This window comes from Manis pentadactyla, chromosome 15 (genome assembly GCF_030020395.1).
Source record: "Manis pentadactyla isolate mManPen7 chromosome 15, mManPen7.hap1, whole genome shotgun sequence".
Classification (NCBI taxonomy): domain Eukaryota; kingdom Metazoa; phylum Chordata; class Mammalia; order Pholidota; family Manidae; genus Manis; species Manis pentadactyla.
The window spans coordinates 46,570,675-46,851,670 of NC_080033.1; the positions used below are offsets into that span (position 1 = coordinate 46,570,675).

Here is a 280,996-nt window from a genome sequence, read left to right on the forward strand (position 1 = left end):
TTGAGCACTTGACCTTATTTTGAATTCCTAGGCCAAAAATACTTCTGTTAACAGAGGTGACCTCTTAAAGCAATGGTGGCAAGGCCGAGGCACTTTTTAATAAATACTTATAATAAACAGACATTAAAAAATATAAACTGGTAAGGACTTATCAAGAGGCCCAGTTTCCTGCAAACCCCCTTGTCAGAGGCAACCACAAGAACAGCTTTAGTCGTGGTTACCTCCAGAGTAATAAATAACATGCTTATGCTGCTCTTTTTCTGATTTATTCCCCTTGGACAGTATCTACTGACTACAAGCTCTGGAAAAAAGAGAAACCAGCTTTTTTTTTTTTTTTTCACTTTCCTGTTATGGGGCTTTTCCTGTTTGCTGCTCTGACTCCAGGCTGGACCCTGGGCTGGACACTTTACCCTATTACAGGCCAACTGAGGCTCAGAGTTGAAGAGGGACTTTTCCAAGATCACTTCAGGTTGGTGGTGGAAGGGAACAGGACCTTGGTCTGTGTGTCTCCAGGGCCCAGCTCTCTCTGTGACATCCTGTGGCCCACCCCGTGGGTGACTGTTGTGCACTCCTGGCCTGAGAGGCCCCCCTCTCCCTTCTGCAGAGGCTCAGCATGGCTGGGGTAGAGCTGGCCTGAGGCCTCCTGCTAGTCAGAGGCAGTGGCAGGCATGTTTACAGAGCAGCAGGTGCAGCCTCTTGGTGTTTCGCCAGCCAAAGTTCTCAATTTTCACTGCGGAGGACCCCAGGCTTTGACCCTCTGGGGCCTCTGCTGTCCAGATCACTGCCCGCACATACCCTACACCTGCAGGGAGAAGGCTGAGCCAGAGATTGAGGCTGGTAGAGGGTTGGGCAAGACCCTTGGGAAGAAAGCATCACCCCCTCCTTCCCTGGCCTGGATGAGAGACTTGAAGAAAATGACCAATGCTGGCCACTGTGCCAAATCAATTAAATCAGAAATTGTGGTGGGAGAAGACAGTGATTTGCCGGAGGTCACACAGCAACTGTGGGGTGAGTACGCAGACCTAAAGGCCTCTTCAGCCTGGAGAGAGGCAGGCTGAGTGGGGGCAATGGGGAAAGACAGGGCTGGGACAGCTTCGTGGCTCTAGGAACAGAGGGGGAGGTGGCTGCCCAGCTGACAGGAAGGCAGGTGAGACGCGGCAGCTAGGGCAGGGCCTGCGTGTTCTGAGGATGGCCTTGTGAGCAGGGCCCAGCATGACCAAGATGGGAGGGGGCAGGAGGCATGGCCATGGAGAGGCGACGTGGACCATGGTCCAGCTGGGCCCCGGGCACTTCATCCTCAGCAAGAGCTGAGTGTGGGCAGTGAGGGGTGGCTGCGCCCCTTTCTGGGATTCAGGGACAGGGGGCATCTATATGGCAGGGGTGCAGAGTAGGGGACAGGGCTCTGAGGGAGGACGCGAGGAGGCAGAGGGATGTCAGGGGTACAGGTGGGGGAGGGACAAATGTGGCAACACAGTCTAAATCCCCAGTGCCACCGTCCCCCCAAACCAGAGCCTGAGCAGGGCCTGGCACCCCCAACCCTGTCCTCGGGGTGGCCCTGTGGACCCCGCCTTCTGACACAGCAGATGGGGCATCATGTGAGCAAATCCGGCAGCTGGGGGACCAGGACCCCAGGGACCAGGCAGATGGCAAGTGGGGGTGGGGCAGGGTGGGCACAAAGGGGCCTCTCAAACAGAGTGGGGGTTGGGGCCCTGGACGGGCCTCAACCTCCCCAGGCTGAGACCTTGCCCTCTGCCAGTCCGGTTCTCCTGCCCCATCAGGAGGTCCTTGAGGCACCTGCCAAGGCCCCTCAAGGCCCAAAGTCTCTCTGGTTTCCCAGTGGCTCAGCCTGGGCCAGGACAATCCTGACCCTCCCTGCCCTCTGACTCTGGCCACCCACCTTTCTTTCCACGTGGCCGGTGTTCCTGAAGTGCCCTCTCTTGGGATGGGGACACTGAGGCCCAGCAGGCTTACCCATGAGGAACCCCTCATTTTTGGGGCTTCAGCCTGTCCACCTGCTCTTGCCCACCATGCTCTCCAGTCCCTCTTGGTGGAATGGGGCTCTCTGGCCAGGCCAGCCTCTGTGCTGGAGTTGGAGGGCATGTGCCCTTGTCTTGAACCCCCTCTATGCTGTGACAAGCCCGTACTCCTTTTGGGCGATGGGACCCACAGAGCTAGCAAGGCTGCTGGCCTGGGAAGAATCCTGGCTTTGCTCCTCTCTGGTGGTGTGAACTTGGGCGTCTGTCTCAGTTTCCTCATCTGGTCAAAGTGGATAACAACAGTATCTATGTCAGGGTCTGTGGTGAACATTAGGGAGTGACTGTGGTAAGGAGTTCAGAATAGTGTCTGGCCCATATAAATGTTAGCCTTTACTGTGGTCTCCCCGTTAGGCAGATGGGTGCACTTAGTCATGTGGCCACACTTAGCTGCAAGGGAAATCAGGAAATGATGTCTTTATTTTGGGAGCTGTGAGCGTAGCTAAAAATCTGAGGTTCTATTCCTCTAGAAGGGGCAGTGGATCTTGGGGAATCCCCAAAGGTCTGACAGGGAGTCTAGAGGCCATCAGCTGGAGGCCCCTGGGAGGTGTCTGGCCCTACCTGCACTTTGACTCTAAAGGGCTTTAAAGCCATTTAAATTAATTCCTAACTTTTGACAATTTAGATTGTTGCATAAAAATCAGGTCTGGCTTCTCTTGAAAAAGTGAAGGAGGAGGCTACATTGGGCCCCAATCCCTTCAAGTAAAGGCTGGAGCTGGGCAGCATGCCTAGAAGGGCCTGTACTCTCCAGTTCACCTCTGGAAGGCCCTCCCACCTGCTCACCCCCACTTCCTAGCTTGGACTCCCTGGCTCCATGGACACTGCAGTGTGTAACTCCTGCTCCGGCATAGCCATTAGCTTCTGGAGACAGGGAACCTGTGGCACATCGAAAGGAAACGGACTCGCCCGGGGTCGCCCTGTGAACCTGAGCAGAGCTGGGGCCCCGGCTCCAGCCTGCGACGTAGCTTCAGTGTATGTTCTGCCACCTTGGCCACCTAAGGTCCAGCCAGCTGCCCTGGGCTCAGCGGAGAGGATGGCTCAGTAGGTACTGGAGCCTGACAGGCCTGGGTTCAAGTCTTAACCGTGACACTCTCCGGGCAAGTGACCTCTGCTCTCGGAGCTTTGTATTTGGTTTTATCACTGGCTGAGATGGGATAATGCCTCCGAGAGTCCCAGGGAGTGTGGGAGGTGCAGGCTCATTGGCATCCTACAGGGAGTGCTTCCTTACCTTTGGTGCCCGGGAGGCCTCCCTCATCCCACCCTGCACAGGACATCGATTGGGACAGGAGTTCAGGGACGGGTGAAAAAGCAGATTAAGAGGGCATGGCCACCCCTGGCACGTAATGGGGTGGCAGCAGCCCCACGTTGGAATGGAATCTGTGTCAGCTGTGGAGGTGGGACTGTGCAGTGGCTGTCCTGCCCTGTCCTGGAGAACACAGACGTCCCTCTGACTCAGGATCTGAGCCCGCTGGCCTCCTATTTCCTCAGCTGGACTGTCTGCTCAGCTTTTATATCTGACATGGGTTGACATAACCTCAGAGACCCGCCAGCTGCATCTCCATCAGCTGTTCTAGAGTGACACCTCCAGTAATGTCATGCTTTGGGGCTAGCCACAGCGTCCGGGGAGCCGCCCCCCTCCCCACCCCCACCCCAGTCTAACATTCGGTTTCAGGCTCGATTTATATATATCAACATTCATAGATACTTACGTTTTTTGTTTTGTTTTTAATTGCACAAGCAATGTTAGAACAGCCATAATGGAAATAATTCTAAAATGGAAAGAAATATTGGCTTTGCTCCCTAGTAGCACTACCTAACTGCTTGCTCCATGCCAGGCACCATGGTTTCTGTGGTTGATCTCACTGAAGCTGCGCATCTACCCAGTGGGGTAGGATCAGGTTACTGATGGGGTAACTGAGGCACAGAGCTATTAGGTCCCCTCCTCAGGGTCACACAGCTAGCGTGCGGGAGATCTAGGACTTGAACTGGCTCCTGTGTCCTGCATTTACTCACTCCGCAAGATTGCCTGTCTTTTCCCCACATCCCTGCCACCTTTAGGCTTGACCCAGAAACACAAATTTGACACCATTGTGCACTCTAGGCAGAGCATTTCTGAGTAGTCCCTGGGTACCAGCCCTGCCCCAAAGCAGAGAAACTAACCCCTGAGACGGGTAGACACATTTCCGTTGTCTTCTGCTTATTGTCACTGGATTTACTATTAAAAGCATTTCTTTTGGCTACGAAGTGGGCAGGCCCACTGTCCAAGTTTGTCCTTGTTTCCTGGGACTTCCGGTGCTAAAGAGGGACAAGCTATTTGCTGCCCCAGGAAAATAGAGACGGGGTCTCCCCAGGGGGAAGAGTCGGCTGTGCTTTCTGAGCCGTTCCCTGGTGCTGGGTGCGTGGACTACTTCCATCTCTTTCGTGGAATGGTCAGGCTGGGCCATCCTGTGAGCACAGCTTGTCACTGGAGCATCTTCTCCTTCAGGGTCTCCCAGTAGGAGACCAGGCTTTTAGGGCTCCTCAGAGGAGATGTACAGGGCCTAACCCAGCTTTTTTTTACCTGTCCCTCATGTGAGCCTACAGGGGGATCAGCCAGGGACTTGGGACAGGGCGGAGGGGAGCACCGGCGGTGTGTACTGCCGTACAAGAGCTGGTTGGTGGTTCAACACGGCCACTGGTAAGAAGCAAATCCCTTACACTTATTATATGCTCAAAATGTATTACGTCTTAACTGTCATGACACACTGCTTTTATATATTGTTATGGGTTGAATTGCCACCACCATCACCTTCCCCCTACCCAGCTCATATGTTGGAGTACTAACCCTCAGGACCTTAGAATGGGACTATTTGGAGAGGGGGCCTTTGCAGAGATAATCAAGTTAATATGAGGTCATGAGGATGAGCCCTAATTCAGTATAACTGAAGTCTTATAAAAGGGGCAATATGGACACAGACGCACACAGGAAGGATGTCATGTAAAGATGAAGGTGGAGATCAGGGCGATGCTTCTACAGCCAAGAAACACTGAAGATGACCAGCAAACCACCAGAGGCTAGGACGGAGCTGGGAACGGCCGCTCTCTCCCAGCCCTCAGGGGGAGCCAGCCCTGCCCACACGTTGATCTTGGACTTCCAGCCTCCAGAACTATGAAACAAGACATTTTGGTTGTTTAAGCTGCCGGTCTGGAGTGTTTTGTTAGGGCAGCCCCAGCAAACTGATACCTATGCTCTTGAGATTATTCACATCCCTTATATTAGGGTAGAAATACTATAGAATGCTGAGCTGGGCACATCTTCCAATTCCATGTTCAATGCTTGTATCTTGAAGGTGGCCATAGTGGGAGTATTTACACCATGAAAGCCTGCAAATGCCACAAATAAGACCTTGATTTGTTGCTTTGTTGATTGTCTAGATAGACCTAAGAAAGTGGTAAGAAATGCTAATCAGGCACAGTCAATCTTGTATGTCATGTCTGTGGCTGTTACATCAATGGACAGCACAAAAATACTGAGAACTATTATCCCACTCAGCAATGTAGTCACAAGCTGGTATCTGAGTCAACAAGGATTCCAGTATTTGAAGACTGTTATCCAATTCAACAAGAAGACGCTCACGTCACTGATGAACAAGAGAAGTTCCACATATGTCTCTGTCATCTCCCTTGCCAGTGTAAACAAAAACATCAGTATTCTTGTCTGAACAACACTCAGAGAGTCAGTTGTTACCGTTTAACAGCCCACCACTAGGGAGGCCAGCTCTGGACCCGAGGCTGCAGGAGGCTGATGGGTAGATGGACAGATGCACTGCCTGATGGATGGATTGATGCCTGCCTTCCAGCTCGGTGGGAACCAGCTGTGTAGGTGGGCCAGTCAGTCTTTTGCAGCATTTGGCTTGGTATCCAGCACCTCTGTCTATTAGGACCTCATAGGTTAGCAGTTGAATGCTGGATCAGGCCTGGCCTGGGATGCAGGAGAGGCAGGCTGGCCCAGCCTTGACCTGGTCAGGGCAGAGCCTAGTCCTTCAGCCACTATCCTTAAAGTGTACATTGATCTCCTCACCCCTCATTAAATCCTCTTGAGGCTTCCCACTGCCTTGGGACTAAGGTTGTATCTCATGCCTGTCTTCACAGCCCTGCTCTTTGGCTTCATCTCTCTTGTCCCCCTGCTGCAGCTATGCTTACCAGCTGCCTGATTCCCCAACACTCTGAGCTCATTCCTTGCTCTGAGCCTTTGCACATGCTGCTCGTTCTGCCTAGTACTCTGTGTCCTAGGCCCATTCTTTCCAAGGCTGGCTCCAACTCATCTGTCAGGACTTTGTTACAAATGTCACTTCTTCCAAGAAGCCTTCTCTGATTACATAGCTAAAACAGGTTCTCTATTGCATGCCATCTCTGCCCCTTTGTTTTTTGGCTTGCTTTCTTCATTGCCCTTACTTTATATGTAATAATTTGTTTTAATGCTTACTGAATTACTTGGTTAATTAATGACTTCATTGTTTTCTTTTAATCCCTTACCCTTTCAAGCTATAAGCTCCTTGAAAGCAGGGGTGGTGTGTGTCTCATGTCCACAGAGGCCGGTGTGAAGGCTGGCACTTAGGGAGCACTTGGAAAATGTTTATTGAGTGAATGAATGAAATATGTTCCTGAGAAGCTGCATGACATAGACATAAATGGTTCAACAGAGATGTGGATTCAAATTCTGACTCTGGCCCTTATGGGGGGCCCTAATGTCTTTGGGCCTCAGCCTCCTTGTCTGTAATAGTACCTCCTTCATAGGATTGTCATGGGGATAAAATGAATCAATCCATGCAGTGTTTTTAGGAAAGAGCCTGGCACACATGAGGTGCTCAAAAGATTTGGGTGTTAGTATTCTTGCAGGTGAAGTGCCGCAGGACATCTCGGGTTCAGCTTTCCAGAGGCTGACCTCCTGTGATGGAGGATGGGATAACTCCAGAGGACTCCTTGGAAGAGGGGGCATTTGAACTGGGCCACACAGGGGCGTGAGTGAATTTCACTAGACAGAGATGGGGGTGGGGAGATCAGGAGAGAGGACAGACACCTGGTCCCCATACGAGACCCATGGGTAGGTCAGCCCTCACCAGGGCTGGGAGGAGATGCTCTAGATGCTTCTCTCAGAGAGGCCCAGCATGAGCTGCCTTGTTCTAGGCATCCTGCCCCCACAGTCTTGACATTTGGTTTGCACCCATTTCCTGTGTTTGGTTGCTGCACAGCAAGTGCTGGCTCCAGGAGACAGGGGGAGGCAGAGCTGAAAATGCCCCAGGAGGAGGTGACTCAGTTGCCCCAGTAGCAGCCGTGGCAGATGTCCGTCAGTTTGTCAGGGGATGGCCTGGAGTGGCCTCCTGGGACTGCATAAGGGCAGCTCCCCATGTCACGGAATGCCAACGACGTGGCCGGATGCCACTACCTAACCTGGGCTTGTGTGAATTGCTCTGACTCTCTTGGTTGCCCTCAGTCTCTTCATCTCTAAAATGGGGACAGAAGCTCCTCCGAGTTTGGGGATGATGAAATGAATCACTTATCATTTTAGAGTGGTTCTCTGCCCCAAGTCTCCTTGTGTGATTCATTTGAAAACACAGCAGGATGGGTTCCCTTATTACTCCCGTTTCACAGATGGGGAACACTGAGGCTCAGGGAAGGGCCCTGACCTGCTCAGCACAACACAGCCAGTGAGTGGCAGACACAGGACTGGAACTAGGGCTTCTGATTCCCAGGCAGGCTGCAGACAGACGATGGGGTAGAGACAGAGCCTAGAAGGGGACTGTGACCAGAGGTTGCCAGTGGTGGAGCATGAACTCATCACAGGAAGCAATGTAATGCTGTTGGCCTTCTTTCTGCCTCTCTTCTGAAGAGGGGAGCCCTTGTCAGTGCAGTGAGGAGGGTGGGGTTGATCTTAGAGCTTGTACACCCACACCTTCTTCCAGATGTGGCCAAAATGGAGGAAAGTTTTCCTATTGTTCTAATGGAAGGAGCTGAGGCCAACTGCATTCAACAGAGAGGCAACACCAAAGACAAGAAGGGGCTTTAGAAGGTTAGTAATAGAAATCCCCTTCTGCATTTGGATATGGCAAACCTTTACGGAGCCCTTACCACGTGCCTGCCACTGTTGGAAGAAGTTTAGCAGTTATTTACACCTCACAACTTCATGGACAGATACACTATCACCCCCATTTTGCAGATAAGCAGACCAAGGCTAAGGGAGGTAAACTGACTGGCAAGTGGAGATGGGATCCTCACCCCACACTGTCTGTCCTAGAGCCCCCCCACCCAGTCACAGCTCTGCAGCCTGCCCTATGGGCAGTTTGTTTCCTAAAACATAAGGTCCTGGAACTTAGTAGTTACTTTACAAGTACCAATTTAGTGAATGAATACACAAATTAGTGAAAAATGGCCCACATGAATTAACCTGTAAGCAGAAAATGATTTCAGAGATCATTCAGTTCTCTTCATTGATGTGGCAGTTGTCTTCTCTGCAACATCCAGCTGAGCATCTCCTTGGTTTCCCCTGGAGACAGGGAGCTCACTTCTTGACTTAGTGGGCAACACTAGCTCTCAGAGGGAGCATGGACACTGAGCCTGGGGTCCTGCTAGAGCATGAGATGTCAGAGCTGGGGGCTCTACATGCCCCTCCACACTTCCCATGCACCCAGACAAGGAAGGGGCCTGCATTTCCTGAGGCTCCCTGCTGAGCAGGGGTGGGGGTGAGCAGAGAGGGTGGGCTTACCCAGGGTCACACAAAGGGTATGATCTCAGAAGTGTTACTTGACGCTGCCCGACCTTTAGCTGTAAATCCTGCATTAAAAAGTGGCTCCTGCCTCATAAGGTGTAGGGAGGATGGATGAGATAACCCGCAGGTCCTGGATACCGGGCCCTAGAGACCAAACTCCCAATCCCACAAATGCTCCTCAGATACTTGCTCTTGCAGTGTACTTTGCTGACCCTAACACTTTTCTCCCTTTGCTCTGGAAGCCAATCAGGGCAAAGGCATGCGTTCTCATATAGTAGATGACCTGAGGCACAGAGAAAGTAAGCAACCACCCCAAGGGTACCCAGCACATGAGGGCCCAAGCCCAGGGCTCCATCCTTAGCCCCAGCTGCTCATTTGGCAGAATTTGGTGATTATATCATGTGCCAGGTGATTATATCCTGGTACCCCCTCAATTGTGCTCAGCCTGAGGGAGGGGCCCCAAGCTTCCTGCTGAGCAGAGCAGCCAGGCATGCCCATGGACAGAGCAGAAGTAGTACAGCAGTTGGAAATTTGCCCAGGGGATCTGGGCCAGCCTCCAGGAATGGGTCTGATCTGTGGCCAGCAGATAGACCCCTCCCTTGGGATTCGAGCTCTCCAGTACTTTATCAGACCTGGATCTACTCTTGCTCCCATGTATCCATCTGTCCATCCACCTTTCCTTTATCTCCCAGTCTCATTTCCATGACCAGCTCCTCTTTGTTCCTTAAACACACCAAGCACCCACCCACCACAGGGCCTTTGCCTGTGCTGTTCCTGTTACCTAGAATGCTCTCATTCCACTACCTTCCTTGCTACATTCAGTCTGTGCACAAGGGTCACCTTCTCAGAGAGCATCTAAACCAAGCCTTCTCCCATCACTCTTTCCCTTCATTTTGCTCCATAGTTCTTACCACTGGACATATTTCATATTTATTTGCTTATTAATATAACATTAATTATCTATCTGTTCCCAGCTCTAAGAGGGCAAAGATGTTTTTATTTTGTTCACTGATGAACCCCAGTGCCTAGAATAGTGTCTGGCATAGAGACCCTCAATAAACACTTGGTTAAATGCATGGCTGAATCCATCCACCTGTCCACCTTTCCATCCATGCATCCTCCATTTGTCCTTCTTGCATTTCCTCCTTCACCCACCTGTCATCCATAATTTATTTGCACCAGGCCTTATGCTGGGGCATGACCTGACGGGCACACAGATGAGGAAGGCATAGTCCTGACACTGGGGGATGGAAAGGGGAGCCCAGGGGGCTGTGGGGGACACATGCAGTGGGGAAGGCGAGAGAAGGCACTGTTAGTGCCTTGTCTGGGGACAGCCCACCATGGCACAGGATACAAAGTCTGAATAAATTGATGCCCAGATGGCTTCTTAGAAGACGTGGTGGCCCTGTTCTCAATCCTGGGGTTACTGGAGGTGGTGGTAGGAATCAGGAGCCACCTGGGGGAGTGGTTACCTGGGTGTGAGAACTCTGAAAAGCTCCCCTGGAGAACTGCAGGTCTGAGGTGAGGCCTGAAGTGTTGAACGGTGGTTGGTTAGGGAGGGTGGGCGGCCGGTGGTCCAGGAGGAGGCTGGGAGGGATGTGCCTGGGGCCTCTCAGGTGGGGCAGAGCCTGCCTGGCCCTCTCTGCACCCCTGGGGTACCTGGAGCAGCTGCCTCCAATCCCTCCTATCCCTGCCCCCATTTCTGTTTCAGTTTCTAGTTTGTCTCCTGCAAGAAGCTGGGCATTCTGAGAGCAGGGACTGTGACCCCCGCTGCCCTCCATCCCCCTGCTCTCCACCCTCCCCTCCTGTCTCCAGCTAACTATAGGCTGTTGGATTGTTTTTATTGCAGGCAGGTGAGTCTGGCCGCCTTCAGGTGGGGCCTGAGCTCAGGGAGGAGGCAGGAGGGAACTTGCAGAGTTGGTAATTACATAGAGCAGGGGAGAGCCAGCAATCCCCAAAAGCCCTGGGGGGGGCGGGTCCCTGAGACTCAGAGACATTCAGCGACTTTCCCAGGCTGCCCAGGGGCCATGGGTGGGCCAGCAGCTCATGCATCCCTGGGTAAAGGACTGAGGCAAGCGATGGGGGGCATTCAGCACCCAAGGGGCCAGGCCCTGGAGAGAAACCCAGGAATGAGAAAGGGATGCGGCAGCCTTGGCAGTGGGGCAGCCGGAAGTGGGATGAGACAGGCAGGCGGAGCCTCACCTGGGACCGCCTGCCCAGACAAGCTCAGACTGGGTGTCCATGAGCCCTGGAGGCGGTGGAAGGGGAGGAGGCAGCATGGGCACAGTCCAGCCAGGGGCCTGCCCAGGCCTGGAGGTAAGACGCTGCTGTTTAGGGTAGGGGACAGGGTGGGCAAGTCAGCGGGTGTGGCTCCCAGCCTGGCCCATTTGACCTTGCAGTCCCTCGGGTCTGGTTCAATGCCCAGAGGACATGTGTCAGGGTTCTGGGCTGCTTTGGAAGCCCTGACCGTCCTGGGGTTACCCCTTGCTGCTCTGTGTATGGGCTGGGCGTGCTCATGGGATGGTCGTCTTGGCACAGGGAGGCTGGCACGGGGTGTGGGGTGCTCCCAGTGCCCAGAGGAGGAGACTGTAGAAGGTTGAGGGCCACGGTGAGGCTGCGAAACATGGCACTTGGCTGGGGAGACCGGAGGCATGCACCCATTGCCTCTGCTGCCTGGTGCGTCCCCCAGTGCCCAGAGCCTCTTTCCTCCCGGGCTCCATGGGAAACCGGTTTGGGAGCAGGTTGGCCCGGGCTTGTTTGACTTTGACAAGGAGGAAGGCAGCCTCCCCTGGTGATCCTGGTGGAGGGCCTAGGGCCCAGGTCTGGGGGCGCGTCTGCCCCTCAGGCCAGCGCAGAGGTCATGTCTCCCCAGACCCCTCAGCCAGTAGCACAGCCCTTCCCGCCCTGGCTGCAGGAGGTGATAACACACTGCTCCCGCTCTGGGCCAGGCCTCCAAGATGAGACTCCTACAGGGCAGCCGAACACACACCAGGAAGGTAGAGCCAGCATGGAGGAAGAGGCCCGGCCCTGCCCGGTGCCTCCTGGGCCAGGCCCTCCTTCCTGGGCTGTACCTTTCTGTACCACGAGGGGGGCAGGCAGGGGCAGAGGTCTGAAAACAGAGACTGGAGCCCCAGTCCCCCAGGACCCCCCCCACCCCACGCAAACCCAGTTTCCAGACCCCACATGTCAGCCAGCCAGGGGTGGGTGGCTGGTGCCTGGAGGGTGCCTGGCACCCAGCCAGCTCTGCCTCCACCAACTCGGCTCCCTGGGGCCTGTGGGCAGTAAAATGGGCCCCCCACATTCCCTCTGTTACTTAGACCACCGCTGCTAATGAGGGGCTGTCATCATCGCTTCACTACAACTCCAGAGCCAGCTGCGCCCTGGCACACGGGGGAGACCCTGGCGGCTCCCAGGCTCCCAGGCTGTGTGGAGAGGGTGGGTGTCTGGGCTGGGAGGCTGGGTGCTCTGTGGGCTTCCCACAAAGTATGTCCAACGCCAGCTCTTTATTTTACCAAAACTGAGGTGGCAGCCTCAGCTTCCAGGTGAGGAATGTGGGGCACCCTCATTATGACTCCCCAGGTGGGTCTCCCGCAGCTGATACCTTAGCACAGCTCTGTGCTGGGCCCCATGGGTGTGGGTGTAGGAGCAGGGGTGGGGTCATGGGGAGGTCAAAGTGGAGCTCCTGAGCCCTGGGGACCCTATGGCAGTCAGGTGAGAAGATGGTACATTGTCACCCTTAAGACGAAGCACATCCTGCCATCTTTGCACACTGCTGTGCTGCCTTGGTGATAATCACTAAATCTCTCTGGGCTTTATTTGCCTCCCTTGGCATGAGAGCCACAATGCCTGACCAGAGGCACTTGGCCTAAGTCTTGGGCGTGTGAGCAGCTGACAGCCAAATGTCACAGACCAGGACCCAGGGAACCTGTGGAGTCCCATGCTGTGCTGTTTGAAGGACATTGGGGCACTGCTGGGAAGAGTCTTGGGGGGAGGTGAGGGGCAGTTTGGAGCCTCCCCGTCACTGGGTCTGCCCTGGGCCTAAGCAGGGTCCCCCTGGGAAGAGCAGTCCTGCCACCTGCCACACTCCCAGGAGGGGCTGTGCTCCAGAAGCTGAGTAGGAGGGCACCACCCAACCCACCTGGCCCCAGTTCCCTGGGCCACAAAGGGCTGCCTGACCTTGACAGATGAATAGGGCCTCACCTGAGGAACTTGAGCCTTTGGATGCCCGGCAGGGCACCTGCTGCCCATGGCAAGAGTGGCCCCGGCTGGCGGGCATGGGAGTGGGCTTGGGGTAGGGCTGGTGGCCCATCTTCGGTGGGCCCATCCTCGCCCTGGGCTCAGGGGCTCTGGAAAGTCAGGAGGCAGGCACGGAGCCGGAGGGACCTTCCCGGCCTGTTCTGGCTGGACCCAAACCCCTCTGCCAAGTGCACTTTGGGGGCTGGGCTGAGGGCAGACATTCCGTCATGCCTGGAAGAGGGGGTGGCTGGCCTGTCCACCCTGTAGCTGAGGCAGCTGGGCACTCAGGCATGCCCACCTCCTGGGGAGGTCAGCAGGGGTGGGCCCTGGAGGCCCAGCCAGCCTGAACTGTGCAAGGACCTGCATTCTGCAGTGGCCTCTTCCAGCAAGAGGAACAGGGTGACCATGGAGGGGGGATGTCTGTTTGCCTGCGTGTCTGGGCCGGGCCCAAGGCCACTTCTTGTTGGCATGTGGTCAAGATGCCACTGGAACAGGCAGAGGGCATGGGGGCAGTTTCAGGCCTTGAAGTCAGATCGTGGCTTGAATCCTCTATCTTGTGTGACCTTGAGGTGGCCCCCCTCCCTCTCTGAGCCTCAGTCTCCTGTTCCAACAAGGGAAGCCAGGCCACCTTGGCAGGGTTGTGGGAGAAAATGGAAGTCACTTGCCCAGCACACAATCAGTGCTCAGCAGGGGCTCATGGGCTCTGAGCTGAAACCTCCGGTGGGGAGGAATGGAGAGGTCAGTGCTGGAAGCAGGTGTGGACACGGGAACCTGGCAGGCGGGAGGCACCTTTTCCTTGACCATAAAGGCCAGGGCTTTTGAAACCTGATACAGCTAAGCATGGGCGGGACACCCACCTGGACCCCGCCCCTGAGGGAGCCAAAAGGGTTGGGTCTGTCCTTGGAGTTCCAAATAAGGGCAGGAAAATCAGAACGCCGAAGAACCCAGCCTCGGACCTGGGCAGTCTCTGCCCTCCTCCTGGTTTGGCCTTGCGATTCATCACTGAAGCTGGCACCCACCTCGTGTACCCCCAAGCCCGGACTTGAATCTTACTAGACTTGCCCCATTTTAATGGCTGACAGTGCCCCTTGCTCTCTCCACGTCTTGGATATGTCAGGCTCCCTGCTCCTTGTCCAGCTGGGGGATGAGCAGTGGGAGGAGGGGGCGTGCAAGCCTAGGGCGCAGGCACACAGCTCCCTTTGTGAGAGTGGCTGAGTCACATGGGCAGCGGGCCTGGGGGCGGGGTGAGACAGGAGGCAGCGTTATCACGGGGCTGTGAGTGCCCCGTGCCTGTGGCCAGGAGGTTTTCCCACGGGAATGAACAAGAAGGTGGCTGGGAGGATGGCCACAAAGCATGTGGTCTGGGTCCAGAACCCCGGTTCAAGTCCTGGCTCTGTTGCTAACATGCTGTGAGTCTTTGGGAAGGTTCTCTTTCTCAGCCTCCGTTTCCATCTCTTTTAAATGGGAACAATTGTCACTATTCTGTAGAGGAGATCTTGGGCACCTCCTGTGCATTAGGTATGGTGCTCAATGATTTGCAAGGCCACTCAGCTTGCAAGGGAGAAGTCTGGGCTTGAATTGCTTTGTTCAGTTAAAAACTCACCTCCAAGCAGGCAGTGGTTGCCTGTGACCTTTCTGCAGGTGGGCACAGCTCTTCACAGTATACAAGGCTGGCTCACACTATGCTGGATGGAGGGTTAGAGGTGGAGAAAGGTTTGGCCTCCAAGAACAAGTCTGGTAATGTCCACCCCTTTCCCAAGTTCTGCCCCAGTGATCTGCTTGGCCTTCACAGGGGTACTGCGGATCTCTTGTCCTCTTATCCCTGTCCTGGGTGCAAACATGCTCACAGATCTCCCACCTGCCTAGCAGCCCCATTTATGTCTCATGGGCAGGTTTCTCTGAACAGCACATCATGGGTGCTCACTCATGCCTGGTTGTGAGCTTGACTTATGTGCCCTCGTTTATTGTTACTGGTGGTGCTGGTATTGCCCCCTTTTGAGGAGGCGGTTAGCTATAGAGATGCTGCCCGAATCACTCAGCTGGCAGAGCCAGGAGTAGAAGCCAGGCAGCCTGAGCGCAGAGTCTGGCCCCCAACCTCTCAGCTGCAGCATCGCCCACCTCCTGCACCTTAAAATGAAGATCTCTGTGTACGTTCAGCTTTCTGTACTCCCCTCTTCCCTCTGGCCTCTGTCACCAGCTGGTAAGCTTGTGGCACTCCCTGGGTTTGGAGGACCGTAGCCCTGCACCCTGAGACCTAGCATGTGTTTCCAGCCACCTGTTGGAAGGCCTCCCACATGTCACAGGGGCACCCCCATTCCATTGTGCCCGAGGGTAGCCTTTGCTCTGCTTCCCGCATCTGCACTCCATCCTGCACTCCCCGCCCCACCGTACATCAGGGCCGTCTGACTCCCTTCTCCCCTCCCGGGCTTATGGAGGGTGGGGGATTCTAGCCCTTCTCCAGTTTCTTGGAACAAAGTCTCTTGGACCAACCCTCTCTCTGCCTCCATCTTTTCCAGTGTCCTGCTGCACCCTGGCCTCCCACCACCCCTCCACCCATCCCACCCCGCCATTGCTGGTACGAGCCCCTAGAGTCTAGACCAGGGTTTCTCCTGCTTTAACAGATGCTGGAACCATGTGGACATCTTATTCACACATTTATTCTGATGCAGCTGGTCTGGGGCACAGTTGCGATGCTGGATTCCTAACAAGTTCTCAGCCCATGCTGTGGGCCACGGTTTGAGCCCTGACCATGCACTTCCCTACCAAACACCTTCCCTGGCTTCTCAGTGCTTTTGATGAGACCCCATTAAAGTCAAAATTATGTTTTTCATTATCTTCCAGAATCTGCCCCTATGCCCCTAATTATCCCATTTCTTTCCAAGAATGGCTCCCATGTCCCATGCCCCTACGTCTGTTGATGCTGTTCATTCTACCTGGAATGCTCTTTCTGCTGGTCTCTGTTGAAACCCCTCCTTCAAGACCCAGCCAGGGCTCTGGGACCAACACATTTGGTTAAACCCTAGCTTTGTCCCTAAAGGGCACGGGCAAGGCCCTCACCCCCTCTGTGCCTTGGGCATTCTTCTGTGAAGCTGGGAGAGCAAATGTTGTGAGAACCAAAGGAGAGGATGAGTGTGAGGAACTCCTAAGAGATGACTGGCATCTTGCAGGTGCTTGGTTAGGGCCCACACATGGGGGGGGGACCCCAGCCACAGGCCGGCTGTGTGGCCTTGGCTGAGCTACCTGTGTCACTAGCAGCACGGTGGGCCAGCCCACGGCATCAGGAAGGTGGAATCAGAATGATCCACACATCTCACACAGGGATTCCTATGGGCACAGCTGCCATGATCAGTCCTGTTATTAGTACTAATAATAAGTAGCATTATGATTAATAATTAATTTATTTGGTTTTGCACTTTTGACTCCCAGAGCCTTCTGAGAGCTCTGTGGTGCTGAGAACTGACTCCCTGGTGCCCCCACCTGATGTGAACCAGACTTGGAGCTGGGGCTCGCTCCCCACCCTGGCCTAGAGCCTTGCACAGTACGCGGTACAGAGTAGGTCTCTGAGAAGCCCAGTGGTGAGAGGGTTAGTGGAGCTTGGCAAGCCACCTTCTCCCTGGCTGGGCCACCCGGTAGGCCTTGCCTGTGTGGCCAGAGTGGCTGCTGGCTTCAGGCACCCCCATCCCTTGCTCAGCCGTGCAGCTCAGTGGCCCCTGTCACCTGCAGAGAAAGTGGCGCCTGCTGGCCAGCTCCCTCTGTGGTGTGTGTGTGGAGGACTGCTGCCCTGCTGCCCTGCTGCCCTGGACCCTGGGGAACAGCTGAGGCTGCCCAGCTACCAGCTCCAGGCCCTGAAAGACAGACCTTGGAAAACTGCCGGTTAGAGGCAGTGACTTGCCTAGGCACTCAGCATGTCAGGGGCTCCCCATTCTTCCCTGGATAACTCACTTCCGCTCACTGGTTTCCTGGACCCCAGTGGGGGCTGGCCCTTCCTGCCCTGGCAATGAGGGAGTGCCCACTGTAGTCCTGGGAGGGAACAGCAGGCTGGACGTGGGCCATGTGTCCACAGTGCGGCACGGGCTTAGAGAACATAGTACTGCTGTCTGGCAGCTCTGGCCTGGACGCCTCCTGCACCCCACCAGGTAGCTTCATTGCCTTTCCTCCTCATGAAGCTTAGTTTCACAGGTAGGTGATGGGTACACTTCAGCCACAGCGATCTTTGGTCGCCTAGGCTGTCTGAAAAGTTTGCATTTGTGCTGCATTAGGTGACTTCCAGGCCTGCTCTCAGAACACAGACGCCTGCGAGAGAGAAGGGGCGCACAGTGTCCTGAGCACCCACCGTGTCCAGGTCCACTCTCGAGGTCTGGGGAAGCTTGATTCATGAGCAGTGAGGAGAGACGGTGTGGGGCCAGACTGCCTGGACTTCTGTCCTGACTCTGCCACTTTCCAGCTGTGTGATCCTGGGGAAGTTCATTCCCTTCTCTGGGCCTCATTTCTCCACCTTGTGCTTTCCCTTCATCACCACTCACACAAATATTTATTAAGGGCTTATCAAGTGCCTGGCACTGGTCTGAGCAACACGTTTTCCTCCTCGCCACTGTCCTGTGGTGCTACAGCGTTAGGGAAGAGCCTGGAATGTAGTAAATGGCTAGTAAATGTGACATCACGATTATTATTATTGTTATTACTGTTGCTGTCATTACCTACTCTCATTATGTTGTGAAATCCTTACCGCACCTATGACTTGGGAATCATTTGGCCACGGTGGAGGGATGAAGGAAGACAGGGAGTCTGCCTTCTGCAGAGTGGGCTGTGAGCTCTCTGAAGCTCCCTGCCTCCCAGGGAGGCCACGAACCTTAGCAGTGGGAGGGAGCTCCTAACAGGCCAGTGGCCTGAAAGGGCATGGGGGCATCAGCCAACTTCCAGATTTCTCTCTGTGAGTTTTTAGAGCCATGAGAAGTGGTTCTTTACCTGGGCCTCAGTTTCCCTTTGGGCCCAGCAGATAGACTAAAAGAGGCCATTGCCTGAAACACCTGAGGTTTCAGAACCCAGAACTTGACACTTGGAATCTTGAAGCTGTGTGTGCTTGGGAGCCCTGAGATGGGTTCCCTTGCTGTGAGGACTGAGGCTCAGGGAAGACTTAAGGTCAGGTGGCCAGTTGTGCACGGCCTGACTGGCAGTGTGCCAGGACTATTGACACCCCTCCTCCCTCAGGCGTGCCTTCCGCTCTGCCGGTCGGCACTAGCTCCTGGCTGCTGCCAAAGAGGCTGGACTCTCCTTCAGGAAGGGGCAGTTGTCGCCTGGGCCAAGAAGTGAGGGGGGGCCAGCATCTGAGGGTCCTGTTGTCATGGCAACCCTGGCCTGTCTGTGGGGCACTTTGGGGAGAACAGCCCAATGCAAGCAACAGATGGAGGGCAGAGAAGCGGTTGTCCCCAGTGGTGTGGGCCCGTGAAGCCTGGCACCTGTCTGCCTGGATAGGGGGTGAGGCTGAGGTGCCCCCTTACCCTGTGCTGAGTCATGGGCATCCCCCAGGATCACCGCCTCAGCTCTCTCAGCCCTGCCCCCTCCCAGCCTCCCTCTGAGAAGCCCGTGACTCACTGTGGCCCCGTCATCCCCAGCCGAGCTAGGGAGGAGGGAGGAGCCCAGCTGGGGCAGGAGGGGGCGTCCCCCTACCAAACGCACCCTGGCGCCTCCCCTGGCCTCCGCTCCGGCTCGGCTCCGCACTGGCTGCCCGCCTTGCCCGCTGCGGGAGAGGGGCTGGAGCCACCCACGCGCTCCAGCTCAGTAGCGGGACCAAGGCTGGCACATTAAGCCTCGGAGGTGGATCTTGAAAGGCGTTCTAGCAGCCTGGCCCGACGTAGGACCCTCTACCTGGCGCTAGGTACCAGATCACGGGTGTGACAGCAGGAGGCAGAGGGATGGGACTGTGGGTGGTGGAGGGTAGGGGTGGTAGTGGCGTAGGGAATTGGGAGTTGCTGGTATGGGGCGGGGTGGCTAGCTCAGAGGAGCACTGCCCTACTGCGTCTCTAGGGTTGGGGCTGGATGGGCAGGGGGATGTCTGAGAAGAGGTTGGGGTCCAAGAAAATGGAACTTCTCAGAGCCACTGGTCTGATCCAGTGGGGAGACACAGACATAGTCATCTGTCAGCTGGGGAAACCGAGGCTCAGATGGTAGTCACTGGGGCCAGCAAGCTGGGCTCTGTTCTCTGGGCTGTGAGATCTCTGTCTGCTCCTGCTTCCGCTGCAAGGAGGGGAGAACCGAGGCTCTGGGAAGGTGGGTGGCTTTCCCCAGGTCACATCAGTTTGGAGATGGGAGCCAGGGTCCAGCCTCGGGACTGCAGGCTGCTGCAGGGTGCTGGGCACGGAGCTCTTGAGGGCAGCCTTGCCTACAGCTGCTTGGGGCTGGGGCTGGGACCCCAAGCCAGCCAGGGGCAGTCTGGCCATTCATCACACAGGCCGCCTTCTGGACAAGGTGGTCCTGGCCATGGAGTTTGAACGTGGAGGTCTGGGGCAAGGGAATGCCCTTGGGGCCAGGGGCAGACAGATGGGGAAGCAAGGGCCGAGGGCTGGAGAGCCCATTGCCCGCTAACCACAAGACCCCAGGCTTCCATCTGCTTGCCACAGATAGGGCCTCCCACCAGGTGCTATCAATGCCCTCCCTGCTCCCCAGGGGGACTGCTGGTTCCTGTCCTCCCCTCCTCTCCCACCAACCCCCCTCCTGTGGTGCTGAGTTGGGGTCTCCCATGGCATCATGGGAGGGACTGGTGCTCTTTTTGCTGAGGAAGGTTGGGGGCAGGAGTAAAGCAGGGTCCCTCTTGCCCTTCTCTCTTGCCCACTGCCACCCTGCCTGAACTCCTCTGGCCTGGGGTATGTGGGGTGGGTAGGACCAGCCCTTGTAGCTCCAGGGAGCCAAGGAAGTTTTTCATGTAAACATTTATTGAGTGCCTACTGTGTGCCTGGTATTGTCCTAGGCTTGGAGGGTATTGCAGTGAACGAGACAGATAAGGTTCTCTAGACCTTGTGGGAACGCAGACCCGGAGCCAAGGCCCCTGCCCCTCACTGTGGGAACCCAGAGGGCAGAAGGGACTCCCTGGGGTTGGAGACTGAGTGGGAAGAAGTGTCTCCGCTGGGGAGAGCGACCAGCTGCTGAGCTGGCTCCCCAGAGCTCAGGCCAGGGCTTCCATGGGGTCGTCCCTGCCGATGTCCAGGGGTGAGATGAGCTCCTGGGGCTAGACCCAAACCCCGCCCTGCTGCAAGGATGCCAGGGACCTGAGACCAGCTTGGCCATGGCAGCACCACGGTTGCCTCTCTCTGGGCCTCAGCTGTTCCAGCTGCTAAATGGCTGCGTGTGGGTGACAGTAGTTGCCCTGCCTCCTGCAGGGTCCCGGGGCTTGACTGGTAGGTCCGGCTGTGAAGGACCCCACTCCAGGCGAGGTCGTGAGGGAGAGGCCGTTCTGGTGTTGCCGGCTTCAGTTCCCTGGGTCACTGAGCAGGGGCTGGGCAGACTGGCTGGGACACCCCCATCTTGTCAGGGACACAAACAAACAGGACAGTTAAGATCTGAGGCTGAGGAGTGAGATAAACTTGCTGGTTGAGGGAGAGAGAACCTTCTGACCTAGGAGGCCCCTGGCAGCTCTGCAGAGGGCAATTAGGCTGGGCTTAGAGGCTGATGGGTAGGGGGGCATGTTCTGGGCCTACGACACTGCATGGGAAAAGGCTTGGGAATGGTGAGAGCTGGGGAAATGGGGCAGGTGATGGCACCAGAGACCTGACATGGGTCATTTTATGGGGCCTGGAGTGCCAGGGCAGCAGGTCCTCATCTGCTCTGCGGGGAAGGGAAGGTGGAAGGACTTGGGGCCCACTGTAGCCAGCAGCCAGGTCAGGGAAGTGGCCAGGTGGAGGCTGGGTGCCCAAGCTGTGATCCCAGAAGGTTTGAAAGGGCAGGGCTGTGACGTGGGGCTGGTGTGACTGGCTCAGGCCCAGGAAGTGGGTCTCAAGGCTCATTCTTGGAGGGCGGCTTCATAGCTGTAGGGACAGAGTGGGAGGTGGCCGCGCAGGTAAGGAGGTAGCAGGTGAAAGAGGTGGCAGAGCTGTGGCAGGGTCTGTGTGTTCTGAGGATGGCCTTGTGAGCAGGGCCCAGCATGACCAAAATGGGAGGGGGCAGGAGGCACGGCCATGGAGAGGCGACGTGGACCATGGTCCTGCTGGGCCCCGGGCACTTCATCCTCAGCAAGAGCTGAGTGTGGGCAGTGAGGAGGGGCTGCGCCCCTTTCTGGGATGCAGGGACAGGGGGCATCTATATGGCAGGGGTGCAGAGTAGGGGACAGAGCTCTGAGGGAGGACGCGAGGAGGCAGAGGGATGTCAGGGGTACAGGTGGGGGAGGGACAAGTGTGGCAACACAGCGTGAAACCCCAGTGCCATGTTCCCCCCAAACCAGGGCCTGAGCAGGTCCTGGCACCCCCAACCCTGTCCTCGGGGTGGCCCTGTGGACCCCGCCTTCTGACACAGCAGATGGGGCATCATGTGAGCAAATCCGGCAGCTGGGGGACCAGGACCCCAGGGACCAGGCAGATGGCAAGTGGGGGTGGGGCAGGGTGGGCACAAAGGGGCCTCTCAAACAGAGTGGGGGTTGGGGCCCTGGACGGGCCTCAACCTCCCCAGGCTGAGACCTTGCCCTCTGCCTTCCGGTTCTCACGCCCCATCAGGAGGTCCTTGAGGCACCTCCTTAGGCCCCTCAAGGCCCAAACTCTCTCTGGGTCCCCCGTGGCTCAGCCTGGGCCAGGACAGTCCTGATCCTCCCAGCCCTTCGACTCTAGCCACCCACCTTTCTTCCTGTGAGGCTGGTGCTCCTGAAGTGCCCGCTCTCAGGATGGGGACACTGAGGCCCAGGGGGCTTACCCATGAGGAACCCCTCATCTTTGAGGCTTCAGCCTGTCCACCTGCTCTTGCCCACTGTACTCTCCAGCCCCTCTTGGTGGAGAGGGGCTCCCTGGCCAGGCCAGACTCTATGCTGGAGTCAGAGGGCATGTGCCCTTGTCTTGAACCCCCTCTTTGCCGCGACAAGCCCGTGCTCCTCTCGGGCGATGGGACCCACAGAGCTAGCAAGGCTGCTGGCCTGGGGAGAATCCTGGCTTTGTTCCACTCTGGTGGTGTGAACTTGGGCGTCTGCATCAGTTTCCTCATCTGGTCAAAGTGGATAACAACAGTATCTATCAGGGTCTGTGGTGAACATTAGGGAGTGACTGTGGTAAGGTGTTCAGAACAGTGTCTGGTCCATATAAATGTTAGCCTTTACCATGATCTCCCCATTGGGCAGATGGTGCAGTGAGGCCCAGAGATAACTTGCAATAACTTGGGGTGACCTCCTCCTGCCTCCCCTTGGGAGAGCTGGGGCCACATGGGCTGGCAGGACCTACCCTTCCCTCTCCTGCCCCACGCGCTCTGGTGGAGAGGCCAGTGGGGTAGACTTCAGGACCTGGGCTGGTACTGGCTCAGGCTCAGGCAGTTTGTGGTGTGCTTGGCAGTTCCAGCCAGACAGAGATAAAAGCTGAGACTGAGAGGAGCTGGCAGAGCTTCCAGGCACCAGTGGACAGGTCCGTGCATTAGAGGGAGATGGCCTGGGGGTGGGGCCTCCCTGCCCAGGAGCCAGCTCAGCTCTGGCGCTTCTGCAGCTAACGGCTCCAGGTTGGCCCTCCAGGCTCACGCCACTTAAACGAACTCCAAACAAGCAACCGTGAGACACTAGAACCACTTTGGCCACCCCTCTACCCCATGTGCAAGCCTCTGCTTTCGGCCCCCCAGAAGCCCTGTCCTTGTCTCTCAAGGCTGCTTGGGGGAAGAGGGCGTCAGGAGCTTGTATCCTGCTGCCCAAGGTTGCAACCTTCCTAGACCTCTCAGTGTCCTCACCAATACGTGGAGCTGACGGTTCCCCCCACTGGCAGGGTTACTGCTGGAATCGGGGGCAGCACATGGCTGCAAAGTGTGTACTTAGCCTAATGCACTGCTTCGAGAGGTCTCCCGAAACCTTAGCTAAGGGCTTGTCTTCAGGTCACGTGGTAATAGAGTTGGAACTAGGTTTAATTTCTGAATAGTGACTTCTGCAAGTGGCTTAATTTCTCTCAGCCTCATTACTTAAGTCGTAAACTGGGGGTAAAGATATAAATTTCTAATATCTGAATGAGACCTTGTGAGGATGAACTGAGACAGCTGCATGCTGTCGGGCCCCTGGACTGCAGACCCCCTCCCCTGCTGTCTGGGACCTTTGCCCCTCCATCACCCTGGAAGGGGCGGTCTCAGGTGGATGGCCCTGGGGCTACCTGGTTCTGTCCCAGCTCCACCAGCTGTGTGAGCCTGGACATGTGTATTAGCTGCTCTGTGCCTTGCTTTCCTCATCTTTCAAATGATGGTGGTAATGGCATCTTGAGAGAGTTAAGTGAGCACTAAATCTTGAGTGCTGAGTATAGTGTTTGGCACAGCTTAAGTGATGCTGTCACTGCCACCGTTCTGGGCCACCACCAAGCAGCTCTTAGGGAGCAGCTCCCGAAGCAGTAGACTTGTCCTCCCATGACGTCACCGGGAAAGGCCCCAGGTGCGGAGGACCTGTCCCCTCGGACACTCCCATCCCACAGCGTCCTGATCTGCTGGCATGAGGAGCTGCCCAAGCCTGATGCTCCCGCCCCCTCCTCCCTGAGACCCAAGGCCTAACTGGCTCGGCCACTGTCCTGGGCCTATAGGGGAGGCCTGAATGAAGTTGGGCTGGCGTCCTGGGGCAGCACTCTGTGGTCACTGCTCTGCTGGGCCAAGTTCCCGTGGCCCCTGGGAGCCAGCCGGTTGGCTGGCTAAATCTGGCCCTCAAGGAGTGGCTCTGTGGTTAGCACCCTGGGTTTCTGACCCTGGAGCAGGGGGACAATTGCCCAGACCCACCTGCCTTGATAGTAACAAATGCAAAGGGTGAGCCCCAGGACTGACTGGGGTGGCTGAGCCATGCTTGGCCTGGTGCCCTTTGCCTGCTGCTCCTCTGGGTTTGTCACCGTCTGTGTGTGTGTGAAACTCCTGGGGTGAGTCTAACCCAGCCCCCACCTCTAGTGCCTATAGCTTCACTGCCTACAAAGATGCTCATTCAGTCTTGGGTGCTGCTGGCCCTCAAACATTTGAATCTTCATCCACATTTCACAGATGAGGAAACAGGCCCCAAGTTCTCTAGCCTGTCAGTGGTAGCATGAGCCTGAATCCAGGTCTCCTGCCCTTGGGCCTGGACTATTTGCCATGGCACCACAGAGGGCTGTACCTGTTTGAGACAGTGAGTTCCCCATCCTGGCAGGTGTTTAAATCTGGCAGGGAGTTGCAGAGGGAACTTCAGCATCACCTGGGGTTCTTTGCAGCTCCTTCCAACCCTGAGCTTTTCTGGCCCTGGAGGGGAGAGGTACCCAAGTCCCACGGTCTCCCCAGGTGCTAAGTCCCCAAGCAGGGCCCTGGTCACCCTAGCAGCATCAGACGGTGTGTGTGGGCAGGGGGCACTTCCCTCTGGAAACCCTCTCCCAGCCTGGCCTCTCACCATGCCCAAATGTGCCCCATCAGTGCCATCCAGTGGCCTCTTCAGGAGCCTCCTACCAGCCTCCTAACAGCTCAGTGAGCTGGAGGGAGGGCAGGGAGGGTGAGAGCCCTCAGGATGGGCACTAGGGGGAGGCCGGAGGGGTTGATGGAGGCCTTGGGAAGCAGGGAACACCCACCTCCCAGGTCATCACGGAGCTGGCGCTGCCCTTGTTCTCCTGCACCCACTAGGCCTGTGCCTGGGTAGGGGTGTTCTTGTTCTCTCGGCACCTCCCCTCCCACACACCTGCATGTGACATCACCTTGCCAGAGCCAGGGGCAGCAGGCAGGGCCGGAAAGGATCCTCATGCAGTTTCTTCAAAGCTGTACTTATCCCACACGGTGGCCACGCCTGCCACACCCTGTCAGGCTCTGCTGCCTATGCACATACCCCGGACCGGATGGGCTGGGAGCTGAGCAGGCCCAGGTCCTGGTCCCTGGACTGAGGTGGGGGGCTGTGTCTGGGTGCAGCAACCATTGCCAGCTGTGGTGGGAGGACACCCAGTGCTTCACCATGAGACCTTACAGCAGATGCAGCACGCCCAGGAGTCCCAACTCTGCTCCTGACCTGGGTTTGGGGAACCAGAGCTGGAAGCTGCAGTAACTGCCCTTGAGGGAGGGTGGAGTGTTCACAGCCCCCAAGTGTGTAGGGATGAGGAGGACTGGCTCCTGTTCCTGGGCTCTGAGGCCTTCGGCATGGGGGTGATAACTTTGCCTCATGTCAGGAGAAACCCAAGTTCTGTTGATCATGAATTCAGATGTGATCTAATCCAGCAACTTTGAAAATAAGTCCATGGCCCCAATGGTTTAAGAAAGGCTTGGGCTGCTAGGCTTCCACACTGCAGGACTTCTCAGAGTCTTTACTAGCAGCTGTGTACTGGAGAACTTAGGCTGGCATTTCAGCTCCTGTCCCTGCTTTCAGTCTATGCACAGACTTGAGAGTCCCTCTCGGGCCAAGCACCTGGCAGAGGTGTGTATGCCCCTGACCTACTCGGATCTGGAGAGAGGGGTTGGCTCAGTGCTGAAACACCCTGCCCAAGTTACACTTTGGGGTCAGATGTACAGCATCAGGGATTGGTTCCTATTGGGAAGAGGCTTGGAGCCTGTTGATCTGAGTTAGAGTGCCAGCTCTGTCTTATTCATCATTAACTAGCAGTCATTGAGCATCTACTGTAAACCACACACTGTGCTACATACTGGAGATACAAGTGGGGGGGTAAGACAGCTAAGAACAGAGCAAACATTGAAAAATAGCCAACAAACAAATTGCTGGGGTATTTCAGACAGTGTTAAGTGCTATTAAGTTAATAAGATAAAGCAACATGGAAGAGAGTGGTGGATGGGGAGGGTAATTTTGGTTGGGTAATCACAGAAGGCTTCTCAGGGGAGGAGACATTTGAAATAAAGTGTGAGAAGAAACCAGTCAGGGAAAGGGGCCAGGCAAGAATGTACATTGTTTAGGGACAGCATGTGCAAAGGCCCTGAGATGTGTTTGAGGACAGAAAGAAGGCTCGTGTTTTGGAGTTGGTGAAAGCAAGGAACGGGTGGGGTAGCAAAAGGGGGAGGGGGGAGGAGAAGGCTCGCAAGCTTGTTATTTTGGCAGTCATGCTGCTCCCTGGGCCTCAGTTACCCGAGTTACAGATGAGCTTCCTCATTTTTGTCCCTACCTCCACTCTGGTCAGCAGCATCGTGAGTGTCAAGCAAGGGTTGTCTTTGGCAGAGACTTGGCTCTGGGCAGGAAGGAGCTAGGAACTATTGTAGGTGTTCTTATTATTACTAGTGCTTAGCGACTATGGTGGGACCCCGGATGCTGTGCCTCTGTTGCTCTGTGAGTTGTTGCAATTAGTGAACACCTAGTGTGTGTGAAAGGCTGGGGTGCCCCATCTGTGCTCTCCCCCCCAGCTCCCCTGAACTGCAGCCCCCTGCCAGCTCCTTTTAAGTGCAGGGTCTTTTGATCCAACAGTGACTGCCTTTTCTGGCCCAGCAGGCCCTGGAATTCTTTCCGGGCAAGGGTTCCACTGAGAACAGCAACTCCTTTCTTTCCTTTCTTTTCCTCTTCCTTTGGGGGCCAAAAATAGTGTCTGAATGGGACACAGCTCTGGGCCAGCAGCGAGACAATAGCTGCTTCCTGACTGAAGCCGTCTCCTGGCTCCCTCGGTGGGAGTAGGAGGTGTGGGGGTGCACAGGCCCCAGAGCCCCACTGCCCGCCCCATGGGCCCTGCCAGGAACCATCCCAAAGCCCCTCCATCCCCTTGGAATCACTGAGGGGTTCGCCACCTCTGGGAAAGTGCTCATAGCTGTTTGGCTGAGACCCCGGTCCCTCAGCCTCCTGAGCGGCTCTACCCAGCTGCTGCCTGGAGCTGAGGACTCGGTCAGGGCGCCCATCCCTGGTTCTCCTCTGTGCTCTGGCTGGCTGGCACGTGGACGTTACCCCATATTTTTGATGGCCTTTTCTCTTTGACTCAAGGCTATGAAGGACTTTTGAGAGGTCAAAGGGATATGCTCTCTTGGAAGGAGATAAGCTTCCTGTCACTGGAAGTGATTAAATAGAGTTCGGATATGTACTGAATGCAGGACAGGATTAGTCAAGCCTCAGGTGGATAATTGGTCTTGATGCCTTCATGTCTCAGAGGAGATCTTGGTTTGAATTCCATACCCCTGCCTTACCAGCTGGTGGTCTGGACCAAGTCATGTCACCTCCCTGAGCATCTGTATCCCCATCTGTAATGTGGGTTCAACAGGACTAACCTCACAGAATGTTGGAAATGGATCTCCCAAATTCCCAGTGTATTGCCTGGCACATAATAGGGGTTTTAGAAGCTTTGCCTCTGTTCTCCTCTCTCCCCGGACTGGTACTTACTCTGAAGCATGGAAAGTAGGCTCTGACCCATGCTTGGCTCCCAAGGGAACTCTGGGAGAAAGCTAAGGGGAACCCCCTAGCCCCAGGGCTAACTCAGAAGAAAGATTCCTAGTGGGCTGTAGCAATCTCAGAAGGCTTCTTGGAAGAGGTGGCCCTTCTAAAACATTTCCAGGGAAGTATGGTGCACATTCTGCACTTGCAGCAGCCAATGGTGGGGGTCAGAGGGGTGTCCAGCTTGGGCTGGGGCCAAGGCCACAGGCTGGCAGCCTCCAGGAGCAAATGTGTCTGACAATAGATATCTTTGGTCCCAAGAGGTAGCCTCCACTGGGTTCTAAAAGATTTAATTTTAAAGTCAATGTTGATCAACTTAGGCAGGTGTCTCCCAGTGCTCCCCATAACCTGCTGTCCTAAATCCAGCCCTTCTGCAAGCTCCCTGCCTGGCCTGGCCAGGACCCCAGTTGGGAGACTTAGGCACAAGACAAGTTTGGGGGCCTGTGCTGTGCTGGGTCAGAGCCGGGCAGTGACGTAGTTCCCACAGCTGCCAACGGTTGCCAGGGAAACAGTTGCCAGGGGCGGCTGTCACCTGCGCCCCTTCTCTCTGGCTGGTGGCTGGCGCTTGCAGCCCATCTTCCCTGCCCGCTTTGTTTGAAGCTCTGGTGAGGGGGGCAGGGACGGGGGTGGCTCAGCTTCAGAGTCCCCCTCTGGCTTCTTGAGCTCGGGGAAACTGACCCACCAGCGGGCTGCAGCCTGCAGACGAGGCGAGCCCTTGGCTCACTCATCCGTGCTCTCTGTGTACTTACGTCCATTTGGTGCCACGAAGAAGTCCAGGTATGACCAGTCCCCTCCCCCTGTCCTTCTCATTCCTGGTCTTCTCCCTTCCCTTGTCTCTCCTCCAGTCCTCTGCCTCCACCTTCCCTGGTCCCTTTGTCCCCTTCCCCTTCCTCTTCCCCCTTTCTTTCTCCTCCCCCTCCTCCTTTCCCCGCCATCTCTTTAGCCCTCTCCCCCTTTATCCCCCTACCCTCCCCCTGCTTCTCCCCACACTGACAGCATAGCTGGTGGGTGGGGTGGCTTGGGGCTGGGGTGGCACTAGGCACCCTGGGAGTCATAGACCCCACTCTAAAAGGAATTGATCAATCAAACAGCAGCTTCAAGAACAACAAGGAAGTGGTTGGGGCTGAGGACCTCACACTCCACACCTCTCTCCTCAGTCACACTCCAGCTAAAAAAATGATTTTTAGTGTCTGGCTGCACCCCCATGGTCAAAGAAGCCTCCAAGGGGTGCTGGGAGCTGTGTCCAGGGCCAGGGCTGCACGCACTGTGCTGGGAAGAGTCATGGGAGTGGAGCTGAGATGGGGGTCATCTGGTGGTTCTGAGAGCCCCTGGGACCAGGGTCCTTGGGGTAAAGGGGTTCAGCTAACCCCAAGGAAACCCATTTTTTGAAGCATCTTTCACCGTTAATTTTCAAGAGAAGCCCTTTATAACAGCCAGGTAAGATCAAGGGGAAATAGGCCACGAAATCAAGAGTGTGAGTTCTGGAGCCGGGCCCTGGGGTCGCGTCTTGTTCATCTCCATCCCTGGATAGCTGTGTGACCTCCCTCAGGTAACCTGAACTTCCAGGACCTCAATTTCCTTATTTGTTAAATGGGCATAAAGGCACTAGTCTCATAGGGTAAATGTGTTCCTTTGTGTAAAGGGCTTAGAATCAAGTCTTGCATTTCCAAAGAGCTTAACTAACATTGGCTGTGTGACTGGTGCTAGTGAGCCCCTGCTGTGGGTGTGCAGATGGTGGTGGGGGGAGCGTGAGGCGGCGCCTTGCCGTGCTGTGTGCACAATGCACTGGGATGGCATCCTGGGCTGTACCCCCACTGCCCTTCCCGGAGGAGCTGGCGCCTCGACCTTGCCCAGGTCCTAGGCCTCCTGGGGGAAGATACCTGGCTGTGTGCCCTGCCTGTCCCTCGGCCAGGAATCTGGGACCTGGAGGAGAAAAGAGAGTGCTGGTGGCTGACCTTGGGAACGCTCAAGGTATACTCCAAAGATGGGCCCTCTGCCAGGTCCGAGGCAGCCAAACAAGCCCCCAGAAAACAAGCAGGGAGGTAACTGGGCTGACCTTGTAGGCCTGGCCTTGGGCAGTGGGGCAGCATGGGTGGGAAAGGGGAACTTGAGCCAGACAGTCGCGGTCCACCTGTGGGTTGAGAGGGAAGAGAGTCTGGCCAGGAGGAGGAGCCGGCCCAGCGCCCCCTTTACCCTTTGCTGCCACCTGAGAGGTTGGCTCTGCCCTTCTCTGTAAGTACCCCAAGGCCCTGGGCCACAGAGAAGGCACTGGGGACAAGGTCGTAGTCATCCACTCAATGGAGGAGACAACTGATGTGCAGAGAGGGGACAGGCCAGCCGGAGGTCCCAGGGCAGTTAGCTGCCGAGCTAGTTCTGGACCCTGTGCGTCTACCTCCTGCCGCCCTGCTCTGGGAGTCTGCATTCCCTGGGCAGGTGCTGACTGGTGTGTGCCCCGGGGGTCCTGGAGTCCTGCCTCAGCTGCTCCGTGAGGGGTGGGCTGCGGGGAAATGTGGCGGGGGCTGCAGACTGCCCCGAGCCTGGAGCTGAGTGGGGCTGGCACCAGTCCCTGGACTGCTCGTGAGAGACCGGGTGCCTGAGCCCAACCCCAGTCTGGGCTGGTCTGAGACCCTTTCTAACTCCTCCCTTCTCCTCCCTTAGATTGGAGATCCCTATACTCCCCTCTAAAATTCTAAGATGCTTTGATTCTCAGCTCTGAAAAGCACTTACATCCTCACATCTTTCTCTTTTTCTATTCCTTTTTTCACTCCTTCCCTTCTTCTCAATCCCATCATTCGAAGCGTTTCAGCTGCTTGAGGCGAAGTTGAGGGCCCAGCTGGCTGTGGCAGACTTTGATGGAATGGCCAACCTGGGGAGGGGCTGGCAGTGCCCCTTTCCCCAAGAGCGGGGGCTTCTGGCCAAAGGGAGGTGGAATGTGGTCGAATATACCCCAGCTTCCCTGGAGAGCTCTCGCCTGGAAGTGTCAAGGATGCTGATGAGTTGCTCTGGGGAACATCACAGTCCAAATGGCTCCTGCAGCCCATCTCATGCTAGCTAATGGCCTCTGGGACTGCTCAGAGGGGAGGGGAGGGGATTGGAGGCTCAGAGGGGGATGCTGACAGGCTTCTTATCTGCATGGTGTCAAGATTTCTGAGATCTTGGTTTTCATGTTGACGACAGTGTTTGTGCAAAAAAGGATGCCCCATCACATTGGGCTGGAAAACCAAGCCCAACCAAGCTCTGTGCATTTCTATCTGCAGGACTCATCAGAGCCTTTGATATGCTACTACCCAAGACCAAGTAGGGCCTGTAGTATGTCTCTAACTTGGGAACTAGTGCTTCCAAAAAGTGTTCTGGCAAGTTACCTCATGGCAAAGACAGGCAGACAGTCCCAGAGAAGAGAGGAGACTCCAAAGACCACAATAACTAAAAGCATGGGCCTTGAGGTCGGGTAGATTGGAGTTTGTGTCCTGGCTTGGCTACCTACTTGCTGTGTGATCTTGGGCATCACTTAACTTCCTTGGACTTCAGTTTCCTTACATTTAAAGTGGAGATAATAGTCACAGGCGCTTCACAGAGTTGCGGTGAGGACCGAATGAGAGATATTTTGTGTCAAGTGCTCTGCGTGGTGCCAGCACAAATTGAGCACTTGCTAAACGGAGCTGTCACCCTTGCTCGCCTCTTCTTGGATTCCAGGGTCCTTTCCACTGTGCCAGATAGATCCACCCACCATGTGGTGTCCTGCCAGGCACCGTGGGGCTGGCATGTGGAGGTGGGAGTACAGTTGAGGTAGGGCTGCGGAGGCCCAAGGCCCAGAGCCCCGGGACCATCACAGATATGCCACAAGGCTGGCATCCCAGGGAGGAGGCCCCGCGTGTGGAAAGGCATGGAGGTGGGAATGTGCAAGCCCAGGCCCGTCTCTGGTTGGGTAACTATGTTGGCCTCTCTGAGGTCTCTGAAGCAAGTGCTCTGGTTCCAGATAAGCAGGCTTCAGGGCAGCTCCGGATAGCTGGCTCTTGGGAAGGACTCAGAGTCCTTTCACAGGGACAGACCATTTCCTTCCAGATTGGCAGGGGGTACCCAGACTCTCCCCTTCCTCAGCCTCCCCACTGAGCTGGGGCCCACCTGGGCATGCAGAGGGAGGTGTGCCCCAAGGAGCTGGCTGAACCTGAAGCTGCAGGGAGGTAGGGCCACCCTGGTAGGGGTGGTGCTCCAGCAGATTCACCCTCGGCAGTGAGCGGGCAAGGCCTTGGCATCCGCCAGCCTCTGGGGCCAGGCAGCTAGCTTAATTTTTATTCTCCTTTATTGCAGAAGAATTCCTGAAACCTGAGGTCACTGTGCTTCCCCCAGTGATCCCAGACCGTGCTTCCTGGGGAGGTCTGTGTGGTTGTCTAGCTGGGGCCTCAGTCACCCGACTCCAGGAGCGGGAACAGAGGGAGAGAGCGGCTTAACATTTGCCAGCTGTGCTCCCAGGAGCCATGGCACTGCTGAGGGCCTGGGGAACTGGGCTGGGAGTGGGGTGTGGCCCTAGGTCCCACCCGGGTCTGACGGGGCCATCTACTTTGATCTGTTGGGTACATGGTGTTTCCAAGTAAGATTGGCCTTTATAAAATAGTTTGGAAACCCCTGGTGGAGGGTCCCTTCAGCCCCACCCACCAACGGAGGAAACACCTGCAGAGCCTTGTGCTCTGTTCTGTTCTAACGTGCCTTCCCCAGGGGGCCTCTGAGGCCTCCTGCGGGGCTAACTGCCCCCACTCCCAGCCTGCCTCAGCTTTCTCCTCACTCCCCTGTGTACCTGCACACCAGGGCAAACCCAGGCATGCATGCATGCACACCCACACTCATGTGCATGTCACACTTTTACCCCTCTCCTTGTCCCTCTCTTGGGCCAAGTCCTCTGCCCAGGGCTCAAGGCAGGTGGTCAACACTCGATGCTGCCCCTGCACCGGAGAGCAGCTGCGGATGGGGCCTGGAGCAGGACAATGAGCTGGGTCCTCTCCCTTCTGTCCCTCCTGTAGGGGCAAGGCCAGGCTCAGACCCAAGACCCACTTGGAGGCTTCCTCACTCCTTGGCTTCCTTCCAATTCCCCAGGCCCTCTTTCTCCCAGCTGTCCTTTGGGAGCCCCTTTCCAGGTTCCTGGCACCCTACATGAACCAAAGAGCATGGTACGTCCTCGCTACCAGGTCAAGAATGGGCACCACTGAGAGACAGGCTGCCCTGGCCCCAGCCCAGGCCCTGCTGTTCACCAGCTGAGTGATCTGGGGCCGGGCTCCACCTCTCCGACTCGCTCTGTAAAACACTCTGGTGTTGTCCCAGGCTTGCAACCAGTGGTTCCCAAGCCTGCAGAGTATCAGTGGGAAGCTTGTGAAAGCCAGACTCTTGGCCCCACCCCAGACCGTGGCATCTGACCCTCAGTGTGGGGCCTGTGACTCCATATTTTAGCGAACTCTCTGGGGTGGTTCTGACCCATGGGCAAGTTTGGGCACCTATGACATGAACTCCTCATGGCAATGGGGGGCATGTCGGGTTGAGGGTGGGCCATGGTACCCCACCAAGAAGTCTATTCTGATGGGATTTGGTGGTTAGGTAAGGCTTCTCAGGCAGGGCGTGTCTTAGCTAAATCTCAAAAGATCACAGGGATAGAATAGGCATTCCAGGCAAAGGGGGAGTGTGGAGGTGGGGTGGGTAAATTTGTGGTCCCCAATGCGTGTAAAAGGAAAGAGAAGCAAAGCAGAGGGGGACCAGCCACGGGCCATCTTCCTGGCTAGCCTGCCCTGCCCAGGAAGGGTTAACCCCAAAGCTGGCCAGGCCCTGTCCACTCAACTTCCACCTCTGTTCTCCGAGGAAATGGGTTTTCCAGGAGCCTGCACTGGGTCAGCGGTGACTCGTGGGTCTACACGGATGGCAGAGGAAGTGACTCAGGCCCTGGGGGAGAAAGTGAGCCTCGGTGCTCTGCCCCTTGCCTGCTCCCCCACCATGGGTGGGCAGGGCTGGGTCTGGGCAGGAGCCAGAGCCCCTTCTCCTAGGCCCAGGTAGTCTGCGGCTGGGGGGCTGGGGCATTGGCTTAGATTAGCCCTGGCCCCGTGGGCTCTGCCTGGATCTTTGCCCCCCACGCCCCCCCACAATGGTGGGTCCCATTGTGTGAAGCTGGGCCGGACTGTTCTGTTCTCTGGGTGTGTTTACGGAAGGCCTGAAGGCAAGGACGGCTCCACCAGCAGGGGAGCTGCTGTGTGGGGCTCTGGTGGTGGGGACTCAGCCCCCAAACCCTCTCTCAGGCTGGAATCATCGCTGCCTGTGGTCCTGGCTCCCCCTCCCCCTCCCCTTTGCCTCCCTTTTTCTTTGGGGTCTCCCCAAACCAGGGAACCATGCATCTCTAGGACCTTTGCTTCCAGTTCTGCCAGGAATTCTCTCGGGTGGGACCCAGGACTATGTGACCTTGGAACAGACAGCCCTTCCCTAGCCTCAGTTTCCTATCTGTAAAATGGCAAAGCAGTAGGATCAGCAATGAAGGATGGCTCCGAGGATTTGACATGGTAATGTAGACAGTGCCCCTGCTGTTATTTTAGTGCTGTTGCTAGGATACTCTGCTCAGTGACTCTCCAGCTCTGGCCCAGCGTTGTGTGAGGTTAGATGAGGGTCTTGCCTGTGGGCTGGTGTTTGGATCTAAGAATATCCACTGGATGAGGCCCATCCAGCTCTGTGGCTCCAGGGAGCAGGGACAAGGTTCTGTCCAGGTAGTCCGTGTGGAGGTTCATGTGTGGGCCCCTGACTCTCGGTTCTGGGGTTCAGCCTTCAGCCTGCAGGCCCCCTTCCTCCTGGCTGAGCCAGGTGATGGGCACTTGGGGTGGTGACCGCGGGGCATTCTGCCACCCTGCTAGAGGTCCCGGGGGTGTGTGGCCTCCATCATGGGCTGCATGGGGCGGCGTGTCGTCCAAGGAGAAGGCGGTGGGGGGCTCTCCCCCCGCCGTAGGCAGCCAATGGAGGGAGGAGGGTGCGGTGAGATGGGCGGCGGGCACGGTTCCCTGTCGTGTGGAGTCGGGGTGGGAAGTGCCGAGTGGACAAGCAAGACAGTGCCCCCCCTGCCCCTTCTGTGCTGGACGCTTCTTGTCGCCAGTGCAGCTCTCCTGTCCCTCAGGGGGGTTCTCCCAACAGCGTCGGGTGTGGGCTGGGAGGAGGGAAGCTTTCCCGTTGGGGAAGGGGGGTTCCAGCCTTCCCGGAAAGGAGGTTTCATGCTCTAAGAATTTCCCATCAGGGTGCTCTGGAGGCTGAGCTGGCCACTGAGGCCACGAGGGGGCGTATGGAGGGTGGGAGGGGAGGGGAGAGAGTTAGGGGCCTGTGACAGGCCCGGGGGGTTGAGTTAGGGGCAGGCATGAGCTGGTCAGAAAGTGCACAGAGGTACTTAGCTAACACATGTGGCCTTTACCACACGCATGGCCCTGTTCTAAGTTCTTTACAGGTATCAATTAATTTAATTATCATAATGACTCTTGAGGTAGGCTCGGTGTTTTATTGTATTTATAGATGAAGAAAATGAGGCCCAGAGAGGGTGGGTAACTAGCCCAAGGCCACACAGCTTGTGAGTTGGGTAGCTGGGGTTTGAACCCCGGCAGTCTGGCTCCAGAGTCTACTCCACTGACTAAGTGTGGGTTAAAGGAACCAGGCTTCCCCTCCACGTCAGATCCCAAGAATGTCAGTGGACACAGAGTTGTCTACCTTGGCGTGGCTGTTCAAGCAGCCAGGAAGTATCAGGGTCATATAGTCAGCTCTTGCCTGTGTTTGAATCCCTTGTATGGTTCTTGACAAGGGGCAGCCTTGCTTGTGCCCCTCTGATGGCAGGAAGCTCACTCCTGTCTCTGCCTCCTGTGCTCGCAAAGGTCAGACTGGGTAGGTTGATGCAAAGTGGATGATTCTGCCGTTTCCTGGGGCCTTGTCTACCCACAGTGAGTAGCTCACTTTGATGGTCAGTGAGCCAGAGAGGTGCATGGACTTCTGACCAGCTCCATCCTTGCTGGCTGTGTGATGTCAGGAAGTCATTGACCCTCTCTGGGCCTTGAATCCCAATGCCATAAAATGGAAAATTTGGGCTGGATTCTCAGAGTGACTTGTGAGCTATGAGTTCACAAGTACAGAGCAGTGTTCACAGTGAGGGGGGCTGCCTGGGAGGCAACATTTGGATTGGGGATAAGAGACAGCAAGAAGGACTGACAGAAAGAAGAAGGAAAGAGGGGATCCAGACGGGACATGTTTCTGTCCCCAGATGCTGGGTTTCTTTGGTCTGGGGTGGCAGGAGGCAGTTTCAAAAGGAGCCAGAATGCTCAGGCAGGATGCAGAGTGAAAACATAAAAATTGCAACCTAGGAAATAGTGGCCATTCCCTAAAGCACTTTCACATCCTTCTTCTAAGGGGCGCTGTAATGCCACCAGGGCAGGATGATGAGCCAGTTGACCAATAACTGGACTAATAAGGCCCAAGAAACTGGGGTTCCATTACACATGGTGGGAATAGGAGACGGGCACTAGCTTGACGGGGCCAGGTTAGTTTGAGAAAGGCCCATGAGCCAATGAGCTCCCGCCTGGGTCACCTCTCCCTGTAATTCTGCCCTCAAATATTCCATCCAAAAGCCACTTCTTCCTGGAAGCCCTCCTTGGTTTCTTCCAGTCTCAAGACTCCTTATGTGCGCCCAGGTTGTCAAGCTTCCCTTCATCTGACTTGTGGCAGATGATTAACACCTGTTACCATGGCCATCTATAGTTCCCCACAGGGTGAGGATGCCTGTTGTGTCTGTCGGCACCCAGCTCAGTCACAGGGCCAGCTGGCTGTGGAAAGGGCCAAGCCAGCTGGCATCTCTACTAGTGCCACATATGTAGGTTCCCTGCCAGGCACTACAGTACTGACCAGGCAGGGAAGGTCCTTGGCTTCTGAAGTAATCTTGGGCAAGTCATTTAAGCCCTTAGGCTTCAGGTTCCCTGATTACAAAATGGGCCGACAGTAAGGCCCACTTTGTAGGGTTGGAGTGAGGACTGATACAGGTACAGGGGTGGGGTGGGTCAGCACAGGCTGGCAGATAGTAGGCGTCAGCTAGTAGAGGCTGGGGGGTCAGAAGTGCCCACTCTATGTCAGTATGGCACAGGGTAGCTGCGCCTTCCCTCACTTGGGCCATCCTGTGAGTGTCTCCCCACCAGACTGCCACCGCCCTCTGCCTTTCCAGCTGCCCAGGGCTCTGGGAACTGGCTCTGCCTGGTGGTCATGACAGGAAGTACACTTCCCCTCTGGCCCCTGTAGAAGGCACTGTGGGTGCGCTAACATTTCTCTCGCGGTCCAACACAGCCTCCACCTGCTCCCCATTTTGTCCAGCAACCTTTGCCAGCATGCACCAAAGGCTCTGGGCCCAGAGATGGATCAGGAGCTCCCTGGCTGGCTGGAGGGAATGCACCATACTACCGCGGGGGGACAACAGAGGGGGCCCTGCCCACTGATGGCGGCCAAAGGAAGCCAGCAGTGACTGTGGAAGGAATTGAGGGAAGCTTCCTGGGAGAGGCGTCCTCTGAGCTGGGTCTCAGGCACGATGATGGTGAGGTTCCTGGAGGAGAACCCTGAGAACCTCTGTGTCTTTCAGACCCGGGGAAGCCGGGGTGTGGGTCCAGGAGGTGCTGTGGAACCTTTCTCTCCAGATTCTAGCCAAGATTACCCCATCTGTGCTGGGTCCAGAGGGAGGTACTGTTACTAGCCCATTTTCCATGACTTATGTGGGGTCATGCAGCAAATGAGAAGTGGATCTGGGTCTTGAACTCAGCTGGGTGCTGGGCAGCCTCCACCTCCTGATGCTCAGCTCCTGGTAGTTCTGGGGAAGTCCACGGGCTGTTTCAATACTTGTCTCAACCATGTTACACTGACCTTTCCTCTACAAGGTTGGCCCAACCCTGCCGGGCGGTCAGGCCACTGGCTTACACTCCTGGCTTCTTCCAGGTGGTGACTCTGGGGAGGAAGATGATTGCCCAAGGGCTGCTGTGGGCAGTGCTGTTCCTGCAGGGTCTGCTCTTCCTGCTTCAAGGTAGGCTTTCCTGGGGTGCCCTGGGACTGCTGTGACTTATGTTCAAATACACCCATGTCTATGACAGCTGCCAGCAACTCCACTAACCCCTCTGGGCAGGCACAGACCTGCAGACACAGCTCAGCAAGTGGATGGCACCTTGAGGAAAAATCACCTCTTCTTTCTGGCAGATTCAGCCCCACAGTGCACATCTTAGGATGGGGAACATGGACTGGGTCTGAGCCCTACTCACCTCAGCAGCCAGAGCATCCTTATGTAGTGTGCAGCCTGCACAACTGTCTATAGCTGGAATGGCCTCATCAAATACTTGATTGCTATTTAAACTTTTTCTTAACCTTTGAAATCATTGTTAATTTTGAGTTTGTTCTTTTCATATTTTGGAGCCAATAATTTTGAAAAGGGTAGACTCACATTTTTGTAGACCCTTGGAGGTATAGGCCCTTGGACTGTGTGTGTGTCCCAGGTACTGGGCTCCAGTATTCTGAGCCTAGAGCCTGCCCCCTGCTAGGCTCCTAGCTGGCTCCTGCCCCAGAGACCCATCTGCAGTTTCTGCCTCCCCAGGTGCCCATGGCGTGGCCTCACAGGAAGACTTTCGCTTCTGCGGTCAGCGGAACCAGACCCAGAAGAGCAGCCTTCATTATAAAGAAGCGTCAGAGCTGCACATCTCCATCAAGAACTCTGAGGAGGCCCTCATAATCCATGCCCCCTTCCTTGGAGTCCCCCCAACTTCCCAATTCTTCCCTGACCCCAGGGGCCTCTACCACTTCTGCCTCTACTGGAATCGCCGTGCTGGAAAATTGCATCTTCGCTATGGCAAGAAGGACTTTGTGCTGAGTGCCCAAGCCTCTGACCTCCTATGCTTCCGGCACCAGGAGAGGATTCCGGTCCAGGGCCCCCCACTGCTTGCCACCTCTGTGAGCTCCTGGTGGAGCCCCGAGAACACCAGTCTGCCCAGCGCTGCCGGCTTCACCTTCTCCTTCCACAGTAAGGCGACTTCCAGGCAGAAGGAATGGATTGGGTGGAGGCCTGGAGGCAGGGAAGATGAAATGCTAGGCAGGCTTGAAAGGGGACCGGGTCTGAATGTCAGGTCACAGAGCTCGGGCTCTGCACACAGGCAGTGGGAGCCATTGAAGGTATCTGTGGAGTGGAGTGTGACCCAGGGTGTGCTTCAGGAAGGTTGTGGGAAGGTAGGGGTGATGGCCAAAGTCCCATCGAGGGGCTGCCGGGAAGGCCTGGGGGAAGGAAGATGAGTTCTGACCAGGGTGGGAGCAGAGAATTCAAAGACGGGACTGGATGTCAAGAACTGAGGAAGAACAGAAGAAGAATTCTGCTTTGTCAGCACCATCGTCAATTGTTTATCTTCATTCTGCAGAGGTGGATACTGAGGCACAGGGAGGCACAAAGTTGCGAGCTAGTGAGTGAGTGAGCCAGGATTTGAACCCAGCAGCTGATGGGCATGGGTTTAGGGGTGGGAGGGAGGGAAGTAGAGAGGCTGACGCTGCAGGGTGCAGGCTGCCAGTTCCACGTGGGGTGTGACAGGTGAGATGTGGCCAGTGCCTCCTACTGAGAGGTGAATGCAGAGCAGGCAGGAGAGGGTGGCCAGACAAGCTGGAGGCTTTATTGAGGGTCTAGGATTTCCCTGACTCTTACTCTTCAGGCAGCCGCAGTGTGGAGTGGGGCTCCCAGGGGTAGGGGCATAGCACTTTGAATAATGTTAGCAGCTCCAGGCCCATGAAAATGCTGGGAGTGGCGGGAGAGGGTCCAGCTCCTGACCCAGGTATGGCAGACAAGGCCAGGGCAGTAGATGGGGCTCCCCACCCCCAGACTGGGACAGGCTCACCCAGCTCCAAAGTGCAGCCAGGAGGTCGCCTGGGTAAGTGTGTCCTTCCTGTCCGGGCTGGAGTTGCTGCAGGGCTTCATGTGACAGAGCCCCAAGTGGCTAGCCTCATCTCTGAGTGACCTCGCGGGAGTCTACCCCACCCCTTGAAGCCTCAGTTTCCTATTCTGCAAAATGGGGATGCAAGTACCCAGAATTGTGTGAGGATTAAATGGAAGTTTAATGGGTGTGGCCCAGCACCTCAATCAGTGGCCTTAGGCACTTCTATCTGTCTGTCCCTGTCTCCCAGATCCTCCCCAGAAGGCTTCCCACAATGCCTCCGTGGACATGTGTGAGGTGAAGAGGGACCTCCAGCAGCTCAGCCAGCTTCTGAAGCATCCCCATAAGGCCTCAAGGAGGCCCTCGTTCTCCCCTGCCAGGCAGTAAGCATGACCCCTCCCACCAGACCTGGGCCTGGGCAGGGCGGGGACTGGAGTGGGAAGCTGGATGGAGGCCTCTCCTGGGGCTGGAATGTTCTTCTGGGCTTTCCATCTCCTCCTGGAGGAACCCAGCCCCTCACCTGCCTGAGTTCATAAAAACAAATATCACCCACGGTCCCAGGACAGCCACCCCAAGTCTGGCTCCTTTTAGAGCTCAGCACCCTGAGGCCCAGGGATGGGCAGGGCTGCTCCGTGGCCACAGAGTGGGCCAGTCTAGGCAGAAGTGGGCCCAGAACCTGGTGCTCAGGAGAGTCTCCACCCCTGTCCCTCTTTCCTGCTTGCTGTGCTGCTCCGGCTTCCTCCCCACCCCGCCCCCGCAGGTCACTCTCTTTCCCACACTCATGGGGCTGTTTTTCTCTCTTGCTCCCTCTTCTTTCCCCTGGCCCTCTTTCCGTCTGCCTCCTTCCTGGGCATCTGCCCAGTCTCTCCTCTCCCTGTCTCCCTGCCGGCCTGGACCTGCCTCCCCGGCAGTCACCTATCTTCTCCCCACCGCCAGGCAGCTGCAGAGCCTGGAGTCGAAGCTGAGCTCTGTGAAGTTCACAGGGGACACAGTGTCCTTCGAGGAGGATCAGATCAATGCCACGGTGTGGAAGCTGCAGCCCGCAGCCAGCCTCCAGGACCTGTACATCCACTCCCGGCATGAGGTCAGGAGCCGGGATCAGCCGCCAGGGCCAGAAGCAGCTGCGGGGGCCAGGAGCACCCATCTCCTGGGCCTCTGAGGACCAGATATGTGCAGACAAGGAAGGCATCAGGCCCAGGGAATAACCTGTCAATGATGACCTTGTGGCACTGAGGATCCTTCCTGGCACAGTGGTGTGGACAGAGGTGGGGGCGCACCTGCTGCCTGCCCCAGGGGCTCCTGCAGGCCCCTGTGTGAACAGAAGACCAACCCCCTTATGCGTGTGCATGCACTCAGGCTTGCGGCTGCCCCTTGAGTGGGCCTGGTGAGCCGGGACACCCACACTGCCCTCGTGTCCCACCATGCCAGGATGCCATAAGCAGAGCTGGTGTCGGAGGCCCAGGCAACAGAACACTGCGTGATTCCCCCAGGCCTGTTTGGCCCTGGGGCCCTGAGCTCTAACCACAAGGCTCCCCAACAAGCCCTGGTGTCAAGGAAAGGAGGGGTGAGAAAGGCTGGTGTGAGTCAGTCACGGCTTCCTGAAGGAGGGGGTTTAGAGATGGCAGCACCTAGGGAGATGCGGGGGGTTGTGGAGGGCAGCTGGGGGCCCCCCTCTGGGCTCTAAGGCCACTCTGGTCTGCAGGAGGAGCAGCGGGAGATCCTGGAGTACTCGGTGCTGCTGCCCCGTGCGCTCTTCCAGAAGACCAAAGGCCGGAGGGGGCATCCTGAACAGAGACTCCTCCTGGTGGACTTCAGCAGTCAGGCCCTGTTCCAGGTGTGGGGCCCGCAGTTTTTGTCTGATGGAGAGATGGAAGGGAGGCTTGGAGCCTCTGCAAATCGGAGCCTTTCATTGTAAAGTCAGAAATTGGGCTACAACATGCCAATCTCCTTGGGAGATGTCTAAATAGTGTTCCCACTGAAGTGTAAATGACTACATGTGCAAGAAATTGTTTCCAGAGAGAGACTCAGCCTCTCAGGGCCATGTGCTGGCGAGTCTAGAGAACCCAGGGGACTTCTGGGCCTTTCTTCTTAGCCCTAAGCCCCCTCCTTACTCTCTTTCCCCACCCCAAATATCTAGGACAAGAATTCCAGCCAAGTGTTGGGTGAGAAGGTCTTGGGTATTGTCGTGCAGAACACCAAAGTAGCCAACCTCTCAGAGCCTGTGGTGCTCACCTTCCAGCACCAGCCACAGCCGGTGAGCGAGCAGCCCATCCAAGGAGACAAGGGTCCCCGCTAGCCCACGTCCCCCTTTCCTCCCCCGCCTCTGAATCACTAGTCTTTAACAAAATGATCAGGTCCAAATGGGGTGGTGACCAGATACGGACTTCCTTGGTCTGCCCCATAGAGGAGTGGACTGTACTGGGATCCACTCTCCTTTCTTGTCCCTACAGAAGAATGTGACTCTACAGTGTGTATTCTGGGTTGAAGACCTGACATGTGAGTGTAGAGGGGTCTCTGGTTAGGCGTCTAGAGGAGAAGGGGGGGGGATCCTAGAGGGTAGGAGAGATCTAATCTGGGAGGGGAGGGGACAGCTAATCTGGGAGGGCTTCCTGGAGAAAGGTGGGCTTTGAACAGGAAGTGACAGACTAGGCATGTGACAGGTGGAGCAAAGGCTCAGAAGAGTGACCTTTGGGGTACAGTGGTGTCCTGGGGGACTGGGTTTGATCAGAGCCCTATGCCATCCCCTCCTCAGTGAGTGGCTCAGGGAGCTGGAGCGATGCTGGGTGTGAAACCATCAGGAGAGAGACGCAGACATCCTGCCTCTGCACCCACCTGACTTATTTTGCTGTGCTTATGGTGAGTGGTCCTGCTCTGCCCTGCAGCCATGCCACAGGCTGGGTTCTTGATGGGTGCCAGCCACTTTGCACAACAAGCCCTGAGGTGTCTCCTGTTGTCCCATTTTATAGATAAGGAAACTGAGGTCCAGAGAGGTTAGGCAACTTGCCCAAGGTCACACAGCTAGTCAGTGAAAGAGCTGGTCCCTGAAGCCCTTGCTCTTTATTCCCAAATTTTGGTGTGTGATAAAAATGCTGATTCCACAGATCTGGAGTGGGGCCAGGAGTATGTTTCTAATGAGCCCCCCAGAGGTTGCTGAGGCCCCACGTGGGGGCCCTGGTTGTGGACTGCAGTGCCCCCATGACCACAGAAGCTTCGTATATTAGGTTCATTCTCCCAGAATCTTAGGACCCCAGCACCTGTGGGGCGAAAGTGGTCTTCCAGCTCTCCCGGGTATGGGAAGCTAATTTCCTCACAGGAAATTTATTCTGATGCTGAATGTTGTAGAAAAATAATCAGTGCCACGACAGAAAAGGTGGAGCTCTTAGCCCTTGTGGGTCAGGGACTCACTGGAGAATGAGGTGAAAGCTGTAGACCCTTCCTGCAGACACATGCACTCATAGGACCACATTCTGCTCAATTCGGGGGAGGGGGCTTCAGAGACCCTAGATCCACCCGGGGACCACAGGTTAGCCCCACACCTGGGCAAACCCTCAGTGTCGAGTTGGGGGCACGGAAGCAGCCCTGACCTGTCTTGTGCACCCAGGTCGCCTCCGTGGAGGTGGACGCCTCGCATAAGCACTTCCTGACGCTGCTGTCCTACGTGGGCTGTGTCATCTCCGCCCTGGCCTGTGTCCTCACCCTCGCCGCCTCCCTCTGCTCCAAGTAAGACAGGAGGTGGGAAGTGGGAGGGAGAACCTCTATTCCAGGCCCACAGCCTGGGACCCCACAACGGTGGGAACCCAACTGGAGGTTGGCCCAGCTGACCCAAAATGTGGCCGGAGCCCTGGGTGTGCAGTCATCTGACCCCTGGGGGCTGCCTTTCCTCCTCAAATCTGTGATAGTGGACATTGCATTAACCAATTTATTCACGGCCAACAGTGAACACTGGGAGAGCTGACATAAAAATCTAGGTTTCTGCCTCTGAGTGGTCACATGTGAAACCCCTAAAAACACATAAGAATGTCATGGTGACAGTGATAATGGCTGACACGTACATTGTGCTTTACATGAACGAACTTGGTTTGCTCTTCACAAGGGCCCTAGGAAAAAGTGCTCACAGAGGGCAGGGCCCTTCTGGGGGTCACAGAGCAAGAGAGAGCAGAGGCTGGCTTGAATCCAGGCAGGCGGGCTCCGGGCCCACCGGCACCGGTTACTGGAGCCGAGTGGCAGCGGCTGCCGTGGACAGGCATGGCTTCAAGGGTTCTCTGCAGCACCCTATTCTCTGTTGTGTTCTTTGAAGCCTGTTCCCCCAGGCATTTGGGTCTGATCCCCCTCATATGGAAGTTTGTCACACAGTCATTTGGGTGCCTCAAGGAGAAAGGAGGCCCCTCGGAATGCCTTCACCGCGCTCAGGCTGGCTGTAGGGGGGGTTATGGATTGTCAATGCAGGGATTAGCCTACAGAGAGGTCCACTGGCAGTCAGGGCCTGGGCCTGTTTGGGTAGGTGGGGGACACCCTTAGTTCTGTGGGACACCCAGAGTGTGCTCATTGTCCTCAGCTGTTGGTGGGGGAGGCAGTGGTGCAGGCCTGAGCATGAGTGTACAGGGGCAACTGTGTTGTGTGTGCCCACAGCCATGCACATGGTGGGGCTGGAGCGGGTGATGAGGAGGGAAGGCTGATGGCACCCTGGCCTGCACAGAGTCCTGGGGTGGGGGTGAGACTGGGATGTGCACGTACAGACTTGCAGACCTGAGGGCAGATGCCCACACCTCATGCTCAGAGACTCACAGGCACACAGTTGCTCAAACAGATAGGCAGGCACAGGACATGGTTGGCATGGAGTCCCCGAATAGCAACAAACATGGCGCCTTTTCCTCTCTGACTTTGGGAGCACAGTAGGTGCACAGGCACAGGTGGGGAATTACCTGGCTGCAGGCACGGAGTAGAATAGGGAGTGTGTGTGTGTGTGTGTGTGTGTGTGTGTAGCCTGGGAGGGCTGCCTGGAGGAGGAGGAGAAGGAATGTGCGCGCGCACGTATATACACCCTGCCATCATATGCTGGTCACCAGGATAACCCTATCCCCTCCCCCCTGGAACCCCTTCCCCCATGCCCCAACCCTGTGCAGGAGGAAGCCTCGGGATTACACCATCAAAGTGCACATGAACTTGCTGCTGGCCATCTTCCTGCTGGATGTGAGCTTCCTACTCAGTGAGCCAGTGGCCCTGGCAGGCTCTGAGGCTGGCTGCCGTGCCAGCGCCATCTTCCTACACTTCTCCCTGCTCGCCTGCCTCTCCTGGATGGGCCTCGAGGGCTACAACCTGTACCGACTCGTAGTAGAAGTCATTGGCACCTATGTCCCTGGCTACCTGCTCAAACTGAGCATTGTGGGCTGGGGTAAGTTAGTGCATTGGTGGGCTCCCTAGACCTGCTCCTCCCACTTGGCTTCTGGCAAAACGCAGGCACCTGGTTCCGCTTCTCCACCTGCCTCTCTGGCTGGTCCCTCATGGCTTCCTTCTCACCCATCCTCAGGGGTTCTTTACCTTGCCTGTGTCAAGGTCCCTTTAGGAAAATGAGGTGTTGAGCCTGGTCCCTAAGAAACACATATTCTCCACATTGCTCACTCCCTTAAAAGTGGGGTTGGCAGTCAGGTCTGGGCCTATTTGGGTGGGTGGGAGGCACCCTTAGTTCTGTGGGACACCCAGAGCATGCTCATTGTCCTCAGCTAGGAAGGGGGTGCAGGCCTGAGCATGTGTGTGCAGGAGCGACTGTGTTGTGTGTGCCCACAGCCCATGCACATGGTGGGGCTGGAGCAGGTGATGAGGAGGAAGGGTTGATGGCATCCTGGCTATCAGACAGGGTGACAGAGTTACCATGTATGGATGTGCAGGTTGTTCACTGCTCCAGGCACCCAGCTGGGGGATGAGTGGAGCTGTAGTCCAGTCCTCCACTCATCTGATTCACCCAGGTGGCAGTGACTCTGCCTGTGGATCCCCCTGAACCTCAGGTAACAGATTCCTTGGGGCTCTGGCATTTGTTCTCAGACAGTGACAGCCCAATTCACCTATGGCCTAGATCTCCCTTATTGCGGACTGGGATGCCCCGGGACACACGCCACAAGTCCTTTTGGACGTTGCATGGGCCCACCAACCTCCACGTGTCCCAGACCCCAACCTGCTGCTCCTCCTGTGCTTCTCATTTGGACTGCTCGTGGTTCACTCTGTTGATTTACATGAAATTCCTTCAGAGTTGACTCTGTGTCAAGGCCCAGGAGTTTGGTGGCAGGCACCTCCTTCCAGGGGGCTCTCAGTCTCCACCTCATGAACAAGGTCAGGGCCCAGGGCAGGCACTCCCCCCCCGGGGGGCAGAACTCTGGATATGCCCCCTTGAACTGCCCTCACCCCACTGGGGTTCTGTCTGCTCCTGCCTCTTGCCTGCAGCATCCAGCCCCTCAGCAGGGAGCTGAGGGCCCTTTCTCCTAAGGATTGGGGGGGCAGGGTAAGGTCCGGGGAGGTGGTCTCTCTAGCCCGGGAAACCCAACCTGGAGTGGGGAAGGGGAGGGTCTGCGCTTGGAGGACCTGCCCCCGGGTGGGCTGGGTGAGCTCTGGGAGCACAGGCCTGAGAGGAGCCCTTGCCAGAGGGCAGGGGAGCGGAGGGCCTCAGAGGGTGGGAGATGGAGCCCCATGCTTTGCTGCCCACAGGCTTCCCCATATTCCTGGTGACACTGGTGGCACTGGTGGATGTGAACAACTACGGCCCCATCATCCTGGCTGTGCACAGGACTCCAGAGAGTGTTATCTACCCTTCCATGTGAGTATCTGTGTGCGGTGGGGGCAGGAATGTGGGTCCTGGGGTGTAGAGGCCCCAGAGGAGCCTGAGCCTAGGCCATACAGACAGGAGACTCCTGGCTGCCAGGGCTGCTGGGGATACGGGCTTGGCAGTGGCCAGCACACTGGGCTAGGGTCAGAGAGGGTGAAATAGGCCCAGATCTGCCCCTCACCCACCAGGAGCCCTTGCACAGGGTCTCAGTTTCCCCATTATGAGTGGGAGTATAGGTTGGAGCAGGTGAGCCCCACTGTGTTCTTTGCTACACTCTTCATCTCCACGTACAGATGGACGTACAGAAGCCCAGAGAGGGCAGGGATCCACGCCACACTGCTCAAGGGCACCCAGCCCAGGCTGGTGGTGGCCCTGCCTATGGGTCCCCTTGAACCTAGACTGGAAGCCAGGGTTTCTGAGCCTCAGGCTGGGAAGGAATTCTTTCCCCTGGCCCAGTATTTTGAAAATTTCAGTCTTTTTTATATGAGGACCTTGTGATATTTTTGCTTCACCATCTTTGTACCATCTGTATTATTACTTAATACTTTTCTTTAAATCATTTGACTTGTTAATTTAACTATATTAAAAAATTTTTTATACCAATACTATAAACAGAAAACAAGCATCACTCATCATACACAGTGAATAATCATGAAAACAAACATGGGACAAGAAAAAACCCTGGCACTGAATGCTGGCTGAAGGCTGTGAGCCTGAGGCTGCCTCTCTGTGGAAAAGAGAGCCTAGCAGGTTGTTGGACGTGTGGGAAACACATGAGCACCAAGTGGGCCTTTCCTTGACTATAGAGAGGAATAAAGGAGAATGGAAAAGAAAGTGATTTTCCGTCTTGTGAGTCAGGGGTGTTAAAGCTGCTCTGTGACCTGGCTTCACCACGGCGCATGCCGGTGGCCCGGGAAGTGCTGTGCCAGCCTGGACATGCACGAGCCCTCACACCCCTGCCTCAGGTGCTGGATCCGGGACTCCGTCGTCAGCCACCTCACCAACCTGGGACTCTTCAGCCTGGTGTTCCTGTTCAACACAGCCATGCTGGGCACCATGGTGGTGCAGATCCTGCGGCTGCGGCCCCGCACCCAGAAGTGGCCTCATGTGCTGACGCTGCTGGGCCTCAGCCTGGTCCTTGGCCTGCCCTGGGCCTTGGTCTTCTTCTCCTTTGCTTCGGGCACCTTCCAGCTTGTAGTCCTCTACTTCTTCAGCATTATTACCTCCTTCCAAGGTAGGCGTGGAGGAGACCCTACCCACTGGCCCAGCCAGGGTGCCCATAGGCGGAACACAGGGAAGGGAAGAGCTGACCCAGGCAACCTGGCACTTCCCTTCTCTGGGCCTCAGTCTTCCCATTCATAACTGGGAGCATCCAGGCCACAGCTGACAAGTCTTTATTGAGCACCTGCTATAGGCAGGCCCTATGCTAAGCCAATCAGTCGTGAACTGGTTGAGTGAGGGCCTTGCTTACACGGAGCTCATCCCTAGTGGGAAAGACCCAGTGTGACAAGCAAGCCAGCAGCTATCTAAGGGAATCTCGAAGAGGAGGGAAGTAATCGTGGGTGATGGGATGCGCAGTTTGGGCTGGGGTGGGGGACACTTGGGGAGGGTGGCCAGGGAGGCCTCTCTGGAGGAGACATTCAAAGACAATAGAAGGATCCAGCCTGGAAGAGAGCAAGGACCCCATGGACCAGCAGCTTCAGTATCATGGGGAGCTTGTTAGAAGCACAGACTCTGGCCCCTCCAGACTTGCTGGATCAGATCCACACTGCACAGATGCCGGGGGTGCATGTGCGTGTCCCAGGCTAAAGAGCCTGGTCTGGGGGAAGAGCACTCCAGGAAGAGGGAGAAGCAAGAGTCAAGGTCCTGAGGTGGAAACTAGCTGTGTGTTGGGAGAACAGTGAGGAGGAGCGAGCTTAAGGGGCAGTGAGTCGGGGGAGATCAGGGGGTGAGGGGAGAGGAGCAGAGAGGCTGGATCATAAGGGCCTGGGTTGGTCTGCCCTACCCGCACTCCTCCAGCCCATGCCTCCCACATCATACAGAGTCACACGCACCCCTGCTCTGTTCTGGCCATGCCGGGTAGGGAGGAGGACTTGGGCAGGAAAGCAGGGAAGCTGAGGCCAGCCTCCCACACGGGAGTGGAGGGGAGGGAAGTATCTTTGTTTTCTCACATGTGAAGTGAAGTGGACCCTGTAAGGATTATAAATCATGCCCCAAAATTCACACAAACATTTAATAAATCATAGCAATATTATTTGAGGCGGCACTATATTGCATGGTGCCTTAACAGGTGTGTTCCAGAGCCTGAATACCAGTGTGACTCCTGGGTTGGCCAGGTCTCCTTACCTCCCTGGGCCTCAGTTTTCTCATCTGTAAAACAGAATGATAATGAGCAGTCTGGGCCTCAGAGGAACCTCAAGAGAATAAAGTGAGATGGTTGCACAGTGAATTGCACAGTGCCTGGTGCATAGCAGGTGTTTCTGGGGTCACATTGGTGCCAGGAGCCTGTGCAGAGAGGAGGGAAGGGGGCAGATTTGAGTCAAGGGGCTCTGGGAGGGGAAGAGGTAGCAAAGGGCTGCCCGCAGCCTGCTGAGCCCTGTGCCCCCTCCTGGCCCACAGGCTTCCTCATCTTCCTCTGGTACTGGTCCATGCGGCTGCAGGCCCGGGGCGGGCCCTCACCTCTGAAGAGCAACTCGGACAGTGCCAGACTCCCCATCACCTCGGGCAGTACCTCGTCCAGCCGCATCTAGGCCGCCAGCCACCCACCCGTGTGAGGAAGCCGAGAAGCAGCCTCTCCTCACTGCTGCCTGTGGCCCCTGAAGCTGGGCCAGGCCCTTGGCGGGTCAGCTGGAGATCGGAGAAGGCCCAGGGACCTCCGAGGGATGGGGCTGTTGTCATGGCAGTGAGACTCCTAGGCTGGGCCTTTGGAATTGGCCTGTGGACTACTTGGCTCTCGGATCCAGCTGGCAGGGGGCTCAGGAGTGGGACTGCCCCCCTGGCCATCCTAACCTGGGACTGAAGGCTGGTCTTAACTCACCCCACTGGGCCCAGCCCTTGTGGCTGGGGGTTGGGAGCCCACAAGCCTCAGGGTCAGGTCCCAGACCTTGGAGGCCTGGCAGCATCCTTAACTCTGTGTCCCCACCCAGGACAGAAATGTGCCATCGCTGCTCTGTCTCTGGTGATCACCATGAGGGCACTCTGCAGTCCCAAAGGGTGGCCTGTTGCCCTCAGGGCAAATAGGGCTGGGGCAGAGCTTTGAGCCAGACTCCTGGAGGAGGAGAGCCCTCCACCCCTTCAACCTCCGGAGCATAGCGGCGGCTCCTCTCCCCCTGAGCCCACGGCTGTCACCTTCCACTGGCCTCCCCAGCCCTCCCTCTCCCCTCTGTGGCCCTCCCTTCCTCTCCTGGGGCTTCCCCAGCCCTCCACTCATAGCCCAGGGTCTCTAATTCTAGCACTGTATTTTGGGTGGTGGTTCCTAAGAGCGGCCTGGTGCCTCCTATAAACCTTTATCTACTGCGCAGGCCTTTGCCTGCCCCCTGACTCAGACTTAGTATAGATGTTCTGGGTTAAGCTAGGTCCATCTGTCCATCTGGGCCTCTGTATAAGCTGCATCACTCTTGTTCACCACTGTCAAGCCCACCCCTCACAGGGTCTCTCAGCCTCTCCCAAAGCCCTATTGTGGCAAGAACTGTGGAGCATAGCAGCTCAAATTTGTTTCCACCCCAGCATTCTGCTCTGAAGACTGAGACATGCCTCCCGTGGTGACACTGGCCTAGAGCCCAGTGTGCTCCTAAGTGGTTGTTGTCCCTGAATCCCTGCAGACTGTCTCAGGCATGCTTGAGCCCATCACAGTTAATTCTGCTGGACACAGATGGCCAGACAGGGTCATTTCCCCTTTCAAGCTCACCATCTAATGTGCAAGGCATGTATGAGATAATAGCTCCTGGAGCTACAGGCATGGAGTTGGGGGAGCCGTCATTCCTGGCTGGGAATCCAGGAAAACTTCCTGTAGGAGGCAACATTTGACATGGATCTCAGCTTTAAAGATGGGGAGGACTTTCTTTTTAATTACCACTTCATTTGTATTTTGGATTTAAAAAGTACATGTTCATTGTAGAGAGCTTGGAAACATCGTAGAGAAACTTGGAAAGAAGAGTATACAGAAGAAAATAAAAATCAGCTGTTGTTATCGTCTAACCAGTGTAAACATTTTGGAGTACTGCCTTCTGAACTTTCTTCTGTCCTATTGAGAGTCACTGATACAGTCACCTCGAGGCCAGTTGGAACCATGAAGGAGGGAAGAGGGCCATGTGTGTTAGAAATCAACTGCTGGGAACTAACCACCAGGGCAAGGGTGGGCCGTATAAATAGCAACTTGGTGTCAGTGTGGGGAAGCAATGGGGAATGGTGGGGTCTGTGGTAAACTGAAGATTACAAGTCCTATGCCAAGGAGCACCTGCTACTCAGCTCCAGCCGGTCACTGCCTGGAAGGGATGAGGGCCCACATAGCCAGAGCATCTGCCTTTTATGAAAAATGAGAATCTGGATTGTGGTGGTGCAAAATCCTGACTTAAAAATTTTGGCTACTCCAAAAAATTTGCCGGTAAAAAAAAGATCATATTTGGGGACTGAATTCAGCCCTTGGCTGGTCCCATGACATATGTAACCAGTTTATTGACCAGTTCTGAAGTAGGCGGGCTGCAAGGAGGAAATGACTGAGCTTTTCTCCCATCACTGCCTTCAACCCTGTTCCATTAAATCTCCCCTGGCCCCCCATCCTGTGACACAGGTGAGGCAGATCTGATAGGTTTCTGTCCCCATTCAGTTGAGAGCAGTTTTGTTTGATCATTGCCATTTGTGTCCAGGTCTAAAGTCCAGCATAGGTCGTCCCCAGGTCGACATACGAGCTGTCTGCCCTCTGCAGTCTCCTTCTTCCCCCACTGGCTACTCTGGGCCAGGGAAAGAGGTGCGGGTCTCTGGAGTTGGAGGGGGTGGGGCAAAGCCACCCACCTCAGCAGCCACGAGTAGACGGGGGTGCCCTCTGACAGCGAGAGTACGGGATCTCTGGGGGCCTACCTTGGCACGAGGGAAGTCCCTGTACCCAGCCTTTCTCCCCTCTTCCTCCGCTCCTGCCTCTTCCATTGGTTTGGGACTGCACCTTCCTCCAACTCCTGAGGGCAGAGAGCAGAACTTGCCAGGGTCCTGACTGGGCAGCTCAGTGGGAGCAGCACCAGCTCTCTACCTCACAGGCCTCTCAGTCTCTGCAAGAAGGTCTCTTGGAGCCCCACTCACTTGGCTAGACGGGGGGCAAATTCTTCTCTTCAAAGAACTCTCTGGAACATCTAGTTTCTGCTTTTGAGGCAGGCTGAGGTAATGGGGAGAGGCCTCAGCTCAGGGCCCTTCTTTCTCGGGGCAGGCCTTGGATGGGCCACCTGACAGGTCTGTGATGCTCCTTGACCCCAGTGGTCCTTGTCATGCACCTCACTGGGGGTTAGGGGGGGCTTTGGATGGCAGGAGCACTGTTCCCGCCAGGGCATGGCTGGGTTTGTGCCTAGAAGCACCCCTTTGGTGTGGGAGACGGATGGAGTAGCCAGAGGGGTGAATCTGGCTGGGCCCGGCCAGAGGACTGGAGGCCTTGCTCCAGGGCACCGGAGCCCACCTGGAGCCACTGGGACAAGCTGGGGATGGCAGATGGCAGAAAGGGAAGCTACAGCTCCGTCTGCCTTGAGATTTAGGGATCCCAGGGCTCTTTAAAGGCCTCTAAACTAGAGTGGTAAGGAAGAGAACCCTCTCTTGCTAACCTCAGCCCCCGGTCCCATCTTCCCAGGTGCGCTGGACACTCCGGGTCCCAGTGTGCAAATCTCCAGGCACTTCTTTACAAATAGGTACCCGTGAACCCCTCTGAGGATGCTGGCTCCAGGACAGGTCCCCAGCGGGCCCAGGTCACAGTTCAAAGCCCTTGCCCACCATCTCACCTCACCTGGCCCACAGCTGGGAGGGAAGCAGCAGGTAGGGGCAGGCCCCTGGGAGGGGGGGGAGGGCGGACCAGTGGCTCCCATCCTTCCACCACCTAAGCCTTCCCTGTAGAGGCAGTTCCTGGGGCTTCATGCCAGATCCCACCACCACCCACACACCCTGTGAGTGATTCCCTCCCCAGCCTTCCCCAGGCCCAGAGGGCCCAGCAGGAGACTGGATCCTGTCTGGATGGTGCGCGGGAAGAATAGGAAATAGAGGCCAGTTGGGACTGGGTGGGTCCCCAGTTAGACGCCCGAGTGGAGCAAGGCTAGCTCTGGCCTGAGCGGGGATGCTAGTGACCTGCACCGGCTTGGCAGGATGCCTCTCCCTTCTGATCTTCCAGAGGTGGGACCTGAGTGGTCAGCCCCTCCCTTTCCCTCATGCCACACCCCATGTGTGTTTGCTGCTCCCACTTCCTGCTGGGCCACCTGTGACCAGCTGGGCCATGATGGCAATAATTTCACAGCACTGCTAATCATAAAAGGACAGTTATGATAATGGCCACGCCCACTGATTGGGACAATTCCATGTGCATCATCTCAAGAGTTCTCCACATGCCTCGGAAGAGGCTCAGAGCAGCGGACGGCGCACACAAGCTCACCCGGCCAGGAAGTGGTCAGGACAGATGTCAGCCCAGCCCTGAGCAACCCCCGGAGCCCGTGCTCCTGTGGTGGGCCGCCCCGCCCCCATCCTGCCTTTCCCAAGTTATCTGGTCCAGTCTAGTCTAGACTGCTGGGGGAGGGCTGGGGCTCCTTCTCCCCTGCCTGGCCCCTAGCAGGCATGGGTTTCATCCTGGTCTTGTTCAATCCACAGGCATGGAAGAAGGAGCATGAACACCGTCTACGTCTTCATCCTCATCCCTATAGCCAGGCGTGTGCATGCCGGGCATGTCTCGGGGCTTCTCAAACCCCTACTCAGCTCTAGGAGGCAGCTCCATTGCTGTAGCTCTTTATAGAGGAGGAGACTGAGGCTCAGAGAGGCCCCCAGCTTGTGAGAGGAGGGTCTGAGTAGGTGTCCTTGACTCCAAAGCCTGTGTTCATCACCACTCCCCAGGGGGCTGCTTGGATTTGGAGGCCTCTGCCTGGTGGGACCCCACCAGGGGCCCTGGGAGCAGCGCCTCTGGGTGGGTTCAGCAGCTCCTAGTGAGTCTGGCCCCCTCTGCAGGTGGCCACAGGGTGGGGTGAGACCAGGAGTTCTGCCCAGTCCCCACCCTCACCTTTCACAACCCAGCAGATGGTGCCATGGAGCAGGAAGGGTGAGAAAGAGGCCACAGGAAGCAGCGGCAGTGTCACTGGCCAGTGTGGAGGGGGTGGGGCGCCTGCTCAGCACAGCCTGGGACAGAGGGACGCACAGCCACAGGGCTCTGACCAGCGTGAGCCTGGCCAAGGATGGTGACACAGAGGGCCTTGGGAGTCCGGCTTCTCCTGCTCGCCTTGCTCTTGGTCTCAGGTGAGCAGCTGGTTCTTCATCCCCTTCTTCCAAGCCTGGGAAACCTGGGGCAGGGACAAGGAGGGGACGGGGAGTAGGGGTGTCTGCAGCACATCCTCCAAGGAGTCCACCCTGGGGGCCTCAGCACCTTCTCCAACCTCATCTTCTGGGTTAGATATCATCCCGACACACGTCCGCCCAGTGCTCAGTGCCTCCCACAGTGCTCTGGAGAGGGGGCAGGGGGCACTCCCTGACCCGGGACCGTGGCGCCCTGACAGGCCTGGCTCCAGGACGCAGGGGGGCCCTGGACAAGCTCCCCTCCAGCTGGCCTCTGTGCTCCTGGGGAAGGGGGTCAGTTCACTCTGGAGGCTGAGGCCAGACAGGGCCTACACTGCCCCCCACCTCCTTGTCTGGCTCCCTCTACCCCTGCCCTGTCCCAGCAATGGTCCCACAGTTCTCAGGGACCCAAGCAAGCTGTGCACACTCTCAGCCTTGCACATGCACGTGCGGCAGTTCTCCAGCGGCAGCTTGAGGACACAGGCCTTGCCCTGGCTCTCCTCTGTTCCGGCAAAGCCAACTGCCTCCACTCACCTGGCCAGCTCTTATTTACCCTTCTTGGCCTCTCTGTGATGCCTGCGGTGGTCCCCTTGGGCAGAGGAAGGTGCTCCCTCCTTGGTGCTCCCATCTCAGGACCTTGCACTCTCCTCTTGTTTTGCTCTTGATTCAGTGAGTGGCCTATGTGCCAGTCCCCTGTGTGTCTGTCCAGGATGGGATCATGTGCCTTTGGGCACATAGAACAATGTCTTTGGGCTTCAAAGAGCCCTCTCCTCTTGAAATGCTGAGATTAAATTAAATGCAAAGTTCAGTCTCTGGCTCAAAAAACAGTGGAAAAATGGCAGCGCTGTCCTCCTGGTGGCTCAGGGAGGGCTTGGTGCAGACGCTACTACATAGATTAATTAACTCAATAACCAACGGTGGCTATCATGCATCTCAGTGGGCACGATGAAGACCCTGGGCCCTTCAGAAAAGCCGTAATTATGCTTTTTAGGTAATTATGTTATTTACGCTGGTCACACTTCAAGGCTCCACTGAGCAATCGAGTTTATCCCCTATAGTGACGTGGGTGCTCCGGTTCTGGCAAAGCGTCAGCCGTTTGAATAGTGTGGGGTTTATCCAGAGGTAAGACTCCTTCCATTGTGAACTTTTATGGGTTAGTCTCCATTTGCTCATTCATACGTTCAGGAAGCACAGATGATGCCCTCTGTGCAGTGCCAGGCTCTGTGCTGGTCTACTACGTGGTCCCTGCCCTCAAGGGGCTCCCCGCAGTCCAGTGAAAGGACAGGAGAGCTTCAAAGGGGCCCAGTGTGTGGTGGGGACCCAGCAGAAGACAGACACACTCTTTGATAAAGGGACACCTTATAAAGGTGTGGGCAAGGGAAGGGGGCCAAGAAAGGTGTTTACACACCAGGTCTGGCACCAGGGAGAAGAGGCTGAGGCTGTGGATGTGGCAGAGAAAAGCAGTCCACTGGTAGTGAGCGATAGGGAGGGGCAAATGCCGTCCTGCTTCCTCTGGCCTCTGACTTCTGCTCAGGTTCCCATCTGCACCTGCACTGAGGTGTTCCTGGGAGGCCAGCCTCTGGGGCACAGCGGAATGGAGAAGTGTAGGACAGGTCTTGTGAGAGGTAATGGCACCATCCTGCACACAGGCCTGGTTCAGGCTCTCCCTGGGTGGGTTGAGTGCTTTCAGTGTCTTCGAAAAAGAAGCACAAGAAAGGTATTTAATCATCTCTGACCAGGCGCTTGCCAAGAGCTTCACATACATGACTGCACTGAAATTTCACAACAGGCCGGGAGGGAAGCTCTGCTAACACCCACCAGGGTGCACCCTCATCCAGCACCCATTTGTGGCCGCTGGGAGGTAGAATAGACTACGATTACGTAGGAATGGCACTTGCCCTGGAGCTGGCAATTTCCTCCTCTCCCCAGCCACCCACTCCCCTCTCTCTCCCTCTCCTCTCTTCTTCCCTCTTCTCTCTCTCCTTTAATTAAAAAGCAAACATGGATCATATCATATAAACACTCGTCTGTCATTTGCTTTTTCCCATTAAACAACATACCATGAATATCTTTACAATCTAACAGAAAATTAAAGTTTCTTTATAAGCTGCTTAAAACAGTGTTGCTGTAGATCCAATTATTATAAAATCCAGTCTAAAATGCTCTATTTTTAATCCTATATTTACCCCTACTATGGATAGCCATTGTCTTTTTTTTAAATTAAGGTATTATTGGTATACACTCATATGAAGGTTTCACATGAAAAAACGATCTGGTTATTACATTTACCCATATTATCAAGTCCCCACCCATACCCCAATGCAGTCACTGTCCATCAGTGCAGCAAGATGCCACAGATGCACTATGTGCCTTCTCTGTGCCACACTGTTTTCCCCGTGATCCCTCACACCGTGTTTACTAAATATAATACCCCTCAATCCCCTTCTCCCTCCCTCCCCACCCGCCCCCCCACACCCCTCCCCTTTGGTAACCACTAGTTCCTTCTTGGAGTCTCTGAGTCTGCTGCTATTTTGTACCTTCAGTTTTGCTTCATTGTTCTACTCCACAAATGAGGGAAATCATTTGGCACTTGTGTTTCTCCGCCTGGCTTATTTCACTGAGCATAATATTCTCCAGCTCCATCTATGTTATTGCAAATGGTAGGATTTGTTTCTTTCTGATGGCTGAATAGTACTCCATTGTGTATATGTACCACCTCTTCTTTATCCATTCATCTACTGATGGACACTTAGGTTACTTCCATATCTTGGCTATTGTAAAAAGTACTGCGATAAACATAGGGGTGCATATGTCTTTTTGAATCTGAGAAGTTATATTCTTTGGGTAAATTCCAAGGAGTGGGATTCCTGGGTCAAATGGTATTTCTATTTTGAGTTTTTTGAGGAACCTCCATATTGCTTTCCCCAATGGTTGAACTAGCTTACATTCCCACCAGCAGTGTAGGAGGGTTCCCCTTTCTCCGCATCCTTGCCAGCATTTGTTGTTCTTAGTCTTGTCTATGCTGGCCATCCCTTACTGGTGTGAGGTGATATCTCATTGTGGTTTTAATTTGCATTTCCCTGATGATTAGTGATGTGGAGCATCTTTTCATGTGTCTGTTGGCCATCTGAATTTCTTCTTTGGAGAACTGTCTCTTCATATCCTCTGCCCATTTGTTAATTGGGTTATTTGCTTTTTGGGCATTGAGGCGTGTGAGTTCTTTATATATATTTTGGATGTTAACCCCTTGTTGGATATGTCATTTACAAATATATTCTCCCATCCTGTAGGATGCCTTTTTGTTCTGTTGATGGTGTCCTTTGCGTACAGAAACTTGTTAGTTTGATGTAGTCCCATGAGTTCATTTTTGCTTTTGTTTCCCTTGCTCAAGGAGATGCGTTCAGGACAAACATCAGGAGATGTTTGTCTATGTTGTCTTCTAAGAGTTTTATGGTTTCATGACTTACATTCAAGTCTTTGATCCATTTCGAGTTTACTTTTGTGTATGGGGTTAAACAATAATCCAGTTTCATTCTCTTGCATGTAGCTGTCCAGTTTTGCCAACACCAGCTGTTGGAGAGGCTGTCATTTCCCATTGTTTGTCTATGACTCCTTTATCATATATTAATTGACCATATATGCTGGGGTTTATATCAGGGCTCTCTAGTCTGTTCCATTGGCCTATGGGTCTGTTCTTGTGCCAGTACCAAATTGTCTTGATTACTGTGGCTTTGTAGTAGAGCTTGAAGTTGGGGAGCAAGATCCCCCCAGCTTTATTCTTCCTTCTCAGGATTGCTTTGGCTATTCAGGGTCTTTTGTGGTTCCATATGAATTTTAGAATGATTTTCTCTAGTTTGTTGAAGTATGCTATTGGTATTTTGATAGGAATTGCATTGAAACTGTAGATTGTTTTAGGCAGGATGGCCATTTTGACAATATTAATTCTTCCTATCCATGAGCATGGATGAGTTTCCATTTATTGGTATCTTCTTTAATTTCACTTAAGAGTGTCTTGTAGTTTTCAGGGTATAGGTCTTTCACTTCCTTGGTTAGGTTTATTCCTAGATATTTTATTCTTTCTGATGCAACTGTGAATGGAATTGTTTTCCTGATTTCTCTCTCTGCTAGTTCATTGTTAGTGTATAGGAATGGCACAGGTTTCTGTGTATTAATTTTGTGTCCTGCAACTTTGCTGAATTCAGATATTAGGTCTAGTAGTTTTGGAGTGGAGTCTTAAGGGTTAAGGGTTTTTTATGTACAATATCATGTCTTCTGCAAACAGGGACAGTTTAACTTCTTCCTTGCCAATCTGGATGCCTTTTATTTCTTTGTGTTGTCTGATCACTGTGGCTAGGACCTCCAGTAATATGTTGAATAGAAGTGGGGAGAGTGGGCATCTTTGTCTTGTTCCTGATCTTAAAGGAAAAGTTTTCAGCTTCTCACTGTTAAGTATAATGTTGGCTGTGGGTTTGTCATATATGGCCTTTACTCTGTTGAGGTACTTGCTCTCTATACCCATTTTGTTGAGAGTTTTTATCATGAATGGATGTTGAATTTTGTCAAATGCTTTTTTAGCATCTATGGAGATGATCATGTGGTTTTTGTCCTTCTTTTTGTTGATGTGGTGGATGATGTTGATGGATTTTCAAATGTTGTACCATCCTTGCACCCCTGGAATAAATCCTGCTTGCTCATGGTGTATGATCTTCTTGATGTATTTTTGAATTCAGTTTGCTAATATTTTGTTGAGTATTTTTACATCTATGTTCATCAGGGTTATTGGTCTGTAATTTTCTTTTTTTGTGGTGTCTTTGCCTGGTTTTGGTATTAGAGTGATGCTGGCCTCATAAAATGAGTTTGGAAGTATTCCTTCTTCTTCTACTCTTTGGAAAACTTTAAGGAGGATGGGTATTAGGTCTTCACTAAATGTTTGATAAAATTCAGCAGTAAAATAAAAATCAAGCGAATAATCATATTTGACCTGATTGTTTATAGTTCATGATGCGTGATCAAAACCAAAGTTTCTGTGATATGACTGCCCTTGCACTGTTCACCATGTAAGAACTTATTCATTATGTAAGAACTTGTTCACCATGTAAGAACTTGTTCGTTATGCTTCAGAAGATTGGAGACTGTTGCAAATTAGGCTTGGGGTTGATTAATGATTGTGCATTGACTCCCCTATACAGAATTTTATTGTTGTTAACAACCATTTGATCGATAAATATGAGAGATGCCCTCTCAAAAAAAAAAATTCAGCAGTGAAGCCATTTGGTATAGGGGTTTTGTTCTTAGGTAGGTTTTTGATTACCAGTTCAATTTTGTTGCTGGTAATTGGTCTGTTCAGATTTTCTGTTTCTTCCTTGGTTAGCCTTGGAAGGTTGTATTTTTCTAGAAAGTTGTCCATTTCTTCTAGGTTATCCAGTTTGTTAGCATATAATTTTTCATAGTATTCTCTAATAATTCTTTGTATTTCTGTGGTGTCCGTAGTGATTTTCCCTTTCTCATTTCTGATTCTGTTGATGTGAGTAGACTCTCTTTTTTTCTTGATAAGTCTGGCTAGGGGTTTATCTATTTTGTTTATTTTCTCAAAGAAACAGCTCTTGCTTTCATTGATTATTGCATTGTTTTATTATTCTTGATTTTATTTATTTCTGCTCTAATCTTTATTATGTCCCTCCTTCTACTGACTTTGGGCCTCATTTGTTCTTCTTTTTCTAGTTTCATTAATTGTGCATTTAGACTGCTCATATGGGATTGTTCTTCTTTCCTGAGGTAGACCTGTATTGCAATATACTTTCCTCTTAGCACGGCCTTCGCTGCATCTCACAGATTTTGCAGTGTTGAATTATTGTTGTCATTTGTCTCCATATATTGCTTGATCTCAGTTTTTATTTGGTCATTGATCCATTGGTTATTTAGAAGCATGTTGTGAAGGCTCCATGTGTTTGTGGGATTTTTCATTTTCTTTGCATAATTGATTTCTAGTTTCATACCTTTGTGGTCTGAGAAACTGGTTGGTACAATGTCAATCTTTTTGAATTTACTGAGGCTCTTTTTGTGCCCTAGTATATGATCTATTCTTGAAAATGTTCCATGTGTGACGAAAATTAGGCTTGGGGTGGATTAATGATTGTGCATTGAGCATTGACTCCCCTATACAGAATTTTATTGTTGTTAACAACCATTTGATCAATAAATATGAGAGATGCCCTCACAAAAAAAAAAAAAAAAAAGTACACACTTCCAATGGTAAAGTAATAAGTAACCGGGATGTAATGAATATAGTCAAGATATTGTAACAGCTTGGTATGGTGATAGCTGGTACCTAGAATTGTCATGTATATAAATGTTGAATCACTATGTTGTACACCTGAAACTAATGTAATGTAATACCGTGTGTCAACTACCCTTCAATAAAAAAATAATTATCTACAAAAAAAAAATGTTCCATGTGCATTTGAGAAGAATGTGTATTCTGCTGCTTTTCGGTGTAGAGTTCTGTAGATGTCTGTTAGGTCCATCTGTTCTGATGTATTGCTCAGTGCCTCTGTGTCCTTACTTATTTTCTGTCTGGTTGATCTGTCCTTCAGAGTGAATGGAGTGTTGAAGTCTCCTGGAGTGAATGCATTGCATTCTATTTTCCCTTTTAATTCTGTTAGCATTTGTTCACATATGTAGGTGCTCCTGTGTTGGGTGCATAGATATTCATAATGGTTTTATCTTCTTGTTGGATTGACCCTTTTATCATTATGTAAAGTCCGTCTTTGTCTTTTGTGACTTTCTTTGTTTTGAAGTCTTTTTTGTTTTATACAAGAACTGCAATTCCTGCTTTTTTCTCCCTATTAGTTGCATGAAATATCTTTTTCCATTCCTTCACTTTTAGTCTGTGTATGTCTTTGGGTTTAAAGTGAGTCTCTTATAGGCAGCATATAGATGGGTCTTGTATTTTTATCCATTCAGTGACTCTGTGTCTTTTGATTGGTGCATTCAGTCCATTTACATTTAGGATAATTATCGATGGGTATGTACTTATTGCCATTGCAGGCTTTAGATTCGTGGTTACCAAAGGTTCAAGGTTAACTTCTTTACTATCTAAGAGTCTAACTTAACTCACTTAATATGCTGTTACAAACACAATCTAAAGATTCTTTTTTTTTTCTCCTTTTTCTTCCTCCTCCATTCTTTGTATATTAGGTATCATATTCTGTACTCTTTGTCTGTCCCTTGACTGACTTTGGGGATAGTGAATTTAATTTTGCATTTTCTTAGTAATTAGCTGTTCTACTTTCTTTACTGTGGTTTTATTACCTCTGGTGACAGCGATTAAACCTTAGGAACAGTTCCATCTATAGCAGTCCCTCCGAAATACACTGAAGAGATAGTTTGTGGGAGGTAAATTCTCTCAGCTTTTGCTTATCTGGAAACTGTTTAATCCCTCCTTCAAATTTAAATGATAATCTTGCTGGATAAAGTAATCTTGGTTCCAGGCCCTTCTGCTTCATGGCATTAAATGCATCATGCCACTCCCTTCTGGCCTGTAAGGTTTCTGCTGAGAAGTCTGATGATAGCCTGATGGGCTTTCCTTTGTATGTGATCTTATTTCTCTCTCTGGCTGCTTTTAATAGTCTGTCCTTATCTTTGATCTTTGCCATTTTAATTACCATATGTCTTGGTGTGTTGTCTTCCTTGGGTCCCTTGTGTTGGAAGATCTGTGTACCTCCATGGCCTGAGAGACTATCTCCTTCCCCAGACTGGGGAATTTTTCAGCAATTACCTCCTTAAAGACACTTTCTATCCCTTTTTCTCTCTATTCTTCTTCTGGTACCCCAATAATGCGAATATTGTTCCATTTGGATTGGTCACACAGTTCTCTCAATATTCTTTAATTCTTAGAGATCCTTTTTTCTCTCTGTGCCTCAGCTTCTTTGTATTCCTCTTCTCTAGTTTCTATTTCATGTATCATCTCCACTGTATCCAACCTGCTTTTAATACCCTCCATTGTGCTCTTCAGAGATTGGATCTCTGACCAGAATTCATTCCTGAGTTCTTGGATATCTTTCTGTACCTCCATGAGCATGTTAATGATTTTTTTTGAACTATTTTTCAGGAAGATTCATGAGGTCAATGTCATTTAAATCTTTCTCAGGAGTTGTATTAATAATTTAACTTTGAACCAGGTTTCTTTGGCATTTCATATTTATGTATGGTGCCCTTTAGTGTCCAGAGCTCTACTTTCTGGAGCTGCTCAGCCCCTGAAGCAATGTCGGGCGTCACAGGTCAGTGGTATTGGGGCCTGGGGGGAGGAAAGAACTGTTTCCTGCTTCTCGGCTGCTATGCCTGACTCCATTGCCTGAACCAGTGGGCTGAGCACACAGGTATAAGCCTCTATGCTTTGCGTTTGTAGTTGCTCTGGACAGATCTTCCCTCTGGCTGGCCTAACGCCAGGGCAGATTTTGCCGGTTTGCAAGCCAGGTGGGGCTGGCCGGGAGAAAGACACAGTAGGCTGTGTATCACAGAGGGGGTCCTTGAAGCTGTGTAGCCAGCCAGAGAGCTGGAGCACCTGAAGGTCGTGAAAGCTCCCAACCTGCTGGGCAGAGTGCACCTGGACAATTTTGTCTACCTGTCCTTTCTCCTGAGCAGTAAGCTCTGTGCAGTCCTTGCCTCTTTAGTAGCCCTCTTGCTAAGGGCTTCCTTGTTAGGAAGTCTCTCAGACTTCCTGCTTTTCTTTTGTCCCAGAGCAGCTGTATATGGATTCCTGCTTTCCACAAGTATCTGGATTCTCAGTCTCTCCAGGAATTCTGCCTCTCTTAGCTTTCCAACCCCCTAATCACAAGAGTACCATGCAAGCACCATGAAATGTAGGTTTGTGCTCCCAGAGCAGATCTCCGGAGTTAGGTATGCAGCAGTCCCAGGCCTCCACTCCCTCTCCACTCCATTCCTATTCCTCCCTCCAGTGAGCTGGGGTGTGGGAAGGGCTTGGGTCCTGCTGGGCCACAGCTTTGGTACATTACCCTGTTCCGTGAGGTCTGCTCTTTTCTCCAGGTGTATGCAGTCTGGTGCAGTCCTCTTTCCTGTTGCTCTTTCAGAATTAGTTGTATTAATTATATTTTTGTATTATATGCGGTTTTAGGAGGAATCCTCTGTCTCACCTCTCATGCCACCATCTTTAATCCTATCAGGATTGCAATTATCTTTACCATGAACTTTATTTTTGTCTTAAAAATTAATGTTTCTCTGTGGAAGTGATATTGTACATGACTTTTTAAAAATTCAGACACTGGAGAAGGGTATAAAAAAATTAAAAGTAAATGTCTTTCACTGAAAAAGACATGTAAATAGCTGCACAAACTCTTTCTTAAATTAAAACAAAATTCAACTTCACCCCTCAGATCGGCAAGGATTTGAAAGTTTTGTAAAGTCTAAGATTATGTGCATGTGGGTAAATAGTCATTCTTGCCTACTTTTGGTGAGAATAAGTAAGGGCATCCCTTTTAGAAGGAAATTTGATGATACCTAGAAATTTCTAAAAGCTCATACATTGTGACCCCAAAATTCCAATGATAGTAATGTTTTCTATGAACTCTTAGCAGATGCTGACAAAGATGTTAGCAGCATTGTTCAAAATAGGGAAAAAAACAAAAAACAGACCTAAATACCAACAAATAGGAGACCAATGAAAAAGCATTAACAAATCCGTACAATGACTAGTATGCGAATATATAAAGAATGAGATGGGTCAACGTGTGCTGTGGAAAGATCCTCAAGATGTATTGCTAAGTGATCCCATTCACGTAAATTTTAAAAAGACTGACATAAAAACACTTGCATATGCATAGAAAACTCCCCACAGGTTGTGAAATAAACTATTACAGGTGATGAGCTCTGGAGTGTGACCTGCGAGCTACAGGGACTTTCACTTTTCATTTTTTGTCCTTGTGTATGGCTTATTTTTTTCACTCTGTGCATATATTACTTTTGTTGAGAGAGAGATATATATACATAGATATACATACATCCAGCATGAATACATAAATACACAAAGAGTCCCTTTTACAATGAAATTCTCACCCCCCGGAATAAATAATGCTGGCTCTTTGAATACCTACAGTGAGCTATGTCCTTTATGCATATGAGCTCTAATCTTTCCCAAAACTCACAAGAAAGGTGTTATTAACTCCAATTGACTGATGAGAAGATTGAGACTCAGAGAATTCAAGTAACTCACCTGAGGTCACACAGCTATAAATGACCCTAAGCTTCCACACCATCTTTTGTATCAGGTGAAAGGGAACTGAACTAGAAGTCATGAAAGCTGGTCTCTAGTCCTTGAATCGCCTTTCCAACTGGCTGGAGACCTTGCTTAAGTCACCATACTCCAGAGCCCTCATTTTGCTATATTCTATCCCCACCCCTGAAGGTAGCTATAAGGTTGCAAAGAGAATGTGGGAGAATGAGAGGCAAACCAAGATAGAATACATCCAAGAGTGATACCATGAGAGCACAGTTGCAAGGGCTTTGGAAAGTATGATGTGAAGCAAAGCCAGGCAGACTCCCTGGAGGAGGTAGTAAAGGATACTAGGACTAACATATGAAACCTTTCATCTACAGAGCCATGTGCTCTGCCTTTTGTACCTACTTTCCCCAAAGCATCCTGCTGGTCCTGTGAGGTAGGAGGTAGTATCTCCTTTCACTTTGGAAACCAAGCCCAGAGAGCTTATGAGCCCAGCTCAAGTGCATTCAGTGTGATGGATGGAGGGGGGATTCCAGCCCACACCACCAACTCTGGAGCCTGAGCTCCTCACTTACCCCTTGCCATGGCTGCCCTTCACCATCCAGCTTATTCACACTTTCTGCATCCTCCCCTAGGTGAGGAAGAATCTAAGACCAGTCTTGAGCAGCCAAGAAACGTCTGCCTGGGGCTCATCAATAAGGACCAGTATGAACCCTTCTACCTTGAGAACACTGCTCAGTGCTTCACAAAGTGTGGGCAGCGGGAGAGTGAACCCTGTGATCTGGGAAACTTGCAGCGGTAAGGGGGCCCTCTGAGCTGGAGCAGGAATCTGGGGCTCCTGCGGGGTGGAAGGGAGGCTGTTAGGAAGGGACAGAGCTGTCAGCCCCCATGGTTCCAGAAAATGCTGTTCTCATCTCACCCTCCCATCTTGTTGTTGGACGCCCACATTCCCCCTTCCCACCTCCCGAGACCCTTCTGATCCAGGGGATGCAGAGATGAATCAATCCCTGTCCCAGCCATTGTGGAGGGACAGATGTGGGTCCAAATGCTGATGACTCTAGAGTGTGATCATACAGAAGGGTGGACAAGGTGCCAGGTTAGCTCAAGGGAGGGATGTCTGCCAAAGCTTCACTGGGAGCACAACCCATGAAAATGTTTTGAAGGCTACATAGGAGTTTTCTAGTTGAACCCAAGCAGTGTTAGGGGATACAGGCAGCAGAACTTCAAGAAGTATTGGGGGAGAACTACAGTGCTTTGAACTGTGAAATAATAAAATGCTGGGGATGTAGGTAACAATGGGGAGGTAGGGTGGGTGGGGGATAGCCTGGAAATATAAGCAGAGACCAAGTGTGAGCTACACCAAAGCAGGAGGGGACATGGCAGTGATATATTTTAAATAGAGCATTGTCAACTTTGTATTTTAGGAAGATTGCTCAGGTTTCAGGGAAGGATACAAGGGTGGTGACGTGACCAGGACGTAACTGCAGTGGTCTGGGTACGAGTGAGGGCTGAGCCACCTGCACTCCCACCACCAGTTGGCACTGTGCCCCTAGGAAGGAGGGATAGATTGGAGACATTGTATGATACAGACTCAGTGAGACCAAGAGACTGATAAGACCAAGAGACCAAGAGATATTGGATTGAGAGAGAGGAAAAGGTTTATAATACATCTCCAAGAGTCATCTCCCAAAATATCTTTGCCTCTCTCCCATCCTCTCCTTTCCCCATAACTCTTCTAGGGTACTCAGGACAGGCTCATAGTTGGCACTAGGTGCATATTTGCTGAAAAAAATAAATGAAAAGCTTGTTCTCAGGCTTAGGGTTAGGACATTAATTTGACTGAACCGTATTAATTTCAGTGGCCTGAAAATGCTCCCGTCCCTCCCTGAAGCTTCTCCAACAGCTTCTTAGCACCAGGAAGCTGTTCAGGAGGCTCCTTGTTGTGCTGCCTTATGGTGGGGATAAGTGCTTTGGAAAAATCAGGGCTCTGGGATCAGAAGATGTGGGGTGTCTTCCCAATCCTATCACTTAACTATGTTGTTTCCTTTATCTTCACAACCCTCTTAGGTAGGACCTGTTGTCAACCCGTTTTACAGATAAGAAAACTAAGGCTCCAAAAGGTTAGATAACTTGTCCAGAGTTACAGAGCAGGTAAACAGCAAAGCCCAACACAAACCTAGGTCTGGAAGACAGTGGGGAAGGTATGTAGTAACACAGGCTGGGGTTAGGCAGTCGATTCTTTGATGCCTTTAAACAAATTATTTTTGTATCATATCTTTTCTATTTGTACTCTGTGAGAGCATTCATCTATCACTGACAGCTCCACCCTACTCAGAAGCAGAAGTCCAAAGCCCTAACTTTTTTTCTAAGAAAAGCCATTTTGAGGTATAATATGTATGTAACAACAAAATGCACAAATGTTAACCCTACAGCTCAATAAATTTTTACATATTAATATATGCATCCTTTAACCACCACCCACATCAAGCTATAAAACTTTTCTAGCCTCACAGAAGGGTCCCTCATGCACCCTCTCAGTCAATAACACCCCATCATGGTAACCTTATTCTAACTTCTATGACCAAATGTTAGTTTTACTTGTTTTCAAGCTATATAGAAATAGAATCATACAGTACTCTTTTGTGTCTGGCTCCTTTCTCGCATCATTATGCCAAGAGATTCATCTGGGCTGTTTTGCATGTTTTGCAAGAGATTCATCTGGGGTGTTTTGCATCAATCCCTAATCTGCTTTCTACCCTGTAGATTAATGCTCTCATTAATGCTCTATAGTATTCCGCAGTATCAATGCGCCGCTGTGTATCAGCTCTTCTACTGTTGATGGGCCTTTCAGTTATTTCTGGTTTGGGGCTGTCTTAGTCACTTCAGGCTGCTATAACAAAAATACCAAAGACTGGGTGACCTACAAACACGGGGATTTCTTTCTCCCAGTTCTTTAGTCTGGAAGTCCAAGATAGGGTTGGGTTCTGGTGAGGACCCTCTTCTGGGTTGCAGACTGCAGATTTCTCACATGGCAGAAAGGACTGGGGAGCTCTATGGGGTCTCTTTTATACAACACTAATCCCACTCATGATGGCTCCACCCTCAAGACCTAATCCCCTCTCAAAGGCCCCACCTCCTGATACTATCACACTAGGTGCTTAGAATTTCCACATGTGACTCTGGGGGCAGACATAGACATAGTTCAGAATAAAGGCTATTATGAATAAAGCTGCCACAAACATTTTTGTAAATGTCTTATTGTAGACATATACATTCATTTCTCTAGGATAAATACCTAGAAGTGGAATTGCTATCAAAGGTTGGCATATGATAAATTGTAATAAGCACCGCCATAGTTTTCTGTGGTGGCTGTATCAATTTACACTCCCACCAGCAATGTGTGAGAATTCTAGTTACCCCACATCCTTGCGATATTTGGTATCAGCCTTTTAATTTAAGCCACTCTGGAAAGTATATGGTGGCATCTCCTTTCTTTTTATTAATTTTGGTGGATTTATTTATTTTAACTTACATACCATCCAATCTATTCATTGTTAGAGTACAGTTCAATAATTTGTGGTATATTTATGCCATGTGTGGAAACATTATTCTAATAATTTTAGAACACTTCCATCACCCCCAAAAGTACCCTAGTGCCTATTTGCAAACAACTCCTGCTCCCATATTCAGCCACAGTCAATCCCTAATCTGCTTTCTACCCTGTAGATTTAACTTTTCTGGGCATTTTACATAAGGGAACAATTCAATATGAAGACTTTTGTGTCTGGCTTCCTTCACTTACAATGTTTCTGAGTTACATTAATATTTTATTATGTATCAATAGTTTGTTTTATTTCATTGTTGAGTAATATTCCATACATTTTGTTTATTCATTCACTAGTTGATGAACATTTGGGTTGTTTCCAGTTTGGGGTTATTATGAAGAATGCTGTCATGAGCATTTGAATTCAAGTCTTTGTAGACATAGGTTTTCATTTCTTTTGGGGAAATACTTATGAATGGAATTGCTAGAATATATGATAGGTATATTTTCAGCTTTATAAAAAACTGCCAAACTATTTGTCAAAGTTGCTGTATCATTTGCTTTTCCAACAGCAGTGTGTAAAGCAGCTATAGTTTCAATACATCCATGCAGTATTGTTAGTCTTTTTGGTTATAGCCATTCCAGTGAGTGGGAGTGGTGTCTCCCTGTAGTTTTAATTTGCAGTTCACAAATGACTAATGATGTTGAGCATCTTTTCATTTGCTTATTAGCAATTTGTGTATTTTCTTTGGTGAAATGACTATTCAAATCTTTCCCTCTTTTTTTAAATTGGGTTGTTTGTCTTATTACTGAGTTTTAAGAATCCTTTTTAAATTCTGGATGCAAGTCCTTCATCAGATGTATGATTTGCAAATATATCCCCTCAGTGTATGTCTTGTCTTTTGAATATCAAAACCATTTAATTTTGACAGGCCCAACAATTTAAGTGTGTGTGTGTGTGTGTGTGTGTGTGTGTGTGTGTGTGTGTTTGATATATCAAAGAAATGTTCATCTAGCCCAAGGTTTCAAAGACTTTCCCCTAAGTTTTCTTCTACAAATGTGTGATTTTAGCTTACAATTAGGTTATGCATTTGGAGTTCATTTTTTATGCACAGTGTGAGGTAAATGTCTAATTTATATTATTATTATTATTATATTTGCACTAGATATCTCATTGTTTCAGCACCTTTTGTTGAAAAGACTGCTTTCTCCATTGCATTGCCTCTGGGAGGGCATTCCATTGAGGGTTAAATGGAAGCTCCTGTAATGTCATCTTCCTACCAACATAGTAAATGAGAAACCAAACTACATCCCTGGGGGAAATGCAGAGATTAACACCATCATGAAAGACTTGAAAAAAGCAAGGGAGGTAATGCCTATCACAGCTCCATTTAACTCAGCATAAATCAGGTGGATCTTGGAGAATGACTGGGAAATATCACAGACTTAATCAGGTATGAGTCCAACTGCAGTTCCCATCCTAGATGAGTACATTTACTTGAACAAATCAACACAGCCCCTGGCAATTGGTATGTAGCTGTTCCAGGCTAATGCATTTTTCTCCATACCAATTTTCATAGACTACCAGAAACAATTTGCTTCTACTTAGCAGAGTCAATAGTATACTGCCACAGTGTTTCCTCAGGGCTGTGCCAGTTCTCCTAAACCTCTGTCATCATACAATTAGTTCACAGAGATCTTATTAATCTTTACATGCTACAAAGCATCACTCTGGTCCAATATATTGAGCATATTATGCTGATTAGGTCTGATGAGCCGTAAGTGGCAAGTATGGCTTTAGGAAGACATAGTGAACTAGAGGATGGGAAAGAAATCCCACAAGGATCCAGGGGTTCACCACCTCAGTGAATTTTCTGGGCATTCAGAGGTCTGGAGAACATCAAGATATCCCTTCCAAGGCAAACGATAGGTTTTTGAATCTCACACCATTGACAATGAAAAAACAAGTACAATGTGGAAAAATGTATATCATGCAAACATGAACCAGAAGATAGCTGAGTATATATATTGATAGGAGACGAAGAAGATGTCAGCTTTGTAATTAAAAATTCACCTCTACATCTATGCTTTAGGCTTTTTAAATATATGTAACATTTCACCACTAAAATAATTTTTAAAAGTGCTCTAAGGACCAGATCAGGAAACCTTCCCTCAAGAAAGTGAATTGGGCTGTTTTGCGAAACCAAGGTATTTTTTAAGTGCATGAGGCAAACTATATATATTGTTAAATACAATTCACTATTTGATTTTACCAATGAAAATCACAATACTCCTGCATTTAGTTAAATAAAAGTATATAAAAGCTAGAATCAATTGGTGTAGCTCAATCAATGGATCTAAATAATCTTGTCTCACTGTTTCTGCCTGGATGGTGTTCTAATTGTCTGCCGCACCCAAGCACATCTGTACGTATTTGCATGGTTTACTCTTTATACTATGAAACATTTTTTTCTGTGAGTTCTTTGGTGCTTTTTTCCTTGGTAAAAGGAAAACTGTGAGAGTTGAAAAGTGATGTCAAAATAAAAATCTCTTTTGTCTTCCTGGCAAGCCCTCCATAGCCACTCCTTTCCTGGAGGTTTGATCTGGCTGTACCTGCTTTTGCTCCCCTTTTCTCCCATTGCTACCTCAGCCCTTTATCTGTTTAGAGTGTTAGGAAAGGTATGCAGCATGTCTTACAACCCAGGCTTAGAAAAAGGAACTGGCCGTGGAGAAGTTTCAGAACCATGGAGAGCATGTGGGTTGGGGGCGGGTGGGTAGGATTGCCTTACCCTAACATTTTAGCTGATGGTAGGGGGCTGTGGTAAAATAAATGAGAACACATGTGTTCTGTGTGGTTCCAATACCAGCTCAGTTCCCATGCAACTCACCTTCAAAGGCTTAATTCCCAATACTCACTTAGCACACAATAAATGTGAGCTAGCACTCATGCCACACAAGTATCATCCTACAATTTAAAATACTCAGAAGAATTTCTCCAAATAAGATACGGAAAGGCCAAAAAGCACATGAAAAGATGCTCAACATCATTATTCATTAGGGAAAAGCAAATTAGAACCACCATACAATGCCATTTCATACCCACTAGGATGGCTAGAATTTCAAAGAAAACAAAATGAAAAATATCCACTGTAGGCAAGGATGTGGAGAAATTGGAACCCTCATACATTGGTGGTAGAAACATAAATGGTGTAGCAGTTGTAGAAAACGGTTTGACAGTTCCTCAAGAAGTTAAAGATAGAATTACCATATGATCCAGCAACTCCACTCCTAAGAGTATATCCAAAGGACATGAAAATGTGTCTTCAAACAAAAGCTGGCACAATAATAAAAGCAGCTCTGTTCACTACATAGCCAAAAGGTGGGAATAACCCAACTGTTCATCAATGGATAAATGTATGAACAAGATGCGGCATATCCATACTATTCACCTATAAAAAGGAATGAAATATTTATACAGGCTACAAAATAGATGAAACTTGAAAACATGCTAAGTAAAACATCTTAGGCACAGAAGACCAGGTATCATATAATTCCATTTATATGAAATATTCAGAATAGACAATTCATAGAGCAGTGGTTTCCATGGGTTGGGGAAAAAGGAAGGGGGTGGTTGCTTCATAGGTACGGAGTTTCCTTTTGGGGTGAAGAAAATGTTCTGGAACTAGATAGTGATGATGGTTACACAACATTGTGAATGTATTTAATGCCACTGAATTATACACTTTAAAATGGTTTAAATGGTACATTTTATGTTATATATATAGTCTCAGAAAAGATAAATACATAAAGTACTTGGAAGGACCACTTGCTGGAATCCCTCAGAACCAGCCTGGATTGCTCCCACTGAGACAGAGACTGTGGGTTTAGGGTAGGGTGAGGGCCTCCGGAAAAAACAAAGCAAGATAATCCATTGCGGGATTTGCTTTGGCCTGCTGGGGGGACCCAGCTTATTTTTTTGACTTTGCCCAGATGCTGCTTTTCCTCCTCCAACCTTAATCAAGTGATTTGCAACCTGGGCAATTTAGCAAGCAAGCCCAAAACAATGTAGTAAAAACAGGAAGGATTCCATCTTGAAGATAAAATTGCATTTTAAAACCCAATTAGTTAAAAAGTAAGTTTCTTAACATACTCTTTAACAATCAGACAATAACTCAGCCCACCTTGGGAGCAGAGCAGGCAGTCTTGATTGATATGCTTCCCAGACCAGGAAGCTGCTATCCTGGGAGGAAATCAGAGCAGTAAATTTCTTGTAAATGACCCAGAAGACTAATAAGAAACTTAATGTGTCTTCAAAGATAAATATTTTGGAACCACTTAGCAAGTCTGCATTTCTAGCCTTTTGTCTCTCAACCGCTCATAAATACCCTAGACAATGCACCACCTGGGACACTCTTGTCCTCTGCCAGGATGAGCCAGAAGCTCTGTCCTCTCGCTTTATCTCTAAATAAAAGTCTCTGCCTTGCTCTCCTAGCATGAGTGTTTGCAAAGTTCATTCTTTGACTCTGTGAACAAGAACCCCTGGCATCACCATGCCACTCCTCTTTTCCTGCAGTGATCCTAGGGTCTTTCCTTTGATATTCTGGGTCACCCCTCCACCCCAAGAGCTTGATGATTGCTTCCCATGGTATCTTTCCTCCTGTCAGCTAGGCTGGGGACCAGGTGAGTGGGTAATAACCTACAAGACACTACCTTTTGCCTGATCCCTGGCCCCTTGCAGATACTGGCTGAAATATGAGACCTATCTGGTGGAGAAGACTCTGGTAGAGACCGTGAATATGTCTTTTATGAAGGCTTTTGTCAAGAATGTCAACACCAGCATCTCAGAAGACCTGTACTTCTCTCTGACCCCCTCTCAGGTGAAGAGTCCCCCATCCCTGTTGGCAGGTTCTGGCCCTAATCTCCTCAGGCATAATTTTTCAGAACTCCGAGAGAGTCACGGTCCATGCTTGATGTCCCTCAAACCTTATCCTTTTCATGTCTCATTTGGCAGTGTCTGCCACCTTGCTAATGGGTGCCAGTGAACTAATTGGGTGAGTGGATCCTGGTCACAGATTACCCAGGGTGCTAAGTTGAGACACTTGGAGGATCATTGAATTGAGAGTCAGGAGCCCTGGGTTCTGCTCCTGGACTTATGACTGCCTCACGAGGTGCCTTCCAGGAAATCCCTTCCTCTCTCAGGGCTCTGGAGTCCTTATCTATAAAATGAGCTCTAAGGCGTCTTCAAAGTCTGCAGCTCCCACGAGCTCTTCCCCACGGGGCATACCTTTGAAACTGGTAAGGGCACCCTTAACCATACTGCAAAGGACTAAACAGGCAGACTGGATTCAAATTCTAACTCTGCCGCTGACCAGCTATTTATGATGTTGGGCACACAACTTTTCTGAGCTGTGGTTTTCCCCTCCCTAAGATGGTGATGGGTTTGCCCACTGTGAAGGTTGTGGGGTGGGGATAGCAAATGAGATAATGCACAGGGAATTCTTGGCACAGTGGGGTGCAGCCTCCCTTAAGGAATGAAACTGAGGGCTGAAGTCAGGCAGCAGGCAAGTTGGCTCCCATTGAAGCGCTCCTGATCTGTCTGGGGAAGGGAGATGGAAGAGGGAGAGGGCTTCTCTCAATCCTTTATTATGTCAGCCAAGCAGCTGAGCCCTCTGTGTGGGGTATGCACTAACCCCAGAAATCACCCACATGTCTTTTTGACAAGAGTCAGAAGAAAGAAGAAAGTTGGGGCCTTCAGCTCTGACCCTTAGCTCCCCGCGTTGCAGTGCCCACGGAGTGCTTTGAGGCAGGATGTGGTGGGACCAGTGAGGTCAGAGAATGAACAAAATATGCTTTGCAGTGATCAGTGAAACTTATTATTTTAATCATTGTTTGCTTTTGCAAAATTTGTTGTTGGGTGGGGCTTGGTATCACATTCAGTGTGAAGCCTCATATCCTTCATCTCTGCTCTCACTGTGTCCCTTCCCAACGGCCTTATTATTTTCATTTATTCCTGTGTCAGAAGCCAGACACCTTCACCATAATGCCCTACGTAAGCACAGGGGCTGTTAGCATCGTGGCCAAAAGTGCACCACAACCGTCCATCCCTCACACTTGCAAACTGAGCTTCACAGCCCACTTTCAGCCTGACAGGTGGCCAAGCAGGCACCTTGTTAGCTCCACTCTCCACATTTGGTAAACTGAGGCTCACTGAGTGTTACGACTTATCCTAGAGCTCTCAGCCTGTGCAGAGCAGAGCGTGGGCTGTGCCCCCAGGTGTCCTGCCTCTCAGAGCTGATGTCCTCAGGTGCTCCCCTCACCCAGTGGCTGTTTCTCCTCCCAAATGGAGAGTGGCGGGACCTGATGCAGGGACTGGAATCCTCCAGTAAAGATGGGCATTGCTGGGCATGTTGCAGATTCCCAGACAGGTGGCAGTGGATGAAGACGAGCACTCTGACAGAGTCCGGCTGCCCAGGAGCCTTTTTGAGACCTTGCAGGGCAACCAGTCAGTGATCCGGCTGGCTGTAATGGTCCTGGACATTGGTCGTGGGAACCTATTCAAGGTGAGGAGGGGCTTGACGGCACTCAGAGCTGCTCAGAGGCTCAGGGTTTGGTTCATCGGGGACCCGTGCCCCAGCTTGTTGTCTCCGGACTCTTCCCTGCAGGAGCTAATGGGACTGGAAGGGAGACAAGCCCCTGCAGAGTGTTTCTAAAACACCCACGGTCACCCCAGTCCCCTGTCTCTAAAGTCTGTGGACTGCAGACTCACACTGGTCACATACACTCAGATGTCTGGACCCCACACACCAGTGTCCTTGGCTTGTGTCCAGTGACTTGTAAGTGTATCCAAAGTGAGCTCATGCCTTATGTGTGTCCTGTGCATGTACAAGCACGCACATCCTTTCATGTTCCTGGTGCACATGTAATTGGTGTGCACCATGTCCTCACAAGCAAGTGTATCTGTGCTCTTGTCAGTGTGTGCCAGGTGTGTGTCCAGAGGTGTGTACCCACTCACATGCAGATGACCACTGTGAGTCGGCACCCACTGCCCCCCATGTCTGGGCTGTCTTTCTTCTGGCCCTGTGCTCCTCCGGTGAGGAGGGCAGAAAAGCTCTGCAGGCCAGCAATGGAGAGCTGTCAGGTGCGTGGTTTTGTGACCAGTTAGCCTGGAGTGCAGGGTCTGCCCTGGCCCAGCTGCAGCAGGAGACTACAGGGAGTGGCAGGAGGAAGGTCACCCGTGGCCCCTGGGGCCTCTGGTTCCCTGGCCACAGGCTTTTCCCTCCAGGCAAGAGCTACGGGTCCTGGAGGCTTCCAGAAACTCACCCCCTCCCATCAGGGCTGAATTGGGAGAGCCCCTTCCACAGCCTAGCCTCCTCCCATATCCCTCCACAGGGCCCTCAGTTCAGCCAGGAGGATGGCCACAGTGTGTTGAACAATCACCTGGTGGGCTTGAGTCTGGGTGGTACACCTGTCACCAGGCTGGCCGAGCCTCTGCAGATGACCTTCTTCCACCAGCTTCAGCCTCCCGTGAGTCCCCTACCCAGGGCTGGCAGTGACTGAGGGGCAGGTGGGCTCTCACAGGCATAGGGCAGACATGCATGGGACTCTGCACCCACCAACCCTTCCTATCCACACTGGAGAAGCCATTAGGACACACAGTGGGGCCTGGGGACAAATGCATGCCCTGTGTATGTATGTCCTCATGCCTCCCAGACACCTGCTCACTCATGTGCTCAGAGGTGCACGTAGGCCCTGGCAAAGCCACATACAAGCGCACAGCATTACCCATCCACCCACTTACATGCTCCCTAAAAGCATGTGCACACGGACACACCACCTCCCACCCACGGCCACACAGCACATCCAAGCCCGTCACATGCTGATCCAGGGCACACCCAACCACGTGGCTAATGTCCCTGTGTGAGCCGCGGGGTGAGACTTGCTTTCTGCCTGATGAGCACACATGCTAAGATGCGGAGGCATCTGCCCTCTCCTCACTGCCCCCCGCCCTCTTCTCCCCTCTTCCCACCTTCTCACCACCACCCACCTCTACCCTGACTCCCACTCTGGTTTCAGAACGTGACTCTCAGCTGTGTGTTCTGGGACGTAACTAAAGGTAGGCCCTGGAGGACCTTCTCTGGGGAAGAGGGGCAGGGAGGATGGGGGCTCCCTTAGGAGGCAGGGCTCCACCCGTGGGGCTCCTCCCTCTCCCCCTTTCTGGACACCTCTCCATGCTTTCCCTCCCCTCCCTCATGCTCCCCTCCCCTCCCCTCCAGGATCTACAGGAGACTGGTCTTCCAAGGGCTGCTCCACGGAGCTCAGAGCCACAGGAACTGTCTGCCGCTGTGACCACCTGACCTTCTTTGCCCTGCTGATGGTAACAGCCCACCCACAACTGATCCCACTGTTCTGGAGGGGCCAAGGCTCCTGCCCCAGGGGAGAGGCTTCCTGGCAGAAGCCAGTTCTGTGGGGTGCATGGGGCTGGCTTCCACTGATGCCCGGTTTGGGGGATCGCCCACAGAGGCCGATCTTGGACCAGGCCACCGTGAAGGCCCTCATTCGCATTTCCCAGGCTGGCTGTGGAGCCTCCATGATCTTCCTGGCCTTCACCGTTGTCCTCTATGCCATCCTGAGGTGGGTGACCACATCCCTACCCCACAGCACCCTCCTGCCCTCAAGGGTGCAACAATACAGGGTAGAAAGCACCCTGGTCATGCAGCATCAAACCTTCGTTTCCTCACCTACACAGTAGGGTTGAATGTTGAAATGTGTCAGGGCTATGTCAGTTGCAAGTGTCAGAAACTCAGTTCAAACTGGAGGGAAGAAAGAAGTGTGGTTCGTGTAATTGAAAAGCTCCAGGTGATCACTTCAGGCCTCCAGGGGCTCAAAAGATGTCTCCAGGACTTGGTCTCTCTCTGTGGCTTACAAGTTCACTGCGTCCTCTGTCTGTCATGTGAAGCAGCTTCTGAACATTCAGGCGCTCCGGGGAGCCCCAGGCTTGTATCACAGTTTCTTAGCACCTACGCAGCTAAGATTCTAAACTAAGTCCTAGCATTGAGGCTTTTAAAAATATTTTTTATTTTGAAATAATTACAGCTAACAGGAAGTTGCAAAAGTAGTACATAGGGCCCTGTGTTTCCTTCATCTAGCTTTTCCCAATGATGACATAGCTGTCATATAATATCAAATCAGACAATTGACATTGGTACAGTGCTACTAACTAGGATGCAGTTGCCAATATTTTTTACATGCATTCATCTGTGTGTGTGTGTGTGTGTGTGTGTGTGTTTCTCTGCAACTTCATCCCATGTATAGCAGAGCTGACTTTTACTGGTCTAACTTGGGCCACGTGCCTATGACTCAGTGTGGCCAAGGGATGGGTGACCCTGACTGGCCATGCCAGGTCATGTGCCTGCTCTTGGGTTTGAGCTAGCAGAGGGCCAACCTCACCCAGACTTCATAGCTAAGCATGGGGAAGGGTATTCCCCAAGGAAATCTGGGCTGTTTCTGGAAGGGGGAGTGAGTCCAGGACAGGCAGAAGCAGCAGAGACCGCTGTGCCCTGTGCCCAGGCTGTCCCAGGCCCCAGCCAGGACTGAGTGATGCACAGGCACTGCCAGCTTGAAGGAGCCTGTGGGAGTAGCCCCATGCCCCAGCCTGCCCTGGCCCCAGCCTCCTGACTCGTGACTTAACTGGAGCAGTTCTGGGGGTCTCCTGACTCCCAGTCTGGGGTCCTCCTATTGCCTCTTGGCCTCCATCACCATTTGGCTCTGGGCTGCAGCTCCCCCTAGCCCCAGCCTCTCCATGTCAGACCAAACCATGGTCCCGTCCCCTAAGCCCTGGCCTACGACACTGCCCTCAAACCGGTGAGCTGAGCATGACTTCCCAGCTGGCTGCACTGTTGGCCCCTGTGAGCCGGGTTTGGAGAGCCAGGAGGAATTGTCACCAGCTCCCAAGGGTGCCAAGGGTCACTGGCATCTCAGGTGAGGTGGGCATTATCCCTCATGTCCCCTCTCCAGGCAGCCCTGGGCTCCCATCCCTCCAATGAGAGCCCTTTGGGATCTGATTTGCTAGGAATTCTTAGTGGGAACTCCACAGTGAGGGAGGTGAACCCTGGGAAGAAGCACTGGGCCAGGAGCCTGGAGCCCCTGCTCTGTTCTGTGAGTCTAAGTCCTTGTCCCTCTCTGAGCCTCACTCTTCTTACTACATCCTAGACCTCATGCACCCATGCCCTGTCCACCACCACGCTCTCAGCCAATGCATCCAGGGCCTCCTGCCTAGCGTGCTGGGCCCGAGGTCACAGCATGGGGAGAGACAGCGCTTAGGGGAGGGGAGAGAGTAACACGGGGCTGCTGGAAACCTTCGGAGCCAGCCTGACATAAGTGGCGCTCAGAGACAGTGCCCCCAGAAGGAAACGCCCAAGGGGAGTTCTGAAGGTGGGTAAGCAGGGAAGGGCACTGAGAGCTGACAGAAGAGCTCAGGCAAAGTCAGGTAGTATGGAAAAGCTGAATGCACTCAGGGAATTTCAAGGTGTGCAGCTGGTAAAGCACTGCATCAAGGGATGAGGGCAGCAGGAGCTGAATCCCACAGGGCCCTGTGGGCCATGCAAGAGCTTGTGGGCTTGGACTTGAGGGTGCTCACACGCTGGGTGCTGGCAAGTGGAACAGAGGAGGTGGGATGGAGAGGACTGGGTGCCCCTTGTGAGCTGTGACCCTTTGCAGCCTCTCACTGGCCTTCTCACCCCAGGTTTTCCCGGCAGAGGTTCAAGTCAGAAGATGCCCCCAAGATTCATGTGGCCCTGAGCATTAGCTTGTTTCTCCTGAACCTGGCCTTCTTCATCAATGTGGGGCAGGGCTCAAACTGGTCCGATGCTACCTGCTGGGCCCGGGGGGCCGTCTTCCACTACTTCCTGCTATGTGTCTTCACCTGGATGGGCCTAGAAGCCTTCCACCTTTACCTGCTCATCATCAAGGTCTTTAACACCTACTTCGGGCACTACTTCCTGAAGCTGAGCCTCGTGGGTTGGGGTAGGTGCAGCCTGGACATGCAGAGGGCGTGGCTGGTGCTGGAAGGTGCAGAAGGGAGACCAGTCTGGGACAGAGAGGAGGAGGCTCCTTCTCTCAGACAGGCTCAGGGCTCAAGGGGTGGGCAGCTGGAGGGGGTCTTGGAGGCGGACATACTGAGGGAGCCCCAGCAATGCCATGCGCCTCCCCCTGCCCCCAGGCCTGCCTGCCCTAATGGTCATTGGCACTGGGAGTGCCAACAGCTACGGCCGCTACGCCATCCGTGACAAGAAGAACATTACCACGCTGGAGCTGTGAGTGGTGGCTGTGGGAGCAGGGCTGATATCAGGTCCCTGGCTGCACATGTCGGGGCCACAGGGAGGTGGGGCAGGAGGGAATCCTGGGAAGAGTACGTCAAGTAATCCTAAGTAAGGCATAGCATCCTCAGATGCAGCTGGCTCGTGGCCTGGAGGGTTAAACTGAGGCCTGAAGAGAGGAAGTATGATGAGAGAGGGGGCCTGAGGAGGAGAAGGGAGAACTGGACCGGGAGGCAGGATGCCTACTCTAGCCTGGGCCACCACCAGCTCACTGGCACCTGGTGGGTGAAGGGTAAGCTGGATTTCAGCTCCCACCTGCCCCCTCAGCCAGGTGCCCTTGGGCAGGGCACACCTTGCCCAATATTTGCAGCAGCCTGGTTCTATCTAAGCTCTGCCTCTGAGTTGCTGTGTGACCTTGGGCAAGCCCATCCCCTCCCAGGACCCCAGTCTCCTCATCTGTACAACAGGGGTCTGATTAACATGTTCTTTCGGGCCTTTCGCCCCTGCAGTGTGCAGGGAGCCCACGGGCTGAGCTGAGACTCTCCCCAGGCGCCCAACCCAGGCTCATGGTTCTGTGCTAAGAAGAGCTGAAGGGGCCTGAGTTGTGTCCCCCCAGTCACAGGGGCTGGAGAGGTGACATAAGTGCATGTGGTGGCCTAGGTGGGGAGAGCAGTAGACTGTCAGTCACATACTCATCTAATAAGCAGTTGATTACTGTCCCTCAGGAGGGTGTCCACAGAGCAACCAGGTGTATGATTTTACAAAAAAGCAGAAATCTGGATCTTTACATGAAAAGCCCTTTTTTAAAGGGCAGTCATTAATCCAGTTATTTACCATATAACATGGGGCAAACAAAACATGTCTTTGGGGCCAAACTGGCCCTTTTGCACTCACTGGTCTAAAGAGACAGCACTCTCATGACTCTCGTTGGAGGGTTGGGAGCCCAGGGCTGCCTGGAGAAGAGACATGGAGTCTCATGACAGCCCTTTCGCCAGGAGAGCAGGGCTTTATGGGTAGAGATGGAGGAAGGCATCTTCTTGGTCACAGAAGGTCAGGTAGGGGACACTGCATGGGGCTTGCCAGTCAGGGGTACCTCCACCTTCCTCAGGTGCTGGTTCCGTGAGAAGACTGCCGTCTCTGCCCTCTATGTCACCGTCCATGGCTACTTCCTCATCACCTTTCTCTTCAATGCCGTGGTCCTGGGCCTGGTAGCCTGGAACATCTGCACTCTGTCAAGCTCCACTGCGGGCAAGGAGCAGGGGCAGAACTGGAAGGGGGTCTTCACCATGCTGGGCCTCTCCTGCCTGGTGGGTGTGACCTGGTGGCTGGCCATGCTCACTCCCCTGGGCCTGTCTACCACCTATGTCTTTGCACTGTTCAACTCCCTGCAAGGTGAGGCTCCTGGGCCGCGGAGGGGACCGGCTGCCTCACTGGCACCAGGGGGTGTTGTTGGGTGGGGGAGGGGATGGATGGCAAGAAGCAGGATTCCACTCAGGCTGGCTCAAATCAAGCTGATTTTAAATATCCAGGGCTCACCCACGGACCTCAGGGCAGGAAGGCTGGCTGCCCTCGTGGGAGCTGACACCAGGGTCAGGAAAAGCTACCAAAACCAAAGCAGATACTTACTCCATCTTTTTCTCTGGAGGCACATGTAAGGCTCTCACCTTTACCTCTCTGTGGAAACTTCTTCATTCCTCTCTCCGCTGGTCCATTCCCACCCGTGGCTCCCAGGGGTCTCCCCAGTACGGCTGCCTCTACCTATGTGACTTTTCAGGTCTAGTGCCCGGGGCCTGATGCAGTCTCCTCCCCGAATTTATGATAGTCAAGGATCTGATTGAGCCATCTTGTATCAGGTGTTCATCTCTGGTCCAATCAGCTGTGACCAGGAGGGCAGGGTCACCTGACATGATGGCCACAGGATATGGACAGAGTCTCTAAAGAGCTATGGAGTCAGGAAGAAAATGATTAATGGAGGAAATGATTAACTTTCCTCCACAGGGTCCTTCTTCTGTTACCCCAGCAAAGAGGCAGATGCCCAAGGTGTGGGCCGTGGCTTCCCTGTCTCTGTGCCCCTCACACTGTCTCACACACAGCTTAAAGCAGCATCACAGCCTGACTCTGAGGGAGTAGCTGGGAAGGGGTGACAAGGGCATGCTCTGACTCAGTCTCATCCAACCAGCAGGTCACTAGGAGCCAGGGGTCCTACATCCAGTGGGTGGGAGCCCCCAAAAACAGGGCTGGCTGCCCATGCCTCAGGGGACAGTAGTGGTATTGTGGTTGGCAGCACTGGGGCAGGCAGACCTGGGCTTGGATCCTGGTTCCACTCACCTAAAGCCACTCAGGTCCTCTGATCCAGCCGGCTGTAAAGTTGGAATAATCCCAATATATTTCTCACCAAATTTCATGATGAATGACTGAGATAATGCACGTGAGGGACCTTGTAGGCCTTCAATATGCGGCCACTATGTTAATAACACAAAAGTCATTATTATTAGGCCATCTTAGATGGTCTCCAGACGAAAAATCAAGAGTCCACATCTGGAAAATCCCAGGGGTTAAGGATTGGGGAAAGACCCATCTTGAAACCATGCATTACATCATTATTCTCTCAGAGGTTACCCTTTCTAGTCACACCTGAACACTTCTCTCTATTGAGTTGTGTCAGCTGAATGTGAGTTACTGAAGACTTTATCTTCCTCCCAAACACAAGAGTTCTCAGCACACGTTAACTGTCCTTGAACTCTTCTCAGTATTTGTATTGTTTAGAGTTTTTATTGTAAATTTCTTTTAAACACACTGTTTTTATGTTTTCTACCAATTTCTGTACTTACTATAATTTTTACACCTCACACCTGCCCTCTTCTTGCTGCAGTGCATTCTGTAGTAATCCTTTAGAGGCTCGGTGGGAGAAACTGACTGTGGTAGTGGTGGTTTCCTGTGTCCGAAAATTCCTTTATTTTATTCTTTCTTTTCTGTGATATGCACACACACACACACACACCCATATATGAAATGTTATTTCAAGGACTCTATTTTTCATTCCCCAAATTTCTATTTGGTTCTTTTTGCAATGGAGCAACTCCTCCTCCAGACAGCCCATGGCCAGGCCGCTCTCTGTCGGCCCCCTGCCGGCTCACTGAGGCCCTCTCCCCCTAACAGGTGTCTTCATCTTCTGCTGGTTTGCTGGGCTCTACTTCCCTAGCCGGAGCGCCGTGTCCTCCTCTTCTGGCACTGTCCGAGCTGACCAGGCACACACTGTGTCTCGTGAATAGGGGGCTGCCATGTGGCCAGGCAGGGGCCAGCCCCACACTCTGGTCAGTTCTGACTTGCTGCGTGACCTCAGGTGGCTCCCTGCCTCCCTCTGGCTTTCCCTGGCTGTACAATGTGTCTGGGGAAGGAGGAGATGGAGACCAAGTTAGACCATCTGGCCTCAAAGAGCTCATCCAGATGCATCGATGGGTCCAACAGTCCACACAAATCCAGGATTGCAGGAGTCTAAAGTTCCTGTAATCCTGAGATCCCCACCAGCACACAGCGATGCCCTGACCCCTGCCTTCACAGCACAGCAGCCAGCCTCTGCCGTTGCCCACCTTCTGGTCTCACTAAGGGCCTGTGCCCACATAGTGGAGTTTCTTGCTGGCTCAGCCCCTTAAAGAACCACAGCCTCTTCCTTCCTCCCTCTTGTCACTGCCCTGCCCCAGCCTCACCCTCGGGCTGCCTGTATGTGAGGGGCATTTGGGAGGTGGCCATCCCTTCAGGTGCTGGGCAGCTGTGGACTGGAGGTTTGTTTGGGGGTCAGTTGGTTGGTGCCCCCAGCCAACCTTCTCCTGGTCTTGGCCAGTCCCCGAAGAGCCTATCTTTACCGAAGAGCACTTATTCAGGGGGCTGCCAGACCTCCAGGTATCTGGGGACACTGAATTTCAGAGAATGCCACTATGCTTGTGATACCTCATGCAAGGCCTCCAGCCCCACTCTGACTGCCACATGGGTGGCCCGACCTCTGATCTGCTGTCATGGTGGGGTGGAGGGCAAATGGTCCAGGGCTCTGCACACCAGAGGGCCCAGGGCCCAGGGCAGTGGAGAGGACTTTGCTGACCAGAGACAAGGTGGGTGATTCCCCCAGAATCTGAGGTCCTATAGACTGGGCACTTCGACAGCTTCTCTGGCTGGTTCAGCCCGGCCTGAGCCTGGTGTGTTCCAGGCCCTGAATAAACATTGCGGGATGAATAGCTAGATGTGTGAGTTTGGCACCGGCCTAACAGGGCTCTGAGTCAAGGGCGTGTCTGAGGCCTGACCAAGCATGGGTATGTCACCTCCTGAGCCTGGACCTTCATTTCACAACCGTGTGCTGGTTTCCTCAGTAGTAAACAAAAAGAGACAGAAATAATAGATAGGGAGAGACAGACCGAGTGAGAGGATTAACTAACAGAGAGACTGGTAAACTAACACAAAGAAAACAGAGAGAAGGGGACAAATGCAGAAAGGCAGCAGCCCCCCTGGCCTGCCCCCAGAGCAATGGTGTCTGTCCCCCTCTCTGGAGCCCCACCCTACACCAGCACGCTACTCCAGCCTTAACCTACTAACCATGGGGAAATCTCACCATCCCGACTCAACCCCACCCTTTCCAGTGTGCTTTGCTGACAGTCAAGCACTAGTGCAGGTGAGAAACTATCATTACTGGACCCTCCCCCACAGCCCCTGGGCTGCCCGCCCACATCCTCCTCCCAGATCCATGTCCTAACACACACTACAGAGGCTGCCCCTGCTTCTCCCTCATCCTGACCAGCAAACATGAAAGACAGGAAGGCCAGGGCTCTGGTATGCAAAGTGCTGTGTTCCTGGAAGGGAAATTCTAGGGTGTGGACATTGCATCAGTTGAGCCACATTATCAGTATTTGTGGACAGACTTGCTGAGTTTTTGAGCTTGTCTTCACAAACATCTGTTTCTCACGCTGAAGGTCTTGGTTCCCTTACCACAAAGTCTCAGAGTTACCAACCTGTGCCCAGAAAGAAAGGCTGATTCAGGGTCTGGCAGGTCTGGGTTCAAATCCTGGCTCTTCTACTTAGGGGCTGTGAACCCTGGGCATGTCACTGCACCTCTCTGAGCCCTAGGTTTCCCCTCTGTAAGATGGGAATCATCAAGTCCTTGTCTTATGCTGAGAGCACTGAGGTGACAGAGGTAAAGTGCCTGGCACTGCCTCAGCAGGGGGGCTCCCCAAGACACCACCCTCCCCTAAACACCAGGCTTGAAGAAAAATCCGGTGGAATCTTTGTGTAAAGCCTAACGCTCTGCAACCTGTATGTAAAATAGGAGGGGTGTGAAGGTTAAAGCTTCCAGATTCCTTCAACAGCTCTGCCCAGTGTAGGGAAGAGGAAGTGGAGTCCCGGGGAGTCCCAGCAACCTGCCCAAGGCCAGTCTGCAAGCCGGGCTTACACAGGGCTGGGGCCTCCCTGGGTTGCCAATGCTTCCTCCCAAAGCATTTTCTGCGTTCGAGAACTGTCACTTCATCCCTAACCCCCAAGTCTCAAGGGAAACCCTAGACTCTGGCTTTCCTGGTCATGCTCAGTGGGGAGTGGGTTCAACAAAACTGCAAGCCCCGGATGGGCTGGGTTTCCTGGTGCAGACAGAGAGGGCAGAACTGGAGATGTGGCTAATGATGGCGGGGATGGGTTCCTTTTCCGGCTGGCTCTCTACCACAGGGCCAGGCAGGGGCAGAGGGGGTGAGGTCCCTCATTACCGGGCGTCACCGCAAAATCGGGTCCGAGAGCCAAAACGAGCACATGCTAAGGCCAGGTGGGGACATGGCAAAAATACCCCCCAAAGCCCGGCGCAGGGGGCGCAGGTGAACAGTCCTTGTCATCACATCTTCACAACAGCGACCTGGGAGGTGGACAGCACCATGGTTATGAGCACGAACTCACAGGTCAGCCTGTCTGGACCAAATTCTACCTTGGGCCCATTCCTCACCTACGGAACCTGTAAAGCAGGGAAAGCAGTGTCTGCCCCACAGGGCTGATGAAGGCTCAGAAGAGTTACTGGCTGACAGGGTAGCCCCGCGCCTGGCCCACCTGGCCTGGTGTGTTTGTGACTAAGCCGGAGCTTTGCCTCGGCCACCACGCTATTAGGCCCTGGGCTGCAGTATGCAGGAGGACCCCCACCATGCCTCATGCCTGGTTCTTTCTGTTCTGCCCCAATTCCTTCTTTCTTTGTATATTTCATTACAATATACCAAATACATAGGAAATAAGAAGACTTATTTGCTCTGTGCTCCCAGATAATTCAATATCAAAGGATAAACATTCTCACCAATTAATCTATGAATACAATCCAATTCCAATAAGATTCCAAATGATTTCTTTAGGCTTTCCAAAAACATATTCTAAAATTTATACGGAGGCCTCAAATAGCCAAGTCAATCTTAATAAAATAGGGCGTACAAGGATGAGTTGACCTGTAGATATAAAGATATTATAAAGCCATAGAGGTAAATCCGACTTGGGGTCTGTGCAGGGACAGGAGTGAAGGCCAGTGAAACAGAACAGAGGGCTCAGTGGCCGACTTATGTACACCCGGAGGCCTTAATACATGACAAGATGGGTGGTGTGATGATGGTGTTCGAAAATTGGCTCATTATGTGAAGAAAAATAAAACAGGATCTTTGCCTAACTCCTCATACAGAGATGGGCTCCAGGCAGAGTAAGGTTCTGGGACGGTAGAATGATAAAGTTAATGTAGGAAAATACTTTTGTGACCTAAGGGTTAGGAAGGACTTCTCAAAAATTCATAAGCACAAACACATTAGACTAAAACCTGGTAAATTAAATTACATCAAAATTAAGGTTTTCTGTTTAATGAAGGACACCCCAGGGCAATGTTGGCAGACAGAATTGGGGTAAACAGAATTGGGGGAGTCATTTGCAATATCCAAAACCAGGAATTCACATCCAGAAGTCCTGTAGATCAAAACAAGGACACTTCTCCAATAGAGAAAAATGGGCTGAGATTTTAAAAGACAATTTCAGAGGAGGAAACAGCTAAAACTAACAATTAGCACATAAAGACACCTTTAACATCATTAGTAATCTGACACATGTATATTAAAATGGCAGTGAGCTCGTACTGTATCTCTATGAAGCTGGTAAGCATTAGGAGGCTGGGTAAGTGCTGGCCCAGGCAGGGTATTAGGCTCCCTTGTGCACTGTGGAAGGCAGGAGAGTGCAGGTTTTTCACTTCCTGGAAAAAAATGGGGCGCTGCTCACTCAGCGATCCTCCTCCTTTATTTATCCCAAAGGAACACTCTTACAGGTCTAGAAGGGACATGATTGATGACATCTTGGCATTATTTGTAGAGGAAGGGAGTCGGTGGCAGACCAAGGTGTCCAACCCTGGGAGGAGTAAAGAGATAATTAGTGTGGCTCCATACTGTAGACACACGGCAACATGGATGGATCTTAAAAACACAGTTCTCAATGAAAATACAAGAGACAGGAGAGATCCTGACACAATGTGGTTTATACAGATTAAAAATAGTGGTAGGCAAAACAATGATCATTTTGGGGGAAAAAAACACCTCAGAATGTTTGCCTATAGGGGTCAGGGAATGGGAGATGGGTATAGGAATAAAAGGGAACAAATAAATAAATAAAAATGGAACGAGAGGAAAAAAGAAGTCTGTGTGTGTTCCATTCTACCAGCCTAACATTCCACCTGTTTTCCTTTTCTGATTCCCTTTCTGCCCTCATCCCACGTGAATTCCCCACAGAGCTAATCCCAGGGCATGCGCCACACGCTGTCTCAAGACCTTTGCCTCAGTCTAATTTATCCAACCAGAACTTAAAATCATTCTTTATTACTGAAAATTGAGGTGCTTGCGATGTTTCTACCAGTAACAGCAACTCTGTAACCTTGTCAGGACGTTGGCAGCATTTCTCCACACACACACCCCATACTCCAAGGGCTGCATTATGCCTTTCACAGGTTCCTTCCTCCAAAAACAAAAGAGTAAAAATTATATTTTATAATTGCTTTGGTATACAGATGAATATAATCCAGGGTGGACTCATAATTATATATTCATTATTAGTTTACTAATTTTTTCTTCTGAATTTAAAAGAAATTACACATTTTCATGGGCCGCTAGCCTAGTAGATACGTTTTCCCTGTCCAGTGAATTATATACTAAATCAGAGGCCCAGCTTGGGCTAGAACCTAGGACTCAGGCAGCCTGGCTCTGTCCAACACTATTGTTAGGCTGGAGAAAGGAAAAACAAGGACATGCAAACAGAACAGAGAGATGCCATAGGGGGAGAACAGACCAGACCCCAAAGTCCGTGCCGTATGTGGAAAGGGGGCAGCTCTCCCTGAATTCCATCCTGATGTGCCAACTAAGACCCGGATGTCAGCCTCCTCCCTCTTGGAAGGAGAAAAAGTTTCTAGTTGTCTATTATGTCACCTTTAGTCAATCATACCTCTCCACACCCCCTAAGATAGCTTGCCCGCTCCTCCCCCTCCTAATCCCTTATAAGCCCCCCACCTCCCCAACCGGGTGTGACTTCTCTGGCCTGTGACAAGAAGGCCACAGAACCTCACCCGGGGGTATTTAAATAAATTACCTGGCCCTTTGTTGCCTCTCTTTGCCTGCTTATTTCGGCTAGAATTTATCTTACAACTATGAGCAGACACACTAGGACCCACAGTGGTTTCCATCTGTGTTGATGACAGCCACATTGACTGTGCATGGGGCAGTGGCAGTGGTGTTCTGGTAAGTGTTTAACAATTTGCTTACTGGGAGAAAAAGCCCTGGTCTGTAACATTTGCCAATTTCTGTGGCATCAATAACCCTGTGGTCAATTTTAAGCTATCTATATAACATCACTGAACAGAAGTTGGGAAGAGATGCAGAGAAGCTCACCATTATATAACATTTCCATTGTACAGATACAATCGGTATAAATAACCTCAAGAGCATACATAATAGTAAAATGTAGTAAAATAATTTGGAAGTGATGACTTCTAAGAATTAATTGCCTCTTAAAATATCATTTACGTACTTATATGTTTCCATAATTTAATATGTAATAATGACTGTGTTTGTCAACTGGCTCACAAACATTCCTGAAATGTTAAGAATCAGCTCTAACAAGCCTACCCAAGCCGACTGCAGCCCACCGCAGGCCCAGGGACCTTCAATAGCCGGGCGGTTACAGAGGACTACATTTCCCATAAGCCTCCTCTCCCAGACAAGCCCTCTGCTTCCGAAAGCTGTTACCCCGGAGATGGGCTAACAGATCCGTCTGGCTGTCCTCAGGTGAGGAAGGAAAAGGGGACAGGGTGGCAGGACCCAGCCTATCTGAGGGAGGGGGAAGATGTTGGCAATAAGGGGACTTCCTCTGCCTGAGGGCTTCCAGCCATGATCTTTCTGGGAAGTTTTGTGTGTTGTGGAAGGGAAGGAGGTTGCCACTAGGGAAGGGTGCAGGGAAGGGCCCTGTTGGGTGGGAAAGGTCTCTGAGCCTCTGGGCAGGGTCTGGGGGACTTTGAAAGGAGTCTGCCCTCCCCTAACTGGGCTGTAGCTGACAAGGCAGCCAGTGGTGTGCAGAGTAAGTGTTGCAGGTTCCCGCCCAGCTCTGCCTCTGATGAAGGCAGATCTGTGATCTGGGCTCAGGGTCCATCTCAGTGCCTTCCATGTTGTAACCTTGGTTTCTCTGCATCCAGCTTCTCTCCTTACCCACCACTCCCTGCCACCATCCTTTCTAGGACCTTCCCATCTCATTAAGCCTTAAGTGCATAGTGGGTTTTAGAGTTAGAACTACATGGGATCAAACCCTAAATCTGCCACTTACTAGCTCTGTGACCTTGGACGATGCACTTAACCTTGATGGGCCTCAATTTTCTAATACGCAAAGTGGGTATCATAATAGTGTCAGTCTCCTAGTATCTGCAATGGAAAAACTTAGTTTGGGCACCCATCTCCTATGTGCCTCTTTACTACTCACACAGAGCACTTCACTTTTATACTTCTGGTCCCCAAATGTGTGGGTTTCTTCCCACACCAAGCAATTCTTGGTGACCCCACCTGGGTGTCCTACAATTTGTCTCAATTCTGACACTGCCTACCTGGAGAGAGTGTCAGATCCCACAGGCTAAGGGCTCAGTCCCACAAGGCTGTCCCCACCCCACTTCAAGTAGCAGGTCCCAGGTTACCCACCATTTCTGTCCAGCATGGCTACAAATTGGAAGCTCCATGACTTCCTCCTCAGGTTTGATTAACTTGCTAGAGCAGCTTCAAGGAAGCACTTACTTACATTTACCAGTTTATTAAAGGATATGATAAAGGATACAGATGAATAACCAGATGAAGAGATAAAGTAATGAAGTCTGGGAGGGTTCTGAGTGTAGGAACTTCCGCCCTGTGGAGTTGGGGTGTGTCACCCACCCAGTATGTGAATGCGTTCACTAATGTGGAAGCTCCCTGAACCCCATACTATTTGGATTTTATGGAGCCTTCCTCACAAAGGCATGTTTAATCATTACCTTCATTTCCAGCCCCCCTCCCCTCTCTGGAGAATGTGGGCTGTGGCTGAAATTTCCAAGCTGCTAATCATGGTTTGGTGAGCTCCCATCCAGGAGCCATTCAGGAGCCCACCCCAGAGTCACCTTATCAAATAAGAGATGCTCCTAATGCTTGTATCACTTAGGAAATGACAAAGGATTTAGGAGCCCTGTGCCAGCAACTGGGGGCAGAGACCAGTATATATTTTTTATTACCTCACAGTCATTGGAGGAAAAATGAGATCATCTCTGTAAAACCCTCAGCACAGTGCTGGCACACAGTAAACTGTAAGCCCTTGTAATGGTTATTACTGACTTCCCTGTGGAGGTATCATTCCTATGCCCAAGAGGCAGACAGACAAATGGATCTGATCACTGGACTGTGCTGCTTGGTCGGTGGGCACAGCGGGAAGTTCACCTGCAGGGCACTGAGGACCTGAATGGGCCTGCAGGACACAAGCCTCAGTCGTGATGTTGCCCTCCTGGAACTCAGGCAGTAAGAGGTGTGTTTAGCCCCACCTGTCCTACAGAGCGTCAGCATTGGGCAGAAAACATCTGTCCCTCTTTTCTCACTCGAAGGGGAAATTGAGGCCCAGAAAGGGGCAGGGAGTGGTGCAAGGGTCCAGCAGGAGCTGTTGGCAGAGCCAGAATTTCCCCCTAGCCATCCTGGCAGTCAGTGATCCCTCCCTGAGAGGTCAAGGTGGCCCAGGCAGCGTTTGGCGTGGGAGGAGGAGGTGGGGCCCAGACTCTGCTTCCCTGTCCATTTTGCCCTCTTGGTCCTGGCTGCACCCCAAGAGGTGATGACATATCTGGGGAGACCCGGTTCTTTTTCTCCCCTGTCCTCACTATTGCCCCCCTCCCCACATCCTGTGCATTGGGTTCATTTTCCTCCTTGCTGGACCTTTGCCCTGTGTGCTGTAAAGAAAATAGTTATTTGAGGTGCAGAAACAGGAAGACCTGCTTGGAGGCAGGAGGTTGGTAGATCAGCTGGGCTGTTGTAGCAGGGACGGGCTGAGTTTTCTCACGTGATGGGAGGTCTGGAGGTGGCATTCAAGGCCTCCAAGGCACCTCTTGGGACCCCACTCCTCCTGTCTCTCCACTCTGCCATCTTTAGCTGGCAGCTTCTGTCCTCGTGTGTGGTCCTCTCACAACCATGCAATGGCTGCCCCATCTCCTGCTTTATATCCGTGTCCACGTCCGTGTACCAGGCAGGAATAGGAGAAGGGCAAAGGGTCTGTGCCTGCTGGGGCCGTGCCCTTTAACACCCAACAACGTCTACCTACATCTCAGCGGCTGGAACTGGGTTCACATCCCAGGGCCTCCTCTGGCTGCAAGGGAGGCCAGGAAGCTGAATGTTTCAAAGGAAGCACCCCAGTAATAAAACTGGGGTTCTGCTATATGGAAGGGGGCCTGGATATTTGGGTAGGCAATCAGTAGCCCACCTCAGTGAGGCTTGGCTCTGTGGCCACAAGTAAGACCTACCCTAGGGCACATGAACACATATAGCATCTCACCATGTGACCTCTAGCCTATGGGCTGACACAGGGCAGGGCCAGGATGGCACAGGCTATGACACTCCTGACACACACCTGCTTCTTGTGCAGGGGCCTTGGTGGCAGCCCCGTCCTTGTCCTCTCTGTGCCTCATTTCCAAGTTTGGTGATATTACGTTCTTTTTTTTTTTCATTCCCCGTATCACTTTACTATTAGGAATACTTTTCTTTAAACCAATTCCCTTATTGGACTTCATAAATATATTTAAACAGTAAATTTAATAATACTGCAATAATCCCTACAGCTTTAGCATCACATGCCATAAAGACAAGGTACTGTCAGGAACAATATACAAAAGGCAAAGCCACGTCCGGACGTTTGGGCTGCCTGCTCCAACCCTGACGGCAGCTCTCACCCCGTGGCCTCTGCCGTCAGTGTTGGAAAGCTTACAGAGGGGCTAGCACCAAGCAGAGACTTTCTCCTGGATGGGACGCAGTTTAACAGGGAACCGCTTCCTCCCTCTGTGATCAAACCACCTGAAACCACCTCCCAGAGACACAGGTGGTCTTGGTGGCTCCTTCCTGGTCTGAAGTCCGCTGTTCTGAGTGCATTTCTCCCTCCCACAGAGACCGCCAGAGACGCAACAGAATGGAGGTCCTGAAGGAGAAAGTGGAGGAGGAGGAGGAGGCCGAGCGGGAGGAGGCGGCTGAGCGGGCAGAGAAGGGCGAGAAAATGATGAGGCCATCGGAGGTGCAGAAGGAGGAAATCATGACACAGGAGACGATCAGAGACCTGGAGAAGAAGCTGTCGGAGATTGAGATCACCGTCCCAGAGACGCCCTCGTGAGTATCGGGGTGGGGGGCTTCAGGCCCAGCAGTCCTGGTGGGGGTCAGAGCCGGGCTGGGTGGGGGAAGAGCCGGACAGAATGGCTGTGCTGGGGCTGGGAGGCAGGATGGGGACACAGAGGGAGGCAGTTAGAGGGAGGGCCCTGCTTTCAGACTGCCTGGTCCAAGTCCACCCTCTGCCCCTCACAGGCTGTGTAACCCTAGGCAAGTCACTCAAGCTCTCTGTGCCTCAGTCCCCTTATCAGTTTAAAAGTGCAAATGCTAATAATGATACTTCCCTCTCAGGTAGTGAGGATGAAATAAGGAAAGAATAAAGCTGATGGCAGCTAAGGTAGATTGAGGGTTCCCTGTGCCAGGCCTCGCCTCATGGAGACTAACACCACCCTCTTACGGTCACAGGATCATTACCAAGGACACTATTGACATCTCCAAGCTGCCCCTTGCCTACCGAAGCAACACACCCAAGGAGGAACACCTGCTGCAGGTGGCAGACAGCTTCTCCCGCCAGTACAGCCACCTGTGCCCAGACCGTGTGCCCCTCTTCCTGCACCCCCTGAATGAGTGCAACGTGCCTGTAAGACCAGGTTGTGGAGGGCAGGACAGCAGAGGGTGGAGGTAGACCAAAGCACAGACCTCTCATGGGTCAGAGCTTACAGTCTGGGGGCAACATAAACTCAAATGCCAGCAGGCCCAGCAGGCACGGGGCCTGTGGGGGCCTGGAGACTCCATACCCCACCTAAGGGGCAGCTGGGCGCCCAGTGCAGTCGCCAGCCCTGTCCAGGGAAGAGCAGAGAAATGAGACAAAATGAACTAGAACCCAAGTGCTGGCTTTCTTACTTCCACCCTATGACCCAGGGTACATTGTTACATCCCCGAGTCTCTCAGGGCCTCAATTTCCCCATCCGTCAATGGAATGTCATGGGATGAAACCAAAGGTTGCAAAATGGCAGCCCACGGGCCAACAGGGACTCACAGACTGCTTTATCTGGCCCACGTGGTGATTTTTAGCATTTGTATTAGCTGCCAGCATTTGAAACTCAGTAATTCCCATACAGATCCTTATTCCCCTCTTTTCCAGATCTGGTGACCATAGGCCTGCATTTCCCTTGCAGCAATCAGCGGGGGTTGCATCAAGGCTGCCCCATAAGAGAGGTCATGTGAGATCTGGTGTGTGTGGAGCCCTCCTCAAATCTATAGGGAGACCCTGGAGGCATGGCCCACAGGCCCCTGGGTAACAGAGCAGCCCCTTGAGGGCCCCCTATACTGGGGAATGGTTGAGAGCCAGAGAGATCCAGTTCTGCTACTGTGAACCTGAGCAAGTCAGCTAGCTCACCTCCTGGAGCCTCGGTTTCCTCATCGGTCAATGGGGCCTGCCTTACAGAGTCGCTGGGGAGTGGGAGAGGTGACAGCAGGTCTGGGAGCACTCAGTGGGGCAGTGGTGATGCCAGGAGCCCTGATCATGCTGGCACCTGGGGACAGCGCAGGCTTATTCTGGATCTGGGTTGAAAGGGCCTTGAGCCAATTCCCAAGCCACTGAAGGGGGCCTGAGGTCCAGAGAGGCCTCGAGAACGCCCCCTGGGATGATGCGGTCTCCAGCCTCCTGGGAGCGGTGGTGGCCTCCCAAGGGAACACCCTGCCCAGGGCCCGCGGTCTCGCCTCTGCAGAAGTTCGTGAGCACAACCGTCCGGCCCACACTGATGCCCTACCCTGAGCTCTACAACTGGGACAGCTGTGCCCAGTTTGTCTCAGACTCCCTCTCCATGGTGCCTCTGCCTGACCCCCTCAAGCCGGTAAGTGCCACCCTAGGGCTGCATCCTTAGGCCCCTGAAGCCTGGGATGGGAAGCCGGGCAGGTAGGGAGAAGGAGGCCCATGGGGAGCCCGCAGCCCACCGTCTGAGCTCCGCCTGAAGATCTCCTGGAAGGGGTGCCAGCAAGCCCGGTCTCCTTGCTCCCGCCTCTTTGCCCCCTCTGGCCTTCAGCCTTCCTTCAGGAGGTGAGAAAGGTGAGAGAGTGGGCCCAGCTGCCCGTGGCCTTGGCCCCCAGCTCCATCTTTGGGCTTCTGATCACCCCAATTTTCTTCTCATTGAGGGTGGAGGGAGGGAGGGAGACGACCAAGAAAGGGAAGAGCAGGAAAAAGATGGGGGAAGAAGGTGAGGACAACTTTGGAATAAAATCATAAAATGCCCATTCAGAGATCATTAGGGCAGAGGCCCTGTGTGTCATGCAGAGCATTTTCCCGTCAGGCAGTCCATGGCTCCCTAAAATGACAGGCAGATGTGGACTACACTTTGAGGCCCCGGGGTCCGTGATGTTCATCTCATTCTCCGCAAGCTCCTTCGCCCAACAAAGGCAGAGAGCCCAGCTGGGGTCCAGCCTGCACTTTGGCCCTGGTGCCTGGCCCCTGACAAGTGGGGTGGATGGGGGTGGGCGGCAGCAGGCCAGCTCTGCTGACCAGACTGCTGCCACCAGCCCTGCTACCTGTACTCCTCGACCACGGTGCTCAAGTGCCAGAAAGGGAACTGCTTCGACTTCAGCACACTGCTCTGCTCCATGCTCATCGGCGCTGGCTACGACGCCTATTGCGTCAACGGCTACGGCTCCCTGGACCTGTGCCACATGGACCTGACTCGGGAGGTGTGCCCGCTCACCATGAAGCCCAAGGAGGTACGGCTGGGCTCATGCTGCCCTCAGCATCCCGCAAGACATGCCATCCTTAAAGCCGTGTGTCCTTGCTTCTCCTGCCCCTGCCGGCCATCACCGCGGCTCTATCATGAAACAGCCCTTCAGCTGCCCCGGAGTTCATTTCAAACCGCTGGGAATTTCTCTGTCCTCAGCATCTTTACACACACAGGCCGGTTCTCCAAACTGGCTGTCCCTCCTGCCTTGTCATACTCAGTTTCAGCTGCTGTGAATCCCACAAGGTAACTTTTGTGAATGTCACATGCCTTATATATTAAATCAGACTCTTTCAGATTTAACCTATGCGTTTGATAAAAATCTGTCCAGCTGTTTTCATATAAGGAATAAAATACAAACGGACATATTTAGGGTTTTATTTTCCCTCCCAGGTAAAAATACCCCTTTTTTAATAGCAAAAAATGTTACCAGCCCTCCAGCAAGTGGTGCTTTTTTGTATCTGTTGACTGAGAGCTCCATAATGATGAGGCTGCTGTGAGCATAAGAAAGACTCTTAAATGTGTGAATATATTTTAAGGAATCATAAAAGCATCTCTGTGCATTTGGAAAGTAGCCAAATGCAGACAGAAAACGCTTTTCATGGCCTGGATTGATTCCAGGACTCTTTGATCAGGGAGTGTCAAGCCCCTGTGAGTATCTGCAGCTCGGGGCTGGGGATCCCAGGATCTGGGGCAGCCAGCCTGATGCCTGGACCCCTACGTTATGCCTGGGTAAGCACCAGGGGCCTGGGGTAGCTGCTCCAGTGGAGAGACGTACCAGGTGAGAGCCTTGTTCTCTTAGGCCTTCCTCCCCAAGGAACACAGAACAAAAGCTCCATCATTGCTTTTGGCTCCAAAGGCCTGTGGGCTCGTAATCTCAGCCAAAATTTTAATAATCAACATGGTATCAATAGCTAACAGATGCAGAGAACTTTCTGGTTTATAAATCACTTTCATGTCCATTGACATGGTTGATCCTCACAGTAGTGCTGTGTAGCAGGTATTATCACACTTATTTTACAGATGAGGATGTTGAGATGAAATGGAGGTGGAGTAACGTGGCCAAAGTCACACAGCTGGTAAAGGGACACTCAGGGACTGAGGCCTATCTGTCTGACTCTAAACAGTAGAGATTCACTTTCTCCCTCATAAATGTCACAGGCCCATAACTTCTGCAAACTTCTACAGCCTCTGTAGTGTGTTCTTGCCTAGATGTTTTCTTTGCCACCCAGCACACATTCATGCACACATGCACACACACGTGTGTGCACACACACAGGCTTTCTTTTCCTTCTTAGCCCAGCAAAATCTTAACTTTAAGTCCACATGTGAAACCCTCCAATGACAAAATCTGGAAAATCCGACTCTGGACAATCTGCCCCACTGTCTAGATCAGCTTCAGATCATATCTAATATGGGGAAGACAAGAAAATTACATCTGAGCTCCTGCCCTGATGGGCACCTCACATGGCATTTTCCTGCCTTTCTCGGAACAAGTCTGGGGACAAGGTTCTTATTGTTCTTATCCCACCTTACCAAAGAGCCTGAGGTTAGGGAAGCCGGGGACTTGTCCAGGGTCCCAGAGCAGGAGCTGAGGTCCTTTCTGCATTGAAGGTCAAAAAGCCACAGGCTCAAGGAGCAGCTGTCATCTCCTGGCCTGAGGGGCAGGCAACCCAGGGCCACTGACACTTCTTCTCTTATTGAGTGACAGAAGGTCCAGGAGGAGAAAAAGTCACCACCCAAGAAGTACACCGTCAAACCCCCCAGGGACCTGAGCAGCAGGTTTGAGCAGGAGCAGGAGAAGAAGAAGCAGGAAGAGATCAAAGCCAAGGAGGAAAGGCGGCTGAGGGAGGAGGAGGAGCACCTCCTGGTGGGTCCACATCCTTAGCCCTCAACCCCTGAGCTCAGCTTTCCAAGGGGTGTGTTTATGGACTCCCCAGGTCCAAATCCCCTCCTCTGTCCCTCCACCCTCCTACTTCTGCCCAGCTCTGTGGGAATCTCCAGCTGATGGTCAGCCAGCTTCTGGTGATGGACTTCTAATGTCGGTGAGCTCTGCTGTCAGGGGCAGCCCAGTCTATGCTAGGCTCTGGAGCTCTCTGGGTGCCAAACTCCTCCACCCACGGCCTACCTACATACACCCTTCCGTCCATCCCCCCTCACCCATCCTCCTTCCCATTCCCCCTCCCTTCCCCCTCCCATCCCCCCTCCCTTCCCCCCTCCCATCCTCCCACCCATCTCCCTTCCCACCTATTCCCCCTTTCATCCTCCCATCCTTCCCCCTCCCACCCTCCTTCCCATCTTCCCACCCATCTTCTTATCCATCTTCCCAGCTCCCCTTCCATGCAGACTCTCAACCTCTCCTCCTTCCCTTCGCTCCTTCCGTATCGTCTTTACCGAGCATCCTCTCTGGTCTGGGTCCTAGGGATACAATAATGAACATGACAGTCACCTTTCTCCCAGAGGGAGGCAGAAAGGGAGGCCATAGAGTACCCCTGCCTTTCTTTGGATGAAATCTCACCCAGAATCATGACACAGAACACCAGTAAATCCCAGATACCCTAGAGCTCCAAAGGGGCCTAGTCTATAAACCACAGGTCAGGTCAGACCCTTCCATTTTAGTGATTAAAAAAAATGGACTCAGGTGGGTGATGTCTTCAAAATCACACAACCAGCCAGTGGTGCAGTCTGGATCAAAACTCTGTTCTCCTGCAGGCTCTCCAGCCCCAGGGAGATGTATGGGCCCCTGACACCCCCATTGGGCCCATGGTCGCCCACCTTTCCTGTGCAGGAGATGGAGAATGCAAAGGCCGACCCCCTGCATGGCCTGCGGGTGCACTCCTGGGTCCTGGTGTTGTCGGGAAAGCGTGAGGTGCCTGAGAGCTTTTTCATTGACCCGTTCACGGCGCGCAGCTACAGCACCCAGAACGACCACTTCCTGGGCATTGAGAGTCTCTGGAACCACAAGAACTACTGGGTCAACATGCAGGACTGTTGGAACTGCTGCAAGGTACTGGGCACGGCCTGGATGAGTGTGGCCGGTGTCATGGAGGGACGGCGGTAAGGAGGAAGTGATCTGTGGGGAAGGCTGGCCAACAGGGCCTTGGTCTTTCCTTAGAGCTGAGTCCCCATGGGCTACTCCATTGCCCATAAATAACCATTCTACTGTGCTTATTATCTCTCTGTTGTGTACACTTTTAAAATGTGGGTTGTTAGTTTGTATGAATGATTTTTTAAAACATTGTATTAAAGTGCGAACACATGCAGAAAAGTGCACTCACCCTATGTGTACAGCTCAATGAAGTGCCATAAATGTGTATACTGTGTATATAAAACCAGTGCCACTTACATAAAAATATATGCACACATTTTGAGGAAGGTCATAATTAGACACAAGAGATTTTCTGGGGTACGAGCATTATTTTATTGCTTGATCTGGGTGCACAGAACCCGGGTGCATTCAATTTATGGAAATTCATTGAGCTGCATACAAATCAAAAGAGAGCAGACTCCCGGCTCCAAGTCTGACTCTTCTGTTATTTTCAAACTCCTCCATTTCCAACCAGGACAGTCTCCCAAGCTCCCGGGCACCTTGCCCACTATTTCAAAGTGACACTGTCCAAGGTATTGCTGTCGCCCCCTGCGGGACACAGGCGGAACTGGTGCGCATGCAACCCAGTGAAGTCACTCTGCGGAAGTAAGATGTTCTGAGATGGAGAAACTTCTTGCCTCAGCGAAGGAGGAACCAGCCCTCCTCCCTGACCCCTGGCCTCCCTTAGTAGCTGATTCTAGGGTTTGCTTAGCATTCACCGACCTCACAGGGTTATGAGAAATAACGGTCAGTAGGTACTTTGAATAGTCCTGGCTGTTGAGTAAATGTTAGCTATTATTACCCTCATTTTACAGAAAGAATGACCACACCACACAGATGGGGCAGAGCTGAGCCTGCCCTGCCCTAGAGCCCAGGCTCATAACTGCCATGGTGGTCAGTGCCCTCTGAAAGTTAATGGCCCCTCAGAGGCTACTCTAGTCCTTCCCCCCTCTTCTAGGCTGCAAGTCCTTCAGCCTCCCCTCCCAGCACACCCTTGCCCCAGTACTAGGTGAAGGAAATTTATGACAGAGATAACAGACCATGATTAGATGAGATGAAGATGGAAGGGTGGCCTGGTGGGAAAGTGAGGCCAGAGGGGCAGTACTGCATCACCAGGTGAGGGCACAAAGAGAGAACACTGGCTGTCACTTTTACTGCCAAATGAGCATGGGAGCAGCTACTTTGTTCCTTCAAAGAAATGTGACATGGCACTGGGGGCAGGCTGAGGTGGGGAGGCACCCTCACAGAGACTTCCTGGCGCAAACGCACCCTAGGCTCAGGGCCCGTGGTCATTGTGCACTCATTTATGCTTTTGCTATACAAATAGAAATTGAAGTTAAAGCCGGAAGGCATCTTACTGCTTACAAAAGGAAAACATGCGTTAAAGAAATGCAAACGCCTGTACAATCTGGTCCTCTGCTAAACCTTGGCTATCTGCAGTCGCTGTTAACCTCTACAAGCAGTTCTCTCCCTCCCTTTCCTCTGCCATGCCCCCGTGTCCTCCCCCGACCTCCCAGCTAGAGCAGAGTAACGCAGGAGGCTTCCAGGACTCAGGCAGGTGAAGACTAGGATTGGGGCCAGCCTCAAGAGAGCTTCCTGCTGGAACCCTGTGGGCAGCTGTTCTTGGCCTTTGGTCTCACTCTGGGACACTGATTTTGGGGCATTGGGGGGATGGCACGCCACCTTGGGGAGGCAGATTGGAATGTTGGGTGCCCCCCACCTTCTGGGAGTTACCTGGTAGGTGAGCCTAAGCTCAGGGCTAGGATGCAAAGAAGGTAGAAGATCCACAGGGAGGAGAAGTTCCCACCTGCCTTCTCTGTACAATTTAGTTCCTCTCCATGCATGTGCCTACCTGGTTCCTTTCTCCCTGGCATGGGTAAAAAACGTGAGGAGGCTTTTTTCCAAACCTGCCTTCTCCTCCTCCTATAAAATCTCTCTGGCTTTTGTTTGCTCTAATTGCGGCCTGGGACATTCCCCAGACAATGTAGAATGACCTCCACATCCAGGCCTATCCCAGGCCAGAGTTTCCAAATTTGTTCCAGAGATCAACAGCGAGATGTCTTCATAAAGAGAGTGAATGACAGGAAGGAAGTTGCAGCCCCCCTCAGGGCCTAAGGTGCCCATTGAAATGATGAGGGTGGGTGACTCTCAGAGGCTACCTGGAGCTCACATGCTGCCCCTCTGACACCTGGGCCACGCCCTTCTCTACTCTGGGGGCAGCTGTCTCCCACTGCCCTGTGGGGCAGGAGGGGCTGTGGAGACTGAGAGGCACTCACCTGATCCCTCCCCCATCAGGACCTGATCTTTGACCTGGGAGACCCTGTGAGGTGGGAGTACCTGCTCTTGGGGACGGATAAGTCTCACCTGTCCATGACTAAGGAAGATGATGAGGGGATGAATGATGACGATGATGTAGAAAACCTGGTGAGTCTCAGCAGCATGGGGCTGGGGGCAGGGGGGTCGGGGGCTTCATAGCCTATCTTGCGTCAGGCAAACCTGACATATGTCCCCAGCACATGTATGTATACTGGGGGACAGGCCAGATAGACCAAACATAGATTCCTCAAAGCAGAAGGGCCTGGACCATGCCCTCATTTTACAGATGGTCAAACTGGGGCCCAGAAAGGTCCAGTAGGGAAGGGGAGAGCGGGGATTTGCATTCGGGTCTCCTGCCCTACACAGTCCACCCTGTTCAGGTGGACGGTAGAGAGCATGTGTCCCCTGGAGTATGGTGATAAGACCTTCTGCACAAGCCTGAGAGTCCCAGGGCTGGCTACTCCTTACTTCCAGGCCTTCCTTAAAGCCATCACAATCCCTCCTTGCACTTCCAGGCCTTTCTTGCTTGTCTTATTAGCCCTTCTTAAGGTCATTGGCCTGGGGCCTTCCCCCAGTCATCAGCATCCCTATCCATCTCTTGGTCAGGGTCTTCTAGGAAGATCTCCATGAAGCCCTTGGCGTGGAGGTTTTAGCTATTGACTGTGACACCTTGGGTGAACTTCCTAATCATTGGAAGCTTCAGTTTAATCATCTGTATGTAGAATAGGGGAGTAGGGCTGCTTATATTCATAGTAAAATTACTAGGTTTGCTAGGACTGCCATAACAAAGTTCCAGGACTGGGTAGCTTCAACAATAGAAACTTATTGTCTCACATTTCTGGAGGCTCGAAGTCCAAGATCAAGGTGTCAGCAGGGTTGATTGCTTCTGAGGCCTCTGTCCTTGGCTTATGGATGCTGTCTTCTCCCTGTGTCCTCACATGGTCTGTGTCCTAATCTCTTCTCATAAAGACACCAGTCATACTGGATTATGGCCCACCATAATGACCCCATGTCTCACCAATGGGTTTCAGCCCCAGGCAAGTTCGCTATGGATTCAATGTGACCAAAGAAATGACAGTAGAACGTTCTTGGGGTGAAAGGGTTATACCCAACTTTATTTCCATGGTGGCAGGTCAATCACTAAAATCCCATTCACTCAGAGAGAGTCTGCATACAGCAAACCGGTCTCTGCCTCTGGGGCCCCTCTGCCCGCATAGTTGTCCCACATACCTGTCCTCTGGGCCCTCTGCCCACACAGTAGTCCCATACACCTGTCCTCTGGGCCTCTCTGCCTGCACAGCCATCCTCTGGGCCTCTGTCCTCGGTGCTGTCACCACTCCAGCCTCTGCTCTCTTGCAGCCTTGCAGCCCTGCAACTGTGTCGCCCAGAGCACTGGGTGGAGCTCTCTATATAGAGTCAATAGCAATGTATTGCCCACACATGTGTAGTGAGCTGGCCAACAGGGCCAGGTGAGAATCTTGGGCACAGGAGCTTTCATTATATCCACACTCCACCCCTCCAGGATTCTCTCCTCTCAATCTATGTGTCCTCAGTCCTCTGCAATGGTCCCTGTGCAAGGAAGCTGGAACATTATAATCAAACTCCACAACAACATAATACAATATACAAATAACAGAAATTATAAATTATAATAACCCTCAAGCCTGAGGAGATTCATTGCCACTAAGTGGTCATCCTGGCTGTATTCAAATCAGTTCTACTCAAATGAGTTAACCAAAAGAACCATGGGTGGGCCTTATAATAAATACCCTCTTCTCCAATTTTTCCAGCAAAAAGTCTTGCAGGCACAGAGGCCGGACTTGTGGCTCTGTCTCTGACCTCTGCCTCCTTGGTCTTAATGGCTGAAACTGCTGCTCTGGTTTCAGTTGTTGCCATATGTGGATAACATGAGAGTTCCTGTGGCCAGGATTCTCACCTGGCCCTGGTTGAATAGCTCACTACACACCTGTGGGCAATACATGGCTGTTGACTCTATAAAAAGAGCTCTGCCCAGTGCTCTGGGTATGACACGGTGGCAGGGCTGCAAGGCTGCAGGAGAGCAGAGCAGAGGCTGGAGTGGTGGCAGCACCAAGGACAGAGGCCCAGAGGACGGCTGTGTGGGATGACTGTGCAGAGAGGCCTGGAGGACAGCTGTGCGGACAGAGGGGCCCAGAGGCAGAGACCGGCTTGCTGCATGCAGACTTGCTCTGAGTGAATGGGATTTTAGTGACTGACCTGCCACCTGGAAATAAAGTTGGGTATAACCCTTTCACCTCAAGAACGTTTTGCTATCGATTTCTTTGGTCACACTGAATCCATAGCGAACTTGCCTGGGGCTGAAACCCATTGGCAAGACACCATAGCTTTAGTAAGAGCCTATTTGATTTCCTATCTAATTTCCTTCCATCTGCTCCTGCCCATATTAAATCAACCCACATCTGGGTCCTTGTAACCTTCATGGGGCCCTTTAAATTCTTGTGAGTAGCAGACCTTATTTCTTTTAATGTTCTCATTGCTTCAGCCTCTCCTAAGTCTGCTACTGTACATGTCACCTCGCTTATGGGCTGCCGTAAGTGAGGGAAAAGAATGGCCACTAGAGATCCAAAGAGGGGTGTGAGAGCCATTTGAAGCACAATATTTCTCATCCCAGTAGTGAAAGTCTCTTCATCTGGGCCACAATTCTCTGGACTATAGATGGCATTTCTTATGCTTAGCTCTTGTAACACCTGTTGGAGCTCAGCACATGTCTGCCATCTAACAGGAGAGGATGGTAGATCACCCTGATTGGGCCACACAGCACTAAGTGCAGCCATAAGCCAATAGAGTAGAGAGTGTTTCCCTGGGGTCTGATGTGCATTTTGTAATCGCTGCCTCAAGGTGGGCTGCACTGTCAGGGAAGCCAGCTTTCCCATCTCTGATCCCAACAGGACAAGTCCATCCACCCCTAAGTCCCACAGATGCAGGAGCCAAGCTGATATGGACTCTGAGGGCTTCTGCCTAAACCGGGAGCCCAGATCCACCAGCTCAGCCTGAGTAGAGGGGTGGACCATAGAGTGCTCCACGACCTGGGGAGGGGACTGCTCCTCTCCATGGGGAACTTTGGGCTGCTGGGTCTTTATTTTCTTTACAACCACTGGGGTGATTTCAATACAGGAGGGGTCAGTGCCTCTGGCACCACCCCTTCATCCTTCCCCAGCCCCTCCATTTCTGGGGCTGATGTCACCTTTCTCTCCCCTCCCCCAAGTGCCTCCTCTGCTACAACCTTTACCTTCTCTACTGTGCCTTGCAGCAATGCTAGCTCAGTCTTCAGCAGCTCTCTTACCTTCACCTCAATGCTTTGCAACTGGTGTTCTCATGCCACCTCTGCCTGTGCTTCCCTCAGGAGTTTGTCTTTTTCCTTGATCTCCTTTTCCTCCTTCAGAGTACCTGGCAGTGCTGCCATCTCGTTCTGTAAGGAATTTTTTACCTCTTCAATGGCACCTCGCTGCCGGCATTCTCGTGCAGCCTCATCTTGCATCAATGCCATTTCCTTCTCCAGGGAATCCACAGAAGTTTGCAGCTCGCATTCTCATGATGCCATTTCTTGGGTCTTTTTCAGGAGCATGTCCTTCTCTTCTGTAAACTTCTTTAATACTATGAGAAGCAGCCAACCCACAGTCCCTGCTGCCTCATGGGTCTCTCAAAAGACCTACTTACTATACCAAGGGCCATCCCTACTGCGTCAGGCATCACCTCCACTTGCCTCCAGTCCTCGGGTGGTGCCCAGCCCTCTAGGAGGCAAGCCTCCTCAGACCACATACCATTTGGGAGACAATCCACTGTCTCCCCTTTCACAAGGGCAGCCCGCTGAAGCACCTCTTCCATAAGGGCAGCCTGTCTTTTTCCTTGGTCAACAATGAACCCTGCTGACTTCACCAATTGTCTTGCCAATGGGTTTCAGCCCCAGGCAAGTTCACTATGGATTCCATATGACCAAAGAAATGACAGTAGAACGTTCTTGGGTTCCATGGTGGCAGGTCAATCACTAAAATCCTGTTCACTCAGAGTGATTCTGCATGCAGCAAGCCAGTCTCTGTCTCTGGGGCCCCTCTGCCTACACAGCCATCCTCTGGGCCTCTGTCCTTGGCACTGCCACCACTCCAGCTTTTGCTCTGCTCTCCTGCAGCACTGGGCAGAGCTCTCTATATAGAGTCAATAGCAGTGTATTTACCACAGGTGTGTAGTGAGCTAGCCAACCAGGGCCAGGTGAGAATCCTGGCCACAGGAACTTTCATTTTATCCACACCCCATTTAGCTTAATTACCTCTTTAAAGAGTCTATCTCCAAATACAGTCACATTCTGAGGTACTGGAGGCCAAGACAGGAATTCTGGGGGGACACAGTTCAGCCCATAACAACAAGTAACACTCATGTGGCCCTTACTAAATGCCAGTAGGTGCTTAACCTGAATTAACTTGTCTAAATTTTCCCAACCACCCATAAGGTGGGTATCATTAATACTATCATCCATGATTATTACCATCCCATTTTACAGATAGGAAGACTTATACACAGAGGGGTGAAGTAACTTACCCAAAGTTACACAGCCAGCAAGTAACAGAGCTCGGACTTGAATCTAGGATTTGACAGTCTGGCTTCCAAGTCTGGGTTCTCAACCGTGTTCTCAGTGTCCTCTCTCCAGAAACCAGAGAGCCTGCACTGTACACTAAATCCTAGGGCATAGTGCCCCCTGCTAGCTGTGAGACTTGGCCCCATTAGATGAGCCAATTTCAGAGGTCTGAGCAATGTTTGTGGGAGGTTTTAAATTGAGAAAAATCTCATCCAGGTTTTTGTGGTTCCCCAGGCTTCTGTGGTTACCTCGATAAATGGTCGAGTACCATCTGTGTTACAGATGGGGGAAACTAAGGCTCGGAGAGAAGAAAACCGACAATGGCAGCCAGGCAGCCTCCCAAGTCCTTTATGTACATTCTTTGTTAATCCTCCTGCGGGGTCCAGTTACAGTTAGAGAAGTGAGGTTCAGAGCAGTTAAGGGATTTGCCCAGGCCCCCTTAGCTGGTGTTGGATGGAGGGTGGGGCTTGGGTCCACCTGACTCCAAAAGCTCTTCTCTGAGAAGGGCCTGTGGCTGGGCCTCTGCTGACTGAGGAGGTGGGGCCTGTGGGCCGGCGCTGCTGTCCTAGCCCTGCAGGTGCAGAGCAGACAACTCCTCTTCCTCCCTGTCTTGGGTCATGCCAGGTCAGAACTGCCTGTGACCTCCGGCTCCCTGGGGACACTGATGGGCCACGCTGGCTTGGCCCATAAGTTCTGCTCCAAGGCTCAGCCCTGACCAGAGCTAGTTCACCTGCCCCCACCTCTCCCAGCAGGACAAGGAGGATGAGGATAAGAGCTTCGACATGCCGCAGTCGTGGGTGGAGCAGATTGAGATCTCTCCAGAGGGTAAGTGCAAGCCAGGGTCACCCACCTGTCCAGGACTGGGTGGTCCTCTGGGGAGGTCTGCAGCAATAGCTCAGCAGGGGAACGGCAGCACAGGTGGCCCCAGCCCCTCATTCCCACCCCTCCTGCTTTCTGCTGCACCCTTGTCCTTCCTCCCCACCTCACACACTCAGCCCTGTGGCCGAGGGTCTGACACCAGCCTGCCCTACAAGCCTGCCCTACAGGAGGAGGCCCAGTTAGCAGCCGCTGGATGATGGATTGTGGGATGTGAGGGAGGAGCCATTCCCCTCCCTCACCCTTCTCTGCTTGGAGGGAGCCATACACAGTACCCAGAGAGCTCGGGGAAGGGGTGTGTGTCAGGACCAGGGAGGAGCAGGAAGACAGACACTCACGTCCCATGCCAACCTCTGCTGGCTGCTGAGGTTCCCACCTGGGAGGCCTAGGCCCACCGGGAGGTGGGTGTAGACCATTCCCACAAGGTGGGAAGGGCTAGAGACGCTGTCACGGGAACCCATGGGAGGAGCCAGCTCAGCCCCAGTGTGTGGGGCTGGGGGTGCGTGGGGTAGGAGGGATTCCAGGAGGAGGGGCATCTGTGTTAAGCTTTGAGGGATCAGAAGTCAGCCCAGTGAGAGCAGAAGGGGGTGGTGTTTCCAGCAGAGATACCCGCACAGGCAAAGGCCTGGCAGGGAGTGTGTAACGTTGAGGGCCCAGCCCCTCTGATCAGACTCATCCTGAAAACTCCAGGTCAGGGGCCATCTGGTGACTGTTCTGCTCTGCTTCCCTGGAGCAGGCTTGGGGCTTGGAGGAGTTTAGCAGACAGCACAGTGGACAGTGGCTGGATGAGTGGCTGGGCGGGGTTGACTCTCCCTTCCCTGATCTGGGAAGGAAGAACCCCAGACCCCTCTGTATCATAGCGTTCGAGACCCGCTGCCCAAACGGTAAGAAGGTGATACAGTACAAGAGGGCGAAGCTGGAGAAGTGGGCCCCATACCTCAACAGGAATGGCCTCATGTGCCGCCTCACCACCTATGAGGACTTGGAGTGTAAGTGGGGCAGTCCGGCTGCAGGCAGCAGGACAGCTGGGGCCCCCACTGTGCTGTGTAACCTTGGGCACATCACTACCACTCTCTTGGTGTGAATGTGGGCCCTGCTGGTCTCTGTGTGCTGGAAATGGTGGGACAGAGGCTGGGGGAGGTGGCCTGGGTGCACCAAGCACCAACTGGGCTCAACAGGTACCAAGGTTTTGGAGATAAAGGAGTGGTACGAGAACCGGGAGGACATGCTGCAGCTGAAGCACATAAACAAGAGCACAGGCCTGAATACTGACTACTTCAAGCCAGGCCACCCCCAGGCTCTGCGTGGTGAGTGGACCCCCATTGCCGGGCCAGCTAGGAGCCCAGGGTGGGCCTCACACACCTCTTAAAGCAGCCTCTGTGGCTGGCAGGTGGCGGAAGGAACCAGCACCCCTATATTGATAGGATTCTTGCGAGCAAGCAACAGAAACTGCCCTGCCTCCCTAAGCAAACCAGATGTGTGGGAGGTCAGGAGAAGAGCAGAAAATCCAAGGAAGCCTAGAAATGTTCCTGCAGGAAAGTCAAAGCCAGGGCCACACGCCTGTTCTATAGTTGGGATCGGGCACCCAGTGGGGACCACATTTACGGGGGTTCAGGATGCTGAGCACTAAAACCAATAAATGCCCCCACAAGGGCAATGCAGAGAATGTAGAGAATGTGGACATGGCCATGAGCCCAGGAGCCTGGGAAGGGAGGGAAGGACGTGCCTTGAGAGAGAATCAACAACCTTAACTAAGAATTCACAAGAGAAAAAAATGGGGTCAATATATATCTAAAAAGATGATTAATCTCACTTTGTGGTTGAAATTAAAAAAAAATGAAACCTAATAAGGGACGATCTTACAACACTCATGTTGACAAAGATGAAAAAAAAAAGGTCCTATCTGGTGTGAGCAAGTGTGCAAAGCAGCAGTCACTCTCTGTCCCTACTGGTAGGACAGCAAATTGGCACAACTTTTCTGGAGGGCAGTTGAGCAAAATAATCAATTGTGGCTTTAAAATATGTGTGCTTTTTGACCAGTTCTACTGCTCAGAATTAATTAGTCTTGGGCAAATAATGGGCAAGAATAAAACAATGCATAATGCAGATGATTCACCATGGTGTTGTTTATAAAAAACAAAAAGGTTGGAAACAGCCTAAATACCTAGCCGTAGGGAGTTGGTTACATACCTAATGCTCATCCATGATGTACCATCTCCCTGGGGTCTAGGGTTAGGCTTTCCAGACAGTGGCAGGAGCTCCTGGCGCTCACCCAGCCCTCTCCTGGGCTCCCTACCTCCCACTGCAGTACACTCATACACATCTGTGCAGCCTCAGACGGACCGGGTCATGGAGTTTTACGAAACGGCCCGTGTAGATGGCCTGATAAAGCGGGAGGAGACGCCCAAGACGATGACCGAGTACTATCAAGGCAGGCCCGACTTCCTGTCCTACCGCCATGTCAATTTTGGGCCCAGGGTCAAGAAGTTGACTGTGAACAGTGCAGAGTCAAATCCCCGGCCCAAGAAGTTGACTGTGAACAGTGCAGAGTCAAATCCCCGGCCCGTGGTGGTAAGTGCTCGTGGGGCCTGGGCGCAGGGTGCCCGCCCCTCTGGCAGGCTGAGGTTACCTGGGATGGGGAGAACCCTAACCCTGGAGCCTCATCTTTCCCCAGTTATGATCCTGGGGCTGTCTGATGCCAGACTCTGCCCTCAGTATCGTTTCCTTACTATTATAATGTGCACACTCCTGACCGAACATTTAGGGAATCTGGAAAAATATAGAGGAAAGTAAAAATATCTCAGAATGGCATCTCTCAGATATTACCATGTATAAGTAGGTTTGGTTTTGAGAGTCTTTTCTAGCTTGTTTGGGATGTGTGTGTAGGTAGAATCCTTGTATCACCCACTTAACATTAAACTGTGCATTTTGTTTCCTCATGTCATCACAAATTATTTGGCACCTGTGTTTAATGGCTATATGCCCAAGAAACTCTTTCTAGCTGTAAAGGGTGTCTAGTGATATGGCAGGATGCCTGGAGAGGTGGTGAGCTCCCCAGCTCTAGACATAGGCAAACAGTCTTATGGGGGCAGGGCTAGAGAAGAAATCTAGCACTGAACAGGGCTGAGGTGGCCTGGCACTGAGAACTCCAGGGCCTTGAGAGCCAGTGTCCAGCTAGGAAGGGCCGCTCCACACAAACCCCTGTGACCCCAGGCCCCAGTGTCCCTGCGTGTCCTTTGCTCCTGCCTTGGGAGGCACACAGAGAAATCCCCTTTCCCACCTCCCACCCTATGCATATTCTGGCTGCCCAGAAAATCACAGAGCGATTCTTCCACAACCCCGAGAAGCCTGCGGATGAGGATGTGGCAGAGCGTGTGTTTCTCATCCTGGAGGAGTGCATCCAGCTGCGCTACCACTGCCGCGAGGACCACATCACAGTCAACACGTGCGAGTTCCTGCCGTGCACTGAGGTGGACAGCAAGGGCAACAAGATCATGACGCCTGACATGTGTGTCAGCTTTGAGGTGGGCCTAGGGGCTGTGGCCAGCACGAGTGGGCGGCAGTGTGGGGAGCAGAAGGTCCTGGGGCCCTCTGTGCCATCCCAGCTTGGGAGCACTGGATGGAAACTCCTGCTTCCCAGCCGGGAAATTCATCTCTGCCCCTTGGGAAAATCAAGAGCTCCCATCTGAGAACTCTTCTCTTTGCAGCTTCCCTGAAAATCTTCCCCTTTTCCACCAAGAATACCCCTCATCGTCCCTCCTTTCCCAGATCCTGGGACCAGCACTGGTAGGAGAAGACCCCACCACCTCTATTGGGCTGTTTCTTAGTTCAAATCCTCACTCTGCCGGCACACTCCTTAGCTCCTCTGAGCCTCCAGTTCCTCTTCTATATATTTTATAGGTGAGAAAAATGAGGTCCAGACAAATTAAGCATGTTGTTTGAAGTCACACAGCTAGAAAATAGCAGGGGAATATCTGAACCCAATTGGTCTAGCTCCACAGTCTGCCAGGACCCCAGCCATTGCTGCCTCTCCACATCACTGTGGTGGTTGCTGTCCCAGGTGGAGCCCTTGGAGCACACCAAGAAGCTTCTCTACCAGTATAAGGCCATGATACATCTGAAGAACGAGGAGAAGTTGTCCAAACATCAGGCCCGGGAGTCAGAGCTGGAGGTGGGTTCCCATGGAAGAGTGGGTGGGTGGGAGGTGGCAGGGGTGGGGGGTATTAACAGTGCCCTCCCCCACTTCCCCGTTCAGGTGCTGGAGATCCTGAAGCTCCGAGAGGAAGAGGAGGAGGCACACACATTGACCATCTCCATCTATGACACCAAGCGCAACGAGAAGAGCAAGGAGTATCGGGAGGCCATGGTAACATTTGCTCCTTGGCCCCGGGCCCTGGCTTTTCCTGGAACGCCCCTGGCCTCCAGGGTGATGAGGATGATCAGGGATGCTGCGGGAAGTCCTTTATAGGGGATGAAGTTATTGACCCCGCTGTGGTTATCCTTGCTGCCTAGCTGACCATTTCTTTTTTTTTTTGTAGATAATTATTTTTTATTGAAGGGTAGTTGACACACAGTATTACATTACATTAGTTTCAGGTGTACAACATAGTGATTCAACATTTATATACATGACAATTCTAGGTACCAGCTATCACCATACCAAGCTGTTACAATATCTTGACTATATTCATTACATCCCGGTTACTTATTATTTTACCATTGGAAGTGTGTACTTTTTTTTTTTTTTTTGTGAGGGCATCTCTCATATTTATTGATCAAATGGTTGTTAACAACAATAAAATTCTGTATAGGGGAGTCAATGCTCAATGCACAATCATTAATCCACCCCCAGCCTAATTTTCGTCAGTCTCCAATCTTCTGAGGCATAACAAACAAGTTCTTACATGGAGAACAAATTCTTACATAGTGAATAAGTTCTTACATGGTGAACAGTACAAGGGCAGCCACCACAGAAACCTTCAGTTTTACTCATGCATTATGAACTATAAAGAGTCAGTTCAAATATGAATACTCATTTGATTTTTATACTTGATTTATATGTGGATACCACATTTCTCTCTTTATTATTATTATTTTTAATAAAATGCTGAAGTGGTAGGTAGATACAAGATAAAGGTAGAAAACATAGTTTAGTGTTGTAAGAGAGCAAATGTAGATGATCAGGTGTGTGCCTGTAGACTATGTGTTAATCCAAGCTAGACAACCTAGCTGACCATTTCTAAGGCTCGCCCCAAAGAGTACCCAGGATCCAGGCCAGGTCTCCCCCGACCTCCAGGACTATGGCCAATCCAAGGCCTCTACTGCATGAGGGAAGAATTAAAACTGTGCACTCACCTCCGCTGGGGGCTCCCCTTGGTGTCACAACCTGGGCCAGTAGCCCCAGTGAGCAACTCTGATCACAGGCCTGAGTTCTTTGGCCCTGCGGCACATGGCATTCAGGTTATACCCTTAAGCTGCAAGGCCCAGCTTGGTTGTGAGGCCAGTTCCTAAATCCCTTCACCAACCAAGTGAAGATTTCTAAAAGTAGTTTGGGATTGGGAAGGGAGGACAGGGCATCAAATGACTGGTTCTCAGACTCCCAGAGATGGGTGTCGGCCCCCACATCTCCAGCTTCACAGGCCCATCTGCCAACACAGAACATAAAGCCCTGGGGCGAAAGAAAAAGGGAATTACTGGCAGTTTTTGATTTAACATCATTGTAACTACCATCTAAGTGCCATTTATTGAGCAAGCATCTACTGAATGTTAGGTACATGCTGAGGCTCAGGTCGAGACATGAATTCACCGTAAGACAGAGATGGTTGTTACCGGTAACTATAGCTGCAAGAGAGACAGCAACAGGGCACCTGGGGCCTCTGTCCCGGAGGGGCCAAGCATGGGAATCTGGGTTTGAGGCTTGCTTTTGTGCAGTCACACGTCGATGCAGAGCTGGTCTAGAGATCTCTGCAGCCCCTGTCGGTCCAGCTGAACCCTCCCTCCCACCACCTCCCAGGAGCGTGTGATGCATGAGGAGCACTTGCGGCAGGTGGAAGCCCAACTGGACTACCTGGCACCATTCCTGGCACAGCTCCCGCCAGGAGAGAAGCTGACACGCTGGCAGGCCGTGCGCCTCAAGGACGAGTGCCTCAGTGACTTCAAGCAGCGGCTCATCGACAAGGCCAACCTCATCCAGGCCCGTTTTGAAAAGGTGCGGCCAGGGCCCAGTCAGGGGAGAGGACCTCAGCATCCTCACCCAGAAAATGGGCCCAGGGCTGTCTGTTCACCTCTTGACAGCTTGTGAGGGACCAATGAGAGGATGAGTATGTCAGTGCTTGGAGTTTCCCAAAGACCAAGTTGTCCTTCCTCATTCTCGTTCATTGGGTAGAAGGGTGGTTGGAGGGATGGTTGGGTAGAGGGATGGGTGGGTGGATAGGAGGATGGATAAATGGGTGGATGGGAGAGGATGGAGGATGGAGAGATGGAGGGAGGAGTGGATAGGAGCATGGAAGGAAGGTGGGAGGGAAGGATAGGAGGATGGGTGGATGGGTAGAGGGTAGGTGGATGGTTGGATGGTAAATTATAACAACTTCTAGTCCTTGATCCATTTCTGTTGGTCAGGTACATAAAATGTAGTTTCCATGAATTATCTCATTTAATCTTCACAAAATGCTCTACAGTGGTAGTGGTAGTGGGGGGTATATGGTGACCCTCATTCGGTGGACAGGAAACAGGTAACTCTGTAAACGTTAGTAGCTTGTCCATAGTCACATGACTGTCTGTCTCAACCTCTGCTCTGACCTCATGAACATGGTATCCCTCTAAACATGAGCCCAGGGGCTCCTACCCCAGACATTTTGTGGCCCCTGCCTCTGCTCCTCTGGCTTCTGTGGGTGAAGGTAGTGTGGCTGGCCCTTGGGGGCCATCTGGTAGCTAGAGGGACTTCAGCCTGCAGCCTGGGTGAGGGTCAGCCCTCATCAACCCCACTGCCCTCTCCTCCCCATGCCTGCAGGAGACCCAGGAGCTGCAGAAGCAGCAACAGTGGTACCAGGAGAACCAGATGACCATGACCGCTGAGGATGAAGACTTGTACCTGAGTTACTGCTCTCAGGCCATGTTTCGCATCCGCATCCTGGAGCAGAGGCTCAGTCGGTGAGGGGGGCTGAAGGGAGCCAGACAGGAGCTGCTAGGATGCTGGAGCGCCAGCTTGTAACACCTCACCACCTCTCATGCTTCCCTCTGATTTCAGACACAAGGAGCTGGCCCCACTGAAGTATCTGGCTCTGGAGGAAAAGCTCTATAAGGACCCACGCCTTGTGGAACTCATGAAAGTTTTTGCTTGATGCCCCTCCTGGGGCCTCAGCCACAGCTGCCTGAGGGAAAACCTCCCGCACAGTGTTGCCCGTGCCCCCTACCCCCAGCTAATGACCATCCACTCAGGTGCCTGGCCTCATTACCTCACACTTCCTGCAGCCCTGCCTGTTCCTGCTTCTCCTGATATTCCTGTAAATAAATATTTAACAATTTGCCATTTGTACCTCATGTTTCAAAAGTTCCAGCACCAGCCTTTTTCTTCTTCCCTTCTTTATCTATAGTGTGGGAAGCATCCCTCCCACCACACCCTACCTTCTTCCTCATTTGCTCCCTGTCCTTTCCATTAGGATGTTGAGTCTTTGCAGTGCCTCTGCAGGTGATCCCACAGCCACCTTCAAACAACTGGTTAGATCTCAACGTGGCTAGGGCGGCCCAGCTCACCAAGTGAATATGGCAAGGCCAGGGTTCATGCTTCAGAACTTGGGGGCTTGACATTAAGACTGCAAGTGGCTGCATCCCAGCTTTTCTTACCAGCTACTATTCAGCCATCTGCAAAATGGGATGATATTGTTTTACATGAGATGAATTTGTAAAGCAGAGGACTGGAAGTGGAACTCAGAAAACACTCACTAAATGTTAGCTTAAAGAATGGCCAATAGACACATGGAAATGTCAAATGCTTTATTTATCAGGGAAATGAACGGCCACCATACACCCTCCAGTATGGTGTTACATAAAGTGATTAAGTATTGGTGAAGGTGAGGCAACTGGAACTCTCAAACAGCTTTCCTAGTGAAAGTGTAAATCAGTACAACCACTTTGGAAAACCGGCAGTGTCTACTAAAACTAAACTTTGGCCTAGTAATTCTACTCCTAGGTTCCACTCCACCCACCCATCCACCATCCATCTATTCATCCATCCAATAAACAAGAATGATGAACAACTCAACAGAAATGTAGATACATATCCACCAAAAGGCATGTACTACAATGTTCATGGCAGCACTAGTAATACTAGTACCAAACTGGAAATGACCCAAATGCCCAACAAGAGTAGAATGGATACATATATTGTGGTCTTGAGACAATTTTGTCATCGACTGGTATGGGAGAGTGCTACTGGCATCTAGTACGTGGAGGCTGCCGATGCTGTGGAACATTGGAGGAACAATGCACAGGACAGCTTCCACATCAAAGAGTGATCTAGCCTAAAATGTCAGTACTGAGGTTGAGAAACCCTGCTCCAGCCCAGTGAAAATGAATAAACTACAATTACATGGCTTGATGTGGTTGGATTTCTCAAGCATAACAATAAAAGATTTCAGGTACAAAAAAGGTACATATTGCATGATTCCATTTATATAAAGAAAAAAGAAAACACAGGCAAAATAAATCGATAGAAGTATATCACTATTATGGTGCAAGGGTTAGTGAATGTAAGGGAGCACTGGGGTGGGAGGGGGGTGGCTCCTAGAGTGCTGGTTAATTCTTGACCTGAGTATGTTCAGTTTGTGAAAACCCTTCAACCTTGTACACTTACAGGATATGCCCTTTGGGATATGTGTATTATACTTCAATATGAAGTGTTTTAAAATGCTGATCATGAATCCAATCAGGCTTTAACTTCCATTCAACAAGAAATTCCGGGGAAAAGGAATAAGGTAAATGACACTAGAAGCAAACAGTCGAACAAAATTGTAATGCAGTCTTTAATTGTAATGCTGCTTCCGATGTCCTTTAAGGTAAATGGCTTGATCAATCTCTTCAAAAGATTAATGTCTTTATAAAAAAATTGGGGGGAGGGCTGAAATAGAATGAGCTTAAATGGAGCCAAGTATATGGAATCTTGTTTTCTAGTTAGAAACAAATTACAAAACATATTTTCTGGATGATTGGGTAAATCTGGACTGGATGTTAGAGAACTATGTTTCCTTAGGTGCCAGGACACAATGGTTATGTGGGATGAGGACCTTATTTTTAAGAGCTATATGCTCAGTAGTTAGTGTCGGGTGTGAAATATCTTGCTGTCTGTAACTTTCAAATGGTTCAGAAAAATTACGTGGACAAAGCACATTTGGCAAAATATCAGCAAGTGTTGATATCCAGGTGGTAAGTATATGGGTACTCATTCTACCACTAAACTATTGTACATCATAGTATTCTTTCCAGTTATCTCTATTAAGTGTTTCATAATAAAAAGCTGAGGGAAAATACAGGGTGAAGAGTTTTGATTGGACTTTATTCTGCTAATCTAGTCCTCTTTTGATAGTGCCGGTACGCCTCTCTTAGTCTATTTCCAAAAGTACAATATGAGGGGTGGACCCTCTTTCTGGCAGAGGTGTGGTACAGTGGAGAAACCCGTAGGTCTTGCTTTAACACGGGTTCAAATCCTGACACCATTACTTTTTAGCTGCGTAACCTTTTACAAGCACCTTCACTTGAGTCTGTTCTGTGAACAGGACAGGAATCTACCCCTTTAGGGTGGTCGGGAGCATTGACATCAAGCAGCCTCCAGCTCAGTGAGTGATTGGGGAATAAAGACTTCAGGCACCGGGCTCTGGGAAGTCTGCGCTACCCTCGCGGCTGACAGCCTGGCCCCAGGAGCCGCTCCGGTGCCGCCCAGTTCCTGTTAAGAAGCCCCCTGAGGGTGAGGCCACGCGAGGGGCCCCGACCCTCGCCGATTCCCTAAGCCCACCCCACGCACGAATCACAAATGAAGGCGGCCTTTCTCGGATTGCTAGTTGGCGGTCCCCTTAAGGGAGCAGCCAATTCATCCCCGCTTAAGGGAGCAGCCAATTCATCCATTCACCGAGGGTGCGGCCGTGGGCACGGCGCTCCGGGGCTCCACTCTGGACTCGGACCTAAGTTCTGGTTCTGTTTCCCTACAGACCTCCTGTGGGGCATTCAAGCCAGCATCTGAACCAAAGAAAAAGAGCAAAGTCCTCGCACCACGACAGCACAGCCCCCGAGCAAAGGGAAGATGCGGGAGCTGCCAAAACGCTGACTAAGGCCTCGTCCAAGATTAGCTCCACTCCAAGATGGAAAGTCCTCGGCTTCAAGCTGCTTCCGATATCCTTTTCCCATTGGCTAGCTGGGAATTGGTTTTCTAATAAAGTGAACGCTGATTGGTCTAACGGAGATGGTTGCTAAAGCAATTGACGTAGCCATCATTGGAGGGCGTCGCGCAAAAATTTTCAAAAGCAAACTAGGTTCAAGATAGGGGAGGGAAGGGTGGGCATGAGGCGGAGGCGGGACCAAGGAAACGGAGTCTTCATTGGGTCATTAGAGGCCGAGGGCTGGCTCTTGAATGCTCCTTCCTCGTGATTAGTCCAATCAGGAAAAGTGGGCAGGGACTTTGGAAAAGCGGCAGAAGCGCCTGCTTCGATTGGTCAAGCCTGGCAGGAGGCGGTGCTCCTGTGGCGGCTGATTGGTGCGATAGGCTGGGGGGGCAGGGCTCTGGGCCGGAGGTTTGTTGTGAGGGTCGGTTGTCAAGCAGCGACCAATCAGGGGAGAGAATGGAGGCAAGTAGGGGTCGCGCCTAGAGCACAGCCTCGGCCTCCGGAGCTGCCCCTGCAGGTGGAGTGGGCAAGTGGGGAGGCAGCGAGGGGTTGATGAGTCCTGAACTGGAAAGAGCCTGGCGGATCCGGGCCTGGCTGCGGCGGAGAGGGCGAGGGCTCTAGGCAGGGGATGCTGGGGCCCATGCCCCGCAGACTGTGAGGAGTGGGAGAATCAGGCGCGGCGGAGAAACCAGTCCCAGGATGGGGGCATGAGGGGAAGACCGGGGAGACCGGAAGCAGAGCCGGGGGCCCTCAGGAGGACGGGTGATGATGAATAGGGCCACAGGAAGCAGGAGAGTGAATGAATGGGGGATACTGATAGCAGAGAGGAAGGGCAGTAAATGGGGTCTGGCGAGGCAAGAGCCAAGTTACCGAGCCCAGGAGACAGGATGTGCACTTATGGAGGATACTGGCGTCGGGAAGAAGGGGAGGGAATAGAGGACTAGAGGGGTAAAACTGGAGAAGTCAGGAGAAAGGGGAAGGAGAGGAGAGGTTCATGGGGCAGAGGTTTGGAGGAAGGCGATAGAAGGCTCTACGAGGTGGCCTTTTACAGTTGAGGAGTCATACCGACTCATGCCCAGACTGGAGGCCTAGTTCATAATACTGTCTTTGGGAATTGCAGGGGCCAGGAGTAGTTAGTTCTCTTGCCTCTTGGACCCTCTTGGATTGGACCCTCAAGGCCCTCTTTGAGATTCTCCCAAGAGATTTCAGGGCCTGTCTGAGGCGCCTCTCATAAGCTCCTAAGCTTAGCTTCTGGCTCCACCCCCTATCATACGTCAGATAAAACAGTGACTCCCAGAAATCTGTCTGAACTGCAGACATGTGGACTTCCCCGCCCCACTGCGGCTGCTGCACTTCAGGCAGCCAGCCTCCTGGAACAAAGCCTCGCCTCCCCTCATCCTGGCCTCTGGGAGGACCTTCTTTTTCCCTGTGTTCTGAGTCACCCAGTCTGAGGTGACCCCTCTCCAGATTCTCAAACCCAATTTGCAGTGTGGCTCTTGACTCTGGTGGCATTGGTGGGTATCTGTCTTTATCAAGTGGCCTTGGTGATCCAGGGAACTACAGCTACAGTTCTTCAAACCCGGAGTCCCCCAAACTCTCACCAAGTGTTTCCTAACAAGCCATCACCTCTGTTTTGTGTTCCAGCCTGGTGTTGAGCTGAGATGGTTCAAGCCTGACATTCCATGATACAAGATCCCGACAGGCGCTCACAGGCTGCTGCCGTGGCTGCTGTAGATGATTTAAGACCACAAGGCAGTCCGGGGCTGAGAGACGAGGCATTCCCTCTACCTGGATGTGTGGAAACTCCCTGCCAACTTGATTTGTGGATCTGGGGGGGATCCACCCCCACCCCACACGGCAAGTACAGTCTATTTTGTGGGTGGAGCTTCAGGTCCCAGCCAACTGAAGGATGGCCACCCCTGTGGTCACCAAGACAGCCTGGAAGTTGCGTGAGTAGTTTTCATTTTTTATTTCTCACTGTTTGCCTCATTAGCTGCTTATAGCTGGGTGGACTGAACCTCAAGCTTTGACTCCTATTCCTGGCACAAGGGGCGACTCTCAGGCCTTGAGTAAGATAGACAAAGATGCAAATCCTGACTTTGGCATTTATTAGCTAGATGACATTGGGCAAGTGACTTAACCTCTTTGAGGTTTAGTTTCCTGTCTGTACAATGAGCTAATCACACTTGTATTCTAGAGTGGCTGTGAGATTCCAGTGGGATGGTGAATGTAAAGAAGCACTTTACTGCAGGATTTCCAGTTAGGCTGATGGGCCTGAGAGGATGAGAAATTCTGAAGGATGTTCTTGGCATTTTCAGACATTGGCATCTCACAAGTCAAACTTCCCCCTTCAGATAAAGGCATCTTGGGATGGGGGTGGGGGCGGGAGGGTAGGCAGAGGGATGTTGACAGGGCTCTGGAATTTGACTGAGCATGTGTACCACCCACTCTCACCATTACTCTATTCTAGCGGTTCTCACCACTTTGCTCTCTTAGGACCATTTTATACTAGTAAAAATTATTGGGACCCCAAAGACTTTCTGTTTATGGGAGTTATATCTATCGTTAGATATTAATACTGAGATGTCTTACAACAAGAATATACAGTCAAATATGCCATTAGTGATGATGTCATCATGTGTCATGTATGTACTGGAAAACTTCACTATATACTTATGAGCAAACAAGTATAATACCATCTTAGTATTATAAAAATAGTTTTGTTCTCTTGGACCCCTTGAAACGACCTTGAGGATCCCAAGTTTCCCCAGATCATATTTTGAGAACTACTGCTCTACATGCTGGTGCCCTGTGAGGCTTACCCCGCCTATAATCACTGGTTTGCATAGGTTTGGTCTGCCCAGACCGGTCGCCCTCTGTTATGAGCTGTCCCTGAGCAGTTTTCAGAAGCTGGGGCAAGGCTCTGTCCCTTTTTAACCTTGGGTTAGAACTTAGGTAAAGCTCTTTTCTGGGCCTCAGTGTCCTCATTTGTAAAATGAGAGGTTTGGCCAGTTTTAGATTGTTCCTCAGCCCTAGGGTTCTGGAAGAACCCTGTTATGAACTCCCAAGGAGGGTATACTTTGGACAGAGTAGCTTTGTATTTTGGAGGATTATGTATTCCTTCAACAGCTGGTCTTTCCTGAGCATAGAACCAGGCACTGGGTTGACAGTTGGGGGGCAAACCTGACAAGGTCCCTATGCAATGGAGCTGAGAGCTGGAGAGAGTGACAGGCAGGAATCATAAAATAACACTCCTGCATTTCTCCTCCAATTCCCAGCTGGGACATGTGCTTTGGATCAGCTAACTAGATGTTGGAGGGGTGAGGGTAGGGGGATGCTATAGGGTGCCTGAGCAGCATGTGCAAAGGCACTGAGGCAGGAAGCTCAGTGCATTGGAAGGGCTCAAAGGAGGCCACAGGCTGTAGCATAGCACAACAGTGGGGAGAATGTGATACCACATTCTGGTATCTGGTGAGGTCTTTAGGGACACCCAGCCCTTCTGAGGGTTTGGCTTTATTGTAAAGGCAAGGCCAAGTCATCAAAGTGTTCAAGCAGGAAGTGATGTGATCAGGCATATTGGGCATCTGCTGACAGTTTGATGTGCACAGCACTTCCCATGGGTAAAAGCTGTCTGGAGAGCCCAAGGCCAAATGACCTCTGGCTCTTTGTGGCTCTAGAGTCTGGTGTGGATCAGAGGGTACTTGACTGGCATGGGGTCACTGAAGCCCAGTTATTCGCACTTTCCATTTTGGATGCAAGTCCTTAGCACCTCTAACCAGAATGCTGTGTTCACCTGCTCTGGCTGGGAACAGGGGGCCTAAGCTGTGCCACCTGAGCTTGGGAAATTGGCATGGGCCTGTGCCACAGGGCAGGCAGCAGTCACCAGCCTGGCTTGCCAGTAGATGTTGAGGGTTTTTATTTCTTTGTACTAAAATTCCATTCCCAGGCCTGGGCCATTGGTGGTTTGGTTGCTGTCTTTAAGGCCAGAGGTTTTGGGCCAGTGCCCAGTGCCAGGGCCTCTGCCTGGTGTCTATGGTATGGCCCCATTTCCCCCTGGTTCCTCCAGGGGTTCTACTCAGTCCCTTGTTAGGATGCTTAGAGGGGAGTGCTGGGAGCCCTTCTAGAAGGGCCCAAGCTCCAAATCCTTCTCACCCCAAAGTGTGTGCTTCTTCCAGCTGGATGCCCTGTTTCAGAATGCGTTCCCCACTGTCTCCCCACTCCTGGACCTAGAGCAGCCACCCAGGAAACAGTTGTATTGTGAAATAATGGATATCTATAGGGGCAGTGGTCCTGAAACCCAGAGAGGGGTGACAGTGTGCCCAAAAGGCCCAGTGAGGTGGGGCCCAGCCAGAACATTCCCTGGGAATGGTGAGAGCTGGGCAGACACTCAGGCCTGCAGGTCCTGGGCCGAGGGCAGTGCATGCGGGACATGTCTTCAGAGAACCGAAGAGGGCCTGAGGCTTGGGATTGGTGCTCAGGGAGAGGGTGGTTTGCCCTCTTTCTGGGTTGGGCAGTCACTTTGGCCCAGTAAAAGTGCCTGGATAGACAAGAGTTTTTGAGCAGAGCACCCCGGGCATCTGTCCCTCCAGTGTCCAGAGGACAGAAGATGCCACAGCCGGGATGTGGACTAGAGAGGGGCCTAGCACCCTTGGATGCAGCGGTGGGGTCTCCAAGGCCCGGCTGATACTTGGGCCTGCAGGGGCCTCTCACCCCTGCCTGTCTGGGCCCTGAGGTGAGGTGGCATCTGTGAGGTTAAGCTGGGGCATGATCCCCGGGCAGTTCTGGTGGCCTCTCTCAGCCACACTGCTTGGCAAGCAGGCTTCCTGGGCCCAGTTTCCCAGTCTCCCTGTGGTCTGAAGCCGGCCCCACAGAGACCCCCAGGCAGGGTGGGGGCCAGAGCTAGAACGCAGGAGCAGCCCTGTGCAGGACTTCAGCAACGCCCTTTTCCTTGACATCACCCGAGCCAGCCTCCCAGTTGCCTCAGAGCATGGGCACACTGGGGTTTTCCCTCTGCCTTCATGGGGAGACCTGTCTTCTCTTCCTCGTTCCCAGGAGGCGCTCACCGGGGCACTGGCTTGGGGCCTGGGCTGCCTCTCGGTTCCTTACCCGACTTCTGTTCCCTTTGGGGCACTGATGATGCCCTCTGAGGCTTATGGCTGCTGCCCTACTGCTGCCCCACCAGGTCCAGGCCAGGGGCCTGTGTGGCTGCCCACATGGCCCTGTTTCGTCTGGTCGGCCCTCATTCTCACCCCCTCGCACCTAGACCTCACAGTTGGCTAACTCCTGTCCCCTCCTCATGCAGCTCACCCTCCTGGGGCTCCAATACCCACTCTCTCTATGGCAACTAGCCCTTAGCCTGCCTAACAACCACAGGGCACAGTGTACGGAGCACAGTGTATGGCATGCTCCAGGTGAATCCTTAGCAACTCAACCTGCTAGGCATTATTATGATCCCCATTTACCAGACGAGGAGCCCAGTCCTCAGAGAGGGTGAGGGACTTGTCTAAGGGCACACAGCCTGCAAAAGAGAGCAGCACCTGGTCCATGATTCTGAAGCTGCGGGCTGAACCGTAGGTGAGCTCACAGGAGGACAGCATGTCTGGGGTCGGCCTGAACAGTTCTTAAAGGGCGCTCCCCAAAGAGGGTTATGTGTTCCATGAGTAGCAGCCAGGAGGGCGTAGGCGGCACATGGCTTGATATTTTTTATTGTAATAATTATTTTCATTTTTCTTTTTGTATCATAGAAAAAGTATAGTGAGCATACCAAACTTGTAATTTCATGGAGATTAATGCTAAAAGAGAGAGCTAAATAAAAATAGTTAGTTTTAAAAATGGAGCATAGTAAGTTAATAATATTACCAGTTGATGTGCAGAAAAAAGGAGAAAAAGTCTTGAGGCTTAAGGGTGGGACAGGAATGGCTAAAGTTGAGAAATAGTCATTTGTGTCCCAGCCCTGCCCCGACAGCTGGTCCTCCAGCTCATGAGGGGGTGTCTGGCAGCAAAGGGGAGCTGAAGTGCACAGGGCCTCCCACTGGGCTTTGGGTGCAAGAGCTGGTAGCTAAGCAGGGCAAGGCCCGCCCCTCCTCCACGTGGCCCCATGTCACCCACTGACTGTCTTTTCTATCTTGCTCTTTCCTGTGTAGAGGAGATCGTCGCCCATGCCAGCAACGTGTCCTCACTGGTGTTGGGCAAAGCCTCTGGGCGACTGCTGGCTACAGGCGGGGATGACTGTCGTGTCAACCTGTGGTCCATCAACAAGCCCAACTGCATCATGGTGAGCCTCAGCTAGCCAGTGGGGACAGGACAGGGGCCTGGAAGGGGATGTGGGTTGGGCAGGACTGGGGACTGGTGAGCAGCAGGTAGCTTTTCAGTCTCTGTCAGGCCCAGGGCAACCAGATAAGTGGCTGGGCACTCAATACAAGAGTAGAGGGACATAGCATAACATCATTGCCTTCCCAGCCCTCTGCTCAGGAAGGTCCCAGACAGCCCAGGATGGCTGGGACAGTGGCCGGCCCTCAGGAATGGGAGTGCCACCTGACGGTGGGCAGAACTCCAGAACCTGTGTGGTAGAGCTAAAATGAGCCCTTCCGCCAAGGTTGAGGCTTACAGCCCTTCTCTGCCCATCAGCCCATTGGACCCCCTCTCAGCTGCATGGGGGGTTGCTTTGATTTATTTCCCGCCTCAGTCCACAAAAAGGATTTGAGGACACTTGGTTGGAGCTGGTTAGAGAGCTGTTTTTAAATAGCACTTTCCTTCTGCTTACACAACTAATTCAGTGCCAAAAACTGTCTTCCAAAACAGGAAAGCACAAAGGAGTCAAAAATACAAAAATGAATTACACATAGTTTCATCGTCCAAAGACCACCATAGTTCATAGCTTGGTCTGTGTCCTTCTTGGTGTTGCTGTAGCCATATACATGTATATGTATATGCATGTATATGTGGACTTGTGCGTGTCACCTGGTTTTTAAGATAACAGTATTGTGAACATTTTCCTATGTCAACAAATAGCTTTTTACAACAGGATTGTCAGAGGCTTCATGGTGTTCCACTGTAGGGATGAGCTGCCGTTAGCTCGGCCACACCCTATTTCCTATACCTGGAAGGTCATTTGCTCAGCCACCCGTGGTAAACATCCTCATCCACCTAATCTTTGAGCAGATTTGTGATCATTGCATGAAATTCAAGGGCGTGCACTTTTTAAAAAGCTTTCAAAACATACTGCCAAATTGCCCTCCAGTAATCAATTTACATTGACCGCAGCAGCATGGCACCTGCCCTCTCCCCCGATAGCCCTGCCAGCACAGGGCACTAGCAGTCTTTTGACCCTTGGCCAAGTAAAAACAGAAATAAAAAGGGATGGGAGGTGATGTTTACTGGTAGGAACTTAATCACCTCAGTGTTTTTGTGAGATTGGCAGAGGCCTAAGACCTGACCTGAACCACTGTCAGGGTGAGGAACAAAATTGAAATTGTTTTGTTTTGTTACATTTTGTTTAGGGCTCAAATGTGTTTTCCCCCTTGAAATACCAAAGTAATGTACACACATTGAAAAAGATTAAACAAAGACTGGTAAAAAATGGACATGAAGTGACCCCATGCTGTCATCCCCAGAAAAGCACAGTGAGCACATTGGGGTCTGGCCTCTAGACTTACCTTCTTAGACCAGGAGCAGCCACCCCTGGGCCTCTTCCTGTCCTCACCACAGAGCAGGCCTCTCAGTGCCTGCAGCCTGCCACCATTTCTCCTTTAGGATCAACACACATGCTCCCCTCTGCAGCCATCCACATGTATCTGTCTCTGAGTGTTTTTGAGTAGGTATGAATTCATATAGTTCAATATCCAATGATACTGTCTTCCTTCCTCACCTGACCTCCACATCCCTCCCAGAGACAACCATGGCTCTGTGCCCTTCCAGAATTATTTTATACCTTTGTGAGCAAATAGGTATGTGCCCCGTTCCTCTTTTTGTACAAACAGTATCCTACTATATACACTGTCCTCCATCTTTTTTTCACCTAAAAGTATCATGGAGATTCGTCTTTATCATATTCAGAGGGTCACCTCATTCATTTTTATGACCAAATAGGGTTCCAGTTGCATGGGTGACTATGGATGACCACAGCTTATCCAGTTTTTCCCTGTGATGGGCTTCTGTATTGTTGTCAGTGTGTTGTCAGTGAGATTCAGTACAGTACACAGCTTGGGCCAGGCTTCCAGGTGTTTGAGTGTGTACGGGGTACGCTCCCTGTGATGGAATTGCTGGCATGCAGGGAATGTGCACTTCTAAATGTGGGGAGATTTTGCCCACTTGTCCTCCATGGAGTTTGTGCTCCTTTATACTCCTGCTGGCAACGTTTGGGAGCCAGACAAGCTTGTAACTGTCTGGCCTTTGGGTAGTTCTGCTAAGGAGCATTTTTCCCCTACCATCCCCAACCCCCATGGGAAATACTGTCTTAGCAAATGCTGACAGTCACCACTGTGCCTTAGTGTGGCTGGTGCTGGCGGGGAGTGACAGATGCTGTGGACTTCAGATCCCAGCCTCCTCTCCAGAAAGCTGGCCATGCCAGTACTTCCTGTGCTTCTGAGGGGCCAGGCCCAGGACCTGGGCTCAGAACCTGCCCAGCTCAGCCTGCACCAAGTTGGGTGAGAATTTTTCCAGGAGAGTTACTTCCTGGTTTTCTGGGCTCCATGAGCCCCTGCCTAGAAGCATAGCAGGGTCCTCCAGCAGGGGCAACCCATAGGCACCCAAGCATTACAGAGGGGCGAGATGTGTCCCACTGCCAAGCCAGGCCTCGGTTCTGCCATGGTGTCCCCTCTGAGGGGCTTGGGCCAGGCAGAATGGAGACACGAGCAGAGCCGAGGTGGGTGGTGTTTGGACTCAAGGCTGAAGAGTCAGCCACTCCCCTTCACGGGGCCCAGGGCCATTTCTGCAGGTGATGTCCCTGTCAGAGGCACTGTGGGCAGTGGGAGGGGGTTGGAGAGATTGGGGTCTGGCCCACTTTTAGCTCTGGAAGCTAAGGCCAGGAAAAGCAGCTGCTCAGCCTGTCTGCAGGAGAGCCTGCAGGTGGCTCTGTAGAGCGCGCCCTCCCTGCTTGAGTCGCTTCTCATTGATGCCCTTCCAGGGGACCCAGGATTTGGGGCAGCAGCTGAGGGTTTATCCACGGAGTGCGCTGAAGCTGCCACCCTCTCTCCACAGAGCCTGACCGGTCATACGTCCCCAGTGGAGAGTGTCCGCCTCAACACCCCCGAGGAGCTCATTGTGGCTGGCTCCCAGTCGGGCTCCATCCGCGTCTGGGACCTGGAAGCTGCCAAAAGTAGGCATTGCCTTCTCCACGTGCACGCCTGTGGTTGTGTTTGTCTCAAGCTCTGAGCTGCTTCCTCCAGGAAGTCTATGCTGACTAGGCTTCTGTAGTTGGGGTGCTTCTCTCCTGGAGTGCTGGCCAGACAGTGTGGCGACCCCCCTCTCCCTGAGCCTGGCAGCAGTCCCTGCTGGCTGAGTGCTGGCACCAGGGAGGCACCCAAGAAATGTCTGAATGGACAACTGGGTGGATGGGTGGGTGGGTGCCTATGTGGCTTCAGAATCTGGAAGGACATTAAGGGCCACAGGGGCCATACAGGATGCAAACAAGTAAGGTGGCTATGTGGGGAGAACTGAGGTGCAAGTGCCCCAACTTAGGCAGCCTGCAGGAATGGGGCCTGGGGTGACAAGGTGCTGTTTCCTTGTACTTTTGTTTGTTTGTTTGTTCCAATTCAGTTTTCATCTTTATAAAGGTTATACATAGTTTGAAAAGTCAACTACTGGTAGTTCTACAAATGATCGGGATGGGAGAAGAGCCTTTGCCTGACTCCTTCCTATTCTCAGGAGAGGCCTCAACCTCCTGCCCTCTAACTGGGGTTTTGGATTACCTCTACTTTACCTCTCTGTTTTGTGCATTAGCCTCTGCCTCACTGGGGCAGATGAGAATTTAGCTCTCAGAGCCACCCCCAAACTCTGCACTCATGATACTGCCCTTCCACCTCTCACCGTTACTTTGTAAATATTTAAAGTTTATATTACCAGGACCATATAGGTATTATTCAGAGCTGATTACATCTCTTCTCTTTTTGTAACTTTTTTCCTGGAGTTAGTAATTGTTTTGCTTTGTTTAATCTGTATGTTTTCTCTGTCTTTATTACCAACTCTTCCCCAGGTTCTCTGCCAGAAGAGCAAACCTCCTCCTTGAGTTTACCCTCAAACCCATCCTGTATCTGAGGTGTCTCCTCTCAGAGCCTCTCTCCCCTAGGGCCTAGTGGAGCAGCCTGGCTGTCACCATGGGGCCCTCTTGTCTCCTTTGCAGGGAATTCTGTCTGTCTCTGCTGCACCAGATCCCATGTTGCCACCTTTCTCGTCTTCTCCCTTTTTGATGGAGCACATTCTTTTGTAACTTTCTGAGCAAAGGTGCATGACTGGCAGTTTAGAGACCTTCCGTGGCTGAAAATGCCTTTATGCCCCCCACCCCCATCCTTTTTCTGAGTTTGAATGTAGGATTCTAGGTTGGAACTCCTTTTCCTTGAGGATCTTGCAGGTGTAGCTCCACGGTCTTTTAGGCTCCAGGGTTGCTGTTAGGTCAGGCCAGCTGTCCACCTCCCCACCCCCCCACTCCTCTCTCCAGGCTTGTAGGTGCCTTGTCCCAGTGTCCTGAAGTGTCACAGCAGGGAACCTCAGTGTGGGCCTATTTTCATTCTTATGCTAGATCCTAGCCAGGCTCTTCCAGTCTGTAAACTTGTGCCCTCAATTCTGGGCCAAGTGGAGAGTCTCGCCTTCCCTAAAAGGGGGCCTGCCTCTCAGCCTCAGCCTGCTGTTGCCACATGGCAGTGTGGGCACAGGATTGCCAGCTGCTCTGATTTTTTTAAGAGAAGCTGGGAATCTGGAAGTTTATGTGGAACCCACCCGTTTCTAAATACTGACAGCTAATTCAGCACTTTTTTTCAGAACACTGTGCAGGCCAACACTGAGAGGTCTGAGTAAAACCCGTTTGCTTGCTACTTCTTGCCAGCGTCTAGTCTGGACCTTCAGCACGCCGGGTGGGAGGCCATCTGCTACCCGAGGGACAGGAGAGGAAATGACAGCATGGATTTTGCCAAGGCTGCTTTTTCCAGAAGCCCCCTTGCCTGATTGAGATGGAAAGGTCCTTCAGGGCCTCTCCTATGCCACAGCTCTGCCTCTGCTGCTGGATGGTGGCTGTCAGCCATGCATATCCAGTAGTCAGTTTCATTCTGCTCAGGAACAGTGGTCTTTTGGTGTAGGTGGTCCTCCAGAAAGATGGTGCTCCTGGGCCCCAAGAAGTGTGCTTGCCCACGCAGTGACGGGCAGCCTAAGAAAGACTGAGCCCCATCACCTCTTAGATAACAAACAGGGCCTACGTGCTTAGTGTCTCAGCCTGTGGCCCCACCACCTGGCCACACTCAGGAGCCAGGGCATGCTGGGCATCGCCGGGCTCGAGGGGCCAAGGAGGGGCAGGCCCGGGCTGGCTGGGCTCTCACTGAGAAAGCAAAAAGGCTTGGGCAAATGGTGCTTCACTTCTTAGGAAGCCCAGGACCTGAATGCCTATGGATGGCACCAGCCATTCACCATTCACTGAGGAACAAGGAATAAAAGAGAGAGGCCAGGGGTGCCGTGTTCTCAGCCACGACTATCTCACGCGTCAGGGAAACGTGAGGAGGTCTATGAGGTGGGCGGAGAAGGAAACTGAAGACCTCTGGAATTCCTGGGCCCTTGACCAGGGCTGGCTACTGTACAAGGAGCTCATTACAGACACACAGCCCAGACCCCACTTCTGATTCACTAGTGGGGTGGGCCCAGAATCTGGCATTCAGTAAGCTTCCAGGTGATTCTGTCACAAAACCAGGTTGGCAGGGACCCCTTATTTTGACAGATGGGCAAACTGAAGCCCAAAGAGGTCCCTGAACCTGTTGAAGACCCCATGGCTGGAAGGGGTGTAACCTGGGACTCAAATCTTCATGTCAACACTCCCATCCCAGTACTGTCCACTCTGCCATTTGTGGGTTCAACAATGGAAGAGATGTTTGCCCTCAGCAGCCTGGGTAGGAAGAGCTAAGACCTTAGGCCTATCTCCATCCCCACCCACTGCAGTGTGAGGGAAAATGACAGAAACATTTGGCACCCAGGTGCAGATGGGGTTCTGAAAGGGCTGCCTGACTGTCACATTGGGCGCCTCGCAGGGCAGCCTCTTACTGCAGGTTTAGGCAGAGGCCAAGCAGCTCCTCGGCTGGGGTCTTGGAAGTTCCTACATGGGGCGGACAGACTCTGGAGGCCCCTCGACCTGTGGCTCCTGGATCCTGGGATGGGGTCCAGCGTCACAGCCTCCGAGGGCCCTTCTGGGACAAGAGTAAGGGCAGAAGTCACACCTGAAGAATGTGGTCCTGCCACTTCCATGGCACAGTCAGAGGGGAGGGTGGGCCAGTCAGTCAGCCCGCAGGAGGGCGGCCTGTGCTTCACGAAGAAGACAGCCCACGCAGGGTGGGACCTAACATATCCTCTCAGGGCGGGGCAGGATTTTGGAAATCTTGCTGTGGGGCACAAAGCAGGTGGGCTAGGGGTTGGGTGTGGACTGGAGCAGGAGCCAGCATGAGTCTGCACTGTCCAGACCCCAGACTGGGCAACATGTCCCCAAGGCCTTGGCCAGCCAAGCAGTGCTGAACCCCAGATGGCAGGTGACAACTACAGGGGCAGCTGTTCAGGCTTTGGTGCAAGTGAGTTAGGCGTTCATTCAACAAGCATGGTAGACACCTTGTCACTCTATGAAAGATAGAAAGGTGGCTCAGCCCCACCTCAGTGCCCAGCAGGCCTGCTGCAGGGGATACCCAGTAGGATGGGCAGATGTGGTGGGTGATGGGCAGAGGGATGCACTTTGTCCTCAGGCAGGTGACAACTGAGCAGCTCACTTTCATCTGGCCTGTAGGTGTGCCTGGCCCTGTCCTAGAAACTTTAGACAAATGAGTTCCCTTGACCCATGTAAAGGGTCACATGGTAAAGCATGCTGCTCAGGAGTCAGTGCCTGGTTTAAATTCTGGCTCTGCACCCTGCTGATCAGCCTCAGGCCCTCACCTCCCTCCTGGTTGCTTTGGCGGTGGCGGGGCTGATGCCCTGAAGTCACTCAGCCCGCTCTTGGCACACCAGCAGTGCTCAGCAGGCATCCTGGGGACATAACTGGGACCACAAGACAGAACCAGGACATGTGCTCTGAGGACTGAGGAAGAGACAAGGTCCAGCTTAGGGGACGGAGAGGAGGGGATGAAGAAGGCAGAGCTCAGGCAGGAAGAAATGACAAGAATAATAATTACCACAGGCATTTATGGAGTCTTGACCTTGTGTCAGGCCCATACTAAGCGCTTCATGCCCATTTTCTTGCTTAATTCTGGCCATGATCTGTTAGGAGGCTCAGGGAGGGTGAGATATTGCCCAGAGTCATACAGCCAAGTGAGGGGCAGCGCCAAGACTGATCCAGTTGCATCTGGCTCCAGTGCCCCAGCCCTGGCCCTTGAGGGATGGAGACCCTCACACACGAGTTGGCTTAGACCTTGACTCTCTTGTACCTTAAGCACTGTGTCTGGAGTCAGCTTGATTACCTCCTCCAACAGAGCACTCACTACCTCCCAGGCACTGTTTCACCTTGGCTCAAGCCTAGGGATCCTGGCCTCCCACACCCCTTGGCCCCAGCACTCATGGAGTGATTGGTTTCTTCCAGACAGCAGAGTTATAAATCTTTCAAAAGATAAGACACATGAGGCCAGAAAGAGGAGCCAAATTTAAGTGGACCAGAGACTCCTCTGAGAAACACAAGATTTGCCTGTGGGCACAGCTGGACCTGGCAGCAAAGGTGCCTGCGAAACCATGAAGGATGTGGGATGTGGTTTCCCAGGGCAGCAGGAGGTGACAGGCCCCTGCCCCTGAGGCTTCTGAGGCTCACTTACGTCCTCCTGGTGTTTTCTTGGTGCTCAGGGCCACCCTCAGGATCCCTTGAATCGGTGGCTGGCGTAAGCACAGGGTACTCCCTCCACTTGCCCTCCTTGGGTCCTTTGCCCACCACTTCCCTCTGCCTAGCATCCTCCACCCACTGACATCATGCTCAAATACCACCTTCCCCCAAAGGCCCTCCTAGATTTCTCATTTCAGCCAAGCAGCTGCTCCCCAGCTTGGACCTCTGCTTGTGCGGTCTCAGCTGTGGTGGGATGCCGCCGACCATAAGCTTCATGTCCGTGGGGCCTGAACCAGCTGCGGTAGCTACCTGGCTCTGCTGGCTCTGGGCTTTGCTCTGGGAAGAGCACGTGGGGACGAGCCCAGAGGCACAAGCTGCAGAGAGGGTGAAGTTCGTTTTCTGAGGGCTCGAGTAATGACAGAAATCGCTGTCATCTCTCAGGAGAAAAATAGGATGATTAGTTAGGGTGCTAGGACCCTGGCTGATTTTTCTCCCTGTTTTGAGAGTCTGGGTTATTGTCCTATTTTGCCACGTAGATAATATTAAAGCGCCCACAATGAGCATCCCAGCCTCTCCTATGCTAGTGGTCTTGTTTGCCTCTCATGCTGTTGTCTCTGCTTTCTTCCTTGTTAGTTCTTCGCACACTTATGGGACACAAAGCCAACATCTGCAGCCTGGATTTCCACCCCTACGGCGAGTTCGTAGCTTCAGGTTCCCAGGATACGAACATCAAAGTGAGACACCACTCTGACCGGCAGTGGGACCGGGCCTGCATGTCCTGCTTGGGGGTGGACTTTCAGCTCTGTATGGGTGCATCTTCCCTGTGTGTGGCATCCACAGCCTCCCGGGGGAGTGGGGGTGACATGTGGAAACATTTGCCAGACATTTCTGCTTAGAATGTCCAGCTTTACTGAGCAGTTTCTGAACCCCTGTCATTTTGGGGTGTAAGGATCTGGAGGTACGCAGAGTTCCTCTCTGCTCACAGCCCCACCCTGCCCTCTGAGCCAGGCTCCAGGACTGTGCTTAACTTGGCCTTCTAGCCCCAGCCCACCCTGGCTGTGACCTGTGCTGACTTGGCCCCTCTGCTCCTCTCCCCACAGCTCTGGGACATAAGGAGGAAAGGCTGTGTCTTCCGATACCGGGTAAGGAAGGCGTCCTCTGTCAGTCATGCCATGAGCACTGTGCAGGCCTGGAGCACAGGGTGGTGCCCAGGCCCTGGCAGGGGCTGGAGGGGACTGCTGTCCAACATGGGGAGAACATGAGAAACCAGAGTCCAAATGAGAAATATGAGTCTGGGGTGCAGCAGGAGTGCCGAGGGTGGTCCACCTGGAACCCCAGCTTTCCGTGAGGGCCCCAGAGCCCTGTTACCTGGACTGTGCTCCACACTGTGGTTTTTGCAGGTAGGTAACAGGTGTCACTAGGTGAAGGGACTTCCTGTTCAAATGAGTTTGGAAGCACTGAGTTCAATAAGTAAGTATTTTTGGAGGTTTTTAGACCTTTGACATTAAGAGAGGGTATTTAACTCTCCAAAGGGAGGTATAAGATGCATTGTTTCCTAGACTATGTGACCATGAAATCTTGATTTCTTGGGGCATCCTGCAGGATGGGGAGTCCATGACCACACGTGGAGAAGTGTCCCTCTGTGACATCTCCCGCACGTGGCCATCTGTCCCCTCCTTGCCTATTCCCCAGGAAGCACTGTGTGTCGAGAGTAGGGTTGGAGGCGGGTGGTGGAAGGGGCCCAGGCCCCGAGGGTGAGCTCAGTGCTCTGTGCTCTCCTCAGGGGCACAGCCAGGCCGTGCGGTGTCTCCGGTTCAGCCCCGACGGGAAGTGGTTGGCATCGGCCGCAGATGACCACACAGTGAAGGTACCTCCCTGCCTGACTTGGGCCCAGGGCTGGGTTCTGGGGTCTGCTGATTACATGCAGGCTGGGTCCTCACCTCCCTCCTGATCGGACTCACGGGTCCCAAGCCTAGCCAGAGTGGAAGGTGGTCTGTGGCTGGAGAGCTCAGGCAGGAGTAGAGGGAGAGCAGGCAGCAGAGGTGCCAGGCCTGGTCCTGACCTCCATCTGCTCTGCCCCAGCTCTGGGATCTGACTGCTGGCAAGATGATGTCTGAGTTCCCTGGCCACACGGGGCCTGTCAATGTGGTGGAATTTCACCCCAACGAGTACCTCCTGGCTTCTGGCAGCTCTGACAGGTAAGAAAGAGAAGCAGGGCCTCCCGCCTGTGACTGCTGTCCTTCACATCTCTGTCCACTGTTTGTATGTGTTTATCTGTCTGTCCCAGAGCACCATGCCTGGTGATCCTGTGTAGACTGAACTGACTTCCAGCCAAGCCAAGATGGGACCCTGGTCCCATGTCCCCCAGCTCTGGCTCCTTGGCCCCAGTGTCCTGGCCCTCCATGGCATGTCCAGATCCAAGGCCCGTGTTCATCTCCCACCTGCTGAGTTCCCTCCCTGTGCCTGTGCAGGGCCAGCCTGGGCCCAGGCATTGCTCTTAGGGGCCCCAGCCCAGGGAGGAAGGTGTCTGGAAAGAAGTGGGCTTTCTGGGCCCATGGACGCGTGTGGAGGCCAGCATGGGGGCACTGGTTTCCCAGCACAGCCTGGCTGCCTTTGCAGGACCATCCGTTTCTGGGATCTGGAGAAATTCCAGGTGGTGAGCTGTATTGAAGGGGAGCCAGGGCCTGTCAGGTACGCAAGCCGCTGGGTGGTGGGCCCGGCCCTCCTCCTGGGCACTGGGATATGGATGTGGTGGGCCTTTCTCCTCCCCTCTCTGGTCCCCCTTATCTTGAGCTGCCCACAGCCTCCCTGGGTTTCCTGGGATCCATGACCCACTCTTACCTGACCCAGGAGCGTCCTCTTCAACCCCGATGGCTGCTGCCTGTACAGTGGCTGCCAGGACTCGCTGCGCGTCTATGGCTGGGAGCCCGAGCGCTGCTTTGATGTGGTCCTAGTCAACTGGGGCAAGGTGGCTGACCTGGCCATTTGCAACGACCAGCTGGTGAGAGAGCCACCGCCCATACCCACCCTTCCCCCTGGCTGCCACCCAGCTTTGCTGGGATCCTGCCCACCCATACCCCAGCTGCTGCTGGAAGGGTCGTGCCCCAGCTCTGCTGCTTCCTGCAGATAGGCGTGGCCTTCTCCCAGAGCAATGTCTCCTCTTACGTGGTGGACCTGACGCGAGTTACCAGGACAGGCACAGTGGCCCAGGGCCCTGTGCAGGACAGCCAGCGCCTGGCTCAGCAGCCGCCCCACCCCAGTGCCCCGCTTCGCCGCATCTACGAGCGGCCCAGCACAGCCTGCAGCAAGCCTCAGAGGTGGGGCGCTAGGGGCAGGGGTGGGGGAGGGTGCGCCGCAGATGGGCCACCACTGGGAAGGCTTTGGGGAGCCGTCCCAGCTCACTTTGGCTCGCCTGCACCCTCAGGGTGAGGCGGAACTCGGAGAGTGAGCGCCGCAGCCCCAGCAGCGAGGACGACCGGGATGAGCGGGAGTCTAGGGCCGAGATCCAGAACGCCGAGGACTATAATGAGATCTTCCAGCCCAGGAACAGCATCAGTGAGGCCTGCACCCCCTCCGCCCCCTGAGCCCCAGCATCCCCATTGGTGGGATGGAGGCAGACAGTTCTTTCCAGGGATGTCAGTGGCATTTATGTCGCTCCGTTCCCTTAGCTTAATCCCCAGCCCACACCTGGGCCCAGGTTCTGTGCCCTGCAGCCCCTCAGTGCCCGCTCCTGCCCTGAGCAAAAGGACCCACAGGAGCAAGAGGGTGGGAGGGGGTCAGCGGAGGGTCTGGACGGCTGGGAGAAGGGGCATGGATCTGCAACTGCGGGTGCCTGGGAGCACCTTCCGTGCCATGTCCTGACAGGGCCCTGGGTCCAGGTCAGCCCAGCCCTAAGGCTCCGACGGGAGCCCTGGGCTGACCTACATGAGTCCCCAGCCTGCTCTGCCTCTGCAGGTCGGACTCCACCCCGAAGAAGTGAGCCCTTCCCTGCACCCCCGGAGGACGGTGAGTCAGGGCCAGAGCCTGGCTTCCCTGGGCCTCCAGCTCCCCAGGTCTCCCTCCCGTGGCGCAGTCCCAGCATCTCCCACTGGATCTTTCCCCTCCACTTGCCCAAAAGCACCTACTGTGTGCCAGGCCCCTGTGTGAACAAGGTAGGCAGCTGCTCAGCCCACACCCTAGTGAGGGGGCTGAGTGGTAGACACAGCTACACAGACGGGTCTACAGAGGGACACAGGCTGCAGGACACGAGCGAGCCGGGCATGGGGAGGGGCATGGTAGATGGGGGATGGGGCTCTGACCCACCAGGAAAGAGAAGAGGCCCAGAGCTGGCAGCCAGGCACTGCAGGCCCAACTGGTGTGTGTGTGTGTGTGTGTGTGTGTGTGGAAGGGGTAGGTAAGAAAACATGATCTTCTTTGTGACTTGGGAGGAAGATAGGTGGGCACCTTGTCCTGCATCCTGCCCCTCCCTTCCACCTGGCTTTCTCCTCAAGGCACCATCTTTTTCGGGGCTGGGTTTCTGAAGGGCCTCTTCCTCCTGTGCTTCCCACTCACCATCCACTCACCTCCAGGCCCCCCAGCACAAAGGTGCTCCACCCGTAGTGAGGTGACAGGATTTTACTCCCTGGAGCTTCCTGGGTCCCATCCACACACAGAGCTTGATGCCTGCTTTCTGTTGGACCAGTGGTTGGGTGGGTGGAAAGGGAGGAGACAGGCCCAGCCCACACCCTCAGGCCTCCCCAGGGCTCCCCCTACACACACACACACAGACACACACACACACCACACACACACACACAGACACACACACACACACACACACACCACACACACAGACACACACACACACACACACACACCCTCCTTCCCTGGCATCCTGGGCCGCCCCACTGCTTCTGGCTCCATCCAGACACACACACACAGACACACACACACAGAGACACACACACACACACACACACAGACACACACACACACACACACATACACCACACACACACAGACACACACACACACACACACACATACACCCTCCTTCCCTGGCCTCCTGGGCCGCCCCACTGCTTCTGGCTCCATCTGCCCTAATTGCAGATGCTGCCCTAAGTGCCCCCCTGAGCCCTGCCACCTTCTTGCCAGGCCCTTTTCCTGGCCTGACCTGACCCAGTGATGTGTCCCTTTTACTGCAGACATGGCCACAGCCAAGGAGGCAGCAAAGCCCAGCCCAGCCATGGACACCCAGTTCCCGGTGCCAAATGTATGTCCAGGTGGAGGGGGTGTGGCATGGGGAGCCTCCCATGTTGGCAAAGGTTTGGGGAGGGAGGACAAAGAGGCCTCAGGCTGGCCATCCGCTAAGCTCTGGGCCCCTCCAGGTTGAGGTCCTGCCCTGGCCCCCGGTTGTCACTCCCGCCCCCAAGGCTGAGCCTGCCATCATCCCTGCTGCCCGGAGCGAGCCCATCGGGCTGAAGGCCTCTGACTTCCTGCCTGTGAGTGGAGGCCCGCCCACTTGTGACTGGGGTGGAGGCCCATGGGTCGAGGGCAGAACTTTGCTGCCAGCATCTGGGTGCTCATCCCTTGCAGGCCATGAAGATCCCCCAGCAGGCAGAGCTGGTCGACGAGGATGCCATGTCACAGATCCGAAAAGGCCATGACACCATGTGCGTGGTGCTCACCAGTCGCCATAAGAACCTGGACACCGTGCGGGCTGTGTGGACCACAGGTGACATCAAGGCAAGCACCACCTCTGCCCTGGGCTTAGGGCTGAACCAGGAAGAGGCCACACAAGGAAACGAAACAGTAGGGGCTAAGCAGCCCTGTCCCCATGCCGTGACTGACTTTATTTCTGCCACCATCATCATCACAAGCTGCCATTTACTGAGCACCTGTTTGTGGGCCTGGCCTTGCCCTCGTCATCTTAGGTGCAGTCTTATTAACACCCCACAATCAGCCCCATCACCACACCACACCCAGCAGGGACCCCTGTGCCCAGTCCCCTCTTGACGGGTGCTCTGTTTGCACAGACGTCGGTGGACTCAGCTGTTGCCATCAATGACCTGGCGGTGGTAGTGGACCTCTTAAACATTGTCAACCAGAAAGCGTAAGTGGCTGCAGCGGGGGGAGTGGGCAGAACATGCGAGGCCAAGTGCTGAGGCCACATGTCCCTGGGCCTCTCCCCAGTTCCCTGTGGAAGCTGGACCTATGCACCACAGTCCTACCGCAGATCGAGAAGCTTCTGCAGAGCAAGTATGAGAGGTAAGTGTGGGGAAGCCACACCTGCTTCACAGGGTAGGGAGGGAGGCAGGAGTCTCCTTCAGGGACCTCAGGAAGGACCTCCAGGGCTGGTGCCCATGTGCCGTGGCTGTGTGACATCCCTGTCCCCTCCAAGGTCGAGGGCCCAGAGTGAAAACAAGCCCATGCTGCCTCTGACCTGTCTCTGCCCCCTGTCTTTGTATACTTCACTCTGTTTACCTTTCTGTGTGGCTCCATCCATCCATCCACCTTTGCAGCTATGTCCAGACAGGCTGCACCTCCCTGAAGCTGATCCTGCAGCGGTTTCTGCCCCTGATCACTGACATCCTGGCAGCCCCACCCTCCGTAGGTGTGGACATCAGCCGGGAGGAGAGGTGAGGGGCCAGGCTGGGTGTGTGTTGGGGGCAGGGGTGCTATTCCAGGGGAGGACACACAGGCCTAGGGAACAGCTGCTTGTTGATGGTCCTGCTGAAACAGTTTAGAGGAGGTGACTGTACAGGGACAGTGGTTGAGCACATGGGCTTGGGAAGCCGGAACCAGTGTTCCTCTGTGGCCTGGCTTTGCCCTGAGCCCTGGCAGGACCTGGTGAATCCTGTGCTTTGGGCATCTGCCTTGCCCTGGCAGGAGGAGTGGCAGTAGTTGGTTGGGAAGGAAAGGCCCCAGGGTTGGGCAGGAGTCACGGTGTCCATGCTGGCTGGCCGCTTCCAACACTGCCCCTCTCCCTGTAGGCTCCACAAGTGCCGGCTCTGCTACAAGCAGCTCAAAAGCATCAGTGGCCTCGTCAAGAGCAAGTCAGGCTTGAGTGGCCGCCACGGCAGTGCCTTCCGCGAGCTGCACCTGCTCATGGCCAGTTTGGACTGAGAAGCTCGGTGGGGGCACCCAAGGCCCTTGGGCCTGGCCTCAGCCCCCACTTCTATTCCCTGTGTGCCCAGTGGCCCATGAGCCTCTGCGTGGCCCCACTGCTGCCCTGTAGCCATTCTGGAGGCGGCAGTGCTGGCCCGCTGGCCACCTCCACAGCCCTGAGCTCTCCAGTAACAGCTGCACAGCTTTGCCCAGCTCCTGCTTCTTGGGGCAGTGAACTGAGCCCTAGGGCAGCTGCTGTAATTTATAAGGCGAATTTTATTAAATTTGTAACTATTTCCTGGTTTCCTTGCTGTAAGGGGCATCTCCCAGGCCGAGGATTGCCTGCTTGGCGCGCCAGACAGTGTGGCCAGCAGGGGGCAGCAGAGTGACAGGCTGGTGGGAAAGGGTAAATTCATACTTGAGGAGGGAAGGCAGCAAGTCCTTTCACTGGCTAGGAGAAACAGGAGAGGGGTGGGCGCCACGGGCCCATCACCTCTATCTCAGCCACACTCCCAGCAGTCCTCTGGATGCCTCCAAGACCAGCCAACAGCTGTACACTACAGGGTGCCAGGGCCCCAGCCTTGTAGGTATGGCCACCACCCTCTCCAGTCCCCCGGCAGGCCCCCAGGGACAGAACTGGAAGGGCAGCTGCCCCATCCCCTGATGAGGGCTCTGAACAGTGTTCACTACCTGTAGGAGTCCCCTGTGCCGGCTGGTTCAGCTCCAGTTGGCGGGAGGACCCCATGAGCCCCCATGTACGTTCCCCCAAGACTGGGACCAGGTGCAGGCCAACACAACCCCATGGTGGGGGCACTGCTGGTTGGGGGGTGGGCGGACGGGTCCTGCAGGCACTAGGAGGATGGAACTCACCTGCAGCAAGTTCACTTAAGAGGGGGCAAGGCCAGGGCAGAGGGCGGGCCACCCTGGCCTTGGCTTCCAGGCATTTGAAGGGCCTTGTTTCCCATCTGGACGGTGGAGGGGATAGCACTGTTGTATGGGGCAGTCAATCATGATAAGGGTGACCCGGGTGGGGTGGGGTGTCACCGGCCCCTCCCAGTCATGGACATTCAGAATGTGATCCTGCTTGGAGGGCAGATTGGGAGGGCTGTGGGTGACCGGCCAGCACTGAGAGCCGACAGCACATGCTCACCCCCAAGATCTGACCAGGGGCTCACAAGACCAAGACAGGTCTTTCAGACTACACTTGTGTAAAAGGTTTTTATTTTAATAAGTAAAAATGGCTAAGCTTCCAAAAGTTCTTAAATAGGATTTCAGAGGGAGGAAAGTGTCAAGAGGCCAGTGAGCAAGGAGAGAGCCTGGTGCCAGGCAGATGAGGGGGAGCAGCACAATCCCCACCCACTGGCCCCCTGCAGGCCATAAATACCTATGTACACCTAGGAACACTATGTACACGCCAGTGGGGGCTGGGGGTTTGGAGAGGGGGGCAGGGTTGCCCCAGGGTGCCCACCAACCGCCCAGTTCCCACGGTTCCTGTGCCTTCAGGAGGCTCCTCAGTCCCCGACTGCAGAGGGGCCCCATGGGCTGGAGAGGATTGGGTCAGTCCAGGGAAGGGGCCCACCCTCCCATGGACTGCACCCCTCCCCAGAGGGCCCACTCTGATGGCTGGGGCCTGCCAGGTGAAGTGGGCCGTCTCTGCCCTTCAAGCCCATGCATTTGCATCCAGAGCCACAGCTGAGAGACACCATTTCCTTCTGAACATGTTTCTCCTCTCAGGAGAGATGGGGCAGAAGAGGAACCTCCACTCTGGCCTTGGGTCCAGGCTCCTGGCACTGCAGCAGACGCAGGCCAGCGAGGCCTCAGGGCCCAGCTCTGGTCTGGCAGGGTGGATGTGTCCATCATACAGGCACTGGCCTCAACTTGCCTGCAGGAGGTGGGAGAGGGTTCTGTCAGCCTCCATCTGGGAGAGCAGGAAGGGGCCAGGCAGAAGCACACAGACAGCAGGCAGAACAGACTCAGCCCTGAGCAGCCAGCTTCCCGGCACAGCCCTGCAACCCAGGCAGCCAGGCAGGCGGGTGGGTGGCAGCTCTGGGCCTCTGGTCCCACACTCACCTGGAGACTGCAGCCCCAGCCGTCAGGCTGTAATCAAAGGGACAGACGTCTCATTGGTGGGCCTGTCTCGGGCCAGGAATCCCCAGGACCCTGATGCCCCTATACCTGTGGACTCAGCACTTGCCAGGCCCTTCTGAATGTGGGGCCAAGCTGGGGGTCTGGAGCCCTGGATTCCAGTCCTATGGCTGGCTCAGTCCTCTCCCGGCACATGCAGGGAGCCCTGCCCTTCCCTGCAATGGGAGCCAAGGCCCTGGACGGGGGGTGTGCCAGTCCTGCTTCAGAGGGCAAGCCCTCTTCAGAGAGCCCCGTCTTGGGCACCCCGGCAGCCGCCCTGCTAGCCAGGAGGGCTGAGCCTCTCCTTACACTAACTACCCTGTCAAAGGGGCCTTCAATTTTCCATGTGTGAAGTGGACCCAGCGCTGTCTGCCCTATTTCCCAGGGCCATGGAAGGTTATGAAACAGGTTCTGGATGAGTTTTATAAACTTTAAAAACGGGAAAAAAGGAAAAGCCCATCCAGGTAAGTGCAGCCCAGTAGCTATGAACCCATGGGGAGGCTCACCCACCCACCCTTGGCCGCTCCCTAAAGGCTCACCTGAGGGCTGCAGCTTCCTCCGGATGGAGCCCGGGCGGCTAGCGGTCCCGGAGCCAGGGGCTGAATGTGCTCGTGCTGCGGGCTGCAGTGTCTGGCACACCGGCTCCCACTGTGGGTAGGAATGAGCAGGTGGGCTGGGCCGCGCTGGCCCTGGCTGCCCCACTCCACCGCGCTCCCTCCGTTCCCCTCCCATGCCTCCTGAAACTGTTTCCTCACCTGAAAAGCGGGCATGATGATGCCCCCACCTCAGCTACTGCAAGAATTAACTGAGGTAATACATGTAAAGAAGTAGACTAGCTACTGCTGAGCACCTGTGTGCCAGCCGGCCACCTGCCCACCCCCCACCCAGCTGACGGCCCCCACAGGTACCTCTGAGGCCAGGAAGAAATATTTGGCCCAAAGAGGCTATTGGGTTTCGGTTCAAGTTCTGCCTCCACCCCCTTCTGGCATCTGTCCCTCCCCCACCACTCCAGACCCTCCTTCCTGTCCAAGACCCAGAAGTCTAACCCAGCGCTGGCCCCAGACAGGCCTGTGGCAGTCCCCATACCTCCAGATGCTCCTGGCTAGACCAGGACCCGAGCTCTGCCCTGCGGGACCCGGGGCCCAGCTCCACAGAGCGGACCCTCTCAGCAAACTTGAGGGAGTAGAGCGTCTCACTGGTGTTCTTCTCCACGGGGGACACCTGGGGGACATGAGCGCTCACTCCCCACCCAAGCCAGCCGGCCTCCCCTACGGCACTGAAGGAGTCACATGCTCACCAGGGGACCTCACAGCCAATGGGCTCTAGTTTTCCTGGAGCAGACAGGGAGGGAGGTGCAGCCAGAGGGCACCTGAGGTGGCAAATGGAGGCACCTGGGGGGCACACAGGGTGGCCGCGGCCAGGTCTGCTGCAGGGCCAGACTGGAGCTGCTCAGGACAAAGGTCCCTTCCCTGACCAGCCTGGGGTATCTGGGCCACAGTGGCAGGGGTCCCCGGTCTTGGTGCTGACCAAGCCCCTACACACCAAGGGTCCCCTGCCTGGCCCACTGCAGCCCTCACCTGCACCACCATGAGGGTCTTGCTGTCCCCACTGAGTGAGTCCTGCAGTAGGTAGGTGAGCTTGGAGTTGCGGAAGGGCACGTGGCCCTGACGGGATCGCAGGGCAGCAATGACGTCTCCCAGCGCTGACAGGGACTTGTTGATGTGCTGTGCCTCCCGCAGGCGGCTGCCCTCAGCCCCCGACTTGCCCACTCGCTCTGAGCCAGCCAAGTCCACGAGGTTCAGCTTACCTGCAGGGGTGGGTGCTGGCAGGTCAGGGCCGCCCCTTGGGGCTGAGTGCTAGGGTCCCTGGGCCAGGCTGCCTGTCGCCCTCACTCACCCGCAGTGCGGAGGCCTGTGCTGCAGTCCACGCCGCGCACTGTCACAATGAGCAGGGCGTGTGAGCGGGAGCTGTGCTCGTTCAGGTTGGTGAACTCTGTCGTGCGGTTGGTGTGGCTGAACTCAAACACCTGGTGGGGTGCAGGGAAGGGAGAGGCACTGTGTTTGGAGTGGGGTCCTCAGAACCCCTGTGGGGGGGTGTCACCCTCTGCATTTTATGGAAGAGGAAACAGGCTGAAGAGGCACGGGGACCTGGCAGAGCTGTCCCCTTTCCCCCAGAGCCAGCATTTCCCTGCCCCCTGCCCCCAGCCCCCAGCCCCCACCTTGTTGATGTCGTCCACGCCCTGCACCTGGAACTCAGTCAGTCCGGGCACATACAACTGCCCACTGCCATCTGGGCACAGCCGGATCTCCAGCTTCTCTTGGGGCTCCTGCCCCAGCAGGTCCCTGTAGGGGCAGGCGGGACAGTCACTCCCTCTCCCTACTTCCACCTCTACTTGCATTGCACACGGTCCCCCCGCTGAAGTGTGCCCCCCAACCCATCACACCTGCAGGAAGCCTTCCTTGACCATCACCAGGCCCCTCTCTCCTCCAGCTCCTCCCCTCCCCTCGGTCCACTGAGGAGCAGAGACTAAGTGCTCCCCAGACGAGCTGTGGCGGCACTACTCCTGCCCCTCATCTGTCACCACCTGGTGTGGCCTGTAGGTAGGGCGAGGCTATCTCAAGGGGAAAAGGGGCACTGGGGCCTGGGAGTCCCGGGGGCCTCAGAGAGAGGCTGCTGCCCTCACCCACTGATGTGGGGGTAGCTACGGCCCCTGACTTCCTCCTTTAGGGAGAGCCCACCTCCCATCACACACGGCTCCACCAAGCCCTGAGGCCCAGCCGCCCAGGAGGCCTGTGCCCCGGGCCAGGCTCCCACCTGAGGACCTCATTGTAGATCTCGGCCGCACTGACTGTGATGGTGTACTTCCAGTCAGACGCCTTCTCCTGCACCTCGGAGAAGAGCAGCTGCAGGGCCCGCTGGTTGATGCCTGGGTTCTCAGGGGTCCCCTGGGGGAGGAAGCAAGGCCCCAGTGAGCCGAGCCTCTCCGCAACAAGGGGTGGACCAAGCCGATGCTCACCTGGTATCCGGCCCCATCCCCTCCGGCTCCCCTTCATAGGCCAGCTTTCCTGCCCAAAGCGTCCACGTGGATGCTAGTTTGTCCCCAAGACACCTTCTACCAGCTGCAAGCAATTTGAGCCCCTTGGGCCTCAGTTTCCCCACTTTTAGAGTGGCACTGCCCTGCCAGGACTGAGCTATGACTCAAAGCAGAGTGCCTGGTATGGGCCAGCACACAGGGGCAGCTGAGCACCAGATGCATACCTGGTCTGGTGGGCTACCTGGGTGGGGGCACCAGGAATGTATGATTTCCCTGCACTGCCTAGAGGGGGCTCAATGGCATGGAGGTCCTGAGCTAGGTTCTGTGGGTGGTGGAAGGGAGGCACAGGCAGAGCTGGCAAGTGTCTTGGGGCAGGATGGGTTAGCTGGCCTTTCTAGAAGGAAATCTGGAGTCCTCACCTGGGCCATCACCTACTCTAGGATGGCACCATCCCCCCTTCCACTTGTGCCTCTTGGGCCTCCTGGCCGGGCCTCGTACCCTAGCATCCTCTGGCCTCGCGGCCTCGGCCCTGCTGTTTCCTCTGCCTAGAGTGCTCTGCCCCACATCCCGTAGCAGCCCTGTCATCTTCAGGTGTCTGTTCCACTGTCGCCTCCTCAGGGAGGTGGTGAAGAGGGCAGCTTCCTTTCCCCCTGAACGCCCGCTCCCTCCCTCACCGCTGGCTCCTCATGCCTGGCTTAATTCTCCCTGGCCCCTGACTGGACACTGTGGGCACTGCTGTCTCCCCCTGGTGGGGTGGCCCCCGGAAGCAGGCATTCTGTGGTCACAGCCTGACGCACGCAGGCCTTAGCAGGTATTGTTGGAGGAGAGATGCTCCTGAGGTTCACCCCAACTCTTAGGCACCTCAGGACAGAGCTGGGAGCCCATCCCCATCCCTTCAACCTTCCCATCTTGCTGGCCTGCCCCCACTAACCAGTTTGTCAATTCCAGAACTGAGGAAACAGCAGGTCCAGACTGGGAAGGGGACCATCAGGGGCTGTCCAGCCCTCCCAGCCTGTCTGGACACAGAGTTGCCTGCCCTCTCTCCATACCCACAGAACCCCACGGCACCCTGTCAGGAGCAGGGAAATGCTAATTAACAACCAAAGACACCCCCAAGGGCCCAGCTTTCTATTTGATATGCAGTGGAGACTCTTCCCTCTCTCAATGCCACCCCTCCCCATGGAGAAGGCATGGCCACAGGCAGGGAGATGAAGCCCTGCTCAGCCCCCAGGAGCCAAGACCCACCCACCAAGATCCACCATCATTCGCTCTGGTTCCCCAGGAGCCCAATAAATGTGTGGGGGTAAAATGAAAGCCGGTCCTGAAAGACATCGCAGTGGTCTACCCTGGGACTTCAGGTGGAGATCCCTCTGCTGTCGTCAGCATGCCTGCTGCTCCCCGATATACACTGGGACCATCACAGGTACACTTGAGCAAGGTCACCTTTTCTTCAGGCCCGGTGCCTCTGGGCTAACAAGGATACCTGTGGGCTCTACTCCTGTACCTTAAACACCCCAGGACAGCAGCAGCAGCAAGGGGTAGTCCTCACTCTCTGAAGCAGGTACCCACCTCCATCGTGTAGGTCTTGCCGGCGCCCGTCTGGCCATAGGCGAAGATGCAGACATTGAAACCATCGATGCAGGAGGTGATCAGGGCCTGCACTTCCTGGAACACCTTGGGAGGGGACATGGGATGAAGAAGCAGGGCTGTCGGAGCCACTGCGACCAGGGCCCACCACCAGCTCCAAATCCATCCACCTCCCCCTGAGCGCTCTCCCCTTCAGCAATAACACAGCACACCTTACTGCAGAGAACCTGCTCCCAGTGGAGGAACTCATGACCAATAAGTCACTTAGATATCAGCGGGTAATCTGGCTGCCAAGACTGAAGCAAAGATAGGGCAGCACTCACTGCTACCAACACTTGAGGAAGGAGCTGCCCAGTCCTGGTGCTCTAGAGCCCCCAAGCCCCCAGCTTCTCTCACTCTAAAGGAGTGTTCAGCAAAATGAAGGCAGAGGCCAGGGCATGCCTGGCACCCCTCACGGCTGGTCTGCCTGCTAGCAGACAGGATGAGGACAAAGGTAAAGCCAGGCATGGGGACAGGAGGTGCAGGCAAGAGGGGGCTGGCAAGATGGCCCAACCCCATCCCTTCAACCTTCCCATCTTGCTAGCCTGCCCCCATTAACCAGTTTGTCAATTCCAGAACACAGTGGATGCTGAGAATAAGCAGCTCTCACAGGCTGTGGGCAGGGGATGGAGCGGGTGAGGGCGTGGGGGTTGGGCAGCAGGGGGAATCCTAGAAGCCCCAGGGGATGGACCCAGGAGGTGCTCCTGGCTGGGGGAGCCTGCCTCAGTGGTCCAGGGTGGGCAGGGCTGTCAGGGACCACAGCGGTTGTGTGTGGAAGGGGCTCTGGGGTGGGAGGGGCCACATGGGTATCATAGGCTGTGTATAGATTTATCTTTCCCACCAGAGGCATCTGAGGCCCTCACTCTTGGCCTCCCATCCTCTTCTCTCCTCCTTACCCTCTGGAGCCTTCCCTTTCTGTCCACGCACCCTGCCATCTCCCCCTCGTGAGTCTCTGTCTCCACCTGTCCCCTGCTCTCTCTTCCTTTCCCCAGACTGCCATACTCACGTCCTGCTGTGAGGCCCTCGGGGAGAAGACCTTGTCCAGCTCAAAGGACACAGGCTTTCCTTTATGTAGCAGGTGAATGACTGAATCATCATCGGGATCGAAGGTCACAGCATTAGTCGCCTCAGGTCCTTCTCTGTCCTCTCTGGTGACTGGCCGGACCCGAGCGATCACCCGGATATTCCCTGGATTGTGGGGGGGAAGGGTACACGCTGGGTCAAGACCAGACTGTGTCCACACTAGTGTGCATTGGTGCCTGAGCAGGCTAGTGGCTCAGGAGCCCCCTGCCTTTTAAGTGAGGGTCCCCAGCACAAGGTGGCCTACAAAGCTGTTATCAGTCATTCACACTATAGTATGAATCCAGCTAGTACACTCTTCCTGAGTAAACCCAGTTGAGGGTAAGAGCGTCACATTGGAGACAGGGAAGAAAGGTCAATTGTGGGGCTCAGGCTCTGCACCCAGTCCGGGTTGGATACAAAAAAAGACACTCTTTATATCTCTGGACTTCAGTTTCCTCATCTGTGCAATGAGAGGCGTAGGTCCCAGTAAGCCAAGGGACTTGTTCTATCATTCTGAAAGAGCACCAGGAAGGCCAGGACAGGACTTAGGAATCAGATGAGCAAACAGGACCAGACAGCAGGTGGAGACTGGCGGCACACTGAATGGGTACAGCCAGGGGTGTTTGGGGGTGCAGCTCTGATTGCACCATCCCTTTGCTTCAGGCCCTTTGATGGAATCCCAGTGCTCCTGGAGCAAAGAAAAAAAACCCACTACAGCCAGCATGGCCCCACCTTCATCCTAGTGGCTAGTAAATGGTCCACTCCAACCCACAGTCCATGTCTCAGCTCTAGCTTCACCTCCTCCAGGAAGCCCCCTACCCCCAACCCTCCTGACTGTCAGACACCAAGGGATTCCTCTGCAGCCCTGGTAATGGCAGTATTGGGGGTCTCTGGGTGTCCAGTGATCACTGTGTGCTCTCCCAGCTGCAGTAAGCATAGTGAGGGCAGGGACAGCATCTGTAGGGCCCACAGCCATTTCTCAGTGTATGCATGTCAGTGTCTGGAGCAGCGCCTGGCGCAGAGCAGGCGCTCCCTAGACCTCTGTGCAGTGAACAGGTAGTCTCAAGCTTGACCAGGCCTAGGTTAGAACCAGGGGCCCAGCTACCACCCAGTGATTTAGTCCCCCACCCTGCAGCCACCTGGGCTCTGAGGGTAGCCTGCCAGGGCCACTGGGCCACAAGCTTAAGAGCTAGACAGATCCAAAGTAGGCCATTTAGCAGCCGTGCAGTTTTGAGCAAGTCCCTGACTTCTGGGGCCTCCATGTCCTTATCTACAAAGAGGGGATAACAGTAGCCCCCTACTGACAGTGCATGGCTCCAAGAAGTGGTGCTGGGGGGAAGGGCAGGATCTCTGCCAAGCCCGAGCAGGGACCCCCTAGGCCAGGCTCCCCCCGCCCACCTTTCAGCCGCACGAGCTCGTTGTGGCACTTCTTGCGCAGCTGCAGCTCCCGGCGGTACTTGCGCAGCAGCTCCTGGTTGTTGCTGTTCACCTCGTCGATGGCCTGGCCGATCTGGTGAGGAACATGCTGTCAGGGCCCGGCCCCACAGGCCTTGCTTACCTGAGCACTTGCCCCCCGACAGCTGCTCAGTGCCTCCCCAACACCCCAGCCTGACTACTTCCATCACTGTCACACATCAGATTTTCCCAAAACCCCTCCGGGTAGGTATTGCTCCCAGGCCCATTTCACAGAGGAAGAAACAGCCCCAGAGAGTAACTCAAAAGTTGCCTGGCAAAAAATAAAAAAGCCAGGACTCCACCCTTGCTCCACAGCACTAGCCCTGGACTCCAACATGATTCAGAGGGACCCAAGGTCCAGCTCTACCCCTGTGTAGGTGGGGGGACCTGAGGCTACCAGCTCAATGCCTTTGAGCCTCAGTTTTCACATCTGTAAAATGGTGATGACATCGCCTAACTCGTGGGTCTGTAGGACCTGGTAGGAAAAGACCTTCAAGTCACATTCAGAGCAGAAAGCAGCAAGATGGGACCACACAGGCATGCGTCACCCTTTGCTGGTAAAAGGAAAGTGCCTATACATATACCTCCACGTTCACAGGCTTCATCCCCCTCAAAGTGCCCTGGCGGAGAGTGCAGGCAGACAAGCCGCCTTTGGGAGCGTGGTGGGTGGCAGAGAGAGGCCTTTCCTTTTCATCTGACGCCCTTCTGCCAGGTTTGAACTTTCTACCATGTCCATGTATTACTGACATAATTTTTTTAAGTAGAAGAACTCATTTCTATGATCAAAACATATCATTCTTTCTACCCTGCAGAAATGTTGTACAGATCCAAGGAGCCCATGGCTATAAAAGGTTCAGCATGAGCATGTAGGAGGTACTTAAGAGACGTTGGCTATTCTCATACTGACAAGTACAGCTTGAAAAAAATCAAACCTAACAGACATTAGCATGTTCCAGGTATAAGGTATATATATCTTACCTGAGATGTAACGTGTTTGGTTTAAAGAGTCATAAAGTGACAAATACCCAAATACATGCCTTTGATGAGTCTGCTTTTCACCCAGGATCTGAGGGAGGCAGTGTGTGTTGGCGGAGGGGAGCTCCTGTCTGGGGGGCTTTGTCTGCACTTTTGAGGAGAGCGCTGGAGGATGCTGCCTCTACCCGGGGACCCAGAGCCTCTCCCAACCCCGCCCAGCACGGGCTGCACTCACCTCGGCCTTGACGCCCCGGAGGGCCTCCTGCAGCAACAGGGGGAAGCCGCGCACCTGCCGCTTGAGCCCGTTGTAGTCGTTGGTGAGGGTCCGCAGCGCTGGCTGCAGCGTCAGCAGGTTGGTCCGGACGCCTGTGGGGACACACTGGGTGTAAGGCAGACAGGGTGGGGGTCTGAGGTCAGGGGGCACGCCGGGGCCCGGCCAGCCTGCTCACCTGCCAGGTTCTCATGCACAGCCTTCATCTCCACCTGGGCTCTGGCAAAGGCCTCCTCGATGGCCCGGTTCTTGTCCTCCTCCAGGGACTGCATCTCCTCCAGCATCTGCCCGTGTGCCCGTTCCAGCTCTGCCTCGTACATGGCGATCTGGTGGCCAGGGCCAGGAGCATAAGATGAGGGGCTCAGGAAGGAGTGTGGTGGATGCCAGAAAGAAGCCCTCACCCCATGCACACACATGAGTGAACACACACACACTCAGGAGAGGGGTAGGATGGCCCTCTCTCTCCAACAGGGCTGTGAGAGCCATGCAGCTATTTCCTGCTTTAGCCCCAGCATCAACCTGGGTCCCAGCACATAACAGGTGCATAAGCCACAGGCCTGGGAGAGCAGGGAAGGGCTTTTGTTACCACACTGACTAGAGCACCCTTCCAAGAGTGTGTGTACTGGGCTCTGCGCGAGAAGCCTCTGTGATTGTGCCCCTGCGCACTGCTGTGAGGTGTGCTCTGTGCTCACATCATTTTACAGACTAGGAAACAGACTTAGACACAACTTGCTCTTGGTCACATGGCCAGTGGGGAGGGGAGGGACAGGGACCCGGGTCTGTAGGAGCCCCGAGGGCTCACCACTGCACTGTACGGAAGGCCTGCCTCTGGCTTTCTGGCTTGGTGTGCAGGTCTCCCCCAACAGCCCCTTGCACCCCGTGCACCCTGAGCACCTGTGCCCTGAGCCTCGCGGTCAGCTGGTGCGAGCTCTGCAGCTGCTGCTCCATCTCCTTCAGCACCTGCCTCTGCATGGCCACCTGCTCCTGCAGGTGCTGGTTCCGGGCCTGGGACTCACTGAGGGCCTGCTTGGTCTTAGACGACTCCACCTCCACGGTCTTGATGACATACTGCAAGGCGAGAGAGCAATGGGTGCATGGTGGTGCGTGAGAGACTTGACCTCACCCCTGGGGACCTGAGACGTGGCTGGCCTGAGCAGGGGACCCTCAGGGACATCCCATCAAGAGCTCCCCTCAAAAAAAACTAGGGGAGCAGGAGGTCCTGGCTTTCCAGAATTCTGCAGGGCCCTCCCAGAAGCTTCTCATCTTAATAAGCCCACCATGAGCCAGGCTGTGGCCCTGGCCTGAGCACAGAAATACAGGAAGGGCAAAGATGAGGGCAGAATCAAGCGCTGTATTGCACCCATGCATTGGGTGGATGCCTCCTATATGCCCGGCCCTGGACAGCAAGAAGGGGCAGGGACAAGACAGTGCAGCCCTGGATGAGTCCTTCAACCACTCACACCCACTTATTCACCAGGACCAGCCCGCCATTGGTCCGGCCTTGCCCTGGGCGCCAGGGGCCGAGAGAGGTGAGGCACAGTCCAGGTTCACACGGGCACTGCACACAGTCGCTGAGCCCGAGCTCACCTTCACGGGCGGCGACTGGGCCCGCAGGCTGGCGATGGTCTCGTGGCTGTCCCGCAGGCGCCGGCTGAGCCGCTCCTCCTCCTGCGCCTTCTCGGCCAGGCAGTCCTTGAGGCGCAGCTCCACCTCGGCCAGCCGGTTGGTCTTCTGTTGCACCTCCAGGTTCAGCTCTGACAACATGCCTTTGTTCTCCACCACCTCCAGCTGCAGCTGTGACAGCTTGTCCCGGAGCTGGGTGCTCTCCTGCAGACAGAGGTTGGGAGGGGGCAGGGGCAAGTGTGAAGCAGACAGACAGCGGGCAGGGGTCACTGTTAGGCCCTGCGCCCTCCAACAGCACGGTGGCCATGGCCAGCCGCTCACCTGGCTGTGCTCACAGCCCACACAGGGGGCAGCTGGCTTGGTGCGCAGCTCCTGCAGCTCAGCCTCGCAGCGCCGCATCTCCTGCCTCAGCCGCTCATTCTCCACCATCAGCAGGTCCCAGTGCTTCTCCAAGTCGGTGCCCCCCTGCAGAGAGCCAGGGCCCAGGGGGGGCATGTGGCGAGGGCAGATCAGGGTGGGGGGCAGGAAGGAGGGGGGGAGTGAGAGAGAGCAAGGGCAGGATAGAGAGAGGAGGTGGGAGAAAGAGGAAAAAAGAATAAGATAGGCGAGTGAGGGAGAGATGGGAAAAGGAGCTCAAAAGAGACACCGTTAAAGACAGAGCGAAAGCCCAGAGGAAGGTGAAGCGGGAAGTGCTCCTGGACCACCCCCACCCCTTTCATTCTATTTTCCTCAGTGTGAAAGTAACAAGAAAGTCATATTTATACACAGAGTTCACACTTCTACTCTATGTCAGCAAAAGAGAAGGAACCTCCCTCCCCTTAGGGGTCACACGACCTCCGAAGGCCTAGTGAGTGGTGTTAAGTATTTGCGGGCTTCTCTGCAGACTGTGGTCTGCCAGGCCAGGAAGCAGCCCCCACTTGAGCTGGTGTGAGGGCTCGGGAGAGATGGGCTCACACCCCTTGTCTGAAGCAGCCCCGTCCACCCCCCCTTAGGGTGGCACTGTTGAGCCTCACCAGCTCTGATCGAAGACGGCTTGCTTCCTGGGCCTGGCTAATGAGCTTCTCCTTCAGGTTTTCCACCTGTCAGCACAAAGCCGGGGTCACCGAGAGCCTGTTCCTCACCTCCCGCCAACACCCAGGCCTGTCGCCTGACCCCTTGGCTCCAGCCCTCCCTGTGTTCAAGCATCAGGCCACACCTGGGCTCCAGGTGAGAGACACGGGGCCCGGTCCTGAGAGCCTGTGGCACCCTCTCCTGCCACAGGGCCCAGCCAGCCTGGCTTTCAGGAAAGGCCGGGGAGCGAGCGCAGCAGAGGTGACCCCTGCCCCACCCTGAGCCCACGCCAGGGGCAGCTCACCTGGAGGCTCAGGAGGCTGACCCTGCTTGGCACAGGCCCCTGCCAAGGCCTGTGCCTACTTTGGTATTTGTAATTTCATATTCTTTTTTCTTAAAAGGGCTCCCAAATTGTATAAACTCCAGACACTATGAAACCTGGGTCTGTCCTTGCCAGTTCCCAGAATTCCCACTGTGAGCGAGTCTGCCTATGGGGACAGGTCTGGGACCTGCATGCATCCCAGCTCCTGGCCTGCCTTCCTGGAGAGCAGTGGCAGGCGGAGGCTGTTAGGAAGAGAAGGAGTGCACACCCACAGGGAGGCCAAGGTGACCTGGCTCAGCCGGAGCCGGGGGTGGGGAGCCACCATGACGCCAGCGCCAGGAGTGCAGGTCCCAGGGCGACAACCCTTCTCTGGAGCTGTCCTCTAGCTGGCCGCCCTCCCCACAGGGCCCAGACCTTGCCTCCACACCAGCCCACGTCCAGGAGCCTCTCCTCGGGAAATAACCCAAATGCAGACAAAGACTTTGATGCCAGAACTCATCAGAGCATGTTTGGGGTTTTTCTTGCAGAACATTCTGTGGTGACCACCCCTCACCTTGGAAAAGGCAAAGTGAGAGTCAGACTCACTCTGCAGAGGCTGAGGAGGTGCAGTTCACACAAGCAGGCCACTAAGCATGGAATTCTTAGGATTACACAAGTGACACAGTCCACTGTCCACAGCAGCCAGCCGGGTAAGGCAGGTGAGGGACAGTGCAGGCCTGGATGCCCATGGGCCCCCTGAAGGGGGCAGCCACAATCTGCTCTCTGCGGACTTCTGACCTTTCAAGAGTCGAAGGGGCCAGACATTGGGATTTTTCTGGGTGTGTGTATAAAAGCCCCCCACTTTATATGGCTGAGATGCCACCAGGAGTTGTGGTCAGCAGGGGCTCAGAGCTCACTGTCTCCTAGGACTGGAGAAGGTGGCTGAAGCGCGACAGGCTGGCCTCTGCTCCTCTGAGCGGGCTGGGGGAGGAAGTGGGCCAGGGACCAAGAGGGGTCAGCCGGGTGCAAACCACATCCCCAACTTCTGCGAAGAGCCTGGCATGAGGAGGGTTCAGGTCCATCAGCCCTGGAGGGCAGTGAGAGCAGGTTGTATAGGCAGCCCTTCTTCCCTTAGTCATGACATTGGAAATAAGCTGAACACCCAGCATTTGGGGACGATGAGGTGACCATGGCATGTGCACACACAGAGTGTTGTGTGGCTGTTACTGTTATGTTTCTCCGCTGTTTTAAATGACATGGGGAGAGGCTCCTCTTTATATTAAGCAAAAGAAAAATCTGAACACAAAATTGTGTGCAACACAGAGAAGCAGAGGTCTTTGGACTGTAGAACTTGACAAATTCTTTATACTTTTCAGGAATATTTAAGTCTCAATATTTAAGTGCCCTTAAGTAGGTGGGTCTACCTCCTTTGGAAAGGTTGGGGTCCCCGTTCCCTCCCTCAGGAATCATTCCAGGAGGACCCACTTGCACTGAGCCAGAGTCCTGGACAGGCTGCTTCCTCTGGCCTCGCCTGTTCCCAGCACCACTGGCACTCAGATGCAGATGCAGTGAAAGTAGGGCTTTCCAGTGTTTACTTGGGGGTCAAGATGCCTGCCTGCTGCCTGCTGCCTGCTGCCTGCTGCCTGCCTGCCATCTTCCTGCATCCCAGGCTCCTGTTCCCTTCTTACATTACAATTGGAATTCTGGGTGCTCCTGGACTCTGGAATCTGAGGGGCACCCCAAGAGAAGGTGGCAGCAAAATGGGGCAGGCTGGAGGGCATGGAACTGGGAAGTTGACAAAGAGGCTAGAAAAGACCCCTTTTGTCATGATCTCTCAGTCATCTCCTAGCTTGTCCCTGGCAGCAGCAGGACACAGCCCACCAACACGGCAGGGTGGTCAGCCAGGTGCAAACCACTCCATGGCGCACAGTGACTGTGCCCCGGCAGGCCAGCTGCATTTGGGGCTGGGAGGTAAGAATGTGTGCTGCCCAGGAGTGGGACCCTTGCCCTCTACCCAGAGGGGTCTGCCTGGGGAGGGTGTGGGGGAAGGCACCAGTTTTCTCCCGGACTTCACGGGAGAGCCGGAGAGCCTCTCAGATTCAGGGGAAACATGGGCAAGGAGACTGAGACAGGTGGAGGCACCCAGAGAACCAGGCGTGGAGGACGGGCTCACAGCAGTGAAAGTGGGCAGTGAGGAGGTAAGGATGTGAGACCAGAGAACAGGGCCTTCCGGAGTGGAGTCCTGTGGGCGCCCACTTCGTGCTCCCACCCCAGCTCTGAGTCAGCAAAGAGTGCTTGCGTGTATGTGTGCAAAGGCCTCCTCGCTCCGCATGCTTCTCACAAGCCCCCGCCCTGCTGCAGGTGACCAGCACACAGTAGGCACTCAGCAATATAAAGTAACAGCAGAGGGGGGGCAGGCACACTCCTGAGTAAGAAGAGCCAGGCCAAAGGAGGAACAGGCTTCTGCCCGGCTGCTGTGAATGGTGGGTCCCCTGGCACAGTGATGTCCTGACAGCACCATGGCAGTTTCAGGACTGAGCAAGGGAGCAGACCCAGGCTCCTCATCAGCCAGAGAAACTGAGTCACAAACCTGGTGCAGAGGGGCCTCGGCGGGAGCAGAGAGCTGGGGCCTGTCTGCAGACCTGACACAAACCCACATTTATATGTCTCAGAAGAAGGAGCCTCAGCAGAAGGTGGGGCTGCCCTATGTCAGTCTGTTTTCTCAGCTGTCTCCTCTTATCAACAAAAGCAACCTGCTGATTACTTCCCTACCTCCCATCAAGTCTGGCCCACCATCATCAGCTGTCTTCTGAGGAAAAGAAGGCTCTCCCCATGGTGAGACTAAGGTGTTGTTGAACTGGGAAGGCAAGAGGGCCTGGGATCCCAAAGGAATCTCCAGGAAACATGGCCCAGAGGCGAGAGGGACAGCCTGTTTCCAACACACTCCCCATCCCAGGACCCCCGCCTCCTGGCTACACAACGACTAACCAGGCCTGTCTGGTCCACCAGGCCCTGCCTCCATTGCCAAGTTTTCACATTTGAGTCCTTCCACTACAGAGGGACCATTGAGAACATGGACTCTCAGGATGGACTTCCCAGGTTTCTAATACAGATGTCACCTTACCTGCCAGATAACCTTGGATAACCTTAGGCAAGTGTCAACTTCACCATGCCTCTCAGTGTTCTCATCTGTATAAGAGGCTGTGTCATGGAGGATGTCTTGACGATTGAGATGAAATGAGATAACATATGGAAAGTAACTGGGATAGGGCCCATCCCATAATTAAGTTCTATTATTAGAATGAAAGCCCGTGGATGCAGGGATATTTGCCTGTTGTGTAGGTGCTGTTCTCTGAGGCCTAGAAAAGTGCCTGGCACATAATAGGTGCTTGGTAAATATATATAGAAAGAATGCTGAATGCAGGAGGGACCAGGTGAAGCCAGGTTTGTGATTGAGGCTGTCAGGCAGGGCATGGAGAGGAGGAGGGTGGAGGCAGGGGCACACTGAGCAAAGCTCACTTCCACCAAAGGCAGGAGATGCTACCAGGCCCTAGGCAGGGGGTGCCACGTGGGAATGTCTGCCCAGAGATGCCATATCTTCCAGTATTTTATTGGAATATAAAGAGGAAATCCAGATTCCTATGTGAACTTAACTAAGACTTAAATGTTGGTAACACATTTGATCATGAACGAAGCAGGTCAATTAGAACTAATAAATAAATTCAGCAAAGTTGCAGGATACAAAATCAACACATAAATCTCAGTGGTGTTTCTATATACTAACAATGAACAACCCAAAAAGGAAATTAAGAGAACAATTCTATTTACAATAGCATCAGAAAGAAAAATACTTAGGAATAAATTTAACCAAGGAGGCAAAAGACTTGTACATTGAAAACTATAAAACATTGCTAGTTGAAATTTAAAAAGACACTGAAAAATGGGACGACATCTTGCATTCATGGACTGGAGACTTATTAATATTGTTAAGATGTCAATATTACCCAAAGAGATCGACAGATTCAGTGCTGTCCCTATCAAGATCTCAATGACATTTTTTGCAGAAACAGAAATATCCATCCAAAAATTCATTTGAAATCTTGAAGGACCCGAAATACCCAAAATAATCCTGAAAAAGAAGAACAAAGTTGGAAGTGTCATAGTAATGAAAAGAGTGGTGCAGGCATAAAGACCAATGGAATAGACTATAGAGCCCAGTTCATTTTCGACAAGGGTGCCAAGACCATTCATTGAGGAAAGGACAGTCTTTTCAACAAATGGTGCTGGGAAATGGATATCCACAAGCCAAAGAATGAAGTTGAAGACCTTTAACTTACATTATAAGCAACAATAAAAAATTAATTCAAAATAGATCAGAGACCTATGTAAATGTAAAAGTTAAAACTATAAAACTCTTGGAAGAAAACTTACGGGAAAAGTTTCCCGACACTGGACTTGGCAATGATTTCCTAGATGTGACACCAAAAGCCGAGACAACAAAAAACAGATAGGTTGGTCTTCATCAACATAAAAACTTCTGTGCATCAAAAGACACTATCAACAGGGTGACAGGCAACCCATGGAATGGGAGAAACTGTCTGCAAATCATATATGTGACAAGGGGTTAATATTCAAAGTGTAGAAATAACTCTTATAACTCAACAACAAAACCCAAATAAATATGGGCAAAGGGCTTGAATACACATTTCTCTGAAGAAAATATACAAGTAGCCAATAACCAAATGAAAAGATGCTCAATATCACTAAGCATTAGGGACATGCAAATCAAAACCACAATCAGACATCACTTCATACCCATTAGGATGGCCATTATTTAAAAACAAAATCAGAAAATAACAAGTATTAGCAAGGATGTAGAGAAACTGGAACCTTTGTATGCTGATGGTGAGTAAAATGGTGTACCTGCTATGGAAAACAGTGTCCTAGATTCTTCAAAAGATTTAAAATAGAATTACCATATGGTCCAGCAATTCTTATGGATATACACCCAAAGGAATTGGAAGGACAGTCTCAAAGAGATATTTGTACACCCATGTTCATAGCAGCATTATATGCAACAGCCAAAAAGTGGAAGCAACCGAAGTGCCCACTGATGGATGAATGGGTCCGTCATACATCGTACGGTATAATCATATGATGGAATATTATTCCACCTTAAAAAAGAAGAAAATCCTGCCATTTGCGGCAAGATGGATGAACCGGGAGGGCATTATGCTCAGTGAAATAAGCCAGCCACAAAAAGACAAACACTGTGATTCCATTTATATGAAATAACTTAGAATAGCTAAACTCATAAAGACAGAGCAGAATGGTGGTTGCCAGGGGTTGGGGGAGGGGGAAATGGGGGTTAGTGTTTAATGGGGGCAGAGTGTCAGTTTGCAAGATGAAGATTTCTAGGGATGGAATGTGATGAGGGTTACACGACAGTGTGTGTGAATGTACTTAATACCACTAAACTGTACCCTTAAGAATGGTTAAGATGGTAAATTTTATGTTATGTGTATTCTAACATAATTTTTTAAATGGTTAAAAAAAATGGAAAAAAACAGGCTAAACAGGACTTATTTGAGAGCCAGATCTAATCTGCCAGTCTGTGGCCTCTGAGCACAGTTTTTTAAGGTTCTGTCTTGAGGTGCACGGGCAGTAGGGGTGCATGCAGTCTGGGCATGTGTAACACTGACAAGAGCATTGGGAGCATGGAGGCCACTGCTCCATGGACATCCAAACGGAGAGGGGAGCACCAGGCCCCCAGGACTCCCAATACCGGGGAGGGTCATCTGGACTAGCCACAACCTCCCTCAGTCAGCAGACCAAGAGCAGTGGCCTCTGTAACCTGGGTCAGCAGGGTTCCAAGGACTGATGTCCTTTGGCCTGAGAGCTCCCCCAAGGACAGTGAGCTCCTGGGAAACACAAACATCGCCATCTGACACTTATTAATGGGGAGGCCGGAAAGGACTTCTGCAGCCCCTACAAGCCCAGGTTCCCAGCAGTTGGATCTACGGTCTGAGTGTCACCCGCAGGGCCCTCAGTCTTAACACTAGGCCACACTGCCTTTCAGGAAGTGCCGCATGGGAAAGCAGTCACATTCAGAAGGTGAATTGGGACAAGGTTGGGACTAAGGCGCCATGAGAACAAGGTGGTGTGTACCCCACGATGGGCTTTTCTTAGAGAAGCAACATTTAGAAGATCAGGAAGGCCAATCTGTATTAAGCCATGGTGAGGCTGCAGAGCACACAGAAGAGTCACCTCACTAGGCACTGCACTTTACAGTTTACCATCCACTTTTCTGTCCACTCTCACAATTGATCTGCCCAGTAACCATGAAGCAACATTTAAAAGCCCCAGTTTAGAGACTGGCACATGAAGGCTCAAAGAAGTGACTTCCTATAGCTGCACAGCTAGCAAATGGCACAGCCAAGACTGGAATCCTGCCCACGTGATCCCAAATCCAAAACTCTTCCCAGTAACAGTGGTGGTGGCGGCGGACAGTAACATCAGTAACAATCATCTCATCAGGTACTGGATCACGTCCATTTTACAGATGAGGGAACGGAGTGGTAATTAACTAGCCCAAGGTCACACAGCTGATGAGTGATACCACAGTCAGGATCTGGACCTGGCTGCAGGCCCATGTGCTTGGCCGCAGGGTCATAGAGTCGGACCCTCCGCAGAGTAGCTCAGGGACCTGGAGCTTTCAGGGGCTCCTCCCAAGAAATTTTCAGGGAAGAGCCGGCAGTCAGAAAGTTTAAGGATAAAAGGTGAGCAAAGACCAGGAACCATTCTGAAGTCTTGAAATTGTCGCCTTCAACTTCCCCTCTAAAAAGTAGGTAGATTTTGCTAATTAAAGGAAAAAATGTTTTAAAAAAATTCTGTTCCAAGTCACACAAGGCCACATAGTTATGATTTCATTTATATGAAATGCTCAGAAAAGGCAAATCCATATAAACAGGAAGCAGATCGGTGGTTGCCGGGGGCTGTGGGGAAGGGGAGAGGAGAGACCGTTTTAGACTGACGAAAGTGTTCTGAGATTAGGTGGTGGTGATGGGGCGTCTCGATCCTGATATACTTAAGACGATTAAACTATACACCTTGAAGGGGTGAATTTTATGGTATGTGAATTACATATCAGTAAAGCTCTTTTTTAAAAAAAAACTTATTTCAAAAGTGAAGTGCCTGGATAGTCTAAACTGGGGAAGGTCAGGGAAGGAGGGGCTGCTGATAAGCTCTTGCCGTGGGCCAGCCTGTGGGGTGGGCCCTGGTCTGGGCACACAGGGCCATACCTGGCGCCAGGCCTTGGTGCTGCCCTTATGCTCATGCTGCTCCTCCTGTCTCAGACCCTTTGCATTGACCATTCCCGCATTTCAAAAGGTGCTTCCTCTGCTCTGTGCCAGACCGCAACCCCACGCCACTCTCTTGGGGAGGCTGTCCCTGACAGGTCCTGATCTCCCTGCCAAAGGCCCCGGTATCAGCCCTCGGGCCCTGAGTCCACGCCCACCTACAGAGCCCTTCTTACTCTTCCAACTTTACATGGGAGCATCTAACAAATATCTGTCATGCCCTAGACTGCAGCCTCCACAGGCCAGGGTGCACCCAGCCACCTGGGCATCCCTAGGGGTCAGCTTGGTTCCCATTACATACCAGGCACCACAGCAAACATAGGAAGGAGGAAAGAAGGTGGGCCCCATAGGAGGCAATGGTGATATGAAGCCGGTGTGTCACACCCTGCCTTCAGGAGCCCCTGTTGGTGGGGCAGACCAGTCCAGACCAGCAAACAGTGGGGCTGGTGTATAAGAGGGAGCCACAGGGCACTGGCCATGCCCCAAGTCTGCCTACACAACTCAGCAAGGGTCTGGGCTCAAGACAGACAGTTCTTAAGAGGAGGACACACTCATAAACTGAGAAAAGTGCTGCATTTAACATGTGCATAAAAATAATCTGCTGCCCCTGGAACTGAGAACAAGGCGGAGCACTCAGTGATGTTCCTTCAGGCAGAAGGTCTATGTGCTGGGTAATCACAGAGAAAGAGCTTGGCCCTACCCGAAGGCAGGCTTTCAACAGGGTGCCCTGAGCCCTGAACTCAGGGCAGGAGCCAATGCGGGGATGATATGGAAGACGGGACCTTAGGCAAGTGGGGGGAAGTCAGAGGCAGGCATGAGACAGACACTAACAAAGATGCAGTGAGCCAGACCCCAGGAAAGGGGCCTCAGGGCCCACAGGAGCTGGCAAAGAAGACGGGAGCAGCAGAGGAGGGCCAGTGGTCAGCCCCTCAGGGCATGTGGCTCAGTGTCCAAAAGTCCTCCTGGCCAGCCAATGAAGGAGAGAGACCGCTCACCAACACAAACCTTCAGCCCGCCCTGGCTTCCGGAAGTTTGAAAGCACCCTTGTCCCAGTGCCCTGGCATCAGCCTCTCCTCTCCAGTTTTCTGTAGGGTGATGTGTGCAGTAGTTCTGTCCACTTGAACTGTCCAGTCCAGGGCACCAAGGGAGAGGGGGAAGACTCAGTGCAGGAAAGAGCCCTGTGCCTTCCTGCTCCACTCAAACGTACACACACAGCCCATCATTTCTGGAGAGCGAGGTCCTGGCCCCTGGTAGCCATGAGGAATGGGACATAAGGACATAAGGATAACCAGGATGCGAGACCAGGCCTCTGATTCTTACCACCTTGCCCTCTCATGCATTTCTGAGCCAGGAGAAGAGACCCCACCTGTCTGTCATGCTGGTGGCCTTGTGGGTTCCAGGTGCCACAGGTGAAGTCCTCCTACCTGCTTCACTCTGGACAGTGACCTCAGCCCAGCCCATCCTCCCCAGGTACCTGGTTCTGCAGCTGGGTGGATGTGATTGGCTGGTCACTGTCTTGGAGGGCCAGCCTCTCCCGTAGGGCCGCCAGCTCCTCCTGTAGCCGGGCTTTCTCCTCCTGCAGTTGGGACATGGCCTCCACCATCCTATGCACCACGGGGGCCGCACCTGGCGGCCCCGACAGGCTCGAGCACCTCCCGCTGCCAAAGAGCCGCCCACCTATGAGCAAAGTAGTGGCCGATCAGCAGGGCAGCAGAGGAGCCACTCTGGCCAAGAAGAGGAGGGCCTTCATGGCCAAGTGGACCACAGGAGATGCAGAGGGAATGCAAGCAGAGGGGACACGGGAGCTGGGCAAGGGCTGGGGGCAGCAGCAGCCTGGGTTAGCCAGGAGCCTCCAGGGCCTGCCTCAGAGGAAGCCACTTTAGCAGGCAAGCTTCGGGGAACAGAACTGCCTGGATCAGGACTTAGGAAAGCAACTTTCACTCTATACTTCGCTCCAAGCATGTGTTCTAGGTCTGATGGCAATACCCTCTCCATGGCCAGCCTGCAAGGAAACAGCTGAGAAAGACATGCCTTCAGGAATGTCTCAGAAAGACAGCTGAGGAATCTGAGGTTCTCTGCCTGGAAAACGCTATTCCTGGGGGAATGTGATTTCTTTAAACCCCATACCATCTCCAGAGTACAGAAGAGAGGCAGAGGCTTCCCAGCCTGCCCTCTGCCCTCCCTGGGAGTGGAGAGTGATCAAAGGGAGGGGGTGCGTGTGCAAGGGACAGACGGCTCAGGACATGGAGACAGACACAGCATGTGAGCACCAACACAGCCAGGCCCGCGCCGGGACAGACTCCTAACTGGTGGGATTGAGCACAGTGACCACACAAACACGAGGAAGTATGAAATACCAGGATGGGCAGGACCTCAGCCTAGTCCTCCTCTTCCCACAGCCTTTCACTGTCCTGTCACCAGGAGCAGGAGAGAGGTGACAAAGACACAGAATCAAGGCCTGTGACTTGCTAATAGCGTCTGGGATGCTTGTCACAGCTTGCTTCAAGGACACCAAGAATGGCAACAGTCTCAGCAGATGGGGAGCTGGCAAGGAGCTGGGGGAGGATGGACAGAGGAGAGGGTGAAAGGGCAGGGGATTCACCTGTCCCCTCAGGCAGGGGTCAAACTGGGTCCCGTCCAAAGCCCTGAGAGGCAGAAAGAAGTGTTTAAGAGTGAAGCATGAAGTGCGGCATCTGCTGGCCACGAGCCTCTTCTCTACCTTGGAGCACCAGGGCCTCTGGGCCCCCCACGCTAGGTCCCTGGGAGCCACAGCCCTGTGTAGGCAAGACTGGGGGACTCCCCAGCTTTGTGGACAAAGCCAACTGCCCCTGAAGTCACACACGCCACTCGCGGCTTCCACCCAAGGGGAGGCAGCAGGTGCGCTCACTGAGACTGCAGAGCAGCCAAACGCAGCTTGCAGGCTGGCTGGGCTCTCAGCACTGTCCCCAGGAGGGGCACGCTGTGAGAAGCCCGGCTCCCATTCCAGAGAGAGCAGGTAAAGCGCACACAGGCTCGCTTTTCTCTTCCTCCACCCCCTTGGAATAGCTACGACCCAATACCCTCCGGAGAGCTGGGGCGGGGACTGTCACTGGTTGGCTAGCAGCCCTGGCTGTGATGGCCTGCACATGACACAGTGCACATGTCACACACGGTTGGCCAAGCTTCTGCTGTCTGTTCTAGAGAGAGTGAGGTTGGATGGATGCTTCTGGGCCTGCACACGAGGCTGCCATGAGCAGCATGTGACCAGCACAGCCCTCAGCAATTTGGAGATGGCCACAGGGTGGCTGGGAAAGCACTGGAGTCCACGTCCCAAGAGCTGGTCCTGCCACACAGGAGATGTGTAGGAGGGACCCCCTCAGGATCTTCCTTTGTGAAGTGCGGACAACAGTGCTTGTCCAAAGAAGCTGCCTTGGGAAGGGAGCCTGGAACCCAGGAGGGACGCTCAGGAGCGAGTGGGCATGCTCCAGCAGACCACAGGGCTGGAGCGAAACAAGGGATGCTCTTCCCGTCCAGGACACTGCTCACAGCACGGGGGCTCCAAGCCACCCTCAGAGCCCAGGCCCAGTGGGGTGCATCCCGACCTCAGCACAGTGCCCATGTAACTGGGGAGCTGAAAGGGGGCCTGGGGAGCACCTGCTGGGTGAGAAAAGACACTAAAGAAGGTCAGAGGAGAAGCAGCTAAAGTAGGTCAGAGGAGAAGGGAGGGAAGGTGAGACTGAAGGGGTGGGGGACTGAATGGGCCCTGGCACCCAGCAGGCTGCACGCCTCTTAGCAGGTCACTTGTCAGTGCAAGCTTTCCAGACTGGGCCTCAGACACCCCACTGGGCCCCCTCATGGGCAGGCAGCCTCAGGGGCATTGAGGCCCGGCTCTGGCCCCCCCGACAAGCATTAGTTCTCAGTCTTGACTGGAATTGGCCTCTCTAATTTCGGCAAGTTCAGAGAGCTCACCTGATTGGTTGAACGATGCCGCCATCCCAAGGCCTGCCTGCCCAACCCTCCGCAGACCCCAGCACCTGCCCCGAAACACAGACCATCCAGGCCCAGGCGGCAAATGTGGCAAACACGGCTCTGTACAACCTCAGGGCAGAGTGGCTCCTTCCACCGCCCAAGGTCAGACATGCGCTCAACCTCTGGAGACAGAGGGGGAAAACAAAAGAAAGACCCATTCCTTTTCTCCACATGCTCTTGGCCTTCCCCTTGGACTCCTGATTACTGCTGCACTCAGGCTTCCTTCTGGGGAACCCCATAGAATATTCCAGAACCATTCAGCCTTGCCAGAAAAAAGTGGAGTCACCAGCATCTCTTTCCCAACCTGGAGGCAACAGAGTGAAGCCCCATCCTAGGGCCTTTGGGTCCCCAGAGGACCCGCAGGTACAAGAGTGGAGGGTCAGACTTCTCTGCAGGCGGTGGCAACTTAGAAGCTACCGCCGTTGCCCTGCTTTTGACAGGTGCTGGGGAAAGACAAGAAGCAGGGAAATTCAACCCCAACCCAAGCTGGCCAACGCCTCTTATCACTGGGTGGGGCCCCAATGGCACTGGGAGGAGGGTGCCCCTGGAGTAGGGATGGACAGGCTGGGTCTCTGAGTTCCATGTCAAGACAGCCAGGGCTTGGCTGGGCCACCTCCAGGTGTGGAGGACAGCATGTGGGGACAGCTCAGATGCCACAGGAGCCTCCCTTCCAGCACCGGCTTTAGCTAGAACTGTTCCAGGTCAGCGGGCAGACCTCCTTTACCTGTTTTCTCTATATTCATGGTGCCACCAGCTTCCTGGGCCTCCCGGTCCCGCCTGGGGGCCAGTGCCTGCCTCTTCAGGAGCTTCTCTTCTTTTGTCCCCTGACTCTTGCTCTTGCACCCCTTGTCCAGCAGGGCCTGCTGCCAAGACACAACCAGAATCCTCACGTGAAGGAGGCTGCAATGGGGAGGGAAGCCTCCGAGCCTGAGGATGGGGGAGCTCCTGGAGCTGGCGAGGACCCCGGGCCGGCGCATCCATCTCTCGCTATGTGGGTGGGTGGGGACAGTAAGGCCTGGAGTCTGGGAACAATATGCCCAGATCGCACAGCAAGATGGTGGAAGTGGGTTCTCCTGACTCCTACTGGCAGCCAGTCTTCTGCACCAGTGAAAAAGATTCTCCAGCATAAGGAGTCCTCAGGCGAAGCTTACTTGGCCATCCCTATGGGCTCTGTGGTGCCTGAGTCCCCAGTGCAGAGGCCTGCCCCCGTCAGGACCACAGCCCCACCAGGCACGTGACAATCTCAGGCAACTCCTCTGGGGGTGGCAGCTGCCCCTGCCTCCAGACGGCACCAGCCTGGGACTGCCAAGGACGGGGAGCACAGGTCCACACACACAGGGGAAGGCCATGGCCCACCCCACCCCCACCACGGCTACCCGGGGACAGGAGGACCCCATCTCTCCTGGGCAAGGAAGAACAGGCAAAGGAGGCCAAGGCAGAGCAGACTGGAGAGCAGGTGGGAAGAGGGACGGCAGGGGGCAGAAAGTGTTTCATCCAGAGAAAATGACCTGCAGCTCACACAGAAAGACATCCAAGGCAAGCAGCAGAACTACATGTAAAGTGCAATCCCACTTCAGAGTAACAGAAATAAAACAGGTCTCGAAAAAACATCTGGGAAAATAGATGTTTGGGTGTTGGGTGGTGGAACAGCAGTTAAGAGGAGATCTACTCATCATTCAAACTTTTTGGGGAACATAAAGAAACTTAATGCAGGGAATGTGGGAAGAATGTGGGAAACATCTCATTTTGAACTTTTTGGCATTTGCATTTTTAGCCTTATAAGGATCCACAGTGTTCTGTTCTGTTTTTTCACATTGACAGAAATTATTTGGGAAGAGAGATTAGCAACACATTTTTGTGTGTCTTTGTGCCAGTCATATTTGAAACAAAAGGCTAATGATATGTTTTAAAAAATGCTCTGAGTTTAGAGTTGGAAAGGCCTACATGTGAGGCCTGGTCCTGCCTCATGTGAGCTGTGTGACGGTGGGCAAGTTACTTACCTTCCCTGAAGCTTCACTTTCCCCATTCTTAAAATAGAAAACACTAATTAACCACCTGCATCAGGTTGCTGGTGTGGAGAGCAACCCGTATCTTAGGTACTTTAAGTGTCTGGCACACAGTAAGAGCTCCGTATCAGGTAACCATTAGTGTTAAATATTATTCCTGTAGTCTTCACTTTTTTTCTTTTTTACTTTTATAATCAGAAAGCCAACAAAGAGAATGAAAAGAAGAGAAAAACAACATCAGCAGGCTTGTTCATTCCTAATGTCTGGCTCCCTCTCTCTCAACCCCACATTCCACTTGAGAAGGGAAGGTGGTGAGCATAATCGCTCTTATTCAGGAACATTCCCCCGCCTTAATTTTGTCCCCACCCTTTGACCAACTGCCACACCATCACGAGCAGGCTTGTCAGTGGCGGCGGCAATGGTGGCAGCTGGAAGTTTCCATTTGCCGACCAGAGCAAAGGTTACACTATTTCTGGCCTGTTGGCCAAGCCACCGAAAGGGCAGACAGGCCCCCGGGGGGTTGGGAATTTCTGCAGCGCCTCCGAAGGGAGCGTCTCAGGTTTTAACTGCTTGAGAGGCTTGTGGGGAGCGTCACAAAGCCTACTGGGTCACCTCACTGTGCCTGGGTCCCTACTTCAGCTCGACATTCCTGACCTCAAAACACCTATAAACATAACATTGCTTCGCAGGGCCCAGAAGGACAAGAGCATGGAAACTGGTTGCTGGTGGGAGCTCCTTAGAGAGCCTCAGCACATGAACCACAACCAACACCCCATAATCAAAACTCAAGAACAGAGCCACCGCCCAACTCAAGGCAGCTGGTTTCTGACCACTTTCCAATTTAACTACCAGTGGGTTAAGTCAGGGGAAAAAATGGGTTCTCTGGTTTCTTTAACTATTCCTGCACCAGGCCTGCTTTTCTCTCAGATCTTACAGATAAAAGGAGGCCTGCTTGGTTCAGTTTTCAGATGAATTACACAAGAAGGTCTGAGAAAAACTTTGAAGCCCAAGACTGTCCCTGAAGCCAACGTCAAGCACTGGGCCCATGTTCAGATCAGAGCTGGGGCCACATGCCACCTAGTCCCAGGACTTGGACTGCACAAGGGAGAATATGCCCCAAAAGCACCCTGTCCTGCCCTCCATTTGCATGTGTTCTTCAAGGTGGGCCCTCCCAAGCACAGACCTTCTTGAGGGGTGCTTGGCAACCCCCCAGATAACTCTGGTCCTTCATCCCCTTGCATTCATGCATTTGTGATCATTTGGTTACTCTCTGGTGCCCCTGCCAGACTGTCAGGTCTGGTTCCTTGCTGCATGCCAACACTGAGCACAGCTCCTGGCACAGAGTGGGCACTTCATAAATATCTGTTTACAAATGCACTCATTTAAAAAGTGCAGACCCTGTGCTGCTCTGAAGTTACTCAAAGCTACAGCTGCATGAATGCACAGATATTTAAGGAGCTCCTGGCCATCAGAAATAATACAGGGGATTGGTTAATTCATGGTAAACCCTGCAGCAGAATATCAGGCAGCAGTTTAAAAGAATGGAGTCGTTCTCTACATACTGACACACAGGAAGAAAGCAACAAGATTTACTGTTGAGGGAAAGAGCTGTTTACAGAATGGTATGTAATAATAAATATAAAAATTGTATAAATATAATTAAGTGGTTATTTAGGAAAGATAGACACCAAACTCTGAATAGTGGATTTCTCAGAATCAGGACTACAGGTGGCACTCAGTTTCTAGATTTAACATCTCTGCCCTATGTGAGTTTTCTACACCATACATTATAAAGCTCATCATGTTTAGTGGTCCAGATCCCCACATGCTGTGTGACCCCGTAGCAAGTTACTTAACCTCTCTGAGCCTCCATTATTTCATTCATAAAACTCAGACCAAACAGTAGCTGTACCTTGAGATTGTTATGAGGATTATGAGGACTGATGTGAGATATATAATACATGGCACAGTGCCTGGTACAGTCAGTGTTCAATAAATAGCTGTTATTACTATCATTACATATTATTTCTACAACCAAACATGTATGAAGTTTGTCTTTAGAAAGTCACTTACTGATAACTGCAAGAGAAAAGAACCCCAGTTTTGGCAAAGCCCTCAGTCTAGCTTTGGATTCCCAACTTTAAATGAGGAAAGACTGGTATTGCCCTGTGGAATTACATGCCCAAGTGGGAATAAACAGCTACCCTAAAACTTGCTGTCCTCCTGGTGGCTTCTTAGCCAAGGTCCCGCATTTCCCACTTTAACACCTCAGCCACGGTGTGGCTGAAATGCTTCTGTCATCTCCTGAGAGATTTTCCCCAAGATAACCTAATATAGCAAATTGCTCCATCCATGCAGGCTCAGGGCGGATATGCTGCGAGGAGCTTAGCAAAGAGGCTCCGGCAGGTCCCTGGAGCTCTCTGGGTGCCTCTTTCCCCGGAGGAGCCTGTCGGGGACCCAGCTGCTGGCGATCAGAGGACTGAGGTTCATCCAGCCCAACTCATCCCCTCATGTTTCTGCAGGCCCCAGTGCTTACCTGCACGGTCAGGTAGAGCCTGTGGGGGCTCCCGGGGCCAGCCCAGTCCACGCTGAGGGCTCGGCACTGAGCCAGGGCCGGGCGAGCTGCACTTCGGGTGCTGGTGTCCTCGTCACCGCTGGCTGGGATGTCTTTTCCTCGCCCTGTCCCAAGACAGAGAAGATAGGTGAGATGCTCAGACCACTGGCCGGGCCAAGGCTGGGCTCTGCTTTCACACACTCTGGGCCGGCCCAGGCGCAGCCAGGAGGGACTCACCTGCTCACACACCTGCCCAACACAGAGGGAAGGCCTGGCTCCAGGCAGGGGCTGTGCTCCTTTCTTACCAAGAGATGCCCCAAGATTGTTTTCAGGAGGGCACTCAAGGCCCTGAGGCCCAGGGGAGGGGCCCCTGGCCTCCAGAGTGGCTTGTGGGTCTAGCACTTACTCATGAGCACCTTCTACAGACAGCAGCAGAAGGAAGCTGAAGCCAACATGCTGCGCTAACCTTCACAGGACGGCACCCCAGGGGCCTCGGCTTTATTACCAAGGCTGCCTCTAGGTGGCAATTTCTCCCTGCCTTCATGAAGACCAACCCCATGCTGAGTGGCCTGTTCCCTCCAGCCTCCAAAAGCATATTCAGGACCAGCTAAAGCACATCCCCCTGGCCTCTGACACATTGTCTTCCTCACTGGATGGGGGGAGCTGACTGTGGCATGGATGCCTCATCTACCCCACCTCTTCTGTGAGGTCAGGGCACAGGAGAGGGGGCTCACCACACTGGGGCAAGCTGCAGAGCTGCTACTCTGGGGTGTAATTATATCCTGATGCCAGCACCAGGCCAAGTGCTTTCCAGGCCTTAATGCCTTTCTCAATCCTCAGTTTCTTCATCAATAAAATGGGTATAAGGAACCACTTTCATGATCCTGTAGCAAGGATTAAATGGAATGACACCCATAAGTGCTCACTCAGTGCCAGGCATGCAAAGAGTGGCCACAAATTCAGGCCATCAGCTCCTCACAACAACCCTGAGAGGTAGGAATTGGAGGGTTAATAACATGCCCAGCGGTACATAGAGCCAGTAATAGAGCCATCCTATTCCATGTGCTGACCCACCCTCTGCTGGCCTACCCTTCTCAAGGAAGCCGTAAGAGGGGTTGGGGACAGAGGGCCCCAGGGGCAACCAAGTTAGCTGCAACCTTACCCAGTGGCAGGCATATGCTTAGCATTTCACACACAGGATTTCACTTGACTTTTGTCTTAAATTTTAAAATTGGGTAAGTCTATATGGTCATATAATCCTAATAACACCTATTTAATAAACGAATTTGCACACATGCACACACACACACAAGACTGGAAGGAACTATAGAAAATCTTCAGCGATAGGCCTCTAGGTGATTTATCTTTTTCTTTTTTATACTTTTATCTGCTTGAGGTTGTTTTCCCTTTGTTTTAGTTTTCCAAGAGAACATGCTTTTGTTTTATGCTTCTTCTTTTTTTTTTTAACCATTTATATTACATTTAAACTCATTTGTATTACATTTAAATCCTTAGGACAACCTTGTGGGTAAGAGACCATCTTCAGCCCCTTCCAGAAAGTTGGAGCTACCTGACCCAGAAGCCCAAGTTTTCCCCAGAGGCCTCCAGGGTCATCCGCAGCCTCACTGTCCCCCAGAGAAAGACTTTGAAGGCCATCACTCTGGCCGCTACTGATGATTGCAAAAGTGTGGTGAGAGAGAGGGAACTGAACAGGAGTTTGCTGCGTGCCCTCTCTGGGCCTCAGTTTCCCCTTCTGTACCTGATGGGGGCCTCTGGAGACTGTTTGCTAGCTCCGACATGCTGGTAATCTAAACCCCTTCCCCTGTAGGTTGGGAAACAGACAGCAAACCTTGAAGGTATCTTGTCTGAAGACCACTCATTCCCCCCGCACTCCAGGACGCAGGGCCCCAAGCGGAGATAGTGCTGGGGAGACAGTCACTGGGCAGCTCCCCAGACCCGTTGATCCAGCCCCCACCTGGAATCAGAGGAGCCTCTCACTTGACGTTGGAGGCACCAGGAGACATGACCCAGAAAGGAGAACTGGTGTTGACAGCTCCCCTAGGGGACCCGCGGGGGCCCAGGCTGGGGTACTCCACTGCCCACCTGCTGTTGGGGCCCCTACAGAAGCCACCCTGGATGGCGCCGAAAACCGAGTGCATGCCACCCAAACCCGCCGGGCCACGCTGGGGGCAGCCTCGTCCACTCCCCTCGCCGTCTGCGGGCCAGCCCGGGCAGAATCAAGTGTCAGGGCCGCGCGGCGCCGGGCAGCCACTTCACCTACCTTGTTTACCAGCCGCGGGCAGACACCGGAGGACGGGCGCACGGCAGGGCGACACCGACCTGGCTGGGCCACAGGGCGCGTGGTTGTTGGCTGCGTCTCCCCCCAGCTCTACCGACCGCGTTAAAGTTTAACTTGGCGTCCACGACTTCTTACAGACCGCACAGGGCAGGAGCGCCCTGCGAAATTGACGCCCTGACTCCACGCCGGCTCGCGGGCTGCCGGCTACCCTGTAATTACCTGACAGCTCTGAGTGAGCCTAGGAACTTGCGAGAAACCCCGGTCTCATCTATGGTATCTGGAGGAAGGAAGCGAAATGAAGAGGCATTTAAAAAATGCGAACTCACCAGTTCTCAACCTCCCCGGGCCGGTGTGTGGGAAAGGGCGGGTGGCAGGGCTGGCTGGGGCGGGGCGAGCCATCCCCGGCGCGGGCTCCCCGGCCCGGCCCACTCTCCACAGGCTGCGCAGCGAGGGCGTGGCTCCCAGGTTCCACGTCCTGCGCGATGGGACCATGGCCCGGGGCTCAGCAGCCTCGTCCGGGGGCCTGGCGGCCTGCAGAGAGAACAAGGGGAAAGGAGATTGAAGGCCGCCGTCCCCCCGACCACCCCCACCAGGGCTGACCAGAGCCCACCATATGGAAGGGTCTGTGGATCCATGTCACCTGTTCCCCAGAGCAGCAGCCCCAACAAATTGTCCTCCAAGGTTTCCGGGACTCATGGGATGAAATGTGGTCTGTTTCCATTTGGAGGTGCTTATTCCCAAGTAGGGCAGCTCAGAAGTGGGCAAGGTACCAGTAAGGTGTGTCTGTAGCACACTATGGAGACCCCACATCTCAGCCCCTTTTTCTCCACTAGGAGCCTGACAGCATGAAGATGTGCCAGGTCACAGCCCCACATGAAGTACAAGTCAACAGTATCTCTGTAAATCTAATCAGAAGGGGCCCTGATTGTGGCCATTGACAAATTAAGCATATATATCAAATACTCTTAAAGTTAGCTCATTCATGTATTCAGCTGGCCTTCACGCTGTCCCTACAATGTGGCTGGCAACATGCTAGGGGTTGATATACAAAGATTCATTCATTCACCACTTAGTAATTATTTATCCAATGTCTGCTGTGTGCCAAGCACCTGCCAAGGGTCCTCTTTGATCAGGAGAGAGGTGGTCTCAAAGCTCCCTATCAGGAGGGAGGTAAACACTTCCACAAACCTTCACAACCAGAACAGGATACAGGGAGGTGCCAGGTGGTATGGGAGAATGGAGGTGGGGGTGGGGAGCACTGATCTGGAGGGAAAGCCCCATAGGTCCCTTATGAACTGAGCAAGTGAACAGAACAGACTTCAAGCATACAACCTTACTGAGCACCTACTGTGCTCAAAGCAACCTTCAGGCATTTGAGGTGACCGAGCTACAATCCCAAACTCAGACAGTGACACCATTTACAGAAGAAGCCAAGTCAGCTCAGAGAAGCAATGGGAAGTTTGCTTTTCATTTTAAAATGGAGTAGGATATACCCAAAGACTTCCTAATGGCACTACTTGAGCTATAGACCCCTTTCCCCATCCCTCACTGCACTGATCACTTTCTGCCAAGCAGTAAAAGTATCTACTTGAATGGTGTCCACCACCCCTGACCCTTGATGGCTCCCCAGAGTGGGGGTCCCAAAGACCCAGCCTGGAGCTGCAGCTTCATCCACACCAAGCAAGTGATGGCTTTTGGGGTGAAAGCCCTGAAATAAACACAAACAAAAGTTCAGGCTCAAACTTGGGTAAGAGCAAGGCTACAGACAGAGACTCAGAGCTGGAAGGCTAACACGGGACACTGGGCCACAGGTAAGGGTGCAGTCACCAAAGATGGCACAAGAAAAAGGCAACCAGGGAGGACTGAGTTCACTCCAAGTGGTACGGAAAGCTGGAAAAGGAAGGTCAGAGGTAGCAGGAACAGAAGCAGAGTCTTCAGAGGTGACTGGAGGGTGAGTAAGAAGGAGAGGATGGTCAGTTCCCAGTGAATCATGCAACAGAAGTGTCAAACTGGAAAAAAGACCCTGGGAACTCTTTAAGGGAGCATGTCAGTGGAGCAGGGCAGAAGGCTCAGAGGGTGGGTGAGGGCAGGAGAAAGCAGCCACCTCCTTCTCTTTGGGGAAGTTTGGCTAGGATGGGAAGGAGAAGCTGAATTGAGAAGATGTGGTACTTAGAGGAGGAGAGATCTGAGCATGCTGGGTGGACGGAGAGGAGGGAATGTCTGAAGCATCCAGAAGCAAAAGAAGTAAGATTGCAGGATGGGTGGCCTGAAAATCTGGGCACCAATGTTCATAGAGCTGACCCTGGAAGAATGCCAGGCTCCTGGCTAGGGAGTCATGGTCTTTGCCTTCCTTGACTGCAGAAGACAACTTGGAGGAGGAGGCTTCTGATCATTCTTACTGGGAGGGGGCAGGACTATGGGCCAAAGGATGGGCGGGGGCTAAACCAAATATGCAGGCAGGCTCCACAGAGGAAATGGAGACGGACCCATGTGGAGTAGAAGGAATCAGAGGAGTAGCCAGACATCCTCTTCTCCAGGCTCCTTGGCACAGAGCTGGGCACATGAACAACCCTGAGGAGCAGCTGCCCAATGGGCCAGAAGAGAGGGATAGGCTCTGCCTGCATGCCACGCCGCTGGAAAGGTGAGATGGGTACTGAGGGCAAACTCCACAGTTGATGGACAAGACTTTTAAGGAGATCACCTGAGTCTGAGAAGCAAGGACAGTAGGAGACAGTATTTCTGTAGCTTTCTGGAAGGGAAGTCAGGGAGGCAGCCAGGATGATATCAGGAAGAAAGAGGAAGGATGTGTGCAAGATCCTGAAGAGGAAAAAGCAGCTGAATTTAGCAGTTGGAAGGATATGAAGGTCAAAAGTATCAAGGACTCAAATAAGCCTAAGGCTGGAGCCTCTACCAATGTGAGAGTCATGGTGTGGGGCAATTGGGGCATAGCAGCACAGTGGCTATGACCACAAGCTGGTTCAGGACCCAGCTCTGCCACTTACTAGATGTGTGACCTTTGGAGAAGTATTTACCTTTCTGTGCCTCATTGTCTCCACCTGAAAATGGGGGGAACTTCACCTTACAGGGTTGGTATAAGGATTAGGCAATGAATAGGAAGTGTTTAAAACAATACTGGCATATACAAAGAACTCAAAAATTGAATTTTTCAGTGATCTCCCTCCCATGGGTGAATGCAGGAGGGGCTGCCTGGGGAAGAGGGGTATCTGCCTCTCTGGTTTAGGCCAAGGCTTATAGAGCTTCAGCCCCCCTTCCATAGACCAGGGATATTGCAATGATTGAGGGACAGACTTAAAAACTGCCCAGATGACTGCTGCCCAGGAAGGTTTAGCCTGCCAGAACAGGCCAAAGGGCAGGGAGGTGGGTCAGAGGCTGGGACCTCCCCCCACCCACAGTCACACATCCTAGGTTTTCCAGGACAACCCAGATTTCAAAAACACTGCTACCTAGTGCCCATAAGGACAGCAGAACTCATGACCTTATGCCTCCAAAGTCCAGTCACGGCAAACACAGGGCCCCATTCTGAGGCTGCATTCCTTGAAATGACTCTCCCTGGCCAAGAAGACGGCTACTTTATCAAGGGCATGGGGAATATGTCTGGGCAGGGAGAGCTGGGCAGTGAGAGGTGCTCACCCAGCCTCAGGAGGAGGGAAAGCACGGGCGGGTGAAAGGCCAGGGGTTGCCAGGACCCACCACACCACCTTGAGACAGATGTGTTGGGGGTTGAGAGAGTTCTTAAGATTTTAAATACAGCTTCCTCTGTACAACCTCCCAAGATCAGGCCCTTCACTGCGCCAGAGTTTTGCTCTAACTCACAACAGAGGGCTGAAGGAGGCGGCTTCTGGCTCCCCTGCCCCTCTGGGACCCCCAGCAGCCGCTGTCAGTGGCTCAATTCTCCACTCTGTCCCTTCCTGACCTCAGGGCTGGCCTGACCCACCCCACTCCGGCCCCGCCAGGGGGAAAGCGAACTGCCCCGGAGACGTATGTGGTGGGAGGGCCCGAAACTGCAGCCTTCGGGAGGGAGCCCTGGGGGTGCGGGAGATCTCTGCAGGGGAAGGGGTTCCCAGTCGGGTCCGGCTCTCCAGGGCCAGTGACATCATAACGGGGGTCCTAAGGCTGCTCCGATCCCAGGGACGTGCCGTCCCAAGCCCTGCTCCCGACAAGGTCCTAGGCTCTGGCTGGATGGCGCTAGGAGCTGCAGGGGGCCGCGCTGGGCTGGGTCTCCGCGACCCGGCAGTCTCCGCGCCCCTCAGCGGGTCCGGGCAGGGGGTCCCAGGGCAGGGCTGGCCCGGACGCGGCGCCCGGAACGCCGGGCGGACCCCAAACGCCTAGCCCGCTCCCAGCCCGCCGGGGGCCGCGACTCACCGGCCTGGCGGAGGCAGGATCCCGGCGTCGCCGCAGTGCCGGGGGCTCGGCCCGGCCCGGCCCGCCGGCGGGAGGCAGCTCCACGCCGCCGCCTCCTCCGCCCGCCCAGCTAGCGCCCCTCCCGCACACTTTCCACAGGAAATGATTAACTCCGGCCGCGGCGCGTTCCCATGGCAACCGGCTCCCACCCGGGCGGGGGGCGGCGGGGCGCGTGCGCGCTCCCGCACACCCCTCGGCGCGCGCTCGCACTCGCACGCGGGACCGCCCACTCCGTGGCCTCCCGGCTCCACCCTGGCTTCCCGCTGGGGCCCGCGCCCCCGCACCGTGGGACACACGTGTCGTCATACGTGCCCGTGCCTTCCAGTACAGGCGCTCACACGCTGGCACGCGCGTCCCTCACACGCGCTCTGGTTAGTACGCACGAACACATTCGCAGTTTCACACACATTCCCACACTAGTTCGGACATAACCTGCTTTTGCATTTAAACTTCCACTCTAATACGCACATCCGCACACCCTAGTACAAAACTTTCATATGCACTAGTTGCTACTCACACACACACCTTTCACACGTGCTTCCTTGCTGTCCCTGAAATGCTCTCACAAACTCTAGCACACGTGTTCTTCACATTCCAGGACACACACTTTCATACCCACTCTAGATGGTTTGTGTATACACTTTCACGTTCTCACACACTTTATACATGCACTCACATGTTGTACTGCGCTCATACTGTCACACGTTCCCCAAAATGCTTCACATGCTCCGGAGTGCACACACCTATGGCCACTTGCTCCACGCATGTGCTGTCACATGCTCTAAGACTCGTCCTCTCTTACTCTGCTTAGCACACCCACACATGCACTTTCACACATTATCACACACGTTTTCACACACATGTTGTCACGAGCTCTAGTAGGAATACACAGGTTGCCTCCCCAGCTAGGGTACCACCCGCTGCCAGGTGCTCACCTACAGACATACACCCTCCAGCAAATTAACATCTTCCAGAACAGGGAAGCTGCCCAGAAATTTTTAAGATAAAATACCCCTCTATGCCCCAGTGAAAACATGTTCAGAGTGCAGCAACTCCAGGGCGGCAGCCACTCTCAGGGTAGCCCCAAAAGGCCCTCCTCCTAGGACGCCTCAGGGGGAGGCCAGGGAGAGACAGCTGGCCTGGAGGAGCCACTCTGTTCTTTGTCTCCAAACAGAGGCCGCATTTTACTCCAGTCAGCAGCGAGATTCCCCCTCCAGGGTACAGGAGAAAAAAGAAACTCAGAAGCCAGCCCAGTGCAAACTGATGGTTCCGCAGATATTCCGAGGAGGGTGGGCACTCTGCCCCTTCCTGCTGAGCAGGCGATGGCCCAGGAGGAGCAAGGAAGGGAGTGGAGGAGGCGTGCAGCTCCAGGACGGTTCTCTCTTCTGTTGCTTCCTGAGTGCTGGGCTGGCAGTGGAGAATCTCAACAGGCAACGGAGCCAACCTTCTGAACCTCGGTCGGTCTGGGTGCCAGACCAGGACACTCACAGTCCCCCTACAGGAAGTGGGCTAATGTGTTTTATTTTCTAACTGAGATGCCCCAGTGAAAGCCCAATAGAGGGTAAATGTCACTTTCCTGGAATGGTTCCCTGGAGAGTTAGAGATTTCCAGCTAGAAACCCCAGATAACACTCCCAGTGGGAGACAAGGCCATAATTAAAGAGCTACCGTCTCTGAATTCCCCTGCTTGCACTCCAGACATCAGTGATCAGGGGGACTTCAAGGTTGGATGAGGGTGAAATTTCTCTAGATTCCAGGCCAGACATCTCCCTTTGTTATAGTCCCTATAATTTGGTTAGGGCTTGGGGTGGTATCTGTCTTTAAAGTCCTGGTGTAGAACCAGAGCCTTGTCTCACTTGCAAGCTGATACATTGATATTAACTGCAGGTTCCTTCTGACAAGCTAAAGCCACGTTTTTAAATTAATAATAACATTTATTGTTCTTTATCTCTGATTACAAAAGTAATAGATATTCATTGTAAGTGTAGCCCCACCCACTAGAGATAATGCTGCCAACATTTTAGTACAGTCTTTTTTATTTCTGTGTGCATAAATAGCTACCATATATCCAGTGCTAGCACTGTGCCAGGCACTGAGCTAAGCTCTTTATAAATAAAATCCCACTTAACCCTGAACACTCTGTGAGGTGGGCACCATCACAGACCGTTTTCAGGAGGAAACTCAGCCTCTGAAAGTATATTCACCAACCCAGTGTGTAATAGAACTGAGATATGAACCCAATAGGTGTCTGTGTGTCTACATACACACAAACCAATCATATATCATATGTATATAGATGCAAGAGTTTATTAAGATCAAAGCACCAATGAAGGAAAAAGGAAATTGAAGCATTAGGAGGAGGCATTTTTGGAATTCTAGCAAAACCCTGACTTGCAATGTAAAAACGTTGCTTCATGATTGTCGGAATTTAGTTTAAGAATGCACAGTATCAACAGGAACTACCTCAACGTCATTTCTATCCCAGAAACCTCACTGACAGTTTGATGTGAAGGCTGCCAACTCTCCCCTGGCCACAGGGAAGGTGGGGGATTTGCAAGAAATCTGGCCATCCCAATGCAGGGGTCCTGAACCCATGAGTGAGGATTCTTGGTTTCAGCCTTTGGCCTTGACCTCCAGCCTGCTTTCTGGCAGAGGCATAGGTGTCTCAAGGTAGGTCACACTAAAGGAAGGTGCCAGAACACTGCATATCTATATCCACATCCACCCTCCTGGCCCCCAGGCAGGGGGTGGCAGCTCTATCTCTGTGTACAAATTCCCTGAAACCCCTTAATTCTCAGGCATCCACCTGAGAGGAAGCCAAGGAAGAGTTCTGCCCAGAGGGAAGCAAATAGGGGGAAATAACAAGCCAGACTGTACTTGATCTGATACTCAGAGTATCAGATAAACCCAAGAAAAGCACACAGAAGATTTACATGATTTTCCAGTCTGAATGACCTAACTTGAGATTCAACCACCTTCAGGCCTTAGCAATGTTGTTCGCCCTGGCCAGCCCTCTCTCCTTCACCCACTCTCACCTTGACCTGGCTGACTCCTGCTTGTCCCTCAAGTACTTCAAGCTTAGAGGTCACGTTCCTCCACCCTCCTGGCCACCACATTTCCCCGCCTGCTCACCTGCCTGCAGTACCTCCAACACTGGATTGTAATGGTCTCACCTATATTACACTTTCATCTCTTTGAAGGTGAGGCCCTTTCCTGACTTGATCAAGGGGAAATCTTCTGCAGTGTCTATTATCACAGAAGTTTTCATTGACTGAATGAATAGATCACGAATAATTCAGAGGGGAAGAACAGAGTGCAGTAAGCATATCCAAACAGACTTTCTTCCAGTGTACATGAACGACAGCTCACACCTGTCAGCTCTCAGGAAGCCATGCTCCTCAGTGGACATGAAAGAGTGGAGTCTTGGACAACCCTTGGCTGGACTGTAAATTCCTGTTGCTCTCTTGTCTGCTACAGACTGAGCTCCTACAGGCACTGGGTGCTCAATAGAGATTTGAACTAATGGTACCTTTCTCTCCCCTCTCCCTTCCAGCTCACTCTGTGCCTCCCCCGTCCCCACCCAAGAGCACCTTCTCTCTTAAAGCTGTATTAACAGAGAAAGCAGTGCTCCCCTTTACAAAGGTCTCTGCAGGGAACCAAGGCAGCCCTGCCCTCAGTAAAACAGGGAGAGTGGACCCAGCAGTGCTTCCCCAGCTCTCAGGTGAGGGGAACCTAAAACCTCTTTTGTGACCTGAGAAGAATTTGGCAGCTGCCTCCCTCCCCGGGTAGAAAGCAAACAGAGGGTTTTTCCCAGTATCATTTCCTGTAAGTCTGAAAAATGAGAGGAATGCAAACACTGAGGAGATAGTATGCAAGCCCCAGGTAATAAAAAGATTAGCTATGAGAGATAAGCTCTGCCCACCCCTCTGAGTCAGTGCTTCCCACAGACCTTCCAGAAGCTGCCTGGGCTCCGTCACCCAAATGGTCCTCAGCTTCACTTCTTGCCCGTAACTCACTCCATCTCCTTGTTCTAAGCCAAGGCATGCATTATTAACCTCATTCCCATTTTTTTTCAACTTCCCCACTGATTTCTCTCCATCTGATGCACATTCTAGGTTGTTAGGTTATTTTTATTTGTCTAGCTTCAATTTTTTTTTTCTGCACAAATGCAGTAGAAACCAAGAGAGGAAAAGTACCCCCCAGATCCCACCACCCTTAACGTTTTTGTCATTGGACCAGATTTTCTTTTTTGGTACTTAACCTTGACCAGACATTATGCTTATATTAAGGAAAGACAATATAGAGCAATGGTTAGAACTGGGTTTGAGGGTCAGGTGGTTCTGGGTTGGAACCCTACCTCAGGCACTTCCTCTTGCCTCAGTTTCCTCCTCTGACAGTGCGAGTAGTGCTAGCACCTAACCCAACAGGTTGTTGTGAGCATTAAATAAGAGCCCAGTGTCTGGCACATGGTCTACATTCTGCAAATACCAGCTCTGGGAATAATGGGAAGCAGAGAGTAGATACAATTTTCTAGTCTGTCTTTTTTCACTTTAAATCATATAATAAGCACTTCCTGAGTACTTTTTCCTACAATGTCTTGCTTTTTTCTGAACAGCAGGATCCAGACTAAGGATGAAGCCAGGTCACATTCAGCATTAGGGTACCAATGTCCGTAGACACACCCAGCACTCAGTAAAAATGACTGAAAAGAATAATCATTTTAAATGGCTGCCTAATATTCCACTGATCCACTCTGCCCCGACTGACCTGACCATTCCATGAAGTTAGATATATGAGTAGCTCCTTTTCCCTTTTTATAAACAGCATTGCTATGGACATCTCCCCACACACAGCCTGTTTGTTTCCTCGGGGAGGGGATGTGAAGGGGAGAGGGAGATTGTTAATTTCATAAATTCTTTCTGAATTAAGAGTCTGAGCAGTTTTTAAATACTTTCTAAACATGTTGCCAGATTGCCATCAGAAGGGCTGTACCAAATTTATACTTTACACTGTTGTTGGTAGCATATTTGATGAGAACTACTTTTTGCACTAATTTAGTTTCTCTCTTGGATCTGGAATTCTCGCCCTGGCTGGCTTCCCCATAAGACGGGCATATAAAAAGAAGTCTGAGTGATGGCTGTCAAAAGAGGGGAGTGTCTGGTTTGTTAGCTGATGTTTCTGTCTGCTGAGCTGGGTGGGTGGGGCTGAGAGCACTTAGTCAGCATACCTGCGCCCCGCCTGCTCTTCAGCCCCCAGACACCTTCCCAAGTGAGTTCTGGAACATCCTGCACTGGAACTGGCAGATGCTGTTCAGGTTGGATTAGTATTACTAAGGTTATCCTTGCTCTGACACCAGCCTGGCATTTCATTTGGGCTTCTTGCAACTAGTCAATCAGCCACTCCTGGAAAGAGAATCCCTCAAGAGGCTCTGGCATCTGCAATCAGCTTTCTGTTCTTAGGGGGGCAGGTAGGGGTGTGCAGAGGCAGCAGCCAGGTAAGGGAAGCCATGTATTCCACAGCCACGGCTTCTGCCCACTATGCCAGCATCTTGGCACTGCCAGCATGGCTCACCCAAGTTCTGCAGCAGACCCAGGGGCTCCCCCCAGACTCTGGTCTTCCTCCTCTGGAGGTGGCCCTTGTTTGCAAACAGCCACGGGAAGTTTTGACACTGCTGATTAACCAGACTCCCACAACTCTGGGTTGTTAGTCATCACGACAAGTCTCAACCTTCTGCCTGCCCTGCCGACATCACCAGCTTTCAGGTGACGGGGAAGAAGTGACTAGGTGCTCAATAGTTTCAGTAACTTCCATCTGTCATCTTCAAGGGTAGCAGGTGGGGAGAACCTCCACCCATCCTAAACAACTGGAATATACAGGGCCTGAAGAGGCCTGGTGGGAATTTCATCTGACTTGTTTCTGCTGAGAGACAGCTATGTGTCAAGCACGGGGCTAAACTCTTCACATACAGGATTGTTTTGGTTTCATTTAATCCTCTCAACAATATGTGCAGTAAGTTATTATAATTCCCATTTTACAGATGGAGAAACAGAGGCACTATGCTATAAGAATGGCTAGTGAGTTAGAAAAAAACATAGGCAAAAATCTCATGGACATAAACAGGAGTGACTTCTTCATGAACATATCTCCCCGGGCAAGGGAAACAAAAGCAAAAATGAACAAGTGGGACTATATCAAGCTGAAAAGCTTCTGTACAGCAAAGGACACCACCAATAGAACAAAAAGGCATCCTACTGTATGGGAGAATATATTCATAAATGACAGATCTGATAAAGGATTGACATCCAAAATATATAAAGAGCTCACACATCTCAACAAACAAAAAGCAAATAATCCAATTAAAAAATGGGCAGAGGAACTGAATAGACAGTTTTCTAAAGAAGAAATTCAGATGGCCAACAGACACATGAAAAGATGCTCCACATTGATTGTCATCAGAGAAATGCAAATTAAAACCACAATGAGATATCACCTCATACCAGTAAGGACTGTCATCATTGAAAAGACAAACAACAACAAATGTTGGCGAGGTTGTGGAGAAAGGGGAACCCTCCTACACTGCTGGTGGGAATGTAAATTAGTTCAACCATTGTGGAAAGCAGTATGGAGGTTCCTCAAAATGCTCAAAATAGACTTACCATTTGACCCAGGAATTCCACTTCTAGGAATTTACCCTAAGAATGCAGCATCCCAGTTTGAAAAAGACAGATGTACCCCTATGTTTATCGCTGCACTATTTACAATAGCCAAGATACAGAAGCAACCTAAATGTCCATCGATAAATGAATAGATAAAGAAGATGTGGTACATATACACAATGGAATACTACTCAGCCATAAGAGAAAAACAGATCCTACCATTTGCAACAACATGGATGGAGCTGGAGGGTATTATGCTCAGTGAAATAAGTCAGGTGGAGAAAGACAAGTACCAAATGATTTCACTCATATGTGGAGTATAAGAACAAAGGAAAACTGAAGGAACAAAACAGCAGCAGAATCACAGAACCCAAGAATGGACTAACAGTTACCAAAGGGAAAGGGACTGGGGAGGATGGGTGGGAAGGGAGGGATAAGGGCGGGGAAAAAGAAAGGGGACATTACGATTAACATGTATAGTGTGGGGGGGGGGGTACGGGGAAGGCTGTGCAACACAGAGAAGACAAGTAGTGATTTTACAGCATCTTACTACGCTGATGGACAGTGACTGTGAAGGGGTATGTTGGGGGGACTTGGTGAATGGGGGAGCCTAGTAAACATAATGTTCTTCACGTAATTGTAGATTAATAATACCAAAAAAAAATGCTATTGGAATCATAAAAAATAAAAAAGAATGGCTAGTGAGAAGGTGCTTGGAGGGCTGGAAAAGGTGGCACTCCAGGGCCAGAGTTGTTTCCAACTACTGCATGATCTTGAGCAGATTTCTTCCCCTCTCATGTCCCTCGCTGGGTAAATGAAGAGGGTAGGCTGGTGATGTTTCAGCACTAAAGTCACAGGGGAGTGAGCCGGCAAGTGGGAAGGGCTGACTGTTACTCAAAGGAAGGGGTAATGCCAGTTTGTAGCATGGACTCTCTCTGGCTTCCCTATTCAGTCACTTCCCAGATGAATGCCAGCAGAAGTAACGAGATCAGTGGTTGTTGTGGGCCGGGAGAGAATGGGGAGTGACTGGCTAATGGAATCTCTTTTTGAGGTGAGGAAATGTTCTAAAATTAAGTGATGGTGATGGTTGCACAATTTTGCAAACAGACTAAAAACCATTGAATTGTACACTAAATGGGCGAATGTTATGGTGTGTCATTTATATCTCGATAAAGGTGCATAGGAGGGAAAGGAAGGAAGGTAAAATGGAAGGCCAGGAGAGAGGGAGGGAGAGAGAGGAGGGAGCCCCGCACAGAGGTGCGGCCCTTGGCACGTCACCCCGCCCTGGTCACCCCTCTTCCAAGCACCTGCGCTCCAGAGCCCGGGAAGGTGTGGGAGCAGACACCTAAGTGGCAGGTGGCAGCTCCAGACTCTGACCAGAAGTGATGGGAGCCCCTGGCCTCCTCAGAGGCAGCAGAAGCCATAAACCAAAGAGCAGCTGAGACCAGGAGGAATAAGGGAGGGAGGTGGGGGCTGGCAGAAGATGGGTGGAGACCAAGCGGGTGGGGTGTCAAGGAGGAGACCCTGAGAGTCAGGATGAAATGGGCTCAGATGGGCAGGGCCTGGACACAGAAAGTCTGGCCCAGAAATGGGCTGGCTCTCAGTTGCTTGGAAACATTGTGGCACTCCAGAAAGTGTGCATAAGAAATACCTGCTGCCCTGAGGGGCCCCACAAACTGGTACAGCCGTGTCCTGCTTGGCACCAGTGGGGGACACAGACGGATGGAGCCACTCCAGAGGCAACATCAGCTGAGCCTTGACCCTGAGCCAGGTGCCCAGGTACAGGGGACAAAAAAATGAAGGCAGAATTGGCCAATAAGAGGCAGGAGCTCATTTCACTCCTCCTGTGGGGGCAACTTACTGTTGAAGCAGACTCCCAAAGGGTGTTGGAGGCACAGCCTCTTGTCTCAGTCTCCAAAGACAGACAACCCAGAATGCGCCTTCCCCACACCTGCCTGAAGGAACTCCTGTTGGAGTCTGCCTCTTGGGGCAAACGGCACTGGATGGCCCAGCCAGAAGGGAACAAAGAAAGCTACATCTTGGAGACTATAACTGCCTCCTGAGAACCCCAGCCCTAGGTTCACACTTGCATGCCTGCCAGGCGCCTGCTTGCCCCTAAGAAGATTTTCCTCTGCTCTGCAGTAAACCTCCAGCCTGGCCACCCACTCATGACCAGCGACTCCTGGCAGCCAGACACCACTCACCCAGGCGGGCTCAGTGTCCTTACAGCCTCTGCAGAGAGAAGAGATCCACTTGCTCTCCTGGCATAAAAACCGCTCTGTGCCTGGCAGACAGGCTGGCAGAGGCTGTGGGAATATACCCTGGCCTTGGCCTGGGGCCTCCTGCCTTCTTCCTCCTGCTAAGGGGTGCACGTGCTGCTATTGGCCCCCTTTTGTAGATTGACCTGAGGCGGGCTGGCTTCAGAGTCCACTGCGCCATGCTGCCTCTCAAGGGGAGACCCAGTGGGGCCCTTGCTTCACTGTGCCAGTCCTCAGCAAGCACTCAGGGCTCTCCACCATCTGCCTGCAGCTGCCCAGCCTCCCCTCCCGTTGGTGCCAGCCAGGACAGGGCTGGAGCTGGACCTGAGCATCCTGGAGAGAGGGCAGAGCTCTCTTTCTGGAACTCTTTTCCTATCCAAGTCCCCTCCTGGTTTCATCTGCATGTGAATTTAACAAACAAGATTTGGGTATCTGCTGCATGCCAGGCTTTGTGCTGGACAGAAAGGAGAGCAAGAATGATGGTGGTGGTGGCCCTTGTAGCAGTGACGGTTCCTTCCTCTGTGACATGAGATTAATCAAACCCACCTCCTAGGGTGCTATAAGGACCGAGTAAGATCATGCCCATAAAGTACCTAGCACATAGTGCCTGGACATACCAAATGCTGAATAAATATTACCCATTATAATAATAATAATAATTATATATATATATATAAAATTAATGTGGCTGCTGCTTAAGAGGCCATTGAGGCTGAGAGGTTAAGGGCCTTGCCCTGGGTACCCAACATGGGAGCCTGGTGCAGGCAGACAGCTGAGGCCGGGGACCTGGGCTGGCCCGCTTTGGCTTCTCCCATCTGCCCTGCCTTTATCCACAGACACAGATTCTGCCCAGATGAGCCTTGTAATGCTCAGAGCCCCCTGACAGATAGGCCTCCTGAGTAAATGCTGACCAAGGCTCTGGGGTCCTGGGAGGCTGACTTGGGACAGAATTTGTGCACATCTGTAAGTAGAATAGCTTCGGGGTTGACTTAGCTAGCTCAGGCCCAGGGACAGAATGCCCTGGGCCTTCATGCTCCAAGCTCCAGCTGCCTCAGCGATTGGAGCCACTCATCTCCAGACATTTCTTGGAAGTCCCAGGGGCTACTTGCAGGGTTCTCTGCCTTTCATTCCCACTGGCTGAGCCAGAACCGCATCAGCGCCTGGCCTGACTGCTCGGCATGCCCTCCACGATCAGCATGGACACTCTCCCAGGGAGGCTGGGGGTGCTCCAAATGGATGGCTGCACCTGAGGCTGGGAGCATAGGCTCCAAAAGTGAAGGTGAAGAGAGCATTCCTGAGCAACATTCCAGGCCAGAAAGGAGGGAGACATCTGCTGGCTCAACTCAGCCCAGCCTAGCTTGACCCACAGCAAAGTTGTCTGGGTTTGTAGCATCACAGGATTCTTCTGATTTACCCCAGATGCACACAAGGCCCCCATGCCCCTTTCCTTGCCGCTTCCCCCACCCCGGGCATATAAGCAGATTCTGTGCCCTTTGGTGAGCTCCTGCTGGGGACGCAGCACCCATTCAGAAAATGGACTCAGTTGCCCTGCCCACGCCTAGCAGATGGGCTTTTACATCCTTGAACTTCAGCTGGGATGGTCAGGAATCCTATTTTCCCTGAGGCCTCGTGGGCTCTGATGTAAATCAGTGGACAAAAATAGAACAGGATGTGGTCAAACTCACTCAGCCGCCATTTGACCTGCTGCTTGCAGTCATCCGCAAATGTGTCTGACACTGCTGGGCAGAGAGGAGGAGCGGAGCCCTCCACTTTTGATAGGATCTCGTCCTTAAAACATCCCCACTTATAGGTAAGAAAACTGATGCCCTGAAAGATAATGTGGCCATTCCGAGGAAAGTACCAGAACCTGGTACCCTGAGACCACTTCTCTCCGCTGACCCCTCTTACCTGAAACCCAAACCATGATGCTCCGTGCCCCAAGCCCAGAAGCCATGACAGGCCCCCAAGAAGGCAGGATGTAGAGTTGTCTGGAGGATCCCAGAGGCCTGTTTCTCCCTCCCTTCCTTCCAAGGAAGGCCTCAGAAAACCCAGCTTTAGTCACTGAACACAAGCTGGGCAGAAGGCAAGGGTTCTTCCAGCCCCGGGGGAGACTCTGCACTCAGAACTGCTGAGGCGAGTCACAGCTGACATTCCTTGTCTACACGTTACAAAACCACAACAGGCTGTGGAACGACAGCTGTCTGCTCTGGGTGTCGGAGGAATGTTGTTGCCAGACAGGTTTATGAGGCATCTGCTGAGATGGGCTCTTGCCACACCAGACAGCTCCCAGGAAGCCCCAGCCGTGGGGTAACCAGCACCCCTCCCCACAACAAAGGTTCATGGAGACCCACTTACAAACCTCAACATAACCCCAAAGATTCATGGGAGCCAGCCACCGCCCCCATAGGCAGCCGCCCCATCCAGGTGAGGGCTTGCCGAGACCGTGGCCCAGCAGCCACCCTGCCCTCAAGCTTTTAGGCCAGGGAGGCTGCAGGGCTCTCCCCAGCCAACTCTGTAGCCATCACAACTACCTAGAGCCATTATTAAAGATAATTATAAGAATGATAGCAGCAATCTTGGCTGACCTTTACACAGTGCTTACTACATGCCACGGCTGCTCTGAGCACTTTTTTTGATTATCGAATGTATTCGTTTCCTGTGGCTGCTATAACAAATTGCCACAAACTGGATGGTTGAACAACAGAAATTCATTTTCTCACAGTTCTGGAGATGAGAAGCATGCTGGTCAAGCCTCGTTTCTTCTCAAGGCTCTAGGGAAGAATCCTTCCTTGCCTCCCCAGTTTTAGGTGGTTGCTAACAATCCTGGGAGTTCTTTGGCTTGTGGACAGATTGCTCCAATCTCTGTCTATGTCTCCAAGTGTTCTTTTTCTTCTTCCTGTGTCTGTGTCTCTGTCCAAAGTTCCCTCTTCTTACAGGGACATCAGTCATATTGGACTAGGGCCCATTCCAATCTAGCATGACCTCTCCTAACTTGATTCCATCTGCAAAGACCCTGTTTCTCAATATGGTCATGTGCCTAGATTCCAAATGGACATGGATTTGTGGGAGACAGTGTTCAGCTCAGTGTTTCACATGTAGTAATTCTCCCAACAACCCAGATACTGCTCTTATCACCATCTTACAGATAACAAAATTGAGGCTCAGAGAGGTTAAGCAATTTGCCTGAGACCACACAGCCAGGACTGGAACCCAGTCCCTCTGATTCTAGAACCCACACCACCTTATCCCAGACATCATCCTCATCACCATCTCCTCACAAGGGCTCAGCAGTTCAATGTTCACAAAGCTTTTCCTGGTCAACATCATATTTTCTTGCACCACAGCCTTTAGGGGTCCAGTCTGTGGTATATGAAGGAAATAGAGGTTCTGTTAATTAACTTGGTCAAGGTCACACAGCTAAAAAGCAACAGATCTTTTGACCTCTTCACTCTGTTGGTTCCAAATGGGGGTCTGACAGGAACATTCCAGGGCTTTGCTAAGCCAGTCCAGGCTGTTGACCCAGTGTGATCAATGGCCACGCTGTGTTTACTGATAACACCTACTTCAGCTACACCTGCCAAGCTCATAAAAGGTATTGTAAATCTGCAGCTTAAATTCACCTCCTCATGTTTTAGCCCCTCATCCTGACCATTCTCTGCCAGCAGCAAGGCCAGCTATTTGAGTGGTTGCGAAGCAGAGAAGAACTAGGTCAAGTATTCACCTGGCACTCACAGCTTACCACTGAGCCACGGAGCCAGAGTGGCAGCAAGAGAAGGGGAAGGCACCATTCCTCCAGTCACTCCCAGCCAAGAGCAGGCGAGACAGACACAGCCCACTGCTGGCCCCCTGCCAGGCACGGCTCCCTGAACAATTCAGCATTTTCTGTTAATCCTTACAGGTGCCCCACAAAGTAGGTACTATTGGTACCCTCACTTTTCCTGAGGAGGAAAATGAGGCTCAGAGGAAGGCTGCTCTGCTGGCAAGTGGCCAAGCCAGGACTTGGTCCCAGGCCTGCCTGAGTGCAGAGCCTCAGTCGGTCTCTGCAGGAGGAGCGTGCAGGGAGGGCCCGAGGCTGCATGAGTGGCACTGTGGTGGGGGCATCTTGGAGCATGCAAGGGACAGGGTGGGCCTAGAGGGGAACTTAGGCAGTGAGGACAGGACTGAGGACCAGGAGACCCGGGCAAGCAGGTGCACTCTAAGCCACGCACGGCAAGAGGGAGGGTATACTTGGCATAGGCAAGGAGGGTGGGAGCCCGAGGAACCTCCTGTCTGATCCACCCACTGCCACAGCCAGAGAGGTCCTAACATGTAAAGGAGAGGGCATCACCTTCTGACTTTAAAAGCCCCAGCGAGGCTCCTTTCCTTAGTTAACAAGGCCCTACCAGGCCGGCCCATGCTCAGCTCAGCTCCAGCCACTCAGGCTTCCTTCTTGTTCCCCAAACATGCCACCAGGCCTTTGCACTTGATGTTCCTTCTGCCTGGAATACCACTCCCCCAACTCTGTGCATGATGGCTTCATCCTCAGAATCTTGCTCTGCTGCAAAGCTGCAGTTGTCCTATATACTGTTTGTTTGTTCCTGAATCGTCTTTCTCCCATGAAAGCAAGACTTTATCTTGTTCCCTGTTGACCCCAGCATCTAGCGCAGTGCCTTGCACATAGTAGGTGCTCAGTGGACATTTCTTGAATGAATGAATGCAACAGAAATACAGAGTTACAGATGGATCACCCAAAGAAAGACTGGGAACAGACTGGGTCAGCGCTTGTGAATTGATGAGAAGAGCAGCCTGGGAGCAAGGCCTGAGTGCAAGCCTCTCAGGAAATCCTGGGAGGGGAAGGGAGTGTGTGAACCATGAGGGGACTGCCTGGCTGCAGACAAGGGTAGAAACAGACAAAAAGGAACCAGTTTTATCAAGAGTCATGTAGTCGAAGCCTGGTGGCCAATCAGCAGGTATATGAGACCACAAAGAGGTTGTAAGATCTTAAAGGTTACTTTTCAGGGTGCCAAGTGAAAGGTGAGCCTCCAAGGCAACTTGCACCCACTCATTCATTCATTCACTGGTATTAACTGCACTATGTGCAGCAAGGAAGGAGAGCTGTTCTAGGGGGAATGGAGGCAGCAATGAAGACAGGGTAAAGGAGGTGGGGGCTGCCTAGGCTCACTGGGCCTCAAGCCAGGAGGACTTCCTGAAGGAGGATGACCAGCCCCCATGACAGGATGCTGTGCCTCAGGTTGCAGCTCTGGGCAGAGGCAGGAAGGGGAGCCAGATGACCCTCTGATGCTCTAGCTACAGCCACAGACACAGAAACCAGATCAGGGAGGATCCCTTAGTCCATATGCCGCTCCAGCCTGAAACAGGGATTTGGGTCGAAGGTGAGCTTTTAGCCCCTCATCCTTGCACCCATTTGCTCACAATCTCTCCAAGGCTCTGAAGGCTAATTGTCCCCTTGTTTCTTGTAGGCTTGGAGAAAGTACAAGGGTCAGTGCTTATCTCTATAGGTGCATGGGGCAGGGGCATAGTTCTGGGCAGGGGATGGCTGAGGAACTGACAACAATTTGCTGACCTCAGAGTTCCAGAAGTGAAAAAACAACACTGTAAATAAAACACCAAGAAAATTCCCACAGGGCACACGGGGCCAGTGGTTAGGAACATGGGCTATGGGCTTAAAATCCACCTCCCACCTCTCACTGGCTGAATGCCCTCAGATAAGCCCCTTAGCTTCCCTGAGCTTGTTTCCTTGTGTGCAAAGTGGGGGTAATCATATCACTGTTCTTCAAAGAGCTGTTGAAGAGGTGAAAGGGATAATGTATGTGAAGAGCCTGGTACACAGTGGGTGACCCATACATGACAGCACCCTTTAGGGGCCAGTTATGTGCCAGGCACTGCTGGAGGGTCCTTCATTCTGCAAAAGAACCAGGCTGTCCTCTTCAAAAACGTCAAGGTCATGAAATATTAAGCGAAACTCAGGAACTGTCCAGAAGGAAGGAGACCGAAGAGGCAGCTGAAAGCTGGGTTTGCTTTCTTTTTGCCATGAAGGGTGCTGTTGGGATAACAGACAGACCCCCAGTAATGTCTACGGATTAAGTGGTAGTATTATTTCGACATTCGTATGCTGATCATGATCACTGTCCAGTAGTTATAAAAGAGAACTTCTTGCTTTTAGGAAATATACACTGAAGTATTTTAGAGTATAAAGGCAACATGTCTGCAACTTACTCTTAAAATTCTGAGAGACAGAAAAGGATAAGGCAAACATAAAATGTTGGCAGTTGGGGGAGCTAGGTGGAGGGAATCTGTGAATTCTTCATATTAATCTTGCAACTTTTTTGTAATGTCTGTAATTATGAAAGAAAAAAATGCGTGATCCCTGCCCTTGCAAGGATGCCAAGAGGTGTTTGCTTGGATCACTAGTGAGGCCCCAAGAGTGGACCGAAGCCAGCCCTGCCCCTCTGACAGCTCTTGACCAGACCTCACTCAGCCTCAGGCAAATAGTTAGCCTTCATTTGAAGCTACTCTTCTATCAGTGGGATCAGAACCCAAAGTGTGAAGGATGGATGGATATCAGGGTAGGTGTGGTCCCATCAGCCAGGCCACTTCACGGCTGAGGAATGTGACCTACAGTCCAACTCACCCCAGCCCAGCCTCCCTGGCAGGTTGACGGCTGCCTGGGGCTGGCCCTTGGGCAATCCCACACAGCTCAGCCACCAGGATGACCTCCTAGGGGACTTCCCGCCTGAGCAAGGAGGGGCAAAGGTACCATTGTCAGTCCTCACAAGTCACTGTACGGCGCCTCCCTCCTGTCCTTCCCTGACAGATGCTGAACATCTGGTCTACAGCCCCCCAGCTTCAAAGGGGTCTGAGAAAGGTAAATGGGGTCTGCACACAAGCTTTGAGCTCCATCCATGAAAGCCTAGATTCAGGCCATGATTATGACGAAGATACGAGCTTGTAGGCGGCAGGCCGTCAAACACCCTGCAAGAGGACGCCGCTCCACGTAACTCCCGCGGCCACTGTGGGGCCAGCTGTGAGTCAGGCTGTGACCTTGGCTACCTTCTTAATTTAGAGGAGCGGCAGCTGCCCAGCCAAATTAGCTGCCCCTTGTACTGCTTCAGGCCGCCATTCACATGCCTCACTCTGCTCAGGTTCCTCTGAAAGCCAAGTTGGCATGTTGCCCTATGGGTTTGTTTGCTTGTTTGACTGCTTTTATGCCATGTAAGTTCAAACACTACAAGCTCGGTGAAAAGTAAGTCTCCCCTGACCCCGACCTCTGTCCCCCCATCTGCCTCCTCTGAGACAGTCATCGTGGCCAGTAGCTGGTGGATCCTTCCCAGAGGCAATGACCACACACGAGCCCACACTAGAAATGCCCCATTCCTCACGAATGTTAGCACAGCACACACGTGGCTCTGCACTTTGCTTGTCCGACTTAATCCTCTTGGATAGCCTTGCACATCACACATAGAACTTTGCCCCCTACGGTTGTGTATCTTCCAAAGCGTGAATGGACTCAACTGATTTAACCAGTCTCTGTTGATGGATAACCGAGTTATTTCTAGTCTTTTGTAACTACAAACAGTGTATCAGGAATGTTTTTGTGCCTGCATCTTCACCTTCACTTACAAGTAGCCGTGAGTATTTCTAGAAATGAAATTGCCAGCACTATCACTTTTGGATTGGAGGTAGGAACCAGGAACCCCTTTGAGAATCTAATGACAAGTAAGAGTCTTCTCTCCAGAAAAAACCTATATAATTATTTTGCATTCATTTTTCTGGAGCCTGGTGCACCAATTCCCCATTTAGAAATTGTGGTATGGGGGGGAAATACATGTAAGAAAATTGCATCCAACCATTGCTTTTCTGCATGTGTATGTGTGCGTTTCGATTAGGTCATGATACAGGAGGCAACCAATTTGTTCCACTGACAGTCACAGAGACAGCTAGCGGAGTCCAGTTCAGATGGCAGAAGTCAGATTCCCTACCACGCTCCATCCACCAGGGTACATACCTTGCCCGGTCGTCATGCTCCTTGACCTCAGGCCCCCAGAACGTGGCCGCCACTGCTGGGCTGGGGCGGCTCCTCACAGCGGTGTGGAGGGCCTGGGCCTGGCCGTTTGCTGGCCCTGCCTCAGCTGCCGCCTCAGACTGTGAAACCAGACCCTCGGTCTGGAAGGCTCCGGAGCTCACACTCTTGCTTAGGTATGAATATTTTATGCCTGCAGCCAATAAGGACTCGGGGTAACCAAAGTCTCCAGGAAAGCACTGTACAGAGAGCGCAGACTGCACGGTCTCTCATTCTGGGTCTATGTCAGACTGAAGGGATTCCACGGGAGAAGAGCCAGAAGGAGGCAGAGCTGAGAACAGCCTGTGGCTGGTCAGAGTCCAGTGTCAATTGGCTCGGTATCTGACTTTGGTGCCCTTGGGAGCCAGGAGCTTCTCTTGGGCAGTGGCCACAGGTCATATCCTGGTGTCCAGCTGGTTCTGAGGGCACTGCCCACAGTGAAGACATGGCAAGTGCTGAAGCTGGAGGGCCAAGGGCCCTGGCTGCCCAGCTACTAGACATTCACCTGACAGAGTCTCAGGCAGGGCCGTTCCAGCAAATCTGGAGTGCAGCCAAGAGCTGCCCAGTGCCTGGCCCAGAGGAGACATCTGACACCTGTCATCCCTTCCCTCACTTCCCCCTTTGATTCCAAGTTCCTGGAGCTCAACTCTCTCCAGAGCCTCGTGCTACCTATACGACACCTCACAGGGATTTTCAGGACTATGGTCTCCCCAGTAACATAGCCATTTTCTGAGGCTCAGGAGGAGTCGTCAGCTTGGATCTTAGCAATGATAAACCCATGGATGGTCAGAAACTCCCCTACACTCTTGAGCCACAAACCTTCAGATGGGCAGAGAATGTGTCTCTCACACTGGAAAGGAAGAAACTAAGAACTCCCATTTCTGGAACCTCATGTAAGAGCTAGAAGGTTCCATCCCAAACGCTAAATCCATTTTGCCATCTGCGGCTTGTGTACCAAGAGAAAAAAAAAACCTAACATATACTGAGCACTTAGTACATACTAGGTAAAATCTAAGCATTTTCGAGGGGTTAACTTTTGCATTCCTAACAACCCCTCAACGTAAATTCTAGGATTATTATTTTCAGATAAGGAAACTGAGATACAGAAAGGTGAAGTACTTGCTTGATGTCACACCACTGGTAAGTAGTAGGGCTGGGACTTGCAACATCCCCATTAAGGAGAATGGAGAAGCAAGTAGCTGTATGTCCCTCCTCCTCCTCATTGCCTTCATCCCCATGGTGGAAACCCCCACTGTGCCTGTCACCGAGCAAGTGCTTTACCTGTGTCATCTCATGTCACCTTTGCAACTGCGCCATAAGGTAGGAAGTATAGCTATGTCCCTTTCCAAGGCTGGGAAGCCAACATGAAGCAACTGGCCTAGCAACTCAGCAGTAGAGCCTAGATTTGGCCAAGGGCTGGGCCATCTTTAAAGGCCAGGCCCTTGCTGGGCACTGCACGAGGCAGCCCACATGCAGACGTGACTGTGAGGAAATGGAGCGTGCAGGGGAAAGGCCAAGCAGGCAACGTGGGCAGCAGGAGGGAGGTTTGTGGCGAAGTCTCAATCTACATCTCTGCCAAGAAGATCTGCTAGTCACTGTCTACCTGAGTGTGGCTCCCCTGAAGAGGCAGCCTGGAGTGGGGCCCAATGGCTCTGGGCTGGGGTCCAAGCCTGGGGTGCTTGTCCCAGCTCTGCCCTCACTGATCCAATCTCTGCTGACCCTGTGTTTTGTAATACAGGAGCAGGAAGCAGGGCCAACAGCATAAACCCTTATCCATAGTGGCTTTTCAATAAGTGCCTGAGGAGCAGCCCACTCCCCAGGGTGGGCACTTGGCCACCCTCGACAGCAAGCCCCTCACCCCCAGCAGAGTGTAGTGACCATGGCACCTCTGACTGATGCCAGGTGCCATGGGGCTACTTCTGTACAAGACACTTGCTATGGATTAAAGCAGACACTGTTGCTACACCCATTTTATGGATGAGGAAACTGAACCTCAGCAAAGTCAAACAGCTTGCTCAAGGTTACCACAAACCCAGGCACAAGGTCAATTTATCCTGTGGCTGCAATAAGCACTGTGCTCAGGGCCCACAGTACTTTGGGGGGGCCCATGAAAATGCTTTAATTTCACTTAGAAGGAAAAAAAACTTTTAGGGTAAAAAAAATGTTTTCATATATAAGCACTAATGTATTAATCTTTACTCCAGTGAAGTGGTAAAATATATTTTCTGATTGTTTTTTGTAATGGAAAAGGGACCTACAAAGGGAAAAGTGCCTAGGGCTCATGAAAGTCTTCACCCTGAGTAAGCAGGACCTGAACCCAGCCCTGTTCCCCTCAGAAGACTGAGGCTGTCAAAGAAACGTCCTAGCCTCTCCCGCAGTTCACAGGAGCAGCACCCAGCGTAATCTAGGGAGCTGTCCCTGGGAGGGCCACAGCCAGAATGGCCCCTCAGCCACGAACACCTGTCCTAATGGCCACTGTCCCTTGTGGGTAAGCCACCTAGGCTCAACCCCTGGCCTTCCAGAAAAGCCTTTGGAGCAGATGAGCGCATGTCAGGGGCTGAGTCATTCACAGGGAGAAGGTGAGGAGCAGTGTGAGCCCCTGGAGTGCCTGCCTGGGAGCAGCAGGAGAATGACAAAGTTCATTCAGAAGAACATTCCAACTTTTCTTTCTTACATGAAAGAAAATAATAAATGACCTCAACCAATCATGGGAAGTCTGTCTTTGAAAGTTCAGGTATAGCCCAGGTAGACAGAGAACCCTAGCTTGGGAGTCACACAGACCTGGGTTTGGGTCTTCACTCTGTCATTTAGTTTGCTGTGTGACCTTGAGAAAGTTACTGTACCTCTCTGACTCTGTTTTCCCTTTTGGAAAATGGGAATAGTAACAGCCCCCCTATCACCACCACATCCCATAGGATTGTAGTGAGAATTGTCAGAAATAAAATGCTTCCTATATAGAAAAGCAGACAAGCAACGAAAATCCAGATGAATATTCATTTGCTTGGGAAAGAAAAAAAAATTGATCCCAATACCCCTAGGGCCTGGGGTAATTGCTGTGCTTGTGGGCTTACCCAAGACATTGATAAATTTGGAGATGCCAACAAAGCTTGCCATAACCAAAGACACACCAAGAGGTCAGCCTCCTTTTCCCTCCCAGTCTTTGAGGAGACAGTTTAGACAGGAGGCAGTGGCCTTACTAATGAAAGAGGAGCATCACCTCCAATTAAGGTGTCACCAGAGTCAGAAACTCATCAGCCCTGGTGACTTACGCCACACCTGAGCCTTGCAAATCCAGGATTACGCAACCACAGACAGAAACCGTGAAATTAGTACAGAGGCCTGAGTAACAAGCAGACCTCCTTCCAGGTGACTGGTATTGCTGCCCAGCAGGTGAGCCTGTCTTACACTGAGACCCAGGCTATAGTTAGAACATCTGCTCACACCAGGGTGGCTGAACCCTGCTAGGGACTCCAACAAGGGAATTTCTCAAGGCAGTCCGAAAGCATTTGGCAATAGGCAGCCTCTTCCGATGACAGCACCCCCTGGGCCCCTCTCCCAGAGCAGTGCTTCTCCTCCCCCAGTGAGCGCCATCACCAGGGATGTTAAAATGCAGCTTGAGATTCTGCATCTCTGACAAGCTCCCAGGTGATGCTGCTACAATGCGGGAAATTGAGGACCTAGATGGTCCTCTGGCCCCACTGATGCTCTGGGGGCTTCCCTTCACCAGGTAGCTCATGGATCCTGGAGCAGTTTGTACTCCAGGACTTGGGATTCAAGAAACCAGCAGCACTCCTATAAACCAGCTCCTCATGATTTCCTTTTCTTTATTTTTAGGGGGTGGGATGGGGTACGAGACGAATTAAATGTAAACATTTGTGGCACGGTAATTTATTGATAAGTTCCTTTCCCCCTGGCCTCCCAGCACACCCACTTTCCTGCACACACGCCCTTTTCAGGCAGGTAGCAAGACCCTTTGGTGCTTTCTTGCTACAGAGATTTTTAAATTACAACTGATGGCAGTAGTCAGGTGCTTTCCTTTTAAAAACAGAAGGCTCTGGATAGAGCCAAGTCCTCTCCTACCACCCCTTCTCCTAACCCTGCTGTAGGACTTCCCTGCTCATGCCTATGAAAATATTTTAAAAGTTGGATTTTTGCAGAATCATCTGAGAGTGGCTCATCTTTTCTTTTGTAAGACTGTAAGCCCAGGCACCCAGGATGGGGAAGGGGACAGTGGCTCCCCCTTCCCATCTTGTGCAAGATGTGGTGGTGGGAGGAGTAGTGATGGCGCCAAAGGGAAGCCTGGGGGCCTTCAGCCTCACCAGCAGCTCCACCAGGACCCCCTCCCTAATTCTTGTATACAGACGACTTAGTGATGGCACTGTAGGGATGGGGGTCCAAGCACCGCAGGGGCTTCCCTGCACTAGGCAGCAGGGCTCTGTGCGGGCTGAGGCAGCCAGGCAGGGCTGAACCTCAGAGAGAAGCTCTCAGCCACCTCCCGGGCTCCCCCTCCCAAGCACACTCCACCTGGAAGTAGCCCCCACAGGTCCCCCGGGACCCAAAGGCTGCTGCAGCCATGGTGGCAGCATCAGAGACCATGACATTGAAGTGCACAGTCCCCACCCTAGACTCTCCGTGAGTTCCCCATTCTGGTGCTACCTGGAAGGGGGAGGGGCTCCAGAATTATTGAAAAGGAATTTATGGCCGCCCCTCTCCAACAAAGCCTGGGGGCAGAACTAGACAGCATCAGTAATAATTTTTAAAGTGGTGTCACACCCACTGTATACTTGGTTTACAGATATTCAATAGTTAGGAAAGCATTTACCATTCTACTTTGAAAGTAAAACATATACTGTGGCTCAGGAACATGCTGTCAAATAAATGGATAAAGAATTGCTAAAGGTTACCATCTGTTAAATAATCTTAGCTTTTGTTTCTTAGTGCAGCTCTCCTTGTTTCAGCTATTCTAGGCCCAGGATATATTGGCTTGTTCCTGAGCAAACTGTTACTTAGCATTACTTAAACATTAAATCGATAGATACAGGTATAGATATAGATAGAGCTATAGCAAAGGTTACACACATTGTATACTACATTCATTATTCAGTTAAGTATTCATCTTGACCTTTTCTTTAGTGTTAAAAGTCTGAAATCTCTGTAAAATAAAAATACCTTTAGACGCCACGTGGAATGGGTGTTTCCTCTTGGTGCCTCTACTCTGCGGAAGCAGCAATTAATTAGCAATGCTCAGGCCTCCGCTATTGCCGATGCCCAGCGTTCTTTCCCAAGGAAGGAGATGTAGGAAACAGTGGGAGATACCTGCCTGTGATAGCAAAGCTCAGAAGATTAAAAAAAAAAAAGCTTCCTTCTTTCACATTCCTCTTTGCCGAGAGACTGCCTGGATCTGCAGGGCCCCTCCGCCCTGTGAGTAAGAACAGGGGAAGATTCCCTCTTTTGTGGGAGGCACAAAGTCATGGGAGAAATGCTGCCTCTTCCCTAAGGCACTTCAGCACTGATATTTGAGTCAGTGATAGGCGATTTCATCATCAGAAGGTTTGGCAACAGAAAAAAGAAAACCAAGAAACTTCTTTTGAAAACAAGACTCAATTTTAAAATATCAAAATAAAATCAGCTCATTTGTCAACAGGGAGGGGGGGAGAAATGAACATTTGTTTCTCACATCCCAGCTCCAAAAGGTGAAGTTGGAATGCATTCTAAAAAGCAGCTAAGACGTGTGTCTGGAAAGTTAAAGCATGTATCTTCCAGGGATGACAATTTGACAGTATAGTTTTCCTTTGTGGATTTCCTGCAGTGACCGACATGGATTTAATAAGCACTGTCATCATTTGGGTAGTTACCACATGTCAGCATGTTCTGAGGCATTTCATTAAATGATCAGAGCAGCCTGAGGAGGTAGCACTACTCTTGTTGGCTCCTTTTAGTAGACTAACAGGGATTAAGTGACTGATGCAAAGTTTCATGGCTCATAACACTCCACCTCAACCCAGGCACTTGATTCCTGTCTCCAGGCCCTTGCTCCTCACCCAGGAGGCACCGGACTGCGGCGTGAGACCCAGCCCTGACCTGTGCGTGGGTCACAGATCCCAGCGGAACACAGAGATCTTTATCTGACCCCCCCACCCCCCCACCCCCGTAGGGCTAAAAGCATTATTTTTTCTTGAGGAAGAGCTAAACTTCCTGCTTGAGAAGCTGGAAAGCTCATACTAGGTCAAAAAGGGGATTAATGGTAGTTTTTCTTGTCTCAGGCTGAACTCTCTACATCTCATTGAAGGACTCCAAAAAGGCACAAAAGGAACACAAAACTGTGCACCCTTGCTGCAGAAGCATTCTCCTGGCTTTCCTCTCAGCCCTTTAAAGATGCACCATCTTCTCTGTTAGCCTTCACAAACCAGTGTGTGGCGTGTGAGTACTTGTGAGTGTGTGAATGTGTGTGCGTGTGTGTGTTTGGAAAGTGTGACAGAGTTGGGCAAGGATACAACAGGAATTCAGTCAACTCAACAGGAAAAAAACAATCTCTACACTGAAAATGCAGCAGCAAACATGAGATTGGGTTGCCATGACAACCATTTAATTGACATTTTCATTTCCCAGCATTGATTCTGGACAGGTGTGGAGAGATGAGTGTCCTCGGGGTGTGTGAGGATGAGGGTGCACCCATTTGTGGCAGTCAGTGTTCATAACAGGGGGCCAGTACTGCCCCCAGATAAGGCCCTGGGAATCAGGGTCATGGACAGTCAGTGCACAAAGAACCCTTGCCTCCAAGCACCCATGCCAGGCACAACATTATCACCGTGTAACAGAGGTAGAAACGATGATATTCCTGAGCTTCCTCATTGCATGGATGGGGTGCTGAGGCTCAGGTGGAGGGTCAAGCTGAGCAGCTGTGGCAGAGCCTTGCTCCGACGCAGGTCTGCTGACTCCTCATGTCTATTGCACACCACCTTGCTGAACCGGGGCCAAGTAGAAGGGGTTGGGGGTAAAGCAAGGTGAGGAGGCAGCATAGCACAGCTTAAATCCCACGACAATGCAGGGCCATCTTTTATCTTCTAAGGAGCAACTGTTCTCTGCACCAAACCAAATCTGCTGTCAGAGGACAAAGAACAGAGAAAGGGGGGGTGCAGGGGGGAAGGAGGGCACCACCCCCCAGCCAGTGATTGGAGATGGAATGAAATGCCGATTTACCTGCAATAGCAGCTGCTGTTTGAACTACAAACCTCCTCCCAGCGGTCTGTGGAATTCACAATTCATGTGCCCTGCGAGCTGCACAGCGATCCATCCGGGAGGCAGCCCTGGCTTGGTCCTCGCAGCCTCGATGCACACAGAATACTAAGCACTCCCCAGGAGTTCCCGGCACGGCCACCTGGTTACAGCTCTGCCCGCGCTTGTCCCCAGCAATTTCCCTCGGAGGCGAGGCTCCATGCATATCTGTTACCAAGTGTCTGTAGGCAGTGTTCAGAAAGCACAGCTCCGTGTGGGAAAATATGAGCCGTCAGCAAATCGTTTTCATGGGAGCAGGAAAATCTTTAGGTGGAACATATTGCTTTGATGACTTCCCCGTGAGGAAAGAACGGGCTGAAATTGCTACAGTGCTGCAGCTTCCATTTTCCAAGAAGCAAAAGGCTTTCAAGAAGCCCATTGAGGTTAGACACTGAGGTCATCACAGCTTTGCTTAATCCATTTCTTGACAGGTTTGACATTGTCATCTATTCCTGCCTCTTACAGTTAACACAAATCTCATCACAGAACGATTGAATGCAGACGCAGCGCCGTTTGAACACCAAGCAGCAGAAAAGCACCACTGCAGTGGGATGCCTGAAGCTCTGAGTGGAACGGTCACCGGGTTGAAACCGCCGGGGGAAATTTGCGGGAGGCCTGGGTAGTCTCATGCAGAGGAAAAACTCAGTGGGTCTCTTCCTAAAACCTGAGAACAGCATTCTGGAGAATAACCCTAATTTTGGGTGCTAGCCCTCTCTGGAAATATTCAAGATCATTTGTAATTGTCTCTGGAACTGAAAGTTCAAAAACAAAACCCTATAAATCGGAGGTCTCCCCCACTGTCATTCCCTTCATTTTATTTTAATTCCATTGAAATTTGTTTTAAAGCATTTCCTACGATGTAAAAATGTAGGCATTTTGGCAAACATTGATGCTTTGGACTTGAATGTAATCAAAGTGTCAGGGTTATTTACCTGAACTTACTCAGTTCCAGGTTTTAGAGTTTTTTTCTGGGTCTAAAATTCCACGATACTTTTGTAACACGCATTGGTCCATTTGACAGTTTCTCCACCATGTTAAGCGCTTTCTTTTTCATCACAATCTTTTTCTGTTGGCAATGCCACTCTAAGCTGGCTAATGGATCCTCAAGTGGCTCCTCCTACTGGGTCATCCCCTCCCCCAGGCCTTCTTCCCCAGCCTTTCCAGTCTCAGCAAATGGTCACAGTGGCTCAAGTCAACACTGGAGAGCCAGTACTCTCATTCCTCAAACCCACATAGCAACTGTTGGCAAGTCCAGTGGGCCCTACATGCAGGACAATGTCAAACCAGACCCTCTCCCACCACTCATCCTAGAGGGCCTCAGAAGTCACCTCACTAGGGTTCCTGTGTCTCCCAGTGTCCCCTCCGCAAGGCAGCCAAAGGGACTTTGTGAGAGCATAATCTATAACATGTCACTTATTCGAATTTGCATTTGACAGATGTTTACACATGCTGGACCAACTAGCACTGTTCTAGCACTTTCTAAAACTTGCTAGACCTTTCATTCTCATCAGGGAGAGGACAAGCAACAAAATTAATGAGTGAAATGTGGCATGTGTTAGAGGATAAGAAGAGCTGTGAAGAAAAATAACACAGAGATTGGGGACACGGAGGGTGGGGAATGGCTGAACTCATTCCAGCCCTTTAAATTGTGGTTGTAATTTTAGATAGGGGGTGGCCAGGGAAAGCTTCACTCAGAGGGGCATTTGAGACCGGAAGGAGGTAGGAGAGTGATCCATGCAATACCTGGGGGAAGTTACAACCCTCTGAGACTCCCTGTCACATTGAAATAAACCCCAGATTGCCTGGCATCACCCATGAGGTCCTATAGGACCTGCCCACTGGCCTCTCTAGTGCCCTTTGCCCTCTGTTCTCCAGCCTCTACGGGTCTGTCACTGTGCCAGGCACTTTTCCATGTCAGGGCCTTTGCTATGGGTGCTCTTCTGTGTAGGCCGCTCCACACACACCCACACCCACACCCACACCCACACCCACACACACCCACACACACACCCACACACACACACACCTATCCCCCATTCTCCTTTTTTCAACCCTGACTCCCGCCCATCCTCAGGGCTTAAAGGTGGGTGTCACTTCCTCAGGCCTTTCCTGACTACCTCCAGCCTCCCATCATCCCCTTCTTTCTGCATTTTATTCTCTTCATAGCTCTAATCACCACTTGAAATTATCTTGTTTTCTGTCTGCCTTCCCCACTGGAATGCAAGCTGCAAGAGGGAGAGTTGTGGTGGCCTGTTCACGGCTAGTACAGAGTAAACATCCAATACATATTTATTGAGTGAAGCAATCTATCGATCAAGCAGAGCTAGTTAACAGTCTTGTAAATAATTAATACAATCCAGGCAGTGAGTCAGGAATGCCTCAAAAATCAACCAACCCCCCTCTCAGACTCTGCTGTTTTTTTAACAATAAGAACAACAATAAAAATATAAGCAATTCAATAGTTCCATTTCAGAATTCAATTCCATAAAACAGTTCAAAAACCCTAAAAACGTGGGCATTTATTCATTACTATCTCTTTTGTCCTCGTGACAACCCAATGAGAGATAGTCCATTATTCCCACTTTAATAGGTCCAAAGCTGAGGTTTAAGGGATGTTTTCTGACTTGCCCAAGATCACACAGCCGGCATAGGGCAGAACCAGGATCCAAACACCAGGCCACACAATTGTATTAAAATTCCTCTAAATACACATCCTGGAGCTCTTACTGTGTGCAAGGAACTATGTAAAAAAGAATTCCAAAGAAAGCTTGTCTCATGGGCGAATTGGGACATTTCAGATAAAAGGACTTTCAATTCTGAACCAGTTGACAGAGATCCAACCATAGTATAGTCCAAATGTGAATAAAACCACCAATTGTTGAGCACTTACGGTCAACAAGGCCCTGGGCTATGCACTTTCCGAATAGAGAAACTGAGCCATGGGGCAATTAAGGACCTGCTCAAGATCCCGTGACCAGGAAGTGACAGAGCTGGGTACTGAACTCAGTCCTGGCCACTTAGGTAGTCATCACAGGAAAATCCTAGCACTCTGTAGTTTAGATCTGGTCAGTTGGTAGGAGATGTGGAGAGCAGAGAAGATACTAGAAATGTGTCTATCTGGCAACCTTCTGACACAGATGTAGGACCTGAAGGAAAGCATCCGACTCCATGCTGGAGAAGGTTCTTTGCTTTATCTGTAGGCAGTGTAAGCCCCGTGGCAAGGTCTGGTAGGAGGCTGCTCCTTACCTGTAAGTCATGACCCGTCGTCTCTGAGACCAGGATGCTTCCTGGGGACAGGGCTTGTGATTTGGCAAGAATACCTCTGCTGGAGATGCTGAGGCTGGGCCAGTACCAGCCGTGGCAGCCAGGGGCCTCCTGGCCTGTGCTGGGGTCTCTCTCCCACTCGCCTCTCCATCCCCTCCACAGGGCCCAGCTCTTGAAGCTCAGCCACACCAGGGCTGGAACCACAAACATGACAGCCTGTGGCCCTGCTCACTGTCTCAGGCTGTGAGAGCAGAATCTTCCAAACTGGAGCCTGCAATAGCCTGTGCCCTGGAATTTTCTGCTTGGTTCACCAATTCCTCTGGACCAGCAGTTGAACAAGGCGGGCATTCAGCCCTTAGACCAGCAATTAAAAGGCTTTGAGCACAAGACCTCCCTCAGCTTCTGGCGAGTGTCTCAGCTTGCAAGGGTCTTGAAACAAGGTCCTCTGAATTTTCTAGCCAGTGTGTCTCTTCTGAGAGCTGTTTGGTCTTGAGAAGAATTGGAAGTGTTATAGCCAGTGGGGTTGGGGTGGGGGTAGAAATAAAATTCATTAGGCTTCTAACATTCAAGTGCAAACTCAAGATGTCCAAAACTGAATGTCAATTTTCACACCACCCAAAATCCTACTTCATCCCCACCCAGCCTTCTCATCCCAACTAATTGCAACCGAATTCTGCCCATGACTCAAACGGAGACTCTGCAGGCATCGTGGACCCCCATTCCCTTTTACACCCTACGTCTGATCAGTTACAACTCCTGCCAGCTCCACCTTCAAGTATGACCCAGCATCTGACCACTTCTCACCGCCTCCACTGCCCCCACCGTCTCTGCCAGTCTGCTCCGCTGGTCTCCCAGCTCAGCCCTTGACTATCATCACTTCTCATCACAGCAGCCACAGCGTCCTGTTAAAATCAAAGTCAAATCATGCCACTCTCCTGCTTAGAGCCTTTGATGGCTCCCATATCACTCTGAATAAAAGCCCAGGTCTTAGAGTGGCCCTCAAAGCCCCTCTGCTCCCAGCCTCCCATGGCTCCCCACTCGTCCATCCTGTTCCCGGACGGCCAGGCACCTTCAGGGCCTTTGCACTGGCTGGTTCCTCTGCCTGCGTGCTCTTTCCCCAGATATGCACATGGCTCCCTCTCTTCCCACATTCACACCTGCTCAGATGTCTTTTCCTCAAGGAGGCTCACCCTGACCCCCTTATTGAAAATAGCAACTCATTCCTCACCCCTCATCTTCTATCTCCCCCCTCAGCTCTCCTGAGCCCACCCCAATCCCTGGTTCCTTCTTTCCTTCAGAACACTTAGAGCCTCTGATGCGCCACATGATGTACTTCCTGGGGGTGCCATTGCTGATGATCTGTTTTCCTCTGTGGGGGGAGTTAGGCCTCAGGGTGGTGATCTTTGCCTCTTTTGTTTGTTAATGTGTCTCAGGCAGCAGTACAGAGCCTGGCATGTGGAATGGAGGGGAGGCCCTGTGAAGCACTGAGTTTCTGTCAAACCAAGGTGAGAAGGAGCACAGAGGAAATGTTTTGGACTTTCCTGCCCCTCAGGGAGATGAAACAGGGAAGAGGGAGTGGGGGCGGGGCTGGAGAGCCTCCTGTAAGCCTCTGCCCATCCCCAACCCAACAGAGAGGGGAGGCCCACAGCCTCTAGAGGTCTGTGGCCCCTGAGAAAGAGTTCCACCCCTGTCCCTGGTTAGGGCTGGGCAGTGGAGGACCCTCACCCACTGGGTCCTCAGCTGCCCTGAGAGCACTGTGGGGTTGGCTCCCAACTCCACACCTAGAATCAGGCGGGACAAGCAGAGCTGTGGGATGAGTCTTCTCTACCTGTGGCCTCCTAAGGCGCCTCCAACCTGGACCCAAGGGCCTCCAGGCACTCAGCTTTCTAAATAAAAATAGTGATTGCTGAAAAAAGTTAATGGCAGAGTGGTCTTAACAGAGGTGGACGCACTGCAGCTGTGGCAACGCGATGTCCTGCTGGAAACCTAGCCCCCTCAGCGGAGGCAGTGGCACCTTTCAGCCCACACAGCGCAAGCCTCTTGTCGAGACCTTTCTGGCCCTGATTCTTTAATGAATCTTGTCACAGGCAGCCCATCCTTCATCCTCTCTCTCCCACTCCATCTGGGTATTAACTCCAAAAGCAGATTAGAAATGTCACTCCCACGGCTGGTCAAAGTGTCACCAAGGGTCTACATGCGTTCCATTCCAAGAGGTCCAATTTCCTTCCCCAAATACTCAGATATTGGGTTTTGAGAAACCTTCAATTTATGTGAATTTCATGAGCTTGACTATAACCAGGGTAACTCTTTTTTGAGCAAAACAAAGAAATGATCAATAAAAAAGAGTTTGTGTTTTTTTATGATTCCAAACAGAGTTTGTGCATGTCAAATCACCCAGGTCTGCACCATTTTCTGCTGTAGGCAGGAGAGGTGAGCCCAGGAAGGGGATTTGCAGGCTGTATGGGTGTGTCAGAGAAGATTAAGGCTTCTTTTCCTTCATTTCATTCTTCAAGAGTATATACTTTGAGGTTAAGTCCAGATGCTAGAAGAGTCCTTTACGAAGCAATTTAAAAATACTCCGAAACATTCAGAGTATTTGGAGTATTTTTGTTGTTAATTAAAAATAAATCAGAAGCCAAAGTTTTATTATTAAGGCATTCTTTTATATCTAATGCCTTGAAATTGCCATACCTTTGGGGAAGCTACTAAAGCTATACACTCATTTTGTCCACCTGGGTGTTCATCTATTATTATGATGCCCTTGGGAAGTAAGAGGTGTCCTGGATCATTACTACTTAGTCATTGTTTTCTTTAGTATAAAACTGGAGGTGAACAAGGTTTAACTGACCTGAAAAAGGACCACACACAGAGAGCTGAAATTCGAGGCCAGGGGAAGGCGCCTGATGGATCTCATTTTCAGTTCTGCGTACAGACCATTAAAGTGTCTCTCACTAAACAGAAGCCCTAAGAAAGACTACGTAGTGTTTTTAACAAAAAAGATTTACCGTATTGTGAGACTTCATGTTTAGTGATCCCTTCAGGTAGCCTTTCAAAAAAAATAAGTGCAGAGGTTCAGACATACTTTTGCAAGGTTGCACAGATTCTGTTAGAAGAAAAAAAAATTAAAGAATTTTAGATCTGCCAGAGGCAGCAACCTTAAACTTTGTTTTGCTTTCAAGGTGGAAAATATTTACATAAAATTAAACTTTGTGACACAATTTCCGTGATGATTTAATTTCGTCTCCCTTTTTCTCCCCTCCATCAGACTACTCCTAGAATCCTGAAAATGTCCTCCCCTTAGATGTCATGATAAGTAACCTACTTTTCATGGGCTTTTAACAAGAAGAAAACAGCAATACTGAGTGATCAGATGGTACGAGGGGTTAGCAGAGAGGTCAGCAATAAGCTCCAGAGGTTTATGCCTGTAGTTCCATTGATCTGACTGGGCTCCACTGTTGGAGACAAAACCTCCATTTACCAATTCAAGGCAACTACCATGACAGTTTCTTGATAGTTGGTGTTCTCAGTAGAAAGATAAGTTGTTGATAAGCACAACAGTGAAACCCAGTTTTCACTCCTCAGTTCATTCCCTACAGACTAGAATAAATTACCATGCAGATAAAAACAATGCAAACTTACACATACCAGATCAATTGAGACAAACTTCTGTATATGTGTGTCTGCAAAGGAGTTCACTCTGTCATTACTGATGGAGTTACTTTAAAGCACTTATGAAAAGTGTTAGGGTGCATGGTGGCTCTTCAAGAATCTGTAAGTCAGTATAGTATATAGTCTTTTAAACTACAAAGCTAGTGCATTCTGCTTTATGCAGGGAAGGACATAAACTCACTGCTTCTAGAATAAAGGTTGAGTAGGGGTGTTTAGGATAAATATTTAATGTTCTTCACAGTATGACATCAAGTTTCAAAGGATTTCCAGTGGTTCATTCTTGTTTCTAATGGGAAATTTCTGAAAGGGGGCAACTTTATTAAGGGAGAGATAAACTGCTTTTCCTCTTTCACTTAGCAGTGGAAATCTCTGAGTAAAATGCACTGTGAAAATACCTGGACATACCTGAGATAGATGGTTCCATAAAGAATGAGTCACCCCTACTCACCCACTACTGACATTAAAGGGATAATAAGGAAATATTACAAACAATCCTGTACACATAATTTGACAACTTAGATGAAAAGGACCAATTCCTTAAAGCCACAGACTACCAAAACTAACCCCAAAAGAAACAGGCAGACTAAATAGTCCCATGTCTGTTGTAAGAAATTGAATTCACAGTCAAGTCCTCCAGAAAAGAAAGCTCCAGACCCAGACAGTTTCACTGGTGACTTCTACCAAACATACAAAGACAGAACACTAATTCTTCACAATCTCTTCCACAAAATAGACAAGAGACACATTATGAGGCTAATGTTACCAATACCAATGAGCCTGATATGTTGGTATTAGTAATGCCAATAACTGACCACACATTAAAAAATCCACCTGCTAGAGATATGTCAAGACTTTTATTTCAAGGTAACATGGCACAACCCACTGTCCCTGTGTGCTGTGTGTCTTTCTAAGGATCTCCAGAAGGGAAGCACATATTCTCCTGGTTGTTGCCAACCATTCCCCACCCCGCCCCCAAAAAACAGAGTGAACTTAAAGGTCAGGCCTCACCATCCCTAAGATACTAGCCCTCCCTCCTTGGGAAAGCCTATTTTCTGAGCCTTACTCCAGGGCCCTTCCCTTCAGCCTGGCCTTCTGAGACTCTTCTCTCACTTCTCACTTGCTAGGGTCTCTTAGGACACCCCCAAAACTTTCTCCTTTCCCCTTTCAGTCTCTTGATACTTATAATAAGCACAGAAATTTGGTTTCTTTTAGTCTCAGAGTCACACTGCAGAACCCAAAGGCCCACCAGTAAAGTCTCCCCAAGGTAAAAAGCACTTTGCCCCTTGGTGAAGCCTTCTCTCCCCAAGAATTCAGAAGACCTGAAGCCAATTTTAGGTTTCTGTTTTGTTTTTGCTTTATTTGTTTTTATTTTTTCCTTCCTGTCACACTTCAGTAGTAGAAAGACATGCAATGTCTATTTTGTGAACTATTCAGAAAACAAAGTGCCCGTTGTGACAGCCAGCATCATCTTTCTCTGGTGTTCTGCTCCAAGCATACAATTAAATGCCATTTACTTTCTATGATTCACTAACTCACAAGCACGCCTTATTTTTAACCCTCCATTCCCTTAACAAATGTAAATGAAAATACAGAACTGAATTCTTAAAGTTAATTTCCATGTGTATCAAGACAAATGCATAGAAAAAATTTCCATGTAGTATTTGGTTTTGTAACAAAAGAAGGCAAATAAAACAATGCTGTTACTTTATACTCTTAGAGTCTTAAAATAATATATAGGACCCCATCCTCCTCTCTGCTTCAGAAAATACTTAAAACAATTTCTATTCTGGAGAAGTCAGAGTTAGAGTTCCTGAAAGCCACGGGTGCCCTACAACTTTACACTGGGGCAGGCAGCAAAGATAATATTAGGTCTGATCCCAAAGAGGAGAGCCAAAGCCTTTCCAGAAATGTCTACACTAAATATATTTATTATCCATACACCAAAAATAGATAGTGTCCTAATATATATTTTCTGATTATTTTTTCCCTGCTTCCACTTCCAAATTTAAGAAAGGGCTGCATTTCTTGCCCTGCCTTCCCCCATAAGTGTGGTTAGAACAGTTAAAATGGCATGAATGACTTAAGAGTAAAGTGGGTATTACTTAAAAAGATAGTAATTAAAGCTGTTTTCACCAAGCTTCCAGAAACTCCAGCAGGGGGTCATCCATTCCTATTGTGCTGCCATAGACCCCAACATTATGTTGTCTACATTGGCCTTTGAAATTTCACTCACACAACTCTCCTCCCACACCCCTGAAGTAATACACAATCACCACGCAGGGCAACTGTGCTGCAGCTGAAGGCTCTGAACTGTGGATTTCATTTCAAAACTCTTAGCATGCAAAAAAGCAAAAACAAAACCCAGCGTGGCAGATGAACGTCTCTTAATCCCTACCAATGAAATTACATAAAAGCCAAGTTTAGAGAATCAAGTTGGACATTCAGATGAAATTAATTTACGTATTTTCATTCATCACTGCTACCAACCTTCTATTTATTTATTGTCCTTCCCTCTACTTCTATCACTATAAAAACTTAGATAATTAATTTGTTGATCTTGTACATCCGGTGGGGTTGACCAGGGCAGATGACTGGCCTGGAGGAAGCAAGGAGGAAACATGGCAGGTGGCAGGAAGAACTGGACCAAGCAGCTGGCATTTTCCCAGTGGATACTTAAGACACAGCATTCACTGTGATATTGAGGAGCGGGAGGGCACAAGGGTGCTGCGTGATCAGAATAGCCTTTTCCAACAGGTAAAGTATTTTCAAGTTTAGGGAATAAGAGTGCTGGTCAGTAATGCATACAGACAATCAAAGCATGAGGGTGAGCTTCTGGGCCCAAATCCTGACAGGCTGGGCTTGCTCAGACTGCCTGTACCTGGGAGTTCTTTTGTTGTTCCTTATATGGCGGCTCTTCCCCGTCCCTCTGGTCTCAGCTCCAGGGTCACTGTCTCAGAGCTCAAAGATCATCTCTTAACTTCCCTATCGAGACTCAGGCCTTACTTAATGCACACATGAATAAAGAAATGGAACCCATAACTGAGTCGCAGTTTCCTCCTTTGCAAAGTGGAGAGTCAACACTCTCCATGGACCTGCACTGAGTGCCCACAGTGTGCTGGCATGGAAGGGGTCTGGAGGTGCTGTGGAGAAGCCGAAGCGGAGAGCCGAGCCAAGCCTTCCTGGCAGGGGAGGATCCCAGAGGACTGGAGACAAAATACTCAAAAAGCACTGGCACGTGGTAAGCCCTCAATAAATAGGAGCTTCTATTACCTCTTAAAGGAAACCCCCAAACTTGGATATCTATATAGATAAAGAACTTATTGTGTGCTTAAATGTTCCTCATTTTACCAGGATTTGGCTGTACCTCTTCCCACTCATAGCTCCTGCCTACTCCTGACACATTTGAAATATGATTCAGCTAGCAGAACTTTTAATTTTGGGTGCCAAGTGCCATTCACAATAATAATAAGTATAATTCATGTTTGAATAGGACAAAGGAAAACAGGATAGTTCTGGACTTGGAAATTCTTAAAAAGACGAGTCCCTCCAGGAGATCATGGCAGCTCCCAGCTTATACAGAGCAGCCCCTGTCAACAGCCCCCAAAGCTCGGCCCTTCCAGCCACAAGCAGACAGAGCAGCCTACCACGCAGACCACTTCTTCTCTGCTCTTGCTGACCGTGTGTCCAGGGGAGGGAAATCATGTCCTCAGCCATCAGCAGTGGTGATGGCCAGAAGAAAAGAGCTGTCATGGTAACAAAATTTGGACAATTGAAAGGAAAACATCAGTGGCATGTTCCAGAAGAGGAAGAAGACAAAGCTGGCAAAGAAAGGCCTGTTTCTTTCTAAGCTAATCAGTTGGTGCTGGGAGAAGCAGAGGGAAGAGGGTTCTTGATCGCTTTAATTGTGTGTGCTTGGGGGGTGGTGAGGGAGTGGGGCGTTGCTCTACACGACGATTTTCTGTACTTCAACTTGGAGTGCCATTAAATTGCATTTAAAAAATAATTTCAAAGATGTTATCCAAGTAATATGTGCCTTTAATTAAACCTTCATTTCCTCAATGCTTTATAAATAATTCAAACACTAGAGTTGTAACAGCCCTCTAAGGATATTGGTTACAATCCCAATCACTGTTTCTAAGAGAAATCTGTCAGTTGCACTCCTGAAATCTCTCTCCAACACGCCTCCCCTCCCATCCCCACCGCACCACCCTCAAGTCAGGCCCCCGCCCGGCACTGCTCTGTGACACCAGCTTCCAACCCCGCGCGAGGTTTCCTCACCTCTGAGGCCCCTTGCAGCTGCCAGGGTGCTCTTTCTGGAAAGCAGATCCGTCAGCACCATGCTCTGAGCTATGCTTCCTGGGCTGTCCACAGCCTTCAGGGTAAAGCGCAAATTTCTAAGCATAACACCTGGGTCAAGGCCTTCAGAGTCCGTTCCCTCCTGCCAGGACTGCAGCCTCCCCTTTGCCCCATGCCCTTTGGATTCATCCTCAACCAGGGGTTCTCCAGCAAGCCTCCACCTTCACCCATGCTCTTCTTTGCCTGGAAAGCCCTTCCTCCCGTTCCTCATCTGCAAGACTGTGTGTCCTTCAGTTCCTAATATTATCTCACCAAAATCTTCTTTTAATTCCTTATGCAGCTGGTTGCAACTTCCTCTAAGTGACCAGAGGGTACTATATTCACCTCCTTCAATCATGTCTGATTTAGGATGTGATTTTTTTTTTTCATTTCTGTATTTCCTAAGAGGATGTGGGGTCCTAGGACCCTCCTCTCGTTTGCTTTATTTATTTATTTATTATTCATTCATTCATTCATTTCCAGTATCGGACATTATGCAAAGTAAAAGGTAAGTATTCAATTGGACCAATGAATGAATGAATGAGTGGTACCCTGAAGCTGCCAGAGTGCTCTTTCTGCAAAGTGAACCTGACCACATCTCTCCAAGCTATATTCCTTCCGGTTCCTTTTTGGGTGATGAGTTTATACTGGGAGCTATTAACAAAGTGGGGAGGGATGGGGGAAAGCAGCAGAAGGGGAGAGGTCTATAGGACCCTGACAAATTGTAATTTCCGCTGAATTTCCCCATTTGTAAAACCAGAAGTGCCGTCCGGACGAGCCTTGAAGTATCTTGCAGTTCGCGAATTCCAGCCCGCTTGGCTCCAGGAACCGCCGTTGCCGAGTTACCTGAGGTTTAGCGCCATCTAGCGACAAACAGGCGCAGCAGCGTGGGGAGAAGCGCAGGGGACGGGCAGGGTAGACGCGGGAAGAAAACCCCAAGCTTAACTATTTTATGAGGCAGCAGGATATTAGGTCAAATGTGAATTCTAGCCAAGTGGCCTAATTTCAGTGACTTTGAGTCCTTTCTCCTTGTGGTATAATAACTAACATAAGCTTCCGAATATGTAGAAAGCATCCAATTAGGATGCTTAAAACATGAAGAAGACAATAAAACAATTCCCGTGTACCGTGATCCTCTCATTTTTTCAATTTACTGCTTGTTATCCTAATCCAATCTTTTCATTGGCAGAAATGTACTTTTGAAGAATCTATGGCAAAGAACTCTACTAACCCAGTAAAATTACAAATTATATATGTAATTTTCGAATTTTTTTACCTTCATCAGAGTGATAAGAAATGTTAATCCAGGTATGATTGATTAATATTATAGAAAATATTAAGGAAATTCTCAGAGAAACAGCAAGACAACAGCGCTAGTGTCAAAAACTCATGCGAAGGTCCATGAAAACTTACCTAAAAATTTTTATCAACCTGATACTTGCTTTCTAGTTGCCGAAAACAAGAATCAACCAACCAACTGAACAAATAAGTAGATTTTTTAAAAAAATCTAAACTTTACTGAAAGACTGGCACTGAGGACTTGTATTCTGTCCCCAGGGCTGTGCTTATGAGACCACTTTCTGGGCAAAGCAAACATTTAAAAGGGTAGGAACTTTACAGACACTTCAGTAAATAAGGGCACTTGAGTGGGAAGCAAGACCAATCAGTCCTACATATAAACCATTTCTAGAGGGAGATCCCACTGCAGTGTGTAACGACACTTGCAAATAATAACCAGTATCTGCAGAGCTCATTACTTTAAAAACGTGTTCTTGCACATCATGCTTCATTGGGGTCTTAAAGAATCCCGGCAACTATTGGCTGATATGTAACATAGGCAGTAATTATCACCATATGGCTGCAGAAACTCATATGGCATGATTTCGCCATGGTGACCATATTTTCCAAACCAAAAATAAGGACACTTGTATTGACAAAAATATATGTGCATAAGGGGAACTGAAACTGTCAATACATGTCACTTCCAGAGTCTTTCTTTCTTGGGGATTTACAATCTAGAAATGTGTGGAAAAGGCAGAAACTACAGAAGGAAAGAAAGCTAGCCTTTTTATGACTGGAATCAGATTCCAATGGATGGGTTTTGAAAACAGCTTTAAAGGAAAAGGACTTCCTGGGCACTGGCCTTTCAGGCATCAACAAGAAGGAATGTAGCGAGTTACAGAGGGTGGGCTCGGAGGCAGGTCTGTGCCTGAAATTATTATTTTACTTGCCATCAGATATGTGCCTCAACCTGTAAGCTTACTAGATGTACCCTTTTCATGCCTAATACAGTTACGTAAAGGATGATATGTTCTATTTGGATGAGCTCAGTTTTACTTCAAAAATTCAAAGAGTTTTCAAACATACAGAGTTGACAAACTTTAAAGAAATAAAAAATTTTGATTCTAATAAAGCTTAAGCAGGTAACCAAAGCATTTGAGAAGGCCCATTAGTGCCATAAGGAAATCCAAACAAGGAAAACACCTGCAATTCATTTCATGATGACTTCAAATGTATTAGGTTATTGTGAAAAATTACCTTCTGAATGGCACTCATTGAAATGGAAATGTGTCCTAGTCTCCTAACTCCCCCACTTTTTTTCATCGTGAAATTCCATTTGGAAATTCCCTAAATCCAAAGATGTCACGCCATTACCTCTTTTTTGTTGTTCAGCACGCTCTCCTTAGAGGTTTTCATGAGAGTTATTTTTCCTGTAATGAATACTCAGCAACTCAAGCCTGTCTTTTCAAGCTTGCTGGATGTAAGTGTCCCTTGATTAATGGACCTGTCAACTCGATGAGCTGATACCACACAACAAAGGCTCAGCCTGAAAAATGTCACTTCTTATCCTGGTTGTTCAAGTACTTTTCTGGGCTTTGTGCACCGACCAGATGTAGCTAGTATTTCATTTTGGGATTGGTTAGTAATAAGGAAAGTTCCATTAAAGTAGGTAATTCAATTATTTTGTTCAAAAGAAATCATTTTTGTTCAAATAATGTGTTTCCTATGGTGGAGGGTTTTTTCTTTTTTTTCTATTTTTTCACTTCTGTCAAGCGAAGTGTTACCTAACCATGTAAATCAATGCATAGATCAATATAAATAACATTAAATTTGTTCTAGATTTTGCCTGGAAATAAAGCCTTGCAAGAATCACGTTGTTTTAGATGGAAAAAGCAAAGCCCTTACATGAAAATATTTTACCTTAGTAGGCCAACACCACAGAATGCATTAAAAAGCTAAGGGCTGTATGCTTTGATAGGCAATTTTGTGTCTGCTTTTATGTTGTTGAATTCCAGTTACGTGGAAAAATCAGAATTCTTGGATTATAAAATGAGCAGACTAAGGGGCTTCTCCAAACTTCTAGATAGACAATAGTCCTGAAAAATGCACAACTGTTTTGGTAGAACATATTTCAAGGGGATTATGAAGACCAGTGGCCCCAAAGTTAAAAAAAACAGTGGACTACCTCAAAAAATGTGTCCCACAATATAAATAAAGGAAAATACCAAATGCCATGTTGGGGCACAAATAAAGGAAGGAAATTTAACAAGTAATCATATCTTTCAATGCCTGCATAAAATGTAGCCCTCAAAAAAGAAATGACAACTAGAGTATGGGTACATGCATACATAATATCCATAACCACAAAAACCTAAAGTGTTAAAAAAATTATCAGAAAGAATAGAGGCCAGACTGCTAGACAGCAACCAATGGAAGGGCAGCTGGCAGAGGCTGGATCAGCAGGCCAACTCCAAGGCCTAGAAGACTGAGTTGAAGCAGGGACATGGAGGGCACAGAAATACCAAATTTGAGCAACATCAAGACCAAAGGTCAAAAACCCAATAAAGAGCAGTAACAACATAGGAGGCATGGCGAGTATCATTCACCAACATTCCAGGGTCATGGAGGACAGCAGTTCTGCACTGAGTGTAAGTAATAAAACACTTATTTTGTTACATTCTCCTAAATGAGACATTGTCTCCTCTGCTAGATATTCCACAAACATCAAAAATGAATTGCTAAGTAGGCCTCCAAATCCCCAAGCGGGCATAGCTTTGAGTGCTGTTTTTTGATTGTGCCGTTCAATGTCCTATCATTTGCTGACACATTAAGAGAAATGTTCTTCTTTTCTTTCATATTAGCCATCCCACGCAGATATTGTTAGGGTCCTCTGATTTTCTTCCAAGCATGTCTGAGAAATTCTGCGATTCAGCAAGCATTATCCTTTGTTTCACTTTATTGTCTTCAGGGGCATTACTCATATCTGGAAGAATTACTCCGGATTGTAACGGATAATTCAAATCTGAATCACACAAAGTTTCTAATCTCCCTTTCTAGTCTTAATTTATTTTTCCATAGTCATCATGTAATGTTCCTAAGGGTAATTTTAAAAAGGATCTACCCACAATCTCAGTTCCATTCTTTGAAGTAAATTTAGATGCCGACAGAATGCTAAGTATATTTTTGGTACAAACTTTTGTGGCTCAAACTCTATCCTGGTGAGTATATTCATTACAAATTTTCCCTAAGTCATCCAATATATTATATTCCACAGATTTGAGGTCACTCTGATTTTAAAACCTTTTACTTACTTTAGGGTTATATCTGGAAGCTTTCAGAATTATCTGAACTAACTCATTTAGACCCATCTAGAAACACTTCCAAGTTTTTTTCCCCCTTTCATTAAGGAGCAAAACACTCCTGTTTTCAGGAATTTGGAAATGGGAAAGATGGAGTTGACCACAGCAGTCTATGTGCACATTTTTACACACACAGACTGTGGGACACACAACTTAGATCCCTTGGATCGCCCAGCCTCCTGACACCCTTCACATGCCAGGACAATTAGATCTGTAGTCATTTATCTAGTTAATTGCACTCCTCTGAAAGGCTGATAAAGTTTCTCTTCTTTCCCAAACCGTTCCAGCTGGGCCTGGGTCCCTAGGTTAAGCCCCAAGATGCCGTAAGACCCCAGCACTATCTCGTTAGGTATTTACATCAAAAGGGATGAAGTCCCTGAACTTGGAGACTCCAGGTGGGAACAGACTCCTGGGGGCTGTCTACTTCTCCGAGAGACTGTTTAGGTAACAAAGAGTTGGAGTCAGGTGTCAGGCCCATCAAGTTTCCAAGGAGTCTTTCAAGACCACAGCGGAATAGCTTTTGCCTTCCTCCTTATAAACAAAGAAACATTATTCCCCCTACCCCCCAGTCACCTGTGAAGTGCCTGGCTACTTACAGAGCACTTTTGATCCCTGGCCAGGGGCAAGGCCTGGGGGCAGAAGGGGCAGGGACAATATACTTTATTCACTTTAAGGTAATTAATAAGAAATCTCTCTCTGATTCAGAGCACTTTGTGTATGCACTCAGGTTAAAATTAATAATGATGAATATTAAAAACCAAACACTGACAGACTGGGCTATCAGACTGGGGCGGGTCCTCTGCCTCATCCTTCAGTCCTCACTGGCTCCGGAGAAGGGAGTAAGGTATCCAGTCAAATGCCTAGTCCTGCCTGTCCCGGCTAGGAGATGCCTGGGATGGCTAAGGCCAAGGTCAACAATGGAGGCTGTGAGCCTTTGCTGTGCAGTTGGTCCCCATCAAGTGTCCGATAAAACACGACACCCAGTCAGATGTGAATTTTGGATAAGTAAATCATTTCTAACGTAAGTGTATTCCACATATTGCACAGGCTATGTTTTGTTGTGTTTTACGAAAACTTCCATTCATTGTTTATCTGAAATTGAAATTTAACTGGGAATCTTGTATTTTTATTTGCTAAATCTAGCACTCTACCATGGTGGCCAGTGAAGACCCCTTGGAGTTGCCAATACCTCATGCTCATTGAAAGAATAAAATAAAAAGGGCACTCAGAACTTTCTCTTCATTTCGGATGAAATGTTGGAGATTTTGCTCAGATACTGATTCCAGAAAATATCAACATCCATAATTTATATGTTATGGACTGAATGTGTTTCCCCCACCCCAAAGCCATCTGCTAAAACCCTAACCCCCAGTGTGGCTGTATTTGGATATGGAGTCTCTAAGGAAACAAATTATGGTTAAGTGAGGTTATAAGGGTGGGGCCCTGACCCAATAGAATTAGTGACTTTTTAAAGAAGAGGCACCAGAGACACTCCCTCTCCACACACAGGAGGATGGCCTTGGAAGGCCTTGGAAGGACATAGTGAGAAGGTATAAGTCAGGGAGAGAGCTCTCAGGGAAACCGAACCCGTGAGCTTGGACTTCCCAGCCTCCAGAACTGTGAGAAAATTAATTTCTGTGGTTTAAGCCACCCAGGCTGTATTTTGTTATAGCAACTTTGGCAAACTAAGACATTACAGTTGCAGTTAGCTTATAAGCATCCCTTGAATCTTCTCAGGACAACCCTGGAGGGATTATTTTGTTCCTGCCAGCTTAGTGATGGAACTCCTGAGGCCCAGAAAGTGACAAGAACACTGCTTGGCACATAGAAAGAATTTTTAACATATTTGCGGAATGATTGAAAGTCACCCAGCTAAGGTGATGCTGCGCCTCTGTGGCAGAGTCAGGACAGTGGCCTCAGGGGTCTTTTCTCTTGGCTGTTTCTGTCTTTAGCCAGGGTGCTGATTCCCTGAGGATGAATCCTTCTGCCAGTATAGGTTTTGATTCCTCATCTCTAATCTGGGCTTAATAATTCCCTTCCTGATCATCCTACAGCAGCGCAATGGACAAAACTAATAGAATGGGAAGCTCTCAGAAAACCACAAAGCACAATCTCCTGTGTTCTTAGCACTTAATTGTAAAGGACCACACTGAGGGGCAGACGGGTCTCAAGGATCACTAATGAGGAGTGGACTGTCCCGGGGATCTTGGCCATCACACCCTTCCATGGAACAGGGAGGGAGCTGGGAAAACAGCCTTCGTGTGCAAGTTCTGCGGGATAAACCACTCTCCCCAGTGGCTTCCCATTCACAAAGATGTATTTGAATTTGATTGGTCAAAACAGCCTTATCTCTCTTTTATTCTCTTCTCTGAGGGTCTCTTCCTGATGTTAGAATTTAGAAACCACAAGTGCCCATACTAGACAAGAAAAATAAAGTCTGAGCTGCAGGAATGAATGGTCTGTGTGTGGTCAGGATGCCAAGGCTCTGATGTGCCTGCTCTGCTTGCTTGCTTTTCCTCTCCGTCTCATTGCTCTTTCATCAGGATGTATTCAGCTGCAGGTAACAGAGATTGTGATTAAGAATGGCTTGCACAATAAAGATATTTCATCGTCTCATGGAGATGAGTGGGTTGGGTTGGGTGGCAACGCAAGCATGTCACGGTCTGCATCGCTGATTCTTTGGCTGTTTGGTCACGAAATGGCTGCTGCAGTTCCCAGTACATTCTCTCACTAGTATTGCAAGCAGGAAGCAAAAGGAAAGCAGACATGGGGGTTTGTCTTTTACTGAGGAGGCCTATATCCTTCCCTTTATAGTTCATGGGTTGGAACTGGGTCGAATGACCATCCCTAGCCACAAGGAAGGCTGGGAAAGGGGGTAGCCAGCATAAGGGATCAGAAGGGCAGTGATTTGCTTACACCAGGGCTTCATCTCCTGGGCCTGGGCATGTTGATGCCCCAAATGGAATCAGGTTTCTGCTCCATGGAAGGAGGAGCAGATCTTAAGATTCAGATTCCCAGGAAGGAATGTCAATGGGCCAAGCTTGCGTTGTCATGGTTGAGTCATGATACGTGGTTGAAAGGTAATGTTTCAGAAAGAAGCAGGATCCTGTGGCTGGAAGAAGGGAGATGGAAGCAGAGTGCAAAAAGATACATCTCTGCCTCCATCTCCTGTTGGCCATTTCAGATATGAGGTGGTACTCCAACCTAGTCAGGACACTGCAGGGCCCAGTGCAAAATAATGCAGGCTTGCTTGTTCAAAAATCATTACAAACTTCAAGATAGTGACAGCAGAGCATCAAGCAAGTGCGGAGCATGGTGGCATGTGTGACTGCATGAAGCCCGCCCTGGGCCCAGCCTAGAATGGAGCTCCATCCCAGGAAGGTAGACCTTAGTTGGGGTGTTTTAGGATCTGTTTTTTTAAGAAACTGTATTAAATACATTCAAGAGTGGTGGGGAAAGCTGTGATTTATATTATAATTAACAGGTTTCCAGGCCTTTGTACAAATTCTCAGTTAAAAAGCAAAGAAAGAGGTGATTACACCCTTTGTGTATAACCCTAGACAGAGGCAGAATTCAGAGGAAACAGAGTTTTCAGGGGACTTCCTGTCAAGTGTTCAACGAGTCTTTCAAGACCACAGGGGGAACAAGTCCAGTGGGGTTGGGGAAACTGGACTTGAAGCAGTTGGCTTGGTGAGACGAGTAGGTGAGACCAGATACAAAGGGGCTGCTTTTGAAGGTCTTAGAATCCCAGGGCCCATGAAGCTTTGATAGGGTATGTCACAGAGATATTATCCAGCAACAGGAAGGTAGGATGGGTGATAGCCCCAAGGATGTCAATAGGAGATGAGCCAGGAAATGTTTAGTTTTTCTCACAAAAGTGGCTGTTATATATGGTCAGTTTCTGAAATGAATCCACAAGCCAGGAACATTTGTCTAAATACTTTAATTAAAATGCGTTGTAACAGGATGAAGGCCAGGGTGTAAACGCAGTGTTCGTGTTTACTAAGAAAATATTGCAGGTAGCCAAACATATTTTGATAATGAAATTTTAAACAGCTTCTCAGTATTAATATTACTTAAAATATTTATGTAGTTAAAAAAATAACTTGCTATTCATTTTCTACCAAAATGCAAGAAATGTTGGGACATTTTAAATTAGTAGGGATTCAATACACATTAAACAAAGATCCTGTTTCAGCTGCAGAATTACAGTATTTCTGAGGTATGCCATCCATATCTTGGCAATCAACTAGTCCAATTCTGTTTGGAGAATAATGTCAGCCTCAAATTCAATTTATCTAATATCCAAGTTTGTGAAGCTGTCAAGTTTAATGAGATCTCTCAGTGAAATTAAGACACTGCTAATCTCCTTTCAAAATCAATTTTCTTTCCAGGGCAACTGTTGGGAACCTCAAGAATCTCTCGCTTTATATAATAAGCAGTATACATTCAAGGGTTGATATCTGAAAGAATAAGTACATTCATATAAAAAAAGATTCCTTATAAAATAGGATCTCACAGTGAAGGTGCCCTTGCAACATTTTGCCATCTATTGAAGGGCAAGACATTTACTTTATTGACGTATCTGAAATACTTGCTAAAGAAGGAAGCATTCTCTATGCTTGGATCTTAGAGTATGTAGTGCAAACACAGAAATGATAAATGAGGATGGTACAGAAAAAAATTAGCCCAAACCTCCATACGCCCCCTATTTAAAAACAATGTTTACCAGTGAAACTGTGCCTGTACAAGATTTTTTTTATCGCAGCATTATTTTTAACAGCATGAGATTGGAAACAATTCATATGCACATCAATGGGAGAGCAGTTAAATGTTATGGTACTTCCATACAATGGACTACAATGGACTAGACAGCATGCCCTTTATGTACTGAGGGAAGCATTTCCAAATTAAATCAAGTAAAAAATAACAGTGGCCCTAGTATGTTGCCATAGGTGTAAAAAAGTGAAGGAGAAGAACAAGAATGTATGAACACATTTTCTTGTGTAAGCTTCGACTATCCCTGAAATGATACCCAAGAAACTTATAATAATGGTTGCTTCCTGGAAGACGATCAGGGAAGTTGGGAGCCAGGGGTAGGAGGGAGAATGTTTACTGGGTAACCTTTTTCATCCATGTAAATACATTATTACCTATTAAAATAAATTAATATAGGCTTTTTAAAAGGCTAAAATAATATCGCTCATCATTACATTCAATGTGATTACTCAGATCATGTGACATGTTCTTAACTAGGTAAATGTTTGTTAACCTGGAATTTGGAAATGCTTAGACCAGGAACTTCCATAATTTTTAAATTTTTTCACAGGGGACACAAATGTTTTGCTTTTAGGTTGATGGACAAATACACACATTTGCAAGCCCTCAGGGGGCCCTTAAGCAGTCCATAATGTTCCTGTGATTTTACACAAAATGGGCAGAACCTATTGGAATTCCAGTCCTTTTTTTTTTAGAATCCTAAAAGCAACATGACATGATCTGGAGAAACTACAGGAACTTCACTGGTGTCAGCTATGAGATTTCATCTCCTAGGATTAATCGAAGTTGCTACCATCATTTCTCTACCAAGGGTGTCAGCAAGTAACAGATGAATCTCTGCAGAGAGCTGGGTGACTGGTAGAGGGGACGCTCACAAATCTTCGCAGCCCTTGCCAATAAGTCCATTTCCATTTTATCTGAGATAATAGCACTGGGCTGGAAACTGAACGTAGTCTGGGGAGATAAGTGCTAAACCGCTCATACGAGCATCTCGTTCCTGATGTGACTGCCCAGCCAAGAAAAATAGCATCCGGCCCGTGGGTCAGGTGTACGGTAATTCCCATTTAGTTAGACGAACAGCACAGCTGCTCTCCTTTCTGCTGAGGAGTTTCTGCCCTAGAAAGGTGGGAGACAAATTCCTGAAGGGAAACCCCATTCAATAATCCTTCTGAGCTCCAACAAAGCTTCCCATGGTGTTGAAGCTCCATTCTGTCCTCGGCTCTGAACTTTCAAAACAGAAAAGAACTTTTTCTTGCAAACAGTAGCAGTTGTGGGGAGGTAGGGTTCTCAAGTGACCGTGGGAATCTAGGGACGCGAACACTAGGATATGTGTAGATTTCAAGGCCATCCCTCGGGAGAAGCTGATGTCAGGGCAGGAGCGCCACCCGGGCGCTTAGCTGAGGGCGACTGTGGCCACTACTGCGGCCGCGCGCCTCGGTCTGGGGAGGGGGGCGGGCGGCCTGAGGGACCTGGGCGCACCTGCCGGGAGCGCGCTGGCCGCCGCCTCACTCCTTCTCCTCCGGGATCTCCACCGACGGGATCTGCTCGCCGGGGTCCGGGCCCGGGCTCACGCGGATCCGCGCCGACTGCTCCTCGGGTCCGGCTGCCCGCTCCCCGCCTTCCTCAGACCTCCCAGTGGGGGCAGGTGGCGGAGAGCTGGGGGCCGCGGGCGGGTCGGGGGCGGCGTCTGCGGGGGCCTCGGGCGGGTCGGGGGCGGTGTCTGCGGGGGCCTCGGGCGGGTCGGGGGCGGCCTCTGAGGGGGCCGCGTCTGCGGGGGCCGCGGGCGGGTCCGGCGCGGCCTCTCCGGGGACCGCGGGCGGGTCGGGGGCGGCATCTGCGGGAGCCGCGGGCGGGTCCGGGGCGGGCTCTCCCGGGGCCGCGGGCGGGTCGGGGGCGGCCGAGCCCGCCTCTCCAGCGGCTGCTTCCGAGCTCTTGGCCTGAAACGCGGAAAAGTGACTGGTGAGGCACAGAACTTCCAAAGGTTCTTGCGGGGTGGGAGGTGGGGGTGGTCCTGGACACTTCGCTTTTCCCTACTCGGACCCCAAGGAGGATGATGGTGGAGCGCGCAGCCGGTGCAATCTAATGGAGGGGAGTCGGGGGACGGAGCCGCATCAGGGTTATTTGGTAGAAACAGAATATATTACGGGGAAGTTTAAGAATTAAAAGGCCCAGTTGGATTCAGTGGAAGGTCTTGGGGATAGTCTAGGTCTCTGCTAATTTGCAGGGCTGGAAGCCAGAGTGAGGGTGCCGGTTCAAGGGCCGAAACGGCCCCTGAGCTATGGAGGGAGGAGAGGCTGTGACCAGGAGGGAGCGCCACTAATGCTTCTGCAAACCGAGCCCACCTGCCTTTCCCACCCCAGTAACCAGGGCAGGGTGCTCCTGGGTAGATGAGAAAAACTAAAAGCAAACAAGCCAAAGGCTTATGCACGCAGGAGTAGCTGTGGCCTGCCCACCTTTCTGGAAGGTCTCAAACGTTGAGACCCCCACCCCAGCCTCAGGAAGAATGGGTGGGGTACTACCAGCATTAGGCTGGGCTGAGGCCCCCAGAAATTTGGGGACTTGGTAGGTACCTCCAGCCTGCAGCCTTCAGGGTTCCTGTGGACACTGGCCATGTCTACGTATCAAGAGGGAATTGGATGAAAAGCCAAGCCTTTGTGGGTACCCATGGCCCCTCCTGCCCTGCCTGACCCATATCTGCATGGAAAGAAAAGGGAGTAGCCCCCAGAGGAGGCCCAAATGGTCCAAAGCTGTCTGAGACTCACTTGAGCTGGTGGTGGTAAAGTTAAAGGGAAAGCAGTCAGCATGCTTGTGAGGAATAGATACGCCCTGAAGTTTGCTCCAGTCATAGGGTGGTGAAGGAAGGGGAGCCGGGTGGGGGGAGCCCAGACACTCCTAGAACCCAGGCAGCTCCGGAGACGTGCGGCTCCCTGTCTAGTGTTTCTGCATGTTTTGGTGCACCTGTTCCACGCTCCCTTGTCCACCTGCAACTTGGAAAATGCACTTCCAGGGCAGCATAACCAGACTGTGCCCATCATAGGACCTTCGGAATCACCCACTATGAATGGAAACAGAAGAATCTTGGGAAGGTTGATCAAGTGCTTCGCGATGTTAGTCACGCTTCTATAAAAGGTGTCCAAGGTATCCTGCCTCATCTCTGTAACCATGAGTTATCTGGTCTCAGAAAGCTTGAGAAGCTTCTCCAGGTCACAGAGCTGGTGATGACAGATCCAGGATTTGGGCCTGGGTCTTTGGATTGCTATTTAAGAGCTCCTTGCACTCTGCCACCCTGCCCTGGTTGTTCTAAAATTGCCTTTTATTAGAACTCTTATGCACATTTAATTCACATCTCCAAGCTGCCAGAGTAAAGAGCTAACACTCAGAAAAGCAAGAAGCCCCATTTCACTGTACTGAGAACACTTGGTGGTCATGCCTGCTCAGCCCCACACAGCAGCCAAATTAAAGACCCCAGCTTGGTGGCGTGACTCTGCCCCAGGCAGTCTGTGAGCCAGGCTATCACATCTGTCCTCAATCTGGAGCTGTGAGTGGCTGTAACTCCAGAATGTCTTGGAAGCCCAGGTAGCTTTGATGTTACTCCCCAGACTCCTAGCAGATCATCCCAGGATGGGTACCCCAGACTCCGACACCAGCCTGAATTGAGACTGAGTTCACTAGGCTTCTTTGAATTCTGTCATGTAGGCTGCTGCCAGCTCCCTGCCACTGAGTTCCTTCCTAACCCCCTTTCCCAGCAGCCTCCCCAGAGGACAGTCATGAACAGCCGTAATTAGTGCAATCATTCTAATTGGCACTTTTGGCATTAGTCACAGAAAAATAAAGTCCCAGAACTAATTTTTCAATTCCCTTTAGATTTATGGGGGCAATTGGCACCATGCCCACTGGCAGGCCTTTTCCTTTCAAATCTTTTAAACTGACACAGACACAATATTAAAAATGAGAACATCACCGCCACCTGGGAAGGGACATGCGCTGCCCACACCCACTGCTTCTACTTCTGCAACAGCACCCAGCCTTCCCATAGATGGCACCCCTACTCTCAGTCCAGAGGTGGGCGGGTGAGCCAGGCTTCTCCAGAGCGTCCCATTGAATGGCTCAGGAATTGACACGTGACCCAGTTCTATCCAATCACAGTGAGCCCTGGGACATGCTGGAATTACTGGGAAAGTGGCACTTTCTGTTGGAGTTGCTAAACCAGGAGGAGGTAATCCTAGAGCTCTGGCTGCCTGGGAATGGAGCCATCCCTGTGGGAAAGTAGAAACAACAGAATGGCAAAACTAGTCCTGTTGGTGTCACCGGAGCTTTTGATCCAGGCTTGCCCGAACTTTTCACTGCTTGACCCAATAAAATCCCTGTGTGTGTGTGGTTTTGTTTTGTTTTGTTTTCAAGCTAGTTTCAGTTTAGACTGTGACTTGCATTTATGGTACTTGTCCGCAAGTGAGTCCTGAGCGATAGAAAGCAGGGAGGGAAATTCCTACAGTCGCACGTCCGTTGGGTTCGGCCCACTCCCTGAGGCGCGGCGGAGATGCACGGGTGGTGGGCTCCCAACCGCGTTACCTGTTCCAGCAGCTGTTGCTGTCTCGCAGCCGCCTCCAGCGCGGCCAGCTCTCTGAGTCGAGCCCTGAGGTGGGCAAGCTTGCCGCCTTTTGCTCCTTTGGCCCCCATCTTCCCCGCTGCAGCCAGGGCGGCGCTGAAGAGCTTGGGGGTGCCGGCCCGGAGAGGAAGGATGAGCACACTCTTCTGTTCCTTGGGCTTGTTGTTATTTCTCAGCATGCGCCTGAAAGAAAGCAAGTCCGCTAACGTCCCAGGCAAGAAGAAAGGCTCCTGTGCTTAGGGACCTTTCAAGCAGGAGCTCTGTCCTGAGGGTTGTTTTGGTCAACAGTTTCGGTTTCTGAGAGCATTTTCTGGACCAAGCACAGCGCTAAGGGCTTTATGCATGCATCTCACTGAATGATCAGCACAATCGTAATGACCCGGGTCTTATCATCTGAACCATATAGATGAAGAAACAGGCTCAGAGGGGTTGAGTAACTTTTCTGAGGTCACACAGCAAATACTGAAGGATACCTGAATATATGGAATCAAAAACAGGATGCCCAGCTGGAAAAGGACCCAAAGCTTTTTGCTTCTCCTTCTCCTCTTGCATCTTCTCCTACCACCATCATCACCAGCACCACCAACTCTATGTGTCAGGCCCTGTGCTCAGTACTTTACAGGCACTTTTGGTGGTCCCTGTGATCTCCCTTCTTGGTGTTCATGCCTCTGTGTGATCCCGTCTCCTTGAGGGTGAGTGGGATATGCAACTTGCTTCCAATCAATAGCCTATTGCAAGGGTGATGGAATCTCACTTTTTTGGAATATGTCACATGGGACTGTGATCTCTGTCTTGCAAGGAGACGTTCTCCCTTGCTGGCTTTGATGAAGTAAGTGGCCATGTTGGGAGAGGCCCATGTGGCCAAAACCTGAGGGCAGCCATAAGTCAACAACTAGCTAGGAACCGAGGCCCCCTGTCCTACAACCTCAGGAACTGAATTTGGCCCAAAACCATGTGACCTTGGAAGCAGAGTCTTCCTGAGCCTACACTTTAGACAAGACCCAGCTCTGGCCAGCACCTTGATTATAGCCATGTAGCAGACCCACCTAACCTGTCCCCAGACTTCTGACCCATTGAAACTCTGAGATAATAAGTATGTATGATTTTGAGCCACTAAGTTTGTGATAATTGTTATGAAGCAATAGATGACTGATACATACTCTGTCATTGAAGGCTCACAGAATCCTCACAGGGGAGTCCTATTATTTTCCCTCATTTCAAATGAAGATACATAAGTCCAGAGAGGGTGAGTAAGTTTCCCAAGGCCACACAGCTTGGAAGTGTTGGAGGCAGAACTAAAACGCAAACCTAAATATGCCAATAATATTGTAATAATTTTGTATGGTGACAGATGGTACCTACACTCATTGTGATGAGCATTTTGTAATGTATGTAATTGTCAAATCACTGTGTTGTACTCATGAAACTAATAATTCATATAAACTACATTTCCATTTTAAAAAATGCAACATGTCAAAATGCTTCTCTAACTAAGGATAGAACCTTCCATCAAACAGAGCCCCAGTTTGTCATAAGGACTTTTTCACACTACAAATATGTGATGAGTGGTTTGGCTCAAGAACAAATGAATTTCGTCTGCAATCTAGCGGGCCTAGACTACAAATTGGCAAATTCATTTATCCGAGTTCCAGCGAAACTTGTTTGTTTAAAAATGAGGTCATTACTGGCTGCTTATCTAATCAGCGGCAATGGATTTAAATTGTGCATACTGATATTAATTGCCCAAGACTTGCATTTTCTAGCTAGGGCTCTCCCAGGAGAACACAAACATGATAATTCATCAGAGGCTTCTTCCATGCCTGGCACTGTTGCCTGCATTATTTAAGTCCATAATTCACAGCATGACAATCTGCCGGAAGGCTCAGCATGGTATTAAAATGACACAAAGGAATGATCTATAGGACCTTTGCTGATTACTAATGGATGTCTCTGTTTTGAAACATTGAACTGGCTTCTGGGACTTGTGCAGATTAAGGAAATTTATCCTCATTTTCAGATGATGTGTATTTCCCTATTATTAGGATCAAACATTTGTCCCTGGAGAAAGAGGCATGCATGATTTTGCCCCATTTCTTGCAGTGGCCAAGCCAGAGAGCTGAGCACTTCACTTCTTTAGGGCCTCAGGTCCCCCATCTGTGCAGTGGGTTGCTCAGACAGAATCCTACACATGGGTCTCACCAACTCAGATGTCCCCAGGCCCTGTGGTTTTCAGGCCACGTCTCTCCTTTGATGAACAGAGCTTGTACGTGATCCCCTGCCTCTCTCCTCCAGCTTGCCTGCCCAGAGAACCAGCCTCTCTAGCGAATCATGCCCTGGCCCCTAGTCCCAGTGCTGCAGGGTCCATGGGCCCCTCCTCTCTCCTCTGGCTGCCTCCGGCCAGTACCTCCGCCTTCTCCAGTGCTGCGCACAAGTTCTCTGTACACTCCATCAGGAGCAAGGCTTATGCAGAATCCTAGTTGATTCATCAAACCTTCACCTACCCAAGAGGAACTGATGACAGCTGTAAGTGGGGCTTCCCTGAGCCTTGCTCCTCTTGCAGGGGAATGGAAGAGAGAGTCAGTGGACCTGGTGCCAATTCCCAGACATAAACAGTCAGTTCTCGTTATTCACAGCAGTTAAGTTCTATAAAGTCCCTGCAAACACCGGGTTAGTGGCTGCTGAACCCTTGCTTCTGGGGGAAATACAGGCTTAGGTTTCTGCAAGCCTCTCATCGCAACATTTTCATCAACTGATCAATACCTAATCTGGTGTTGTGTGTGTGTCTGCTTAAAGACATCTTATTTAACATATATTGTTGATTCATTAACATTGAACTCATGGCCAGGAGCTCTGTAACTCGTGCCTGAATGAAGCTTATTCCACATACATATTTTCTCCATAAGGCACATCCAGCCTTCTTGCCCTTAGGGACATGCCAACACTTCAGCACAACACATGCGTGTCCTTTTAAATAGCAAAATCACCAACAATCACACAGATGTGGAAAACAGCACTAGACCATGAAAAGACACTTGTTTACAGCATGAGCTGAAACAAGAAGGCAGAGAGTCACCTTGTTCAGCTTCAGCTGGGAGCATGCACTTTGGGTGACTCCAATTTTTCACTGCTTGGCACATGTCACAAATTACTGTGAAAGTCCATGGGTATTGATTTGGGGTTACAAATAAATTTTAGTGAGTGGGTGAACTGCAAATATGTAATCCAAGAATAATGAGGATTGACTGTACCCTCCCTGTTCCTCGGGACAGTAGGGGGAAGTGGGCAGCTTTTATGGGAGAAGTTTGGACAAACCAGCCTTTGGAAGGGCCCAGTGGCTTTTCTGAAGAGCAGGCAGGGCAGCTTCCTTCTGCAGGGGCCCCCAGCACCTTGTGTTTACTGTGCTCAACACTAACACAACATCCACTCACCTGGAAGCTGCCAAAGGGATCCTGTAAACACCTAAGTCACATCAAGTCGTTCTTCTCTATAAAATCCTGCATAGCTCCCGTCTTTCTCAGAATAAAACTCAAAGCCATTGTGAGGCTCCATTTACAAGGCCCTACCCATTCGCATCCCCTTGACTCCTCCCATCCCATGTCAAGCTACGCCCATTTTCCTTCACACACTCCACATACACTGAGCCTGAAGGTCTTTGCACATGCTGTTCCCTCTGCTTGGAGTGCTCTTCCCTGCAGGCAGTCCCCCAGCTTACTCCTTCATGCTGCGCAGGTCTCAGCTGAAATGCCACCTCCTCAGAATGGATTTTCCCAACCACCTTATCTCAAATAGTTCCTTCTATCACCTCTGTCAACTCCTGTGGTCTCATGTTTCCCTACAGCCCTAATCCCCAGCTGACACATCACATAAGCATTCGCTTTTCCATTTTTAGTCTCCCTGACTAGAATGGAGGCTTTGTTTGGTCCCAGCTGTGTCCCCAGGACCTCTAACTATGCACTCAATAAATTATTGTGTTGGGTGAATGGGTGTTTGCTAAGTTTGTTCCCTTTATCGTGACCACTCTCTATGCAGTAGATTTATGGTATGATTTCATAGAAGGAAGTGGAAAATAAGAATATTTGATAAAAAGCAGGGGAGGAAAAGCCAGATATGTGGATTAAAAAGACTTTATCCAAAAAAAAAATATGTCTTTATCCAATGGAAAAATTATAGAGAGATCTTAATGGAATAGGAACAATTATTATTATGAGCATTTATTGAGCCCTTCCATATGCCAGGTATCCTGCTGGAGGCATTCACACACACTATTTTATTTAATCTCCTCAACAGCAAAGTAGTAGTTATTACCCTTACTTTACATAAATACATAAACAACTGATACCAGAAAAGTTAAGTAACTTTGCCAAGGTCACACAGCCAGTACCTCACATGGGTGGGGTGTCAGCCCCATCAGCCTCCCAAGCCTACTGTGGGTTTCTACCACACCATGCTGCCTCTATCACTCCATTTAAAACCTGATCTTAAGGATTCGAAAGCAAAAACCTTCTTTTCAAAAACAAGTTGCCTACTCCCCAAATACAAAATACAGATGTATGAGGTTATTCATGGCAGCACGATTTAAAATCGCAAATTATTGGCAATAGCCTAATGCCCATTTATAGAAATGTTTTGCAACTGTCCAAAGAAGTGACGCAGTTGTCTGTGGGTGAGACAGAGAACGTTTTCCAGGACATGTCAAATAATAACAACAACGTCTAAAAATCAGTCTACCGTGTACCACCTTTGGTGCAAGACAAAAAAGGAAATAAGAACATGTTCGTGGATCTACCTGCTTTTGCAAAAGGAAACACAAGAAAGATAAAGTAGACCCCAACGAGATGGGTTCCCACAGCCAATGGGGCAACAGGCAGGGGAGCTGGGACACTGCCTGAGAACACAGTTTTGTAGCAGCTTGGCTTTTGGTACCATGTTAACGTTCTGCATTTTCCAAACAAAACAAAAAAATCAACAAGGATCAGGCGGGAGGGAACCTTGTAAAAATGGAATGCAAACTGAAACACATGAACTGGGGTGTATTTCAAATGAATAAGACAACCGCAGAGGCAGGAGGAAAATGAGAACGAATCCAAATGACTGAACACAACACTTACCTCCTAGGCACTCAGGCTAATGGCAAAAAAGAATTATGAATTCTACACCAAATAATGAAATCTACCTAGAAAGATATTTCCCCCAGTGGTATGGGATAGTAATTCTGAACCTACTTTCTCTATATTATAGGACTGAACAAATGAATAAATGTAATGGGGATAAAGAGAGCCAGTTTCTCAGTGTTGGTGAAGGAATTTACAAATATGGAAAAGGAGAAGGCTAGAATGAACTCTGAGGTGTTGGACTGAAATTGTTAGATAAATTTGGATACAGACAGAAAAACAGATGCTCATATATAGATAGATAAAGAGAGATAGAGAGAGAGATAGGTAGATATGTCTAGACAGATAGATGGAGATTTGGGATGACATAACTACTGTTTCATATTGTATTTCCTGATCTTGACAAGGGAACTATGGTCATGAGAAAGTCTCAGTCCTTAAGAAATGCACACTTAAGTATACGTAGGAGTTTTTAATTTAAAAAAATGTACCTGGCCTTCTTCCGGAGTAACTTTTGGGACTCAGGATAATGCACCAAAATTTCGTTCAGGTCCTTCTTATCCAGAATGAAGAGGTTGGTAAACCCGTGGGCCACCACGTTGGCTGTGCGCCGATTCCCACCCCCAACGGCCAGCAAACTTGGGGGAAGAAAAGACGAAGGTGAGACCCATCGGACGCTGCAGCTCTGAGCAACTTAAAATCTTCCCTTCAGTCCCCTGCCTGGAGCACAGCGCTGGCCCCATGCAGGTAAGAGCGCACCCCTCCCCCCAGCTCTTCCCCACCCCTCATAGGTCAGCTGTATCCACCTGGGTTTCCTCAGACCCCCCAAAGCTCCCTGGAAGATGAGGCCCCGCCCACTGGCCACCCCTCTCCCCAGCCTTGGTCCAGATCCCCTCCTTTTAAGCCAGCTCCCCTCTGACCTTATTTCTCCAAACACAGATCCAGCTTTCAGCATCACCAGCACAGACTTCCCATCGGGGCCACCCAAGACCTGCACCTGTCCCGCCTGGATGATGTACATCTCTCGGCCTATCTCTCCCTGAAACAGAGAAGGGGCAGGTCCCTCTGCCACCGCCAGAGGTGACCACAGAACCCAGAGGCTGGTGGTGTGGTGCAGAGGAACTGGGCTGGGGTACAGCCGTGCCACCAACTTGCTGTGTGGTGTGGAGCCAGTCACTTCTCCTCCGGGGCCTCAGTCTCCTCATCTGTGGACTGGGGAGGGTGACCACCCCAGGCCTGCCCAACTGGAAAGGTTACTGTGGGGAGTTAGTGGTGTGATGGCAAGGAAAGGGCTGGATAAGCTAGGAGGTGCAGGTGTCTGCAGGTATGCTGCAAATTCCCAATTATACACACCGTGGGGGCCCAGAGGCATGGAACATCTAAGTGGTTCATACAGTATCATACAGTAAGCTGACATCTGTTTCTAGCACATACCACATCAGGAGCTCAGTGTTTACTAACGAAAATAACATCCAGCACTTCTGTACCACTTCTCTGTGGCAGGTACTGTTCTAAGGGCTTGATGTGGCCGAGCCTGCTTAATTCTCAACAGCCCCTTGAAGTAGGGACTCTGCCCAAGGTCACAAAGCTTGGCCCAGGCAGAGCTGGGATTTGAACCCAGACAGTCTGGTTCCAGAGTTCATGGTTGCTATGGGTGAATTGCGTCTCCCCCCACCAACCCCCATCATTCATACGTTGAAGTCCTAACCCCCAATTCCTCAGAATGTGACCTTGTTTGGAAATGGGGGTCAGTGCAGATGTAATTAGTTAAATGAAGATGAGACCATAGTGGAGTGGGATAAGTCCCTAGTCCAAATTAACTGGTATCCTTATAAAAGGGCCATTTGGTGAGCATGTAGCACAGAGGCAGGCATAGAGGAAAGACGATACGAAGAGAGACGCAGGGAGAAGACGGTCTTCCGTAAGCCAAGGAAAGAAGCCTGAGCAGATCGTTCCCTGTGGACTGCAGTCAGAAATACCCAGTCCGCCCACACCTTCCAGTCCTCATGCTCTCACAGGCCCCTGCCCTGCTACCTGTTGGTCACACCTGGCGTGTTTAAAGGGAGAGAGACCGAGGACAGGTACTTCGATTACACTTTTGATTCACTGGACATACGTTTCCGGGGCATCTCGCACATGCATGACCTTGCTAACAAAAAGGGAGAGGGTTTCTGCGTCCAATTGGACACAGGGCCAAGGTATAAGGAGTTGAGAGAGCTCTCACCTCAGCACCAGGAGTCTCAGCAAGATCGTTGTAGTGCAAAACTGGACAGCAGGGGGCGCCATTCCCACATGCTTACCAAAGGCTCACTTCACAACTTCAACTGCCAGCTCCACAACGGGACCCACTCTTCCTCATCTGAGCAAATCCCATGTGCCTCCCAGGGATGAGAGCAGCAGCGAGGGCATCTGCTCTGTGCCAGGCACGGTAATGAACTCCGTGTGTGGCACTCAGTTCTCCCAACCACCCGCCAGGGAGGCCCTTTCAGCATCCCTCTTTCACCTGTGGAAGAGAGAGTCAGAGAGGGCAAGCTACGTCCCTAAGGCTGCACAGCTAGAAAGTAGCTGCAATGTCACACAAATCACTCTGTTGTTCCCCAACCCCTGTTGGCTTCTAAAATGGGTTTAAATTCTCAGCCATCAGCAGCATTATTTTCCCCTTTCCTCCAGATTTCTGCTTCTAGAAACTTCACTGCTGCATAGCATACAACTTGGAGACAGGGACGTTCTTGGACTGGGGGTTCCTGAGTCTTAAGGGGTTGCTTGGGCAATATTTTCACTCTGTACACACTCCAGCCTTACCGGCTCTGTCCCAAGAGACCTGAAATCTGGTTCCTGCTCCCCAACCCTGACCACTCACAAACCAGGTGACCTTAGTCTTACCTTGAACCCCAAAGAGTGAGAGCAAATAGGGCCCTAGACACTGCCTAGCCCCAGGATTCAAACCCAAATATTTTCCAGGATCAGGTGGGTGATGCAAAGGAGTGAAAGAAGCTGGTGGGGGACAGTGGGGAGTAGTGGGGCCTGTGGCACCAAGAGGGAGCGTGATATCTCCCTTCAGGGGCAGCCCTTTTCCATTCCAGTTGACTCTTGCTATTTGGGAAAATGGGGCTCAGTGCTAGCAGATTCAGACAGAAATCTGGGTTTTTAATGTGAAAAAATTAAAAAGTCCAACAAAACACTTATGGGTTGGCTCCTATGCAATGGCCATCAGTTGGCAAACTCTGACCTACCCACCCCTTCTCCCACCCATTTTTCTTATGGGAAGACCAAGACCCTCGAAACAGTTCTATCTACACAGTACAGGCCTTGCCCCTCTCTGGGTACTTTTCTGCAAAGTGGGGTTCCTCACCCTGGCCCCATGGCCCCATGTTGAGGGAACAAAGTTCAATGTCTGGAGCTGGAAGAAGCTTCCTCAGGCCAAAAAAGCCTGCAGCCCTGGGGTGGGCTTATTCATGCAAGGGCCTGTGTTGTTCTGTAAACCTCCCTTGGCTTTCAAAGGCACCCCCTCCAGCCCAGCTCCTGCCAGGCAGGGAGCTGTGAATCCCAGACCACATTGCAGCTGCCAGGCCTCACCTTCTTGCACACGTAGTCATTGGGCAGGTAGACAACAGAGCGAAGCCTCTTCAGCATGTCAAAGATCATCTGTCGGTCACAGCCCTGTACCCAAGAGGAGAGAAAAGGAGCCCCCATTTAGAGAAAGGTGTGGGCTTGGGACCTCTCAGAGGGTGAGGGCAATGGGCAGGCTGTACCTGGAAGAGTGCCACTTTGCTGACGATGTCATAGTTCACATCGATGGCGAGGTCCAGCCGCATCTTGTCTGGGAGTTGCACCATCAGCTCTGACTCATCTGCAAATGAGAGTCTGGCAAGGGTCAGGGACACAGCCAGGCCCCTCCCCCACAAACACAGGGGTCAAGTCCACACTGCAATGGCTGACGCCCCCTACGCCATCCCTCTGCCACCCAGAACCACTCTAGATTGGGAGACTACCCTCTCTTGCCTTTGCAGATGCATTCCCTATGCCAAGAGCACCCTTGTGCACATCCCCGGCTAACTCCTACTCATTCTTCAGAACCCAGCACTAATGTCACCTCCTCCAGGAAGCCTTCCCTGGGGATCCCCCGCCCAGCTATTATGTTAGTGGTCCTTGTGCTGCAGCACTTATCACACCCTTCACTGCAACTGCGCATTATGATCTGTCCTCCCTACTCACACTGTAAGGACATCAGCAAGAACAGAACTAAACTGAACACTGCTTTTACAGAGTACAAGGATGCTTTTAGTAAATCCTCCTGGAAGCCCAAAATGTGCCCACTACTATAATTCTCACTTTATAGACAAGGAAAGGGAAGCTCAGGAGGGCAGTAACTTGCCTATGGCCACACAGCCCAGGGGGATGGAATCAGAATCCCACCCAGGCTGTGGGGCTGTAAGGCCTGTTCCAGGAGAGCAGGGGCCCAGTCTTTTTTGCCCACCATGCAGTCTGCAGTGCCCAGCAGAAAGCCTGGCATGACCTAAGTCCACCCCTGATGCCCCTCCCACTGCAACAAAATTATTTACGGGCTCAAGGGCTGGTCTGTATGACCCTGGGCAGGTCAGAGCCCTCATTTGTTGTGAACATGCGCCTCTCTGAGAGGGGCAACAATAAAGATGTTACAAGGCTTTCACTGGAACGGGGTGAGGCCATGGATGTGAACGTGCCTTGTTAAACGGTGGAGTCACTCACAATGGATAAAGGGAAGACCCTATCACTCATTGTCCACACGCCTGTGCACACCCCCAGCTCAGGTGACCTGGGTGGGGGGCTGCAGCATGGCTTCTTTGAGACCAGAGGGAGCCCCACGGAGGCATGGGGGTTGTGGGGTTTCATTTGGCTGAGGGAACTGGGGAGCTGTGAGGCACACGCATTGCCAGTGGTCTGCAGGCTTTTCAGGGACCTCCAAGATGAAGCCTAGGCTCTGACAACAGAATTACTAGCTCCCACAGATAAAAAAAGGAAACTGAAAAAATAAAATAAAATGAATGAACATATAATTATTAGCATATTCAAATTCCATTAAGGATCTATTCATAATCCATGAAAACTTTGTTGCATTTAGAAACTATGCACAGATAAGAATCTTCCATTTTGCAAGGATTACTGAGCATATCCCATCATGGCCAAGAAAGCAGAAACAATGCTAAATTAAATGCATCATTGTAGCCAAACAATTTCAGAAGTGAAGTATAACATCTAAACATTTACAAATTCTATATATATGCCTACATGTATATATATGGGAAGAGAGGAGGAAAGGAGAGACAGGGAGTCGTCCTTCTCTCCTGATTTCAATTGTACTTCCCTCTCCAATGGGGATGTGTTTCAAGGTGATGAAGGGAGGTGGGGCAGGGCACCCAGAAGACAAGCCCCTCCATTTCCAGAGCTCCCCTGACAGCCCAGCCCCGCTAGGCTCCTCTCACTGAAATGGTGGAGCTGCAGCCAAGAGAGGCCCCCGTGCTTGGGGCCGCAGGGACACAGGATGTGGCGGGGCCCAGCGGTGTGGCGGGGGGAGCTGGTGGCTTGGCACCGTTCTTACCCAGCATGCCTTGGGAGTGCCAGGTGTACTCGTACCAGGTCTTGACCCGGTTCTGCACGGACCTAGGGATCTTGTAGAAGTTCATGTACTTCACTGTGCTGTCCATGCAGCTGCGGTAGTAGGACTGTCCGGCGGTGGCGGCCCCTACCACATCTCTCATCTGGGGGCAAAAGGGGGAGAGTCAAGGGTCAGAGTAGAGCCATTAAATGGGCTTTGGGGGCATATGTCATGGGCACCCTTTGTCCATACACAGAGAAGGTGTTGCTGATGGGGAACGTTTGCCTTCAGCATGGACTGGGGCAGGAGGGAGGCTGGTGGCCCTTCCAGTGGTCTCAGGTTCCTGAGGCCACACAACGAGTAACTGCCTTGCTGGGCTGGACTGATTCTGGTACAATATGGCCTCTTGGTGCCAGAGGCCGCTTGGACCCATCTGGGGCAATATGAGCCTGGTGTATTTCTCCTTGGGGCGGGGCCCTTCAGAGGTAGTTCTGAGGACCACTGATTGTCCCCTCTTGCTCTGACAAGAATATAAGATGTGCCCCCAGCATATTAGAAGCCCACAGGGGTTTCTCTCCAAAGGAACAGCCCAAATTCCCAGCCCTGGCAGAAAGCCATTCAGCCCAGCTTTCCAAGATATCCCAAAGGGATCGACATTTCGAAGGGAAGCAACCTCACAGCGGGAATGGGCCCCAGACCACCAGCCCCTCCACCCAGCAGGTCCCAGTGCTCCAGGCTCCTGAGTCTAGGTCTAGGCCTCTTTCCAGGCCTTAATCCAAAAGGAATGGGCACAGATGCCAACATTTCTGGCAGCAGTGGGAGGGAGCAGGGCCCTGCAGGGGTGGATAAGAAGCCAGACAAGCAACCCAGCTACCTGTCCAATCATCACGGAGAAAGCGAAGACACCTGTGAAATAGTTCAGCAGCTGGAAGACAATTTCAAAGAGTGTCTGGGGGTCGGGCAGCCCACCAATGGTGATGAGTGTCTTCACAGCCCAGTAGTAACAGCGAACATAACTAGGGAGAGAAGAGAAGGGGCCTCAGTCATCGCAGGCCCCAGCCAGCCAGCCCTGGGTGGCCTGGCTCTGATAGATGTGCGCTGTGCAAAAAAGAAAACCCTTTACAGCTCATAAGTGCAAGGAAACCTACCTCTTGCACCCATAGGGCACTCTGACCCCTCAGAGACATATTGTCATCCCCATGTACAGGTGTAGAAACTGAGGCTCTGGAAGATTGCTAGGAAGAGTTGGCAGGAGGACAGACCAGGGTCTTCCGACTCCTAATTCCTGGGCTCTCTCAGTTTCCCTCAGTCTCACGTGGATATCATGGAGAGCAAGAGCAACATCAGAGTTGGAAGATATCTTGAGGACCACCTTTTCTGATCTTCCTCTTTGCCCATTACTTTCCAGATAGTGATAATAAGGCCCCCAAAGGATAGGAAACACCCGTAGCCACCAGCTGCCAAGTGCCAGAGCTGAGATTAGAATCCAGGGGGTCATCTGCTTCTCTGGGCTATCCCCCTATCATTGGTAACCCTTGACACAGGAGTGTGAATGATTGAGAAGGAAGGTATGGGTGATGAGGTCCTACTGAGTGGTAAAAGTCACAGGAAATGCCCTAAGCTTGTCTCATTATCACAAAGAAGCAAGAATCCCTCATACACTTGTTCACACCTTCAGGCTGCGCTCCCAGGGGTCAGCAAAGAGTGAGGTCAAGACAGAGCAATCCCAGACAGCTTTCCTATGCCTTCCTGTCCTCTTACTGATGTGGTACACAGGAGCCACATTAGTCTTCTGATGCATCCACACTTTCAGGGTCCCTGCTTAGCAGTGAAATCAAGAACAAAGCTGGTTGGCCAATGATCCTGTCTGAGAATGACCCCTAACTGGTTCTCCCCTCTCAGAGCCTTCCCTGTCACTGGTGCCTGCCAAGGGCCTTGAATGGGGGAGCAGTAGACTCCCCTGTGTCCTCAAGAAGCTCACCAACTAGAAGGGATAGGCAAGTAAACATGCAGTGAGCAATGGGGCAGGGCTCTGGGCTGCCCTGCACCTCATTACCACCTCATGCATGGAAATCTCAGGACAACAGGCCTGCCCTTTAAGCCCCCGCCATACCGGTTATAACCACTAGAGGGCGCACAAAGCAGAAAGCGGGGCTAAGCTGGGCGCTATCTAGGAGCTGGGTGCTGTCTAGGAGCTGGGTGTGGGTTGTGGGTGCTGCACAAAGGGGACAGGAGATACGTCCGCAAACCTCTGGCTTTCCCCCAATCCTTTCTTGGTTGGCGAAATGGTCCGTTGGGATGGCGCATCTTAGGGGCCTCCCTGAAGTCCTTGTGTCTTCCCTGGTACTGGGTCTGTGGGGATCCTGCATACCCGAGGCTGAGCAGAAGCAGAGCAGGATGAGGGACCCAGATATGTGGAAACTTGGGTCCTCAAGCGCCTGGCCCACAGCAGGCATTCAACAAATGGTTACTATTTTTAAAGTAATCATTATCCATGATATTGGACTTTTGGAGGAATCCTCCTTTACATTTGTGCTTTTTACATATATTGAGATTCTTTGCACAACTGCATTTGGAAAACAGTAGTAATGATGGGCCGAGAAAGTGTGCCCCTCCACTGCTGAGCAGCAAGAGCTCCCGAGGGCCCTGCAGGAGGAAGTCCCAGACAGCCATTCCTGTCCTCCAATCCTCCACCTGCCATTCCCTCCCAGACCTGTCCGCCATGGTGTGCCAGGCCCAGCCCCAGGATGCAGGTTCTCGGCTTCTTGGGGCACATTCCCCTTTGAGGATTTAAGGAAAGTTAGGAATCTTTCCTTAGAAAAGCCAGCATGTCCTCAAAATTTAGCTCCAATTTCTAGGGTGAATTGTGACTTCCTTAAATCTCTGGATCCCAGGTGAGGGACCCTTTTCCTGGCATGCTGGTTTCCCCACAAGAAGCTCAGTAGCTAGGAAGTGGGGTCATTGACGCATGCCTGGAATGTAATGCTGCCCCCATTTTGTAGATAAGAACTTTGAGTATCAGAAAAGGTAAAGGCGAGAGGGGTCGGAAGATGGCGGCGTGAGTAGAGCAGCGGAAATCTCCTCCCAAAACAACATATATCTATGAAAATATAACAAAGACAACCCTTCCTAGAATAAAGACCAGAGGACACAGGACAATATCCAGACCACATCCACACCTGAGAGAACCCAGTGCCTCGCGAAGGGGGTAAGATACAAGCCCCGGCCCCGCGGGAGCCGAGCGCCCCTCCCCCCAGCTCCCGGCGGGAGAAGAGCAGGCAGAGCGGGAGGGAGACGGAGCCCAGGGCTGCCGAGCACCCAGCCCCAGCCATCCGGGCCAGAGTGCAGGGCCCTCGATTCTGGGAAAACAGGGCAGCAAGAACAGTGAGCAGGCACTGGAGGCTGGGCGACAGAGGACATAAGAAAAGCGCGCGACCATTTTTTTTTTTTTGCTTTTTTGCTGCTTTGTTTTGGCGAGCGCTTTTTGGAAGTCTTAAAGGGACAGGGACCCCAATATTAGGGAAACAGGGCAGAAAGACCGGTGAGCAGAAGCCTGAGGCTGGCACCGGAGAATAAAGAAAAACGAACGACCACCTTTATTTTTAATTAAAAAAATTTTTTTTTCTTGTTTTTTTTTGTGGTCGTTGTTTTGTTTTGGCGGGTGCTTTTTGGAAGTCTTAAAGGGGCAGGGCGGGTCACTTAATCCAGAGGTAGGGAATCCGGGATCTCTGGGCACCCTAACCCCTGGGCTGCAGGGAGCAGGGAGGCCCCTTACGGAGATAAATAGCCTCCCAGCAGCTCCTGCTCCAACGCGACTCCACCACTTTGGAGTAGCTGCCCGAGCCAGGCCACGCCCACAGCAACAGCGGAGATTAACTCCATAGCAGCCGGGCAGGAAGCAGAAACCCTGTCTGCGCGCAGCTGCGCAGCACAAGCCACTAGAGGCCGCTGTTCTCCCAGGAGAGGAGGGCCACAAACCAACAAGAAAGGAAGTCCTTCCAGCCGTCACTCGTCCCAGTTCTGCAGACTATTCCTATCACCATGAAAAGGCAAAGCTACAGGCAGACAAAGATCACAGAGACAACACCAGAGAAGGAGACAGACCTAACCAGTCTTCCTGACAAAGAATTCAAAATAAGAATCATAAACATGCTGACAGAGATGCAGAGAAATACGCAAGAGAAATGGGATGAAGTCCGGAAAGAGATCACAGATGCCAGAAAGGAGATCGCAGAAATGAAACAAACTCTGGAAGGGTTTATAAGCAGAATGGATAGAATGCAAGAGGCCATTGATGGAATTGAAATCAGAGAACAGGAACGCATAGAAGCTGACGTAGAGAGAGACAAAAGGATCTCCAGGAATGAAACAATATTAAGAGAACTGTGTGACCAATCTAAAAGGAGCAATATCCGTATTATAGGGGTCCCAGAAGAAGAAGAGAGAGGCAAAGAGATGGAAAGTATCTTAGAAGAAATAATTGCTGAAAACTTCCCCACACTGGGGGAGGAAGTAATCAAACAGACCACGGAAATACACAGAACCCCCAACAGAAAGGATCCAAGAAGGGCAACACCAAGACACATAATAATTAAAATGGCAAAGATCAAGGACAAGGAAAGAGTGTTAAAGGCAGCTAGAGAGAAAAAGGTCACCTATAAAGGGAAACCCATCAGGCTAACGTCAGATTTCTCAACAGAAACCCTACAGGCCAGAAGAGAATGGCATGATATATTTAATACAATGAAACAGAAGGGCCTTGAACCAAGGATACTGTATCCAGCACGACTATCATTCAAATATGACGGTGGGATTAAACAATTCCCAGACAAACAAAAGCTGAGGGAATTTGCTTTCCACAAACCACCTCTACAGAACATCTTACAGGGACTGCTCTAGATGGGAGCACTCCTAGAAAGAGCACAGCACAAAACACCCAACATATGAAGAATCGAGGAGGAGGAACAAGAAGGGAGAGAAGAAAAGAATCTCCAGACAGTGTATATAACAGCTCAATAAGCGAGCTAAGTTAGGCAGTAAGATACTAAAGAGGCTAACCCTGAACCTTTGGTAACCACGAATTTAAAGTCTGCAATGGCAATAAGTACATATCTTTCAATAGTCACCCTAAATGTTAATGGGTTGAATGCACCAATCAAAAGACACAGAGTAACAGAATGGATAAAAAAGCAAGACCCATCTATATGCTGCTTACAAGAAACTCACCTCAAACCCAAAGACAGGTACAGACTAAAAGTCAAGGGATGGAAAAACATATTTCAAGCAAACAACAGTGAGAAGAAAGCAGGGGTTGCAGTACTAATATCAGACAAAATAGACTTCAAAACAAAGAAAGTAACAAGAGATAAAGAAGGACACTACATAATGATAAAGGGCTCAGTCAAACAAGAGGATATAACCATTCTAAATATATATGCACCCAACACAGGAGCACCAGCATATGTGAAACAAATACTAACAGAACTAAAGGGGGATATAGACTGCAATGCATTCATTCTAGGAGACTTCAACACACCACTCACCCCAAAGGATAGATCCACTGGGCAGAAAATAAGTAAGGACACGGAAGCACTGAACAACACAGTAGAGCAGATGGACCTAATAGACATCTATAGAACTCTACATCCAAAAGCAGCGGGTTATACATTCTTCTCAAGTGCACATGGAACATTCTCCAGAATAGACCACATACTAGGCCACAAAAAGAGCCTCAGAAAATTCCAAAAGATTGAAATCCTACCAACCAACTTTTCAGACCACAAAGGCATAAAACTAGAAATAAACTGTACAAAGAAAGCAAAGAGGCTCACAAACACATGGAGGCTAAACAACACGCTCCTAAATAATCAATGGATCAATGACCAAATCAAAATGGAGATCCAGCAATATATGGAAACAAATGACAACAACAACACTAAGCCCCAACTTCTGTGGGACACAGCAAAAGCAGTCTTAAGAGGAAAGTATATAGCAATCCAAGCATATTTAAAAAAGGAAGAGCAATCCCAAATGAATGGTCTAATGTCACAATTATCGAAATTGGAAAAAGAAGAACAGATGAGGCCTAAGGTCAGCAGAAGGAGGGACATAATAAAGATCAGAGAAGAAATAAATAAAATTGAGAAGAATAAAACAATAGCAAAAATCAATGAAACCAAGAGCTGGTTCTTCGAGAAAATAAACAAAATAGATAAGCCTCTAGCCAGACTTATTAAGAAGAAAAGAGAATCAACACAAATCAACAGTATCAGAAACGAGAAAGGAAAAATCACAACGGACCCCACGGAAATGCAAAGAATTATTGGAGAATACTATGAAAACCTATATGCTAACAAGCTGGGAAACCTAGGAGAAATGGACAACTTCCTAGAAAAATATAACCTTCCAAGATTGACCCAGGAAGAAACAGAAAATCTAAACAGACCAATTACCAGCAACGAAATTGAAGAGGTAATCAAAAAACTACCAAAGAACAAAACCCCCGGGCCAGATGGATTTACCTCGGAATTTTATCAGACATACAGGGAAGACATAATACCCATTCTCCTTAAAGTTTTCCAAAAAATAGAGGAGGAGGGGATACTCCCAAACTCATTCTATGAAGCTAACATAACCCTAATACCCAAACCAGGCAAAGACCCCACCAAAAAAGAAAACTACAGACCAATATCCCTGATGAACGTAGATGCAAAAATACTCAACAAAATATTAGCAAACCGAATTCAAAAATACATCAAAAGGATCATACACCATGACCAAGTGGGATTCATTCCAGGGATGCAAGGATGGTACAACATTCGAAAGTCCATCAACATCATCCACCACATCAACAAAAAGAAAGACAAAAACCACATGATCATCTCCATAGATGCTGAAAAAGCATTTGACAAAGTTCAACATCCATTCATGTTAAAAACTCTCAGCAAAATGGGAATAGAGGGCAAGTACCTCAACATAATAAAGGCCATCTATGATAAACCCACAGCCAACATTATATTGAACAGCGAGAAGCTGAAAGCATTTCCTCTGAGATCGGGAACTAGACAGGGATGCCCACTCTCTCCACTGTTATTTAACATAGTACTGGAGGTCCTAGCCACGGCAATCAGACAAAATAAAGAAATACAAGGAATCCAGATTGGTAAAGAAGAAGTTAAACTGTCACTATTTGCAGATGACATGATACTGTACATAAAAAACCCTAAAGACTCCACCCCAAAACTACTAGAACTGATATCGGAATACAGCAAAGTTGCAGGATACAAAATCAACACACAGAAATCTGTGGCTTTCCTATATACTAACAATGAACCAACAGAAAGAGAAATCAGGAAAACAACTCCATTCACAATTGCATCAAAAAAAATAAAATACCTAGGAATAAACCTAACCAAAGAAGTGAAAGACTTATACTCTGAAAACTACAAGTCACTCTTAAGAGAAATTAAAGGGGACACTAACAGATGGAAACTCATCCCATGCTCGTGGCTAGGAAGAATTAATATCGTCAAAATGGCCATCCTGCCCAAAGCAATATACAGATTTGATGCAATCCCTATGAAACTACCAGCAACATTCTTCAATGAACTGGAACAAATAATTCAAAAATTCATATGGAAACACCAAAGACCCCGAATAGCCAAAGCAATCCTGAGAAAGAAGAATAAAGTAGGGGGGATCTCACTCCCCAACTTCAAGCTCTACTATAAAGCCATAGTAATCAAGACAATTTGGTACTGGCACAAGAACAGAGCCACAGACCAATGGAACAGACTAGAGAATCCAGACATTAACCCAGACATATATGGTCAATTAATATTTGATAAAGGAGCCATGGACATACAATGGCGAAATGACAGTCTCTTCAACAGGTGGTGCTGGCAAAACTGGACAGCTACATGTAGGAGAATGAAACTGGACCATTGTCTAACCCCATATACAAAAGTAAACTCAAAATGGATCAAAGACCTGAATATAAGCCATGAAACCATTAAACTCTTGGAAGAAAACATAGGCGAAAACCTCTTAGACATAAACATGAGTGACCTCTTCTTGAACATATCTCCCCGGGCAAGGAAAACAACAGCAAAAATGAGTAAGTGGGACTATATTAAGCTGAAAAGCTTCTGTACAGCAAAAGACACCATCAATAGAACAAGAAGGATCCCTACAGTATGGGAGAATATATTTGAAAATGACACATCCGATAAAGGCTTGACGTCCAGAATATATAAGGAGCTCTCACGCCTCAACAAACAAAAAACAAATAACCCAATTAAAAAATGGGCAGAGGAACTGAACAGACAGTTCTCCAAAAAGGAAATACAGATGGCCAACAGACACATGAAAAGATGCTCCACATCGCTAATTATCAGAGAAATGCAAATTAAAACTACAATGAGGTATCACCTCACACCAGTAAGGATGGCTGCCATCCAAAAGACAAACAACAACAAATGTTGGCGAGGCTGTGGAGAAAGGGGAACCCTCCTACACTGCTGGTGGGAATGTAAGTTAGTTCAACCATTGTGGAAAGCAGTATGGAGGTACATCAAAATGCTCAAAACAGACTTACCATTTGACCCAGGAATTCCACTCCTAGGAATTTACCCTAAGAATGCAGCAATCAAGTTTGAGAAAGACAGATGCACCCCTATGTTTATTGCAGCACTATTTACAATAGCCAAGAATTGGAAGCAACCTAAATGTCCATCAATAGATGAATGGATAAAGAAGATGTGGTACATATACACAATGGAATACTACTCAGCTATAAGAAAAGGGCAAATCCAATCATTTGCAGCAACATGGATGGAGCTGGAGGGTATTATGCTCAGTGAAACAAGCCAAGCGGAGAAAGAGAAATACCAAATGATTTCACTTATCTGTGAAATATAAGAACAAAGGAAAAACTGAAGGAACAAAACAGCAGCAGAATCACAGAACTCAAGAATGGACTAACAGGTACCAAAGGGAAAGGGACTGGGGAGGATGGGTGGGTAGGGAGGGATAAGGGGGGGAGAAGTAGGGGGGTATTAAGATTAACATGCATGGGGGGGTAGGAGAAAAGGGAGGGCTGTACAACACAGAGAAGGCAAGTAGTGATTCTACAACATTTTGCTATGCTGATGGACAGTGACTGTAAAGGGGTTTATAGGGGACACCTGGTACAGGGGAGAGCCTAGTAAACATAATATTCGTCATGTAAGTGTAGATTAGTGATAGCAAAAAAAAAAAAAAAAAAAGGGCAGTTCCTGTGTGGTAACCTCCAACGAGTTCTACACAAGGGTATAAAGGGCATATAAAAGTGTAGGCAAAGGGTCTGTTTGTGTTTATACAGAGGATCAAAGCCTAATTGGGCTACCCCGAAAATGAACTAAGATACGATATGAAAAAGAACTTCCAACATCTGCACTCTCGGGAAGACTCATGCCAGAAGATGATCATCAAAAAACCCCAACAAAGATCCACGCACTGCTACAGCTGTAGATGCACTCATCCCACCAGTTCCTGGACTTGCCATGGGAATGAGGAAGGAGATATCTAAGCTGGCCTGTGCATACAGTAAAACAACAAAATTGGACTGGATCTATACTGTTGGAACTCAACCAAGAATTTGGAGAAGTGCAAATTGTAGCGCTCCAAAGTCTTACAACTACAAACTATTTATTGTTAAAAGAACATATGGCATGTGAACAGTCCCCAGGAATGGGTTGTTTTAATTTGTCTGATTTCTCTCAGACTGTTCAAGTTCATTTGGACAATATCCACCATATCATAGATAAGTTTTCACAAATGCCTAAGGTGCCTAACTGGTTTTCTTGGTTTCACTGCAGATGGCTGGTAATTACAGGTATGCTTTGGTTATGTAACTATACTCCTATTATGTTAATGTGTGTGTGCAATTTAAGTAGTAGCTTAAAACCTATACATGCTGAAGTTACTCTACAAGAAGATATATCAAAGAAATAATCAATCTTCCCATGTTTTCTTCCACCTGCTACTTCTATAGGTTTTCTTCTTCCTTCCTAATTACAACCCTCAAATAGAATTCGTGCCTCATATCAAATTTACCGAGTATCATAATTCTTCCAAGTGGTAAAGACACCTCAAGACAAATGCTGGGCATAGAAGCCACAGGGCATAAATATGCAAAGAAGTAAAAAGCTAACTTTTTCAAACAATAAGGCTTCTCTCTCACTTACCAACTTCACATTTCCCTGTATGGCCCCGGAAGATGACTGGTTAGCCAGAGACGGGTAAGATTCCTCAAGGGAGGAACAACCTAAGACAGGCACAGTCGCAGGGGGGCCATCAGGTGAGAAATTGGGGGTCAACAGAGGTGAGGCTTAGAACCTCACCCCCCCGCTCTGAGAGAAATCTTCTGCATACGTGGATGTTTTATTGCCCTTGTCTAGCTTGGATTAACACATAGTCTATAGGCACACACCTGATCATCTACATGTGCTCTCTTACAACACTAAACTATGTTTTCTACCTTTATCTTGTATCTACCTACCACTTCAGCATTTTATTAAAAATCATAATAATAAAGAGAGAAATGTGGTATCCACATATAAATGAAGTATAAAAACCAAATGAGTATTCATATTTGAACTGACTGTTTATAGTTCATAATGCATGAGCAAAACCGAAAGTTTCTGTGATGACTGCCCTTGTACTGTTCACTATGTAACTTATTCATTATGTAAGAATTTGTTCTCCATGTAAAAACTTGTTTGTTATGCCTCAGAAGATTGGAGACTGACAAAAATTAGGCTTGGGGTGGAATAATGATTGTGCATTGAGCATTGACTCCCCTATACAGAATTTTATTGTCGTTAACAACCATTTGATCAATAAATATGAGAGATGCCCTCACAAAAAAAAAAAAAAAAAAAAAAAGGGACAGACTTCCAATGGTAAAATAAATTAGTAACCGGGATGTAATGTATAGCATAGGGAATATAGTCAAGATATTGTAACAGCTTGGTAGGGTGATAGCTGGAACCTAGAATTATGTATATAAATGTTCTACCACTGTGTTGTACACTTGAAACTCATGTAATGTAATACTGTATGTCAACTACCCTTCAATAAAAAATAATTATTAAAAAAAAAAAAAGAAAAGGTAAAGGCCTTATCCAAGGCCACAAAGCAAGATTTAATGAATAGCTTCTGTCCTTCTCTTTGCTTAGAAGGGGACTTTTTGTCGTCTCTCTGCCCCCTTGTGAGGGGAGGACGGATGAATGAATGGTCTAGTTATGGGCCTGGGAGCAGGGCTGTAGAGAGGTCTGGCTGAGGGAACAGGGAGTGGGTCCACTGGGGCTTTGGGGTGTCAAGCCCTGACCTATCTCTACATGCTTTACCCCTCAGCACATGCCAGGCCTCTCCTCCTGCCTGCCCGGGCTGCTCTGGACACCGAGACATATCTATACAGGTGTGGTTCTCCTCAGGCCACAGGCCTATTGCAGAAGGTGGCTGACAGTGATGGCCACTGTGGCCCACACTGTGTCCCCAAAGGGGACATTCTGGACAAACAACCATGCTACAAAGAAGCCACACTGGACATGACCTCCTGTTCCAGTGCCAACTGGAAGCAAGTGCATGAAGGAGGTCAGTGTCGACAGCAGGACTAGTGAGTGGTCACCATCCATCACGAGGCAGGGCTCCCCTGAGGTGACTGAATGACTCCTGGACTCCTCCTCCACCTCTTCACCGCCGCCGACCGAGCGCCCCCTGTGGTCTGGCAGTGGGCTAGCGACTCAGCTACATGGCAGATGCCTCACACTTACACCTTTTCAAGCTGTGGGTGAAGAGTCCCGTTTTGCAGGTCAGGAAACTGGGGCCCAAAGAAGAGACGTGGGCTGTCCACTGCCAGCAGGTGGCGGCTCTAGGAGTCATAGCCTGTGCTTTGACTCTCCAGACTCATCCCCAATCTTGACCCCACATTCTTCGCACCTCCTTCCGGCACTGTCCACCCTCCCCCTATTCACAAAACCCTCTGTCTTGGCCTTTTTGTTGCTCTAAGAGGCAAGCGAGGGTCCTCCTAACTGGTTTCTCTGCTTCCTGCCTGTCCTCCCAGTCCACCCTCCCACCAGCCATCACCAAGAATCATCTTTCCAAGGTCCCCCTTGGTCGAGTCATTCTCCTTAAAAGGCTTTCAAAGCCGAGGGGTGAGGGTGTAAATGGAGTAGTTTTTGATAACCAGCCGAGCCTTAAAAATGAGACGGAACATAAGAACTCTGTACTTTCTGAGTGACTTTTCTATAAACCTAAAACCATGCTAGAAAAAATATCATCTGTTAATTAAAATAATAATAATTTTTTAAACCTTAAAAATGTTCATACCCTTGGCCCTGCCATCCCCCTTTAGGAATTTATTATGAGGAACAATCAGACCAGATAGTGAAGATTCACATACAAAGATGTTCACTGCAGCATCATGTATCCTAGTGCAAACCTGGAAACACCGTAAGTGGCCACGGATAAGGAAATGGCTACATAAATGGTGGCCTGTCTGTATGGCAGGGTATCAACATCGAGGTTTTAAAAAAAGTTTATTATGGGAAGACTATGAGCAATATTATTCTATATCCCTTTGGTGACACGTTTGTTCACATTTTCACATTTCTAAGATTGAGATGTTACCTTCCAATCTGTGGGTACACCTCATATAATACTTCTTTTTTATGTCCAAAAAGCTGTATTGGCCCAATAGTGTGTCATATAATTAACTGCATCTTGGAATCAGAGAAATATGGCAGAGAAGAGCATGTTGCTGATCTTTCTTTTATAATCAGGATATATATATATATATATATATATATACCCACATATATGTATATATGTATGTACACAGATATATGTATGACAAAGAACAGCAAAAAAGAATCCTTTGCTGCTTCCCTATTGCCTAGAGCCCTGCTTGCCAATAAAAATATGATGAGATCCATAGATGTAATTTAAAATTTTCTAGTAGCTATATTTTTGAAAAGTAAAAAGGAACAGGTAAAATTTCAATGTATTTTAGTTAACCCAACGTTATCAAAATTAACGTCATTTCAACTTGTCCTCAATACTTAAAAAATTAGTAATGAGATAATTAACATGCTTTCTTATGTCTTCTGAACACCTCCAGCCCATCTCAGTGTTTTGAGTACTGGTAGCCAGGGGTGGGGATGCTGTCCGACATGGCAGCTCTAGGCGGTGAGGTTCCAGCTCCTCGGGTGGAAAGGCTGCTTGGCAACCTGGCCCCGCATGCCTTTCTGGATACTTCCACACACCCATCCCCTCCAGCCACGCAGGGCCCTCCCAGCTCCTTGATGTAACTGTTGAGAGGATTAAGTGAGTGACAACATAAAGTGCTTAGAACAGGGCTGATGCATAATAAGTGTTCTCTCTCCAACGCTTGCTGCTTTTCTATTATTATCATTGTTGCCGTCACTACCACCACCAGCAGCAGCAGCAGCACCATCATTTGAGCGTGTCCCACATGTATGGCATCTCTCTGGGTTGGCAAGTAGGTTTCATTTGTTTGCCGGCCCCTCCATGACTGGTGATTGCCAGGCAGCTGTGCTGAGAAGTATGCTCCGGCCCCTTTCCCACCCAGCCGTGCCCGTGGTGCACAGGAGCGCACGCACATGGCCAGTGAGTTTGCCAACTCTACTAGACTTTGGGAGGCTGGAAGGATCTTTCTAGCAGGTCTTGTTCAAGTCTGTACCCATTCTACCTGGCACATGGCAGGTGCCCAGGAAATGTTAGCCTAGTGAGGACATGGAGACATGCCCGCCAGCCTTACCATGTCAGTGATTCCTTGGGAGCAAGGTGGCCTCGGCAGCATGGCTGCAAGGGGATGTCTTTCCAGGAGGGTTTGAACCCTTGAATTATGGTCCCAGGAGGAAGACTGTGGCTCACCTGTTTCCCACGCCATCATAAACCCAGTGAGTGGAGCCGATGCCCTGATAGGCTGACGCCCAGTAATACAGACATGAGTTCAAATGTAAACTGTAGAGCAAGTAGGCTGTGGTCCTGATAACCCTGCATAAGAAAGAAAAGCATGAATACAGCTGCAGAAAGGGTGACTATGACATCTTGCCTCAGGGGTGGGGACTACAGGGAATAAGCCAGTCTTAACCCCCTGATGCCCACCCATTAGAGCTTCATGGCCCTGCCCAGCTGCCTGGCAGGATGGACACCTGGCCAATGGGAACCAGTCTGTGGCTGGGTGGTGGCATTCGAATGGAAAGTTGTCAAGAGCAGAAGCTGGAATTGGCCCAGAGCTACGTGGGCAGACAGTTCTGGGGCAGCAGAGGAGCCAGAGTGGGGTCTATATCCATGGGGTATAGGGAGGGAAGGGATATATGTCTGCAGAGAAGTACTGCTCCTTGAGAGATGTGGGAAGGAGCTTGTCCCTGAGCTTGGCCTCACTCATCTTGTGTCCCACCCTTGGATATCTGCGAGACAGCCCACTGTGTCCTCACAACTGCTCCCTTTAGGTTTGAGCAGTTGTGGGGACAGTTCCTTGAGCTGAGACAAAATGAGGCCCAGTTCCCTGGAAATGCTGGTGAGCCATGCATGTCAACCTACATGTGCCCTCCTGACAATTGGGGGAAATGGACATCCCTGGTTCTCTAAAACACAAACATCCCTTCAGAGGAGGGCCAGGAAGAGGCCTGGCTTCCGGTGGTGATAGGCCTGCAGGCCTGAGGAGTTTCAAAGGGGAAGCGACGTGGGTAGAGAATGCCTTGTTCCACTCTTGCTGCAACTGTCCTATGTCATGTGTGGGTGTGTGTTTGCATGTGTATGTGTGTGTGTGTGTGTGTGTGTAGCAGGTCTCACCTGTAAACATAGGCTTTGCTGAGGATGGCTTCCAGGCGGTTGTTAAACTCAAAGAAGGCCATGTACTGGGAGAAAGAGCAAAGCATCAGGGATAGTCCACTGTCCACGTGTGCACACCGCCCTCACCTCCCCAGCCCATTCCCTAGGACTGCGGGTTCTTTCAGCAGCCCCTGGTAGGAAGGGGTTGGAGAGTAAACATGCAAAATCAGAGGTCCTTAGCCCTTTGGGGTGGGCGGAGGGGTCACCAGAAACTCCAGTTAAAAATCTGTTGAAAGCCAGTGTAGCACAGAGAAGGCACATTGTGGATCTCTGGTATCTTGCTGCACTGATGGACAGTGACTGCATTGGGGTATGGGTGGGGACTTGATAATATGGGTAAATGTAGTAACCACATTGTTTTTTCATGTGAAACCTTCATAAGAGTGTATATCAATCATACCTTAATAAAAATAAATAAATAAATAAATAAATAAATAATCTGTTGAAAGACATCACATGTAATCATGTTCTCACAGCTTGCATATAACTTCAGGGCACTCCTAGACCCTCTGAGTCCTATCATGAAACTGCTAGGGGTACATGCATATTCAGGTTAAGGACCTTGCTTTCAGTGTTCACTTATAAAGAAAACAATTTTATAAAGAAAGAGCATTCCTAACACCTTTCACTTATACCCTTCAAAGGCTTATTTATAATAACAAAATTATAATAACAACTGCCCTCCTTTACTGTACACCTTTGATGACTGCTCTTTATATGCATTCCCTTATATTTATTTACATGGAAAGTGTGTACTATTATTCTCCTTTTACAGAGGAAACTGGCACTCAGGGAAGTTTGGTAACTTGCTCAAAGCACACAGCAGGCAAGTGACAGAGCCAGGATTCCAACCCAGATAGAACTCAGAATTGCAAGCTCTTTTAATTATGCTACACTGCCCCTAGATCTCTGCACAGGGTTGTTTGACATTTGAAAATAACAGTGATGAAGATTCCCTAAGGGATATGATAGCTATTATCCTGGTGCCCATTCTAATTGCCATCCTGAGTTTGCAGTGGGTGCAGAAGGCCCCTGGGCTTGGACCCCTCACCTTAGGCTCAAAGAGTCTCATCCTCTGAGTCATACTAAACGTTAGGTACCTGAGTTCTGCACGCCCACTACCACCAAGTGAACCAAGATATGGATCCCGCCTCTACATATGGGGTAAAACTTGGCTTGAGGATCTAATCTTCCTCATGCCAGTGTCCAACTCTTTGTCCCCCTTTGTCTTGGCAGCCAAGAAGCTCAGAAGCAGCTTCTGTTTCTGCAAGATGTGCTCTCTTTTCATCAGGATACTTGCATTATTCCTGTTTTTCTCTGTCGTGTTTCTCTGGGTCACTAAGATTATTGCATTTGCCTCTGTTCTAAGTTCCCTCATTTTCGTTTTGAGGGAAGAGGCATCAGGCGTCTTGTATGAGAGAGATGAATTTAATCGCTCTTTCAGAAAAATCCATTTGGGGGATCCTGAGTGCTCTGACTGGCTGTCCACTCTGGTCACCTTAAAGGAGTGTTGCCAGGTCTCACCTTCACACTGTGTTGACCTCACTGGGACACCAGATCTGCCCCAGTGGATAATCAATGTCACTCAATGACACTGGATGACAGCCAGCAATGAGACGAGTGTCAGACTGCACATCCAAACTGGTCCCAGGCACTTCCTGGCTTCTGGGACCTTGTGCAAGTCACCCAAGCTTTCAAAGCCTCACTTTCCCCATCTTTTAGATGGCAGGAGTCCCTCTGTTGAGTCTCTCTAATTACTGGAAGCATAGACAGTGGAGAGAGACTGCCTGGGTTCAAATTTGAACTCCACTCTTTCCTACTTGTGTGGCCTTAGGCAAGCTGCTTAACCTCTCTGTGCTTCAGCTTTCTCATTTGTAAAATGCTGGTATTAGCAACACCAGGGTTGAGGAATAAGCACTGTAAAACCTCCAGACTAATACCCAACCCCCAGCACCACCAAGAAGCGCTAACATGGGTAAGGAACATCCCATCTCCCCTCTGGTCACCCCTCCCTGAGCTCCCCACCCCAGAGCTGCTTAGGGCAGACACTGAGATGCCAGTCCCTGTGCGGAGCATGGAGCTGCTGAAGGCCTTGATGGGAAAGCCCATTCGCCTTACCTTCAAACAGCGGGGCAAGCGCAGAAGGGGATTCACACCGAATTTCAAGTAGAGAAAGTCCAAGGGCAGGAGGCAGAGCATGTCCATCTGAAATTCCAGTGGAAAACCACAGTGTATAGAACAGGTAACCCCAGGGCTGTGAGATGGGGTGAAGGATTGGGGTCTCTACCTTCAATGGGAAGGTGAGGTCAGAATGCCCCCGGAGGACCTAACACAGAGCAGAAGGCATCCCACGAACAAGCCTCTGTTTAGCTACCCAGCCTGTGAGGGTCCTGGCGGGAACCTGTCCCACTGACGTCACAGCATCCAGGACCCCAGAGACACCATCTTCTCAGACCCCAAGGAAAGGTACCTTAAAGCGGCGAGATTTCAGGTAGTTATTGCGCATGTCCTTTTTGTCCGTCTGGAAAGAAATGGAATATGGTTGACCCTTGAACATTGAGGGCATTAGAGGTGCGGGCCCCTCTGGCACAGTTGAAAATCCACATATAACTTTTGACTCCCAAAAACATAACCACCAATAAACAGCCTACTATTGACCTGAAGCCTTACCAATAACATAAAGTCAATTAACATACTTTTTGTGTGTTACATACATTATATAGTGTATTCTTACAATAAAGCAAACTAGAGAAAAGGTTTTCTCAAATTGTTGTACATCTCCAAAAATTTTTCTAATACACTGATTGAAAAAAAAGTCTGCATATAAGTGGACCTTTGCAGTTCAAACCCACGTTGTTCAAGGGCCAGCTTACTGACCAAGAAATGGCAGGAGAGCCTATTCTGGGACCCCAGGGGAGCAGGGAGGGACATTGCCACAAAACCTCTGCCTTCCTGTCAGGGTAACAGCCTGAGTGGACCAGCTGAGCTTTGGGAAAAGCCTCAGAGTCTACAGGTCTAGAGGTGGGGAGGTTGAGCCCCGAGGGGGAGGGAATTGCCTAAGATCACCCAGCCAGATTCTCTTGGATGGAAATAGAATATTGAGCTTATTCTGTCAGCATGTTGATCTTACCTGGACCATTTGCAACCTTGTTACTGAGGAGGTGGCAACTGTTCTGATCAGGCCAGGAAAGAGGCTGCCCAGGGAAGTCTTTTTCCCCTAAATTGTTTAAGAGGCACAACTTCAACTTGCCTGTGCACAGAGGAACAGGTGCCACAATGTGGAATTTTGGAAAGGGACTGTGCAAGGGCGATGGGGACTGGGCCTCCTGGGTCCACTGCATCACAATCAGAATCAGGACTTCAGTTTCCTCCCGGGTCAGTGGGGCACTGGGTCTCAAACTGGTCCAAGTAGTGTGCTTTTTGCAGGACCCCCAGGAAATGTTGGTCACCAGTAGTTACTTGTGCTGAGCATTCTGCATACATCATCTCAATCCATCCCCATAGCAATGCTATGAAGTGGGGATGATTACTATCCCCATTTTACAGATGAGGAAACTGAGGCTTGGACATGTGATACAGTTAGTTGTGATAGAGCTGGGATTTATACCAGGTCTATCTGCACTACAAGCCATTCTCTGAACCACTTCCCCAGCTTTAATTCCATCAGGTGGTCTAGGAGCAATATTTCACCCATGAGCAGTATTTGATGCATGTAATTTGAATACATCAAAGCAACCATGTCATTGAACAAGCATGGACCGATGTTTCTGAGATCTCCTTGTCCATGATCTTGTTGCCTATCATAGCACTGGGGGCCGGTCCCCTGAAGCCTCTGACTACACATCTGCCCCTGGCCACCCTCTCTGCCTGCCTGAGACTCACAATGATGTCCCCTCCTCTGACAAACTGTAGGCGCATCTGGAACACGGTGATGTCCAGGAGGTAGACGAGGTCGCACAGGTAATCCATCAGCAGCCAAAGGTGGATATTGTCTGGTGTCTGATAGGGGAAGGCCCAGCGCACAGGAATCAGCCAGCAGTTCCAATTCCAGGCCAGCACCACGAAGAACAGCCACAGGATGTACATCAGGTCTGTGGGGGAGCAAGGGGGCAGGAACATGCTAGACCCTCAGGCAGAGAAGGGCTCCTTTCAGTAGGATTGGGGTGCGACTTTCTTCTTTCCACCTGCCTGTCAGCACTTTCCCACAAGCACTGTCTGTGGCACTTCTGTAACAGTGGGATTGGTGGGTATGTGTATAACTATCTTTGATTTTAAAATAAATCACTGCTAAGCCCTAATAAATCAGAGTACTTTGAAGGGATATGGGGCATTATCAGATAATAGGCAGCCAACTAGAGAACACTTTGGCTTACATTCTTGTTGAAATTCTTCCCAAAATGCATTTTCTGCCTTAAATACACAATACACAATAGTAAATAATGCATAGGAGTTGGACAGATGGATACACAGACACAGGGATGGATACACAGAGGGATGGAATACCAGAAGTCAACTGGTCATTTTAGAGGACCAGTGGACACTAGGGTTGGAGTCCTATCCCCAAAATGATTTCTTGTGTGACCTTGGGAAAGTTGTTCTCTCGCCTTTTCTTTCGGGGAAGTCACAAGGAGAGATTAAGTAGGAAAGGCAGGGAGGTCCTTCATAACGTCTAAGTTCTACACACATTTGAAGGGTTGTTATTCCTGAGGATTATAACATGGGCTAAAAAGGAAGTGAGAGGGCCTTCACTTTAGATGTTGGAAGAACTTCCTTTTTCTGCTCAGAGCGGCAGTTCTGGGAAGGAGCCAGCCAGCCAGAGTAGAAAAAAAGATTTGGCCAAGAGTCAGGAGTTCTGTGCTAGTTGCCTTTCAGCTGCTTAAGTTCTCTGTTCCTTATTTTCCTTGTCTGCAAGATGGATGTGATTGTATATTCCTATTCCAGAGACTTTGGTTTGCTTGGTTTGGGCCCACCCTTGCACTCCCCCTCCTCTGCCCATTTTCCTGTCCTCTCATACTACGTGGATTTCCCATGTGGTACTCACTGGTCAGCGGATCAATGCTCTGGGGAAACTGGTACTTCTTCCAGGGGCGGCGTTTGAACTTGCAACAGAGCATGTCACAGTAGTGCTCCTCTTCCACCTGTCCCACCTCAGCTGGCTTCACTTCTGGGGCCGGTTCTGGGGCTTTCTTGGCTGGAGCTAGGGGATGACACTGGTGACCATCTGACCCAGCCTTGGGGCTCAGGTAGATGATACAGAGAGAAGGCCCCTGACTGTAGACTCTGGAACTGGAGCTGAGGGGACCCCGGCACCATCCCCCAAACTGCTGAAAACTCTGTGTGTAGAAACCAGAAGCCATCCCCACAGCTCTTTAACAGCAATCTGGGTACCCACCCAGAAACTCTATCAGCTACAAATCTGGAACTGCTTCTCAGGGGCTGCTCAAATGAGGTGTTTCTGGGTGAGTTGGATGTTTCAGTTGAGTGTCTGCTGTGTGCCCGTTTGGTTCCCTCTGGAGGACTGGGGGCATTTCATACCCAGGACTTCTGCCACTCAGGGCCAGAAATCAGGAAATATTGTTCTAGGTTTTTGAGAGCAGGAATATAAGCTCCTTCATCTCTAGAACAAGACACCAAGGGGCACCACAGCCTTCCTGTGCATCTGTGATGACGTTGCTGGTGCCCTAGAGATTGGTTCTTATAGGTTCAATATGGCTATGTTTCTAGCTTTAGGATTATAAAGTCAAGCTCTGCTAGGTCCGTTGTTGGCACCATGAGTTCTAAGGCACAGAGCTCCTTTGGAAAGACCTAGAAAAAGGTCCTTGGCAAAAGAGCAAGGTTTTTCTTTCACTCTGACGCCTTTAAAGCAGGGAAATTTTAGGTAGCCCCATAAGAATATTAAGTGAGGCATCTGAAAATAAGATTGTCTGGTTCCAGAGTGGATTATGAACACTGTCTGAGTGTAAGACCATGAGGGATGTCTCGGGGACCACCTGCCTGCCAGTAGGAAGCAGCAAAAGGATGCGCGAGGATACTTGCCCCGTGGGAGCAGAAGCCCAGTACAACTGGATAATCGGTCAAAGCTTTGACCTTCTTCCTGCCCCTGGGTTCATAAATAAATCTGTACATACAGGACCATAACATCCAGATAGTGGGGCTCTGGGCTTCTCTCAAGCACCCCAACCATTTATTTGGGGCCACCCTCACCATACCTTGACAGGGGGCTTTATTGGCCCCACCGCACCCCTGGCCGGGTGGACGGTCCCAGCTCTGGACTCACAGGGCTTGGGGCTCTCCTCATCCGAGGTGACGTCAGGGTCAATGAGCTTCTCCTTCACTTTCTCCGTCCGCTCCTTGAAAAGCTTCACCAGCTCCTGGAGCCGGTCATTGATGACGGCACTGTTATGGCTGGCTGTGGAGGCTGCGCGGTCCTGGCCACTGCGGAAGCACCACCTTAAGCTGAGCAGGCTGAGTGGGGTGGAACCCCCGTGCCCCCAGGCAGGGGCTGAACAGCATCTGTATCTTAGCTGGCCTGACCTACATCCTGCCCTGGCTTCCTTCTGACATCACAAAATCAAACCCCCTTTAATATCTCTTAGGAGGAAATTCAATCCGGGAATCACACCTGGTGTCCAGCTTTTAGAAAATGCACCAGGCTGACTCTGATTTTGACGGGCAGTTCTGAAAAATCCTTGATTCTACTTATGATTTAGGAAAACCTCTTGGAATTCAGTTCAGGGCTATTAGTCCCAGTTGGGGATTCCCATGGGATATGTGTCCAGGACTATATTTTTACGCTTAGGAAATAACTGGTAGGAAAAAACAGTGCAGTTACATGATATATCCTTTTAATAGGAATTTAAACTGTATGCATTCACAGCAAAAGAAAGCCAGCCAGCCAGAGAGTGAATGAGAGAGCCTTGCGGGGGGCAAGGGCTCTGGGTGAGCTGAAGCGGGCTGTGAACTGCCTCTCCTCTAAGTAGCCTCACTGTGCTCATCTTGCTGAGCTGCATGTGACACTAGTGTTTTCGGATTTTTTTTCATATATTGAGGCACGAAACTCAAGCCAGCTACTCTTTTGCACTCAGCAGACGAAGCTGGGCTGACAACAGCCAGTGTAGGGGTCCTAATAAGAGATGGTGCACAGGTGTGGTGGGGACATGAGCTGCTCACCCCCATCCGCGCTCTCCTGGGGGGAGTAGTCACTTGGACATAGACATCCAGCCAGGGACTACATTCCCCAGGAATGGCTGTGGCCTCCTTGGTGAAGACAAGCCTGGTGTTGCCCCCTTCTGGGGGTAACCAGTGGGATCTTGGAGGCCACACAAAGGTGGCAGAGCCACTGTCAGCTGGGTCCCTATGTGTTTGTATGGAGCAGAACCCTCCACTGACCTAAAACACACGACTAGTGACATGACTGTGACCTATAAGACATCATTGCATTCCTTAAGCCACTGAATCTTTGGGGTCTATTATCACAGTGGCTTAGCCTATAATACATGAATCTTCATGTATCGTGCCTTAGAACGGGGAAATTTTTATTATTTACCCCATTTCTCCTCATTTTCTGAAATTAAACCCTAATCCTATCCCTGCCCTACTTCATAAGATGTGACTCCACTCTATGCTCAAATGGACCACAGGACGACCATGAGGTCTGGATTTTTTTCCTGCTTCTTTAACTTCTCTGAACTTTCCGCAGCTCCATAAAGCAGAAACTACATAAAATTATGGATGGAAAAAAAAAAACTGAAAGAAAAGCCCGAAGACCACTCCAGGAGCTATGGCTGGGGAGAAGGATGGGGCCCCCAGGTCAGAGCCCAGTGCTGGGGGATTCACAATATCCAGGCTACTCAAACTCTTCAGAGAACACCTCCCATTGGCCCAGCCTTTGGGATAGTTGTTAGATGTCAGAGAAACAGGTCCCAACTCCATCCCAGCACCCTCTAAACATTGTCCCATGGACCAGTGGCATCCAAATCACCTGGGGAGCTTGTAAAGCTATGGATTCCCCCAGGGCCCACTCTCTGAGGTTCTGATCTAGCATTTCTTGGCAGGGCCTGGGAATCTATATTTTTAATAAGCTCCCCAGGTTGGGAACCCTTGGAAATTCTTGTGGTCCTCCCTCACCTGGCTGACCTGTTCAGGGGCTCAGTGCCAGGAGCCAACCCCTACCTGTGGGCCACGAGTCTCTGCACAGAGACACCTCTGAGCACTGCTCACCACGGGCACAGCTGGATCAGAGTCTGAGCTCATTCTGCCCATTTTGCAGAAATCCTAGGCCACCCGGAAGCAGCCTGCGCATGAGACCCACCCTGGTTGTACAGCTCAGAGGCCACTGCCAATGTCTATCTTATAGTAGAGGGCTCTAAACACATGCCCCCACTCACCTCCCCTCGTTCATCCATCCCCACCCAGCCTTCTGATTCTCTGAGACCCTAGAGGTGACCCGCCACTCACTCAGTGTCCTGTGGGGTAGTGGGGTCTGACCAGGCGACCACAGGGGACTCGGATGGTGACAGTGCCTTAAGCTCTTCAACTTCGTCATCTTGAGAGGGCAGCCTTTTCCTGCAAGGACACAGACACAGAAGGGGACTTCAGCAAGGGCAGGGACCCCTGGGGAAGTGAACAAGCTTCAACCCATGCAGACAACCCAGAGCCAAATCCTGGGTGAGAGATGGGCAGGAGATGGTGCTGCCAAAGGGTCCTCACTTGCCTACAGGGAGACAAAAGGGAAAGATGGGTACAGCCACCTCTACAACCACAGCAGCTCTTCTGTGGCCTGTACTCTGCATAATTCAATGAATGAAACATGAGGATTGATGGGGCTGTGAGCTGGGTTCCAAGGCTGGGGGAGATTATAAGTCTTTTTTCCACATTAAATCAGAGATCCCTCAGTGTGCCACATCTAGCTATCTTTGTTCTGGCATGTTCCTTATATCAGCTGAGAAGAACTCAAGGGCTCATGGATAAGAGCAAAAATTTATCAAGATAAAAGGACAATCTCTCAATCTAGCCAGTAATGGAGAAGCACTGGCAACTACACTTTAGTTTAAATACAGCCATTTGCACAGCACTATATTATACTTCACAGTTTGACTACAGGACCTCGTTCAGTTACCAGGCTCAGATTGCCCAAAACCAGTTCTTATCAGGTAGCAACACAAATGTCTCAAGAAGCATAAAAATGTGTACAACCTTGATCAGGAATCCTACTCTTGAAAAAAGAACCCCAGGAAAAGAGCGGAAGACCAAAGAGATATTCATACTGTAATTACGGACAGTGCCTAATAAGAGGGGATTCATTAAGGCCATTCCTGCACTTGGAGCTGAAGGAATCTTATGCGGCCATCATAACTGAATGTTAAAGAGACAGCCTAGTGATATGGAAAAAGGATCATTAAATGAGATGTGGTCTCAAATGAGACATGATCAAAATCATTCCTTCAATTAAAGGTACACAAAAGCATGGGCCCATAAACAAGGTATGGAAGAGAAGGTGGAAAAATAAAAACACCATCTAGTGTGGTAGGACTATAGATGAATATTTTCGTAGTGCTTTTTGGTATTTCCATTGTATTATTTAATAGTAAAATGAGGGAGTGGAAATTAGCCCCATCAAATTTATTAGCTTTCTAACATATAGTCGAGGGTATTTTGGAAAGGGCTTCCTTGCAGAGTCCTAAGCCAGGAATTAGAATGAGGAAGGAGTGATCATAGTCCCACTTCTGACACCAATTCTCTGAGTGATGTTGGTCTAGCTACTTCCCCTCTCTGGCCTCAGTCTCCTCTGCTGCCAAATGGACAGATGGTACACTGCTGTGAAAAGCCCAAGAGAAGCAAAAAAGGTGACCTGTGGGTTCCTGCAGCAGATCCTGGTACTGTAAGTGTGTCAAAATTGGCAGGAGAAGGTGTTGGTAGTACAGGTGAGGGTGGACCCTCCTCCATGATGAGGGGCTGGCTGTCAGCATCAGCATCTTCCACCTGCACTTCTGGGAGCTCTTTTGTGGCAGGCACTTGGGGAGAGGAAGGAGAGGACAGATCAGAGAAAGAGAGAAGTCAGGTCCCAAGGACCTTGCTGTATTCTTGAGGAAAGCCACAGAAAGCATATTTGAAGGCACCTCTGGCAGCCTCCCCTCCCAATGGGGCCAACAGATAACTCCATGCAGGGGGTGCAAGCTCAGGGGACTCACAGCCACCCCAGACATCAGCTCAGGAGCCACAAAAGAAGCCAGGATGCCATGCAAGGCACAGGAGCTCCTGGACACAACCTGGAGTCCAGCTCTCCCAAGCCCAGCCTGGTTTCCCTGGGCCTGGAGAAGCATCTGGGACCCAGGGTTGGGGAGGGCACAGCAGCACTCAGAATGGACACCAGGAGCCCAGGGGGCCAAGTCCTGGCTGGGCGCAGCCTGGCTCAGCTGCTTCCCCTCTCAAGTCTCAGTTTCCCTTCCCCAAGTTAGGGGTGGCATTGCCTTCCCAGACCGGTGGGGTTTGGGGCAGGAGGGCCTCATATTCCCGAAGGGGCTCAAGTGGAGACATTTGGAAGTTTCCTCCTGTCAAGGGTAATAACTTTTTTTGTAGTGTGTGTTACACCTGTTTGGGTACCCATTTTGGTATTTCCTTATTTTTGTACATGCCAGGAATCCCCGAAATTCACCAACCCAACCCCTCTCTCGGCCTCTGAGAGGCCTGGTGCCAGGTCGCACATGCTGGATCAGGTCCTCGCTGGGGAGCCTGGAAGCGACCCTCTCTCGGGCTTAGTTACCCCCCACCCACCCAGGGACCGTGGAGCCAGGCCTCCCTGAGGCAGAGCTCAGAGGATGCTGAGGGGCTCAGACTGGGCCCCCAGCCCCACCATGCCTGGGCAGGACTACTCAATAGTAGCCAGGCCCAGGCCTGGGCGCCAGTAAGGCCAGTGCACACCACCCAAAACGGGGAGGGCAAACACTGCAAAACACTTGGAAGTGTGACTTTTTTTAAGTGGTCACCATGGGAAAAGCCAGCACTTTTTGGAGTTTGTGGACGGAACCTAAGCAGGTCTCAAGACTTTCTGGCACTTGGTTTAATAGGCCCTAACCCCTCAGGGGAAGAAGATGAACAGGAATCAAGAAGTTTTAAAAAAAACCTGAGGAGGAAGTTTTGCCAGACTAACAGAGATGCCCAGGCTCTAGGAAGCAGGAAAGAGCGTGAGGCAGTGGGGACCTCACCCTGCTTCCTGGCTGACCTTGAGAGGCGAGCTGGAGATGGGACAGAAGCATGCAGGCAGCCGGGACAGGGGCAGTCTCTCAAAAATGCCCAGGGCCCCAGAAACCCCCCTAGCATGGTCCCTGGGCAGCAGAATGTGCCCGGGCCTCAGCATCCAGAGGCTGTCAGGGACCCTGGGAGGGGGCAGGTGGTCCCCACCCACTGCCTTGCCCTCAGTAAGGCTACAACCTCCATCACCCTCAGGAGAGAAGGGAATACCTCTGAGCCTGGTGATTCATTTCCTACCAGCTTGGCAGAGTGGGAACTCAAAATAGAAATTATAATTGGTTTATATTAATTTATAGATAAAGAATAATATTATTAAAAATATGAAGAATAATATTGTATGATTTAATTTTGAGAATAATACTATTTACTGTTAAGCACTTCCTATGTGCCTGCCAGGCATTTGTTTTACTAAACTCTAAGAGCTTAGCTTTATGTATATTCATTCTTTTACCCTCCCAGCCACTCTATGAGGCTGTTGTAAGCCTTGTCCCCATCTTATGAATAAGGAAATTGAAGCACAGAGTGGTTAAGGAACTTGCTGCTGAGCTGGGATTTGAACCAGGCAGCCTGACTCCAGAGCCTAAACCCTCACCTGAGGTCTGTGACCGGCACATGCAGAAGCCTCCATTTAAGTGAAACTTCACTCAGTGCCAAGCAGCATCATTGAAATGGGAACAATGTCCTTACCACATGCTGTCATTGCCTTGCCTGCAGCACCTAAAACCATCAAGTGTCATACCGCAGCGGATTCAGTCCCCTCTCCCGAGGTGTCAGTGGGAATATTGCTCAGAGGCAGGGGCCAGGGAGGACCCAGAGGATTTTAGGTGGCACAGACAAGGCAAAGCATACCAGAATGAGATCATTTCTCTCGATCCTAAAACACAGAGAGGAAGTCTCAGGTTAGTGTGACTTAGCCTTAACAACTCTCTGATGCACCCTAATCATTCCCTTTTGTGTCTCCAGAGCCTCAGCTGTGAGCCATTACAGGCCATCTTATTTCACTAGAAACTATCAATACAACTTGGCTTTTAGTGTATTTGTGGCTATTTCTATTTATCCCTTCTATTTACGGCAAGCAATGCTGGTTTGCCATTTGAACAGTAATGTAAAGCTTCCTGTTTAGATACACTTAAATAAAAAGAGTCCATTGAAAGAAAGCAAGTCGAAGTAGAGTTGGTACAGAATATAGCAAAAGTCGAGGGTGACATGTGGAGGTGGGGGCTGGGGAGGTCTTCAGAGTGAATAGATTTAGGGCTTGCCTGGAAGACTGAGCCTGGGGTGTCCATCCCCTCTTTGGGGATGATCCTCATGACACCTCACCCACTCTGGACCCACGGTCAGCAGGAAGAGAGGACGATCAGAGATCTCTTCTCGTGAAATATTCCATTCTACCTGTCTGCTGGTCTCAGAGGTCAACTTGCCCAGTGTCAGCCCAAACTAAACAAACAAATCAAAAGAGGAAGCGGGCGGGTCTGGCTTGGGTTAAGGCAGAAAGTAGCAGGGGTTAGCCCAGAGGCGCCACTATGTCCCTGAGCAATTTGTCATCAGGAAGCAGGCAGCAGGGGCCTGATGGCCACTGCAGGGAGCTTGTCACAATTAAACAGATCCAGACAGGCCCTGCTTCTGCACTGGTCCCTGAGGACACCCCTCCTCTTGGTCTGCCTGCCAACACCTGGGGGTCTCTCTTTCCTGAAATGAAATTTGCTGGGCAGATATCAACATCCTCAGAAAGTCCAGCTTCCAGCAAACTCTCAAGGTCAGTAGACTCTGCAAGCAATGGACTCCCACTTTCCTCTTCTGCCCCATTCACCTGCATTTATTCTCTTCCTCTACTCAGCTCCCTGCCCCAAGCTTTTTGCCCAGTGATCTGAGTGACATGTTTAAACTAGGGTGTGAGTGACTACCGATATAAAAAAAATGACAACCTGAAGAAAGCAATGTTTAACCCAAAGAAATGAATTGCTAATTGTGAAATTTTAGGCACAGAGAGAAGGGCATTAATACCCCTTAAGTCACTACAAAGCAAGATGAAGGCATTGGTCAGCAGAGGAAGAAGAGGTGGTTTTCCATTAGCCCAGCTGGTGGCCCCAGACCATGACAATGGTACCTGTGCAGGAAAGACCCAAGCCATGCAGAAGCAGGTACCATGGGGTCAAGCATGCTGGGTGGGTGAGATCATGCTACCTAGGCAACGGATGGAGCTCCTGGTCTCCTTGACGAAGTTGGAGTTGGACAAGGCTGTCCTCCGGGAGATGAGGACAGGGATGCGGGTGATTGTGGGGCGGTAGCTGGGCACATTGGGGAGGTGCTCTGCCAGGGTTGAGGGGGCAAGCCTGGGGGCCACCTGGCCAGGTGGCTGGTCCTGGACCAGGCGATTCAGCTCCATATCCCGGCCTGGTTTAGCCATGGTTCTGGGGCCAGGGAGTCTCAGGCAGAGGCGGGGCCCTGGGGACTGCAATGAGGAGCACAAAGTTGGGGGAGGCAATGTAGGCAGGGCTCCTCCCCGCCGGTGGTCCCCACAGACCAGCCTGAGGTCCACTGTGCTTGCAGCGGCTGCACCCAGTCTGCAGCATCTCACTTGTCCCTGGAGTTCAATGTCAAAAGCGTCACCAAGTCAGTGGCTGGTCTGCCCCACAGCTCCGAGGTATGGCCCCAAGCCCCACCATCTCTTGTGCTCTCTGCTAACCAACCACCAGGAACAGTTCCCACCTGACTCAAAAAAGTTAAAATCAAAGAACCTACAACTCCTCAGACTTGCCGACTCACAGACTCACAGACTCTGGATTCCAACATTCTTAGCTGGGTAGGATTTTCCGTCCCACAGAAACCATGGAGCTCAATTAGTTTCACTTCCAACCTTTTCCTAGGGCCCTGCTTCCCATGCTGGACTCCACATTGGAATCATCTGGGGAAGTCTGGAAATGCCTGATGCCTGGGTCCATCTGCAGAGATTCCGATTTAATGATGTGGGTGAGACCTGGCACCAGGATATTTGAAATCTCTCCAGATGATTCCAATATGCAGTCAAGTTTAAGGGCCAGGGCTCAGGACCACTGCTTCTTAAACACTAATCAAGCAAGTCATCAGGGATCTAGTTACACTGCAGGTTCTGGTTCAGCAGGTTTGGGGTGGGCTCTAAGATTCTGCATTTCTAACCAGCTCCCAGGTGACACAAAGCTGCAGATTCTAGGTCTGCACCTGAGGCTGTAGACAAATGGTCATGCCTTAGTTTTTCTCAAAGTGGGTTCCCAGACTACCTGCTTCCAAATGACCTTGGGAACGGGGTAGGAACCCATGGAACTTCAGTCAACACCAGTGTCTTATCCTGGTCTTATTCTATGTGGGGTACAGTCTTAGTAGGTTTCCTACAGATATGCGTTGAAGTTAAAGGACGAGGTTTTTTAAAGACCAGGTGGGGAGCAAGCTTGGGACACGGGTCAGGCCACCTGGGTCCAGTTGCACTCGGTGCTAGCTGGCTGGGACACCAGTGTCATGATCCCATTATGGCCTCCTCCCTCAGTGCCAGCTACAGCGCTGGGCACCACTGATGCACTGTCTCCCCTACTCTTTCCAATAACCCTATGAGGTAGGTACTATTATGGTCTCTTGAACCACAGTTAAGAGAGGCTGCAGAACTGGCCCTGTGTCACACAGCAAGGAAGAGGGAGGAGCCAGGAGCGAAATGCAGGTCTGTGCCCTTGGCCGCCTGGCCAAATCCTGTCCACACGGAGCCTCCACTTCCTCATCTGTAAGACGGCCTGTCTGCTTCACAGGCAGCTGGACCACCGATGGTTTGTCAGGCCAGGGCTCCGTGTCCTCCAGTCCTGGCTCCATGGCCCGGCCACCCTCAGCTCCCCTAGGCTCTGTCCCCACCAGCCCTGGAGTTCTCAGGGTTAGGGGTGGTAAGTCATAGTGATGTGCATGTGCTGAGTGCAGCCTGGTGACCTCAGCAATCAGAAAAAGCTCATCAAGAAACACAGAGTCTAGGATGGGCCCTTACCAAGCTCTGATTTGAGTTTTTACTCAGATAAGTTACATTTGAGCCAAATCCCTGCTGGAGGGTAGCTCAGAAAGCTGTATTCCCAGTGAGGGGAATGGCAGGAGGGGTTGTCTGGGAGTAGGGTTTCCCCAGGCCTGCTCGAGTCCCAGGGCATCAGTGCTATTCTGCTGGGGCCTTTAAAACACATGATCAGGCTCTGATAATGGGGCCCCAAGGGGCAGAGGATGGGTTTTGCCTGAGAATGGGGCAGGTAGAGGGGTACAGGGAGGGGGGAGGGGGAGAGACAGGGGTAGGATGCCCCATGCCCAGGCTGCCTCCAGCCTGAAAGTATCCTGGACATTCTGGGTAACTCCCCCACCCCCACCTACCTCCTGAGCTGGCGGCCACAGCCTCCTTCTGCAGCTCCTGCAAGATAAAGCAGAAATAGAACCTGTGACCTTCCACCCCCTCCAAGCCCTAGTCCGGCCCAGCCCCCGATGGGAGATCTCCCTTTAGGAGAGCTCATGGGCCCCAGTTCTGTTCCTTGTCCTGGCCAGTCAGGCCCTGCCAGTCCGCCTTCTGGGACATCCAGGGACGTGGCCTCCATCTGTGTATGTGGGGACAAAGCAGCTGAAGCAGCCACCTCAGCCCTCCCCACCCAGGCACCGCACCTCAGGGTGCACAACTCTGCGCAATGCCTGGGGAGGGGTGTTAGCGCTGCTTTACAAAGGCAGACACTGAGGCCGAGTGGGGAGGTGACTAGGTCACTTGTCCAGGGTCACACAGCCATGTGAGGACCAGAGGGTGGGCCCAGCTGCTCCCCACCCACAGCCCTGCCACCTAAGCCCTTCCTGATACCGTCTGATTCCCAGTACAAGCAGGGGCTCTTGGTACCCACCACCCTGCTCCCCTCTGTCCGGTGGGCCTCTCACCAGCCAAAAAACCCCCTGAACAAAGTGAACAAGGCCTCCGTCCCTTCCACTGACACCAGCCAGGGTGCCACGCCGGTGCTGCTCCATACCTGGTGTGAGGCTCTGTGGGGCTGGGTCCTGCCTACTCCGCTTGGGTCCTCGCCAGCCTGTGCCACCAGACAGCTATCCAGCAGGACACTGTGACCCGATGGGGGAGGAAAGGGCTGGGGTTAGGAGCGGTGAGCATGTCCTGGGTGCTGCTGAGTGCCAGGCTCTGTGCTGGGAGCAGGGACAGAAAGATGCCCGAGAGGAGGCCCTGCCTCATGAGGCTCCCAGCACAGGGCGGGCAGCAGATGCCCTGTCCCCCTAACAACCTCCCAGTCTGAGATGCACCCTGGAGCAGGGAGCTGCGAAGGGCATAGCCACGATTCTGCCTAAGAAGGAGGGCTTCCCAGAGGAGGTGGTCTGTGAGGTGAGCCTCAAGGACAATGAGTTGACCATGAGGAATAGGTGTGGAAGAGTGTCCAGGAACAGGGAATAGTATGTGCAAAGAAAAGTGTAGAGGATGGCTTGAGGAACTGTCTGTCCTCTGCGGTGTGACCAGTATGGCCAAAGGGGACTGTGTAGTATACACCCATCATTTCCCTTCTGAGAGGCTCCAGGCGTTCTTGGTGACACAAGGCAAGGCAAGCAGTACAGGAAAAGGGAGGCCCAGAGAGGTGAACAGCTGGCCAAAATCACACAACAAACTGACCCACCTCGCACAAGTCTTGAAGGCAGGCCCTGGTTCTCTCTATGTCATGAGAGCAGAGCCACACTGCGGCTGCTGAAGGTTTCAGGGGCCTCTGGCCCAGGCAGCAGGCATTCATGAATGACAGGGACTGGGGGTGAGGCTACAGGGAATGGAGAGGACTATGGCAAATCAGAGAACCCGTGCCCACCTGAGTTGGCAACCCATGCGGGTGCAGGGGACAGGTATTCTGATTTTCAAGTGAAGCCTGAACCATGCATTTCAAAGGTGGAATCTCCCTATCATTATATGCTGATAATTAATCTGATTAATATATCTATATTAATACGTAGCTATCCAAAAGAGCCGGTCTCCAGGTAAACTAGACCCTTACATGCCCTCGTGCAAGCTCTGAGTTAATAGGGGGACTCAGAACCAGTGGCTGGTGTGATTTTTGAAGTTAAAATTGGATCCTGCTTCTAGGTGGCCCACCCCACTGCACAGACCCCCATCACCAAGGGCTTACAGAGGGCGCATGCAGTGTCTGCCACCAAGAAAACCTGAACTTAACATCCTCCACCAGGTGGCTGAGGAGGGGGGACAGGGTTGCAGCCTGGCAGCCAGCAATCATATTGTCCCAGCCCATTTGTGCCCAGCCCTGGGCCAAGCACTTAGCTTTGCAGAGCATCTCCCTGAATCCCACCCAAATAACCCAGAAAGCCGAGGACTGGGACTGATCCCATTCAAACTTAGAAGTTCAGAGAGGTCTGATGGTCTGTCCATGTCACACAGCCAATACAAAGCAAGCCTGGATAAAATGCAGGTGTCTCTGACCCCAGTGCCATGCATTTAATACTCTGTTGCCCACCTCTGAGGCCAAATGTGACGTACAGGAGCGAGGCGAGTATCTGGAGGATGAAGCCCCCAACTCACTTTACTTCTCTTCATTGTATAAGGGATTCCATCATGAGGGGCCTGAATTCTCAAGGTCACACTCCCTACCCACCCAGGGAGAAACAGATTTTCTTAAAGAGATTAAAGTCACAAAAGCAAGTGGACATTATGATTTTCATGGGGCCTGGGCACTTCAGCCTTCAGGACCCCTTCCTCCATAAAAATATGTTAAAAATTATAGTTTGTGACTACATTTATGTGAAGTCATATATTAATATTAAATAATAAAGTATTCTCTTTCACCTAAAAGTTCATTTTTTTTTGGTCTGATCTTAAAAGAAATTAAAACATTCTTGTGGGCCCCTAAAGTATTGCAGGAACTATGCACCCCTCAGCTCTCAGAGCTCAAAGGCCCAGGAAATGAACTTCCCGTAGTCCAGTCGGTGGCTGCCCAGGGTGTTGCTCATTCTAGAATCAGGCCAGGAAATCTCTGTACACCTTGGATAAGTCACCGGGGAGCCGCGGGCTGCCTGTTCCCTCAGCCATCAAATGGGTAGGGCTTGCCTAGTCGTACAGCCTGACTTATTTGACTGATACCAGGAGGGCCAGTGAGAATCTCACGGAAAAGTAAAAAAAAAGCTTCCCGTGTCAGGTGTCATTCCCAATTTTCCATCTCGGAACACTGGCAAGCAGCTTTCCCAGTCCGTGGTGCCGAGTGTTTGCTTTGCAGCCAGCCTGGCGGAGGACTGAATCCGGGCTTTGCGCTTGCTGGCAGGGCACCCCTGGGCATGCAGGGTACTGTCTCTGAGCCTCTGTTCTCTCACTGTGGAATGGGATTGATACTAGGTGCCTTAGTACCGTGCCCGGCACAGAAAACAGGGGCTCATCAAAAGGCAGCTGTTACAATAACTGTTCTTCTCGTTGCTGTTATTAATCCCAGAGGAGGTGGCATTATGCAGGGTTATGAAACATTTTGCATAAACCTCTCCAACTACTGAGACATGCAAGGAGCCCAACGGTGGCCCCATCAGCACCGCCTGGGGATGTCTGGGGACCTATGTGCCCAGAGTCATGCTGTCCCTGGTTGACAGTGTGCCCAGTGCCGGCCAAGGCCCCCTCCCCCTCTTGCCTAGCCCAGATGCAGCCATCCATCAACTTCTGGAAAGTTCCCAAATCCCAGGGATTTACAAGTTTTTAATGGTGCAGGGAGTAGCAGAGGCAGCCAGCCCACTCCTCCTGCCCCAAGTCACCAGCAGGCTGTGCCCCAAGTTAAGGTCTGCACTGTCACCTACAGCAGACTCTTCACCCCGCAGCCCAACCCCTAAAGAAGGAAGGAAAGAGGCCCTTATGGAGAAGCAGCCACCTACTTGGGTTCCGCTGTCTTTGCCAACAAGGACGCCCATGGTGCAGGAGTTCAGCTGCGGATGATGACATGCATCCAAGCCCCAGGTCAGTGCACACAAGCAGAGAACTGGGAGAGCACAGCCATGAGCTGCGAGGCCAGCTCTGGAACCAGGGTGGCTTGGGTGCTAGATGAGCCACCGGTCCTTCCTGCTTCTAATCAGATTGTGGGGGCGTGCACAGAACTCTGCAGAAATGCCCTCAGGGAGGCCAGGTGGGGACCAAAAGGCCATGGTTGCTAGGAAAAGCCAAGCTGTTGCTGGCAGAGACCAGGTCACTAGGCAACCATCTGCCCGTTACCAAGGCCCACACGTCACGTCATCAGTAACCCCTGTGCCTCTGCAAAGCTGGCCGAGAGCATCCTTTCCCAGCCAGCGACAGCCCAGCCCACTTGCCCACGCCTGTCCTCTCTCATCACCGTGTTCTCGTCCCTACCTGGGGCCCCAGGCCCAAAAATTCCCTGAGTGTGAGCTCTGGGTGAATGTTGTGTGAGTGTGTTTGTGAGTAACTGTATGTATGTATTTATGTGCATGAGCGTGTACGCAAGGTGTGGTGTGGATGTATGTGTGTACGTGGGTGCACACATGTGAACACGTTGGTGTGTGTTGTGTGTCTTGTGCCTGTTAGCAGGCTGTGTGTGGGTATAAATGTGTGCATGCCCACACATTTAAGTGTGCTCATAACCCAGAGTGTGTGTCTCTATCTATGTGCTGGTATGTGTGTGTAGTGTAGATATGCATGTGTGTGCTGGCTGTACCGTGCACTGATATGCACTGAGAACATATGTGTAGTTAATGTGCATGTGTGAGCACATTGGCTGACTGGCCTGCAAGAGTGTTTCAGCTCAAGAGCAATTGCGTATAAGGGGTTTTTAGGCCTTCGTGCTGGGCGCACATGTTTAGTGGGGGAACAACTTTCCCACTATGTGCTCTGCACAGAGGCGGTGGAAAGCAGAGGGCAAATAAGGCTGCACTAGCGAAGCCAGGCAGCGTCAAAGGTCTTCATCTCATGAAAGGATAGTCACCTGTTAGTGAGAGCAACCTGGCTCTGAAAGGGCCCAGAGGGCAGAATTAGCACTGGGTTACAGAAACCATAGGGTAGCAGGCTTAGTTTTTGTGGAAGAACCCAATCCCTAAATTAGAGATGCATGTGGAGGGAATGAGGAGCCTTCAGGAGGTTGTGAGCTCCCTGTCATTAGAGGCAAGCAAGTAACTGTGTGGCCTCCTGCCAAGGATGGAAAGATTATATTTGAGCTGAGCAAAAGTGAACCATTGGATTAACACACAGTCTACAGGCACACACCTGATCATCTACATTTGCTCTCTTACAACACTAAACTATGTTTTCTACCTTTATCTTGTATCTACCTACCACTTCAGCATTTTATTAAAAATAATAATAGTAAAGAGAGAAATGTGGTATCCACATATAAATGAAGTATAAAAATCAAATGAGTATTCATATTTGAACTGACTGTTTATAGTTCATAATGCATGAGCAAAACCGAAAGTTTCTGTGATGGCTGCCCTTGTACTGTTCACCATGTAACTTATTCATTATGTAAGAATTTGTTCTCCATGTAAGAACTTGTTCGTTATGCCTCAGAAGATTGGAGACTGACGAAAATTAGGCTTGGGGTGGATTAATGATTGTGCATTGAGCATTGACTCCCCTATACAGAATTTTATTGTCGTTAACAACCATTTGATCAATAAATATGAGAGATGCCCTCACCACAACAACAAAAAAAAGTACACACTTCCAATTGTAAAATAAATAAGTAACCGGGATGTAATGTATAGCATAAGGAATATAGTCAAAATATTGTAACAACTTGGTATGGTGATAGCTGGTACCTAGAATTATCATGTATATAAATGTTGAATCACTGTGTTGTACACCTGAAACTAATGTAATACTGTGTGTCAACTTCCCTTCAATAAAAAAAAAAAAAAAAAAAAAGTGAACCAAAAGCAGATGACACTGAGCAGGCTTCCAGCCCTAAAATCCTGTACTGGTCCTGTGGTTTAACTGGTTCCTGACTGGGACTAAAGTAATCCTCAGTGGGGATGAGAACAGCAGTGACTTTCAGGGGCACTCATTCCAGGCCGGGTCCCACCCATTATCCCAGCTAGGTGGAAAGGATGGGGGTGAGGGGGGCAGAGGGCAGAGTGACAGGGACAGGGAATGACGCAAGGGGGCTGGAGCAGGGAACAGATTAAATCAGTCTGGCCCGACCAGAGATAAAAGCCCCGCACTGCCCTCCCTGCCTCATTGTCTCCACAATGCAACAGCCAGATGGTGTCACTCCCCTGCTCACAAACCTTCAATGGCTCCTCATGTCTCTCAGGAAATCAAGTCCAAGGCCTTTATAATCTGGCCCCACCAGCTCTGAAGCGTCATCTCTCACCACTTCCACCAGCTACAGTGTCACTGTTGCCCAGACCCGCTGGCTGCCTCTCAGACAGGGGATCACTCCCTCCGCCTTGAAAACACTTTCCTAGTTGATGGCCAGGCCCCATTCATCTCATCTCCCTTGCCCCTCAGTGGCACCTCCTCAGTGTTTTCTGCTTCGTCCTCACCGCCCCAGCTTTAATCTGGCCTTTGAGCCGCTCCTCTATCCACGCTCACTCCCCAGGCATCTCCTCCAGCCACACTGTTTTCAATCCCATCTTCCAGAGCAGACTCCTGACTTCACATCTCCATCCTCTGACTGTCTCTAAATCCACACTCAGGCGTCCAACTGCCCGCTCTTCACACGTGCATCCACCTCTCTGTCCGTCCTTCTGTCCATACCACGTTGCTACAAAACTCCCTTAGTGATTTCCCTTTTTTATTGAAATATATTTGACATGTCACATTGTGTAAATGTAAGGTATACTTGTTGACTTGATACATTCATATGTTATAATCTGATTATCATTATAGTAATAATTAACACATCCACCCCATCACATAATTACCATTTCTTCTTAGTCGTTAGAATAACTAAGATCTGGTCTCTTAGCAAAGCTGATAATTAGAACTTTTAGTGGTCTCTGATCTCCATTTTTTAACCTTTAAGCATTTTTTAACCATTTTTGTGGGTGTTAGTGTTGAAATCATTATGGAGATTTCATGGGCAGAGATTCACCCACCAATGGGCGGCAGAGCAGAATCCAGAGCAGCCTTAGAAAATGTCAAAGGCAACCATGGAACCACTGTGGGGGATGTGGAGGGGAACAAGCCCTATGCCTTGGCTTTATTAATTGTAGGGGAGACCTGTGAGCCCACTGCATGTGTACATTCATTCATCCATCCGTGCATTCAACCAGCATTTATTTGGTGCCTACAGCCCCAGGTACTGTTGCAGGATTTAGGGACATGGCAGCAAACACAATAGACAAAAACCCCCGCCCTCCGGTAGGTTGAGTTCTGGTGTCTGTGTGTGGTGCCGGGGGGAGGTTAGAAGGTGGGTAATATCAGTCTCAGGTCACTGTCAGCACAGTAGAGCGGCCCCAGTGTCCCCAGCCCCCCTGCGCAGTGCCCTGCAACACACAGCAGAGGACAGAGGAAGGAGTGCCCGTGAGCAGCAGAGAGTCCCCACCCCAGGAGCCCCGCCGCCCGCTCAGGGACGGCTCCCTGGGCCACCCTTCAGCCAGAGGGAGAGGGCCTTACTCAGGTTCCTCCTCCTCCTCTTCCCCTTCCTCCTCTCCATCTTCCTCCTCCTCCTCTTCTTCTTTCTCTTCTTGTACCTGGGGCAGCTCCCTGAGTTGAAGTCAGAGGCAGGAGGTGAGCCCACCTGCAGCCCCACCCCACCCCCAGTCCACTTCCCACCCCCATTTTTCATAAGATGTTCTGTGACCCCTGAAACCAGACCTGAACTCCTCAAACAAGACTTGACCTGGGGAGCCCCACCTGAGAATCCTGGGGTCTCTCTAGCAACATGGGCTTTTCACTGCATGAGGGCCTATCACAGCCCCACCATCCTGGTGGTGATCCTAGGCCAACCCCTAATCCTCTTTGGGATTCAGTCTCCCCATCTTTGTGATGTAGGTCATTGGCCTGAGGATCTGAGACCTCCCAGCTTGAGCAGCCATCACCAAGGTCACTAGTGGGAACAAAGATCTTTATGTCCCTGGTGGAGGGTGACCTGGCAATCGCTACCACAGTTACACATTCCCATGCCCAATGACCCTGCAGCCCCCTTTCTGGAAATTTATCCTGTGGACATACTCACATGCACATGCATGTGCAAGGACATGTGCCACAGTTTATAATAATAAAATTTTGGAATAAACTTAAATGTCTATCATTAATGGAGAGGACAGGTTAAATAAATCCCAGCACATCTGTACAATGGAATATTATGCAGCTGTAAAAGGAAAAATGTGGACAATCTCTAGGCAGTGAATGTGGAAAGACCTCAAGATACTTGTTGAACGAATACAGCAAGGTGCAGATAGGTAAGTGTGTGTGATATGCTATCTTTTGGGCAAACAAAAAAAAAATGGGGGAGGGGAATCCATGCTTGTATATGCTCAGATATACAAGCACGGAAAAACCTGGCAGCCGTTGTTGGGTATGTGGGGGAAGGCGAGGGAGGGGGGCAGGCTTGGTTCCTGCTCTAGGCTCCTTTGTGAATTTTAGGCTATGTGCCTATTATCTTGCTAAACAATCTTCTTTTCCAGGGCCTTGTCTGGCCCCACCTGGGCATCTCTTCCATGGCCTTGTTCTCCTCTTCATAAGTTGGCGCTGTCTCTGAGCCCTGTAGGCTGGTGCTGCCATCCTGATGCTCGCCCTCCTCCCAGCAAGGGTCGACTTCTTCTGGAATGAGATCAGGCTCCTCTTGCTCTCCAGGGAGGATGCTGACTGCAGGGGACACAGGGAAGCGGGGAGTGGGCTTGGGCCTCTGAGCCCCAGGGCCCACACAGGGGGTCTTGGCCATCACCAGCAGCGTGCCAGCTCTCAGCCAAGCAGCAGAAGTGACACCATTATCAGAGGGACCAGTAACGAAGGATCATGCTAAAGAGATGGGCTGAAGCCCACGATCATTCACCCTGTCTCCTGTCATCAGCTTCCCTCCTCTTTTTCCTCTTAAGACAGAGCTTCAATTACAGTTTTTGTTTCTCACTGGGGCCCCTTTTTTGAAGGTTTGTGCAGAAGCAGAAACAATGTTTCTAACCACAACAGCACAGGGGTTGCAGAAAGACCAGGGCCAATGTCTGCCTTGCCACATCCAGTTGCAGGGTGGCCTGGAATGTCTCCAGGCATACAGAGAGAGCTTGCCCATTTCCTGTTCTCTAGATGCTACCCCCTGGTGACAGCACACTACATGCCCATACCATCAGCACCGGCTTCTGGGAGTCTTTCTGTCCTGGGCCTAGAGGCTCCAGCCTCTAAGGAACTTTCTGGTGGAGGTAGTCCCACCTTTAGATAGGAGCCTATAATTTTCAACATCTTTTCTGTATACCCTGGTCCCTGACAATGAAAACACTGTCAAGCTGCGAGCTGGGCACAAGTGGGTGTAGGGAAGTCTTATCAGGACCTAAGCCCACCCACAGGCAGGAGAAAGGGGAGAAAGAGGGAGATTGCCTGGAGACCAGGTATTTCCAGAGAGGTCTGGGGTCTTGGTGGCCCTGAAGCCAAGCACGAATTACTAACAGCAACTTTAACTGGAAGCTGGCCTTAAGTCTTATCTATGACTTTGGAAGTTACTGTCCATGGTGTAAAATAATTATTATGATAATGGCAGCTACATCATTGAGCACTTACTGTATGCCTAGCCTTCCGCTAAGGGATTACATGGCTCAACTCAACCAGTCCCCACATCACCCTTCTAAGGTGGGAATAGTTTTTACCCCCATTTTCTTCCCCCTGTTTTATACACAGTTCCCCATTGTACAGATGAGCAAACCACTACACAGGTTATATGAGTTGCTTCCCATGTGCCAGCCTGGCTGCTTTCCCAGAGTTGCCTCCCCTGCTCCTGCCTCCCGGCTTCTAGGTAAACAGATGTTATCCTTCCCTGTCTGCCCCCCAAGGGAGGCTCCCACACACATCCTGGACTCCTCTTGCCCTGCACGCACCTGGGGTTTGACCAGGGAAGCTCTTCCAAGTGTGGCTTTGAATCCAGTGGGGGGGCATGTTGTATGTGTCATTCTATGTGACTGCCTGGCAATAGTGTAGTGTCTCCACCGCTAGAAGCCTCTTGAGGTGCAAGTCCCCCCCACAGAGCAGGGGGAATTAGAGGACAGAATTAGAGGGGAATTAGAGGCTCCCTTAGCCTGTGAGCTCCTTAGCTTTCCCAGCAACCCCGCAGGGTGAGGACAGCACTCCCCATGTAATAGACCAGAGAGACTGCTCAGAGAGGCTGAGTGACTTGTCCAAAGCCACACAGGACAGCAGAGGCAGTGCCTGTCCCCCGACTCCTGTTTCCCTGCTGTGCTGTCCCAGGTGATAAACACGCCCCACGAATGCAGCCCTCCCCACAACCCTGCACCCATGGCTGCTCCACAATGGGCACTGGGTGAGCCCAGCACTTGGCGTCCTGATAAGTAGATGCCGTCCTTGCTTACATCCTGGCTTTCCTTTTTATTACCATTTCTTTTTACATACCGTTTAGTGAGTAGGTGTTTTACAAGCATTTCCTTCATTCAGTTCTGTGCCAGACCAGCAAGCCATGCTCTGAACTGTCCCCATTTTACCTACAAAGATTCTACAGCTCTGAGAATGGTGGCCAAGGCATCAGGGGGGCAGGTGTGGCATGCTCCTCCACACTCACCCTGGGCAGGGCCCCAAGAAGACCTGGGGAAGGAGCTGTGGTCCCACCCCTGGGCCCCCGAGCCTCTCCCTGCAGGCGTCTGATCCACAGCTCTCCTGGCTTTTCCAGAGCCCCACCTGGATGCCCAGGGCACAGATGGGGCCACCAAAGCACTGTGGGTGCCCAAGCTCATAGGAAACCGCTGCCTCATCTGGGCCTTAAACTTTACCCCTGTAGACCCTCACGGGCACACCGCCTCCTGGACAGCATGCTCTCTGCCATGTAGGATGACCCTCAGGGCAGCTGAATGGGGTTCTGACTCCAGCAGTGAAGGTCATCAGCCCCATCTGGGAAAGGAGCTCCAGTGTCCAGGACCAGCAGGCAGAGAGCCAGAGGCAGGGACTCTAGGCCAAGGTGCCACCCAGACCCTGGGGTGCTGGCAAAACCCAAACCCTGGCTCAAGGCCTCCAGCCTCTCTGGCAGGCCTGGCTCCCAGGCGCTTCAGATGTGGCCCAAAGTCCCTGCTTGGTTTGCTTTCCTGCCTCCAATGTTTGGTTAGCCTCAGAGAATCTGTGCGCAGCCACTCCCCCTGCTCACCCACCTTCCATGGCTCCCCATTGCCTACAGCCTCTCCCCTAAAACCAGGCCCTGACTTTTCTAGTTTCACCTTATGCATCAAGGACTCAGGATTAGCCAAGTGCCCACCCTTCTCCCTCTCCTGCCCCAGGCATTGGCTCACTTTATTCCCTTACTGAATTGCCCTCCACCTATACAGCCAGAGAGATGGTGTAAATGGGTAAAGTGGAGCATGCCACCTGCCCTCAAGTGGCAGCTGCTGCTCAGACAGTCCCTACAAGCATACGTGGGCCCTTTACAGCTGGATATTCCTAGTCTGGTGAAGAAGCCAGACTTTCTTTATACAAAACCAGCTGATTTTTAAATGTTAGTAACTAATTTTCATTTTAATGTCACTCCTTGTCCCAAACACAGACATCTGTGGGCCCGCTGGCTCAGAACCCCTAGTCAATTTCTCATTCCTGCAACCCCAATACCATAGGCCATAGCCTATTTAATGCACCCACTTTTCAAACCTAAATACTCGTTGTAGGCTCAGTGGAAGCAATAATATCATGCAATCACAGGTTTGATGTGCTAATTTATGCTTTTTAATGTTAATGAAAGCATTTGTTCAGGCCCCGAACTTTTCAAGGGCGAGGGCATGGCCAGGCCTAAGGAGATCCTCTTCTAGGAAAACCTGCGTCCTATGGGAGTACCAGCTGTGCCCTGCGCCCTGCTGAGGGCTCTGCCGGCAACCTCTCCAGAGTCCTTGCCAGGCTTGCCCACAGCCTTCGGTGGGAAGTCCTCCCTGCTGTCTAGCCTGAATGCCACTGGCTGCCTTGGCTGACCTGCCCCTTGCTCTGGTGGAAGGTGGTAGCCTTGGCCCCAGAGAGGCGGCTCAGGGACTGGCTCCCCTCATCCTGCCTGGGAGCGCGGGGCGGGGCAGAGGATCAAGGAAGGTGGGGGCTCACAGCCACCTCCTTCCCCCCTCTCCTGCAGGTCTTCTCTTCAGGGCACCCTTCTTTCCTTCCATCCGTCTGTCCGTTTGTCCATCTGTGCTCTCCTAGGCTCCCTTCCCCCTTGTTTCAGAGGCCTCCAGCTGCTGCCACCCCTGAAACAAAGGAGAAGACAGAAGGATGGGTGGCTGGGTGGACAGGCGGAGGGAATGAACGAGTGTGTGCCCTGGCGGGTGAAGGACAGGGAGGCTGGGGGCCCGAGCGGGGAGAAGGGGAGGGACTCTCATCCCCAGCCCCTCAGGATCCCCCCAAAACATATATCCAAGTCCTCACCCCTGTCCCTGTGAGCATGACCTCATTTGAAAATAATTTGCAGATGTCATTAGTTAAGGATCTCAAGATGAGATTTAGGGTGGGCCCTACACTCCATGACTATGTCCTTATAAGAGGGAGAGAGGGAGATTTGACAGACCCGGAGGAAAAGGCAGAGATGGGAGGGCAGCTGGCTAGAAGCCAAGGGACACCAAGGATTGCCACCAGAAACCATGAGGGAGGCATGCGTGGGACAGTTCCTCCCTCAGAGCCCCAGAAGAGACCAATCCTGCCAGCACTTCGGCTTTGGACTCCTGGACTCCTGAACCATGAGAGACTACATTTTTGTTGTTTGAAGGTACCCAGTTTGTGGTCCTTTTTCCTGACAGCCCTGGAAACGATTGCACCCCAATGCCTGGCCCGTGCTGAGTTGGCCCATTGCTGACCAGCACCACCCTCGCCCTCACACTCTGCTACAGCGGCCTGAGTCCTGCCTCCTTTCCAAGGAGGACAGGAGGGGCCAGGGACCTGGAGGAGGTGGGGTCTCTGCTCCCAGGAAGGCTGTGTCTTCCTTCAGCCTTGTCCTGACTGTACAACTGCTGCCAGGCCCAGTGGATGCTAGGTCTGCTCCATGACAACCTGCTCTGTGACCTTGGGCATGTATCTGTGCTCTGCCTGCCCAAGAGCCCCGGGAGTCCCTGCTCTGTGCCCTCCAGGGGGCCATGGCTCCCTGAGACTGAGCAGCCCTACTCTGAAGCCTCCTGTCACAAAGCCGTCACAGTCACACAAACCAGGTTGCCTCCCACGGCCGCTCTGTCAGACTCGAGCTCCACTGTCGGCCAGCCTATGGCTCCAGGTCACAGTGGCCATCCGGTGCCAGAATGCTCACAAAGACCACCATGGGCCCAACGGCCACCACACACAAATACGGAACCTGCTCTGCTCACCTCCAGAACTCATCACAGGCCGGGTGCCTAGCAGGCCCTCCACGATGAGTGTGAGTGAATGAATGCCCTGTATGCCACATGCTTTTTCTGAGGCCTTGAAATGCAGGAAGAGCAGATTTTCTGGCCTCACCCTCTCCTCCTGGTCTCAATTTGTCTCCCAGTCCTGGTGCAGGGCTGGGATAAAGGGAGTACACTCCACCCAACAGCCACAGGTGAGAGGACGGCCTCCCAGCTCAAAGGAGCTGGGGTCTACGGGGTCTAATTCCCCCAGGGAGACCTGTCCCTCTCCTCTCACCCCCAATCAGAGACTGTTTAGCCAAACTCACTGGCCCAGCTGCCAGGGGTCAGTGAGGAGATCTCTCTAGGTGTTCCCAGCAGGAAGGGGTCCCATACAACTCGGCCTCAGAACTGTTTTCTCTGGATAGAAGCAGGAAGGCAGGCAAGGATCCCCCACCACGGCTCCCCCAAGCCCCCATAGGAGCCTCCAGCCACCACCTGGCTCTGGGGACTAGGCCAGGCTGACCTGCGGTGGGGGCTGCAGAGAATGGGCTCCCAGCTACAGGTCAAAAGACCGCACCCCCTGAAAAGTCCTGGCCAGAGACAGCCCCACTGCCCTGATACCGAGACCAAGCAATACCCACCCCCCCCAACCAGATATGCACGCAATGACCCACTAATGTGTCACTTACTGGTCTGCACATCACACATCACAGGGGAGTCAGGCTCCTGCATGGAGAGAAAAAGGAGAAAGTTGCTTCAACCACCCCTCCGGGACACACAGGAGCAAGGTTTTCCTCATCTCCTACCCGGGACACCGGCAAAAGATCCCACTGCCTCAGGCTCGATTTGTCCCGGCTTCTCTCTCGCCTCAGAGGTCGCCCTTGGCTCCAAGTCACTCTCCTAGCAGGATCACCCCTTGGGCCCACCTCAGCAACTTTGCCCATGCTGGGCCTCCTGCCTGGAATGTCCCCTCCACTTCTGTTGTCTGTGTGTGAAAAACCCCCTGCCCACCTCCCCTGGGGGTCGTCTCAACGCTCCATCTGCACTCAGGCCTCTCTTGGCCAGCACCACACCAACACCTGCCCATCCCTCTCCTCCGGGACCCCTCCTCTCACTGAGGGCCCCTTCATCCACGGACCACACCTGCCACTAGACCCCCGTTTCCTCCTCTTGGGAAATCCCAAAGCTCTGCTTCCTCTGCCACCACAGAAACCACATGAACGCAGAGCCTGAGGGCTCAGCCTGCAGGGGAGGGAACTCTGGGACCTCCTGTCTACCTCCTACTGCAGCACTTCTCAGCCCTCCAGCCCGCCCTGTGGTGACTGAAGAGTGTGTGTGGAATGTGAGTCATGCAGAAAGGCAGACTGGGTGCGCTGGGCTCCTACTGCAGGCTCCCTTTTCCCTCTGTGCGCCCCCAGGCCTCAGCTCCCAAGACCCCTCCCACCCCCACCCCAAGCCCTCACCCCCCCAGCCCAGCACCAACCTGTTCCCCAGCCTTCCCATGAGGCACTGGCTGTGGCAGGGCCATGTCCAGCCTGTGCAGGAGCCATGCCACCAACCTGCAAGTGGGGGAGAGCTCGTGGGGAAACTGAGACCAGAGTCAGTTCCCTCCCAGAGCAGACATCGGCCTGCCAGAAGGCAGACCAGAACCCAGTTCTCCAGCCCTGAAGACCAGTGCCCCCTCCCCTCTCCCCCCAGCTTCCCTAGGCAGGCTCCTGGCTGCTGCTCAGACCTCAATGAGTAATTCAGCCTCCCCAGACCCCCAGAGGGCATTTCAGGCCCTTCACACTCTGTCAGGGGTCAAGCATTTGGCAGTACCTATCCTGATTTTAAATGCATGTATCCTAAAAAAATAAATTTAAAAAAATGCATGTATCCTTTGGCCCAACAACCCCATATCCTCTGATTTGTCCTACAGATTAACTTGTGCTTGTGTGAAATGATGCCTCTACAAGGCTGCTGGTCACAGCAAAAGAGTGTTGAATGCAGCAAAAAGCAAACCCGTATGTCCACTGAATGGTTAAATAAAGCTGGTGCATCCATATAGTGGAGCACTGGAGCCACTGAAAGAATGAAGCAGACCTATATGTACAAAACCACTTATAAGATACATTTTTAGGTGAAAAAAGCAAGATACAGAAGATGCAGAACAGTATGTATAGTTTGCTGTTGCCAGGTTTGGGTGTTTAAAGGAGCAATGTGCTCCCAAGCTTGTCTGTGCACAGAAACTGTGTGGAAGGATGAGAAGCTGCCGTGCGGGCACCCTGGGAAGGGGCGCTGGGAACCCCTTTGTATTTTCTCCCAGGTGCATGTGTTACTTTTGTAACTTAATACACTAGCGTGGTGAAGGCTGGGTGTTGGGCTGAGACAAGGCACCAATCTTGTTCCCCATGGGAGGTATGGCATGTGGGGGACTCACCTGGCAGGGTCCCCCGGGGGCAGCAGGGAGGAAGCCTGGAGACCGGGCTGGGGCTCTGGAGTGGGCTCCTCCTCAGGCTCTGGGGGGCCGGGAGTGGGCAAGGGGGTGCTCTCCGGGGCCTGCAGTATAGGCTCCTTTTCCAAGGGGGATTCTGGGGGCTCTAAGCAGGAGGAAGAGTCAGAAGCTAGAGATGATGTGGTGAGGCTCCTTGTGACCCCCTCAGGGGCTCAAGGACCAGGTTTGAGGTGCCCACATGACTGAATGAGGAGTCCCTTGGGACCATTCCAACTACCTCTATCATCAAACAGACCTGGAACTGAGGCACAGGGGACTTGTCAAAGACCTCCCAAAGCTGTCCCAGGCCACCAGCTTCCCAGCCTGGACCGGGGTGAGATTCCAGGGCCCACTACAACAGCCTTCTCCCTGCAAGCCCTGAACCCCTTCCTAGCCTGGGCGGGAGCTCAGGTCCTCACCCAGGATCCCTCAGACCCCAGTTATACCCCCAGCCCAGGCAGCCCCTCCCCATGTCCCCTCCCTGTACCTGGGCCCAAAGCAGCCTCCGCAGTCTCCTGTCCCCAGCCCTGGATCACAAACGGGATGAGGTCACGGAGTGAGCACACCCTGGGTATTCCCTGCCTGGCCAGCTGTGCCCCGTCCTTCCCCTGAATCCCCCTGCCCCTTGCAGTCGCTCCTCCCCATGAAGGACCCTCCAGGAAGGAGAGCACCCGCTCCGTGAGACCGCAGGGGTGGGGATAGCCCGCCGGAGTAGACAGGCCCTTCCCAGGCCCCAGGACCTCTCCCGGGGGTCCGCTGCCTGCTCCCCTTTTTGACTTACCTCAGAGGCTTTTGGAGGCTGAGGTAGCACTTTCTCCAGACTCTGTTCAAGCCACCTGAGCAGCCAGGGCCTGGGCCTGTAGGGGGACAGGTGGTGAGCAGAGTGGCCTAGCCACACTGTCTAGACCGCCTGCTTGGGTCCCACCTCACCAGCCCTTCGTCGTCCTCACACCTCTGCACAGCAGGGTCCTGTACTGGATGTTTTCAAAGGCTCTCAGGTGGTGAGGGACTTCCAGCAACCTCAGATTCAGACCCAGGGCTGGACCAGCCTCAGGACAACAGGCCCAGTCTTGGCCTCATGGCCACGTGAGGACTGGGGGCTGCTTGGAGACCCCTGAGGCATGGGGGGCTCCATGTGACTAGGACCGATAGGTCTGGCTTTCTGTGTCTGGGTGCAGTGCAGTCACATAGGGCCCCATGCTTAGAAGGGCCTGTTTTGGTTTAATGCTCTGTTGTCACAGTCTTAAACCCTTCATCATTTTTTAAAAGCAGTCCTGCATTTTCATTTTGCACTGGGCCCCACAAATTATGTAGTTGGTCCTGGGGCAAATGTTAGGTCCCAGATATATCTAGCCTCTGGGCAGCTCCTCCCTTTTGAGAGAACTCCATGTTCCCAGGAGGACCTCACCCCCCAGGTATGGCCCCCCCAAAATGCTGAAAAGTCCTCCGGGTGCCTTCATCCTAAATCGTTTTGCTGGTCCCACAAGTCAGCTGAGTGGCCCTGGGCACCCCTGGTCTGGGTAGCCTCTAGGGAACAAAAGAAGGACTACAGAGAGAGCCAGAGTAATGCATGAATACATGGAGTTGTGAATGTGTAATTCATTAACTCATCCATGTGTTCACCCCTTCTGTGCTGAGTCCCTGCTATGGGAGGCCCTGGGGGTTCAGCGGTCACCAAGACAATGTCCCTGCCCTTGAAGACCCAAGAGTGTAAAGAAGGGATGAGGGAAGGAAGCAAGGGGTGGACTGAAGGGCTGGAATGAGTGGAGGGGAAAGCACGACTCTGGGTTCCCAGCAGAGATTGCAAACTGGATGCTTCTG

At 51.4% G+C, this 280,996-nt stretch overlaps 6 protein-coding genes and 1 long non-coding RNA gene across 27 annotated transcripts in view; 5 read left to right on the forward strand and 2 right to left on the reverse strand.

The window, feature by feature from the left end:
• Positions 1-10,979: 10,979 nt before the first annotated feature.
• ADGRG1 (adhesion G protein-coupled receptor G1) lies at positions 10,980-50,443 on the forward strand. 4 transcript variants are annotated; one of them, XM_036897672.2, is made up of 14 exons: positions 10,980-11,094; positions 37,472-37,556; positions 38,118-38,540; positions 39,683-39,815; positions 40,369-40,516; positions 41,135-41,266; positions 41,570-41,686; positions 41,883-41,928; positions 42,185-42,288; positions 43,034-43,152; positions 44,556-44,824; positions 46,129-46,237; positions 47,212-47,480; positions 48,866-50,443. In XM_036897672.2, the coding sequence occupies exons 1-14, from the start codon at positions 11,020-11,022 to the stop codon at positions 48,994-48,996; spliced, it is 2,160 nt and encodes a 719-aa protein (XP_036753567.2). In that variant the 5' UTR covers positions 10,980-11,019; the 3' UTR covers positions 48,997-50,443. The 4 variants fall into 4 exon arrangements, with proteins under 4 accessions (XP_036753567.2, XP_036753568.2, XP_036753570.2 ...); XM_036897673.2 differs by lacking the exon at positions 10,980-11,094 and adding an exon at positions 18,681-18,889; XM_036897675.2 differs by lacking the exon at positions 10,980-11,094 and adding an exon at positions 28,727-28,945.
• Positions 50,444-52,636: 2,193 nt separating this feature from the next.
• On the forward strand, positions 52,637-85,920 carry ADGRG3 (adhesion G protein-coupled receptor G3). 4 transcript variants are annotated; one of them, XM_057492816.1, is made up of 12 exons: positions 52,637-53,710; positions 64,616-64,778; positions 72,263-72,401; positions 73,938-74,084; positions 74,914-75,048; positions 75,598-75,637; positions 75,798-75,898; positions 76,094-76,155; positions 78,266-78,546; positions 78,743-78,836; positions 79,948-80,146; positions 81,999-85,920. In XM_057492816.1, exons 1-12 carry the CDS (start codon positions 53,650-53,652, stop codon positions 82,347-82,349), a joined length of 1,773 nt encoding a protein of 590 aa, XP_057348799.1. In that variant the 5' UTR covers positions 52,637-53,649; the 3' UTR covers positions 82,350-85,920. The 4 variants fall into 4 exon arrangements, with proteins under 4 accessions (XP_057348799.1, XP_057348800.1, XP_057348798.1 ...); XM_057492815.1 differs by having other exon boundaries at positions 52,642-53,710; positions 76,043-76,155; XM_036897701.2 differs by having other exon boundaries at positions 52,649-53,710; positions 76,043-76,155; positions 79,948-80,231; positions 81,999-82,329.
• Positions 85,921-87,108: 1,188 nt separating this feature from the next.
• DRC7 (dynein regulatory complex subunit 7) lies at positions 87,109-114,272 on the forward strand. Of its 5 annotated transcripts, XR_005027228.2 has the most exons (20): positions 87,109-88,147; positions 91,508-91,723; positions 92,126-92,300; positions 93,391-93,516; positions 94,196-94,390; positions 96,113-96,271; positions 97,190-97,408; positions 99,785-99,913; positions 105,164-105,239; positions 106,151-106,279; positions 106,469-106,597; positions 107,599-107,861; positions 108,602-108,814; positions 109,351-109,461; positions 109,546-109,656; positions 111,304-111,498; positions 112,300-112,439; positions 112,537-112,727; positions 112,949-113,045; positions 114,144-114,272. XR_005027228.2 is itself a non-coding variant. In XM_036897695.2 (18 exons), exons 2-18 carry the CDS (start codon positions 91,530-91,532, stop codon positions 112,628-112,630), a joined length of 2,658 nt encoding a protein of 885 aa, XP_036753590.2. In that variant the 5' UTR covers positions 87,109-88,147; positions 91,508-91,529; the 3' UTR covers positions 112,631-112,813. The 5 variants fall into 5 exon arrangements, 4 of the variants coding, with proteins under 4 accessions (XP_036753590.2, XP_036753591.2, XP_057348968.1 ...); XM_036897695.2 differs by lacking the exons at positions 112,949-113,045; positions 114,144-114,272 and having other exon boundaries at positions 112,537-112,813; XM_036897696.2 differs by lacking the exons at positions 112,949-113,045; positions 114,144-114,272 and having other exon boundaries at positions 105,167-105,239; positions 112,537-112,813.
• Positions 114,273-116,035: 1,763 nt separating this feature from the next.
• Positions 116,036-137,023, forward strand: KATNB1 (katanin regulatory subunit B1). 2 transcript variants are annotated; one of them, XM_036897804.2, is made up of 20 exons: positions 116,036-116,177; positions 117,305-117,609; positions 121,804-121,934; positions 124,859-124,976; positions 130,275-130,375; positions 130,742-130,783; positions 131,425-131,508; positions 131,724-131,839; positions 132,261-132,332; positions 132,492-132,642; positions 132,768-132,958; positions 133,066-133,196; positions 133,596-133,646; positions 134,825-134,892; positions 135,008-135,121; positions 135,216-135,365; positions 135,656-135,732; positions 135,813-135,887; positions 136,142-136,258; positions 136,613-137,023. In XM_036897804.2, exons 2-20 carry the CDS (start codon positions 117,570-117,572, stop codon positions 136,743-136,745), a joined length of 1,962 nt encoding a protein of 653 aa, XP_036753699.2. In that variant the 5' UTR covers positions 116,036-116,177; positions 117,305-117,569; the 3' UTR covers positions 136,746-137,023. The 2 variants fall into 2 exon arrangements, with proteins under 2 accessions (XP_036753699.2, XP_036753700.2); XM_036897805.2 differs by lacking the exon at positions 116,036-116,177 and adding an exon at positions 116,202-117,174.
• Positions 137,024-137,931: 908 nt separating this feature from the next.
• Positions 137,932-195,175, reverse strand: KIFC3 (kinesin family member C3). 10 transcript variants are annotated; one of them, XM_036897644.2, is made up of 22 exons: positions 172,857-173,062; positions 168,800-169,004; positions 166,157-166,299; positions 162,339-162,477; positions 159,081-159,283; positions 149,911-149,976; positions 149,219-149,362; positions 148,862-149,101; positions 148,169-148,342; positions 147,453-147,600; positions 147,239-147,369; positions 145,972-146,083; positions 144,518-144,699; positions 143,455-143,559; positions 141,666-141,796; positions 141,070-141,193; positions 140,748-140,877; positions 140,429-140,658; positions 139,938-140,072; positions 139,391-139,499; positions 138,798-138,824; positions 137,932-138,609 (listed from the first exon to the last, which is right to left on the reverse strand). In XM_036897644.2, exons 2-21 carry the CDS (start codon positions 168,963-168,965, stop codon positions 138,820-138,822), a joined length of 2,817 nt encoding a protein of 938 aa, XP_036753539.2. In that variant the 5' UTR covers positions 168,966-169,004; positions 172,857-173,062; the 3' UTR covers positions 137,932-138,609; positions 138,798-138,819. The 10 variants fall into 10 exon arrangements, with proteins under 10 accessions (XP_036753539.2, XP_057349046.1, XP_057349047.1 ...); XM_057493063.1 differs by lacking the exons at positions 138,798-138,824; positions 172,857-173,062 and adding an exon at positions 195,037-195,175; XM_057493064.1 differs by lacking the exons at positions 138,798-138,824; positions 172,857-173,062 and adding an exon at positions 183,717-183,734.
• On the forward strand, positions 170,079-198,150 carry LOC118918666 (uncharacterized). Its single transcript, XR_005027226.2, has 3 exons — positions 170,079-171,114; positions 190,954-191,007; positions 197,608-198,150. It is a non-coding gene; the product is annotated as an uncharacterized LOC118918666 (long non-coding RNA).
• An 18,839-nt stretch (positions 198,151-216,989) lies between these two features.
• CNGB1 (cyclic nucleotide gated channel subunit beta 1) overlaps positions 216,990-280,996 on the reverse strand; it is a 68,876-nt gene continuing 4,869 nt past the window's right edge. The window contains exons 7-32 of the mRNA XM_057492889.1: positions 279,957-280,032; positions 279,663-279,702; positions 279,122-279,281; positions 278,186-278,261; positions 277,392-277,428; positions 271,876-272,038; positions 270,845-270,934; positions 264,273-264,360; positions 263,641-263,677; positions 257,873-258,035; positions 256,480-256,587; positions 254,300-254,457; positions 253,064-253,219; positions 251,905-252,113; positions 250,493-250,543; positions 250,141-250,227; positions 247,984-248,048; positions 247,060-247,182; positions 233,996-234,137; positions 233,125-233,284; positions 231,299-231,396; positions 231,123-231,206; positions 228,467-228,585; positions 228,038-228,184; positions 222,399-222,618; positions 216,990-219,766 (exon numbers count right to left, since the gene is read on the reverse strand). Of these exons, the coding sequence (XP_057348872.1) occupies positions 219,335-219,766; positions 222,399-222,618; positions 228,038-228,184; positions 228,467-228,585; positions 231,123-231,206; positions 231,299-231,396; positions 233,125-233,284; positions 233,996-234,137; positions 247,060-247,182; positions 247,984-248,048; positions 250,141-250,227; positions 250,493-250,543; positions 251,905-252,113; positions 253,064-253,219; positions 254,300-254,457; positions 256,480-256,587; positions 257,873-258,035; positions 263,641-263,677; positions 264,273-264,360; positions 270,845-270,934; positions 271,876-272,038; positions 277,392-277,428; positions 278,186-278,261; positions 279,122-279,281; positions 279,663-279,702; positions 279,957-280,032 (3,289 nt within the window). The 3' untranslated portion in view covers positions 216,990-219,334. The remainder of the gene's footprint in view (positions 219,767-222,398; positions 222,619-228,037; positions 228,185-228,466; positions 228,586-231,122; positions 231,207-231,298; positions 231,397-233,124; positions 233,285-233,995; positions 234,138-247,059; positions 247,183-247,983; positions 248,049-250,140; positions 250,228-250,492; positions 250,544-251,904; positions 252,114-253,063; positions 253,220-254,299; positions 254,458-256,479; positions 256,588-257,872; positions 258,036-263,640; positions 263,678-264,272; positions 264,361-270,844; positions 270,935-271,875; positions 272,039-277,391; positions 277,429-278,185; positions 278,262-279,121; positions 279,282-279,662; positions 279,703-279,956; positions 280,033-280,996) is intronic.

Coding starts and splice junctions, on each gene's coding strand:
- DRC7 (XM_036897695.2), top strand. CDS start 91,530: ATGGAGGTCCTGAAGGAGAAAGTGGAGGAGGAGGAGGAGGCCGAGCGG. Junction 91,724..92,125: donor ACCGTCCCAGAGACGCCCTC/GTGAGTATCGGG, acceptor TTACGGTCACAG/GATCATTACCAAGGACACTA. Junction 109,462..109,545: donor CCCGGGAGTCAGAGCTGGAG/GTGGGTTCCCAT, acceptor TTCCCCGTTCAG/GTGCTGGAGATCCTGAAGCT.
- KATNB1 (XM_036897804.2), top strand. CDS start 117,570: ATGGCCACCCCTGTGGTCACCAAGACAGCCTGGAAGTTGC. Junction 132,959..133,065: donor GCCTGCAGCAAGCCTCAGAG/GTGGGGCGCTAG, acceptor CTGCACCCTCAG/GGTGAGGCGGAACTCGGAGA. Junction 135,733..135,812: donor AACATTGTCAACCAGAAAGC/GTAAGTGGCTGC, acceptor GCCTCTCCCCAG/TTCCCTGTGGAAGCTGGACC.
- ADGRG1 (XM_036897672.2), top strand. CDS start 11,020: ATGAGCCCTGGAGGCGGTGGAAGGGGAGGAGGCAGCATGGGCACAGTC. Junction 37,557..38,117: donor TCTGCTCTTCCTGCTTCAAG/GTAGGCTTTCCT, acceptor CTGCCTCCCCAG/GTGCCCATGGCGTGGCCTCA. Junction 39,816..40,368: donor TCGTTCTCCCCTGCCAGGCA/GTAAGCATGACC, acceptor CCCCACCGCCAG/GCAGCTGCAGAGCCTGGAGT.
- ADGRG3 (XM_057492815.1), top strand. CDS start 53,650: ATGGTGACACAGAGGGCCTTGGGAGTCCGGCTTCTCCTGCTCGCCTTG. Junction 53,711..64,615: donor CGCCTTGCTCTTGGTCTCAG/GTGAGCAGCTGG, acceptor ATCCTCCCCTAG/GTGAGGAAGAATCTAAGACC. Junction 72,402..73,937: donor TCTCTCTGACCCCCTCTCAG/GTGAAGAGTCCC, acceptor GGCATGTTGCAG/ATTCCCAGACAGGTGGCAGT.
- KIFC3 (XM_057493063.1), bottom strand. CDS start 168,965: ATGGTCCCATCGCGCAGGACGTGGAACCTGGGAGCCACGCCCTCGCTG. Junction 159,284..162,338: donor CATGAATATAGAGAAAACAG/GTAAAGGAGGTC, acceptor CTTTGCTCATAG/GTGGGCGGCTCTTTGGCAGC. Junction 147,370..147,452: donor TGTGCATGAGAACCTGGCAG/GTGAGCAGGCTG, acceptor GTGTCCCCACAG/GCGTCCGGACCAACCTGCTG.